The 259,399-nt window shown below is 45.8% G+C and overlaps 3 protein-coding genes and 1 pseudogene across 4 annotated transcripts; 3 read left to right on the top strand and 1 right to left on the bottom strand.

The window, feature by feature from the left end:
- The first annotated feature begins 59,238 nt into the window (after positions 1–59,238).
- On the top strand, positions 59,239–172,014 carry SLC2A13 (solute carrier family 2 member 13). The gene is made up of 10 exons (XM_040978883.1): positions 59,239–59,809; positions 91,363–91,522; positions 104,801–105,009; positions 120,665–120,773; positions 143,610–143,773; positions 149,911–150,031; positions 158,747–158,872; positions 168,089–168,210; positions 168,305–168,457; positions 171,357–172,014. Exons 1-10 carry the CDS (start codon positions 59,239–59,241, stop codon positions 171,581–171,583), a joined length of 1,962 nt encoding a protein of 653 aa, XP_040834817.1. The 3' UTR covers positions 171,584–172,014.
- Positions 106,912–108,699, top strand: LOC121155531 (annotated as a pseudogene).
- An 8,247-nt stretch (positions 172,015–180,261) lies between the features above and the next one.
- CUNH12orf40 (chromosome unknown C12orf40 homolog) lies at positions 180,262–210,910 on the bottom strand. Its single transcript, XM_040978971.1, is given in 13 exon segments — positions 180,262–180,690; positions 182,650–182,726; positions 184,138–184,225; positions 186,269–186,329; positions 188,189–188,258; positions 188,488–189,017; positions 192,241–192,356; positions 194,325–194,516; positions 195,329–195,377; positions 195,743–195,875; positions 198,557–198,692; positions 201,664–201,703; positions 210,711–210,910. Coding segments are annotated over 13 exon segments (2,121 nt in total).
- Positions 210,911–214,597: 3,687 nt separating this feature from the next.
- On the top strand, positions 214,598–250,671 carry ABCD2 (ATP binding cassette subfamily D member 2). 2 transcript variants are annotated; one of them, XM_040979033.1, is made up of 10 exons: positions 214,598–215,509; positions 217,383–217,560; positions 222,945–223,066; positions 225,776–225,944; positions 226,694–226,788; positions 228,459–228,604; positions 237,320–237,465; positions 241,334–241,418; positions 245,408–245,533; positions 249,789–250,671. In XM_040979033.1, exons 1-10 carry the CDS (start codon positions 214,598–214,600, stop codon positions 250,006–250,008), a joined length of 2,199 nt encoding a protein of 732 aa, XP_040834967.1. In that variant the 3' UTR covers positions 250,009–250,671. The 2 variants fall into 2 exon arrangements, with proteins under 2 accessions (XP_040834967.1, XP_040834966.1); XM_040979032.1 differs by having other exon boundaries at positions 217,383–217,563.
- Positions 250,672–259,399: the final 8,728 nt, after the last annotated feature.

Here is a 259,399-nt window from a genome sequence, read left to right as displayed (position 1 = left end):
GGACTCCAGTTTCCTTCTAATGCACATCTTGCAAGGCAATGGTAGTGGCTCAGGTTGTTGACTTCTGTCATCTACAAGGGCGACCTGGATTGCATTCCTGGCTCTTGGATTTGGTCTCAGCCCAGCCCCAGCTACTGCCAGCCTTGTGGGAGTGAACGTGCTGATGAGAGCTCTGTATTTTTCTGTGTCTCAAATACATAGATAAAATTTTTTTGAAAAGGAACTGTGTAAGCTGAACCAATGATCTGCCTGGTGGCTATGGTTTCTACTTGCTCATCAGCAGTCCTCTTATATTACAGCAGGAACGAGAGTGACTTTTCGTTGCAAACTGATGCAGATGGTCTGCTGCTGCAGATGTCATCTTCAATATCATCTTGTCCTTTATTAGAATGAGTTTTCTTTTGGTAAACTGCCATTTTGGAGCCTTGGTCCAAGATTTGCTTTTAAATTATCAGTGGTCTTAAATTCTTCCATTCAATCCTCATCATAAATTAGTTTTTGCTTCCATCTGAGTAGACTTCATGTTGCTTCTTTTTAAACTGATATTGTATTTTCAAAGTATCACAAATTACATCCAATTCAGACATGTCATTACAAGATAGGATAGTTCATATTGGCACCAAAAAAGTATAATGTGAAACCTGCATACTTTTCTAAATACTATACATTGTTCAGGAATTTTTGGATACCCTCTATAAGAGAGGGAAAAAAATTAAAGACTTATTTACTAATTTCTTTGAAAGGCAAAATGACATTAAAGAGCAACAGAGAGACAGAGTCTAAGAGAGAGAAAGAGATAAAGAGAGACCTTGCGTTCATTGGAGCACTCAAGAAATGCCACAAGAGCCAGGTGTGAGCCAGACCAAAGCTAGGAGATTGATACTGCCTCCTGTTCACTCCTGTGGGGCCAGGGCCCAAGTGCTTGCCTTATCTCCTATTGCCTTCCCCGAAGCATCACTAGAGAGCTAGATAGGAAGAGCAGCAGCCAGGATGCAAACTGGCACCCCAATATGGGATGCCAGCTTTACAAACAGCAGCTTCATGTGCTGTGCAACTCTGCTGGTCCCAGAATTCACTGTAGCATGAAGTGCTTTTATACCACACCAGAAATGGATGGTGGTGTTAACTCTCATTTTGATTGATGAAATACCAGCTGTTTGTGTCTAAACTTTTAACTTATACTTCAGAGCATTTTGTCATCTTTTAGCTATATACTAAATATATATAGCCTTATTATCATAAGAATTGATCGCTTAAGAGTAAAAAGCAACCTTTTCTACCACAGCAACAAGAAGCACAGCACTAGGGACTCAAACCTGCACTCTAAAGAGGGACACTGGAGGTTGCAAGTGGAGGCTTCACTCCCTGAACCACATGATCTGGAGAGAAGATGTGTTGCACCTTGCTGAGTCCTTATTTATAAAGGATATCTAACATGTACATAGCAAGAGCTGAATCATGGTATCTTGGCTGTGCAAAGTTGGTCCCAGAGAATGACATCAGATAATGACAATGCACCCTCTTTAGCCTGTTACATCCACACCACTGTGTTTGGATTTCTCAGACAGTATCCTCCTTGTTTTGTGGTGCATAACTAAAAGTTGCATAGGCCCAACAACCCTAAGAGTCAGCCCCTTCTTACACTTTCCAGGAAACATCGCTAGGGAAGTTACGCAGTGTCCAAGTAGGTGGTGGAGCCATGTGTCAAACCCATCATCTTGTAACATGGAGAGGATTCTTACCAGGGGAGACTGCACCATGGGAACGCATTACTCTGTAGAGACAGAAAGCAGCATGCCATACCAGGCCTGGGGATCCAATCTCAGCTACCGCAGCTGTTGGCGTTTGCCTTGGCTAAGAGCCCATCTAAAGCTTAGACAAGAGTGTCTTTGACTCATGACTGACAGACAATGCAATGATAAGATTTCCCTGAAAGGCAAGAACTAAGCTTGAATCACTGCAGTTAACTTGACAATGACCCTGATTAGATCACTCCATGCATGGCATCCCCACAGTCACAACAGATCAAGTGCTGCTCTCTGGAGTGGACCACACCTCCTCTGGCCAATAGCAAATCCTTCTTGTTCTTCCCCATGTACCTTGGTCCCCAGGATGTGTAGTACAGGAACCTTCCTGCCCCGTGCTCTTTGAATCACCTGGAAGAAAGCAGCATTGTTCTGCTCTTCAATGATTGAGTGACAAACTCCACGGCAGCAGAGCCTTTCTTTTTTTTTTTTTTTTAAAGATTTATTTTTATTATTTTTTCATTGGAAAGGCGGATATACAGAGAGGAGAGACAGAGAGGAAGATCTTCCGTCCGATGATTCACTCCCCAAGTGAGCGCAACGGGCCGATACTATGCCGATCCAAAGCCAGGAGCCTCTTCCGGGTCTCCCACGCGGGTGCAGGTCCCCAAAGCTTTGGGCCGTCCTCGACTGCTTTCCCAGGCCACAGGCAGGGAGCTGGAAGGGAAGCGGGGCTGCCGGGATTAGAACCGGCGCCCATATGGGATCCCGGGCGTGCAAGGCGAGGACCTTTAACCACTTGCGCCACCGCGCCGGGCCCCAGCAGAGCCTTTCTCACTGCTATATTGCTGGACGTAGCCAGATGCCTTAGTTCATGAAGATGCTAGATAAGTCTTTTTTTTTTTAAAGATTTATTTTTATTATTTTTTATTGGAAAGGCGGAAACCGCGCCGGGCCCGATAAGTCTTGAATAAATAAATGGAGGAGGCCTTTGAAATGGACACCTTGACCATGACGTTTATGGGTGATTTATTTTCTAGGTATATTGGAAAGGTAGTAGAGATCTCTAGACTGTGATCAGACCAGACTTTCACCTTTTCATTGCTCCTGCTCTTGCTCAACCCTTTTGTCTGTGCTTCGCCCCTAACCTGCCTAGGCCTGTGCTAAGCCCCTAACCTGCCTGGGCGTACGTGCATCTGGGTGTTTTAAGTCTCCTGTGTCACCTAGGACACGTGGTAGTCTTGTTAGTTTTGTAAGGCAGGCTCGTTTTCAAAAATAAAATATTAAAATTAGTGGTATACACTTAAACTGAAAATAGAAGCAGATGGCCTCTTCCCTATTTCACTCCGAGGTGGACAAGCTGCAACAATGATGACATTTCACGTTGCAGCAGAGGAAGCAAAACGGATCCAGGGGAGTACTATGCAAGGAGGAGGTCCTTCCAGGTAGCCACCGCTGGCTTATTGCTTGATAACAACAGTTGTGACCCATGAATCCCCTCTCATGCTCACTGCACAGCACAACCAAGATATAAGCCAGCAAATCTACAAATCAGAGCTGCTTTTCTGCTGAACCATAGCTGTCGCAAATGCGGTCACACAACGCAGTGGGAGAAAGCGAGTCTCTTCAGAAACCTGATGTAAATTGGCACTGGACATAAACATTTAGGCAGCCAGGTGAAGGGCTAGCCCTGAAGGGCTTCATTCAAGGCTGTCAGCAACAAGGACCCTGGTGAGTTCTCCTGGCTCACTTCTCAACACTCATGGCCCACCTTGAACTTGACAGTTCCTCCTTATTTCCTCTAGCTCTTAACAAACAACACTGCCTCATGTCTGACTCCTAAGTGGAATTCAGCAGTCTGCTGGGTCGACCTAGTTAACCAGAGAAAGTGATTCTCCAATGGATAGAGCCGTTTATTCAGGAAAGGCAGAGCACAGCAGTAGAAACAGGGGTGCTGTAGTTCACGGTGACTACATTCAAGGGGCTGAGGCAAGGGGAAGTGTCCCAGGCAAGAATGAGGAGGATTATGTAAGACGTGTTGACACAGCCTGCCATGGCCACAGGGATGAACAGCAGGGCTGAGCCCAGGCCCAGCCTGAACAGCCATGGCAGGGCAGGTGTCTCCTCCCAAGGCCTGCTGGTACAAGGTTTGGGTGGCCTGTGTGCAAGGCTGTGGGTTGTGGATCTGGCAGAGTCTCCTGGGGCAGTTCCTGTGAGGCCATCGAGTATGAGAGCACTCCCTTCAGAACCTCTGGTTCATTTCTCCCATCAGAACCTCTCAGCCTTCCTTCCTTCAGTTAGAACTGACACAAGCAACAGCAGCTAGAATCCTGTCAGGAATCCTAGCCAAAGCGGTTTAAAGCTAAATGAGAACTCACATCAATGAGACGTGCTAAGAGCAGCATGATGAACTCAGGTGCCCATCATCCCCGGCCTTAAGTAAACCTTTGGTAAATAAGCAAGTGCCAAGTTTGCTGACAAAACAAAAAATGAAGATGTCAGAACAATTAGCATGCGTTTTCTGCATGGGAGGTGCATTACCCTGTGTTTAGATGTTTGGGGTCCTAACGCTACAAGTCTGACCTAAGAACAAACATGCAGGCCACAGTGCAATGGCACAGCCACTGCCTTCCTGGTCGTAAGAACAGCAACTTGACATTCAGGGGTTTTACTTCAGCCAGGAAATAACTTGAAATGATGGCTGTGCGTGTTGGATGGTTTAGTTTTTATAAGAAATCTAGACGTAATGAATAAAAATGTAGCAGGACGCATGATCAGTGAGAGGACAGCAAGGCCTTTACCGGGAAGCAGTGTTCACTACGTCAGCAAAAGGCTCAGCTGGATTCTAAGACACCTGAACCTCAGCAAGGAGGGGCATTGTTTTTACGTATCTTTTCAGCTTCTTTGTCCACCACATATAGTTAAACACAGTTTTGGTTGGATGCCTTAATGCTACAAAGCAGTTACTCAGGAATTGATACAAAACTGGGCAAAACTGATAAGGTTTAACTAGCTTCCCATCATAGCCCTAATATCCCTTTTACAATGTACTGAGCTGTACGCTATTTTGGAATTGGTTGATCCCACTCACTGTTTTACGTAGGTGAGCAGGAGCTGAAAGAGTTAAAAGCAAATAGAAATTGGCTACATTGCATTCCCAAGATAAGCTTTCTCTCTTCTGACCTTGGGCAGGCCTCTACCACAAAAATAAACAGATAAATGTAAGTGGGACAAATGTTTATTAATGAACACTGGCTATAATTAGAAACTTTGAAGTCATGGTCAACTTAGTATATGTAAAACACCTGAACATTTCTAAAAAAGAAATAGTGCAACATTAATTATTTAGTATAAATTCACATCTTCCAATGGCTACTTAAATTCCATAGAAAATACGCACATTTGGGCCTATGAAGAAACATCTCCTCTTCTGGACAAATCCTAAGCTAGCTTCCGATTTCTTCTGGGTTCCTCCAAAGCATTGTTCCCCCTTGGGCTGACCAAGAGGCAGGACTGCTCCTTCCTACAGCCTACTGCCCAGCTGAAGCAGGTGTCAGTTCCAGGGAGAAGCCAGGCCCGCCCTGGCATGTGGGCCCCATGCACAAGGCATCAATCACACTGCCCGACACCGTAATCAGAGATAAAAAGTGCAAACCAGGAAAAGAAGCAGATTCAGAGCAGAACTCCCCATCACATGGAGCCACATGTCCTGCCCACTTTTCCTGTGCTCATGCGTGTCGCTCCCACTTGACAGGGTAATGGTGTGGTTTCACCACCAGCAGCTGCTGTGGATAACTTGACAGACCCTGACCCCAACCCTGATCCTGACCCTGACATGAGGAATCCTCTAGTGGGGAACTATGGCAACCTCATCCATACAGCTTCTCCTGCAAGCTACACCAGTGATTCCTTGCTTAATTCATCAGAGATTTTCAAACAGTAACATATTCCAGATTATTTACTGGGGAAGTAATAAAATATCTGTGTTATGGCTAACACTACATACTGTACTGAGATAAATCCTGGGGAAATGAAGAACTAACTAAAAAACTAAGAGAACAGGCTAACTAACTCAGCAGTATCACCTAGCTCTCCTGAGTCATCTGAATTACTCAGCTTGTTCCTTTCAACTTTATGTTCTTTGTTTAGAACTAATTTGCAGAGGCTGGCACAGTAGGTTAGGCTGTCACCTGAGACTCCAATGTCACTTATGAGCACAGTTCAAACCTCAGCCACTCTGTGTCCTATCCAGTTCCCTGCTAATGCACCTGGGAAAGCAGGGGAAGATGCCCACGTGCTTGGGCACTACCACCACTCAGGAGACCTAGGTGCAGTTACAGTTTTCTGGCTCCTACCCATTGTGATTTGAGGATTGAAGATGGTTGTCTTTCTCTTCTTCTCTCCCTCTCTCCCTGTAACTCTGCCTTTTTAAATAACTGAATCTGGTAAATTGTTGTTAGCTTGTTTTATGTTTTTCTTGTTAAAGTTCATCTTCTTGCCTATCATAATTTCTGCATAATTCCTGCTCCTCACAAAGTAATGCCAGCCAAGCTCATTGAGATAGTGGCCACTGCCAACAGAACAGGTAGAACATGACAACCTCTTAACAGGAGGTCATATGCACAAAGTGGTGGGGGGACCCCAGGGTCGAGCAGGTGGACAGGAGGAGGCTGTATCCCAATCCCGGGACTCCTGGATCCTCACCAAGGACTATCAGTATGGGCACCAAGGACTACATCCCAACTGCCAAGCAGACCATGGGGAACTGGAATGCCTTTGGAGGCCAAGAACTCTGAGGTCATCCACCCCCATTTGGATCTACCACATGGGATGGAAGAAGCCCAAACCCTTCCTTGCAGGATCCAAGGTCATCAGAACAGTATGCTTCCTTCAGGACTAGGGAGAGAGCTTTCTCTGGTCCTCACTTAGTTCCAACTTTGGATCCCTACCCTATCTCACAACATCAGAATCACTCCAGAACCCCCACCCCAAAACACATGCACACATGCATGCATGCACACACACAAATTGGAATAGATAGAGAACAACAAGGAAAGCTCGGAACCAGATGGGAAACGGTCAGCATGGATTCACACATGCCTTACTAGGTAGGACACAAAGATTAGTTATTCCTCACAAAGGTATTGAAGATTTCTCTTCACACCCCTCCTAAAACTGTTCTGCACTTCAACTGTTGACATACGCCTTGTTAGAGTGATAAACCAGTTTAGACTATCCTAAAATCTGCCAAGTTCAGCAAAATTAAGCTTCAACACCATAAACCGCTGAATGCTAAAATGAAAATAGTCAAGAGACAGCTCAATAGTACCCTATAGCCATTTTAAGGTGTATAGCAGCTGGTTCTGTGTACGAACCAAAATTGAAATGTCAATGAAGTAGTCAGAGGATGCGGTTAAGAACTTGCATTTTTTAACATATTGGTTACTCAATACCATGTCAATTAATTCCATAATGTTGTAAATTGTTGTTGATGTTGTTTTGGGGCTTTTAGTTGATCAGGATGATATTCTGCCAGCTCTGCTTTCAGACCAGAGATGGTGTCCCCAAGAAACCATTAAATTATCTGGACAATAAGATGCTGGACTCTATGCTTGCAATGAAAGAATCTTAACTGAACTTGAACTGTAATACTGCGACAAGGTGGAGGAATTCACCATGGGAGGAGGGGATAGGGAGGGGGTGGGGGAATCCCAGAGTCTATGAGACAGTGTCACATAATGCAATGTGATCAATTTAAAAAAAAAAAAAGAACAGGTAGAACAAAACTTAACAATGAACTCCAAGGCAAGTCGGCTTGATAACCACTCCTTCAGTACCTTCTTGTTGTTCAAATATGTTTGGAAGAGTTGCTACACTGACCCCTATCACCAGTCATGCCCTCTTCATTCTCAACCCCTGTGTGGGTCCAGACCTGAACAACACCAGGATGGAACCTCCCAAGCAGTGAAAAGCAATCAAAACCTAACTGCACGGATCAGTTCTGTGGCCTCTTGGGTAAAGCTACTGCCTTCAGTGCCAGTACCTTCTACAGATGCCAGTTCAAATCCCAGCTGCTCCGGTTCAGGTCTACCTCCCTGCTAACATACCTGGGAAGGCAGCAGAAGGCAATCCCAGTGTTTGGGAGATCCTGATAAAGCCCCTGACTTCAGCCCCTACTATTGTAGAACTGCTCCTTCTTTCTCAATCTCTCTCTTCTCTCTTTGTCTCTCCCTACCTGTAACTCTGATTTTAAAGTAAATAAATAATCTTTTCTAAACAGTTAATGGCAGAGATTCTGATCCAAAGAAAGAAATATGAAAGCCGTCAAACTCAAAATGGAGTTCCTCTGTCAACTCCAGTGAGAGAAACAAATGAACCAGAGGTTCTGAAGAAAGGGCTCTCATACTCGATGGCCTCACAGGAACTGCCCCAGGAGACTCTGCCAGATCCACAACCCACAGCCTTGCACACAGGCCACCCAAACCTTGTACCAGCAGGCCTTGGGAGGAGACACCTGCCCTGCCATGGCTGTTCAGGCTGGGCCTGGGCTCAGCCCTGCTGTTCATCCCTGTGGCCACGGCAGACTGTGTCAAAACGTCTTACATAATCCTCCTCATTCTTGCCTGGGACACTTCCCCTTGCCTCAGCCCCTTGAAAGCAGTCACAGCTTCCTGTGGCACATTGCAATTTTCTATTATTCTCAATGAAATACCACTATTCTTGGAAGTCTGATTTTTATGTAAGTTGACACCTTTGTCTTCCCTCATCTCAGACTATCACATCTAATCCCTGCTTCCGGAAAGACCATGGATCCAGCCTCCAGCCTCCATTATAGCTTTCATTTTTTACCATTTTATCCCAAACGTGTGGTAGAAATCCTTCAGTATATTAAGAACCCGCATCTTCTAACATATCAGTCACTCAATACAATGTTAATTAACCCCATAATGTTGGAAACTGTTGTTCATGTTATCTTATGGCTTTTAATTGGTCAGAACAATATTCTGCCAGCTCTGCCTTCAGACCATAGTTGGTCTTCCCAAGAAACTGTTGATTAGAGCTGGACAACAAGATGCTGGACTCTATGTGGCACATGCTTGCAATGAAAGAAACAAGATTGGATTTAAACTGTAATAATGCAATAAGGTAAAGCAATCCACCATGGGGGGAGCACATGGGGAGGGGATGGGGGAACATCAGAGCCTATGAAACGATGTTATAAAATGAAATGCAATATATATAAAGAAATCCTTCAGTATTTGATCAAAGCATCCATTCAAGAACCGAGAAGGTTTTTTATTTTAATTTTTGCATTAAAAAGTCAAGATATCAGAAACACACCTCAGAAAGCACACTCAGTGGCACAACATGATCACATGATCAGTCCCCTCATTTCGTCTTAAAGAACTGACTCCTGACTCCCTGCATCCATGCTGGCAGGGAACTCAGTGTCCATCTCTTAGGGCCTGCCTCCTTTCTGTGGTCACACAGAATCTCAGAGACTGATGAAAATCCAGGAAGAGGCTGAGAGGGCTTCCCTGTCCTGGTGCATGCCTGGGTACATCTGCCCCTCTCTGCTCATGAGCTACGCGGGGGTTCCAGAAGCTGAGGTGGGAGAAGCACCCTCCGTGCATCACCTTCCTATTCACACAGCGGGGCAGTCAGCTGGCTTTGCTGCAATACCACACTTATGCCCGGTTCACTTCTCTGCAGCAGCACAGGTCCGCTTCTGTGTGAAACAGGGAAGCAGCGCCTGACTTCTGCTTTCAGCTAAGGAGCATATTATCAGTTTTAACGTTGAGGTGTATATGATTAATTTTTAACATTTTGGTTCTGACCAGCAGCTTGCATTCAGAAACGAAGCAGACTAACTGATTTTCCAGACCAGGCAGGAGCTTTGCAGCCTACCCAGAGTAACACAGACCCATGCCCCTTGGTGGCTTGCTCAAGGCAAGGGGAAATTAAAGCTCCTACGGTGGCATTCTTGAACATCTCCTCTAGACTCGTTCGTAAACATTTGAAAACCAAAGAGACTTAAACATTAACTTTTTAGTCCCTTGCTCAAAAGCCAGAGTGTTGCCCTACTAGCAGCTAAAATTTTCCATTTCCAAGGGCTAGGGAGTCCAAAGAATGTTCTTCCTGTTCAAGACAGTTGTGTAAGCAACTCGCTATTATTCATGAGTTTCTATTCATGCTAAGCAACAGAGCTGCAGCTTCAAGTGTGGAGTCAAAAATATGCAAGAGCAAACCATAAATTCAAAAAGAGTTCTCACTTGATTTCCAGAGTCCTGAGGGGGTACAGAACAAACTGCAAAGCAATCGTCTACCTATGCAACAATCTCTCAGCTGTCTAAAGAATGAAGTTGGTATATAAGGTGGCATGTCTTGCTATCATTTCCCGTGACAATTTAACCAATCCTTTGCCATTTCTGTTTGTGAGGGTTTTACTCTGAAATCCAGGATACAGATCCCTACAGTGCTCAGAAATCCAGCTTCCTCCTGCTCTGCAGCATCTGGAACTATAGGCACCAGGGCCCCATAACAGAACTGAGGCTCTACACTGATGTGCCACAGCGACTGCCACATAGTGTGGTACTCTGAGAGTGAGCCAGGTGGCCTGTCCAAGAGGCTTTCACGGCAAGAGTCCTCCCAGGACGGGATGCCCAAAGTTTGTCCGGAGTTGCTACATAACATGGCAAGTCTTTAATTACAATTATATCAAGGAAGTAGGAGCCATCATACATACTGCCATCTGCTGGGATCCCAGATCAGAATGACAATGGACAAGGTGTCTTCTTGTGTACACACACAGAGCAGGGCTTGGGTGCACATTCAGGCCCTTATTGTGAGGACCAAAACGAAAAGGGTCTTAAAACCAAAAGCTGGAGGACAATATGTCTCCTATCTTCCTAAGCAATGAAAAACAACTTTCATTTTGACAAAGCCCTGAGCTTTTGAACCTCTGGGCAAAGCCAAGGTTTTATAGAAAAGTAAGAGAAAAAGAGACACAGAAATGAATCTTGCTACAGAAATAATCTTAGTAGAACATCATTTGCATCTGACTTTTACTGAAAAAGAACCTTCTGTGTGTGTGTGTGTGTGTGTGTGTGTGTGTGTGTGGCTAGTTCAAAGGCAGAACATGCGATTAAACCAAACCTAGGAAAGTTGCCAGCGGCCTCCACTGTCCTCAATCCCACCTCAGCTGTCCGAGTAGACACATGTACAGATGGTCCTGTGACTAAAAGAGAGCAGATCCCCTGTATGCACACAGATCTAACAGTGGCTTTACAAAACCAGCAAGTCTTAGGACAGAACCATCAGTCTGTAGAGGAAAGTAATAGCAAAAATAAACAGTGATGCAAGGTGTTAAACCTATATTACTTGACTGAGACATGGAACTTTTTATACCATATTAATGTAAATTATATTTTAGAAGGCTGACTATGTAGGTGTAGGCACTTAAGAGATTTCCTTTTGCTGATTTAAGATGCTTCTGTACGGTTTATCCTAAAAGAAAGTATGTATTGGTTAACTTTGCTATAGTGGGAATAATGCTTAGGAAACATGGAATAATGCTTAGGAAAATGTCTTCAGTTTAAAGGCATTTTTAAACTGAATTGAGTAACAAAGTTTAATGCTGTACCTAAAACTACATTAAAACTGTCTTTAGCAATGAACAGAGTGCATTCTTGCAAAACATTGGTGAGTAAAATGTCAGTGCATTTCTTCACTCTGTTTCTTCCACCAGCAGGCACTGTCTGGGCTGACACTGCAACAGGAAGGGAAGATTTGCTCCAGGAAAACTCCAGCACCTGCTGTCTTAAATTCACCCACTGACATGTGGAGAAAACAGTGCCTCCCACTGGCTGCTGATTGCAAGATTAAAAAGGGACTGGGTTGAGGGCTCCACTGGCAAGAAGGGTGTCATCCCTGTGTGGGGACAGTCCTCAGCTTGTGGGTCAGCCCAACAGGCCATGGTGTGGGTGATACAACGACTGTGTAACAATGGGAAGTCAAGCAGAGTAGAGGAAAAGAAACCAGGCTGAGGAGGCCAGGGAGGGAGGGGAAGTTAAGCCAGGAAGTGGACTACGAGCAAGATTCGCTAAAGGAGAGGTCTTTCCAAAGGTGATGCCTCATTCTGGAGAGAGCTTTTGAAGATAAGAAAAAAGAGAGAGAAACAGCCATTACACAATAAAATTAGGCGAAATTCACAGACTACTCACCAAAAATGATTTTTTTAAAAATAGTGCTTGTTCTTGCAAATAATCAGAGAATTATAAACTGAACTTTTCCTTTACAAAATTGAAGATACTTGATCACTGGTGTTAGTAAACTCACGCTTCATTAAATTGAATTCACTTTAAACTCCAACATCAAATCATAACAGGAAGAGGAATGCAGAGTTTTGCACCAAGGGGCATCCATGATGAATACATCTGTGCTACACTAAGGGTGCTTCTAGAAAAGATAATGCAGAATGTGGAGAGCCAGATGCAAATGACCGTGTGGAGAAGGAGTGGCTTAGGGGTGGAGGGTCAGGGGAGAACAGAACAGATGGGGGAAGGGTGGCGACCAAAGGCATCCACGCTCATGAATGTATTCTAACACAGACTATGGTGATGGTTGCACACAGCTGTCACTATGTTCTCAAATGGGTAGATTGTATGGTATATAACTTTACCTGGTAAATCTATTTTAAAAAGAAATGAGTAATACTGTGAGCAAAAAAGACGGACGGACGGAAGGAAGGAAGGAAGGAAGGGAGGAAGGTGAGGAGGAGGGAGAGAGGGGGGGAAGGAAGGGGGGAAGAAAGGAAGGGAGAGAGGGAGGGAGAAAAAGAAAAGCTCTAGACCCAGAAAGCATAAAATTGTTAGCATTAGCATGATGCTAACCCGAGCACGGTGGCCCATGTGAGGCATGTCCAGCTGTGACTCCAAGGCATACAGCAGTTTGGTTCCTCTCTGTGAGAGTGACACTGACGTGGATTGTCTATTTTTGTATGTTTTATCACTTCTCTGTGCTTATTTCTTAAAACTCTTTGCTAACATGGGCATCTAATTACTACAATGAAAGCAAAAACATACTAAAATAAATGTGTAAAATTATCACAATGTCTAAAGCAGAACTTTTAGGAGAAGAGACCCAGAACTTAAACCACACATTGGAACTCAATAATTTGTTGGACTTCTTTTCTTTTCTTCTAGTGTTTCTATTTACACAATTAATTTCATGCCCTGCATTTGATATTGTGAGCCACAGGTCATTTCAAACTTGTTTTTTTCTCATGTTAGTCATACAGAAAGAAGAGCGAGCAGTCCACAAACGATGGACACCTCCAGTAATTCTACTGCCTTCATGCGACTCGAATGTGAAAGCAAGAGGGATGATGTGGTGTGGCCTGGGTGGTGGGTGTGAGCAGGGAAGCCGTGGGGAGCTGATTTGCATGGAAGGAAGCCCAGGACTGGTACGCCCTGGCGCTGTCCTGAGGCTTTCTGAATGTTTGTAGCTGAATTCCCACTCACGCAAGCCTAAAGTCATTGTAGCTTAGAAGCAGGCTCACCCCAAATCATCTCTTTTTTCAAAATGGAAAGAATGCAGTATGATTCCATATCTGTCATACTAGGCACTCATATGTTAGGGTGCCATTATGTGTCTATTTGGCTTAAGATATTTCAGCAATAGGAAAGAAAAACGCATGGATCATGTTTTTGAAAGTCATTAATTTTGGTTCTTGATATATTTAGGCTCATTGTGTTTTGGCAGTTTTATTATAAAGTATTTTTTCAGTAAAAGGATCATCTTAAATTCCTTTCAAATAGCATAAATAAGGGCCATAGAAGTAGGTTACAATCTTAACTAAAAGAAAAAAACAAGTTGAAGATTTTTCAGCTGTGTGTTGTGACTCCCAATATTACTGTACTTGCATAGTTGAATAGATATTTCATTTGTAAAGATTTATTTGTTTATTTGAAAGGGAAAGTTGCAGATGAGAGGTTGAGGGGAGATCAAAATAGAGCTCTTCCATTGTCTGGATCACTGCCCAAATGGCCAGAACAGCTGGAGCTGGGACAGTCAGAAGCCGGGAGCTTCTTCCAGGTCTCGCAAGTGCACATTTTTGGGCCATCCTCAGTTGCTTTCCCAGACCTTTAGCAAGGAGCTGTGTTAGCAGTGGAACAGGCAGAACTGGAACTGGCATCCATATAGGATGCTGGGGTACTGCAGATGGTTGCTTTACCTGGTCTGCCACAATACAGCCCCTTGAATGCATCTTAAAGTATCCCATGGGCCAAGCATGGTAGCCTAGTGGCTAAAGTCCTCACCTTGCATGTGCCAGGATCCCGGAGACCCTGTTTCCCATTCAACTCCCTGCTTGTGGACTGGGAAAGCAGTTGAGGACAACCCAAAGCCTTGGGACTCTGTACCCGCATGGGAGACCTGGAAGAGGTTCCTGATCCTGGCTTCGGATCAGCGCAGCACTGGCCGTTGCGGTCACTTGGGGAGTGAATCATCGCACGGAAGATCTTCCTCTCCATCTCTGCTTCTCTTTGTACATATCTGACTTGCCAATAAAAGTAAAATAATTTTAAAAAAAGAGTATTTCCAAAGCAATACAAATAGCAGTCTTTGTCTCATTGTCTAGTGTGTGATATTAGAGGAAAATGCTCAGCCGTTTTCTCTGGACTTGAGACTAAGTGCCTGCACTGTGCTACAGTATATTCCTTTCCAGGGCTTTCTCGGCTTTCCCTGAGATAATTACACAATGTTTACGTTTCATTCTGTTAATGTTCACACCTTGTATCACCTTTGCCATCTACAGACGCATCCCACACACTGTATCACCTCTACATCCTACAGACACATCCCACTTAATCCTGGTGGCTGCTCTTCACATGCTGTTGAATTTGGTGTGCAGCTACGTTATCAAGGGTTTTTACATTTTTGCCCATCAGAGATACTGGTTTGTGACTTGTACCTTATCTTTGATATCAAGAGAAGGTTGGCCCTGTAAAAGTAGTTTGGGACCTGATGCAAGATCAGTGCTGGACAGCACTCTTGCTTTGAAGTGACCAGTAAGCACCAATGACCACAAGGAGTGGCAACCTGCAGAGGGGAGAGGTTGAATCTGGCCAGGGGGACACTGACAGGTGGTCTGTCAGTCACATCCTTTTCGTGTTGTCATGTGGAACCTGACATCTCACAGAACCTTAACCTCAGACAAGACCACTCCACAACTGCACAGGTAAAGATAGAAACAAGACTATGCTGTCACCATACATGAACAAAGGCGAAGACATTATCCAATCCACCCAACAGGCCAATAGTCCTCTATATTGACAAATAGAAGGGATCACTGCTTCTTCACCAAGTACACCGTTGGCTGAGTTGACTTTTCTCCTGGAACAGAACAGTTAAACCCAACACAGAAGCACTGCTGCTTCCTGCAAGATGTGAGCACAGCCAGAAGCCTTTGCTCAGACCCTCCCCCAGTCGCCCAGCAGAAGGAAAGCTGCTCTGAGTGTTTGCCGACGTCCTTAGTGAAACTGTCCTGGGCTTCCAGGTGCACACTCTCCGCTCTGCCCAAGTGTGGGTCTGAAGAGTCGTTCACACCTTCTCTTCCACCCCTGATCTCTAAACGATTTTGATACACTCCTCACCCCACACAGGGAAATTGTATGCTATATTCTAACTTGAGGTCACAATTCTTTCTGGATTTCTACATGCAAAGCATGGTCTTCTTCTAGGGTGTGCATCAAAGCACATCTTAAAACCCTAAGGTCACAAGTGAAGAGGGAGTGACAACAGCGTTTCCTGAGTCCACGTGGTCTGTGTCACCCGTCACAAGAGTCTCAGAAGCACTGGCACATCCTGGCACATCCTGGAACATTACTCTTTCAAGCAGGGGCGAACTGTGACTGAGACTGCAATAGGAGTTTAAGAAAATGCCTACAAGGAGTGCTGAAAGCTTAGAGTGTTCAACAAATATTTGTTGACTCGATGACTAAGGCCTTGCTTTACAGGAAGATCCTACGACTTCCCGACATGCAGAAAACATCAGGGACCGGAAGAGAAGGGGAAAAGACACGCTTGATGTTCCCTCTTGCTAACAACAAGCCCACCAAACAAGACAAGGAAATTGCATCAAAAAGTTTTTGGAGAGGTGGTTTTTGATGGATTTATTTTTATAACTTTGTGATATACATGGAAAGCAGCTGAACTAGATTTCATTTGGCTCCTTTGGCCTGAAAGCCTAGCCTGCCTATCATCAAACAGAATTTCTCAACCTGGGGAGCAGCTGATACAAGGAAAGAGACAAATGTTCTGGATTCAAACACCCTTGGGCACAAACCTCCAGTTGCATCAGCCGCTGACGACGAACTGCGGATAACAAGATCCACCGCTTAGGACTTGTGAGGATTACGAACAACACATGCAAACTTCCTAATGAGAGAGACATTAAACAAATGCCAGCTACTGCCCAAGATAATCTCAAAATGTGAACCTTTTAAATAAACTATGAAATAATCGCTGATTTAAAACAGACTCTGAAAATTAAAATTCTGGATATAAAGCACAACCACAAGCTAAAGTTGCCTTAATAACTCCCAACACTATTTTTTTCTTTATATTAAAAAGAAAAATGTACTGGGGCCAGCATGGTGGCATTACAAGCTAATCTTGTGCCTGCATTGCCAGCATACCGTATGGGTGCTGGTTCTAATCCTGTCTGTTCCACTTATAATCCAGCCCTATGCCGATGACCTAGAAAGGCAGAGGGGGACGGCCCAAAGCCTTGGGTCCTGGTACACATGTGGGAGACCTGGAAGAAGCTCCTGGCTCCAGACGGGCTCAGCTCTGTCCTTTGTGGTCATTTGAGGAGGAAATTAGTGGGTATCAGACATCTCTCTCTGTTTCTCCCTGTGCTAGTAACTCTGACTTTCAAGTAAAACAAATCAGCTCTCTTCTATTTATATTTTAAGTCAAGCTTTGGAGCCTGGCGTGGTAGCCTAGTGGCTTACTCACTTTGCACGTGCCAGGATCCCATATGGGCACTGGTTCTAATCCCAGTGGTCCTGCTTCCCATCCAGCTCCCTATTTGTGACCTGGGAAAGCAGTCGAGGACGGCCCAAAGCCTTGGGACCCTGTACCGGGAGACCCAGAAGAGGATCCTGGCTCCTGGCTCTGGATTAGCTCAGCTCTAGCCGTTGTGGCTTCTTGTGGAGTGAATTGAATCGAAGATCTTCCTCTCTGTCTCTTCTTCTATACATATATATACATATCTGCCTTTCCAATGAAAGTAAGTAAATCTTTTTTAAAAATCAAGCTTTGGTGCCTGCATGTAACCGCAGTGACTATGTCCCTGTCCCTGGGTTGAATCCTGACCCCAGCTTCTTGCTAATGCGCACCCCAGGAGGCAACAGTGTTCCATGTAGGAGACCCGCCCTGACTTCTGGTTCCCTGGGCTGTTGTCCTCAACCCAGCTGTGATGGACGTGTGAAAATACAGTAGTGGGTGGGAGCTCTGCCTCCTTTCAAATGAATAAATACATTTTTATTGAATTTAATTTTATAGGAAAGCTGAAGAGTAGTATCATGAAAACTTGTATACCTTTCACCTAGATTCAACAACTGATAACATTCTGTCACATTTGAAATCTTTTTTAAAAAAATATATATATGTCTATAGAGACAGATATAAATAATGCATTTCAATAGAATATGGATGAGATGTTTGGGAATGAGTTGAAAATATCGTAACAATTCATATCTATCCACCTCACTGTGGCTTCCCTAAGAGACAGCCAGTAAGCTGCCTCAGGTTAACCCATCCACTAGGAATGTCTGATACTGAATTAATTCTGAGCTGGAAATCTTTGCACTTATCTCACTATCATTCTGTAATTATGTACTTGGGGATCCTGCACTCTGACATAGAGGTGTAGGCAAGACTGATAAAGTACACTCTTTGATGCAATGAGCAATTTAAAAATTATCTATTTGTATAAATGAAAATTTAATCATCAGCAACATTATGAGAATATGGATTTTAAAAATACATTTATTTGTTTTACTTAAAGTCAGAGATCTGGCACCCTCTGGTTGACTCCCTAAATAGTCACAATAGCCAGAGCTAGTCTGATCTGAAGCTGGGTGTCAGAAGCTTCTTCCAAGTGTCCTACATGAGTACAGGGACCTGAGGACTTGGAGCATCCTCCACTTCTTTCCCAGGCCACGAACAGGGAGCTGGATCAGAAGTGGAGCACCCAGGACTCAGACTGGCACCCATACAGGTTGCTGGTGCTGCAGTTGGAGGATTAGTGTGCTATGCCAACATGCTGGCTCCAAGAACATGTGCTTTAATAGAGGTATGTAATCAGGTCATTGGAGGCACAAATGACAGCTCAGATACATCTGAGATCTGCGGCCTGGCTTTCCATGTGAGCAATGGCCCCTCTTCTCTGCTCTGCAGTACCTGTGCATCTAACATGCCTGTGTTGGGTGAGGATGGCCACTCAGTACCCTTCTGAATCAAGAAGTGTCTTGCAGGAAGAAGTTTTGACAATGTTCTCCTTCTTCTCAGCCTTATCTCTGCAACCAACCTTTCTTCTACCTTCACTGATGCATGCTCTACTTCATTCCACCTGAAGCAACTTTCAAATAAGTGAAGTCACCTTTAACCACAGTGGCCCATCCCCTGGCATTCCTTTCTTGCAGCTTTTACCCAACTTACACACACACACACACATCTCAAGCCTTCTATTCATACTTGCCTTTCTTTTGGATCTGTTTTTATTTGTGACTAAGAGTCCCAATTACATCTGGAAAGCCAGTTGTGTGTGGACAAGGACCATAAAGTCTCCGGCGCTCAATTTTCCCTCCTCGTGAGCTACGACAGAGGAGCACTGTTTCCAGACAGCCTTGAGAATCAGCTCTGCTGGCGGGGACTGCGCAGGTGGGTGCTGGCCTCAGCCCGGGGCACTGCCTGCTTCTCCTTCTCATTTGGTCGCTAGGTGGTTGTGAGTGACTGAGCTGCTCACAACCCAGATGAAGCTGGTCCATCTGTATGAGCTCTGCCTCATAATGCTGAGTCACACTCGCATCTCACGACACTGCCTGTGATTGGAAACTGTAGAAGAACATCTGGCGATGCAGCCACACTCAGAAAACAGACGTCTAAAGCTCCAAGGCTGATGTGCACAAGTACCCCTGGATGAACCATCTACGAGCCTTGGGAATGTGGGAGGTATCCTCTCAGGTCCACGCCTGGGAGTCCACGTTGCCTACTTCCTCCTCATCCTCACAGGGGCAGGCCAACTTTCTTCTACCTGAACCCTTTTGGATGTTTGTAACATCACTTGTGAACCATCCAAAAAAAAAAAAAATTCAACTTAAAGATTAGCCTGCTGTAGACGCACTCCAACAACCCACAGGGCACCACTTTGTGAGCTGGCTGCTCCACTTCTGTTGTGGCTTTCTGCTAATGGCCTGTGAGAGCAGTGTAGGATGGCCCATGTGCCAGGGTCCCCCAACTCATGTGGGAAGTACAGAAAAAGCCCCAGGCTTCAGACTGGCCCAGCTCTGGCCATTACAGCCATTCTGAGCGTTAACTAGTAGATGGAAGATCTTTCTGTGTCTGTGTCTCTGTCTCTCTCACTCTGTAACTCTGGCTTTCAAGTAAAATAAATTTTTAAAAAAGAACCTACTTGTTATGAAATTGTCTATTCAGGTAAATTTCCTTAATGGGTTTAAAATTTGCCATCCCTGCAATCACCTAATTTTTAACTTTTGTATTTGCTAAGTACATGTTGCGGTGTGGTTGGGAATTTACCATAGTGTGATTGCTTCCGTCAGATGACACATGGACAGTAACGTGAAGCTCTCGTCAGCTTTCTTTTGGATGTTAGCACCAAGCGACTCCTCATTTCAGAAATGAGCTGAGCAGAGTAGCTCAGCTAAAGAAAGCAAAGGCTAAAGAAAACAAATAATTTTACAACATTTTAAAAAGTAAAAGAGAATTGGTTATTTTAAAGTTATTTTCTGATAAGGCAGGGACAGGGAGCCAGCACAGAGGAAAGGTAACTCCTTGGTTAATGCAAGTTTATCTCAGGTTACCACTTTGTGTAGGGATTAAGGCCATCAGCTTTTCATCAAGAGGCCAATCAAAACTGGCCACTTCAGGAACTCTGCTGTTATCTTTCTGACGCTGATCACTGACCTGGTTAGGTCAGCGTGAGTTTCAGCTTGGTGACTAGGGCAGAAGTGTAAGGGACCTTGTCTGTTGAGGTCTGGTGCCAGGCATTGATGCAAAGCAATGTCTTCCCCCAGTTATGTAACAGAAGGCTCTGGATTTCATCAAAGCATCGATTTCTAAAAGCTCAAATTAAGACTGTCACACAAATATATTCAATGAGCACATGTCAAAGACATGTCTGAAGAATAAAGGCTGTTTAACAGAGTAGAAGGGAGACTCCCATTCCAGCAGGGGGAGAGGGATGACTGAAGTCTAGTACCATAGCATTTTACAATGGTGGTCCAACTCCTGGGAGGCAGTAAGACTGTCATCGCTGGGGCTGCACCTTCCACTCAAAAGATAACATATGCATCTCCATTAGACAGGAGCGATTTGCGATTGGCCAGTATTCGACAAATAACATCTCTCTGATAAAGTATCCCTTCTCGTCCAGATGACTGCTGAGCCCCAGCAACTCTCCTTGGCACCTGGACACTCTGGGCCTCGCTGGGCCTCCCTGGACTCTCATTACCACTGCCACAAATCCCCTAACTTAGCCTTCTGCTACAGCAGTCGGTGGGAGGAAGTGGAGTGAAGGCTCCTAGACAGGAAAAGACCCCAAAGACAGTAACACTGGGATATTTTAAGCACAATTTTAGGGAAGAAAGAACAGCAGCTGACAATCAGAGGGTAGGAATCAAACTCATCCAAGGGCTAGAATTGTAATTCTGTTCAGCTTGCTCCAAACAAAACGGCATCAGACGGATGTGAGGGGTAACTGCTTGCCCTTCTCTTCATCAAATGGGAAGCTCAGGTTGCAGTTTTGATCTTGCTAAAGGCAGCTTTCTGGGAGAAGCATGCATTTTACACCTCCTAAAGAGACTTCCTGTTTCTGGATTCCAATCTGGACCCCACATAACCACCTGCTAGTCCAGCTACTTCCTCGTATCGCCACTCTCAAAACGAATGCTTGTTTTTCTCATCTGACTTGCTCTGCACATTTCCCCATACTATCTACCTAGATCAACATTAATTCACTATACAAAGGATAATGACCAAATTCCAGCAACATTGGCCAACACCGTCTTGGGGAGTTGGCTATGTGCTGTTTCTAACGTCAAAACAATCTCTTAAACCACTTTATTCTTCAAATGCCCCTCTAAAGGGAAGATCTATGTGCTTCATGGCAAAGCCGAAGCTGGTCAAAGGCCAGGTCCTTCAGGAAACCTCAAGTCCTGGTTCTTGTCCATGTTCTGACATTTACCCATGATTCACACAGGTCCTCTGTTACCTGGGAAGTGGTTAACTAGCAAAACCCTCATTTTGGAGCCTGGCTTTACCTACACCACCACAATGACTCGCAAGGAAGCTTAAACAAATGCAAATGCCACCAATAATTCTTCTTGATAGCAGGTTTCCTTACACAAATGACACCTGTCAATCATGAATGGAAGTCCTCTTTTGAATGCCATTCAGTGAGTGCTTCAATCACCATCTAAGAAGAGAAATTAACATAAACAAACCAAAGAAGAAGATTCTGGGGAGACAGAAAGTATACAATCTAGTTCTACCTAGAACCTAAAAGAAGGCTGCTTTCTTTTTAAAAGAAAAGTGTAGGGCCCGGAGTGGTAGCCTAGCTGCTAAAGTCCTCACCTTGAACGTGCTGAGATCCCATATGGATGCCGGTTCTAATCCTGGCAGCCCTGCTTCCTATCCAGCTCCCTGCCTGTGGCCTGGGAAGGCAGTTGAGGAAGCCCCAAGGTCTTGGGACCCTGCACCAGTTTGGGAGGCCTGGAAGAGCGCCTGGCTCCTGGCTTTGGAGCGGCACAGCTCCAGCCATTGCAGTCGCTTGGGGGGTGAATTATCAGACAGAAGATCTTCCTCTCTGTCTCTCCTTCTTTCTGTGTATCTGACTTTCCAATAAAAATAAAATAAATCTTAAAAAAAATAAAAAACAGAACAGGCTATGATCAATGAGAACTATCTCCAGGTAGCTAAGAGAGAGGATTTCTAAAGAGGTGACAGAAGAGTTACTCATGTGTTCTGATCAGCACACATTTATACGTGGTTTGAAGTGACACCATATGCCCCGACAGCCACGTACAATTACTATGTATCAGCTACAAACTAAAGCATACGCATGAAAAAGTAAAGTGAGGACAAGAGGAAAATCACAATCCATGAGAAGATGGTAGGATGAATTGACCAGACGTCCACTGGTGTGGACAAAATTTCTATGAAGACCCTTTGCTGTTTGGAGAGGGGAATCCAAGACTGTGATCATGGAAGAGTCTGTCATGTGATGTCTAAAATAAGACCACAAGAAGCCAACATGGCTAGAGGAGAAGCAACAGAATGAAAGAGTTCTCATCAAGTATCCCAGGAGACAGACTCAGAAAATTATGTAAACCTGGAGTCGTCTGCTCGTCCAGATTACCAGATGCATGAGCAAAATCCAGTGCTCTTTTTATATGTAAAAACCGAGAGAACATAACATTCCTAATAAATAAATGCAAGTAAACTACAGTGGGCTATAAAAATTTTAAAAAACCCATAAAGAAAGTGGCGCCAAAGTATGCCAGCAGCCACCAGTATGCCAGCAACTGATACTACCAGTAGGTCTCCAAGACGTGAAAGTAGCAGGAATGATCCTGAAGGAAAAACAGGACATTGTGACTCTTGGCACAAGAAATTTTCCTACAAAAAGCAAAATTTAAAAGATACAGAATCATTCTGGTTGAGGATTCTAATCTGAACATTTGTATCCTAAAATATTACAGGATTCCCAAACTGCCTGAGTGCCAACATGACACCACAAGTAGACAAGACCCACCCCTGATTTCCACATAACAGGAAGCAGTGAAAATGAAAGTATATTGAAAATGTGGCATAAAATTACCTTCAGGAATAGGAATGAAATTCGTGTTAAGACATGGGTCTCATTCCCAAGATATCCCACCAGACATATATAAATATTCCAAAATCCAAAAATATCTAAATTCAAAAGCGGTTCTGGTAGCAAGCATATCAGACAGGCCAAGCTGTGTTCTCCGTTTATTGTGACTGCTCTGGCTCCACACTGTGGATCCCAGAATGCACTAATCCTTCCAGGCTTTGTACGGGAGTTGGATTTACACATTAGCACCAAGTAACTATAGCTCTTCTCTATACTCACAATCTGAGTATATGACTTCAGGATACTTTAATAGACTTTTGAGGAAATAGAATTGAAAGATACTTATATGGGCACAGAAATTTTGAAATCCCTGTGTTAATTTTATGATCTACAATTTACATGCAGTTTTTAAAGGCACTTAATAATAAAATATTTTTTTAAGTCCTCAATATAACTCCAGACATGCTCCTGTGCATGCCAGTGTGCTAAGGCTTGGTCAGGCCCTACCCCATCCCCCGCTTCCTGAACCAACCCACACACTTGCCTACAGGCCTAACCAACACCCAGGCCTGAGTCACATGCACAACAGCGGGAGCTACATTCCAGGAAGGGAGCTCCCAAGTTCCCCCACCAGATCCAGATCTTACACGTGCCAGCAGATGCTAGGCCCTTACCCAGCCTAATCTATCCCTCCGACTCAGCCTTTGTGTAAGCTGTGGATGTTGCAGCCCGGCCTGTACCCTATTCTTGGGTGTGCCTGGCTTGTGCTGCAGTCTGGACCAGCCAGGCCTGTTCCCATAAATGTCAGAGAGTTCCATGGTCATGCCTAGCTCAGCCTGTCACTACCCCCAGCTCTTAAGCAAACCAGCAGAAATTACAGTTCAATGGAAATGGGCCCACATATCCCCCACAGAATCTAACCCCAGACCTGATTCTCTCATCTGCTGGTTAGTGTCATAGCCCTGCCTAACTGCACCTATCCGACTCTCACTGGCAGGAACTGTGATCTAGCCCTGCCAGGCAGCCCCTGAGCTCTAGCTTTAGTGTGTGCCAGTGAGTGGTGGTTGATGCTAACTAGCCCAGAAGGTCTCCCATGTGGGCTGGTGCATCAATCTGACCCTTAAAGGACCTCCAACCTCTCCCCTACAAAATGCTTGGTCTCAGTGCCCTCATTTACCTGCAAGTACAGTGGCCCTGTCAATAGAAGTCCCTCAGAAGTCATTCCTCGCCTGCAATATACTCCCTCAGCAGTCCTCCCTCCAACACATTCTCTTCCCCCTTCCCTGGACAATCCACAGTCCCTGAGCACAGCCCAGTCTTGCAATGTGGTGGTGTGCTGACCTAGAGCTCTGCTCACCCACTAGAATCCCAAGCTCCTTGCCTGTGTGCTGGCCTTGGAAATTACCCCTCTGCCAACTCAAGTTCCTAACCCATTCAAAATCCCCCAACCCTGAACCACAAGCCCACTGGCCAGCACGTTAACCTAGGAGTCTCCCCGATAGCCCTTCACCACTCCCAGGACCAAACAAGTGGGGAAATCTCCAGGCTCACTCCAGCTGCCTTACATGAGTCCCCAAGTCTCCATATGCCCTCCACATTATTCCCTAGGCCCCATGAAAGCCTGCACCCTGAGGCCCCCACGAGCCTGTGCACCTGCAGTGGGCCCAATAGCCAAAATAAATAAAATACTTTTAAAAAGTCTCCAGTATAGCTCTTGACAATGTCAAATAATTATGCAACTAAGCAATCAAAGCAGAGCTCTAGTAAGGTATATGCACTAAGTGGTGGTTGGGATTGCATAATCAATATAAACAGAGAAATCAAAGATTTTGCTTTAGGAGGCTAGTGTGACACAACCTGCGACATTGGCATTCAACATGAGTGCTCAGTTCAAGTCCTGGCTGCTCTACCCCCAACCCAACTCCATCCTAAGACACCAACAGAAAATTGGTGCCAGATGGCTCAAGCCATTGGGCCCCTGCCACCCATGTGGGAGACCTGGATAGAGTGCCAGGCTCCTGCTTCAGCCTGGTACAGCCTCTGAAGCAGTGATCACTTGGGAAGTGGACCAGCAGATAGAAGATCTTCGTGCTCTCTCTCTCTCCTTCTCTCTAACTCTGCGTTCCAAATTAGTAAAGAAATCTAAGAAAACTGCTTTTAAAAAAAAAAAAGTATTCCTGTGGAGCAGAAGTAGCAATGATGCTATAAATAATTATTATAAAGTAGGAATTCAAGTGAGCTAAATTCTCCATATTCGCCATACTTACAGTGGTATATGCAGTGACAAATTGAAGGGAATGTTTATCGTGAACAGTTCCAATCATGTCCTCAAACAGAAGCAGACAGACTGGAGAGCCGATGCCTATGAGAAATGAGGAAGCTCAGAGCTGGAAGGTGAATGATTAGTATTTATCTTCTGCCCTTTGATGAACTCAGAAAATTAAATTTAAAAAGCGACTATTTCTGTTTTTTACAAGTGAATTCTAAAGCAATCTGGAGAAACAGAGAAGGTCTGGGATGGAGAGGAAGCCGAAGCCACACGACGGGTTTCTAATCTGCTTCTCTATGTGTCATTGGACGTAGGTCCTTGTAAGTTCTCTTAGACTTATCTGATGTAACATATTTCATCTCACTGAGATAATAATGAGCACACATCATTATTAGCTTAAAAATCTAACTAGTGGGCTCAGTGCTGTGGGGCAGCAAACAAAGCCACTGCCCGGAACACCAGCATCCCAAATGGGCACTTCCAATGTGGCTCCCTGTTAGGACGTCCAGAAGATGGTCCAAGTTGTTGGGCCCCTTCACCAACTTGGGAGCCGCAGAAGAAGCCCCTGGCTGCTGGTTTGAGATCCGTTCAGCATTACTTCATCTGGTGTATGTGAGTATGTGTGTATGTGTGTGTGTATGTGTGTGTGTTCCTTTCCTCCCCTCTCTCTGTAACTCTTTCAAATATGTAAATAAAAAAAAATTTTTTTTGATTATTCCACAAATGAAGAATTAGAAAAGGTTTTAAAAATTCCGTACTGACCTCAATGTTACTTCTCTTTTCCATAATTACTCTTAGTAGTAGCGTGCTAGTCTTCTGAAATAGGGAAGAGAGGAGATCGAGAAAGAAACTCAGAGGTCAAGGAGAGGTCAGGGGCAGTGAACCTGAGAGTCAGGGCAAGGTGAGTCAGTGGCCGCGCCCCAGCCACAGAGCGAGAGGCTGGAGTCACGGTCCTTCTCATCCACCTGAGAGTCACCACTGCCTCAGCGGGCACCCCTGACAGATCCTGCCATGAGATGATCCTTCATTATGGAAATGAGAAAATAAAGATGCAATGCATGATTTAGAAAACGAAAAGATAAACTACTTTAGAATAAAACAGGAAGGTACCGGGGATTTTAAAGAAAGTATCTTAAACTATTCGATTGACACATTGAATTTTCTAAAGGAAAGGTTTACCTTTTCAACAAGTGAAGTTTATAAAGTCAGGAAAAAGCAATCAGAATTACTGGTTCAAAAACAACTCCAATAAAACCTTGGCTCAGTCTTCCTTCAAAACCTGTGGAAACAGAGAAAAGCAGACAAAACTCACAACACTAAAACCTAAGCCTCCCGCACTGCTTTGTGACAGAATCTTGGAGAAAATACTGCAGGAGATAAGGGTGAGAGCAAAGGACTGGGAGCAAATCACACAAGTTTTGACTCCTATCCAGGAGTTAGTTTGTTTGGACACAGAGAGCTTCCACCAGGTTGAAATGGCTGCCTACCTGCCCCTCCCTACCTCAGGTCACTTCCCTGCGCTGGGAGAGGGCAAGCTGGTGGGCTCCCCTGCCTCCTTGCCTTCGGTTTCCACCAGATTTGCAGACAGAAACTCCCAAGTCACAGGGCTAGTGATGGCTCGTCGACTTCTCCAATGTAATGACTAGAGGAGGAAATGATGCTCAGAGATGGGGAGACCCCCGAGCTAGAATTTCCTCATTCACCCCATTGGTTCAAAATCTCAGAGGACTGGTGGGCGGAGGGAAGAAAACTGTCTCAGAAGACTGAGGAAACATTTGGAGAACACCGATGAAAAACTAAAATGCAACAGACAAGGGCGTATCGGGGAGATTCCAACGGCTTACCAAGCATGGCAGCTTATATGCATTCTCCATTCTGTTGACAACATGGAGATTTATGACTAAATATCTTTGTATGGAAATCTGCAGAATGCAAAGTTAGTGTTGGATCTGGGGAGACAGGTTAAATGTATTCCAAAACAAGATGCTGCAGAGAATTCCAGTGAGCTGAAACTACACAAGAATGTCTACGTTCACCACTGCTATTCAGTATGGTATTGGAAGTCCCTGCCAGAGCTGCTGTACTTGTGCCCCTGGAGATCTGGATTGGCCTGGCTCAGCTCTGGCTATCAAGGGCATTTGCAGAATTAAGCAGCAGGTAAAAAAAAATAAAATCTTTGTTTTTCTCTCCACTTTCCAAATAAAGTGAGTATGAATTTTAAAAATGTAAAGACGAAAGCAGAACAAACAGAGCAGCAGTAGTTAGTATACAGCTGAGGAAAACGTTGCTGAGGTTAAGAGAGAACTAAGAAGGCAGGGAAAGGCATCACTGTCTCCTGGGGAAAAGTCAGTGAAAGGAGCTTCTACCTGCTGCAGCAAGAAAAAGAAAACAAACAAAATCACAAACAGCCACAAGCAGAAAGAGTACATAAAGGTCTTGAAGAACTGCGCCTTGAAACTCAGTCATCTCAGTAGTAAGTATCACAGATTCGCTCATGATAGAGGGAAACAATCTAGATGTCTAGTAATGAACTGTATAAAAATTGTGCTGTATTCACGAACTAGATAATATGCTGTAATTAAAATTACACAGCAGAGGTAGGTACTGTGGCAGAACAGGTTAATACAGGTTAATACTTGGATTGCCCACACCCCATATCAGAGCGCTTGGTACGAGAACCAACAATTCCAGTTCCCATTCAGCTTCCTGTCAGTGGTACTGGGACACAGCACCTGATGGTTCCAGGTATCAGAACGTTTGGTACGAGACCCAGCAACTCCAGTTCCCATTCAGCTTCTTGTTAGTCGTACTAGGACAAGGGCTCCAGTGTTTCCATCCCTGCCAGGATGGAATGCCAAGCTTCCAGTTTCAGCCTGGACCAGCCCCCGCTCTGCAGGCATTTGGAGAGTGAACTAGGAGATACAAGATAGGTATTCGCTTAATCTCTGTTCTGTAGCACCACTTTCCAGATAACCAAATGAATTCATTTTTAAAGTACATTGCAGGAAACTGTAACATACAAGTATTTGCAACATACTTGAAATGGAAAAATGAAGGCTGCAGACAGGAGAAGATGGTCATGGCTGCCAGCGTGCCCTTGATAGAGCAGTGAGTGCCTGCACAGGCAACGGGAAGCAACACACCTACTCCCTGGCATGGGGTGCCACGTGGTGCTTGCCTTCTCCCTCACTACTACTTGCTAACTTCCATGCAGAAAAAAACAAAGGGAACCTATGAAAAAGTCTCAAAACCAGACATCATCGCTGATGTATGTCACTGGACACTTGATATCTATCTTAGCAGAAACACATAAACAGTTTTTGAAATTGCTCTGAATACTATTTGGCAAACCTTAATAACTATCAAACTTTAACAAAGTTAGAAAACTCACCAGGGACATTACTGTTGTAACTTGGCTTCTCCTGTTTGTTTGCTTTTTAAAGAATTATTCATTTGTTTGGAAGGCAAAGTGACAGAGAGTGGGACCTTCCATTTGCTGGTTCATTTCCCAAATCCCCGACACAAGCGGCTGGGTTGGGGTCTGCCGAGGCTAGGACAGAGTTCATTACAATAAAAGCAAGACTACAGAATGTTCTGAATTCCACCATAAAAGACGGTGCTATAACACCTACTTCATTGGACAAAAGATCTTTAATTTTAAATAAAGTAGAAATAGATTCGGGAATAAATGTCTTTTTATATACAAGCAATAATCTAAACCTCTATTTAAAATCTTCTTGGAGGAACATTAAAAAGGATCACATAGGACTTTTTTCCTAGACAGGGAAATGTGGCTTTGGATATTTAAAAACTTTTTTTCTGGGGGCCAGTGTTGTGCCAAAGTTGGATTAAGCCATATCTGAGGCCAGCATTGCATATGGGTGATGGTTCAGGTCCCAGCATTTCCATTTTCAACCCAGCTGCCTGCTGACACACCCTGGAAAGCAGCTAAAGTGGCCCAATGCTTGGACCCCTGCCATCCACGGAGGAAACTAATGAAAGAAAACTCCATTGCAATTTTCTAGCTGTAGCCTAACCTAGACCCTGCTATCTGGGGAGTGAACGAGCAGATGGAAGATCTTTCCCTTTTTCTCTGTTAACTTCAGCTTTCAAATAAATAAATACATCTTTTCAAAAAAAATTTTTTTTTCCTTTAAACATACCCTAAGTGTGCTTTATGTGGGTATTTCTAAATCAAAAAGGTTTCTTGATCACACTTCAGGTGTATTTTCCCACATGTAACAGACATGCAATTTCCACATGCTATTAAAAAGTTCAGTGAGTGTGATGTAATATAACTTCTATCCTTTCCTAGATCAAATTCACAGCTGACCTTTAAAGAATTACGATAGCTGAAATAAAAGTAAGCAAAGAAAAGAAATAGTGCCACCTCTTCTTCTGGATATTCAACATGAGCATATTGTGTTTGAGTTCTGTTTTTCATTTTCTAACTTGCAACTGCTTTTTAGACTCAGCTCACACTTGTTGGTGCAGGGTAGGAATTGGTGGAATGCCCCGTGGGCCTGTATCCTTCTCCCCCACGGTCTTCAGAACTTGGACATCTCCATCTACCACGAGGCTGGCTTGTAGCAGGTGATGGACCAGTGCAGTGGGAGTTTACACGATGGCATCCAGGCTGGTCCTGGAAACAACCTGTGTGAGTGCCCACCCCCGCCACGGGAGCCATGCACAGCAGCTGAATGGAGAAGCTCCAGCAAGCCGCATCATCTCACTGCATTAGATGACAACCAGGCAACACCCTGGCATCACAACAGGCCCCAGGAGGTCGGCACCACCAAGAAGCTGACTGTCCAAAACACATGCGCACAATGCAGAGCATGTTGTGTTGTGTACCACCAAGGGACGAAAGTGAGTTGTTACCCACTTCCAGTTCAGTTCCAGGTACCTGACACAGCCACCACATCTGCACTGAGTGGCACTCCTCCAAGCAAGCTGATGGGGTAATCCGGAAACTGCTCATGATGCAACAGTGAGAATGCCAGAAATGACAATGACAAACCTTGAGCCAGAGCTAGAAAGGTGCTCACTGACACACTGCGAAGTCCCCTGAGAAGTCTCAGATACCAGGGGAGCAGTTTGTCATAACCCAGTGCAGCTTGGGGACTCACAAGATCAAATGTGGTTATTGAAAAGAGGAAGGAAGCAGGTGACTGACAAAGCCAAAGGATTCGGAGACTCTGTTAGCAAATTTGTTGCGAATCTCTTCACTTTTTAATCCAATGGGGGAGAAAAGTACACAAAGTTGAGAGCGTGTCTCTTGTGTACACACTGATCAGCCACCGAAGGGCAGGGAAAACTTATTTTCTCTTCCACAAGCACTGAGTCTTTGGCTTGATGAAATGAATCAGACAAACATGGAATGATGTCATTGTAATTTCTTTGAGTCTTATCTGAGAAATCTCACCCCCAATTCAAAGTCACTTGAAACTGACACAAAAACTCATGTGGATTTGCATACCACACTTTTAACAAGTGCACCTTCATAAACTAATTTCAAGTTGTATCAAACTTGGTTTCATTGTTTCAGATTCCTGACTGTAAGTACCAGGAGTGCCAAAAAGAGACAAAGAGAAGCGGAGAAGAGGGGCAAAGGAAGATGGGCAGCATGCCACCTCGATGATAGTAGGAAAGAGGCACAGAGGCACCAGCAGAACTTCACAGAGGCACCAGCGGACCTTCAGTCAGAAGTCGAGCTGAGCCTGGCTGTCCCTCTTGTACTGACAGACCTGAGGCAGGTCACGAAATGTCCCTTGATGACGTCATTTAACTACAAAATGGGGTCAATGGCTACCCTCTACTGACCTCACTGATAACAGGAAGAAAGGCCTGAGGGGGCTGAGTGGAAGCCGTGGGCAGAGACTACCCCAGTGTGCCAAACCTCCTCCTTACTGTGGTGGCACCAGATTAGGAACACTCTACCTTCTGCAACCTCGCATTTATCTAGTGCTAACTTAACACTGTTGCATCATTTTGTCCTAATCGAGATAGCATAACACAACCCCTTCCCTGCCCTCTGACCAGCCTCCCAATACACCTAGAAGCATCCCCAGGGGACCATGTGACCACATGTTCCTTGCATCAGTATACTCTAGCTAAATGACAAGGACTACTTTGAGTAACTTGCACTTGTCTCTGTTCCTTGAATTGCAAAGTAAGTGCCCTGTTTAAGTCATCACGAGCATCTAAGAACACAGTAGATGCTGGGAAATACATCGTGCACCAAGCCACCAGCATGGATCCTCTCGTGAAATCCAGCAACCCCACCAGGAAGGGTGTGCAACAAACCCTGGAACGCTGAAGGAGAGGCATGACAGAGCGGTCATTCTTGGTGGGCTTTATGAAAGAGAAAGTTAACATGAGAGAAGCACAAAGAGCAAGTGACCATTTTTCCAGCTTCTCTTAATGAGAAAAACATCAGACAAAATGCTTTCTGTCCACATGGCAAACTTGCTCCTACCAAGAGGTGAAGGTACTGAATAGCCCACGAGGTTGCGCTTTCTCATTTATGTAACGAGAAGAGTGTTGCAGACTTGACAAAAGTGCAGCAATGATTGGAATAAGCAAGGCTTATTAAATCAGGCTCAAGCATGCAATGCTGTCCTTCCTGAATAGTGTTAGAGCAAGTCCTGGTTCTTGGGGGGAAAGGGGAGTATATGTCCTCTTTCCTTATAGGTAAAGCCGTTTCTGGACAGCTTCTGCCTATCTTACTCCACGATAGCTCCCCTGGGGGCCTTTGTCACTGGTGTTGTCTCCAATATATATACATACTCCCATAACACCAGACGTCAGACTTTGAACCTGTCGCATAAAAAACACCTGCTGGTGTTCACTGCTCCCACATGCCATTGCCTCCACTACAGCACCTGTTTCCGTAGGAACTTATGCAACTACAGAGTGGTTGCTTAGCAACTGGGTGATCAAACATCTTCATCTGACCTTTTAACCTCCCAATGACTAGTGCAGAAATCTTAGCCAGCAACCGTCTATAATCAGACAGAAGATGAAATTCCAGCTTGCTGACTCAGTTATTTTTTAGTCTCTATTTTTATGTGCACCAGGTTAGTGTGAAAAGCAGAATCTGAAGTGCTCACAGATGATGTGGCAATTAGCATCTAAACACCATATGCTGAGGGTGAGCTGGTGCTGCCGTTCTCCAAAGTTATGCATTTGAGCCCTGACAAGAGCTTCCACCAGAACACGAGAAATCTGCAGCCACCTGCTCCTTCTGGGCTGGTGTACTGAAGCTGACATTCTTGTCTATTGGCTCAGCCAAATTGTCAGCTAAAGGTGAATCCGCGTGATCTGTCCAGCCCGATGGTAAAACACTGTCACTCAGCAGGAGGATGAACCATTGCCATGAGAAGGGAAACAGCATAATCCAAACCCTCACTGTGTAGATCCTCATAAAACAATTGCACAACAAAAAATCTTGGGGGGTGGAAATCAATCCTTCCCAGGTTGATGAAGGACCCCCTCCCAGGGGAAAGGGGACTGACACAGTTTAAGGGCACAGTGCTCGAGTGAGCTTGTCTGGGTTTGTAGCCTAGTCTTCACCTTGCTCACAGTCATTTTACAGTGGACACTTAGGGTGGTTGTTGTGGTACAGCACATGATCCATGTCTGTATCCCACAGCAGAGAAACAGGACTCCAGTCCTACATCTGCTTCCCATGGAGCTTCCCGCTCTTACACACCCTGGGAGGGAGCTGATGACTCCCTTCCCTGGTTCCCACAGAGGAAAACTGGATGGAGATCCAGGCTCCCTTCCCTGTTCCCACAGAGGAGAACTTGTGGAGATCCAGGTTCCTGGCTTTAGTCTAGCCCAGCTTTGCCTCTTGCATGCATTTGGGGAATGAAGAAATGGGTGTAAGATTTCTTTCTTCTATAACTCTGCCTTCCAATTAAATAAACATTAGAAGAAAATAAGAAGTACATGATAAAACCCACATGGCTTTCACGTAAGTACACCCTCTAAAAATTAAAAATAGGGGTAAAATGTCATTAACTGTCTAGAAAATATAAATCTACCAAGTCCAATTTATTTCTCTATATTTTCAATAGAGTGAATATCCTATGTTCAACAATATCAGAAAGTCAAATAAAGGCAAGTTCAAAGGTCCTCTCTGGATCCCCAGTCATCTGAGTGACTTGCAAAGCTCTCATTATACTGAGCCGTTTCGGAACAGTAACCGCTACAACATGGTTAAGACCCAAGAGCTTTGATTTCCACTTAAAGCTCTCAGTAGAACCTTTAAATCCAGATTCTAGTGTTTTAGGAGTAAAAGGAATGGAAACATAGCAAAACAAGAATTTGTCAAGTGTAAAGAAGAAACTCAACCTATGTGGAGCCCTGAGCCGTGGTTAGTCATCACTGACAAGCTAATTTTTCTTCTCTAACAAATCAACAGTGCCCTGGTAACACTTGGAAAGGCTTATTTTTGGGTGACCTAGTCAACGTAACCAGAATGCAGAAGTGGAAGTACAGGGAAGTTTTAAATACCTATGTATCAAAGCCCCTAGAATTATTTTAAATAAAACAAACTAAAACAAACAAGCAAAAAATCTAAGGTTGGATTTGCTATTTTTCCCAAATCAACAAACAAAGCCATGGCTTCATCTAGATTGCTTTTTTTCAATGTCATTCTGAATGTGGCTTGTTGGCCTGGCTGTGTTCACGGCTAACACACAGATGGCCCTGGATGCCCTCTTCCACAGGGCTCCTTTTTCCGCCCACCAAAGGACACTCCTTCTTCATCCAACCTCAAAGAATTGAAAAATACAAGAATTTTTAAGAGATCTTGAGTTGATGTTTCACTGTCCTCTCCTGTAACTTTCTATCTTTTCTCAAATGAGTTCCATGTGACATCTTTCCATGAATACAAAGAGCCGAGACCATCAAACACGGCTGAAACAAGCAAGCAGAGCACTTATGCAGTTTTCAGACCATCTGGGCTTCTGCCATCCTTTCCCCAACTTCCCAGACAACCTAGCTTGGTGTTATGATCTACCATTCCACACACAGTTTCCTTGTGGGGAAAAAAGGGGCCTGAAACACAGGAGAGGTCTTTTTTGTTTGTTTGCTTGTTTGGTTGGTTTTCAAAAAGACCAGCAAGGTAGAAGAAAACTGTGATCCTGAAGACAATATTGTGCCTATGTCAGTGAAGCTGGTGACATTTTCCCAGTGGACTCTGTCTTGTGCCACCTGTTGAGGACACATCCACGTTCTGTTGGCTTGGGGCAGGGAGCATCACGTGAGAGAATTCCCAAAGTGGATTGAGTTCAGGAAGTGCTACCAGCCTCCTCCACCGTCAGACATGCTCAGGACTAGAGCTGGAGGTGTTTTACACACAATGGTGTTCACACTCTGGTGCCATCCGTGACCTGGTGTAGAGGCTGCTCACCTGTTCAACTCTAACGGTGAGATGAACCATCCTGTGAGAACTGAGTGACCTGGTACCAAAGATAGAAATTTGGGTGACCATTTGGTAGGGATGGTGGTTGGTGAAATTTGGCTCACAAACAATGGTGAGTCAGGAAGTTGAGGGATGGGGATAAACGATTGATAAAGCTAAATCCAAAGGGAGAAACTGATTCAAATGATACAATTGAAAGAACTATGAGAAGAAACGCGTGGGTGTGCGCGCGCACCCCCCACCCCCAAACTCTACAGCTTGGTTTTGGCAGCAAAACAGTGCCCCCTCGTGGTCCTCCTGGATGTGGCAAATACATAACCAAGGTGGCTATCCCCGAGAAAGCCTTCAGCTCTGATGCACCCTTGACATCAGCGTCCGCAGACATGACCCAAAACACCTCTGAGATTAGAGTCCAAGGGAAGAATTTGTTGCTGTATGTTGGAGAGATTGTTTTCTCTTGATTCCTTGGTTTGAAAGAGTCAAAAGTGTTCATTTCCTGACAATCTTTACAAGTTGAAATTCAGTGAGTCTTAAATTGGCTGTAACCTAGAAAATGCATCAGCTGTGCCCTGCCCACCCCTGACCCTTTTCAACAAGGGAGAAGTAAGCTCCAAGCTGACAGCATCTGATATGTGATGCTCTGCAGTCTCAGGTGATATAACACAGAAGGAAGGACTAGGATGGTCTTCTCTTCCCAAACTAGATGGTCTATGATGGTGATTGTTTGTGATAGTGCTGGTGCAGTGTGTTTATCTTAAGGTGCTGTAAAGCATAGTTCAGTTCCAAGAACTGGTGTACAAAGAGATCAATGACAGTCTGACTGCCAGGTCTCGTCCAGGACATGTCAGAATTAGCCCAAAGTTCATCTACACATACCAAAGAAAGGACTCTTCATGTAGGCCCTACTGTCATGTATAAATGTCACAGGAGACTGATTTTTAGGATGTGACTCAATATCCCAAGAATTTAGTCCAAAGCTTCTTAAAGTGACAGGAGCTATGGGGTAAGGAGCGAGTTCAGGGCAAGAGAGAATGTGCATTTTGGAAAACATGTTAAGATTGTGAAGTCTTCTGCTTAGTACATCTAATTTCCCTTGTAAGTTAATAGTTGATGTGTTCTATGTTGTAGACAATGTCCTAGGTATGCAAAAGAGTCACAACATTATCTTGAGACTTTGCGAATAGCAAGTCTTGATATCATAATTTAAAGATGAGGAAATTCCAGTGCACAAGGGCAAGAGTCATGTGTCTGGGAAGTACCATCCAACCACAGAAGGTTGGCTCCATGATCTAAGTTACTTCCCCCATGACTGAACTTTTCTCTTGTTGAAAACCTGGCACTCCTTTTTTACAAAATGGCACTATATAAAGGGATTCCAAAAGCTGGGTAACAATGTCATATTCTTAGGGAAAAACCAAAATATTTTCCTCGCCAGTGGTAGAACTAAATGATATGAAATTGAAAATTAATAGATTGGTTTAGATTGATACTTAGTTTGCATGAATGTATGGCCTTGGGTCATTAAAGATCTTTGACTTTTTAATGAAAGCTTAAAATATGGGGCCAATGTTGTGGTACAGTTGGTAAAGCCATCGCTTGTGATGCCAACATCTCATACAAGTTCCAGTCCAAGTCTGTCTGCTCTACTTTCAACCCAGCTCCTTGCACCTGAAAAGCAGTGGGGAGATGGCCCAAGTGCTTAGATCCTAACCTCCCATGTGAGAGGCCAGGATGGAGGTCCTGGCTCCTGGCTCCCGGCACTTGTCCTGAACCAGGATGTTGTGACCATCTGGGTAGTGAATCGGAAGACTCATCTCTCTCTCCTTGTCTCCTTATAACTCCACCTTCAAACAAACATGTCTTCTTAAAAATAAAAACCTTTTTAAACAAACCATAAAATATGAGACATATTTACTTTGCACAAATTATATACAAGGGTAGCCTTACCTCAGGGCTCCTAATTCATTTTTATATAAGAAACATTGCTGTCAAACTAGAAATGGGAGGCCTCTACTACTGTTCTATCAGGAAATGGAGTCTCAGAGAAGCAAAAATGGGGTCAAAAGCAAAGTAACACAAGGAAGAAAGAAAAGAAAATATGGGTGATGACTTATTGGCCTGCTCATAACTTCACAAGAAAAGATAATTTGTGTCTCGGGACTCCAATAAGGGAGGAAGGAAGCAGAATAGGCTCTGTCCACACACAGCAGGACCTATTGCATCTCCTGGCTCATGCCCATCAGCTTCCTTCTAAGGGGACTCCTAACTTACATGTGGCTTTGAACACCAGCGTTCACCTCTTGCTAGTGCCCTGACTCCTTTTGTCGTGATATCCTCTGTTTGAGTCTGCACTGAGTGTGGTTGGAGATAACTGCACCTCCACATGCCTGGTGTGATGTCTCAGTTGGTTAATCTTTCCCCAGGATCCTATATGGGCACCTGTTTGTGTCCCAATTGCTTCATATCCCATCCAGCTCCCTGCTTGTGGCCTGGGAAAACAGTAGAGAATAGCCTAAAGCCTTGGGTTCCTGCACCCACATGGGAGACCTTAAAGAGGCTCTTGGCTCCTAGCTCAGCTCTGGCCATTGTGGCCGTTCGGGGAGTGAACCAGTGGATGGAAGATCCTTAGTCTGTCTCTCCTTCTCTGTGGAAATTTGCCTTTCCAATAAAATAAATAAATCGTAGAAATGAAGGAAGGAAGGAAGGAAGGAAGGAAGGAAGGAAGGAAGGAAGGAAGGAAGGAAGGAAGGAAGGAAGGAAGGAAGGAAGGAAGGAAGGAAGGAAGAAAGAAAGAAAGAAAGAAAGAAAGAAAGAAAGAAAGAAAGAAAGAAAGAAAGAAAGAAAGAAAGAAAAAGAAAAGGGAAAAAACGTATCCTCCTGGCAAGTCTGGCCACCAACTCACGTCACTGGCCTCTCAGCACTGCCCAGGCTTACCACTTTGTCCTCTCTGGCTAGTTTGCCACATCATTCATACCCATTATTTCTTTTAAAGATTTATTTTATTTTGATTGAAAAGACCACCCAATGACCCCTTGCCTGTGGTTGCTACAGGTGTGTAGCATCTTCATTCACTGGGTACCCCTCACCTGTGTAACAAACAGGATGCACCAAGAGATGGTGATGGAGAGGCAGCGCAGTTTCCACCTTATATTGCATCTTGTCTCACCCGTGATGAGAAGCAATTGTTGGGGCCTAATCCCGGTGACCCCGCTTCCCATCTGTCTCCCTGCTTGCGGCCTGGGAAGGCAGTCGAGGACAGCCCAAAGCCTTGGGACCCTGCACCTGTGTGGGAGGCCTGGAAGAAGTTCCTGGCTCCTGGCTTTGGATTGGCTCAGCTCCAGCCATTGTGGCCACTTGGGGAGTGAACCTGCAGATGGAAGATCTTCCTCTCTGCCTCTCCTCCTCTCTCTATATCTGTCTTTCCAATTAAAAAAATAATAATAAATCTTTTTTTAAAAAGAAAATACAACTTTAAACAGCTTAGGTTATATCAAATTGCTCAAACCAGAAGCTGTCGGATGGTAAGAAATGATAAAAAAAAAACCTTGAAGCAAAGATAAAAATAAGTAATGGGCAGCTGGTGTTATGGCCCAGTGAGTTAAGCCACCACCTACAACATTGGCACCCCAAACCCCATCTCCTGTCTGAGCTCTGGCTGCTCCACTTGTAATACAGCTCCAGACTGAGATACCATGAGAAGAGAGCAGTTGATGGCTCCCATCCATGAGGAAACTCAGATGGAGTTCAGAATTCTGGCTTCTGCCTGGGCACAGCCTCATCTGTTGTGGCCATTTGGTAAGTGACCAAGTGGATGGAAGACCTCTCTATCTGTCTTCTCTCTCTGCTACTCTGGCTTTCATATAAGTGAATCTTTAGGAAAAACACCCCTGCTTAGGTCTTCCTTCAGGAGAGCTCCCTCCACAAGAAGAAATTCCAATGTATCCAGCATCCACCTCGATTTGCCACCAGTAGATTCACACAAGATCTAACAAAGAACTTATGAATGGATACAAAATGATGTCATAGCAACCCATCTCTCCCTTTCCCATGACTTGCTTTCCTTCTTTGTAACCTTTTGCCTGTAGGATTGAAATGAGCTCTGTACAGTCAACTCAACTTACCCACCATCACTAAAACCACTGAAACATTTTCACGTGTGATTTTAAGACCTTTCTGCTGCTACTGGTGGGGCTTCCTTTTGTCCGTTACTTAGATTAGCCTCTTACGCAATGGAAAACACAGCCAAGAGACTGTTTACAAGCCATATTAGTCCCTCTGATGACACCACAGTCACTGCTAATCCTACTGTGTAGGGCATTTCTAAATATTCACAAGTATTCAGCCCCAAACGTCCCATTTCATTACTATTTTAAAACACTCTCTTAAGTACTCCAGCAATTTAATGAGGTTTGCACTGATTTCCAAAATCTGAGGACAAAATGATTTGTTGGGATTGGGCCAACAGTGTATATTTCTCCTGTGGATAAGAAACATTTCCTAAAAATGAAAATGGTTCACACAGATGTTCATCATGTAACTGCTAGGAAAAGCACTGTTAGTCACAAAAATGAAATTCAACCCAGGGTTTAGAAATCTCTCCACCGCACCCGGGCAGCTTTCGAAGTAGGTGGCTGATTGCTTTCAAGTGATTCTAAAGACCTTCCTCCATTTCATGTAAAAAAACATGATGAAAATCTTGCTTAAACTATTCCCAGAAACACACCTTGGATAAACTTAGAGCAGAATGAAGAAGCAGATGTGGAATTTTGCTGTGTCAGCGCACTCACCTGTGTGTGCACAGATAGTGCCCTCTGGAGTGCAATTATGGCTTGCCTCTCGCCCCTCCCCTCTTGCCCCTCGCAGGTTACAGTCTTCCTGTAACCTGGGAAAACTCCAGCATCTCCTGAAATGTGGGATGTTACTCCGCCCCTCTGTGACTTCCCATGTTAGAAGGGTTAATAGGTAATTAGGAAGATCTCCATGGGAATAAGGCACCAAGCCTTCCCAATTGTGGCACAGTCTGCCATGTGCTGATTAGACAAAAGGCATTGTCCCCAAGAAAATGAAAAGATGATCAGTTAAAGAACGCAATAGCCCCTAACCCATAGGTAACTAACTACATGAGACGCTACTCCTGCCTCATACCAGGACACACCGCAGCACGTCTCAGGTGCTTAGCAACTAATTGGGGAGGCATCACTTGCCTTCTTGGTCAGTTCAGCAACATTTCTCAACTACCCCATGCTCAAAATGATTGACATAGTAACTTGCATTAATTGGCCAGGAACAATACCCAAAAGATATTAAAAAACACAGACCAGACACCTGATGAATGGAAACTATATAGAAGAGTTGAGCAACTGATATGCAGTCCTCATAGAAGCTTCCAGTGCCCAGCTCTTGACATATTTCTTCCTTGGGGACCCCTCATGACAAGAAGATGTTTCTATTTTTCAATAAAAACTACTTTCACTTGCTTGGTTCACTCTCCTTTGTTGTCCCAGACATAATTTTTCTTCATCATGAGATGAAGAACCAACTCCAAACTCCTCTAACACTCTCATATCATTCTCTCTTGTAGATGTGTCTCCCCCAAACCTTACTGCATTATTAACTAGGCAAACACCCAATAGCCCCTTCCAAGGTGATGCTCTCTCCTGCTCTCCCTGCCCTAGGACATCCTATCATAGTACCCACACACTGTATTTTCTTATGTGCATTTCCTATCAAACATAAGAAATTACAGACAAAATTTTATTCTCACATTTGCATTACTGGAACTTTACAAGATTTATTTTCCTTTCTTTTGTTACCTGTTTATTTGAACGAGAGAGAGAGACCACCCATCTACTTGCTCACTCTTCAAATGGCTGCAACAATGGAGTTGGACCAGCCCAAAGCCAGAATCCAAGAACTCCATCCTGGTCTGCTATATTGGTGACAAGAAGCAAAGGCCAATGGGTATCATTCATTACTACCACATGCATTACAGGATGATGGTTCAGAAGCAGAGCAGTCAGCATGTGAGCTGGGGCTCTGATATAAGACATGGACACTGCAAGTGATGGCTTAAACTACTGTACAATACCTGCCCACATTAGGTTTTTGAAGGTGACCTTACTAGGTGCACACTCTGATTGATGTAATTTGATCCTAACAAACAAAATAATGAAAGAATGAACATATCTGTCTCTCTTGCTGACTTACTACTTCATCATAAAAAATGCAGACTTCATTCCCTCTATTGTACACGGGATGCATAATCCCTATAAAGTCTAAGGAAATACATTATCGTTGATCACAGCACAGTAAAGGCACAACCAGAACAGCATAGATGGGACTCAAGCAAGATGCTCCAGCAATGAACTCCCCACCGAGACCCCAATTGGAAGAACACCAGGTCACCTTCACCAGAGCCAAGGGGGCCAGCAGAAAGGCCACAGCACCTGGTTTTAGAATAAGAAGACACGCTGAAAAGAATGCTCTGTCATTCCCATTCCAGTTCCAATAGCACAGTGTGGAGGGAGACACTGGCCTGGGGGAGGGTGGGAAATTTAAGGCCGGATCATCTCCACCACCGCTCCCCCAACTGCCACATTTGGCATTGTGGAGTTGAAGCCTGGGTCTCTTACGATTGATCATGATTGGCACTGGCACGTCGTTCTCTTAATGGTGTTTCATGAGAAAAAAAAATGGCTGACTCAATTTGTAACATATATTGTTTCCCTTCTAGATAACCACGGTGCTTTAGTGAGCATCAGAGTTGTGTGTGCCTTCTGTTTCGTTGCACGGAGTACCCACACCTGTTCTCAAGAGCTGAAGACCTACTGAGCTGAGTAATGTTGAGTAGGTTCCAGGTAGGAAGGTGTGACTCCAGCCTCCTGCCCACACAGGCCCCAAGAGGTAGCACTGATGGTCAAGTAACTGGGATCCTGCCCCTCACACAGGAGACCTCAGTTGCATCCCTGACTCTGGTCCCAGCTCAGCCCCGGCTACTGTGGCATTCGGGAAAGGAACTGGAAGGTAGCTCTTTCTGCATTTCTCTTGCTGGATGTACCTTTCTGTCTCTCAAGTAAATAAATGGATAATTAAAAAATAATTTTTACTGCTTTGTCAATTTACTTTCATATTTACTTTCTTTAAGAACTTCAGAGTGGTTAATTAATTTCAATTGCAGATAGAGTGAGATAGAGAGCTCCCCATCTGCTGGTCTTCCCCATCAAACGCCTGAGATGGCCTCAAGCTAAGAAATGATTCCAGGGCTCTCATGTCAGCGGCAGCAGGTACCACCTGCCAGAGTGAATGTTAGTTATCAGGAGCTGGATTCAAGGCACTCAGCCCAGGACGACAATGTGTCCTTGGGATGTTAGTGTCTTAACCATCGGGTCAAATCCCTTTCCCTGTTTGTTTTCAACTGTGAGAACACAGTGATCCTCTTCCAGTGTCACCTGTTGTGTCCACTTGGTCTTGATTCCCACCAAGAAGCCAGCAGCACCACCCATTGTTGTTTCTTCACCACCAATGCACAGGGCAAATAAGAAAAGCTAACAACTTCCTGCTCCATCTTGAGACAGTATGACTGTCTGCAAAGTTCTCATATGCCCCCCTTGCATGCCTAAGACCCCACCCTACAGGTGGATGGGCTTCTGTGACAGCCTCCTCTCCCCCACAAAGCCCCGAAGTGGAATGCAGTACTCCCCCACCACACAGGTCTGCGCAGTGTCAAGCAGTGCCCTGGTGTCTCAATGTTGCCCGCCTGCCCCAGTCGAGGGAGATTCTTGCCCTGCACACATGCCCTTCTCCTCAGACCTCTACTCTTTCTGCACAGAGCAGTGTTTGCCTCAAAGATGTGCTTGACTCAGTTTCACTCTCCATCTGGCTTTCTGTTTAAATGTCACCTCACCAACACATGTCCTGTGACTGCAGCCTATGTATGGCTGCCTGGGCCTCCTTCGCAAGGCCTGCCTGCCTTGCTGTCCTTTTAGCAGCTTATTATTTTGTTTTACCTGTTGATTATCAGCTTTATGGGAACCAGAGATTTGATTTTGCTCACTGCTTCTCCCCCAAATTCAAGGAGCATAATAGGCATGCAACAAAAATTTTTGAATAAATGAATAAACTGCAAGGTATTACGTCTGCCAAAGTGAATTTGAACGGATGTATTTGGCTCATGGAAATATAATGAACATGTTTTCTTCAGTGTAAGTTTACAGACAAGCTGTATCAGACTAATACTGGACACTCTTAAAGTAGAGAAATCAGGTTTGACTTACAAAGATTCTGATTCGGCCAGTTTGGTGTGAAGAGGGAGTTAGCAAGCATGAACCTTTCCTAGATAACACTGAAGAACTGTCAGTTAGGGGAGTTACTGCTAACAGGCCTGTAGCTTCTTTGGAGGATGACATAAATACTCAAACTTTTTACCAGAGGCTAGCTCATGATGGGCTAGCATTACTCATGTCAATTCTCCTGTAATCTCCTAGAAAAGCATATAATGTCCAAGTGCAAACGGTATCCAGTATGTGTCCTCGGCAACCGTACCACCTCCTGGGGGAATGAAAGAAAGCTCCCAAGCAGGGGATCCAGTGAGCGGGGTGAACTTCTGCCCTTCCTGATGAATCCCGCCATGAGTACACTCCAGCCCATCACTATCACTGTGGGAACATGGTCAAAACTAACCATTTTCCTAATGTATACCAGTGGAGCATAATGGAGGCAGTCGGGCGCACGTTTGGTTTGTCCCTGATGTTTCTCCTCCGTGCTCATGCATTTATTCACTCAACAGTCCTGTCCTGGAACATCAAAGCATGTAGCACATTGTGCATATTTTATTTCTACACTAAACACTGCCCAACATTAAACAGTACTAAATACTCTATAGTCAGTTACATGTGGTGAAGCTCCAATGCTAATTTGCAAGCTTTTAAGTTGCCATTCAACAGTATCAAGTACATTTACATCATGCAATCATCATAATCAGTAACTTTTATATAAGTAATTAAATGGGAATTTCAAACCTGAACAAATCTTCAGTTACCAAAATAAAACTACACTTTAATTAAGATTGCTGTCAGAAGGTTTCAGATAAACTAGTGATCTAACGCTATTGATAAATTCCTGACATTATGTATGGAACTACATTAAAAAAAATACCTCTCTACCCTTATAATTTCCTCCTTCAATTCAGAGATTTTTATCCAGATTTCATACTAGTTTATCTTGAGATAGATTCCATAGTAAGAATATTAAATGTCAGGCTTGTTGTTCTAGTTTCATTATTTGGAAAACAAACTTTTCTGTAAGTCATGGGCAGATGATAAGATAGTAGCAGCTATATTATCATTAAGGAAAATCATTAAGCACATTGTTTTTCTTCAACGAGTGAGAATATTAATAAGTCCTTGGTAGTATGAGTCAGAAGTCACTACAAAAGATCTTGAGCAGGAGGATTCACAATCAACGACTCTGGCACTGTGTTTCTCACAGTGACACCAGCTGTGACTGTCCGTCCTCTTGACAAGGCTTCAAATCCCAAGGCCATGTGTAGCTGACCTGATCCCGCAGCCTCCTCACTGGCAGGATTTCTGCTGCTTTTCCTCTTTTTCACGTCCTTCTTCCCTTCTGCTTGGGTCTTTGACTCACACCCTCCTGGTCCTTAGAGGGCTGCCCTCTTTTCTTCAATACGTTTGAGACTGACTTTCCAAAATAACCTCAAACCCACTGCTTACTGTCAGTCCTACCCTGCCTGCACTGTTTTCCTAGCACTTAAATCTGATTATAGCCTTTACTTAAAAATCAACCCATAAGGATAACTGCAGTTCAGGCGGACCTTCACTTCACCCATGGAAAGTCCTTTGTACACCACCCACCCACCCAACCTCATAATCCTAGGCCAGCACGCCTGCCCTTTGTTTACCAGAAGGTGCCCAGACTGATCTCTTCCTATCACCTTTATTTTATAATTCTTGAGAAAATGAATGTATCTTACTTGTCTCCACAGTATGAGAAATACAGCATTCAGTCGTAGTGAGCCTTAAAGATTTGCTGAGGAAATATAAGCATGAACTTAATAAGATTGTTTTGATTTATAAACATAACCCACCCTGCTCATACACAGACACCTAACATTATTATCCTGCCATTCTGAGCGGGCCCTCATAAATCTAGTCACTCAGTGGGTTCCACTTGGGGTAACTATTATCCAAGAATACTTAGTGTAGAAGCCATCCCGTTTGATTTTAGATGCTTTTACTTTTCCTCATTTGAGCAATCAACTATGCATACAGATTCTGGTGGGGGAAAAAAACAACAACTTGAGCTTGACTTACACATTCAGTTGGCAATGCTTGAGCAGGCATTGAATATAAGTAACTCACCACTGATCCAACAGTGAAACTGAGGGACAGGAGCCCAAGGATTTACTACCTGCAGCTTTTTGAGGAAAACCAAATGCTGTGACTGCCTTATGTGTTAGTTTATCTTCACTTTTCCCCAGTGCCTGAAAATGCCAAGCAGAGGAAAAAATGAGCAGTGATTTTAATTTTTTAAAATGTATTTTAGTGATTTGAAAGGCAGAATGACAGAGAGAAAGAGGGCAGGAGAAGGAAAGAAAGATTCTATTTACCTGCTAGTCCACTCTTCAAATGACCAAAATGGCCAGGGCTGGGTCAGGCTGAATCCAGGAGTAAGGAATACCATATAGGTCTCCCATATGATGTCAGGGGGCCAAGCACTTGGGCAACCTTCTTCTGTTTTCCCAAGCCCATTTGCAGGGAGCTAGATTCAAGGTAAAGGAGACTGGACTCTAACCAGTGCTCCACTTTGGGATGCAGTGTCCCTCATGGTGGTTTAATCTGTTGAAACCCAGTACTGGCTCCCTAATAATTTTATTTTATACTTATGTAACGATTTATATTTAAAAGTACTTCCAATTAATTTTTACTATATGAAGCAATTGTTGATATGTCAATTTTGTTTAATCCTCTAGAATTTAGTTGGTTTCAAATAAGAAGCAAAACTGTAGATCATTTTTGCTATTTCTAAAAACTATAACCCAGTCAACAGGAGCAAACGATATGGCACAGTGGGTTATGCCACCACTGGGGATGCCTGTGGAGTACCTGGGTTCAACCCCAGCATTGCCTTGCAACTCCAGCTTCCTGCTAAAGCCGATCCTAGGCGATGGCAGGTGATGGCTCAAGCAGTGAGTTCTCTGCCTTTCTCAATGAAGAGGGAGATTAAATTCCTCGCTCATAACCCCTGGCCCCTGACTTTGGCCTGACCTAGCCCCAGCTGTTGCAGTAGCCGTTTTGAGGATACATCAGCAAATGGGGGCACTCTCTCTTCCTTTTCTTAAACTAATTCTTTTTTTTTTAAGTGCCAAGGTTCGAATCTGACCTCCACTCCTATTTCCAGCTTCCTCCTGGTGTGCAGTCTGTCCCTGCCAACCATAAGAAGCCCAGACTGCCAGACTGAGTTTCCAGCTGCCCTCTAAGGCCTGGCCCAGTCCTGACTAGTCAGCTCTCTCCATCTCCCTCCTATCTCTCAAGCGAATAAAATAAACTTTAAAATTTTTAAATAATAAAAGTGCCCTCCCTGTCTTCTGCCTCACACTCGTTTAAATAACCTTTGAGTTACTTATTGTCTGCAACAATAACTACAAGTATCACTCAGAGAAATTCACAGTGCAGATGCCAAGGGTCCCAGGTCCTGCCAAGCGTTGACCTTCAGCTCCAAATTACTTCCTAAATGGAATCTGAAGACTCCATTGCTCTTTGTTTTTCACTGGACATGTTTTGCCCAGTCACAAAAAGAAAATGTCAACTTTCTCCTTCACTTTGAAGTTGCTCATCATTCTTGCACCACTGCAAGCCTCTTATAAATACTGTATTTTCTTTTGTGGGAGGAAAACAGTGCTGCTATTTTTAGGTACTGGATTGGTATTTTGTTTCTCCCCGTCTCACTCTTGCGCCTACACCTTTGAAACCCTCTGAAATTATTCCTACGTGCTATCTGCAATGCATATTGAATTCCCAGAACTCACAGTGCACACAACGCGACTTACTTTCACAAACATGGGCTTCCCCAGTTTCAGTAGTAATTACCTGGAAACAATGCAACCACTCCCGAAAGTTACATGATCGGTCACTGTTGCAAATCCCGGGATACACAAAGACCATACACACTGCCACCCCGACACAACCCGAACTCAGAGGGTCTGCAGGGCTTCACACAGGCCTCTTGGTGCCCATCGTCCTGTTCGCCGGGACACCTGAGGTTTTATATTTATCTTTCTTACCTTGTCATTTTTTGTACTTAATACAGTCTTGTAATGTGTTTTTACTTTTTAATGTTTTGAAGATTTATTCATTTTTATTAGAAAGGCAAATTTACAGAGAGGAGGAGAGACAGAGAGGAAGAGCTTCCATCTGCACGTTCACTCTCCAAGTGGCTGCGATTGCCAGAGCTGAGCTTCTTCCTGGTCTCCCACACAGGTGCAGCGTCCACTGCTTTTCCAGGCCACAAGCAGGGAGCTGGCTGGGAAGCAGGGCTGCCGGGATTAGAACTCGTGCCCATATGGGATCCTGGCGCATGCAAGGTGAGGACTTTAAGCGCTAGGCTACTGCACTGGGTCCTACACTTTTCTTTTAAAAAGAAAGCAGTCTTCTCACACCAACAAAGCAGGAGAGAAGCAACCATGGGGCGTTCATCCACGCCCACTCTCTCCCACATGACAAGAAGTGCTTTGCTAAGTGAATGAATCCAGCACACATTTTTATTGTTTTGCACAAGATGGAAAGTGACACAGATTAGTGCACTCTTCTTCCCCCAGCATTGATGACTACCCAAGGTATTAGGGAAATCGACAGCAGCCCTTATTATATACTATGATGCTGTATTTCGAAGAGCTTCTAAAATCATAGCAACACAGCAGCTTTTCCTGAACTTGCAGGATATAAACAATTTCTCCCTCAAAGCCTTAAAGAGGAAAGAGTGGTTTCTTTTAGTATATGGGAACATTTGTTGAAGTCATTCTAACACATGAATTAAAGGGCTTGCTTTTAATTTGCAATATACACTGTAATTGAAATGAATAATGAGAAATAAAAGTATACAAAGTACTTTCAGAAATATGGCTAGGTTTTTAGGAGATGGTAACTGTTCTGGTTAAACAGCTTGGTGTCTGCTTATTTTCTCTTTTTATCCTTATAAATAAATGCATGCCTTTTAACAGACATAAAGGAGACCCATCTCAGAGCGATCTCTTGCACTTGGAGATGAATTAAACATCGCAGCACCAAGCCTACCATGCTTCCTTCCTGTAATTTCCCTTAAATCTTCCTAAAGCCCTATTATTAGTGAAAGTACACAAGGCATAATTCAGTAAAGCATACCTTTGAATTTTGCATAAAGAGCATGTCCTAAAACTAGCAATTGTCTGCAATTCATGAACTCAACCTATAAACCCACATAAAATACCAGTTGAGGAGTTAATTCAGGAAAAATGTGAAGAAATACAAAAAGGGAAATGGAATACCAAGAAATAAAGGCCATGATGTCTGGCCCGGAAGTGGGAAGACACACTTAATGCTAGTGCAAAATCAAATGTCTCACAAATCAAGGCTGCCAGTCCTTTCCTGCTTACACTTCCCAGGTTTGGCAGCAACATTTAGTAGGTGTTCATTGCCTTCTTACAAGCAGGAGGCATGTACAGTATAGATTAGTTTTTAGAACAAAACAAAGTGTGAAAATTTTTACTATGATCTAAGCACAGACACAACAATACAACAGGTACTAGAAGAAGAGGCAAGGGCAGTTGAAGATGTTGAGTCTAGCAAAATACATCTCTGGATCCTTGTCTGGGTTCTTGTGAGGAAACAGTTTGGCAATCCACACTGGTGAGTTAGGAAACAACCAACAGACACCTGCTGAGTGGGGAACTCAAGCCACGAGGTAATTCTTCCATAGGCTGCTTGCAGAACACTTGCGAGCAGTCCTGGCATTTCTGCACCTGTCATCTGGCTTATGATTTTTTTTACAAGGTGTGGATTTAAATGCCATACCTCCCTCTAATTAAGATCCATTCCTAGTGTCTCCCAGGGCTTTAGCGGGGACCAGTACACAGGAAGCACTGGGAGGTTAAAAACCTGCAGGGCCGATCGACCTGTTGAGACCACCACAGAAATAACCCTAAACAGAGGCTCTGGACAGACAGTCCAGGCAGAGCTCAGGTACAGAGGAAAGATGAAAGAGGGTGCCTTGCATGCCATACCCATTGCTATGGTCTTAGTTATCACTTGTGCTATGTACGGAGCACCAGTGAAAAAGATAGAAGATAAACTACTCTATTAGCGTGCCTTTTCCCTCGCACACCCATGAAAGCCAGATCTTTAAGACCAACGAGAGCTGCCACGGACACAGACATTGGTTTATGCATTTTGCCACAAGAGGATAGCAGTCCTCAAATCTGTGGTTTGCTGCCCCATTTCAAGTGATACCAGAAGTAAAAGCAGTTTGGTGTTACTTTCTCACTTTCTCATTCTTAACAAAGGCAACCACAAAAAGCTTTAGTGAAGATCTTATCAAATAGTGACTGTTGTTGACAGAACACTCTTTTCTTTTAGAGAAAAGTTTCCTCTTGAATGGAGAGCTTCTTCTTTCCTAAGATAGTTTTTTGTTTGTTTGTTAAAAAACAAACAAGAAAAAGGAAGTCATGATTCTAACAACAGCATTTTGCTTTTGTCAACAGCTCATAGTATCCCCTGGGACAGATGCACTAAGAAGGCTCTGCAGAGGAATGTCTGGTGACGGTGCCAAGGCTAAGGATTGAGCTTGCCAAGGTGGCGCTCGCTTTCCTAGATGACTGGCCTGTTCTTGGCCTGCGTGGAGGAATGCAGCTGAAGTAGAAGAGAAGCCTGCAGCTGTACGTTTGGCTTGCCCGTACCTAAGGAATGTCCTTTCTCAGCTTCTGTCTAGACGTCACTTTCTGTTACTCACAGGTGAGACAATGACTAGTACAGGAAGTACTGAAACAAGTTGAAACTAATGAACATTACTGGGCCATTCAAGGACATCCCAGGCAAAAGGAGGGGAGTTCGAGGGGAGGATGAAAGAGAACACAACGGAGAGCAAGCTGGCGCGGGCCGCTGACAGACACGGGGCAGGGGAGGCGTCTCTGCTTTTCTTTCTCTTGACCTCCGGATGCTTAGCCAAGGACAGCAAAACGGCCCAAGAGGATCCAAATGAATTCACAATGCAAACAGCCGTCCTGGGATGTGCTCAATGCACAGCTTACTTCTAGTTCAGCAGTTCATACTGTCTGATGCATTGTGGACATGAATAGTATCTGAGTATAGAAGACCTGAAGCATATATCTGGGAATGTAGAGATCCTCTAGCTTGTGGATTCTGGAATTTGAGGTTTAATTAGTATTCTATGTCAACGTTTGTTAAAAATATATATATCTGTATGGGGACCCCGCACAATTGCCTAGAAGCTAAAGTCCTCATCTTGCATGTGCTGGGATCCCATATGGTCACCGGTTCTAATCCCAGTGGCCCCGCTTCCATTCCAGCTCCCTGCTTGTGGCCTGGGAAAGCAGTCAATGACGACCCAAAGTTTTGGGACCCCACAACCACGTGGGAGACCCAGAAGAGGCTCCTGGCTCCTGGCTTTGGTTCAGCACAGCTCTAGCCATTGCAGCCGCTTGGGGAATGAATCAGTGGATGGAAGATCTTCCTCTCTGTCACTCTTCCTCTATGTATATCTGACTTTCCAATAAAAATAAATCTTTTAAAAAATCTATGTGGATATCTCTAACAGCAGATGAGCTCTACAAAACATTGTGGAAAAGGGCATTTTATGTGAAAAGAAGTGGAAGCATTACGTGTTAGAATGTAAAATGCTGTTTAAATGCAGCACAAACTAAAAACAGCTTGCTGCTAAGATAAAAATAGGATGTAAAAGTATTTCCAAGGTCCATTCCGCTCTGCGCTTTTTTGAGTAGCAGTAAAAGACCACAAGAGGAAATTCAGAGGCAAAAATAAAAAGTTGGATTTTTCACACTCTAAAGTACACTTGAAAAATACTTAACTGCAATAGCATAGGAGACTACAGTTGACATGAGTGAAACGTGGAGAAAACAAAGGTCTTTTTGCAGAGTTCAGCAGAAATGCGTGGAGAAGCTGGAGAACAGAGAAGAAAATAGAAAGATCTGTAGGGAGAGTTATACATTGTCCGAGGCATTAAAAAAATCAAAAGAAGTTGATGATAGCAGGATAAACAAGAAAAACTAAGACTGTGAGATTTTAAAAAATAATACAAAAGCGAAATCATATTACTATGTAATAGCAATCGAGGTGCTAGTGGGAGTAAATACCAGGCAAAGCAGTGAAGACTAAATGCGTACCTTGGTCCCTCCAGAGTCCACAAGATCAGGGGAAAAAGAAAGCACACATGCAAAAAAAGATCAACAAAAAAAGTTAAAAAACAAACAACAACAAGATTTATTTACTACTTTCCCAGGCCAGAAGCAGGAAGCAGGATGGAAATGGAGCAGCTACAGGCAGGACAGGAACTTGTGCCCAAACGGGGTGCCGGCACTTGTCTGGGGAAGAGTAGCCAACTAAGCCATTGCACCAGCCCCCAACAAAAATGAAGAGTTTATTACTGGTGAACATTTCTCTCTGTGTGTCCCTGCTATTGCTCCAGAATCTTCTCAATGTCCATCACCTGTTTTCTAGGCTTCATGATTTTCCCCTTATTTAACCAGGACCTTGTTCATGCCGCTTCTGTTCCTGGGAACAATCTTTCTTCCATTCCTCTGGACCAGCTCCTTCTCCCCTTTTAAACTCTGAGCTGGAAATGTTGTTTTGGTCTTTTTCGGTTCTGATTAAAACGAGGGCTACGTGCTCAGTTCCAGGGCATGGGCACTAAGATCACTATTTCACATTTAATTTACTTGTGCACGTTTTCAGCAAAGAATGTCTCAAAACTCACACCTGTTTTGTTCTGCTAAGACTTTAAATGCATTTCACAACAGAAAGGTACTCGGAGAGGCGCAGTGTCTCCAAGTCTTTGCCTTGAGTTCAAGACATAGAATTGCTTTTGGTAAACATGAGCTGCAAACTAAAAAACGGTTGAATGAATGAGTTGATGGACTAATGACTTACTAGTCAGCAAAACCAAGTCAATAATACAATATAAACTACCGTGGCACTGGCAGACGTCTCTCTTCTAAGGGTGCCTTTTGCACAGCAGCTTTCCTCGTTTGTGAGATCCTGGCTTCCCTGAGGCCACAAGTCCACGCAGGGATCCCAGAGATCAGAGCAGGAACAAGTCTGGGCATCCAAAGCTGTTTGGGAAATATGCCAGCAAGAGCCAGGTATCCCCTTGGCGCTCAGGCGAGGATAAGGGCTAAGCACTCTGGTGCAGGAAAACCGGGAGTTTGTTACCTGCACACAATGGACGTGGTGCCAAGGGCGTGTAGGACAAACGAGAACCAGCCCGGCTCGCGGGAAGCGCCCCATCCAAGGAAGGCCACACGCGCGTGCACATGCGCAGTCCTCCTTCCTCGAAGCCCAGCGACGAGACACAGTAGGCTACAAATGAATGTCAGAGACAAAGCTCATGATGAAACAAGATTTATATTCCTAAGAATAGCCTTGTCTGGCAAACGAGATCGTGTCCTTTGATATTAAAATTCAACGCTCAATTTATTAAAGCTCTTCTCTAAGGTTCAATATTCAAATTCATTCTACTTTAAATTTAGCAGTTTCTGAACAATAGATTGTAAATTTCCATTTATCATTTAAAACAAGATTTAAAAAATCTATCCCATTTCCTTAAATAGATGAACCTTATGACTTAAAACCCCTTCAAGTATAAAATTAGTTCTCATAAAAATGAGTTAAACTTTAAAATTATTTGGCTCTGAAGTCCTAGCAAATATTTCAATATATTCGCTTAATATGAGTTTGATTAAAGTTAAAAGTTTAAATAAATCAATTACTTGTTTTAAAGTAGAATGAAATGCCTGGCAGCTCGCCTTACAGGCGCTGAGCCAGCTTTCTGCTAACGCGCCTGGGGAGGCAGCAGAGGAGGGCCCAGGTGGCTGGGCTTCTGCTCCAGGCTCCCGGCTGTGGACGCTCCAACGCTGGCCATTGCGGCCATCTGAGGAGTGCATCAGCAGATAAAAGGACCCTCCCTCTCTCTTTTACTGTTTCTGTATCTCCCCTCTCTCTAACTCTGCCTTTCAACAAACTTGGTAAATCCGTAAAAAAAAAAAAAAAAAAATTTAAATGCCTGATGAGTGATGAGTTGCTGCAGAAATTCCGTTTTTTCCATTACCAGGGTTTCCCAAGTATGTTCAGATTCCCAGCATAGAAATATCATTGTAATTTGGATATTTTAAAAACATTCCTGTTCACAATTCTAAATCCTCTGGTAGTTGAAAGGTGCTTACTTAATAAGAAGATAACTATGGCCCTCCCCCCAGCAAATGTTACCAAGACTTTGGTAACACTTGGGGTTTCACAGCTGGAACTTGTGCTTCAGACACGGTCACTGATCCTGACGGAGTCTTTAGGGACTGATGGGACAGGCACACATCAGCGTCTTCCTATTTCAAAGTGAGGGTCACACCGCTGGAATCAGCTCCGCACACCTGATTCTTAGCTCTGGGAGGCCCCTGGCGCTACCCTGGGCTCACCCACTTCGGTTTTGTGCTTTGTGAAGTGTATTTTCTGGACCTTTGATCTGCAAGAAGGCTTAAATTGTTTATTTATTTTAAAGATTTATTTATGTTTATTGGAAAGGCAGATATACAGAGAGGAGGAGAGACAGAGAGGAAGATTTTTCCCTCCGCTGGTTCACACATGAAGTAGCCGCAACAGCTGAAGCTAAGCTGTTCAGAAGCCAGGAGTCAGGAACTTCTTCCGGGTCTCCCACACGGGTGCAGAGTCCCAGAGCTTTGGACCATCCTCCACTGCTTTCCCAGGCTACAGGCAGGGAGCTGGAATGGAAGCGGGGCTGCTGGGATTAGAACCGGCACCCATATGGGATCCCAGCGTGTGCAAGACAAGGACTTTAGCATCTAGGCTACCACATCAGGCCCCTGACATAGTTCTAATACAAAAAAAAATTGCACAATGTCATGTCCACAGCTTGGCCAGCTCTGCTGCGTTTATATATTTGTGAAACCACATGAGCTCACCTCTTGGGCCAGGGTTTCCCTCAAATTTCTTTGAGGGTCAATCTAGGCAACCAGTATCTGCCGCCTTCTTCTTTTTTTTTTTTTTTTAAATCATATTAAATCAGATTAGTTTTCCTAATCTAAGATAAATGTGTGTTTGCAATATGTACTGTCTGGCTTATCTCAATGAGCATAATTATTCTGAGATCCATCTATGCTGCAACCTGTGGCATTGGCTTGTTATTTTACAGGACTGATTAATTTTCCATGAATGGGTAGGCAGCAGCTCATCTGTCATCTGTTGATGGACATTTGAGTTGCCTTTGTTTTTTTCCCTGCATGTAATAGGGATGCTTTTGACCTTGTAAAGAAAATGCCAAGCTGTCTGCAAAATGCCCATGTACTTTTGCATTCACACCTGCAGATGAATGGTCCAGTGTCACCACATCCACCCCAACACTTGCTATGATCAACAGGTTTCATTTCAGCTACTTTATTAAGTGTGTAGTAGTTGTTAGGCATGTTCTCAATTCACATTTCCCTAATGACTAGTGGGTGTCAGGCATTAGCTCATAGGAATATTTGTTGCTCAAATAGTCTTTGGCAAAATGTTTTCTCAAGCATATTGCCCAGTTTTTAATTAAGTTGCTTGTTTTTGTTTTTATTACTGTATGCCAAGAATTCTTTATACATTTTGTATATGAGTTCTCCATCCCATACATGATTTGCAAATATCTCCTGCCAGTCTTTGACTTCTCCTTTCATTTTCTAAAAAGTTTCTTTGGATAAAAAAAAAAAAATCCATAATGAGTCCTCACATTATACAAGATGTAACTATAAAAATTATTTATACATCTGTACCATGAAAATGTGGATACCAAACTTAGAAGTAAACATTATATACAACTGCTTAGTCCAGATACAGATAGAATAAAACACATAGAGAATTCATGGGTCCCAAACTCCAAAATACAGATGAAAAAAAATTGCAGGACCGAAACAAAAGGAAAGCTAAAACATGATCATAGATTTTAACACTCAACATAATTACACAGTAAAGGTGTCAGTTCTCCCCAGAGGGACATCTAGAGCTAACCAAATTCCTATCACAAATCTCAGGGAGCCTTATGGTAAGTATACATAAGACTGCTCTAAAAACATTTATCAAAATACAGAGCAAATAGAAAAGATTTAAAATAGATTTAAAAATCATGAAAAAATAAGATTAAATGGGAGAAAAATCGGTTTATTCTACTTTAAGATCTATTAGCCAATTGCAGTAATTAAGATTATTTGACATGTGAAGGGAAATCTATGCAGAAATCAATGAAGGGTAACAGAGAGCTCGCAAATAAACCCAACTAGCTTCTACTCCAAAAGCAATTCAGTGCCAAACTTTCCAAGAAACACAGTGCTGAAGCAAACGGATATTCACAGGCAAAATAATTCATAGTGACCTAAACTGAACACCTTTTACAAAACCTAGCTTAAATGAAGCAAGAGATTTAGTGTATAACAAAGTTATAACACTTTTTTGAAAGAAAACAATATATAAAAAAGTATTTGGGACCTAGATATAGGCAAAGAGTTCTTAGAAGCCAAACACACAGCTTTTACTTTAAAAAGGAATTGATGTTAGATTGCCCCAAGATCAAAACTTGTTGCTCTGAAATCCCCCAGTGAGAGTATGAAAAGACAAGATACAGACTGGGAGAAATACCCAGTGAGGTGTTAGTCCATAGAGCAGGTAAAGAATTCCTAAAGGACAAGAGCAGGAAAACCAAAAATGCACTTAAAATAGAGGCAGAATATGTGGGAAGAAAGATTTCAGTGGAGGGGGGAGGGATGCACAATCAATCAACACGGATGTGAGGAGACATTGAGGACCACTGGACGTAATGTGAACGGAGGCCATGTTGAGAAATCACGGCACACCTGTGAAAGGTGCAATGAAACCAGGGTCAGCCCAGCGCCGTGAACACTTGGACAAGCAGGCTTTCCCAACCACCGGCCTCCCTGGAAACTCAAACCACACACGATGTGCTAGCAAGTCACAGGCCACGAAGCTCAGCTATGTAGCTTACTCATGTCAAGGAATATGTCCATATTGTGAGGGTTGTTTGGGCACGAATCTTTACACTATTTCCCTATAATCTAGAGTGAGGTAGTCTCTCCCGTTGCTGACGTCAGTTGTTGATGTCCTTTTTCCCTCCGATCGGACTTGTGAGGGGATTGTTAGTTTTATTTATATGCTTAAAGAATCCGTTTTTAGCTTCATAGGTTTTCTGTACAGTTTGTTTCTTTTCCTCGATTCCCACTTTATCTTCTACCTAAAGTTTCCCTGGCTCTTCCTTTCCACATATAAACAGGTTGAAGCAAGCTCACTGGCTTCAGGTCACCTTCCGGTCCCATTACAGCCTTGGAGATGCTCCATTGCTCACAACACTTGCTAATGTCTGTTTCCATGCCTTCCTTGTTCCTTGTTCCTTGATCTTTCATTACATACTACTCCTGGGCATCAGCCTATCACTTGTGGAGAAAAGAATATTAAAATCTGACTGTAATTCTGGCTATGTCTATGTTTCTTTGGTCACTCTCATAGTTTACAGGTTGCTTGGTTTGTTTTTTTCCTTATTAAACCTTCTTATTTTATTTGAAGATCAGGGACACACACGGACAGGGACAGAAGCACTCCCATTTGGTGATTCTTTTCCCTAAATATCTGCAGCGGTCACTTCTTGGAGCGCTTTACTTGGCCTTCAGACCAGGCTACTTTCCTAGTTACAGTAACTCCAGTCAGTTTCATTGTCACATCAGATTTCTCCTGGCGGCAGCCCCTACAATCTCAGCCCTGTGACTCACTTCCAGTCTCAGCCCAGGGTGTGGGTGTTGATTGGCGCTAACCCCCTGAGCAACCTGCAGCTCTGAGCCACAGTAGTTGGGTCAGGATCAAATTAGACACAAGTCTGCCAGGGTTTCCGAGGGAGGCCCTTGTCGCCATCACTTCCGACTGGAGCAGAGTTTGAGAAAGAAGAGGGGCAGCAAGAAGCAGAGAGGCAGGAGGCATGTCTGTCTTCACTTCCAGACAGCTTACAGACTTTGCAGATGGCAGCCAACAAACGCTCCCTCTGACCTACTGTTTTGGCTCAAACCAATTTAGCCTTTTTATTTCTTGCAACCTAGCTAACATAGGAACAGACCAAATAACCTCTATATCTTACTGTAAACAACACAAATATGACAGTGCTTTAAAAATTCTCAGGAAAAGTAGTATACAAAGATAAGTTAAACTGCATTGCAACATGATTTTGAAATGTTTTGTTTCATAACATGCATTTCTAAGAACTTTTTGAAGGTGTCTTGCAAGTATATAACTACATAGAGAAAGTTCTGGAAAGATACATTTGAATGTGGTAGAGTGATTATCTCTTTACATAGAGACATTTGTTAAGAAAGCTGACTGGAGTGGTGACTTGCGTGGTGTGTAAAGCGGCTGCCTGTGATGTTGGCATCCTATATGAGTGCCAGTTGGGGTCCCGGCTGCTCCAGTTCTACCCCAGCTCCCTGCTAATGCTCCTGGGAAAGCAGCAGAAGATGGCCCAGTGCTTAGGCTCCTGATGTCCATGGGAGATCAGGAGGAAGTTCCTGGCTTGAGCCTGACCCGGCCCTGCCTTTTGTGGCCATCTGAGGAACGTACCAGCAGATGGCAGATCCCAACCTCTGTGTTTCAAGCGTGTAAATATCCCTGCCCTGCAAGGCAGGTAACCAGGGAGGGACTTGTGTGCTCTCTTGGCGACTGCTGCTCTCACAAGGCTGCGCCGTCATGTAACCGAGGAGAAACGTCCTATTCTCTCCTCTGAGCTGAGTTCTAAGTGTCTCAGGGGTTGCTAAGGTCTTTGAAAATGGGGCATCTGGAGGCAACTGGAGAAACAGTCTGAGGCTTATTACCATGCAATAGCAGACATTTCAAAGGTGACTTATCACACTTGCAGGGGTGGGAAATGTCCCCTCATCCTGCGACCACCGCCACCGCCGCACGCAGGCATTTCATTCAGTTGACAGCTGGTTAACATTTCAGGCGATCATTCTGTGGGCTCCACCAGCTTCCACCCGTGCCCATCAGCTCTGAGGAGGCCCACCCGAGACCCCCGGGGCATGTTCCCCGAAAGCCGAGGGGCTGGGGGACTCGGCCCCGCTGCTGCCATTTCCCCATCACCTGCAGCTGGGGGCCACTGGGGAGACCCAGCACGGCACGGCTTTCCGGAGGTGACACGACCTGTCATGCAGCAAGGGCGCCCTAGGCACCGGGGGCACTGGGGGCACTGCCCTGCCCAGGGCCAAAACACGCTGCCTGCACGGGACGAACCAGCCAAGGGCGCCCAAGGCACCGGGGGTACTGGGGGCACTGCCCTGCCCGAGGGCAACACGCTGCCTGCAGGGCGAGCCAGCCAAGGGCGCCCAAGGCACCGGGGGCACCGGGGGCACTGGGGGCACTGCCCTGCCCGAGGGCAACACACTGCCTGCAGGGCGAGCCAGCCAAGGGCGCCCAAGGCACCGGGGCCACTGGGGGCACTGCCCTACTTGGGGGAGAACACACAGCCTGCACGGGACGAGCCAGCCAAGGGCGCCCAAGGCACTGGGGGCACCGGGGGCATTGCCCTGCCCGGGGCCAACACGCTGCCTGCGGGGCGAGCGGGCTGCCCCAGCAGAGGGCGCAGGGTGCCCGCGGCCAGCGCTGCCCCGGGCCGGGCAGTCAGGACCCCTGGGGCTCCTCGGCCAGCCCACCCCAAGGCTGCGAAGTGAGCAGCGCGACGCACAGCGCACTCGACCGGGGCTTCTCCGGTCGGTTCTTACTTTGTTGACTGACAAGGCCCCGTCCTGGACGCTGTCCGGAGCAAACCTGAGGCAGCAGAGTCGGCGCGGAACCACGATCGTCCAGGAAACGTGTCAGTGCAGAAGGGGAGAAGCCCCGACCTCGCGGCTGCCGGCAGGGGTCTGAGGAGACGGACCCTCGCCGGGAGGCGGGATTCCCGCTACCCCGGGGACACCGCGGCCCTGCTGCTGGCCGCTGACTGGAGGCGCCGCGGGCCGCGTCGGGCCGGTGTCCGTGCCCACGCCGGGGGTTCGGCGCCCTCAGGCCGCGCCGGGGCTCCCGCCTCACCCGCGGCCGCCCTCGGCCCGTCGGCCCCTCAGCCCGTCGGCCCCTCAGCCCCTCAGCCCCTCAGCCGGCCGCGGCAGCCACGCCCCCGAGCACGCCCCACCCACGGAGGGCGGGCACCCGTGGCGGCCACGCCCCCGAGGGGCGGAGCGCCCGGGCCGCACGTGACCGCGGCCCGCCCCCGCCGCTCCGCAGCGCCAGCTCGGCAGAGCGTGGACGCCGCCGCCGCTGCCGCCGCCGGCTGCAAGTTGGTCCCCGGGGCGCGGCGGGCCAGGCACTCGGGGAGCGGGCGCGGCGGCGGCCCCGGCGCGTGCCCCATGTCCCGCGCGGCGAGCGAGAATGTGGAGTACACGCTGCGCAGCCTGAGCAGCCTGATGGGCGAGCGGCGCCGGCGGCAGCCCGAGCCCGGCGCCGCGAGCCCGGCCGGCGAGCGCAGCCTCCTGGCGGCCGCCGAGTCGAGCGCCAGCCTGCAGAGCGCGGGCACCGGCAGCACGGGCACCGGCAGCACGGGCGCGGCGGAGCTGGAGCGCGCGGCGCGGCGCCAGTTCCAGCAGGGCGAGACCCCCGCCTTCGTGTACGTGGTGGCCGCCTTCTCGGCGCTCGGCGGCTTCCTGTTCGGCTACGACACGGGCGTGGTGTCCGGGGCCATGCTGCTGCTCAAGCGGCGGCTGCGCCTGGACGCGCTGTGGCAGGAGCTGCTGGTGTCCAGCACGGTCGGGGCGGCCGCCGTCGCGGCGCTGGCCGGCGGGGCGCTCAACGGCGCCTGCGGACGCCGCGCCGCCATCCTGCTGGCCAGCGCGCTCTTCGCCGCGGGCTCGGCCGTGCTGGCCGCCGCCGCCAACAAGGAGACGCTGCTGGCCGGCCGCCTGGTCGTGGGCTTCGGCATCGGTGAGTGACGCGCGCCGCCCGGGCCCCGTGCGCCCTGCCCGCCCGCGGGGTCCCCGGCCGGACCCGCCGCGGCCGCGCCCCACAGTTGGGGGGTGCAGAGGGACTTCGCGGCCCTGGGGAGTTGCCGAGGGTTCCTCTGCGTTCCTGTCCTCGCCTGGCTCCCCGTCCTGGGCTGGAGCCATGGGCGCTGGGTGCTACACCGGGTGGCAACTTTGCTCTCTGCCCGGAGAACTCCCGGCTTCCTCCTTTGGACCGCCCGCCCCCGGTTCTGCTCTGCGTTCGATGCTTTCCGGGCGGGAAGCCGCTTTAGCCTGGAGAGAGAGCTGGCCTTTCGCTTCCCTTGGTGCCTTCGGGAGCAGCTCCCACCGTGGACGGGTGTGTGCGTGTCACTTGCCCGAAATGAAGGGGTTTACCTGCGTGGCCTTGGCCCCAGACCCAGCGCAGGGCCCGCTGGCGAGGACTCGGCCCACGGAAGATGGCTGGAATGGTGTTATTAGAAAGCAGGGTCGCGGCTGAACCGTGCTGATTTTTCCCAGAGACACGCCGCTGACGCGTCCCGGATGTCTAGACGTGCACTGTTTGGTGGCCCGGAGTTGGGTGCTGCGCACCGGGCCGCTCTGCGCGGGGTCCGGGAGAGGCTTGGCGCCGTTTCCCTGCGGTTTCCTAGGGGCAGCGCTTGCCACAGGTGAGAACCCCCGCGCTCCCCTCAGGTGAGAACCCCCGCGCTCCCCGCACAGCTCCTTCTGGGCGCCGGGCTCACAGCTGAGTTTGCTTGAGTTGTTCTGCGGTGGGAATGAGGCGCTCCACGGAATGTGAGGTCGGTGCCCACGCTCCAGAAGCAGTCAGGAAGTCAAGCTAAACTTAACCTGGCAACCGCCTGCATGCCAGGGCTCTGGTGTAGGTACCCCGCCTTGAGCTAGGCCAGCTGGTCGCCCTGCCCTGAGCCAGCCAATGGACCCGGATTCCTAGCCTTTTCTGGGATAACAGGTTCACTTGTGTAGATTCGGATGTAGGAATAACAATTGAGTAAACTCGGCTTTTGCTGGTGATTTCGTAATTGATGATGCTCTCTGGAGGTCTCTAAAAGAAGCATTCTAGCAGCGGGAAAAGATTGGAGAAGGGCTGCATGTCGGTGCGTGGCCCCTTCCAGGTGGGAGAGGGCGTGCGATGGTGGGGTTTGAGGAGGGAGTCGGTGAGGACGCTGGTGTGTGCAGAGGCAGCGGGATCATCCCAGCAGAGGTGGGGTGTTCACCTTGGCCGGAGATGGGGCGTGGACACGCCGGTGGTTGACTTGGAGAGATGAGGAAGGGAAGGAATGCAAGCCAGGGATGAAAGCAGAAAGGGACGCGTAGAATGTCTGGAGGAGGGGCAGGCGTGGGGGTGGCTTAGGCTATCTGGAGTTGGGGGCAGGCGTGGGGGTGGCTTAGGCTATCTGGAGTTGGGGCAGGCGTGGGGGTGGCTTAGGAGTGTTGGGGGGGGTGGAACCACAGCCTAGATCGGAAGCAGGAAGGAACAGTGGCAGGGTGGTGGGCCCCCTCTGTGGGCTCTGGGCTCAGTGGTTTGACATGATGCTTGGTTTGCACTGCCCTCACTGGGCCCTGGGTGGCCCATCTCGCCTCTCCTGGGAGAAGCACACTGGAAAGAGAAGTTGGGGTCCAGTTTCCCGGCAGCTGGCCTTGCTGTAAGGCGTTGGGAGCAGCGTAGGAAGCGGAGTATCTGGCGTTCCAGCCATGATAGCCAGATGCAGAATGGGAGGCAAGTATTCCAAATGGCTACTGTGGCTGCTGTGCCAGTGCCCACTCCACAGCACCGAGATGCCCTTAAAATGAGGTGCCCCTCTCTTCTCTCCATGACTTTGCTGGGAGAACTCTCTTCCCCAGGGAGAAAATAGGAAAATGGGGCCCATGAGGTTACAGGTTTTTGTTTTCTGATGTAGTCCTGGTGCATTATCAGAATATGTGATAGGTTGTCTGAAAGTTTTGGTTGTAATGGTTTAGTGAAATTACCCAATTACCTCTTCAGCATGGCTAACTAAGCTTCTGGGATAAGATAAAAACCCCACCCTGGGGCTTTCCTTGTCTAACGGGGCAGAAAGACTCAGAGCGGTTGACATGGGGTGGAGGTTGCACTCCAGTGCCCGGGGAGGACAGTGAGCAGGTGGGGGAGTCGACGGGACCCCGGGTGAAGGAGGACTTCACAGGGCCGGTATTGAAGCTGAGGTTGAGTTCATTGATGTTTGAGGCGTGGCGTGCGTGTGTGTGTTGCCCTGAAGTTGGGAGTGGAAGAGTGAGTGAATACATTTTCATTGATGTTGGGGTGTGTGTGTGTGCAGTGGGCACTGAGTGGGGCTGCTGTGGCCTTTCCCTGGCTGGAGAGACCATTGAGAGTGGTTAATGTCATTAATACAATGTCAGGGCTTTGGCCAAAGGCTCTTTGGCCAGTTTGGGAAATTAAGGTGCCGTTGTCACAGGGGTAAGGCATTGGAAATTCAGGGAGAGCAGGGGGTGGGGGTGAGTGAGAGCTGAGAAGACTGTGTGCCAGGGGCTTGGCTGAGCACGGCTTGGTCGGTCTGGTGTGTTCCGGGACAGCGTGTGTGTGTGTTGGGGGGGGGGGGTTGTTTCTGTTTTTCTTAAGAGGTACAGAAGCAAAAGTGGATAGCCTGACAGAGGTGTAGGTGACTTGCGTGTAGAGCCCCCAGGCTGCTCCTTAGCAGGGAGCTGGAGCGAGGCGTGGGGCTGGCACACAGGCCCAGGCACTGTAAGGATGGCACGTCTTCACCACCACCCTGTTGGTGGCTTTTAAGGTTCTGCGGCAACAAAGTCTGATGCTTGGCTACTGTTACTGAGTCATTATTTTAGGTGTTTTCTTTTGCCGGGAGTTCCTTGGGCTCCTCTTGTTGAGTTTGCTCTTGTACTGAGATCCAGCCTTGAGACCTGACTGGCCATTCTTCCAGTCAGTCCCTTCCTAACTTGTAGATGCAGATTTGTAACAGGTGCAAACTATCTCAGAAGTTACTTACTGTAACAGGGTAGCAGGTGTCTTTGTATCACCAGGTTTCAAAGTAGAGTTAGTTACACTTGCAGCTGAATGAGGGGGTGTGGTTTTCTGCAGATTAGCTTCAAGTACTATTCTGTGACTGTATCTCTCCTGCATAGTATACACAAAAGCTGTGTGGGAAGGACAGGTTCCAAGAGCATAATGCTGCTGATTACTGTTGACATATACACAGTCAGCCAAAAGGCGTGCAGAAATGTTGACATTTGTTTGGTGTTGTGGGCAGTATCAGGTCTCTGCATCCTGGTCCTCACCAGTATTGACAGGGTTGAGCAAGACTCATTGTGCGTTTGCACAGCCAGTGTCTTCTCACCAACCTGCTGCAGGGCTCCCTCTGCTGGAGCAAGGTCGTGGCTGCACATTGCAAAACTGTTTCCAACTAACACTTTTAAGACTTTGAATTCCAAAGCAAATATAAACTCTCATTGGGCTAAAAAAGCAAAAACAAAAACAACTGTACCCATGTAGATTAACATCAATAAAGACATCCAAGCAAGGGAAGCAGGCAGACGTTTAAACAGCCAGCAAGACCATGTCATTGTTTGAGTGGGGGTGATCACATTTCTGCCTACGTCCTTCACTCCTCTTCATTTCAGATTTTCACATTTTCTAACATAGGGCTGCTTCCTACTGTCAGAATGGACATGGCATAACACCTGCTTCTTTGCCTTGTAAGGGAAGGGCCCTCCCTTTTCTCTCTGGTGACACAGAGCTGTTTGACCTAAGTATGTTTGCTTAGTAACATTGTAACACCCTCTTCAGGAGCCTGTTAACTAATGTTGGACATGAGTGAGGTGGAGTTGATCATGTGGCTTCTAAAGAAAACCCTGCTTTCCCCCTCGTCCACATTTCCTTGTCTTTTACCAACTCGGAATAGGAGCATTGGTGTCTGTGGACACCTCTGACAACAGAGCATTTATGACTAGAATTCAGGTAGCAAATGGTCTTTGTTCTCTCTTTAGCCACTAGGCCACAGTGCTGGGCCCAGCTCTTTTTCCTTAAAAAAAATGTGTTTATTTCATTTGAAAGGCAGAGTGTCAGAGACAGAGACCTTCCGCCTGCTGTTTCTCTCCCCTGCATCTTCCTGTGGTGGGCCAAAGCTATGAGCTCCTCAGAATGCGGCCAGGTGTCATGTGAGAAGTGGGAGCATGCCTTGCATTGTCATCTACCGCCTCCTGGGGTGTGCAGGACCAGGGCTCGCACCCAGGCGCTGTAGGATGACAGGTGGGCATGTCAAGCAGCTATTTGGCCACTAGGTTGAATGGCTGCCCCAGTGTTTGTCGTCTTTATCCGAGAATACAGGAGTTAGTGTTAGCACCACAGGTCAGAATGGCCGGATCTGCAGTGTTTCCACAGATGTGTCCCGTGGCGCTGCTGGGCTGAGCAGCATGACAGTGGTCTCCCGTGAATGGCGACATCTGTTGGCCCTGGCCATCATCTGGTTTTGGCATCTCCCCGCCCTACGCTGGCAGCGTTCCAGGCAGTCAGGCTTCTTGGCAGAATGTGGACCGCGGGCAGGTTGGCTGCCGACAGACAGCCTGGCTCTGGCAAAGCCGAGGAATTGTTGAATGCTTGCACTGGGCGACACTTTGAGGTACAGTCTTCGTGATCACTTAGTGGATAATAAATCATATCTTTATTTTCAGGTGAGGACATTTGGGCAGAAAGCATTGCAGGTAGTCTTGCACTGCTCACACGTGCTTGGGAGGCAGCATTGGCTCTGCAGGTCCGTGTGACTGCAGGGGTCTGTCTGATGGCAGCTGCCAGGAGCTGCTCCCTTCTGCCTGAATGGCACGTCCTTGATCTGGACAGTGAGAGTCATGGAAGCGTGCGTTCATTGGTTCCTGGAAAGATGTTTTCTTTCTGTGGTGAAATAAGTAGCAAGAACTTCCCAGCATGAGAACTGTTCAGTCTCAGTTCAGTAGTGTCGTCAGGTCACTTCATTGTGCAGCACATGAATTCTTCTTGGAAAAGCTCAGCTCCGTCCTTGAACCCGTCATTCCCACCCACTCCCAGGCCTTGGGAACTGCCTGTCTACGTTCTCTCTTGCTCTTCTTTTCCTTCCTCTTAGTGTGGAAGCACGCATAGCTCTTTCAGATCCTGTTTTGAATTACTTTGGATATATACCCGAAGTAGGTTTGCTGGGCTGTATGGTAGCTGCGTTTTTAATTTTTAAAAAGATTTATTTATTTTTATTGGAAAGTCAGGTTTACAGAAAGGAGATGCAGAGAGGAAGACCTTCTGTCCACTGACCCACTCCCCAAGTGGTTGTGATGGGTGCAGCTGAGCCGATCCAGAGCCAGGAGCTTCTGATGGTCTCTCATGCAGATGCACAGTCCGAAGGCTTTGGGCCGTCCTCGACTGCTTTCCCAGGACACAGGCAGGGAGCTGGATGGGGAGTGGAGCAGCAGGACACGAGCCAGTGCCCATGTGGGATCGTGGCACATGCTAGGCAAAGCACTTCAGCCACTAGGCTATTATGCCATTCCACATTTTTTGAGGAAACTTCATACTTTCTTCCCATAATGACTGTGCCATTTTATTTCTGTATCAACAGTACGCAAAGGTTCCAGGTAGGTTCTTTACACCTTCACATCTTTATCTGCATCTCACTTGCCGTTTTTTGTCCCTTGAGGGTTGGCCACCGTGACAGATGTAGAATGACATCTGTGGTTTTGATTTACTTTTTTTTTTAATACTTATTGGCTATTGCTATTATCTTCTTTGGAAAATTGTCCACTTAAGTCATTCACTTACTTTTTTTTTTTAAGTATTGCTTATTTATTCTAGTGCCCAGAGCTCCCATTGACAGTTTTCTCCTCTAGTGCACGGGAGCTGTGACTCAGGCTGGGTGTCAGGGCTCAGCGACTCGGGCCATCACTGGTGTTGGCTCGGTTGTGCACTTGCAGGTGGCTGGAGTCTGGAATGGAGCCAGTGCAGAGACATGGGCAGGCTGCTGAGAGCTGCGGCCTCTGAACCATTACGGCGCACACACTGCCTCTGCTTCTGTTGTGTGCTTGAGTTGTGTGCTGCGTCTGTCTTCCTAACATCAAGCCTCACCGGGGGGTGGGGGTGACTTGTGGATGTCCACTCTTGGGCAGCTTGTGTTTTGGTTGAGTGTGTCCTGTGCTGTGTGCAAGTCTTTAACTTGGTGCCATTCCCTTTGTCCCTCACTCTTGTGTTGCCACATCATAGGTCTGCAAGCCTTTGCCTTGTGTTTTCTTCCAGGAGTGCTAACGGTTGGAGGTGCTGGCTTTAGCTGTTGAATGTATTCTGAGCTACCATTAGTGTGTAGTCTACACAAGACTCTGCTTCATCGCCTTGTACGTGGATGTCGGTGTTTCCACCACCACTCATCAGACCGTCTTTTCCTGAGCATCATGTCTAAAATGCACACTTTTAAACGTGACAGGCTTTTGGGGGGCACACCCATGGCATTTATCAAGAAACGACAATGGGCACACATTCCTGAGTAGTGCTTCCCCCCTGGTGCTAGGGAGGATGCCTGTGGTCAGGGCTTCTGTCTGCTCGACCATGGCCACCTGTCCCCAGGGGATTGTATCTTCATGGTGGCAGGTGACAGATGGCAGGCTCTGGACCACACACAGGTCCTGTTGGGGGTGGAGCAGCTGACATGCAAAGGACACCTTTCCTGTGTGCCCCTGAAGCCCTGTGTTTCTCTGGTTAGCGTGTGCTCCAGCCCCGCCTCATTGTCCGAGTCCTGGCTGTCAGGTGCCACAGACACAGAGATGGATAGTCTGCCTGTTCTTGGAAGCCGTGGGCTGGGAGGGGAGGGCAAGCAGGAGAGAGGCGGCGCTATGGTCCGTGCTGGAAGTGCATTCCTTGCCACAGCTTTCTCTGCCACAGAGTGGGACTGCCCAGAGTGGGACTCTGTCTAGACAATCTACGGGGCGTTGGACTACTTGGTCTTTTTTGGGCACAGCTCATCTACTATTGGCCGGGTGGGTGGGGCTGTGGGGAAGGTGGCTGAGTGTTGACAGTGACACCTGTCATTGAATTTTCACCTGTGCAGTCACATGTGAACAGCAAGCTAAAGACTGTACAAGGGAATACCCAGGAGCACATTACTGCACTGGGGTGGAACACCAGAGACTCAGCCAGTTGTGGCACAGTTAGTTAGGAAAGCAGGTTAGCTGCGGGTAAGCCCAATGCTTCCACTCTGTGAGGTAAGCTGGGACGCTGTGAACTCTGTGCTCTGGGTCACTCACCTGCAGGTGGGCATGGCCACTGCCTCCTGGGATGGTTACCAGGCATCAGCGAGTTCATCCTGGGGAGAGGCTGGCAGGTGCTTGGGCCAGTGGTCACTCACAGGTGGTCACCCTTGGCCATGTGCCCTTGTGTGTGAGTCTCCAACCAGGGCATTCACACTGCACTGAAAAGTTGAAGTTGTGTGATCATGCCATAGGTCCCATGATTACTGCTCCTGGTTTCTCAGCATATCCATTCCTGTCATGGCCCCGCACCCCTGTGTGATCGACAGAGAGGAAGCTCCTGTTGGGCTTGGTGTCCGTCCCAACAGGAGTCTAGATTTGATTGCACAGATGGGCCCCATGTGGGAGGCACGCAGCATCACTTTGTCTGTGTCACTCTGTCCTCCCACCCTCTGGGCTTACTTTGCAGTCAGTGACGTGGTGTTAGCCACACCCACTGTGTGGAAGGTTGAAAGCGTTGAGTCTGAGAACAGCAGTTCGGATGGGAGTGGAGGGGCAGAGACCTGGCCTTCGCAAGCAATACTTGTTGTTGGAGCACGGGGTGGGCCACGTCAGGCTGGGCTTCAGTACCTGCAAGAATATGGGAGAACTAGGTCTGCGGGCAGATTGTGTAGGGTTCCCTTACAGAGAAGAGACTTGTAGTCTCACCTCTGTGGGACTGCAGTGCCTCCTTGGTTTAGGAAGGGAGCTTGAGTTGGTGATGGACCAAGCCAGGCTGGACCATAGAACTTAGCTGACAGGAACCCACCTGACACTCTTGGGGGCTGGGCCTGGAAGGAGGCTGCAGCACATGTGAAAGCTGGGACTGATGGCAGACCATGCAAGCAGGACCATGGCCCCTGCTGGTATGTGTGGGATGCAGAGCTGGGCACAGGCCTGGTAGAGGATCTTAGGGAACTACCCACTGGGGAGCACAAGAGGCAGGGCTGGGAGTGGGCCAGGCCTGGCAAGGCTGCAGCACTCGTCTTTGTTTGCAGGCTCGGTCTGGGGCCAGGCTGGGCTGGGCCAGGCTACAGCATCCACTGGTACAAATGAGATCCAGGACAGGGTGTGGGCTGCGTCTGGCTGAACTATGCTGCAACACCCACCGGCAAGAGCTGAGACTGCAGGTAGGCCCTGCCATGCTGGGTGAAGCACCCATCAGCTTGTGCAAGAGCAGGGCTGAGAAAGGACCTCGTAGTAGAACTCTGGGAACTTTGCTGCTGGGCTGCAGCCCTCAGTGGTGAGTGTGAGAGCCAGGGCAGTGGAAGAACTGTGCTGGGCAAAGCTGCAACACCCATTGGCATGCATGTGGACTGGTCTGGGGATGAGCCAAACTAGGCTAGGATCCAGCTCCTGCTGGTGCTTACAAAAGCCAGAATGGGTATGAGACAGGCTAGGCTAAGCTGTGGCATCTGCTGGGTCACATGAGAGCTGGGTCAAGGGATGGGCCAGACTGGGCTGGGCTGTAACACTCACAGGTGAGAGCTGGAATAGGTGCAGGCCTGTCAGGCTAGGCTGTAGTATCTGCTGGTGAGTGCCAGGACTGGAGGCTGGCCATGTCAGTCTGGGCAGCAGCATCCTCCAGCACATGTGAGATCTGTCACTGGGGGTGGCTAAAATTACTGAATAAACAACAACAACAAAAAGAAACATCAGTGAAATGAAGTTTTGTTTTTTTTTAAATATAATTGATAAACCACTGTCCAACTAACCACCCCCAAAACACACACATGAAAAAGGCTCCAATTAATAAATAGCCAAATTAATAAAATCAGAGATGAAAAATGAGATGTTGCCATTGGTAACACAGAAATAAACTAATCACGAGGTGCTACAATCAGCTATATTCCACTTTAGTGTTTAGATTACTCACTCATAAAAAGGAGACAGACTTCATGTATTATGCAATGAAGAGCATGGGGATACTTATTACCCTACTCTGGGTTTCGCCCTCCTTCAGTAGCCCTACCCCCAACGGTTCTCCTTAGTTCTTAATCGTAGTTCCCATAAACCCTTCCTACCTGGGCATCTGTCCTTGCTACCTCCCACAGGATTGCTTATGCATTTTGTTTAAGCCATGTGTGTCACTGCCCATAGGTGATACCTGTCTGCTGTGGATCAGTACAGTCATGGGCAAACACACAGGCCCAGGAGAGCGGAAGAGGCTGGTGAGCCCACCCGGGGCTGGCCTGTCAGCTGACTTGCACCATGTCATGGTCCTCACGAGAGCTCATTGATAAAACACTTCCGTTAAGAGTTTAGTGTAGTTGCTAGGACGTAGTAAGTACTTGATCGCTGCACTTGTGTTTTTGCTTGGCCCTGCTCTGTACCACACTGGAAGTTTTAAAAAGTGCAGAAAGTAAGGCTTAGGCCCACTGTACTCTTCTTTCAAATCCCCAAGGTCTCGCCCAGTGCTGCATAGCTTGGTTGTGTGAAGTTTATTTCCTGTTTTATCTCCTGTTGGAGACGTCAACACCCATTGAGCTGGTGAACAAAACCAGACCGTGCGGAATGAAGTTTTCCTGGCCTGTTGGTAATAGCATCCAGATGTATGACAAAACGTTCTGGCCATGGGCTTTGATTTTCAGATTAGATTTTTTCCTTATCTTGTTGAATTGAGTATTTCACAGTAGTGTCGGTGTAATAATTGATAATGAATGTAGTGCTGCTCGAGTACGTGAACGTGCCCTGTCCGTTTCCAGCTCCCTGCGGAGGGATTCCTGTGTGCGGTGAATGGGGGGCTCTTATCCAGCACAGTGTCCCTGGGTGCCTCGTAGGGAGATGACTCCCACCAGCTTCCAGCACACAAACTGTCTGTGCTTTTAGGGGGTGGTAAGAAGATAGAAGATATAAGTAGAATGCTACTTATTGAAATGAATACTTAGGGAAACTGGGAGAATAAGCTGTTTTCTCTTTTCCTAAACAAATAAGCAAACAAAAAAGCCTTTATGGGTTGAGTGTTTGACCTTATCAGAATGACTTGCTTCCCACCCAGCTTTGCCTCCTGGTTCAGGCTTCCTGCTGAGGCATACCTGGAGGGATGGCAAGTGAAGTCGGCTGAAGGAGAAAGGGTCCTGCCACCGTGTGGGAGAGCCCTGCTGAGTCCGGGCTTCTAGCTTGGACACGGTGCGAGCCTGGCCATTGAGTGAAGCAGCAGAGGAAAGGGCATGCTTCCATTTGATCTCATTCTTCTTAAATTCTTCCAACATAAATTCGATAGTTTATTTAGTACCATCTGTGCAGGAGGTCCATATGGTCTGGGTCGTTTTATATTAGTTGTACAGTGGCAGAACGGTGTTTTTCTAAAAGCTGTTTTCAACTGTAAATTTGAATTTTTCTTGAGCAGTAGAAGCATGAGAACTTGCTGTACAGAGAGCACCACTGCAGTGGCTAGTACTCACTTTCATTTACTCTGTCATCTGTCTGACCTAATCCAGCTCTGGTTAAAAGAACCCATAGGTGAGTTTAGAACCATGTCAGTTAAATATTTGTTTTTTTTTTTTTTTTTTAATTCTGAAGGTGCAGTCCCTAGAGATGAGCTGTGTGAGTGAACAGGGCCTTAGGCTTCCATAGGGAGGGCGTCTTGGCAGTTGCAGGTCAGACAACCTGATGCTAGTTTCCATGATGATAACATGTTGAAGGGAAGGTGGACAGGCTTGGAGGAAAGGGCAGTGATTCCTGGGAGTTTCTGTAGACTCATTGGGTAGACACCTGCCTAATGCCTCGCTCTCGTCTTCCTGGTCTGCAGCACCTGCCTGGGTAATCAGAAATCCCACCGATGATGCATCTGGCGCACTCCCTTCATCGAAAAGATTGACAGGTTATTTGCTGTGTGCTGGTGAGCAAGATGAGTATCAGCCTTGTGAGGGCCAAGAATCATAAGGAACCTCTGAAGCTAGGCAAATCGGAATGATGCAGGTTTAGCTGAACTGAAAGGCAGGCCAGGAGCCAGCCAAGTGGCTACGAGGCTTGATGACAGAGTTAAAGGTCGTGGGATGCTGTGAACAATCTGCAGAGGTGGGAACTTGCTGGATCATCTGAGGCCCGGTGTGTAGGAGTTCTCTGCCTGTACCGTGAGAGCTGGCTGAGACAAGGGCTGTTCTGGTGGAGTTAGTCCTGGGAATCTATCCGGACACAATAATGCCCCTCCAGCAGATGGAAGGAAGAGCATGCTTCTGGGACTGACCCTGGCTGACTCCATTAGCAAGATGGGTTTGATCAGACTCCATTCCTGCTTGGAGCTATTTCCAGACACTCGTGTGGTGTTAGGTCAAGGGCCCACCCCGGAATCTGTGCTTGGCTGCAGAGGCAGTACCTAATCGTGTTACCTCCGTGGGGCGCTGGCACCTGGGACTGCCTTGATCTTGTTTCTGCTCTTTCTGCTTGCAGGTCACGGACAACAGTGCATCCGTTGTTTCTTTGTACTTCTGCCTGATTAGCTCCAGTACTGCAGTGTCTGGAATGCCTTCTGCTCTTGATACAATAAGGAAAAGATGTGTTGTGCTACTTAGTAGGGGAATAGCAAGTGAAACCCAAGAGTGGGCATGTGGCTTCTTGTTTACCGGCCTGCTTTCTTTCTCAACACAGGTTCAGTTGGGCCTGGTGTTTGTAACAGCAGGTTGAGACAGAAAGTGACACCAGAGGGTAAGATGCCATTTTCTTTTCTTATGGCCATGAGTGTTTACTTTGTTATGAGATAAAAGAAAAATGCCCTTCAGATTCACCTGTTGTCCAGAAGGGGAGGTTAGGGAGCTGCCACTGTGGCAAAGCGGGTGAGTCGTCTGTGACACTGCCATCCTGCGTATGTACAGGTTTGTGTCCTGATTGATCCACTTCTGAACTAACTCCCTGCTAGTGGCCTGGGAAGAACAGTGGAAGATGGCTCAAGTGTGTGAGTCCCGACCCAGTTTGTTGTTGACCTAGAAGAAACTTGTGGTTCCTGGATACAGCCTGGCCCAGCCCTGGCCGTTGTTGGTCATCTGAGGAATGAATCAGCACTTGGAAGATGTCTCTGTTACTCTGGCTTTTAGAAATGATTGGTATGAGGGCTGATCACCCTGCAAGGCTCCCTGCAGCACAACTGCCTTTTCAGTTTCTGCCCTGGCCTGGAAGACAGCGTGGCGAGGCAGGGACGCGTTATAACGGCTTTGAGATTTTGAGCAGTCATGTAGTGCTTGCTTTCTTTTTGTGGAATAGGAAGTGTAATTAAGTTGTGGGAAGCTTTTTCGGATACAAGTGCCTCAGGACCAGGCGCGCGAAAAGAAGGAGAAGCACAGTTGTGTGTCTTGATCTCTGCAGGAGTTATTCCTGGGCTCCCTTGCAAAAGCCAAGGTCCTCCTTGCTGAAGTAAAATGATGTATTTGCATACAACCTGCACATGTTCCCAAGCCCTCCCTAAGTGACCTTGCTCCCTCATGCCAGGTCAGTGCTTTCCTGCAGTGGTCAGACAGTAAGAGTGAGGGACACGCAATCTGTGCATGTTTGTGCTGAATGTTTTCAATCTTAGGGCAAGTTGTATCTGTGGGGGCAGAAATCCTGTTTACTGAGGGATGGCTGAGCTGTGGTCATGTGTCACCTCTCCAGGCCCCTTCCTCAGTGTGATGCACATGTGGGCCTTTGTGACGGGTGGGCTCAGTAGTCCCCCGACCCATGGACCTACCTTGCACTGAGCGGATGATGCACCTTCATCCGTGCACTGCCCTCGGGGGTGACCCTGACACACCCTGCGTTTGAAGTGATGCCTTGGGTGTCTGGCTTAGGGTTAGCATTCCTTTTGCGATGCCCAGTGGAGCCTGGGGGTTGTTACCTGAGCCAGCCTGATGAGCTGAGTGCCCAGCTGGCCACTCCCGTGTTTCTGGTTGTTGAAGGTCTCTTGCTGAAGCTTAATACTGTGCTCTTTGAAAGAGCCCCTTTAAGAGAAAACTGATGCATTAGAAAGTGGCTGTGTGTTTCCCAGACCACACAGCTCTAAACCAGGGGACATTGTTTTTCAGTTGTTGCCAATGGGAGAGTGTTTGTGAACCTGGGATGAGTCATTGGAAGTGTTTGTGGCAAGAAGACACTGGAAGCCAGGTCTGGAGCACTCTGATTGCTGTTGGAACCTTAGAGGAGCAGTGCACTTACTTGGACTTCGGTTGGATGCATTTAGGTACATCAGTGAAGGAGTGTTTGGGCTGTCATGCAAAATCCCCAGCACCTGCTGTTTCATTGGTGTTGGCAGAAGGCCTGGTACTGCCTCCTGCATCCACGTTTGTGTGTAGCAGCTGGAGGCAGGAGCGTTTACAGTGTGGTGAGTGATGGCTGGTTGTGGACATCTCTCTGTACTGTGACAGCTCAGACCCCCGCAGTCATGCACAGCAGCTAGGCTCTCAGGGAAAGAATCCGCAAGGGCTGATTGGGGCAGGGGAGTCAGCATTTGAGGGCCAGCTGGTGTGGCCTCTCATTTACGGTTTCTGCTTTCTTCCTTCATCTCCTGGCTTTTCCCCGTGGGTTTGAGTCCCAGCACTGCTTGCTGAATTCTGAAAGCAAGAAAGAATAAGAAAAATTAGAACTTGTAGCCAGAGGTCTGCATGAAAAGACCCCAGGATCCCCGGCATGGAGGTGGTCGTCATCTCCCTGTTTCTGTTTGTCCATTATGGTCCAGCCTGGAGACTAACCCAGTTCCCAGCCTGTGTGGCTACAGTGACACAGCCCCTATTGAGGCCTGAGGAGCCGATACGTGGGTCCCTGGGACTGGAGCCGGTGTAGGGGTCCCTTCTGGCTGCTGTGCTCCAAGGTTGGTTCCAGCCTTGCAGAAGAGTTGAGCTCTGAATCAAATGAAAATACAGCTAACATACCAAAATTTTGGGGAGACACAAAAGCAGTGCTTAGAGGGAAGTTTATGGTGTTGAAGCTTATGTTAGAAAAAAGCAACATCTAAATCAGTTGTCCAGCCTCTCACCCTGGGAAACTAGGGAGGGGAGAGGAAATTAAGTCCAAAGCAAGCAGAAGATAAGAAATAATAAAAACTGAAACTGAAACCAGCAGACTCACAGACAGCAATCAGAAAAAAGCTAGCAAAAAGCTAGTTCTTGCAAAAGGAAAAAGTCAGTAGGCCTCTAGCAAAGCTAAAATAGAAGCAGAAAGAGGGAACACAGATTAATATCAAACATGAAAAAGCTGACAGCTCTACATACCTTTTGGAGATTGACAAAGATACCTTGTAAAGAAATACTGAGAGCAGTTCTGGGCCTGTGGAGCTGGTGGCTTAAATGACCAAGTATATCAAAACTCACTCAAGAAACAGGTAGTATGCATAACCCGGTGTATGAGTATGTTAAATAAGCTTCCCAAATGGAAAACACCAGGCTAGATGGGCTTACAGATGAACTATGGCAATATTTAAGGGAGAAATTGTGTCACATAGTTTATAATCTGTCTGAAAAGATAGAAGTAGGGGCCAGATTTGTCAAGTTGTGGGTAAAGCCTCTGGCTTTGACATTGGCGTTCCATGTAGGTGCTGGTTTGTGGCCCAGCTGCTGCACTTAGGCTGCAGCCCCCGCTCAAGGCCAGTGGAGGATGACCTTTCCCTTGGTGCACTTCCCCTCGTGCGGAAACCGGGAAGAAGCTCCTGCTCTGACTCTGGCTCAGCTCTGCCTGTTGCAGCCACTCGGGGAGTGAGCCAGCAGTGAGAAGATTAATTTATCTCACCTTCATGTTTGCAGCTCTGACTTTAAAATAGATAAATAAAATCTTAAAAAAAAAATAGCAGAAGCAATTTTACCATAGAACTAAACATAGACAAAGACGAGAACTGTAGACAGTGCTGGGCGTGTGCATAGATGAAAAAGATTAGCAACAAAATATTATCAAAAACTCAGCAGTATACAAAACAATTTTATTGCATGACCAAGTAGGATTTATCCCAGGTGTCCAAGGCTGGCCTAGTGCTTGGGAATCTGTTGTTTATCTTGGCTGCAGGCTGGAAGTCAGAAATCGCATGGTCATAATAGACTTGGGGGAAAAAAAAAACATTGTTTAGAAGTCCATCTATTCATGATCACAGCAAAATAAACTGGCTTGGGGCAGCTTTCTCAGTAGAGAAAACTCATGAAAACAACGCAGTAGTTACTTGTGACGAGCTAGTAGCTTTCTCGCTAAGAGCAGGAAGATAGCAAAGTGGTTTCTAGTGACCGCCGCTTTTCACACATTTAAAGTAGTCCTGGAACTCTGCCTGTTGTAGGGGTGACATACTGATGCAGAAGGAAAAGCAAAATTGCATTTTCGGATGACATGCATGTCTGTATATAGAAATAAAAAGTCTGGAAATGACGAGGAGTTATAGAGAGCGGATACAAGGGGATCACTTTCTAAATTTGCCAGCAGTGAATAAATGGACTTTCAAAATTAAAAAAAAAAATGTTTAGTAAAAAAAATGCATAATTTCACTTGGTTTGAGAGAGCTGCTGTGTAGCGTGTTACCTGTACTTAAGGCATGTTGAAAAGTCATTGAGTGGATCTTATGCATTCTCAAGCAGATTAAAAAAAAAACATAGTTATGTGAGGTAATGTGTACATTGCTTAGCTCGATTTAGCTGTCCTACAATGTTCCACGATGTCTTAATCATTAGATACTGAAAATACATATAATTTTGTCAATTGAAAAAAATCGGATGTTTACGTTAGCGTTCCTCCCTAAATGAAATAGTTAAATCTAAAAACATGTACAAGTTCTATATGAGGAAAGCCATCAAACTGGTGAAAGTAAACAAATAAGAACTACAAGTGGGTGATTTTACCATGTTCATGGATAGGAAACCTCAGTATTGCCTTGGTGTCAGTTTTTCACAAGTTGGTCTATAGATTGAGCATAATTCCTTTTGAAATCTCCGTTCGCTCCCATGGAGATGCTGGAAGTTTCTACGAGCTCCAACAGTGCCAGGTGGACATCAAGACTGCCATCACACCTCAGTAATTGAGACGGAGTATTACTGCCCAGAGAACAGACACATAGACAGGTGGACCAAACCAGAGAGCCATAAAGTAGAACTGGATGGGGTGTTCAGCAGCACCCCTGGCCAGGGGTGAGGTTCCTGCCCCTCGTGGTGACTAGCAGATCGATGTCTAGGCACTTGCAGCTGTTCCAAGGCTGCAGGGAAGATAAAAGGGCAAAGTGTAAAATCCACTCCTGTTACCCATACCTTGAGTTACCACATGGACCTGTTGGGTCAGCAGTTTCCTTTTATGAAAAGGTCAGTTATATTGCCTGTGTCCCATTGCCATCCTAGGCATCGCATGAGAAAATGACACGGAAATGCTTTGGCAAATAGGAGATGTCAAATATGGTTTATTGTTTTATGTTATTACAAACAATGAAACTCAGCAGTAAAAAAGGTTAGGAAAAATATGTCCAGAGGTGAAGTGGCTCCGATGGTCACAACAGAAGAAAATATGCTTTGAGTAGAGCTGAAAAGATTGACGTATATGGAAGGTGGAGAACGCAGTTCGCACGTGATGTGGTTGGGTCACCAGTCTCCATTCTGCCTTCAAGTTGTCATGGTTTGATTTTGTTTCCCCCTGAATTGTGAAAGGTTAGGATTGGTTGCCAGTGACTTAACCAAAGCAGCAGAAGGAATGTGAGAATGCTTGCTGTGAGTTTGGGGTGCTGCTCCCTAGAGCTAGGCTGTGGATTTGCTGTTCACTGTGTTTGCAACAGGGTCTTGTCCCCCTTGGGGGAGTGGTGTGTGTTGAACTCAGAACAAAGAATACAGAAGGTGATAGGTAACCACCCTCTGTGTGTTTCCAGTATTGAGAGAAATCCACCTCATCAAGTAGATTTCCTCTCTTGTTTGTAGTGGTACTGTAATTTTCCCAAGTCAGACTTTGAACAAACTTTGTTTCGGCTCATGTTCCTACCCTAGGTTTCATACAGACAAACTGGCCTCCTGAAAACAGTCTCTTTGCTCGGGCTAATAACAGTTGACTGGTTTGCTACGTTATATTCCCCTTGTTCCTTCCTGAGGGAAGGTCATTACTTTTTCATAACTTTGATGTTTGGAAACTCCATTGAACTATTTGTTTATAAATGACCCCCTAGGGAAAAAACAGCGGCTTTCTTCTAATGATTACAAGTAGCTCTCTTAACTGATCAGACACAGGAAGCAATGAGCAGTAAAACAAGTGTAATGCACAGTAGTAATTTCATGGGAAACCTGTTGACGAATGCGAAATTTAAAGTCATAGTAATAGTAAGTAACCTGTGACTAGTGCGTTATCCGAAAAAGAATTTAAATGAGAGATAATTAGGAGATTTAAAATGTGGGGCTTCCACTGGGTAGTCGAGAAAGCTGCTGAAAGCAGCTGCTTGCTATGGAAGTTAGGCGCCCTCTGTCCTTTTCTACCTGCCTTCCTAATGAATTCATATATTCTGCATTTCCATGGTAGCAAGAGAGCGTTGGACTGTGGTGTCGAAGTTGCTAATGGATTAAAAGGCAAAGTTGTTTTAGAGAAATCTCAGCTATTACCCTGGAAACCATGGTTAACCAAAACTTTCCTCTTTTTTATTTTGTTGTATTGCATGAATATATGCAGGATGAATGTAGTTCTTAAGTAATATTTATTTCTAGTAAATGGATGTAAAGATAGAACATTACAGGATAGCAACAGAAGTTTGTTCAGAAACATGAGGTTCCTCATTAAGCTGCACACTCGTTTTTGAGTGCGCGTGGAGACTCTGCCTACCTTCATCTCCCTTCATGTCTTGCTTCCTGCTTTCCCTCAACAGATACTAAAGGCCTGACAGTCGCAGGATCATGGTAGGTTCTCCTTACGCTTTATTCTCGCAACCATTATGCTATGATGACGTGTGTCATGTCCACATCTCTTATTTAAGTAAAATAAGGTATGTGTGACGAGACCACCTCGCTCTGCCTAATGTCGGGCTTATGAGTCATCTGTTCGTTGGGGGCCACAATTCTTACACGTTTGCAGTGTGGTCCACTTCTGGCTTGTCAGGCACCTGTCTCTCTTTAACGGTCTGTGTGGGATCTGTTCCCTGGCTGGTGTTATTCCGTCTTTACGTTCTGTGTAAGGAATACTTCCATGACGGTGTTTAATTCATTCCTCAAATTCACAAGTTTCAAATACTTTGTTGATTGCTGTAGGGATTAGCACTCTTCACCTGATCTGACTTGCCAGTGGGGCTACAGTGTGAATAAGAAGGAGGAAGAAATGTCGACAGCTAGATTGGCCCACGGGCTGTGTGTTCTTTGAGCAGATAGTGTCAAGTTCAAGAAGAGAGAAGCAGCACACACAGCTTTATGTGCTCTGATGTCAGTGTGTTCCCAGCAGTCTGTGGGTGACCTGAGCAGACACAGGCATCATTAACCCACTGTGTATTAGTTGGATGAGGTGGGAAAAACATGAATGGAAACTGCTATGTTTTGGGAGGTGGTGGAACAGTGATAAAAATCACCCCTGTTTCCAAACTTCTGGAGATTTTTTTTTACGTTACTAATACTAGCTGTCATGCAGTCATCACTTAGAACCCCCCGAATCATGTGTGCGTCCCATTCCCCTTTGGGAAAGGATGTGTTGGAGCTGAGCCTTGCAATGCCAGTGAGGAGTTACGCTGTGTGACGTGGTGTATGGGGTAGAGTTGTGTATGTTTACTCCAGTTCTCCTGGCTCAGAGAACCTTCGGAGGCTGTGGGTGGGCAGAGTCACCTTGGATGGTACGGCGTTCTAGCTATTGATACAGCTGAGTTTATATCTATCATTTATGTTGCCTTTTCTTTCCCAACTTATATTACTTTTTCTCTCCCTTTTGTGTTTTTAAATTGCCTATTTTTTCTTTTTCCTGTTCTTTCTCTAAAACTTTGTGTAACTTTCGGTTATCTTGGACATTATATTTTGTTGGTGTACATTTTTAAAGCAATCATATTATGTGGAGATATATATATAGTATTGTGTATATCATGCATATAATGTATATGTGTGTATATAGTATTATGGTCTGAATCTTCATCTTTTACTAAAAACACCCGATCTCCTTTTAACTTTCTCCCAGCTTTGGTTCTGTTTTCATTTATCTTGATATTTTTTCCTTGAAATCGCATTTATACGATATTGCCAAAGAATTGTCAATTTATTTTAAAAGGTTTTCCTGTGTATTTATCACTCTTTATGCTTTCCTTTTTTGTTATTATCATCAAAAGATGTCTTATCATTTTGTGATGGTGCAGTTCCCTAGGCTGTGGCATTTCCCTTCTTCCTTCTCCAGGTCCTCCCTCCCACTGATTTCTCTGTAACATTATAATGGCAGTCTTTCCTGACAAGCCGTAAGTCCGTCATTCTGCTCTTGACGTGTATCCTGACTTGTAGGTATGGACAGTGGCAGGAAGTCTTCTTTTTGCAGTGTATTTATGAGAACTGTCTAGTGGAATACACTTTCAGAATATGCTGACTTGGCAGTTTTCCCCATGTGCTTGGAAGAGGTGTTTGTGATTGGACAGGAAACTCGGGCTGCACAAAGGTGGCCTGCTCTTGTGTTCTGGCTTCCGTTGTTGCTGATGTTTTTTTGTCAGCTGTGATTTAAAACAGAAAATAGCAGTTAGGAGATTAGGAATGGCCCTAATGAGTGGTTGTGTCTTGATTCCTATTTGTGTGTGTGTTTTTAAGAAATGTGGAAATTTCCCCTTCTTTTCTGATCTCCGATGCCTGCCTTTGAGTGAGTGTGCCTGTGAGTTTGGGACATACCTGGAAAATGGAAGTCTCTTAGGGTTTTGCGATCCTTTCCAGGTTTCACAGACAGGTGGAACAACAGGAAGTTTTAAATGTTTTTCCTTTCAAACCCTACTCACTTGACAGCTGTGTCCAGATGAAGTGGCAGAGGATCTTTCGGGGTATAGCTGTCACCTGTCACTCATCTGCTGTCTCTTCATCTTCCTTCGAAGTCTCTATCCAGCTTTTATTTCATGGAAAAACTGTTGAAACATCTCATTCCCCGACCCCCAGTAGATGGAGATTCAGTAGGGTAAGGCAGCGAGTAGGCGTTTCTACAGTCATATCATTAGGGAGAAGTGTGAGTGGGAGCAGGTGTTGGGAGTCGCTTCATTCACCCCATCCTTTGTCGAAGGAAATCACAGCTTCTCTTTTGGCCAAATCTGCGTCTCGGGCTGCTGGAGCAGAAGCAAGCGCTAATGCCAGCATCGACACCTGCTCTTTGCAGCTAGAGTTAGATTCTGCCAGCAGAGTCAGAGCTGCCACTAGCTGTGAGAAAGATGCTGGTAAGCCAGGGAGGAAGATGCACTGATTCGTTATAATCAGCCACCAGAAGAGAGCCTATCCTGGCTTTTCACAGTTGTCTGGCTGGTACCTCAAGTGTTGGTCCTGATACTTGGAGTTTTTTCCTAACAAAATTGTGACATCTTGCTTATCACCCACCACTGCGTACTCTGTGCCAGCCCTCTGGGCCAAGCCAGAGATGATAAGCCCAGCATCTACTGCCTGAGACTCCAGGAAGTCTCAGAGTCCATGCCTGGGGCTGTGCATTTCATTGGAGGGCTTGAACTTGGTTAGGTCTATTAAAGTTTTCCTGCATGGTAGAGAGAACCTAAAGACTCATCTTCTTTTTTGGGGATCAGGATGCAGACCAGAATTATTCCAAGTTGGCTTTTGTCTCATTGTGGGATCAGAGTTTGCCTGTGTCTTGGGAAGGCAGTGGATGATGGCCTCGCTTTGGGATCCCTGCCACCCACCTGTCAGATCCAGGTAGAGTTCCTGGCTCTTGGTTTTGACCTTGACCACTCCCAGTTTTTGTGGCCATTTTGGCAGTGAACTAGCAGATGGATAAGCTCCATGTCTGTCATTCTGCTTTTGAAGTAACTGAATGTTCTTTTAAGTGTCTTAGAAAATTTTCCTTGGAATAAGGTTAATTTGCCTGTGCTTCCACCAAGCACTTCAAAATTTGCTATAGTTAGGGGCTGGCATTGTGGTGTAGTAGGTTAGGTTACTACCTGGAATATGGCATCACTTTGGGCATCAATTCCAGTTCTGGTGTGTCTGCTTGATTCAGCTCCCTGTATCCCTGTACTTGTTTGGGAAAACAACCAAAGATGGCGTGAGGGCTTGGGCTTCCTGTACCTGCATTAGTGCTGCAGATGAAACTCCTGGCTCCTGCCTTCTCTGGCCATTGCAGAAGTGAACCAGCAGTGGAAGGCCTTTGTCTGCTTCTCCATCTCTAACTCTACCTTTCAGATATATAAATAAGTCTTAAAATATTCACCATAGTTAGATTGCCACAGTTGCTTGGATTGTCTGATAAGAATATGGGAAAGTCAGGTTCATGTTTGTTGCCTGAATATCTTAAAACTGTTACTTCCCCTCCATGTTTCTTTGGTTAAGATTTTCCTCTGTGTGACTCTTAAGAGTAAGTTTAGGTGCATTTGTCTCCCACAGATGGAAAGGCAGCATTTGAAAAGGCTGAAGCAGATAGCATCTGTTGGTGGGCGGCCCAGACAGTTTTTACTGCTTTACACAGCTCAGACACACAGGAAACCACCGATAGAGATCTGTGGTAATTAAGATGAACGTTATGATATTCTGTGAACTTGTTTACATAATTATTCATAGTGTTTGAACCAAATAAAATGTTTGACCATTGCTACCACATGCTGGAAGAGAAAAGGTAAAGCCGGTTAGGTAAAGGGGTAGTTGGGTAAGCCAGGAAGTTCTGTCTACCTAGCTCAGGCATTGGTGTTGAGGACTGAGAGAAGAGAGGGGCCCTGGGCACGGTGGTGGAGGGAACACTCTGTGGCTTAGTGGTTCAGGTGGATTTCCAAAGTCCAGGGTGAAAGACAGATGCTGCAGACCTTGAGACAAAGCTGACTGTTGTCGATTTTGATTGGCGCAGTGTTTGCCCTGATGATCATTTACAGTATGTGCGGTGGGGGGAGAGGGTCTTAAATCCGCCGGCCAGTGCCTTCCATGTCATCACACCTGAAGGATACCTGGCAAGGTACAAGACACATGCATTATCAGCTTCTGAGTTCTGCCTGCTAGTCTGTGACATTGTGGATAAACTGGCTTTTTTCTTCCTGTCCCAGCCATGAAGTATTTTTAAAACCAGTTTTTGTTTTCCTCACAAACTGCAGAGTCTTCCGGACCTTTCTCATGCTTAGCACCTACACTTGGGCCTTTTTATTCCTCTTGTGTTACTTGTTTTTTTTTCACAGTATCTTTAATTATTTCAATTTCCCCCTTTTTCTTGGCCAGCATCTTGGATTAATGTTCAACACATCTGACTCAGATCTCACATGGTAAAATCTCTGTTCTCTACATATTCCAGAAAGTTTTTACTCCTTTCACTGTTTATAATTTCTGCTGTTAAATTTTTAGTATTCTAGGGCCCAGCATGGTAGCCTAGTGGCTAAAATCGTTGCTTTGCGCCAGGATTCCATATGTGCACCGGTTCTAATCCTGGCTCCCCCTGTTTCCCATACAGTTCCCTGCTTGTGGCCTGGGAAAGCAGTCAAGGATGGCCCAAAGCCTTGGGACCCTGTACCTGTGTAGGAGACCCAGAAGAGGCTCCAGGCTCCTGGCTTCAAATCAGCTCAGCTCCAACCGTTGCAGCCACTTACGGAGTGAATCAGTGGAGGGAAGATGTTTTTGTCTCTCCTGCTCTCTGTATATCTGATTGCAATAAAAATAAGTCAATCTTAAAAAAACACAATTGTTGGGCCCGGCGCGGTGGCGCAGTGGTTAAGGTCCTCACCTTGCACGCCCGGGATCCCATATGGGCGCCGGTTCTAATCCCGGCAGCCCTGCTTCCCATCCAGCTCCCTGCTTGTGGCCCGGGAAAGCAGTCGAGGACGGCCCAAAGCTTTGGGACCCTGCACCCACGTGGGAGACCCGGAAGAGGTTCCTGGCTTCGGATTGGCATAGCATCAGCCGTTGTGCTCACTTGGGGAGTGAATCATCGGAAGGAGGATCTTCCTCTCTGTCTCTCCTCTCTGTATATCCGCCTTTCCAATAAAAATAAAATAAATCTTAGAAAACAAAAAACCACAATTGCTCAGTGCACTCCTCCTTTAGCCCTTTTCCTTGTTCAGTGTCATTTGGTTGTCTCTTTATTGAAGCCTCTTGGCTCTCTGATCAACCTTTTAGAAAAGGTCAGATGTTTTTCTCCTGAAGAAAAATCATTGGAGGGGGTTGTCTGGCATTTGATTCGGCAGTTAAGATGCTGCTGAAGTCTTGGTTTGGAGTACCTGCTCTCAAGTCCCCACTTCACTTCTTTTTTTTTTTTTAGATTTATTTGTTTTTATTGGAAAGGCGGATATACACAGAGGAGTAAAGGCACAGAGGAAGATCTTTCATCTGATGATTCACTCCCCAAGTGACCACAATGGCTGGAGCTGAGCCAATCTGAAGCCAGGAGTCAGGAACTTCTTCCGGATATCCCATGTGGGTGCAGGGTCCCAAGGTCTTGGGCCATCCTCAACTGCTTTCCCAGGCCACAAGCAGGGAGCTGGATGGGCAGCGGGGCCGCCAGGATTAGAATCAGTGCCCATTTGGGAACCTGGAATGTTCAAGGCGAGGACTTTAACCACGTTATTGTGCCTCCCCGCCCCCCCCCACTTCATTCCTGATCCAGTTCTGAAAATGTGCACTCTGAGAGGCAGGTGATGGATACGTTTATGAGTTCCTGCCACTCATGTGAGAGATCTGCATCGATTTGGCAGCTGCCAGCTTCTGCCTGGCCCAGTCTTGGTTGCTGCACGTATTTCTGGCATGACTTGTGCTTGGGAATTCTCTCCCTTCTCTTCTCTCTCTCTCTTCTTCTTCTATCTCTCTCTCTCTCTCTCGCTCCCTCCCTCCCCCTTCTTTCTCCCCTCTCCCTCCCAATTTGTGTTTCTCTTTGTTTCTCAAATAAGTGGAGCAATTTGTTTTCAAATGGGAGGTATGTTCATTTATTATTTTGATACTCTAATATTTCTTTTCATGATGTGCCCTCTGTCTAGGTTCACAGCTCTTTGTATCTTTTGCATATGTATTTCTGCAGCTGAATTTGGTTCTGGGGTGCACCTCATTCTCCTTGTGGTCCATGGGGTGTTTCATCTGCACATTGCAATCAGAGTCTGCATTGAGATGGTTGACAGCCTCCCGGCTTCCCTCAGGTGCACAGGGCTGCTTGTCGTCAGCATCTGCCTCTGCATGTCCCATGGAGTTAAATGTGACAGAGCACCACTTAGCCTCCCACCTGCTGAGTCGGCTGACGTGGAGGAAGCGTATTGATTCCTTACTAACCTTGGGCCTCACGGAGTCAGCTTAGCGGCTGCTGCTGGCTGGCCTCCCACTCACCTCCAAGGCAGCCTTGGATGGTTCCTGGATAGGTATTTGCCATCACTTCCATCCTGAGATGCTTTTTCCTTCTTGGTTTGTTCCAGGAAAATTCCTTTTCTTTATGGTGCTTTATTTTTGGGGATGAAGCTCCAAGTTAGTTTTAGTTCCTGCATGTTTTCCCAGCGAGCCCAGGCTTTCTCTGGTTATTTGATAGCTGCAGGCTCCGTATTTCACTATGTGTGGCATATGGTGTGGAAAAATAAGGCTAGGGTTGGCAATCTGAATATTTGAATGTTCTATTTAAAATTATTTTGTACTACAAGGGTTCCAAATAGGTGTCCTGCTGGTTGCAGGGGGCTGTGTACGAAGGTGTTTTGTTGGGTTCTGTTCGTTGGTCTCTGCAGTTGCATTCTAGTTGTTACCAGAAGCAATGCAATACTAATATCTTTTTTTAAAAAAAATTTATTTATTTTTATTGGAAAGTCAGATATACAGAGAGGAGGAGAGATAGAGAGGGAAATTGTCTGTCCATTGATTCACTCCCCAAGGGGCAGCAGTGGGCAGAGCTGAGCTGACCTGAAGCCAGGAGCCTGGAGCTTGGAGCGTCTTCTGGGTGTCCCGTGCGGGTAAAGGGCACCAAGGCTTTGAGCCATCCTTGACTGTGTTCCCAGGCCACAGATAGGGAGATGAATGGGAAGCTGGACCACCATGACATGAACTGACATCTGTATGGGGTCCCGGCACATGCAAGGCAAGAACTTCAGCCAGTAGGCTATGTCGCCAGGTCCTGTAATACTGATATCTTACACTCATTTGCCCTCCTGTGGTCATGGTTTTCCATCCAGCTGACAAAAATTGGAGACTGTTTTTTTGGAAAAGACTCTGAAAGAAAGGAAGAAATCTTTTGTACTATCACAAAGGAAAATAATGAGCTGTGGAATAGAATTGAAAATTGGAAGCAGATCTAAATTGGTTATCTGTAGGTGATTAAAGATGTGCCTTACTTATGTACCTTACTTCTGTGGTTTCCACATTTCCCTAACGAGGACTTATTTTTAGTGGAAGATCCATCAGCTAACTCTGCGTTTTAAAAAATGTACGATTTCTTGGTATATACCACACAGTACTAGTTGTCCATTTTTGAGTGCTTACAGCACGCCCAGGTGTGAGCTTGACACATGGGCACCTAAAAGTACGGAAAAGAAGTGAGCTGCAACCATCACAGTAACAAGCATGTAGGCCCGCTTGGAGAAACAAACGCAGTACAGACTTGATGGACAGGTTCTGGTGACAGAAGACACAGCCTGGTGCACAGATGTTGTCAGGTCCCTGGGGGTTGGGAGAGGGCTCAGAGCTGCAGCCCTGCCACACAGATGCAGGTGTGTTGGGAGCTCCCAAAGACTGGTGTGTTGCAAGCTGTTCTGATCCACCATCACATAAGTGTCCTTGTTGGACACTTCAGTCTTTTGTGTGTTTTTGGAGCCTGACACACTTTGAGGTTCTCTGGCATACTTTATAAGCCGCTTCAGCCGCGCTAGACAGAAGGGAAAGCTGAAGTTTACTCTGTCAGCAGCTTGGTAACTGGCAGCTTGGCTCTATAAAAGAATACCAACATTCACCGTGGTCCAGAGAGCCGAACTGAAGCGGCTCCAGCAAGGGACGTGGTTTCCTTGGGCTGGTTTTGCTTTTTTTATTATTAAAATTCCTACTTTAGAGATAATGGAGCATTAATTTACAAAATGAAATTAGGATGTCCTAATCCTTGTTGCTCAAGAAGCATTCTTATTAAAGGGCAGCTCCATGTGCCTCCAAGAAGCTAATTAGTGGCTGCCTGGCTCATCCTGCAGGGAGGCAGCTGTGACTCACGGTTCTTTATCCATCGCAACAGGGTTTTCTGATGCTGTTTGGTTATGAAATTACTTAGATGTGTGACTCAGGCCTTTAAAACGGCTTCCAGCAGGTTTGAAAGCCAGCTTGTGCCCATGGCTCGTTTTCCACTGCTGGACAGTGAGTCAGCTTAGCCACGTGGCAAGGTGAGGTGTCTGGGTGCTCTGCTCTGGACTGGTCCTCCTACCGAGTGCGATAATGCGTTCTCATTGTTGTAGGTCTTGTTGCTTTGCAAGGAATCGAACTTTTAAACAGTGTCAGAGATCGATGCAACACAGATTGGAAGCCTCGGTGTGCAAGAAGTTGTATCCCTGCTTTCTTCATGTGAATTTCTGATCATGAGTTAGGATGGACTATCGAATGTTTTTCTTTAATAGACATCTTAACGACAGGAAATCATCAACTCGTTGCTGACTTTGCTAAATCTTGTCTGTCATCTTTTATCTCCATGTAGTACTTGGGAGAATCTCACATCGTCTTCAGGTTATATGGCAGCCTTGGTGTGCTACATTTCGTTATAACAGACATCATGAAAAACAGAATTTCTTGCTCTTTTGAGTATTTAGTTCTGTGGTTGAAATCCAGGGTGGAGTTTTACACGAATGCAGGAATGACCTTGACTTCAGGTTGAGAGTTTTCACGTGACCATCCTGTCTAGAGACAAAACTGTACTTAGTGTGGTGAGTGTTGGACATAATGGGTTAGCTGCTACTTGCAGCACTGGTATTCCGCTGGGCGCTGGTTCGAGTCCTCTCTAAGCGAAGAACCCAGAATTCCATCCAGGTCACCCATGTGGGTGGCAAGTATGTGAATCGTCTTCTGCTGCCTCCCTAGGCAGATAAGCAGGGTGCTGGATTGGAACTGGAGCAGCCGAAGGTCAGACTGGCACATCATTGTAGGATGCGGCATTACAACTGGTAGCTTAACCTATGTGCCATAGTGCTGATGAAGAACCTAGATGGTTTCTGCTTTTGTGATTCTGCCTTGCTTGCTTGGCTGGGGGCTGTGTGAGCCCCAGGCCTGGTAGTCTATGTGACACCCTGCAGGACACCTGGCAGGTGACGTGGGTAGACCACTCCCCAGGAAGGAGGTACCTGGTGTTTGATAAGATCCACCACCCTATAGTTCGTCAATTTGTACCTTTTGAAAGTTGCTTGCTTCAAACCTACCAATAGAAGCCTGCCAACTTGATCTTCTTGAAAGTTAACAGTTAAAACTGACCAATCATGACAGTATAATTATACGAGTTGTCCTGAAATGTATAAGAACCGTGTGCTGTTCATCCTGGGGGGGTTACTCTCTCTCCTTCTCTTTTGCCCTCCCTGCTGATCCTTCAGCAGCCTAGTCTGCAGCTGCCCCTCCCCTGCCCAGCCCTGCTGGGCTTGCGGAGGTGGCTGGGAGTCCTAGGCTAGCCAGAATAAACCACCTTTATGCCTTAGCATTGACTTCAGACTGGGTGATTTTCTGGGGATATCAAAATCCGGCACAGCACTGGCAGCTTCCTTTTTCCTACTCTGGCTGTGCCCTGGGTGGAGGTCAACAGAGTAGGCAGTGGAATAGGGAGGAGAGAATACCATCCATTCCCTGGCATGTAGTATGTGTTCCAGCTCAGGAGATAGAATCAGAAGTAAAAATGTTTTTCAGCATTTACAAAAATCAGGGCACTCAGTCTTTGAATGCACATCCTGAGGACTGGGGATCCCACTCTGGGAAAGGTGCCATGTGAGTTTCTGAAAGGGCAGTGGGCTAAGCCTTCACCTTCCTCAGAGGGCTGGGAATGATGTCTGTGCAGTCAAAGTGATGCCACCACAGGAAGTCCTCAGAGATCCCCAGGCAGTCATGAGGGAGGCAGGTGCTTGCGATGCACCTGAGTGCCCCACTGCCTCCCCTCCAGCGGTCTTTCTGACTGTGGAATTCTTGAGGATTCTGTGCTGGGTTCTGTTCCACTGTTCTGCTTCTGAGTGGTTTGCATGCCTGTAGTTGCAATTTGGGGCATCATCTGCCCAAAACTACATTTGAGCTCCAGGTACTTGTGTTGCGTCCAAGCCCTTCATAGCCTGGTTTCCATTGAAGTTGTATTGAAATTCATCTAGTAGAGGAGATCTTAGGAGTTGAGAAACAGCACGATGCTTCATGCAGTCTGCTGGGCATACAGGGGCATATGGACTGGCAGCTGTATTTCGCCAACTCCATGATTGCTGTCCATGCCTGTTCACAGCTCCGTCTCTGTCCTGGACTCCCGTTTCCTCCAGATTTACACATGGCCTTTTACTGGCCTATTTGCATCTGGACCCCTCCCAATAAAGCAGATGTTTTGCTTGTTTTGTTCTGTACCTCACATCCGACCGAGATCTTGAACTGCAGGCTTCAGCTTTGAATCCTGAAGTGCCTCTGCCTGGTCCTTACACCTAGTAATCCTGTGGCCTGGGGCTGCACCCTGCTCTGAAAGCAGGGTCAGTGCCTTTCCCTTCCAGGTGTGTTCTGAGGGCTAAATGATGACCCGGTGTAAAGTATCTAATGGAGTGTAGGCAGTTGTTGCAACAGAGTAGCAGAGCTGGGATTCTTTCCAACTGTGAATCAGATGGTTTTGTCCAAATCTAGTTCTTCCTCTTCCTATTTCTATTATTTGTCATATACTCTGGCGCTACTTTTAAGCGATGCATGGCCTGCAGGCGTGTCTGCATTTACTATTTGCTTTGTGACAAGCGTGCAGTGCTTGAAAGCATCCTCCTGATTTCCCAGTTTGGTCCTGTGGGCTAGATGTTTGCTTTTTAAAAGTTAATTGACCTGTTTTAAAAGTAAAATAGGTAAGAGTATACAATTAACTTGTCAACATTTGCAACAGATGTCTCTGGAAATTGAATGCAGGACATTTTGGAGTGGTCTGTGTTATCAAATGGCTCAGTCATATAGAAGTTTTCAGCTGTTTAGAGTGATTTAATTATAAAGAATACATCTAATGTGTCTGCTGTATGGAACTCACACACTTGTAAGCATGTTTTTAGCCTCTGTACATTGCTATCTAACAGGAGCTCTAAAAAATTTTTAGGAGTATTTATTTATTTGAAAAGCAGAGTGATAGAGCAAGCTTTAATGCTCGGGTTCACCCCCAAAAGAGGGACTATAATCAAGGCTGGGCTTGCCCAACCAACACAAGGAATCTGGAACTCCTTTCTGATTTTCCACATAGGGTGGAGGAGCTTGCCACTTGAAGCATCTTCCGCTGCTTTTCCAGGTGTGTTCCCAAGGAGGTGGACTGACGTGAAACTGCCAGAACCTGAGCCAGGAGTCACCGTGTGACCCCAGTTTAAACTGCCTGCAGTTCTAGGACTTGATAGTCTACCTGGTGTGCACATTAGGATGCAGTACTACAACACATTGTCCCGAAGTAGATATGTTCTCCTTTGATTGGTCTTGTGCAAATACAGAATAAATCAAATAGAGCAAAATATATATTCATGAAAGAAAAGGTGTAGCTCTTAGGTTGTTGGGAGCAGTTTGGCTAACAAAACAAATGTGAAGTCCCAGATCCTGAGGGGAGAGGCACTTGTCACCCAGTTAACTGATGTTCTGAGCTCACTGAGGGGTCAACGTCTGGTATCCGCATAGAGGAAATACTAAATTCTCCAAGTAACCTGCTAAAGAGTTTTTGTTCTGCTGAGATTTCTGGCGAATATGGATTAGATGCTGACTAATCAGATTTGCCTGGAAGTTGGAAAATCCACAGAGGTGTGAGGAAGTTATGACTAGCAAGGTGGAGGTAACTAAGGAATCATGGAGTTGGGGAACAGTTCTGTACCTTAGGACTTCAGCTTTTTTTTAAGCATAGTGAGCATCAAGACGTGGGATGAGCACCTGGAGTGTGTTCAGAGGCAGACGCTAAAGAAATAGATTTGGACAAAACCATCTGATAAAGAATTCCTACCCTGTTGTAACAACTGCCTACACTCTGCCAGATCATTTACGCACAGCAATTGCCTCACTTTTGCAGGTTACAGTTTGGTAAATAAAGTGAGGTGAAGGTGTCTTTATTTTTAAAAAGTCACATTAGTGATGGAGGTTGTTGAGCTTGGAGGTGCCATCATAGGTTGTACAGCCTTGATTTTAGACACACAAAAATGGTAAAGCTGTTACAGCCAGATATACCGTAGTCATGAAGCTGTTTGATGGATAGATCATTTATCTTTGAGACTATAGATTGCCAACTATAGATTGTAACTATGGATTGTAACTTGTTTGTGAAATGTGCCCCTAGGTGATTTAGTGACATATCATGTGAATTTTTCAGTAAAGCTTTGATGAATTCCAGTAGTTAATTCTAGGATGATTTTTACCCACCATTGTCTGATTACATGTTCTTATATGCCAAAATATTTCAGTAATTGTGTTCTGTCTAGCATTGGGTACTGGATCGACACGTCACATTGCAGGTGGCCGCTTAATCTGATGTACCACAGGCCAGCTGCACTTTTGTATTTTTCATCCAGAAAAACTGATCATTCACATTTGTATGCACTCCAAGATCGTGTGTCATCAGGCATCTGTGTGTTAGGCTTCCGCGTGACGATACGGAAAGTGACAGCCACAACCCGCTGTGTCCTGTGCTCCTCAACTCGTCTGCAGTAGCCCAGAGGAGTTACACACAAATCTTTAAGTAGGAGTGATCTTTGTTCAGGATACAAAATCAGGCCTGTATATCTATGCTGGTGTCTTAATGTAGAAAGGGTGTTTTCCGCTCCCCCCCCCCCGCCCTTTAGCATTTGTTTTCCTTTGAAAGGCAGAGAGACACAGACCAACCTCCTATCTACTGCTTTATCCCAAATGCCTGTGGCAGGCGCAGGCTGAAGCCAGGCACTGGGAACTTGGTTTGTCCCCCACATGGATGGCAGGCCTCCACTGCTGTCTCCCTGGTCTGCACTGAGCAGGCAGCTGGTTGGGAGCAGCAGTGGGCACGCTGGCACGGGGCTCAGGAGTCCTTGCAGCATCGTAGCTGCCCTCTCGAGCACCTCGCATTGCTGCGAATGAGAATGGCCGTGGCCTTGAGTAGATGCCTCACCGTTGCTTCTCTGCTTGTTTGCAGGTATTGCGTCAATGACCGTTCCCGTGTACATTGCTGAGGTCTCGCCGCCACACCTGCGGGGCCGCTTGGTCACCATCAACACGCTCTTCATCACTGGGGGCCAGTTCTTCGCAAGCGTCGTCGATGGAGCCTTCAGTTACCTCCAGAAGGACGGATGGAGGTTTGTGAATAGTCCCTAGGCTTCGTTTCCCAAGTACATTGGAATTTAGGGCAATCCCACAGCAAGCTGTACCTGGGGTATTTTGAATCATGGGTGATTTATAAGTGGGTGACATTCAGCATTCGATATTATTGAAAGTGAACAAAAGCCGGTGCTTATTTTAATGATACACAAGGAAACTACCCTTAAGAATTGATATTTATAAGACATTTTAGCATTTAGATGACATTTCTCACACTGTGTAATCTTTTGCAGTTCGGTTTAAAGATGAATTCAGTAAATACAGAGTCCTTGAATTGTAGCAGTGGCTGCAAACTGCGTAGGAATGACAGCTGTGGATTGACACCCTTTGATTCGGGCGCTCTGAAAGGAGCTTTCTTTGAGAATACAAATTTACTAAAAGGTGTTGAATGTGTGTGTTTAATATACACAGATTATCCCGTGATCCTTGTCTTGCTTGTTTTGAATCAAAAGAAATGAGAAAACTAGTACTAAAATGGCTTTAAAATGAATTGAAAGTGGACGTTGCCGAGGGCACCCTCGTTGTAGGCTGCAGGCCAAGGACAAAGAGCAAGGCCTCCTTGCTTGACTGGCATCTGTGCTGGTGCCTGCTCTCATCTGCACCAAGGGCTTTGGCAAAGCCGCCCCGGTGCCCCCACCCTCACTCTCTAGCCGTGGTTTATTACAGCAAATATGTTTTGAGCACCAACTTCTGTATTTGTGTCAGTGACAGAGCATTGAGAGAATATCGAACACTTAAAAAAACAAATATCCAGAGTCATAGAAACTAGTTTTATAGAAGAAAATCCCTGACTTTTACATGGAAAAGTTGATGTCTGCCACGCCCATACTCATCTAGGAATGTGAAGCCTGTGTCGGTAAGATGCTCCCTGGAGTGACATTTAAAGAGGGGAGTTCTTTCTTCTCTTTTTTAAAAAGATTATAAAATTTTTATTGGAAAATCAGATAAGCAGTGAGGAGAAGAGACAAAGAGAAAGAACTTTTGTCTGCTGATTCACTCCCCAAATGACCACAACAGCTGGAGCTGCGCTGAAACAAAGTGAGGAGCCAGGAGCTTCTTTCAGGGTTTCCCACATGGGTGCAGGGTCCCAAGGCTTTGGGCCGTCCTCAACTGCTTTCCCAGGCGACAGGCAGGGAGCTGGACAGGAAGTGGGGTCACCAGGATACAAATCAGTGCCCACATGGGATCCTGGCGTGTGCAAGGTGAGGACTTTAGCCACTACCACGCCAGGCCCTAGGGGAGTTATTTCTAAACAGATTTATGCTGGGATAAAGGTTTCTATAATATAATGCTAATAGATCGCTGCTTAACTGTATATGAGATATGGAATGAGAGGCATTATCTCAGAAATTGAACTCTGCTGTAGTGGTTTTTAGGAAAATGGGTTTAGTTAATATGTAAATTAACTGAAGGCTAACCGACACATCATGAACTAATGCTGGAGATAGATGTAGTTACGTTGCAGACAGAATCAAGACCCAGCACTGTGCATCACAAGGATGGCACTGTGCCAGGGGAAGGGTGTGCCCCAGGCTTTGACAACATGGGCATTAGTCGGCCTCACCTGGTTTATCTTCCAGCCATCCTGCCGTAGTATTGTAAGGAGCAAATGACTGATGGCTGTGGCCAGCTCTAAAAACCCTTAAATACTGGTATGTATTATTTGTTGCTATTTTTAGAAAGCTTTAGTTCAGTCTCTAAATCCCACATCTATACTAATGGTAAAAACTGACCTCATCTTACCTGATTTTTTTTGGCTTCAAGCAAAGATGCTTTGGTAATGACAGAATAATTGACCTAAACTAAACTCCCTTGAAAATAACCATTAAAAATTATTAACAAAATGTAAAAAAAAAAAAAAACAAAAACAAGCAAAGCTGTTAATGTCCATAACACTGAGGGGCTTTGGATGGTGAGCCCCTCTGTATGGGGGGTGAACCCCCCTGGATGGTGGGTGAATCCTCCGTTTATGGTACTGTGGTTGTAGATCTGCCATTCATTATGCGAGCAGGTGGGCTGCATAGCACTGAATGGGACCCAGAGGCTGATCTGGACTCCGAATGATGGTGACTGCCTGATTCAGGCTCAGTGTTCCCAACAAGGCTCCCCTCTGGAGGGTATATTGATGGGGGAAGAGGGAGCATACATGGATGGTGATGAGAGGCAAGTGGTATCTCTCTCACACAGCCTCTCAATTTTAGAATATAGTAGCACAAAAAAGCTGGGGAGGATAAACTAATTTGTGCATTTGTGGAATATTACGTTTAGGTATGCTATAAAGTAAAAGATACATATTTCTTTTAGCCTAGAAATATTGTTGGACTGTCTTACAAAAAAATATAGCTAGGAAGCTATTTGGAGAATCAAAATGAGATATCTAGAATATTTGGGTAAGCTGAATAAAGAAGCAATAATCCAGGAAATAAGCAAAGGAACAGTCAGAAAACTAATAGGCAGGTAGCCCTGTGATAGTAACAGTTAAATAATTATTGCAAACCAAAAACGTGATGCAGATCCGCACTGTATAAACGTGATATTGTAGTGCTGGAGAGCAGTTGAAAGTGGAAGAATGGGTAAAAACTTACTATGCAGAAAGTGGGCTGTGAAAGGCAATGTGGCTGGATTAATAATAATCACACAAAGTAGACATGAAGACCAGCAGCATCATTAGATATGTAGGGATGATTCATAAAGACAGTCAGTGTATCAGATAGAAGCGTGCCAAATATTTATGGTTTGCCTAGCAAGAGAGCTCCCAGGTGAATATAGCACAAGTTGGCAGAGTGCGTATGCATCTCAATACAGTTAGTGCTGTAGGGCCATACCCTTCAAACCAGGGTATTTTGTATTTGTATTTTATCTCAGCTTAAAAAACCAGCTGAACTAACAGTTGAAAAACAAACATGCCTCATTTTTGAGCATTTTATGCTGCTCTTTGTGGATGATAGAACACCTGGATGAGAAGTAAGCATGGAGAGAGAACGGTGAGCCACTGGCAGGTGCCTTGCCAGAGTCTAGCCAGCCAACACAACACTGCCACTATAGCACATTCCTTCCAGATCCACAGCATATGTTCTCCAGCATTTAGAACAATGAAATCCTGTGCTATGTAGAACTAATTAATAATAAGATAGCCAGAAAACTCTCCATGTCTGAACATAACCACACGGTTTAATGACTGACAGGTTTAAGGAGAAATCAGAAAGGGAATGAGGAAATAGTTCTCAACTTGAAGACATAATGATGCATTAAAGCTTTTGAAATGTGGGACTAGCACTTCTAAAAATACAGTTTAAAAAGGTCATTATGGAGAAAAGAGACGATTTAAAGTCCGTGTTGAAGGTTCGTGGTAAGCTAGAAAACACAGGCAAATTAAACACAGGCAAATTAAACACAAAGAAATAAGGACAAATTCGCAAGAGCAGGAGTCACTGCACTAGAAACATAATCAACAAAGTTGGTTATTTATAAAGTTAATGCAGTAAGTTACGTATTTGGTAAACTAAGAAGGAGAAGCACAATTTAGTGCTATCAGGAATGAAAGAGGTCATGTCATTCCTGTGGATATTAGAAATGTGAGGGACACTATGTGTGCCCAGAAATCAACCACCTGGGGTGGACGTGTCACTTGACTCAGTTTTTGAAAAACATTACATAGGTTGAGATGTACAACCTGAAAATCCCTACATTATTAAATGAACCAAATCATTCTGAGTCATCACTGATAAGCTGGAAAGAAGCAGCAACAGCTTTGTGAAGATAGAACAGGAAATAACATTTCCCAACTGTGTTGGTCCAATATATAATGAATTATATACGTGTATGTATTTGAGAGGGAGTAAGCTCCTATCTGTTGATCCACTCTCCAGATGCTAGGTGTGGCTGGAGCGGAAACAGGGTCAAGGTTGGGAGCCAGGTCTAGGTTCTCCCACCTAAGGGATGGGCACTAAATTACATGAGCCTTCACCACTGCCTCCTACCTAGAGCCTGTATTGAAAGGCAGCTGGGATCAGGAGTGGGAGCTGGGCAGGAAACCTGGCCCCATGCTGTGGGACATGTGGGTTAACCGCTCAGCCAAACACCTGCCCGCCAGCTGGGTTTCTGAAGCTGGCCAAAGTTCAGCAGCATGGCTTGTGTGATTACAAGAACAGAGAATTGCACACCCATATCGTGAATACAGACCGAGGTATACCTAACAAGACATTGGACTATGCTTCTGCAGTATATAAAGAATATGTCATGTCTGGATTCATTTTCCCAGCAGCATCAGATTGGTTTAGCATGTCGCTATACTGAAACTATTCGGAAGAGCAAGGCAGAAGTGAACATCTCACTGTAGCAGACATGATGTATGAGGGGCTTATTTTTCTTCATTACGCAGCCTCTCGGCGACGTGGAGTAGGAGAGTACTTTGTGAACTCGGTGGAGGGCATTCCCTGGGAAAGGCTGCATCGCGCGCTGAGTGGCGCAAGCCGATGCCTTTCTGTCACAATGGACTCCGAGGCCAGGGTGCCCGCTGACAACCACTCAGGACAGTCCATTCTGAAATGTGCAGGCAGAACAAAGGGCATAGAAATGCCGAAGCTGCTTCTAGAACAAAGGCGGAGGATTCTCTGTCTGGCCTGGAGACTGACCACAGCAGCCTACTGAGCATAGATAACCAGTGAACTAAAAGGACCAGCAACACCAATGTGTCTTTGAAAAATTTATTTGAAAGACAGAGAGATAGAGCCAGGGGAAGGGAGACAGATACCTGCATTATCTTCCATCTCCCTGTTGACTTCTGGGTTTCGCCAAAGCATGCAACAGCCAAGGCAGGCTAGGCTCAATCGAGGAGTCAGAAACTCTGTAAGGGTCTCCCACATGAGTGGCAAGAACTTGAGTGCATGAGCCATCTATCCCTGCTTGGGTCCATGCCATGCATACGGGAGAACCAAGTTGAGATCCAGCTCCTGCCTTTGGCCTAACCTGGAATCAGCAGAAACGAGTGATGATCTTTTATCTAGGTTTGCTTTTATGGGGAATAAAATGAAAAGATGTTCATTATCATGCAAACAAAACCCATGCTTTTTTTTTTTACTTTTATCATAATCATTTTCCATAAACTTTTTGAAGCCCCTTAACATGCATGGATTTCAATATTTGTTATTTATTTTGCCCCAAAATGGCCTTACCTTTTATTTCCATTTCTCCATGGACTTTCTCAGGTACCTGTACATGCAGTGTGGAATGACCAGAGTAAAGGGGTCAGCACATTCATCGCAAAGAATTTAGATATTGTATCTGTTGAAAAAACTCTGCTCTTTTTACTCCAAAGCTATTTGGCCCCCAACCATACAAAATAAATCTCTGTTTTGCTGAAGGATGACCGGGGTGTAGACTTGGAGTCCAAGAATCTCTGACTTCCTTGCACAGTTCCAACACGCACCTTGTTACTCTCCGAGCTTAGGTATGTGTGCAGTCTGGTGTGTGTGCATTGTTTGCAGGCACAATGCTGTGAGTTTTGCTCTCTTTTTTTGCAGTTTACCCAATCTTTTTGCAAATGTTACCTCTAACCTGCATCTTGGAGTGGGGAGCATGCTGTGGCCCATGGACCAGGAATGTTTGGGAGAATCATTTGGTCTGGCCCTGCTGGGCTAATGGCAGGTTAATAGCAGACTGATTTTCAAGCTGATCATTTTCCACATTTTCCATTGCTGGGGAATTTTTCATGTCTGCTATTATAATCCTAACATTCCAGATACCCTTGACTAAGTTGCTCATTTTGTCAGGTTTGTTTATTTTGATGTGTGTGTGTGTGTGTGTGTGTGTGTGTACACTCATCTATTTATCTATACACATGTTATTTTTTTAAAAAATCAGCATTACTTTATCTGAAACTTGCAGTTACAGAGAGTGGGAGACACAGAGGTATCTTCCATCTGCCGGTTTGTCCCAAAGTGTCCCCAGAGGCTGGAAGCATGCCAGGCTGAAGCTGCCAAGCTTGAATTCCGTCCAGGTTCCTGTGTGTGTGTGACACGGGCCCAAGCGCATGGTCATCTGCTGCTGTTTTTCCAGACACATTAGCAAGAAGCTAGATTGGGAGTGGAATAGGTGGGACTTAGCCAGTGCTCCAATATGGGGTGCCAGTATTATAGTTGGCAGCTAAACCATCTATGCCTTTGTGCCACCCCGAAAGTCCTCTTCTAGGCCGTGCAGGGCTTGCTGATTCTCTTCTCATCCACTTGAGATTGGTAGTGTTTAAGGTGAGCAGGACAGGTTTTCCCTTAGAAGTGAGGTGTTGGAACCAGTGACTAAATATTTTCCTGGCAATGCTTCTATGGAGTTCTGATTAAGCATAGTTAGGTGCTGAGAGAACAGTAGAATGTTCCTTTGGCTGCTATCTGCTTTGTATTGGTTGATGCCAGCTTTACACTGCTATGTCTCATGCTGTCCTGGCCAAGGCTGGCAAGGAGTGCCCCCCAGCCAACCCCACAGTTTGTTATTGCTGCAGCATTTCATCGCAGTAATAGAAAAACCAGGAAATATTTTATGAAAAACCTCAGAATCCTCTAAAGAGGAAGTGGAGTCAAATTAATGTCCCTTTTTATGAGTTCTCTAAAAATAACAATCAAGTAATTCTGGAACATTTCCAAGTTGATTTTTTATTATGGGAGCCCATCTGCCTGGACTTTACTCACAGTTCCACTGCATAGCGGCCTTCTGTGTCCTTGGTGCCACAGATCTTTGTCTGTATATGGGCGTGTGATCATGTCAGCGCCTCATCTCGTTTACTGTGAAAAGGGAGATTAGCACAACTTGGAGCGATGCTGCAGGCTTGGCAGCTGATGCTACGTAGCTTAGCTGTTGGTGTGGCTGCTACTGTCGTCATGGTGAAGTAGTTTCATGCTCAGGCTGAGCTCCCTCATGTATTCTGACAGTAATTATTGCCGTCCTGGAGCTGCTGAAGAAGGGGTAACGTGCTGACTCCTGTGATCAGCAGAGGGGACACTTAATATCTGCAAAATTCTGAAATGGCCAGATGTTACAGGTGGAGGGTTGGTGGTATAGTGTAGTGGGTTAAGCCATTTCCTGCGATCTGACATCTGTGTGGTCTCCAGTTCTACTCCTGGCTGCTTCACTTCGGCTCCACATCTCATCTGATGTGCTTAGGAAAGCGTGAGGGGGAGATCCGAGGGCCTGGGTCCTTGCTGTTGATGTAGGAGTTCTGGAGAAGTGCCTGGCTCCTAGCTGTGGCCTGGACCAGCCTTGGCATTTGTGGGCATTTCAGGAGTGAACCAACAGATTTCCCTATTTTGCTGTAACTCTGTCTTCTGAAATAAATAAAACCTTTAACAATTTAAAGCTATATATTTCAGGCAGAGATAAATGGAGATCGTCCATCCCAATTTTGTTCCAAATGCCTGTATTAGCTAGGAACGAGTTTAAGGTAGGAACCCTGAATTCAGTCCAGGTCTGCCACATGGGTGAAAGAGGAAGCCCAGAATCCTGAGCCGTCATTGGTTGCTCTGCAGGTGTGCCCCGGAAGGAAGCTGCTGTCAGGTGTGGAGCTGTGATTTGAACCCACACTATGCAGTGTGAAGCAGGGGTTCTAAATGAGCTCTGCGCTGTCAGGCCCACACCCACCAGACACTTGTCTGTTTCTGTGTAAATGAGAGCAAGGCAGACACTTTAATGAGGACAATGACAATGATTGTCATGCTCAACACCTGTCTGGTTGTGGATGAGCTGCTCAGCCATCTGATGGTGGAGCAGCATGGCTGCTCTGCTTAGCTCTGATGGGTAAGTCTGGACCTAGCCATGGGAGATCTTGGCTGCACCCAGCTTCCTGCTTTAAACCTGGGAGGGAAGGCTAACCTGGAGGGGAACTAGATGGGAATGTCCCCTCCATTGACAGTTGGCCCCGCCATAGCATCTGACTACTTTGTTCCCTTCTGGGGGACCCCTGCCAGGTGTCCTGGGAAGCAGGTGTGTACTGCTGGTTGTGCAAGGAAATGGCTCGTCTGGTGATTTCAAATGCTATGAGGTGTCTTGATGAGGGTCAGCCTGCTAGAAAGTATTCTAAGACATTTCCGAACTCATGACAGCCTGACCTTTGTGCCGGAGTCAGCCTGGCTTTCCTGCCCGCCGGCCTCATGTGCTGTCTCCCTGCCGGAAGATAAATAGCCTTTCCCCTAAGCTGCAGACCTTAGGTGCTTGCTATTTGCCACCCTTCCCCCTGGGGTTTTAAAACATTCAGATCTATGGTTCTCAGCCACTACTGCACATTAGCACCAGCTGGGGAGCTTTTAATAAAATAGAATTTCCCAGGCCCTGAGCCCAGAGCTATTAATCACAGTCTCGGGGGGCGGGGGGCAGGTGGAGCTGGGCACTGGTGTATTTTTTCAGCATGCTCAGGATATCTGATGGGAACCAGGGTGCAGCACCCTTGATTCAACCTGGGATAATCAGATCAATAGGGGACTGGCCATCCTACCGGATCATGTCGCTCCAGGTCTTTCACTTGAGTCTTGGTTGCCTTGGCTTAGCTGCCTGGGGTTAGGCCTTGGTACAGTGTGGAACTCCTGCTGTGTTCCCTTGGTGCACCAGTTGTGCTTGCCCTTGTCTATCCTTGCTATCCTTGCTGTTCTGTGGGCTGCACATCCTGGAAGGAATCCTGCGAAAGAGAAAGCAGTTCTGGCTGCTGATCACATGACTGAGAAGGGATGTAAATGGATGGTGTGGTTAGGAGTTCAGGGCAGGGAACCCTCCTTGGCTGGAGAGGCTCCTCTGTTGGGTAGAGCTGAATGATTTTGGCTGTTCCTCCAGTTGCTCCAGGAAGCAGGTGCCGTCACCTGCACATGCAGAGGTGTGTACCTCACACTGGACTGTGTGTGTTGGCCAGAGCCAGGATGAGGCCCATTTTTCTGGCTTGGTTCTCTCCATCACAGGTCACTGCCACCTGCTCTGGGATGCTGGGTTCCTACAAACCTCCAGGGTTAGTCCTGGGAAAACATAATGTGTTTATTTACAGACGTAGTAATTTATTGAATTGTACAGTCTTTTGAAATTTTAAAAATTTTTGATAATTCAGTTCATAGATAATCATTCTAACGATATGGGGATATCCCTCCCTTTTTCCCTGTTTTTGAGATAATGTCTTTTAGATGTAAAGTATAGTGAAAAAGCGTAGTGCTTCACCAAATAAGATGTTTCAAAAGTAAAAACCAGAAAGACATTAGTTTAGTGGGGCAGACAGTGGCAAAACAATAATTGTGTAAAAGAATGTCCGTTTCACCCGAATATGGTAAATTTTAAAGTAATGGCAGATCATTAAAACCATACAAGCATAAACACTTTGTACCACCAATTTGACAAAATTGTAGAAAAGTTTCATAAAACCGTTGTAGCAATACATAGGCATTTCTTCATTTTTTGTTTTGTTGTGTGTGTGTGTGTGTGTGTTTAGTTTCCGCTTTCACTTTCATGTAAGATAGAGAACATTTGGTATTTGTCCGTAAGGGTCTAGCTTCTTTCATTCACTGTTGTATCCTCCAGTGTAGTCCATTTGGCTGCACATGGTAGAGTTTCATTCTTTCTAGCTGAGCATTATTCCATGGCGTGTAATTCACCATTTTCTTCTATCATGCATCTGTTGATGGACACTCTAATTGATTCCAGATGTGGCTTTTGTGAACAGTGCTGCTGTAAATATGGTGGGGTACAGGTGTCTTTTCGATGCAATGTCTTTTGGGTATACGGCCAGTATATCTAGTAGGCTTGCTAGATCATATGGCAAGTCTATTTCTAGTTTTTTTTTTTTTTTAAATCTCCATTTTGGATTCAACTTGTTAGTATTATAGTTGAGAATCTTTGGAGTGATGTTGATGAAGGTTATAGATTTTCATTTCTCTTGCCTTTGCTTGATTTTGTTGTCAAAGTGATGGTGGCCTAGTTCTAACCTGTTCAGTATTTTGGAGTCGTTGAAAAGTAGCAGAATTTTATGCTCTTAGAATGACTTGTCAAGTTCAGTATTCAAGCCACCAGGTGCTGCCTGTTCCTTCATGGCGGACTTTGGCTTGCTGCTGTAGTCCTGTTCCTTGTCAGCCCCAGTTGGCCGCGTCTTCTGGATGTTGTCTCGTTGGGTTATGTGTGTCCACGAGTTTAGTCGTTTCATTGGGGGTTTTGCAGTTGATCCACATACAGATCTTTGTAGGCCGTAATGAGTTGATGGTGGTAAATTTGGTCACCTTTGGCCTACTTCTCCTTTACTTTCAGGGCATATATTCACTGGATATAATATTCTTGGTTGGAAAAAATATTTTTTAAGACCTTGAATATATCATCCTACTCTCTTCTTCCCTGTACTATTAAAATATTTAATTAAAACACAGTAAGAAGCTGCTTTGTTTACTTACAGAGGAGAGGTGTAATTTGCACTTTCCTTGTTTGGTTTCTGGAAAGGGGCTTTAGCATCCTGGAGGACTGGGGGTTTTCATTTCCTTTCCTCTTCTTAGAGATCATTGAGTTGTAAATGTCAGATCCGACCCCTAGTTTTGAAGCCTGAACAGCTGAGGTTGTCAGCTGGGGCTCCCTTAAGAAACAGAGGTCAGTGAGTAGATTTCCACTTCCCCTTTGATTCTTGTTATCTGTTTTCCTTTATTTCGTAAGATGCTGCTTCTGGAATGTAAGAGCTGGCATAAATGAGCGTTAACATGAGCATCTCTGGTCTGGGAAGGATTCCGTCTCTGTGCTTGAGTGCTGTGTGAAGTGCTTCGTCTCTGAACTCTACAAAGGAAGGTTGTGAAAGATGTGGAGAGATGAGACACACAGCATCCGTCTTCAGCATTCTTCCTGTTTGTTTCCCAGTCTGCCATGTTCAGTGTGCCTTTTTACGTCACTTTCCTTTGAATGATCAGCAGTGTTGGACAACCATGTGTTTTAAATTCTTTAAGAGAGAACACAGCTTGAGGTTTTCATTTACAGCAACAGATACACTAAATAACTGACTTGGCTGTAGCTGAGTGTATATTCTAAAGAAGAGGTCATGGGTTTGCATTTGTGCCAGTGGGTCTTGCCCTCTATTGAACTTTTCCCAAAGAGCAGATTTCCTGTCTGGGAGAACATGTGGCTTGGTTGGAATGACTTGCTGTGTAAGGAGTCACTCTAGCTAAGTCTTCCAGAGAAGTATCCAGGGAGGAGCCAGCCTTAGGGTCTGACACAGTTATCTCCTGTCGAGCTGACGATGGAAGCCTTGGTGCCAGTACAGCTGCTTTCGTATGGCAAAGCACTTGCCAAATGCTGACCATGCGTAAGCTGTATTACTGCATGCTGCTGGGTGGACAGGGGCATAATTGGTTGAAGAAGCAGTGGCATAAAATGAGGCCAAATAAAGAAAAGAATAGTTTAATTGACATGAAAAACTATGTATTGGCCCCACATGATAGTCTAGTGGCTGAAGTCTTCACTTTGCGTAAGCAGGGATCCCATATGGTCGCTGGTTCTAACCCCGGCAGCCCCACTTCCCATCCAGCTCCCTGCTTGTGGCCTGGGAAAGCAGTCAAGGACAGCCCAAAGCCTTGGGACCCTGCACCCACGTGGGAGACCTGGAAGAAACTCCCGGCTCCAGCTCTGGCTGTTGTGGCCACTTGGGGAGAGAGTCAGATTGAAGATCTTCTTCTCTGTCTTTCTGTCTCTGTAAATCTGCCTTTCCAATAAAAATAAATAAATCATTGAAAAAAAGAAAATCTGTTGGGTGTGTGTGCAGAGGAAGTATCGGGACACTGGTCACAAGCAGGGATTCAGGTGTGAGGCACCTGTCGCTAGGGTTTCTTCAAGTGCTGGGGGCCAAAGGAGTCCAGCGTGTCAGTCATTCATCACGTGGGTCTGCTTTTAGGCTCAGTGTCTGTACCGTGGCTGGGTCTGTGTTGTCTGTGAGAGGAGGTGGTTCTTAGCACCTGTGTAACAAATATTTTGTGTTTCTAGAGTTGAGATTGCTTGGAAACTGTAGACTCTTCATAAGCTTCATGTCTGTTCACTTTCAGGCCTGTGTACTCTGAATTTCTCATAGCTGTTAGCATGGTGTTGTTTTGAAAAGTACAATAAAATTCAACCAGCTCATAGAAAATGGAATTAAAAGTTGTTTCTTTGCAAAACATTTTGAAATCCATGTGTAAGCGGGTCTTCAAAGAAAGTTCTTGGGCAATGCATGTTACAAATCAATGACATACAGATGTCAATTTTTCTTAGAATGGACATCTTTTATTTCTGTGTTTCATGAACCTTTTGAAGTAGCTGCTTTTATCGATCTGGGGACTTTGATGGACTAACAAAGGTGCCTTGTTCTGTAAGTAGAATTGGGCCTCGCTCTGTTGTGGTGGATTAACAGGCATTGCCCAGAGTCCTAAAGGCAAGAAAGTTTTCATTGAAGGTGACCTTGACATCTCGATTAACCCCTTCAGTTAAAACACACTGAGGCCCAGAGTTTGGAGAGCGTGCTGGAGTTTGGGGAGCTCTTCAGTGTCCATGTCCCTGTGCTCCGATGCTGGATTTCTGTGTTGTTCCTTTCCTCCTAGGAATGTGAAACGCTGTGCTGGTCTGCTGGCTGGAGTTTCAGCAGCTATGAGCAAACCATGAGAGAAGGTGGCTGGGGCTGGCTGATCCTAGAGACAGGGTTTTTGTTGTTGCTGCTGTTTTTTTGCCTTTTTCATGTCGTTTTCTTGAAAGTTGTGGTCCCCTCACATGTCTCTTTCTGCCAGGAGTCTCAACTGCTCACATACTGAGAGTAAACATGACATTTGCTGGCAAAGGTTAAGGCAGTTGTTCACAGAGCAGAAATATCTCTACAGAAAGAAACTAGGGCCCGTACGTTCATGAAAAGTAGCCTGTGGGAGCATTTCTTCCGTGCTGTACTATATACTGTAACGTACAGAGCTGTCATTTGTTAGTAGTGAACAGGAAAATCGCTGTGGTGTTTTGCCCAATACATTTGAGTCGGAATATATGCATAATTTTTGTGATTTCTGCCCATTCTTTGCCACTGTACTTTGTGTGTAAGATGGATAAATATCAGATTTTTAGTTTTACTTTTCACTAGTACAGAACAAAACTCTCTGAATGGCACACTCATACCTACTCATATAGCATAAAAATATTTTTTTCTGATTCATATGATTCATTAATATGTGGTAGTACTTTGGTCTTCTTAGGAAAGTGTGAGTGCATACCAAGTGGTGGGAAGCCAAAATGTCGCAGTAAATGTGGGTTTCTTATTGCAGGTACATGTTGGGGCTTGCAGCAATTCCGGCAGTTTTACAGTTTTTTGGCTTTCTCTTTTTGCCTGAAAGTCCTCGTTGGCTTATTCAGAAAGGACAGACTCAGAAGGCACGAAGAATCTTATCTCAGATGCGTGGGAACCAGACCATCGACGAGGAGTATGATAGCATCAGAAACAACATTGAAGAGGAGGAGAAAGAGATGGGCTCAGGTAGGTAGACTTCACGCTGCACAAGTCTTAACGCGCTCTGTTGGTTGCAGTTACAAAGTATCTTCTTTGGGCATTATTTAATACTAAATTGCATGATGGTTCTATTTATGTGTGTGTGTACATATGTGTATATCTAGATCTATAAATCCATTTAGCCCTTAAGTATAATCTGATAATATTGTGAAAAAACACAGAGAAACACCTTTGGCAGTGTGCTGTCCTCGCGTGATCACTCTCTTATATTTCTGTAGTCTGTTTTACTCTTGAAGGTGGATTTGGTACAGTTGTTTCACATGTGTTTCTCTTTATACATATGTTTGTATACCAATACCTCACCTATGTAATTAAATGTACTGTTGACTTTCCATGTTAGAATAAGGGCAATAATGGAATGTTGCCAAAATAAGTAACGTTAGTTAAAAAACTCAGATGCCTTATTTGCACATGTCACTTTCATTTCCATACTAAGTTTTGTGAAGTATATGAACAGTTTGGTTTTTACAAATTTTAAAGTAACTGTTTCGCTGTTTTTATTAAAAATGTTTAGTTAAGCGTCACATTCTGCATTTAGTCATTGGAAAAGCCAGTTAAAGAAAGCTTGGAGTTAACTTATGTTTCCCAGGTAGCATCTGTGGACTTGACGTCCTCTAGTAAGACAGCCTTGATTGAAAATGCACGCAAGCATAGGAAGAATTCCCTAGGCACTGGGCCGTGGTCATTGTGAGCAGTGGGAGGGCCCCAGGACCAGAGAGGCACTGGTGTGTCTCCCAGGTTCAGTCCCACAGGTCAGAGTACCAACATGGAGACCGTAGCATAATCACAGAATCCCCGGGCCTTCAGCTGACACTCCAAGCAGGAGTCTAGTGTGTTCAGTGCTGTCTGAAAGAGAGGGCAGTGTCTCCTCCATGTGTGCTGAGGCCAGGTTCGCAGCCCACCTGTGATGCCTGCCCACCAGGAGCTGGTTGTGCCCATGTGGCACACTCAGCCTTGCATGCTCACCTCTTCTGTTCTCTCCCTCCCTTGGTATGTCTCACACACATGCTTCCAGCACAGTGTTGGCCTTTCCCCCTGATGTCTGGGCATTCCTTAGTCTGTGGACATAGACTGTGTGAATTAAACCATTGTTCCTGGGGATCTGGGTCGGGAACCTGCGGGGTGCAAGCAGGCCAAGGAAACCCTTTGAGAACGTATTTGCTCAGGTACAGTTCGCCTGCCCCACTCGTGTTCTTCGGAGTCATCTGTCTGTTTTTCTCTTGGCCTTCCTCTTGCTTCTGCAGTCATGGGTAGCTCAGGTAGTGACCTTACTTTCTGTTTGTCACGTTATTTTTCATGTGGAGACACGATCCACAGCAGCCTTGTCCATCCACGTCACCCGTAAGGGCGGAGGGTCAGTTTCTTTGCATTCTCCTGGTGTCAAGCAGGACTGACCAGGGGCGCCTTCCTGAGGTGGTTGAGTGAGCATGAGGTGGGGGGGGGTGTTGGCCGTGCGTGACTTCTCCCGTCTCATGCAGGCTCTGTGCGTCACACTAGACTGTGGTCTTCACCTTCCTGCTCAGACCAGAACCCCTGGGAGCTGGGAGCCCTTTCTCTCAGCACGGTCATTTTTGAACATCTTCCCCAGAATTTGCTGTGTTGTCTGGCAGTACCTGCATTTCCACAGACACCGTGCAGAGGTTCAGCAGAATTTTACTTGAACCAAATCGTCTCCTTCTCCCAGCTCAGCATTGCTAATCTGTGTGGGGAGGGGCTTGACCAGTGCTTCCCAGAGAAGGTTGCAAGAGGAGAGAAGTTCTCTATCACAGTGGCTTAGCCGCCTCTTAGCTGTGAGCTTGCCTTCAACATGTGTGAGGCGTATGCCTGCCTCAGCCATTCCCAGTGGATCTGTGCCTGGTGGCCGTCGAGATGGTGCTGGCTGTGGGCTTTGTTTGGCCATTTAAACTTGGCTGTCTTGGGGGAGCACAAACATGCTGAGCTGTGTTGTGGGCAGTGTGACTTGTTCTGGTTGCATCTGCAGCAGCAGGTACAGGCTGCACTGTGTGACAGGACTGGGCTGTAGTGGCCTTTGTTGAGCTGGGGGGAGACATGGCTTCTTAGGCCTGATGACTTATTTAAAGGAGAATCTGTTTCATTCATTGTGACTCGCATTATTGATTTTTCTGAACCCCAGAAGACTTTGGTATTCTTAAGTGGAATTGGAGCCTTTCCGGGATTTTACATGACAATGTCACATCCCAGGTTCTCTGCTGTGTGGGCAGAGAGCATAGCAATGAGGAAGGAAGTGGCCTCCAAGCCACTTTCCTTGATTCATATTGGAAATTTCCAGTCTTGGAAGGAGGAAGGCAATACTTGAAGCCTCTGTGTCTGTTTTCTCCCTGAGATGTTCCTAACATCTTCCAGAAACAGAAAACCTCCGTGCTGCAGGGACTTGATGGCAAAGATATTTTCCCACCAGTTCCTTACTTTGTTTTCACCGTGCTGTTCTTCGGTGCTCTAAATTTGATGTGATCAGACAGGGTGCAAAGAACCCAGAAAGTAGACACTTCAAAAAGAAAATCTAATTCCTGAGTTGCTGCTTCTGGATAATCCGTGTCCACATTACCACGAAATCCGTCACCTGCATAGGTGACCCTGCTCTGTAAGTGAAGGTGAGCCCTGGAGCCCCACACCCTCCCATGAGGCGTGTTGATCACAACCCCAAACTCCCACCCTTTTGTCTTCTATCTTGGGTTGAGTCTCTATTTGAGAGGCAAAGTTCTCAAAAGCCATTAATTTTTTCTTCTCTGAGGCTTTTTGAGCCCTCCAGTTTGTGCACTAAGCAGTATTTTTGGTATCCTTATCATGGGTGCATATATTAGGTAACTTGTGTCTTAGCATCTGTATCCCTCAAAATGCCGTAGCCCTCACTAGGGAGGTGACGGCGTGAGAAAAGTACCAGGTTTCCTGACTTCAGAGCTGCACTAAGTACAGGTGTCTCACACTCTTTTTTTCTTTCTTTCTGAATGCTTTACAATGCCTTCTTGAAAGTGACTGCACCTGTCTTAGAATCAAATAAACCTTCCAAGTCTTACAGTTTTTGCAGAATTGAGCCCCATGCTGTTCTCTGCTAAAAGGGAGGCAGATCAGCTTTATGTGGAACTGGAGATTTTTCCCTAGTGCATCTTCCATGTGGGAGTCCCAGAAGAAGCTCCTGGCTTCAGATCAACTCAACTCCAGTCATTGAGGCCACTTGACAAGTAAACCAGTGAATGGAAGATATTTCTGTCTCTCCTTTTCTCTAGAAATCTGTCTTTCCAATTAAAAAAAATCTTTAAAAAAAGGTCGGGGGGGCACCTTTCTATCCTGGAAGTTGCTTGCCAAGCTCCCACTTGCACGTTATTGCTTAAAGGGGGTGCAGCCAGAGCCAGTGAGCTGTGTGGGGCTTGTGGGCTGCCAACATGTTCTGGCCAGAGGTTTGCTACACCCCTTCTTGGAGGAGGAAAAGAGGAGACATAAAAGTAAACAGCTGGTTCAGAGTCTGATTTCTTGGTTTGTGTATTTAAAATGTCTGGTCCACTGCAAGGTCAGCATGGCGCTCAGCCATGCCCAGACAGTGGTTCTGTGTGTGGGCTGCTCCACTGTGCTGTGCCCGCCCACGGGAGGAAGGCCTGGCTCATTGGGGGCTGTTCCTTCCAAAGCAAGCAATACTCATGACCCCTGCAAATTCCTCAGCTGGTGTTCTCCGTCAGAAAGCCTTATCTTAAGTTCAGCAGTCCTGTTGAACCTATTAAGATAATGTAATTTTGTTTGATTTTATAAGGTATACAAGATATCCCCATTTGGATGTCTGTTTTAAACAGCACACATTTTGGCAGCTCAGACTGTGGTCTGTGATAAGCAGGACGTTACCCAAGATGAGAGCAACGCTGCTGCCCACACCTGGAGTTAGAATGCTTGCCGGAAGACAGGAGGGCGGCCCAGGATTGATGTGCTGCCAGAGACAATGCTGGAGAAAGCAGTGTCTGTTCGTCAGCGGCAGAAGAGCATCGTTAATATCTTTCCTAGCCAAGACATGATAAACTTCTCATGACTGTGTGCAGTAAGGCACAAGCGATCTCATGGTGCTCTAATTCGAATTGCAGTGTCTTACATTTCTGGTGCAAAAAAAATACAAATTTCAAAAAGTTGAGACTGTTCAGTACAACTTTTTTTTTTTCCCACTAAGCATGGAGAATATTAGTGAAAAATCTGTGAGGAGGAAAAGTTTGGAACCAAGACCGCTGGGCTCCGTGGTGTAGCCCAGCTTGCAGGCCTCAGTTGCTTGAAGAGGCTGTGGAGAACTCCAGGCATGGCTGCTTCCAGGGACCCACTTCACGGGCTGAGACCTCGTAACCCGGCCTGGAGAGAGTGTTCTGCTGCCACTGCCTTGACATTGTTTGTTTGTTTAGAAATTTATTTCATTGTGCAGTGATGGGGGCATGGGTAGGAAGTCTTCTAGCTGCTGGCCCACGCCCCACATGGCTGCAGTGGCCAGCACCTGGCCACACCAAAGTCAGGAGCCTGGAGCTTCTGTGGGTCTCCCACATGGATGGCAGTGTCCCATCCTGCACTGCCTGCTGGAGTGCATTAGCTGGGAGCTGGACCAGAAACAAAGTCTTGAAAGATCCCCAGGGCAGGAATGCGGTGAATTCCAGAAGACAGGGTACCAACAAAGTTGAAGGAAGCTGAAAGTTACCCCTTGCTCTCTCAGTGGTTCTCAAGCAGGCATGATCGTGCCCCCTAGTGGACGGCTAGTGACTTGTGCAGCTGGTTCCGGTAGTCCCAGCAGGGGGATGTTCCCTTGCAGTCTGGTGGGCTTAGTCCTTGTCATGCTCAGAACAGCCCCAGGACAAAGAATTTCTCAGTCCAGGATGTCAGCTCTGATGAGGCGGATAAGCCCTGCCTTGCTCATCATTATAGAGTGAGCATCCTTAGCCTGAAAATCCAAAATAGAAGCATTTGGGTAGTGACAGAATACTGTGGGCTTTTTCCTACCTGACCCCAGGGCTGGTGTGGTGGTACAGCATGCTGATGCTCTGTCTGCATGCCATACAGACACTGGCTCGTGTCATGAGTCCTGGTGGCTATCCTTCCAGTCCAGCTCCCTGCTTATGACCTGGGAAGACAGAGAGGGCAGCCTGAGGCCTTGGACACCTGCACCCATATGGGAAGCTGGGAAGGAGCGCCTGGCTCCCAGTTGCAGATCGCCTTGGCTTTGGCTCTTGTGGCCATTTGGAGAGTGAACCAGTGCATGGAAGACCTAGCTGCAATCCTTTCACTGCAAACTCCAGGAAAATGAATCTAACATCTTACAGCAAAACAGAAAGTGTCCCAGCAGCAGTAGTAGGTTACTGGGAACATGCTGATGTTTGGGAACTCAACACATCTTCCATTCATTTGCTGATACCTAGAACAGTTTTCTTGTTGAGTCACACACTGTTCTTTTCCTGGACTGCATTCTTGGCTGGGGCTTGACTGGAAGACACTTCCAGTCTTCCCTTCTGTGTGGCTGGGGGAAGACAGTGATGCTCTCAGCCCTTTGCATGTCAGAAAAGCTTAAGTCTTGTGTAAGCCCTTGTTTGCCATTCCCTGTAGCTAGACAGCACAGGCACTGCTTCCTTTGATACACCAATTGGATACTTCCTCGAAAGTATTAACCAACTGTAACATTCACCTGTTTATGTACCAGGCACTGGCCCAGGCATTGGGTCTGTCCCAGTCAATCAGAGGCAGCCCTTTCAGCTTGGGTTTCTAGCAAGGAGAACTGTGCGAGTGTGAAGGACAGGTGATATTAAATGTTAGAAAGAGATGGTGATAAAAGCCAGTGGTGGTGGTGGAACAGGAGGGGTGAATTGGGAGGTCATGGCACCAGGCAGGTGCCTGGGCCAGTGTGGCAGAAGCGGAGTGACCTGCAGAATTTGGGCAGGGACGGTTGGAAGAGCAGTTAGTACAATGCGGTAACATTTGGGGATTGTGCTTGTGGAGTGGGAAGGGAAGCCACCAAAGAGGGTGGGCAGAGGACTGGCGCAGCAGGCCTGGGTGCTGCATCTGCTTGGGTGCTGTGTCATGTTCTTAGTAGACTGGAGTGGGATGGGGCACCAGGTCCTTGAGTTGGAGGCTGCTGGAGTGAAGAGAGAATGGCGACCTAGGTTATGATGATTGACGTAGGGTCTTGTGACTTGAGAGAGAGTGACAGCATTTTCCGGATGCTTTGGGTATATGAATATAGGGAAAATGAGCGAATGATGACCAGATGTTTTATTTATTTACTTATTTATTCATTTTTTTTCTGAAAATCCCTATGAGAAATAAAATCTTTACCTTGCCTATAAACTTTACATGTCATCCAGTTTCTCCTTTGGATGCTCTGAAACCGTGACCTTTTAGGTTAAAGCAAACACGCAGCAGGATCGTGGTGCTGGATCCCACCCGGGAGTTGGATGCCCGTGATCTTTATGCTCCTCTCAGTCACAGTGCTTGTTATCTGCCAGGCTACATTAAGAGCCTAGAAACGGGGACTAGATCTCAGTTGACACATCATTAATATTCTGTTGGTGGCAGCAGGTGTCTGTTTTCTTTATGGGCGCGAGTTGTTGAGTGACAAAGCAACACACTCTAGCTCAGCAAAAAGGTACTGAGTGCTTCCCTGTACCAAGTGCTCCTAGCATGAAGGGAGAGGGAGAGGCAGTGTTAAGTACACTAGCAGCAGTGATGCGACCTGCAGGGGAGAGAGCAGTGCCCAGGAGATGCTGTCCAGGTGGAGTCATTACAGAGAGGGTGCAGCTGGGCAGCGGCCAAGACCCTGAGCCCGCGGCTGGGCCAAGCAGTGGCTAGGTGCAGCTCACGGACTCTGGGTCTCTCTTCTTCTTTGGCTCACAGACTCATTCTGCTCAGCAGAATGGCATTGCTTTATCAACCAGGCTTGCATCTGGAAGACTTCCAGTAAAGCAACGTGGTAGCAAAGAATAAGGCTTGTGACCACTGAGGCTATTTAGAGTGCACTGCTGCCTCTGGAGATGATTCCCAGCAATTTTCAGGGACATTTAGGGCTGAAAACAAACAAAACAAACAGTGAAATAATTATGTGCCTTCCACAGCAAGGTGACTTGGAAGGAGCCTGCCGTGTCTTTCCACAGTGCCCAGTGTTTGTGTAATGAGAACACAGAAAGGCGGTGCCTCTTGTAGAGGACTCAGTTCACTGTCTTTCATCTCAGGGCAGTGAAACCTAAGCAGGAAGGAAGGTTGGCTGTGCTTGGTTGCTTGCTGAGTGTATGAAAGAGATGCAGAAACAGTGCTATCTGGAAAGATAGGGGCTTTCGGAGCTTGGAAATGAGACAGGTACAGCCTGTCCCTGGCTCTTGCATCTTCTCTGGGCCTTGGTTTTCTCATCTGCCCAGTGATGTGAATCCTGCAGAGCTGTTAGGGGCCACATAGGATCGGTTCCCAGAGCTCGAAGCCATTTATGCTGAACCCACTGGCGTTCATCCCATCCTGCCTCCACCAGGTTCTTGTCTTGCTCCATCCAGTCATTTAGTTTGTAATGCATGTGTTTAGTTTCATGCTTTCCTCTGTGATTCTTTTAACATATTTTTAGGAAAACACTTTAGTGTATTGCAGGAGGCAGCATTGCCAGGGTTAGGGCTGTAAAAGGACAACTTGGTTTATCCATGGGATGCTCTCAATCTTCATCTAGTGGTAAGACCAGAGAAAATCCTGGGGTGGAAAGTGGTTAGGAAGGTGGCAGTTTCCGTATTGATAGGTGGATCGAACTTACATGCACAGCAAGAAGATGTTAGGTACAACACTTGACAAGCCAAGGCATTCTGCACACACAAATGGCACATTTCTGAATAGATTAAAACATTGTCACAAACAGGAAGCATTGGAAGTGCTGTCTGTGCAGAGAGGTGAAGGTGGCTTGTGAGAGGTCCTGGAACCGAGAGTCAAATTTCCTGTGGGCGCCACTTCAGCTGAAGGACATTCCTCCAGCTCCCTTCCTAAGTCACAGATTCACCTGCCAGGCACTTAGGCCGTCTGCCATGGGAGCTGCTGTCTGCCGTGGGGTATCTGAGAGCAGGATGTGTGTGTGTGGAGCCTCCCCCAGACACGATGATCAGCTGTGGTCATTGGTACTCAGACGGCGCCGTAGTCAGAGCTTGGCTCATAAACTGCTTTCCAGCATGGACTGCGGATGGCGTCTGTGAACTTGCTCCCTGAAGTGATTATCTGCAGCAGGAGCTGGTGGACGATCCATTTCCAGCCCTTTTAGAAGATGAGAAAGCCGGCCCCTGAGCAGAGCGACACCCTCTGACGACAACACTGCCTCTGCGGTTTGTGTCTGAGTGACACTATATTGTTGCTTCCATGTGTGGGTTGTTCATCCTCTCTGGACTCGTGGCTAGGACGGAAGCAGTCTGCTCTTAGCACACAAAACTATTTAGAGTTCCATTTTAAAAAAAGCACCTTGACATTTATTGAAGACTCAAGCCTCGTAAGCAGATGCACACTTGACCATTTACGTCGTTGCCTGTTTTGAGTCACTTTCTCTGTGATGCTGGTCAGGAGGAAGTGAAATAGAAGGCCTGCATTAGAGGAGCCTCATCCGTTCTGTGCATGGACCGTTGGAAAATTGGAAAGCTGTTCTGCTCAAATAAATAAATCTTCATCCAGACAGGTGCTTATTTTCAGATGCCTTCTGGGAAATCTGAGGTTAAGCTGAAATCTCTCCACTCTTATCTACCAAAGAGATGTGGGAGTGCAAGTTTCAGTTGGATCAAAGCATTTTTCAGTAGACACTCTGGTTGCAGCCAGTGTTTTAAATAGACATATCCTGACACCCCTCCGCCTGCCACTGACCATATGGTGAGAGCAGACAGGCCTCAAAATCAAACAGCCATATGTGCTTGTTCAGATAGCGACCTTTTTCCTGCAGGGCTGTCTTCATCCGGGAGAGTATCTGAGAATTACAGCTTGCATCATGTTAGGAGACATGAGGAGTCGACCTAATGAACAGCAATCACACGTTAAAATAAAAAATGCTAAAGAAATAAGGTTAGGCTCCCACTGATGTTTTAAAGCGTGAGTGCATGGAGCCACGTCTTTGGAAACCTCCTTGCCTGGTCCTTGCAGCACCCAGAGGCAGCAGGAGGGTCCGTCAGCATCTCTACTGCCCTCCCAGGTGTCCCAGCACAGAGCTGGCTCAGAAGCACAGGAGCTTGGCACTGGCAGTGAGATGTCAGCCATGTAGGTGGTAGCTTAATCTGTGTGACAATGCCAGCTCAAGGTCACTGCACTTTTCGAAGTGATCTTTAACATGCGTAAGCTTGAGCTTAGGGCAAGGCACAGTCCCTCACCAATCCATGCTGTTGGATGATATGAATTGATGGAGTTTTTTTGTGTTGGATTTTTATTTCTTGGTAGAAAATGAGAAAACCACGTTATTGGAGTCTCGACTTCTATGTAGGTTTTAAAGCTTTTGAGATTTACCAGGCTTTCCACCCTGTTCAAGTTTTCTCATTTTGAACTTTTCAGTTTTGCCAAATGCCCCAAGACGAATCTTTCAACAGAAAAGCTTAGAACTTCATATGCAATGAAAATGATTAATGCTTTATAGAAACCCAGCAACATTTTAACTTAGAACTGTTATAGCAGCTTCTTGCTGTGCATAAACTTGCCTTTCCAGTATTGATTTCCTGAAGATATCGATCACACGGGGTATGATTAGTTAGCGGGATGATCTAAGCCATGCTGGGTTTGGGGAAAAGACGGCCGGGAGGGTAGTGGCTCCTTGCTGCTTCCGTGCTTTGTTCTGGAAAGAGAAGGGATTTCTGACTGCCCACCGAAGCTTTCCCATTCCCAAGTTCCATTCGACAAGGGAGCTGCAAGGATCAGTATTGTGTCATTTTTTAAAATCTGAATATCTTATGGTGTTGGTTTTTTTTGGGGGGGTTGGCTTTCAGAGGTTTACAGATGAAGACTGCAAGATGAAACAGCCAATTACGTGAAGTTGTTTTTCCCCCTGTAGAAATACTGGTTTGTATTCTCACTTGCTGGGCAGCTCAATCCTTACGCTAAGGTCTGCACAAGGGTTCACATCCTTTGCCCACTAAGAACGGAGGCAACTTCTGCTCAAGGTCTTGATGGGAAGAACTTGAGTGCCTGAGGAAGCCCTGACAAGTGGGGCAGATTCGGTGGATGGATATTTGGGGATTGCCACATGGGCACATTAGATCCCACAACCCAGCATCCATCCACAATCTGCAGGACCAAAGGGGTGACGCAGCACAGGGCCGGCATGCCTTGCAGCTTTGTTAGCTGTGGGTGCAGCACGGCGGGCACATGCTTGAGGACATCAGAGCTGAGCCAATAGAGGTCACTGTCGCTGCCATCCTGTTCCCTTCCCAGTGGTGGGTGTACCCAACCCCAAATGTTTATAGGCCTCATAGTTCTTATTCTAGGAGCTCTGTCGGCATCTTGAAAAGTAGGGAAAGTCCTTACTTTAGCAACCTGGAATAATAATGACTAGATTAGTTCAGGCATTGCTTGCAGACCCTAATGGACCAGGCTGAGCTCAACAGCACGCACTCACAGGCAGCTGGCCTGTCATAGTGTCTTTGCAGATTGATTGCTCTGGAGGGTTTCAGATGTGTTGGCATCAGCACCTGGCTGTGAAGGAATTGTTGGACCCCGTGGGGCTGGGTTTGTCAATAGCAGCAGTCCATCTTTGCAAATAGAACAGGTGCTGAGGAGCCTACCTGCATTCACCGTCACGCTCTGCTGCATGTCCAGGAGCAGAGGAGCACGGGGTGCTCGGGGGCTTGAGTGGTCTATCACCCCTTCGCACAGCAGCTCCCAGCAACTCAGGCCACTGCAGCTCTGTGTTCTTGGTAGCAGTGCTTGTTCAGGTGAGTTCCACTCCTTCATTCTCCCTCCCTTCCCCTCCCCTCCCCTTTCTTCTCCTGTCCTCTCCTCTTCTCCTCTTTCTTTGCCTTTATTTACATAAAATAAAACATTAAAAGTAAACTACTTTTGTAGAGATCCTTCGAACTGACATAACTCAGGCTAAGGAGGATTTGGGAGTAAGAAGTGTGCCTTGGTCTGAGTCCTCTCTGTAACCCTGCAGTGTGAGTGTTGGTGTGGAATCCACAGGGGGGCACTGAAGCCATTCCCAGCACATTCATTCTGACTTCCGAGGGACCGCTACCAACCCTTGCTGCCCAGGCAGGGTGTTGGGGAGTGGGCAGAGCATGCTTAGGCTCCAGGTCCAAGGATCCTGTGGCTACAGGGCCCTCCGCCCCATGTTACGACATTTGTTGCAGTAAGTCTTGCTTTCTCTTCTCATGAGAGTGTTGTGAAATCCATAATAATACATAAACTAGAGCTGGACGAAACATGCAAACGTGCGGATGCTCCGCAAGTCCTAAGTGGTTTTTTTCTGGCCATCTCATTACAGACATCCTTGGCTGCATTTGGTCAGAAATAATGGCCGCTAATGTAATAGATTCTTGCATGCTTATTTAAGTGAATTTTGTGGTCCGTGGCTTTGCGGCATCCCTCGTCATCCCATTCGCTGTGCTAGTCTGCCTGTGTCGCTGGTGGCCTTTCCTTGCTACTGTTAAGCTGCTTGATAGGGCCATAATAACACACTTGTTTCCAGGGTAGACTCCTAATTTTGTGTGAACACCTGAAACTGGCCATAGGCGGAGAACACAACGTGACAGCCTGTCCTGCCTGTCTCTGTTGAGTTTCCCTCTTTGGTTTCTGGGTTGGGTTATTGGTGTCTTCTCCATCCTGAGCAAGCTCTGTGTTAATATCCTGTAGTCACCAGAACAAGTTACTGCAGACCTGAACATTCGAAACAGTAGGTCAGAATTCTGTCACAGCTCCTCTGGCCTCAAGGTCAGATCATCTCTAGGGGCAGGGATCGGGATGTGCCTGTCCTACCCTGCTTCCACAGCTCTCGGAGCCCCGCCCCTTGTCCTTCCCAGCCTGGAGGCAGCCAGCCCTGTGTCGGTCATCTGTGTGCCTGTCCGCTCCCATTCCGTCGGATTCCCTCTGCCTCTAAGGGCATGGTGATCGCCTTTGGGGCCAGCCCAGATGGTCCATAGATGCCTTCCCATCTCAGAATCCTTAACACCCTGTGGTAACACTGGCAGGCTTCCGGAATTAACTTGTTTTGAGAGGCTGCTACTCCATCCCTGCATTATTTTTTCGAAGAACCAGTTTGGGGTGTGTTGATTTTTCCCTATTTTCGTTTTTGCTCTTACGTGCCTTTCTGTTCTGATCTGTGTTCTTATTTTCTACTTGGCCCTGTTTTTGGTTTCATCTGCCCATGTTTTTGTAGTTTCTTAAGGTTAGTGCTAAGATTATTGCTCTCAATTTCCCTTTGTTCTACTCTAGCTCTATACCTGAAATTTTGGGTTCTGATCATTTTCATATTGTTGAGCTTTCATATCCTTTTTAATTGCAGTGGTTTCTTTGACCCCTTTAGTTTCCAGTTTAGAGTGACATTTTCTAGGTGGCCTTCAGTCACTGATTCTCTGTGAATGCTGCTTGCATGACCCAGTCCTGAATGACCCAACGGAGCTCAGGACGTGACCTCATCTGGGTACACAACCCTTGATGTTGGCTTTGAGTTTGTTCTTAGGAACGTGTTTCCTGGAGCTACTGTGCCAACTTGTTGATGGTGCCACTAATGCCTTTTGTGGCCTTGGTGATTTTCAAAAAGGTGGTTATTGCAAACGAAGCAAGAAATATCAGAGCTTGAATGTGGGTTTTTCTTTTTCTCTTTGCAGTTGTGTCTAATCTTGTTTCATATTGTTTGTAATTCTCAGTGAACATTTTGCCTTATTATGCCCCATCGACAGATTCCTGTGTCAGCACCACGTGGTATTTTCCTGTCATACTTTAAACCTGGTCATTTTTTGTTGTATGACTGGCATCATGAATTTCATTACATTTCCAGCCTTGTTCTGGGGTGCTGCTCAGCTCCCTGGACCCCTTGGATCGTGAGCCCACACAGTGCTGAATGCATCATGGCTCAGGCACATCCACTCTGACCTCCTTGCGTTGTAGAGTGGGGCCTGGGAAAACTGTTGCCGTGGGTTTCTCCAGGCCCTCTCAGGAGCTCTGTCCGCCACCTCATCAGCTTCCTGGGCACGTGTGATGCCTACCTGACTGCCCACAGGCCTGCTGAAGAGCTCCATGGCTCCTATTCTCTCCATGAGTCTCTTCCCTGTGAGCCCAATCCCTCGGCACCATACACTGAGGTGCATCCCTGCCGGGATCCCCCAGGGCCTGCCAGGATCCCCCAGGGCCTGCCAGGATCCCCCAGGGCCTGCCGGGATCCCCCAGGGCCTGCCAGGATCCCCCAGGGCCTGCCGGAATCACCCAGGGCCTGCGGGGATCCACCTGCCTGTGCAGTAGTTGGATGGCACACTGCCTTCGTTTCCAGACCCACAGGTCTCACCCAGGCTCACTGCCTAGCAGCCACCGTCCCGAGGGCAGTCAAGGGTTTCCTGTATCTTGGGGGTGACTTTGTAGTTGTTACATGCCGGGGCCTCCGGCTTCCCGGGCCTCGGTGAGAGTTGAATGGGAAGGGGAAGACCAGTGGATTGTTTTCCGTGTGTGTCTGTGTCCTTTCTTCCCGAGCTGTGTTAACTGGTCAGAGGTTTGTGTTTCATTCCATAGCAATTCAGGTGCTTCAAAGATACGTGTTGGGAAGAAAAAGCTCTATGAAATGCCTGTATGCACACGTTGTATTCCATGATGGGAGTAAAAGACACGTCAGTTGTGCTTGACGTTTTAAATTTTCGCTTGTGAACGCTCAGCCCACTACTCCATAGTCGCTTTCTTCTGCCGTGCAGCCTCTGTGACATAGACAAACGACGGCTTTGCTCTGTAGAGGCACTCTTCCTGCCCAGCGGAGCTACGTTTATGATTTTAAAGGAAGGAAGTTCTTTAATTTTCTTCAAGCATAATCAGACGTGCAGCTGCTCTGACCGTAATTCAGGCATTAAAACAGCTCCAGTCTCTTAAAGGAAATGCTGGTGTTTACTTCAAACAGGAAATACAAGGCAAGAGAAAATATAAAAACCGGGAGTTTTAAAAACTAGAAAATAAATACGTGGTGTTCGTGTGAACAGTTACATATTGAGGCAAGTCAAACTCGGATGCTAACTTGTGAAAATGTTGTTTGTTTATTTTTGGGGGGCTGCCCCCGAAGCGTAGATTGCCACACTCGTGCGTACCTTCATGCGGCAGTGCGGGGATGGCAGGCACAGGTCTCCCAGCTTTCAAAGCAGGAAAGGGTGGTTGCTCACCTAAGAAGCTAACACAATAAAGGGGTTTTGTTTAACCTTATTGCATTGCAGTTGAATTTTCTCTCATGGTAAACAAGGCAGATGGTCAGTGTGTGGTTAGTAAGACTTTTTGGCTGTGGGGAAGGTGAGCGGTTGCTGTGGTGTGGGCGCCTTGGGCAGCAGTAGATGCCTGCGACACCCGGGTCTGTAGTGCCCACCTTTGTCCCTAGCAGCTGACTCTAGTCCCTTTCCAAACTCACAGCAGCTCTCTCACAGTCAGCCTGGTTCACACAGCCTTTCTGATAGATGCAGTCCGAGTAGAGCTTGCCAAGACCATGGCATGTATTCCCCCATTTCAGCTTGCTGTGGTAGTCTTCCCTGGATTTTAGTTTGCTTGACTTAGTACGTGGCTTGGGAGGAAAACATAGCCCCCAGGGAACATGTCTGGGGCCGTCTCTTCCTGCAGTGGAAATGCTTAGGCCCTGGGAGGCAGCTGTGCTCTCATCAAGCCGCAGTCCAGGACACCTCTTAAGGCTGGGGGCATGTCTCTGGGAACAGAGGGACATTCCCAGTAAGGAAGCACAGATGATACACTTCAGTAAGATCGGTCGCCTTTCTGCAGATCCCAGGGCTCAGGTTTCCTGACATGGTCTTGGAGTTTGAAGCAAAGAGCAAGGAATCTGCTGTTTTCAAAGCCCTTACCTATTTAAGACGACCACTGATGGCCCCAAAGGGAGCATCGCAGAGATCCTGGAAATACTCTTGCATGTCTCTCTCTCTCTCTTCCTCTCCCCACTCCCTCCCATTAAAGTTTTTCTTTTATTACTTTGGCTTGGTAATATCTCTTGTTGCCATCATCAACACTACTATACCCAAATGCTTTTAGTCAAACAGAATGGAATGAGTTTTGTTCCTCTTTTAATTGTTTTTAATAAGTTCTGTTCTTTTGATTGATGAAAGCAATTTTGCCAGTGACTCTGTAGTAGTCCCACATGGATGCATTTTAAATAATATTTAATTGCCAGGAAAAGGCAAGAGTAGAGAGTGAATAATGAACACAGCTTGTAGGGATTCAAGAAAGAATGAGTTCTGGCTGTCTTGGCTCATCCTGGCACCCACAGCTTGTTAGCAATCGCAGTCTCTGCTGTTGCTTTTCCAGCCTGAGCTAAAACATACACTAAGTCTGTTTTCAAAATATTAAATTGTGCTCACATCTCTGTAAAATGTGTACGTCCTGTTTGAAAATGATCTCATGGAAATTCAGTATGGAGGGAGCAATGACTGTGAGAGCAAAACATAACGGCTGTGTCCTCTTTTTCCCTTTTTCTTTTGGAAACAAGCTGGACCTGTGATCTGCAGGATGCTGAGCTACCCACCGACACGCCGGGCTCTGATCGTGGGCTGTGGCCTGCAGATGTTCCAGCAGCTGTCGGGCATTAACACCATCATGTAGGTACTTCTTCGTGGCTTTGGACTCGAAGATTGCTACGGTAGTGTTTTACGTGGAAAGAAGAGAATAGGCTTCTTAGTGACTTGACTTATATGAACTTAACTCCTTTGTTGAGAAATCAGATTGACATTTTTTAAATCCTGTAGCTTGTGCCTGCTATTGTCAGTTTGTTTTGGGTGTAATGTATCTTTGATGCCATTTAGCACCCCTTACCGGCTGAGCTAATATTTCATTTTGTAAGATGTTTCTCATGCTATCAAGCGAGAGAGAAAGCAAATGAAAGACAGCTGGCATTGTCAAAGTTTGGGGGTGCACATGTTCCTGTTTCATTCCTTGTGCAGTGATTCCTTGATGAAGTTTGAAAAAGACATGGGAAGAAGTCTGTTTATGACAACCAGGGCACAGGAGAAGGGATACGGAGGAGGAGGGCGAGATGGTGAGGCAGCAGAGGGCCTTGGTTTCCAGTGTTCAGAGCCAACGCCCACATTTTGTGTGGGGACAGAGTGGAGCATAGCTGCCCCACTGTGTCTTCTTCCTTCATTCTGTTAAAGCTGTTTCTGCACGTGGCTTTGCACTGAGTGCACAGCGGCCATGCTCTCCGGCTGTGTACATACTTCTGATGGTAGAAGCAAGCTGAATAAAGTCTCAGGTAAGCATGTCTTTGACAGTTTTGGTAAGGCTACACAGGACTCCCAAGTTCTCCTCCAGCTGGGCTTTTGAGACCCTAAATGGAAACGAATTATTGAGTGAAAAGATATGCAGTCTTACCCCACCTGTTGGGAAAAATGACTCATTAAAGAAAATAAATTGTGTAACTGTCTTTAGGAAACTATTTGTAGTGGAGACTCTTGACACTGTCCTTTAAATTTCAGTGGTATTTGATGAATTATTTAGTGATGAATGAGAAGATAGGTTAAAATTATTTTCTAAAGATTTATTTATTTGAAAGACAAAGTTACAAATGAGGTGGGGAGAGAGAGCGCGTCCATCCACTGGTGCTCTCCCCAAATGGCCTAGCAGTTGGGGCTGAGGCCAGGAGTCGGAAGCTTTTTCCAGGTCTCCTACATGGGTGCAGGAACCTAAGCACTTGAGCTGTTCTCCACAGCTTTCCCGCACGCATGAGTAGGGAAGCTGGATTGGAAGTAGAGCAGCCAGGGCTCAAATGGCTCCCATATGTGGTTGCTCAAACGTAGTGGTTGCCTAATGCATTACGTCGTAACTCTGGCCCCCGAAAATAGCTTCTAAAGTGAATCATCAAGGTCAGGTGACCCATTAGATAAAAGGATTTGGTAAAAATGCTCCACCCCCTTTGTGACTTTGACCTTGCTTCTAACTAGCCGGGCTTGGCTGTAGCTTGCTGATGCTAGCCCTCTGTCCTTGTCCCTCGTGACATGCAGTTCTTGCTCTCTGTTTTATCAGCTGCTCTCAGTCTGATGGATGCAGTGGTGCCTTGCACATTCACCCGATCTCTTTGCTGAGCTTGGGGTGATTGTTCTGCTGCACGTACACCTCCCCCATCCCGAGTGCGCCTCGGCTGTGAAGTTGCGGCTGTCTGGCACCAAGTTCTCAGATAGCGTGGTACTGTAACAGCCATATGTGAATATCCTATTGACCACTTTCTTAGTATGTCCCATTCCTGAATGAAGGTTTTGTTTGTTTCTTCCTTTTCTAAGAAGTAGTTAAACTTAGCAAGTTGAAAAGCACAGAAAATGCAGAATTTTTATGTCACTTCTTTGTGTTTGCTGGAGGCTGAGACCGTGGCCATTCTGATAGATGGAGACTGGGGCCGTCGTGTCCCCAGTGGAAGCAGCTCTCATCATCCCTTTTCAAGTTGCAATACGTTTCCAATTTCATTTCTCAGAATCCTCCATCTTGCCACAAAGATCAAGTAACCTAGGATCCCGATATGCTGTGTTAAGAGTCGTGAGAAGAATAAATGTGTTCTGCCCTTCACAGACTGCGTATTATATGGCTAATGTTATCGGTGCTTACGTTTGAGTTTTAATCTTGAAACACAGGAAGGATAAAGTGAATGACAGTTGAACTCGGACTGTGTCTGTTGGATGTGGTCAGGTCCCTGAGGAGACGAGAGTGATGCTCATGGCCAGAAGGCACAGGCTCGAGTTATTAATGTGTTGCCTCTGAGGGGTGACTGGTCAGTCGCAGTGCATCATTCCAGACAATCGTGTATGGAGACAATGAAATTTCCTCTACGTCAGTGTCGTTTTGATGGACGGCACTGCTGATGATTATCCAGACGACAGTCGAGACCTGTGGTGGCAGTGCGTTTTCATCTGCTCAGACTTGCTTAAAGTCAAGTGCGTGTGGACACAGCTTTTCCCATTATTCCTAAGACTGAATAAATACCACCTTAGTACATTGTGTTCATAATTTAAATTAGTATCTTAATTGGAGACTGAGAACTTATGCTTTGTGGATTTTAGTAGAAGATATCGTTGCATTATGTCCTTATTTCAAAAGTCTTTTTTTTCATTCAGAATTCTGCTCTAGTGGATTTTTATTTTTATTGTCTTTAACACCAGAGTGGTGCTGTCTCCAGCCTGTTTCCTTTAACTGTGAAATTCAGTAGGAAGTGCTCTTTCCTACCCCGCCCTGCCCTAATCGGGTGCAGAAGCTGGAGATCCTTCTTACGGATCCCATCTTGTATCATAAATGCTGTGTGAACCTCAAGTGTGAGGCATTTCGGATTCTCTTTGCCACTAAGAAGAGTTCATGGGCAAATCCTGTGGAGAAGTAGTGGGCTCATTCCTCCTCACGTTGCATCATGTAACCCAAATGTGCTACATTCTCCTTCCTCTTCCTCTTCCTGTCGTTGTGTCCTCTTCACCTGTCCAGTGTCTTACCTCCTCCCAGGAAAAATATTTTTTCATCTTCTACTGATGTATTTTGGCTTAAATAGCTCCCATTCGTGTAAAAATTCTTGCTTCTTTGTATCCTAACCCATGTTTTCTCATTCACTGTGTTAAACAGAGGGCTTGAATATTCTTAAAAAACATTCCTAATTCAGATATTGCATCCAGCTTCTAGAAGAGGAATCTTTCTAATATAATTCTGATCACTTCATTTGAAGCATGCTGCTGAATAAATTACTTTCCTTTGTTCACAGGAGAAGAAAAATTGAACAGAGTACCTGCTTTTCCGGTCTAAGAGGTGTTGATATTATTTCTTGTGTGCAACAGACCAATAAAATATTTCTGTTCATGTCAAAATTAGGGAGAAGAGTGATGGATGAAGGTAATGGTGATTAATATAAAGAAATTCTCACTTTGATCTGTTCTAAATTCTAGTTACAATTTCAGTGACTTCCCATTTTCTAAGAAATATCACAACTATTAATAAATGGGTCATTCCCCACATTATCATCAGTACAGTCTAAATATGATGATGTATGACTGAGGGATTTGTGTGTGTGTGTCCCTGCGCATCCATCCGACTGTGGGCGTGGTTGGGTAGATAGATGGATTAATGGAGAGATAGATGGGTAGACAGACGGGTGGATGGACAGATAAACACAAAGCTCTATGTGATTTTGGTTACATTCTAATTATTTTGAGGAACTTAGAGTGTTTTAGCATATTCTAATAGGCTAGATATGCCAAAATGTGGGTTATGATTAGATCAACCAGCCACTCTATATATTGGGCAAATTAAAGCTATATTTTTAGCTGGAAAGATCAAACAGTTAAATGACTTACTTTGAGGTTCTGGAAAGAGTCAATAGTACAAGCTGGCATTGTGGTATAATGGATTAAGCTGCCCTGTGCTGCACAGGCATTCCATATGTGTACTGCTTCATGTCCCAACTGCTCTACTTCCAGTTCCAGTCCCTACTAATGGCCTGGGAAGGCAGTGGAAAATGATGGCCCAAGTGCTTGGGTCACTGCTACCCATGCAGGAGACCAGAGGATGCTTCTGGCTTCAACACATCAACTGGCTTCAATTGTCGCCCATTGTAGCCCTTTGGAGAGTGAACCAACTGGTGGAAGATCTCTTTCTCTCCATTTGTACTCTGCCTTCCTAATAAATACACAATTTTTTTCTTAAGGCAGCAAAGAGCTGGAACTTTGATTTGTTAAACCTTTGAGTCTCCTTAAGGTGCAGAGGATTGTGGAGGATGAGCTGCTTTTAACAGCCCTCTGATTCTTTCACAGCGAAGCTCCCAGCTTCAGCTCTCCTCTCCCTTCCATTTGCACCAATGTAGAAGGTTGGGAAAAGGGCCAGCATTGTAGCATAGCAGATAAGACACCGTTTGCAGTGTTCTCACCCATGTGGGTGTTGATTGATACCACAGCTACTGCACTTCCAATACAGCTCCCTGCTGATGCTCCCGAGAAAAGCAGAAGGTGGCCCAAAGTTTGGGCCCCTGCCACACATATGAGAGACCTGGAAGAAGCTTGTGGTTTCTGGCAGTTGCTTGGCACAGCGCTGGCTCTTGCAGCTGTCTGGAGAGTAAGCCAGTGGGTAAAAAAGACTTGTCTCTGTCTCTCCCTCTTTCACATAGGTAAATGATCATTCTGTGTCAGTAGAGGGTGGGGAGTTCTGTGGTAGATCATTCTTACTTCCATAACTGCTATGCCTTGATGTATAAGAAATCATTCCTACTATAGGTTAGTAATTCAAAAAACTCATAAGAAAATGGGATTAATGCTGTAAACTTAATCAGGAACAAAATTTTTCCATGGTATGTATAAAATCCATATTAAGAAGAGTTATGCATAGATTTCAAAGAAATTTTGCACCAAAATAAGCTCACACATTTAATTGAATTTTAATGAACTTTTAAACAAACTTTTCAAAATAACTTTCATTTACAAGAGATGATGAAGGCTGTTAGAAAGCAGGCTCTTTGATGATACACATAATAAACGCATTTTGAGCATTAAGTGCCAGCAGATACTTGAGTGCTAGTCCAGCTCTAGAATCAATATTTATAAAAGCAGAATAAATAAGCTAAAGCTCTTTAGAGCCTTTTTAATGATATATTTATTATTGTCATGGCAGCGATAGAATTTTTTCCTGCCTTTCATATATATTTCACCGTAATTCCATAGAGGGTATTTCAGTTATTTTAACATTCATTTCTTTACTTAAAAGTCAAAGTTACACAGATAGAGGGGAGTGAAAAAGAGAGATCAAAAAAAAAAAAAAAGAAAGGAAAAAGAGAGAGATCTTTCATCAGCTGGCTCACTCACCAAATGGCCATAGTGGCCGTCCCTGCGGCAGGCTGAAGACAGGAACCAAGAGCTCTGTTTGTGTCTTCCACATGAGTGTGGAAGTCTTCCACATGGCTCCTGGGCCATCTTCTGCTGCTTTTCCCAGGCCGTTGGCAGGGAGCTAGATGGGAAGGAAAGCAGCTAGTACTTGAATGGATGCTGATTACAGGCAGATATCCATGATTAACATAGACACAAAAAATCCTCAACACAATACTAGCCAGGAGAAAACACCCGTTGCTGCTTTCCCAAGCCACAAACAGGGAGCTGGTTGGGAAACAGAACAGCTGAGACATAAACGAGTTCTCATATGCGATCCCAGCACTTGCAAGGTAAGGATGTTGCCATTAGGCCAGCACACAGATCCCCTCTCCCTCTTTTTAAAAGCTTTATTTATCTTATTTATTTGAAAGGAAGAGAGGCAAGTATTTCTAATCCACTGCCTCACTCTCCAGATCCTTCAGCAGGTGGGGGTGGGCCAAGCCCCAGCCAGAGTTGGAAAGACAATCCTGTTTTCCCCAATACTTCAGCTGTCATTGACGAGTTCCAGGGTGTGCCCCACCCAGCGGCTAGAATCCACAGTGGAGCCAGGCACCCCGATATGAGATGCAGGCATTACAAGAGGTGTCTCACCCACTTTGCCAAGTGCTCATTCCAGTGCCCTCCGTCTTCATTAACTTCCTGCCAAACTGGGTGCAGGTGGTAATTTGAGAGTCAAGAACATGAGTATGTGAGAAGGCAAAGTGGGGTAAGCAGGACATTTGAGGAAGCAGCTGGCACTCAGTTCTGCCAAGTCCTCTCTGGAAACTGTGCCCCAGAATCATTGCAGGATATTTATGCTCAGCCCATGGTCTTTCATGCTGAAGGTCGACCCCTGCTGGGCCTCCTAAGCAGTCTGTATGTTAGCAGATCTCCCAGGCAGAGAAATGAAAACACAGAGGGCATTGACCTGGCAACTGTCAGGCTCCGTGATGTTTCCATGGCAGCTGCAGGTGAATTCAGAGAGTTGGGACAGGGTTCCCGAAAAAGCCTCTGCCTGGAAACATGGGGGATTTCAAAGGCTCATTAATTTTAAAAATGTATTTTGATGAAGAACATGCAAGGCATCTTCAAAAAGTTAATGGAAATGCACATAATGAACAACGATGCATAGATTTTTTGAGTCTTCTGCACAAAAATAAGCTTACCTTTTAATCCCAATGTCCCTGATTTTTTTGGAAGTTCCTTTGTAAGTGGAAAAAGCAAGTTTAGGGCCTGGCACAGTAGCCTAGTGGCTAAAGTCCTCGCCTTGAAAGCGCCAGGATCCTATACGGGAGCTGGTTCTGGTCCCGGCAGCCCTGCTTCCCATCCAACTCTCTGCTTGTGGCCTGGGAAAGCAGTCAAGCAGAAACTGCTACAACAAGGCTTTTTCTGTCTCATGTCTCAGCAGCGTCACCTTGGCCATCACACCTCCATGTGTGGAGTTCCTGGAACAAAATCGAATCCTGTGCTAAACTGAAAGTCCTTTACCAGCTTTCAGCAACAGCCTTTGGAAGACCACAGCCCTTCGTGGTGTGACTTGGTGTCTGCTGCCCTGTGTCTGCCACTTCCCATGTCGTTTTCTCCTGCTCTGAGGACCCTCTGTTCTAGCAGGGACCATGACTTGGTACACGCATGCGCAGGCCATTCTGGCTATCTGGAATACCTGGACACCAGCATACTCAGTTTTTACGTCATCTGGAACCCAGGGCCCAATCCTGATCCTCCGCCCCGGCCTCCTGCAGTGCTGTGGGTGGGTCATCTTCATTGTTCTGTAGTGTAACTACAAGTTTTCCTGCTTGCACCACAGTGCACACATGCTCTCATGCCCCTTAAACTGGCTTCAGTTCCTCCTCGCTCTCTTTTTTTTTTAACCTTTTAAAACATTTATTTGATTACTTGAAAGAGTTATATAGAGAGGAAAGAGAGAGGGATCTATTCCATCTTCTGGCTCACTCTTCAGATAGCTGCCATGGCTGGAGCAGGGTAGGCCAAGTCCAGAAACTTCTGTGTCTCCCACAGGGTGGCAGGGTCCCAAAACGTGGACCGTCTTTCTTTGCCTTTCCCAGGCCATTATCAAGGAGTTGCATTAGAAGTGGAGCAGCCAGGATTAAAATTGTTGCCCCTAGGAGGTGCCACCATTGCAGGTGGCATCTTTTCCTGCTGTCCCACAGGCTGGCCCTTCAGTTTGGTTTTTGTTGTAGCGTGGTGCCTGATGGCCTCAGCGACGCTGACGCTGGCCGTGCACATCTTCTTTAACTAGCCTGCAGATAGAAACCTTAGGAAAACAAAAGCCATAGTGCTCAAGGTTTGAGAGAAGAGGTGAGTCTTGCTCATTGACGTGATTGACAGACTATAACAATATTTCCAGTGATTTCTAATACTGAATTGATTCATAAGTTTAGTTTGGGTTTCAATGCAAAAGCTTCCATTAAGAAATTCCTTGAGTCAGGTCTCTTAATTCCTTCTTAATGGGGAGATGGAGGAGCTAAGCTAGTGCCTCCTGGCCCTGGTTGTGGCTGCGCTCCCTCCCTGTGGCTGTGGGCCTTCCAGGATGCCAAGCGCCATTAGGCTGGTGCACGTGGAGACAGACAGTCTGATGCCATGTCGGCCGGCAGAACGGTGTCTCCTAGCGCGGCAGCTGCATGCTTATGATCATATTATTTGGGAAGGGCAGATTGAAATACCCAGTGCTAAGTATAAGGCACTCATCTTTTCCTACACTCAGTGCCAGGAAAAATAACAAGAAGATGGATGATGTTGCTTAAAGCATGCAGTTTTAACTTTGGTCTCCACACAGCACCAGCTACTTCCCTCTGGATTCTTCTGACCACTCATAGCTGCTTCTCCAAAATTCTTTTGATAAAGGTAATCATTTATCTAAGACTGTTAACAGAAGCAGAATTCCACCCCCACCCCATATGCTTCTGTAGAAACTGGGAGTGGGTGGCTTTTGTAAGATATCACCCTGGCTTCCAGGAGCTTGTGTGTGTCCCTCCTGTTCCCCATGGCACCTGGTTGGCTCCAGATTTTAGGGTTGTGCCATTTGCCCTGAGGAGTTGACTTTGCTTTAGTGTCTTACTCAGAACTTTACCCATGCACATACTGTTAGGGGCTGCTTTGACATCACAGATCACAAGATGGTTCCAGTTTGAGGATAGTTTCATAGTTAAGGTTGTGGACTTTGATAGCGAGCTGCACTCCCCCGCCCGCCCGCCTTTCACTTCTGCCTTGCCTTGGTCCCTGTTTTGCAGGCACCTCTGTCAGATCAGAGGCAGTCTGCCATGGCTCACCGTGGGATCAGACAGTCGCACTGTCAGGACAGACAGTGTGCGATGAGCACTAATGTGACTAATTGGCTGCAGCCTACCATGTGCTGTTGTCTGTGTTATCACTCACTCTCAGTGACATTGCACTTTGCTTCCTGCTCAGCTGTGTGACCTGAGGTGACTGCCATGAGGACTGAGAACATGGCCAAGTTGTGAGCCAGCCCACCTTTCTCTGTGATTCCGCTCACCCTCCCCTCTCCCCAGCTCTGTCCATGGCACAGCCATCTATCTTAAAATCCAGTAGCCATATCAAATTCTTTTCTCTTCCTCATATGCAGTTCTCCAGTGAGCCTATACTGCTGGCACTACAGCCCAGCATGCCCATCATGGGTGAGCTGTGCGGGATTGGGGTGGTACATGGCTGGACCATGTGTGGTACTGTAGTATGTGGTGAACAGCACCGCCTGTGGCCTTGGGCCTCACTGAGACTCTGCAGGCTCCATGAAGCAAGGATGTGTAGGCATCCCCCAGGATGGACTGAGTGTGCTTGAGAAACATGAATACCATCCGGAGTGCAGACTCCGCAGTGACTGCCAGTCTTGGGAGGCCTGCCCACCACCTCCTGATGGCCCATCTCCCCCCCACACCCACCCCAGCCAACGGGTTCTCTCATTTGTCTCACACTTTGCGTTGTTCCCGAGAGATGTCCCTGCATGTCTTCATTGCGGCTTTTTCCATGTCCCCTGTGTCTGATGTTAAATGTCACCACCTCCCGTTGGCCCTTTTCTGTCACTGTGGTATCACACAGATCACACAGTGACCTGCTCTCTTAGTGCTTTGCCCACGGCCTCAGTGACGCTGTTTGTTGTCTGCGAAGCTCCTGGGACCACAGTCTCATCTGTGACAGTCACCTTTGAGCTGTGTCCTGCACATGGCAGGTGCTCAGCATTGGTTACATGCTCCCCTTTTTCATACTCGGGTGACACCCCTGGTGATCAGATTCCCATTGTTGTTTTGTCTGTTTAAGTCTTAGGGGAATTTGAAGAGTTGGGGAAGTGTGTGTGTGGAACAGGGGAGGTGGTTGTGAGCACTGGGTTGTTCATTATGCTGTTGTTCAGAGCAGAAATGTAGTTACGTTGTCTTCTGCCTTTCACCTTCTCTAGGCGATGAAGCAGCTGGGTCGCCAGCTTCTCCTGTGCAGTTCTGTTTACAGTTAGGAAAGTGAAAACTCTACACTCAATAGGAAAGAAAAATAACTTCCCAGAGTAAGGTCCAGATGCAGAGACCTCGATAGCACCGAGATGTTATGGCAGAGTAGTGACACGTAATAACTGTCGTGATGCTGTCGTAAACAGTACAAAGTCCAAACAGATCCACTTAAGTATCTGCAATTGTAGGTGTTCATTTCTGGTGAGTTTTCTTGGTGTTTTTCCCTTGGACTTCACATACTCCATTCTTAACTTTCCAATTGGCTGCTTGCCTCCAAACATTTACAATTCAGTTGGGTAATGAGGATCATTTTCTAATACAAGTGGAATGGGTTTGCTGTGTCATACACTTCTCTAACATGTGTCAGAACAGGCTTTTCATGCGCACTGGTTAGGGCCAGTGGAGCCAGACGGATCCACTCTTAGTGCTGTCTGAAATTGCTCCCTTTTTTCCTTGCATTATGAAATGTGTAATAATTTTTTTGATGATTGAAATACAAGATGATATTCAGGCCAAAGATTTTTTTTTCTCTTTCACAGTAAGACTATCTAAAGGATTCCAAATGAAGTCACCACAATTAACTCACCCTTATGATACTTCAGGTTCTAGATTGTGGAAATTTTCCAAAGCAGAAACATTGAGTGCTAAGCGTGACAGTATGTGTCTGCTTAATTTTATACTTAATGATTATGTGTCCAGTTGTCGTGAAGATCCTCAGTTTAATCATTTGTGATTTGTCTAGTTATGTCAGTGCATATTTTGCGTAAAAGCGCCAAGTAGAACAGTCAGGTTTTGTGTATCTGACATAGTATTTGAACATAATGAGGCTTTAAAAAAATGTGAAATTCATCAAGGCCTGTCATTTAGCTTTTCTAAATGTCTGGTAAGTACAGAATGTCTATTAAAATGAATATGGAATGGAATATAGAAATTAGTATAGCTCCTTAACTTGGAAAAGATATTTTTGAGGGTGGTTATGGCAAATGAAATTGTCTTTTTTGGTGTTTTTTTGCTTAAACAAAGCAAATCCCACCCTCATATGGGTCACATATAGAAATAAGTTATTTGGAGTACTAAATATTTATTAATTTTTGTGGCTCATGAAATCCTAAACTAGCTCAGTTGTTACCTCTAAGGGCAGCATCTGGGGGAAAGCCAAGGGCATGGTCTAACGTGTTTATTTTATTTCCAGGAAACAGTATCATTCATATGACTGTTCAAGTTTTGTTTTAGTTTACGCAAAAGATCGTAAACTCTACAAGCATTTTTTTAGTTAAAAATCGGTCAGCGTTAAATTTAGAGTCTTTTTAAATTTTATAAGTCTGCACCATATAGCATGACATTGCATGAAAAGAATGGGAAGGAAATATTTTAACAGGCTCAAATGCGCAAGGCCACGTGATTAGGAAGCATGAACTGCAGATTAGGCAAACAGGAGCCACCGTGCTTCAAATGCAGCATCCAGAGCTGTCGCTGCCCATCAGTGTGAGCTAGCAGCATCCAGAGCTGTCGCTGCCCATCAGTGTGAGCTAGCCAGCTGTTTCGATTTCAAAGGTGGGCAGATACTCTGGCGCATCGCCCTGTCAGCTGAACGGCTTTGGTGAAGCAGATCACGTCAGAACACAGAACACAGGGAAGCTTTGAGCAGATCTCCACCCTGAAGGTGGCTCAGTTAGTCACTTTTTCATAGCATATTGATATTTATGAATGGCAAGAAGTATTTATATACAAAGGATCATTGTATTTTTTAGTAATTGAGGAGTAATTCATAGCACTTTGAGGAATATTTTCTTTGTCACTGTTTATATGTTCTGCGTGCTACTTGAGTTCTCACCAACAGATTTCAAATAAGCAGTGTTATGGATAGTTAGAAAAGTTTTGAAAATCTGTCAAATCCTTGTTCAATATGGAAAGTATGCCTCATTTTGTTTTGTATTCTGTCCGATTCATGAAGATCTGCTTAGGCTATCATAATAACTAATTTAGAGCCACTGAAGTTAATGTGTGAATAATTTATGCAGAATAGGGGGCATGTTTTTTCTTTAATAAACTATTTAGAAAGATTGGCAAATACCAATGTAATACAGTTGGTTTTCAGTGCCTTAAATAGATTTTCCTCACATTTCATTGTGAAGGAAAGAAGCTTATGTTTGATTTCATTGAATTAAGAGATATTTTGTGAGAATAATCCAATAAAACTACAGATTTTCTAATGTGAATTTTAGTATTTTCACTAAGTAAAAAAAATTGTCATTTCATAAGCAATTCAAGAATTACCCCAAGTGTTAGGGTTATTACTCAGTATTAATTAGCAAGTTCTCAGAGAGATACAAAATAGTATGTTTATAATGAATAAACTAGGGAATCTTAGGATATAAATAGAAACTATGAAGAGGAACAAAAGGAACATTTTATAACTAAAATGTACAATACCAGAATTGAAAACTTCGTTGGATGAGCTAAGTAGCAGGATGAAAACAATACATATTATCTAATCTGAAGCAGAACATGAGGAAAGCCTCAAATTTGAGACAATCTTCAGAAGTCCAACTCCCATGTAAGTGGAATTTCTCGTGGATAGGAGTGAGAAGATGGAACAGAAAAGAAAACTAAAGGTACAATTGTTGAAACCTCTGTAATGATGAAGTACACGCTTGTTTATGAACTGAAAACTCATGTAATCATATTAATGATTATGCAAAATGCCAGCAAAACAAACATCTTGTAAAAACATTGTCAGAACATATGTAAAAGCAGGACCAAAGTATATTTTGTCTGCCTGAGGTTTTCTGGGTTTTTATCATTATTTTATTGGAAAGGAGAGAAGCATCTTTCGGTTTGCTGGTTCGCTCCCCAAGTAGCCACAGCAAGTGAAGGCAGCCACATGTTGGAGTTGCCTTTGTATTGAAGGGAAGGTAAGAGAATGGGGTCAAGACAGATGTGGGCACAGAAATACTAGTTGAATGGAGGAAACGTTCTAAAAGACAGAAAACAAGTGATGCAAGAGAAGCGGGAACGATTTCTGGGGTGACCCCCTGGGGTGGCAGTGGTTTCACCTGACAGAGGAGCCTGTGGAAGGCTTCTGCAGCACAAACGTGTCTTCACATGAAGAACACCCCAAGTGGGTTATGTTGCCCAAACTCCACCTGCTTCTCTGCCGCCCTTAGCACACAGCAGCTCCAAATGTGGGTGTTTTTGTTGATGTGTGTCTGCTTGCCCTAGACTGGAATCAGTGAAGAGTCCAGATTTGGTTTTCCTGCCAGCTGTGCAGCTTGGTTTTTGTTGAATGAATGCATGAGTGTGTGTGTGAAAAAAGGACTGATGTTATATAGGGGAAATTGTGGGTACGGGAGGCAGCTGTGTTCTCCTTGCCCTACGCCAGGATGGGGCCATTGTCGGAGCCCCAGCCAGAGGAACGTGCTGTCCTGGTTTCAGTGAGACTCCTCTTCTAGGACCATGGCTTCTGAACTGGGAAGCAAGTGTTCCTGAGGTGATGAATTTCCTCAGTGCAAACACTGAGAAGGCTTGGGGAAGCCAGGTTGTTGCTCCCGATCGATGTTTTTAATATACGATTTCATATCGTGCAATGATGTGTGAGCCGAAGCTGACCCAGCTGCCGACTGAGGTGCATTCTTTCTTCCCAGGGCACGCTGATCTAAAATGAGGTTAACTTTGGAACAGTTTTGTGTGAACATGACCAAGGAGCATAATCAACTTCTGTCACTGATGTTCTGCTTAGAGGGTCAGTGTGGGGGATATGAGAGTACATGGCTGTGTCTAGGCTAACAGCTGAGGGCTCCATATTCAGAATGAAGATTTCAGCAACAGTGGGGAGATTCATTTAGTCTTTCGTTAGCAGTAAGGAGTGAGATGGTTATGAACTTAACTTTGTAAAGGAAGCACCCTGGTTACACCTCCGTTTCCTCCCGATAGCTGAGAACAGTGGAGGAATATATCTGGTCATGACAGGTGTGTCTGTGACACTGCATCATGAAATTAAAAATCACACTGCAGCCTAAACTTCATATTGTCCCTGTCTGCCTAACAGTTGCCTTAACCATTTGTGGATGTGTTGAAGATGTAGATTTAAAATTTTTTAATTTTGATTTTCAACTCCCAAGGCAAATTCTTGTAAATAGTCTCAATGGGAGCATATTTTTTAGCCTTTGAAAATGATTAGATGCATGCTAGAAAGCAGGCAGGACTAATGAGCATGTGGAAGTTGTGCTGTGTCTTTGGTTGTTTTTTGTAGAGGTTTGCAGCGATTCAGGCAAAGATTTGCCATGATGGGGACAGACACAGAGCCCTTCACGTTCACGTATGATCTGTATACTGTTGAGTTTGACCGTGCGTTTGCAATGGCTGTGATGCTTGTGCTCATCTCACGTGGCTCTGCGGTGTTATCTGAAGTTGACAGCAGCCTCTTTTGTCACTGAGATAAACCGGATGAGCCTTGGCACACTTCATAGCTTCTTGTCTACATACACTTGACAATCCTATTTCCTCAAAATGTTAAGTTTCCTGTGCAGAGTAGCAGTAGACCTCAAGTCCAACTCCCTGACAATTTATACACTAGTGTTTCCAAGCTTTCTCTGTCTGTGCGCTTTCTTTCCAGAAGATTCTGCAGAATTGTGCCTCCTTAGCAGGGATTCATCCTTGAGAGGATCAGGTATGTGGCCTCCCCCAGTGTTGGTATGACTGACACACGTGTTGTGTCTGCTGAGGAAAACCTTGCCCTTGGCTTGGTTTTTTTCTTGTTGCCGCTTGCTCACTTGTCAGTAGGATGAAGTTTACCACAGATCGCGTGGGTCAGATTCTTTTTCACGTCAGTAAGAAGCACGTAGAGGTTGGGTCTTGGATGTATGTTATTCTTGCCATTGCATGCATGGCCCTTTTCCAGTCCTGTTTTTCCCACCTTTGCTGCATTGGGGAGTTGATCTTCACTGTGTTCAATACTAGAGAGCTGTTAAAAAGCAGAGCTAAAAGAGAACTTATTTGCTGCACAGAAATTTTGAAATCCATTTTTCTTTTCAGGTACATACTATTAAAATGGGCATGACTTTCAAATTAAAAAAAAAAAAAAGTTTATTTGAAAGGGAGCCAGAAAAGAGAGGGAGAGGCAGAGGACAAGAGCGAGCATGCAGCCATCTGCTCCTGCCTTCCCGTAGGAGCACCCACCTGGGGGCCAGGGACTGCTGCGCGAGCCTCTGAGGACGCGTGTGCCCACGAAGCAGACCGTGGGCTTGATGCCAGGCTCCCAGCCAGGGATGCGTATCCCCAGTGGCCTTCAAACCACAGCATCAAAACAGTCTTAATCTTTTAGTTTTGATTTTAAAGGACTTTTTGAAAATGAGTGCACATGAGTATTTGTCCTAACATGTGCTTATTTTGGTTAATTGTGTTTTATATTTTCCTGGAAATCTTGCTCACACCCTTTCCCTTTGTATGTTTTTACTTGTCTGTACTGCTGTGTGTTACCCTTACCCGTCCTCTTCCTCGTGCAGGACCATGTCTGTCTGAGCTCCTTCAAAGCCTCCCTGAGACTTTTTCTGCAATTCTATGGTATGGAACCTTGGCTGGTATAGCCAGCAGTTGTTGTTTTTTTTTTTCCTTCCCTAATTTGTGCATTTTGGAACTTCAGGAAATTTCGTGTTTTCACAGAAGTTCCAAAGTCTGTCCATGTATAACTTTGTCTCAGACATTTTGGATTTGCATTTTCTGAAAATGCAAAGACCCCTGTTCCCTGATGAGAGTCAGCGCTTCCGTCCCCCGTCCAGCAGTCTCGCACTTCCTGCTTCATGTCATGAGTGTATACAGACACTGTAGGATTCTGACTGGGAACCTGAGTCTTCCAAAGCTTTAAGAAAATTTTTAAATGTTCTGCAGTAGCATCACATCAAGTGTTAGATTGATTCTTGGATATTGTACCGTTTTTCTGGTTATCATTAATTTGACCTCATTTTCTGCACATGCTCAGCTTGTTCGTTTTTGGAATAGGGAAGTGATGTACGGCATATGCATGGGCAGGTGGCTTTGGAGCAGTAACTAGGAGACTGTGTGGAGAGGCTTGGTTTCAATCCCATCTCCACTTCCAATTTTAACATCCTGCCAGTGAGGGAGTAAGAGATGGTCCACATAGTTAGCTCGGATCCCACCCCACACCTGGAGACCAGGTAGTTCCCAGCTCCTAGCTCCTGCCTGGCCCAGTCACGATGGCTGTGAGCATTGGAGAAGTGAATCTGCCGGAGTGTCTTCTATCTTGTGCCTCTGCCTCTCCGCTTTTCAGATAAGTCAAAGATCAGTACATTTTGAAAACTTCAAACATACACATTGGCTTGAGGAGTCGGGATGTGGGCTGGCTAGATGCTAATGAAGAAGCAGGCATCCCTGCCCTGGGTCTGCTGGTCGTATCTAAAGTTGCTCCAGTAAGTATGAGGGTTGCTAGGGTTTGAAGCTAATCCTTATGAGCTAGACAGATTCTCTTTGACATCTGGCTTTCCAGATTTTGTTATAATTGGGTGTTTGCTGATGCTCATTTGCAAAATTGTGCCCAAAGATTTTGAAGAAGGGGAGAGAAATGAGTAGAGGGTTTTCCATTTGCTGCCCACCCCTCACCCTGCCCCACGTGGGTGTCTGAAGGGGCTGTGCTGCCCACCCCTCACTCTGCCCCATGTGGGCATCTAAGGGGCTATGCTGCCCACACCTCACCCTGCCCCACGTGGGCATCTAAGGGGCTGTGCTGCCCACCCCTCACTCTGCCCCGTGTGGGCATCTAAGGGGCTGTGCTGCCCACCCCTCACTCTGCCCCGTGTGGGCATCTAAGGGGCTGTGCTGCCCACCCCTCACTCTGCCCCGTGTGGGCATCTAAGGGGCTGTGCTGCCCACACCTCACTCTGCCATGGGTAGGGTCCTGTAGTCTGTCTGCAGTGTGTCTCAGGGCACCACGGCGGAGCTGCACGTGTGGGCCCCACGGGTTTCCAGCTTCTGTCTCTGTCAGGAAAAACATCTTGATTGCCCTTCAGATAAATTTCCAGAACCTTGTCAATTAGGGATCAGCTTGTAAACTTGGAGAACGAATGTTTTCTGTTTATCACTTGAGAAAATCAGCATTAACAATGTAAATGTGCACACCACTTTTGTAACTAATGTAGGTATGTGCTCTCTCGTGAATAGTAAATATTCAGAAACCACAAGATAGGAACATTTTTTATGTTAAAATTGTGTGCAGTTTGAAGGTTGAAATTCTATAAAAAGCTACTAAAAGGCAGCTACGACTCATGAAGCATTATTTATGTACATTGATTTATAAGTTAATTCACTTAGTTTCTTCTGAGAAGTAACATCCTACATACCAGGGATGAATTCTGGGAGGGAAAAATTGAAACAAGTGACTTTCGTGTTGATGAGCAGTACCAAGCATGTCTGTAGCTTATTTCCCAAAGGATGCTACAGAACAGATTTTGTCTTGCGCGCTTTGCCTTCCTTCTGAAGTGCTTTGCCCGTTTTTGTTCTTCACTGCAATTGGTGAGAAAATCCATTACTGTAATTATGTGCTCTTTACCAATCTTTAATTTAAAATAATCACAAAAAGCCTACACCCCCCCTTACACACATTTCACAGCTCTCACTTTAATAAGAATTTCCGTAATTGATTTAATGTGTACTTGGCCTGAGTAATGCAACTAAGATTTTTCTGCCTGCATCCCCCTTCGCCTCGTGGTTGCCCGGCAACAAGGAATAGACGAGACCCAGCGATGTGAGAAAATAGGCTGAGTCCTGCGAGGAACTGATGAAATAAAGCCGGTCCTCTGAGGTTTGAGCAGACGTTGGCGCAAGCTCCCTGGAGCTGCACCTGTCTGCCGTGTGTAGGCGGGCCCGTGTATGTGGTCCTTGTCCGTAGCATGAACGGACACTCACATCCTGCCCACTTGCCCGTGTCATGGTTTGATAGGGACCCGAGTAAGAATTTTCCAGTAGCCTCCATTTCTTTCTTGGAGATAGGAAATGAGAGTTGGAGTTAATGACTCCAGGGGTTGGGGATGTGACCACTAAGCTGCCTGAAAGCTGTTAGTGAGACCCGTGTGCTGTGGGAATGAGCAGCAGTTCTTGGTCTGTGTACATCGGAGCGTCCTGAATGCAGCTGAACTTTGTCGCGAGCCTGTCTTGTCTAGAGGGATAAAGTATTGTTTTTAAAATGCAGGATCCTTTACGTATTGTAAGATTCTTCTCTATCAGCTCTCTGATTTCACTTGAGAAGTAAAATCAGAAGTATAGCGTTTATGCCAGGTCTAATCGAGCCCAACAGAAATTATTCTTAATCACAGGCAAAGAAATGTTGATTAAAAATTCCCCAGGCTGCCTTATCCGTGAGTTACCCACAGGAATGTGGAGGTTGGCGCTCTGTGCATTTTAATCAAAGTCTGGAACCATATCAGCATCCCAATTTGTGGGAGATGCTTCTTGGAGAGAGAAAGAGATGGGTGTTTGCTTCCCGCAGTCCCCACACCCTGTGGTGGTGTGGCCTCATTTACAACGTTAATGTGCGTGCACTTCAGATGGGTGACAGAGAAGCGTCCTGCATTCACAGACAGCACCGTGAGACGTGAACTGGGAAAGGTTCACACATGTGCTTTTACCATAGCAGGATACAAAATGCATGTTCACTTAGAAATCGCGCATGGCATTGAGGAAGAGCCGTGTCACAGAAGGAAACAAGTCATGCAGAAACTTAATTAAAGCCACGGTACCACCCACTCCCTGGGGTGAAGTTTTCTTTCCAGGTCATCCCCGCAGCTAGGTTTGTACAGCGTAGGTGCCAGCCCCGGCCCACGGCCCAGCTTGGATGGGCTGCTTGGCACTGGTGACAGCTGGGGCTTCAGTGGCCGGCCACACAGCCAAGTGGGCCTGCTGGAGGCCCTGAATTTCCTAGGTAGGTAGCCTGGCCGCTGCTCTTCAGCATGGTGTATGACAAGTCACAGTGCACTTCTGAAAAATAACAATCTAGGAGGAGAAAACTGAAAGAAGTGATTTTTGTGTTGATGAGCAGGACCAAGCATGTCTGTAGTTTCTGTCCCAAAGGATGCTACAAAACAGACTTTGCCACAGCACAGCAGCCAAGCCATTGCTTGGAATCCTTTTGCTCTGGTAAGCAATCATCATCATGTATTTACAATCTTCTGAACCGCGTGTAATCTGGGAGACCAACGTTGTCTGGGCACCCCTGGCCAAGGCAGAATCTGGGTGTCTGGCTGACGTATGTGGAGACAGCATCCCATCTGTCATTCTTGAGTCAAAGCGTGAGGCTCTGGGAGAGCAGCCTGAATGCATGGGCCTTCCCTTCACCCTGAAAATACAGGAATCACCCAGTCACCCCTGCCTCTCCCCACCTCATCCTGTTAGCTGTAAGTGATGGGAATCCTCGTATAATGGGAACTCAGTGGACTGGGAGCTGAACAGTCTGGGAGAGTTTGGTCCATAGGCACAGCACAGCCGACACCTGCCTCTCTGGGTTCCTGGCTGCTTGACTGGGTATGCCCTGCCTTGTTAGCGTAAGACATCCGGGTATGCTGCACGCCCACCTCTTCCCTCCAACACAGAAAAGCCAGAATTGGGCTCTGCAGCCAGAATCAGCATGAGCTTCCCCCACTCCAATCCACAAAAAGAAAAACAGAAACGCAGGACTGGGGTAGCCACGCTGCCCGTGTGGGTTGAAGCAATCCTGGAGCGAGAATCACTGCCGAAGACTCGCCGTCCAGCAGGTGTGTTTTATAGCGGGGTCCCCGGTGTCTGGATGCCTTGAGGGAAAGGTCTGGGCTTCCATCCCTCATTGCTCAGGACAGCATTTTGATTAAGGGCCCCCACACCACGAAGGTTAGTGCCCCCTGCTGAAGCCCTGATGTATATCCCAGTTAAACAGTGCAGCTGTCATATCCAGCCTTGGAATACTTTAAAACTTCTTGAAAGTATCTGTGTCTCTGCCAGCAGGCCAGTGTAGACTTTTGCCTTTCCCATCCAAGTTGGGCTCAAATCAAGGCTACGTTCCTGTCGCCTTCCTGATGACTCATCCCCTAAGTGCACTAAATTGACTTTCTATCTGCTTGAGGAAGGGAAAGGAGCTCCTTAAGAGGAAGTGTCTGTTGAGTGTGGGCAGTCTCTTACATGCTACTGAGGAGGTAGGAGGCCAATGCAGCCAGACCTCAGCCCGGTAAGAGAAGGGACGTCCCTTTCCTGGGCATGTTTGAGTTTGAATGTAAAGCTGTGTGCTGTTCACTTCGTTGTAGCACGTGACACATGAAATATGTGTCTCACCCAAACTGATCACTTAGGCCATTTGGGAAGTGAGCCAGCAGGTGGGAGAGCTCTGACTCTGTATCTCTGCCTTTCACATGAATAAAAATAAATCTTTTTTAAAAAAGAGTATGTGAGTGATATGTTCAAATAAAAGGGTAGCAGCTGTACTGCTAATGTTTTTATGTAATTATCTTCATGTTCCACTGCTCATATTGTGTTCAGTCTTTAATTTTTGTTTTAGCATCTTATCGTATTTTTAAGTCAAACGCATCCTGCATTTAATTTTGAAGGTTTGTGATAAAGTCAGCAAATTCAGTGGCGTTTAAGTGCTTACTGTGTGCTGTCCACACTGTTAACACCGCCGGTAGTGAAAAAGCAGGTAGCCTTTGCAAAATTCCATAGGAAATGCTGAGTTCATGTTGGAGCGTAATGGACGTATTTCCCAAGGCTTTGGAAGGGCTCATGCTTATTACTCTATGGGCAGTTAAAATTCGTCCTCAGTTTGTGTTGGTTGTTATACTTTGACTCCAGCTCCCTGCCACCTACCAGGGGGAGCAGATGCTTTGGTGTGCTCAGCTCTGGTCATTACATTTTTTAGGGCAGTGAACCAACCACTGGAACATCTGTCTCTGTGTGTGCTTCCCCCATGTCTCTCAGGAACTCTGCCTTTCAAATAAAGTCTTGGCAGTGGTTAATAGAATTTCAGATGCCCACACCTCTACCAGCTCCACCTCCTGATTTCAGTTTTCCTACCCGAGTGCCCTAGTGGGTAGCAGGTCATGACTTAAGTATTGAAAGACAAATTTAGTTCCTGGTTTCCCGCTGCCATCTGGCTCAGCCCTGACTGCTGTGGGTACTTGTGGAGTGAAGCCCTAGACATCTCTCTTCTGTCCCTTAAATTAAAAAAAAATCAAGCAACAAAATAATCATTATGTTTTCAATTTTTACCAAGGCTCCTATTGGAAAAATTGTTTTAAACAGTGTTTGTATCCATAAGGCATTGAGAAGCATCTGTAGTTTCGTTGTGTACAGAGAATCGGTGCTTTTAGCTTTAACTGCTCGATTGTCTCTGGCATTCCTGTTTTCAGCCAGACTTAGGACTCGTGTCAGTTAGCACAGATTACACCTGCACATAACATTTTCATGAAAATATCTGCAGCAGAACTTGGAAACTAAAGCACTGTACAGTAGAAGGAGTTGTGTTTGGGTTTTTTTTTTTTTGTAATGTTATAATTTTGTAATTAGCTTGTATGACTGCAAATGACTTTAAATTTTGTGTGGTAACAGGAGAAATACCACTGAAAAGTTCTTTTTTTTTTTTAACAGCTGTGAGAATTCAGAGTGTTAAAATGGCTGCTGTCATTTTTGGTATGATCAGTAAGACACATCCTTCATGCCACATAATTATTTATAAATTTTGTTTCTAATATAAACAAGGAAATGCTTTCTTATCAAGGTGAATGAATCAGCATTGGTATTAACATTTTGTGTGGGGCCCATTATTGGACCCTTTATTACTAATTTAAAAACTGGCGGTTAGAACCCACTAATGAATCAGTGAAACTTGAACTTATTGAAGACATTTTATTTTTGAAATGTGATGAAAGTGTTGGTAAATATCTGACAACTATTGATTTCTCTGGAATGATCCAGCTGATTCCGTGTGTTATCTGGGTGCCCACTGCTGGATTTGAATAAAGCTCTCTGATTGGCTTGCAGTGACTTGGGGGACTAGGCCAAGCTATGGCTGTTGTGATGGAATGTGATTCAGGATTTGATATGTTAAATTACTATTTTAATTGTCCGTATTCCCCAGGAGTACATCATGGTCACTTGATGAGTGTATAGAACGTGCAGTTGCCACAAGTCGGTCAGCATTTCCCTTCCCTTCCCTGATGTGTAGTGATTGTGTTTATGGAGCACCTGCTGATGCTTCAGTTGTGTAGAGCACGTGTGGGTCCAGTCAAGGTGCCGCATGGCTGCGAGTCCTTATCACGCCATCTATGATCTCTTTGTCCTTACGGCAGGGCTTACAGCGTGTCCTTACAGCGTGGTCACACCCAGTGCTGCGACAACTTAATCCATTTCTCATCTGCAATGGGTACTTGTAAGCCAGGATCCCCACTTGGTTAGAGCTGGCTCCAGTTCTGTTCCTAGTCTTTGGGGATCCTCTGACAGCAGTTGTTCCCAGTATGCCCACTCTGCACTGACCAACTGATACTGCTTACATCATTTCCAAGAGGAAACATGCTGTGAGGAGCCTGTCGCTGGCTGTGCCTTCCAGGCCTTCCAGACGTGTTGGTAAGCCAGTCCTGAGTGTGTCAGAACTGGTTGCCGGCGAATGCAGTGAGCACGGAAGGCTCTGTAGCGTGTGTTCATCAGAATGGTGCTGGAGCCCGAGTCTCTAAGGAGCAGCCTTTCCCAGGATCACAGCACTGCTCCCACGGACACCTGCCGGGCTAGCTGCAGCCTGATGAGAACCATCCGTGCTTTCTCTGGATCCCTTCCCCTACGTAGCACTTACTCTCTCAGCGAGTCCCCTTGTTTTTCCAAGGACATTAATTCACGTTGTGTCACAGCTTCCGGCTCATCGCATGACCGATGAGAGTTTGTGTCGGAGCAGCGGCTGCCAGTGACCCTGGCTGTGGAATGTGGTTTCTCTGAACACAGTCTGCACCTGCTGGTCTCTGGAGCAGCTCCTGTGTGAGGTGATGAGGCCACTGGGTCGGGCTTTGGCTTTGGCTTTTAAGGTGGCCCTGTCACTCTGAGCTGAAACAGCCATCAGCTGCACTTGTTTTCTTTCTCTGCCTTGCAGGTACTACAGCGCCACCATCCTGCAGATGTCTGGTGTGGAAGATGACCGGCTCGCCATATGGCTGGCCTCGGTGACAGCCTTTACCAACTTCATTTTCACCCTCGTGGGAGTCTGGCTTGTTGAGAAAGTGGGTCGCAGAAAACTTACCTTTGGTAGTTTAGCAGGTAGGTGATTCGGTGAAAGATTCATGTACAGACTTTGTCCTGAGGAAGCGAATAAACCTCCCGAACAACAGACACCGCTCTGATGCCAGCTTGCTGGGCAAACAGTAAACAATTAGATTCCTGTGATACAAAATAATTCTAATAGTAATGATAATGTTTCGTAACACAAGTTAGAATATGTGACCAGAAACTAGAATGTAACTAGAAAGGATGTTACTAGAAATGTTAACCAGAAGGTGGAGTTGGATCTCCTGAGGATCAAATCTGCTGCTTGCTACTTTGCATTCCGCTGAAAGTAAAGAGTGAAAAGGTCAACATTTTGGTTCTGTGTTTAGTATTGATAAACTTCCTTTTTCAGTTAATTGGAGAGCGAGGGAAGAAGTGGGGAGAATCAATTCAGTCCCCTAGTGGCTACAAAGGCCATGGTGACGCCAGGGGCTAGAGGCAGTCCAGACCCCACGGCAGTGGCAGACACCTGTTTACTTGAGCAGTCACCAGTACCTCCTTACATCTGTGTCAGCAGGCGGCTGGAGCAGGTGAGCTGAAGGGTGGTGCAGGCCTGTCACCTGCTCTACTACTGTAGGTAGCCTAAGAGTGGGTGCAGGCCTGCCACCTGTTACACCTGCAGCTATTGTCACTATCCACCCCTGCGGTACTTTTTCAAGTTTAGAAAAGTTAGCAAATAGATTTGCATCATTTTTTTTTAAAGCCCTTTCAACAGAGGAATGTTAGAACCATGTAATTTCTTCACAAAATAAGGACAGACTCTTTTTGTTTCAAACTGGTTTTAATTCTAGGGTAGATTCCAATTGATCAGATGTGTTTTCTGTGATAGATAGCTAAAAAAGACAGAAAACCTGTTCTTAGCCTCAAGTGCCTTTTGTGTTTAAATTCTGTCCATACTCTTTGAGACGAGGGCTGTTTCACAGACACAATAAGAACCCTTGTTGATATTATTTCCACATGGCACATCATGTAATTGCCCAGTGTTTTTCAGCTATGCAGGCTTATCCCTGCTTGCCAATTAACTGTCCTCTAATAGCTCCTTTATGAGATTATTTGGAATAAGAATATATTTTCCATTAAAATGTAAATTTTCTAGGGCAGCATTAAATACATTCGATTTTGACCAAATTAGGACCAAACATTGATCTAATAAGACTTTGTTTAGTCACCCATTCTAGCTTTTTAAAATTTTTATTTGTTCATGATCATTTTTATTTTATTTGGAAGGTGGAGAGACAGAAAGGCAAAGACAGAGAGGTATCTTACATATGCTGTTAAACTTCCCAAATTCCCACTGGGCCAGGTCAAAGCCAAGAGCCCAGAATTCACTCTGGGTCTCCAAGGTGAGTGGCAGGGGCCCATGTACGTTAGCTCCTGACTTCCTGGGTATGCATTGACAGGAAGTTAGAATCGGTAGGAAAGCTGAGCCCAGCATCCAGGAGCCTCTTTATCGCACGTGGGCCTCCCAAGCAGCAACCATGGCATTGAGTTTTGCCCCCAGACGGCGGTCAGATACGTGCTGCTTTGCAGAGGCAGTGACACCGTCCCTGCAGAAGGCAGAGCAGAAAGCTGCTATCTCCTGTTCTTACCTAAGCAGTGGAAGCCACCAGACATAATAGGAGCTGGACTGTGTCGTGAACTCCAGAGGGAAGCTGTGCAGTTGTTTTGATAAGGGATATGAGTGGAGCAGCCCAGGAATATGGGAAATGATGCTATTAAGAAATTACATAAAGGTGAGTGTCAGCAGAGGTTTTTAAAACCTTGCATATATGAGCCTACTGCAGAAGAGAGAGCTGGAGTTTAAGTAGGCTGGAAAACAGCATAAGGGAAGCCTAAATGATAGGTTATTCTGGCTGGTAGTAAAAACACAAAACAGCGGTACTTTTAAAAATTATTATTCTGAGAGGCAGGGAGAGATGTTGACCCCAGCATGGATGTGGACCAGGCAAGAAGTGAAGTCCCCTGCACTGGTTCGCTCTCCACGTGCCCGCCATGGCTGGGACTGGGTTAGGCAGCCAGGTGTTAGCACTTAATCCAGGTCTTAGAGGTGAGTGCGGGATCCTCACCTGTGAGCCATCATCATTGCCTCCCAGGGTCTGCGTGAGCAGGAAGCTGGAGACAGGTGTTGTGAGCAGGTTCTCCAGTGTGGGTTGTGGCCGTCTTAGTTGGAGCAGTGTGACCCTGAGTCAGTCTGTCTGCATAGTGCGCAGCAGGCTGGGTTATCATCTGGCAGAGATTCATCCTGAGTGCTGGAGTTGGATTTGCTACCCCCTGGCATTTTAGGACAACTCCTGAGAAGAGAGAGTTCCCATAGACATTTGGTAAATGAATACCCAGTAGGTAGCTGCTACCTCAAGTGCTCTTGCATGTTTAAATAGTCTCAAAGTGCTTCCTAAATTTGGATTTATTTTTTTTGAGAGCTGGAGAAGCTGCTACCTAACTGTTTTTCCTCCTAACAGCTTTAACTTATTTGTTGCATTACAGTAAGACATTATATTGCTTCTATAAAATGTTTGAGGTTTTCTCGGACGTCACTACCATCCAATCAGCCCCTCGACATCATTCAGGACCCTCGTGGGTCTTGCACCTCCCAGAGTAGGGTGTCTGCCCTGTGCAGGACAGGGGCCACCCTGACCATCAAGCGGATGTGCTAGGATCCCTGCCTGCGGAGAAGAGGGCCTGGTTCTGTAACATGAGCATCCTGTGGGGCCCTTCTCCTCCCACCTGCTTCACTTCCTGGCCCAAATGATGCCCTCCACTCTGTCCACTGATGAAATCCACCGTGGGCTCCTTCTGCATGCACACACCTTCCCTCTTAGAAGCATGTGATGTCCTTACAGCCAGTCCCTACAGTCCACATGTCCTTACAGAAGCATCAGGTGTCCTAGAGCCACCATGGCTCATCAGAGTGAGTTAGAACGTGGAAGACCTGCTTTAATACCAAGGTCACCACTGTTACCTGTCCAGGTAGGTGTACCTAGTGCTGTTGGCACAGATTTTGAGCTGAGATTTTGGTCCCAGCACAAGGTAATGACCCATGAGAAAGGACACTCCTGTGGCACAAGGACATCAGCCAGTGCACCTGCCAGTGGGTGTCTGCCACACAGCTACACTGCTGACCATTGCCTTTCCATTTCGGTGTGGCTTGGCTTTGTTCAGTTGTATGTAGGCATGTGTGTATTTGGTCTTCTAGCAATAGTAAGTAATAAGACTATATTTTAAATTTCTGAAATGGACTCTAGCCTACAGTTTGTAAATTACAGATTTCACACTGCTCCCTATTTTGTATTCATATTACGATTTCTTATATTGATTTAAAAATAATGCAAAACTTTGTCAAAATAATTTTGAATAGGCATTCATTCTTTAAAAAGCACAAATAAAGTGTATTTTAGCTTGAATAAAGCAAATCTTTATGCAAAGAAATAGAAACTGAGTCCATGATTAATTTTAAATGTAGGTCATTTTGTGGTGTTCTGGTCCCTGACATTTTGAAAACATGTTCAGAGAACTGGTCTTTCTTTCACAAGCACAACTAAGGTCCTGACTACCTTTTCATTTCTTCTAATAGTGAGAGGTTTTTATAGCAAAGTGAATTTACTGGTAATAAATTAGAAAGCCAGCAACATTGGGTTTTTTTGGCCACCATGCCTTTTGGAGAAGAATAGTTCTAGAATTGTTATTCACAGACTGCCTTACATGCAGTAATGGTTCATATTTTAATTGGCAGGTTTTGGGGTCTCACTTTTGATCTCCTAAATTAGAATTTCTCAAAATGTGTCTGGGGCATGGGTATTTTAAGCAGGTTCCAGGGGATATTTATGTCCACACAGCAAGGGTCCCACTGTTATGGCAGTCCTAGGGGGAGATACTGTTGTTCTGAATACTTACTGTCAACCCGACACCTGGTAGTTACCACATCAGATTCCTTTCGGAATGTTATTTTCCCAGCATTCTTCACTTCAGTGAAGAATACCTTCTCTAGGGCAATTGTATCAGAACTCTAAAGGCTTAACAGTACACTTGCTCAAGAGGGATTCTTGTCTCGTGATACAAAGAATGTACCCAAACTGCACTGGAGAAAATCTCTTCTTCTGGTGCCGGAACTAAACTCCGGCTAATACCAGTTTTGAACATGTAACTTGATAAATAGGAGGAAAAGAGCGAGTCAGGCAGGTTGATATTTCAAGGGCGTATGAGTGGATGAGAAGACCAGGTGATCATATCGCAAGTTTTCCCACAGTAGAGCACTTGGTGACACCATCCCTCCACCTCAGGTGTCTTGTTCTGGAGGCTTCAGCCCAGTCTGCACACCCTGTTCACCCATGGGTGCCTCAGGCCCTCTCCTGGAGCGTGGGCTGCACACATTGGCACACCCTAAGGTTGAGTTTCCAGGAAGGAGTTCGGGTGGAGAAGCATTGCTTTATGCAGCGTGGAAGTCCAAGTGGAGTACCATCTTGTAGATAGTTCTGTGTGGGGCGGGCATCGGGTGCAGCAGCTAAGATGCAGCTCTACCTGCATTCCTGGTCAGCTTGCCTGGGTTCAAGTCCAGGCTGCACTTGGAATTGCAGCTTCTTGCTAACACACACCCCAAGCAGCCATACACAACGGCTGCAGCACTTAGTCCCTCTCGCTGAGATGGAGTCCAGAATTGAGTTCCTGGCTGCTGAATTCAACCTGGCCCAGTGCAGGGTATTTGGAGCATTTGGGGGAGTAAACCAGAATATGGAAGATCTCTCTTACACTCTCTGTTTCTCTGCCTTTCAAACAAAAATAGTTGAGTAAATGAAACTTTAATATCCTTCCATCAAATTTGGATATAAAATGCAAATGAATTCAGCTTTAACTTTATTTAAGAAATCTGTTTATCCATTCTGGTTATTCTGTCCATATTCTGCAGGTTCTGTTTCTGAAATCGGGAGATTAATATCTTGAGAAAAGTAATGCCCCAACTCTGCTTGGATTTTAAGCCCACACGGAGCAAATGAGCTGTTTGCGTTATTGGCTCATTTTGGCTACGTCAGTTCTGGTCTTCATTCAGACCTCCCTTCTCCTCACGGTTTCTCTGTTTTGATGTTCTGCTGCTAAGGCTCGTGTAACAGCTAGCACTTGCTAAGATTTCATAGCTGGACGAAGCTCTTGCACATAACGCTGTGTTTTGAATTCGCTGTGATGCTCCAAGATGTTTCACTGTGTGCAGTTTTACAGAAGATAAATTGAACTTGGCAAAGGTCTAACCCCAAATCCCAAAGAAATAGCAGCACTAGGAGATTTAACCTTCATCTTCAGATTTTGGGGGTGTCTGGTGCCCAGAGTGATGCATCTCCTTCCTCTCAGTGCCTGCCTAAATTCGCTGATTTAAGCATGTTGTTCCATTCAAAGAAATCATACAAAGTAATAGAGTCAGATTCTCTCTCTCTCTTTTTTTTTTTTTTTTTTGGTGTATCCGTGCCGTGTGTCGCTGGAACCTTGGTCAGAAGGCTGAAAACTCTCTGCCTGACCATAATATGATTTGTTGGGGACTCAGAAATGGACTTGATCAACTGTTCACACATTTCTCATTCTTGCTTCTTAAACTCAGAGACCTGTAGTTCATTCCGAAATATCCACCGGGGGTAGGGGGATACGCATGTTGTATCATCTCTGAAGGCGTCCCGAAGCCCTGCTCCATCTTGAATAACCGCGTTTTTGATCTCCTTTGGCTTCTTGCTTCCTGAGGCCTCACATGGGAGAATGTCATTAGAACTATTTTCTTGGCATCAGAAAGAGCCCTTGGTGTAATTATGCCATCTCAAATGTCTTGATGCATTAGACACTCAAGAATGGTGGCTACATTAACTGGTTTTGAGTATGTCAGCAATCCCAAGTGTTTTCTTTTTAATCAGAAAATCGTTATTTTTTTACTGTTTGACCAGCAGCTATATTTGCCTTGCACTTCACTTTCTTCCTTCATGCGTCACAACGACTACAGGTTTTCCTGAACGTTTGATTACGTATTAGGACAGTTATAATCCAGTGCAGCTGCTTCAGGCTGTGATGTCCCCAAGTGTGTCTCTCCAGGTGCAGTCTGCTTTGGAAGAAAGTTGTTGGCTGTCCTCTGACGGGAACTTCCTGCTTTCTTTCCTTTGTAGGCACCACCATAGCACTTGTTATTCTTGCCTTGGGGTTTCTGCTGTCAGCTCAGGTCTCCCCGCGCATCACTTTCAAACCGGTGGTTCCGTCTGGCCAGAACACGACTTGCACAAGATACAGGTGAGATGCCCTTCTGTTGCCTTTCCCAAACTCCCTGGCACTTTGGGGTTTTGCCTGGAACTCTTCTGAAATTTGGGCAGAGATGCTACCGTGTATGATAGGATCTTTTATTTATGGCTAAAAAATGTCCCATTGTGCCTGTGAGTGGGCACAGTGTTTTCTGTATTCAGTCAGCTGTCAGTGGTTGATGCCTTGGTTGACTCCATGTCTTGATTACTGTGGATAATGCATTAGTAAACATGAGAGTGAGGTATGAGGTTAATACACTGATTTCATTTCCATTGCACATATACCCGATAGTAAGATGGCTGGGTCATACTGTATTTTGACTTGTCGTTTTTTAAGGAAACTCTGTACTGTTGTCTATAATGGCTTTACTGACTTCCTCCCCCTAAGCAGGGTCCCCACCACATACACACACAGGGAACACCCCATTCTCCATCAAAGCTGTGAAATCTAACTTGGAGGGGGGAGTGAGGGTCATGGCCATATACCTTAGGGAGCTGCCTAGGATCCGCATGGTCTTTGAAGATCTAAGTATTAAAAGATAAAAAGCAACAGATCGAACAAGTGTCAGCAAAGGCTCAGAAATTCACTCGTAAAGATACTCGGGTAAACGTGGATCTGTCTGGTTCTGCTTCAGACTCGGAGCTTATCCTGTGTGAGAGAAATTGGGGAGAGAGGATTTGAGGCCGGAGAGACTGCCCAGAAGTTCCGTGAGGGAAAGACTGAAGACCTGGTGCCGGGGCAACTCCAAAACACTCCCCAAGTGACCTTGGCAAGTCACTGGTGTCCTCATCATTCCAGGGCTGAGCTCTCATGCAGAGGAAGTCCAGGCCCTGTGGGCTTGATTGCCCTTTGGTAGGCATGAATGAGGTGAGACACCTGACCTCTTGGGGAGTTTGAGGTCACCTCTTTGGGAATGCAAGGAATTTGAAGGTCCTGCTTGCTGAAGGGTTCCTTCACCACTGGCGGTGCCTGCACAGGGTCAGCTGTTTCAGCTTGCAGTTCTCTGTCTTTAGAGACCCCTGCCAGGTGACATGCATGCATTTTTCTTTGTCAGAGGCAGGGGAGACCCTGCATGCTGGTTCACTCCCAGATGCCATCAATGACTGGATCTGAGGGCAGGATACAGAACTCCCACCACGTCTCCCACTTGGGTGGCAGCGACCCAGCAACTTGAGCCATCACCCCTGCTTCCCAGAGTCTGTAACAACAGGATGCTGGGATTAGGATCTTGGACCAGGAAGCAAACGTAGGCCCTCCAGTGTGGGATGCATCTTTTTACCCACAGGCTTTGTCATCTTGAGCTTTGCATTCAGCATACACGTGGTAACTGTGGGCCGTGGACTGGGCTAGATGCAATGTCATTCACTTTACACCCATTCACAAGTCAGGCTCAGAGAGACATTGAAGCTGGTATAGAAGCTGGCTTTTCAGATTATGTTTAGAATTGGGCCCATTGGAATAAAATATCTGTCGGCACTTGGGGTAGCCTTTGGTTAGCAAAAGGATTCACGACAGCGATGGCTTAAGCTGGAATAAAGCTTCTCTCTCAGGTCAAATAAATTCAGTGGGGGGAGTTGGGACTCAGATGCTACTGTCATCAGGCTTCCAGGCTCCGGTCCTTTCCGCTGTGTTGTCCCAGCATTCCTCATGATCGGCAGGTGGGCCAGGGAATTCTTAGCAGCGCCTTACAACTAGAACCAGTTCCCCATGGTGTCTACCTGAAATCCACCCAATACTTGGCCCTGCCAGACATAGTCTCATGGCCATGTCTAGTTGTCATGGAGACTGGGCAGTAGCTTCTTTTATTGCTTGGTTAGGAGGGAGAGAACAGGCCACAATGTGCCACCTTGCACAGAAGGAGGAAGCACATTGTACATTCCAGCCACTAGAAACACGTGCTAAGACTAGGGCTGGGGAAGTTGTTTGTTTTGTGGGACCTTTATCGGTGTTGCTGCTGGAAATCTGTGGACCCCAGTGGAAGTCCACGTGCTTTCACAGTTCAGCTCCCTTTATAGTCTTTGGGAGTCTAAACCAACTTTGCAGGAGACAGGAAATGTGTCTACCTTATGTGCTGTATCTCCAGCTTTGCAGTGGAAAAAGACTCCTGTTACTTTCTTTTCCCTGGCCTCTGAAACCAGTGAGTCAGCTGCCATTGTTAGGTTTCTTCACCTGTTGCAAAGCCACACTCAGAGCAGCTCCCTTTATGACCTCATCAGCCCTGCGCGAGGCACTTTATTGGGAGCCCTTGCAGATCCTTCATCTTTCAGCAAGACTGACATGCATGCTATTATTTCCAGCATTTTTCTAGTGATGCTGAGGCTTAGGAAAGTCGAATTTAGATCACATGATTGGGTGGACAGTAGAGCTGAAAAGGATGGTCCTATCTCTCTCCAAAACCCAGCTCGTAACCACCTCCCTCTGCGCTCTGGAGTTGAGCATTTCCGCACGCACCGTGCACCTGCTGCCACAAGCCACTCGGGAAAGAGGCAGTGCTTCACTGCTGTCAGCGGCCATAGATCTCAAAATACCCGTTACTCTGTGGACATTTGATCAGTGAGGAAGTATTTACTCAGATAGGTTGGAAAGAATAGTACTTTGAACGCCACCTCTTTTCTGTTGCTGTAAAGATAATTAAGGACAAAGTGATTGTCCATTTATGGAAAATGTAGATAATATATAGTCAGATTTTAATTTGTGATATTCCAAGGATTACAGCTAATTAGTTCTGAAAAACAGTGGCTACCATTTCTAAATTTATAACCTAGAAATCATTTCTAACTACTTACCAGGTGTGCTATTTGCATTTTTGTTTTTTAATGTTAAAAGCCACGAATGTGCATGAATCCACCTTAGAAGCTAACATCATCCCCAAATCAGCTGCTCTAAGGAGGTGTGTTCCCAGAGCAGATTTTAGGGAAGGCAAAATTCCAGCCATGTGGTTAGCAACAATCCGCTACTACTAATTTAGGGGGAAAATGACTATTTTGTACCATACCGTTGGTTTTTAAGATCAAGTATCAAAAAGTGTGAATGAATCAAGATTTGGTGATTTTTCAAAATGTTAAACACAGAGTTACCATATGGCCCAGCACTCCTACTCCAGGCACTGGCCCAAGAGAATCCGAAGCGTATATTCGCACAAAATCCTGTCCGTAAAGTCTTGAACATTTGTTCCTAGCAGTATTAGACATAATAGCCAAAACAGTGGAAATAATCCAAACATCCCATCAGCCGATGAGTGGGTGGACAGAATGCAGGATGTGACAGTGGAGTATTATACAGCTGCGCACAAGGCCTGATGAGCTCACAGAGGAGTCAGCATGCGTGCAGGGAAGAGCAGGCTGAGGAACTCTGAGAATGAAAGAGCACATGTGGTGTCGCTCCGTGTAGATGTCCAGAATAGCAGGAGCCGGAGCGCAGACGGCGGGGACAGTTGCCAGAGGATCGTGGGAGTTGTGGACTAGGGAGGCACAGGATGGTTTGCAGTGATAAAGATATTCTGAAATTGCATAATGATGATGCACAACTTCTGCTTATGTTGAAAGTTTACGGAACGGGAAACTTTACAGTTGCTAGAATAGAATTTCTATGAGTATGGCCAATGAAAGATCCGAGTTTAGAAGGATGTGCCGTGATATCGCCACGTTGCTGCACTAAACGTTGCCCCTTCTGTGTTCATTTTACTGAGTAGAAACAGCACCTCGTGTGGTGTCTGCAGAAGAGACTGCGGGTCCATCCCAAGTGTGGCAGCAGTCGTCTCTTTAATTACACTCATCCGCTTTTTTTTCAGTGGAATACCTTTGAATTTCAGATAAACGCTGTGAGTTCTTGCGCGGGATTTGGAGCCCAAGGGCCCACGCTGGAGATGGGAGTGAGTCCCTGCACCTTCGTCCCTTGGTTTCTCATCTGGAAAGCAAATGCTTGTGCACACTGTGGAAACTAGAGTCCCTGTGTTCTTTCCAGTTTTAGGTTTAGCTTATTCCCTTCCTATTTCTTATCTCATTTTCCTTTTAATGAACTCCTTATAAAAATCCGCACACAAGAAGTGGCATCCTTGGCTAGCTAGGAATCCCGTTCTGCTACATTTTTTGTGTCCTTGCCCTGTGGCTGGCCTCTCTTGGTCACCTGCACCTAGGGGAGCATGAAGCATTGCTCATAAAACCAGCACCCAGGAGAGCAGCCTCTTGGCAAGGTCACTTCCCTGTGGCATGCCAACCTTTGTTCTAAATAGAAGAATGCTTCTTTTTCCCTCATTCTCATAAGAAGTGCCAGGGATTACAAAAGTTAAATCTTGGAGCTGGAGTTGTGGCACAACGATTTTAAGCCTCTGCCCGTACAGATGGAATCCCATATGGGTACCAGCTCGCTCTGCTTTTGGTCCAGTTCCCTGCTAATGCTCCTGGGAAGCCTGCAGAAGATGGAGAGAGAGTACTTGGGGCCCTGCACTCACTTGGGGAGACCCACGTGGGGTTGTTGTCTCCTGAGTTCCTCCTCTCCATTTGGGGAATCAACCTAGTAGATGAGGGTCTTGCCCCTCTCTCCCTGTGCAACTCAGCCTTTCAAATTAATTGATCAGTCATTTAAAACAAAAAATACAAATGTGGTGCAGGCTGTAGCCCTCTGCAGGTGCAGGCTCTTTCCTTCTGCTGCTGCTGTCTTGCTGAGGGGAAAGACTGATGTATCCCATTTGATTCGTACATTCAATGCTTGCAAATAGCATCTTTAGCCTAAAGCAGCTTTAAACCCAAGCTCAGCTCTTAAGTACCTTTGACAATTAAACCTCCTTTCCTGTCATTTGATTCTAAAAATGACTGCTTGCTTCACCTCCACCCACCACCCTGTCACATCCTTTTCCAGAACCAGCAGAAACAGGTTCCTGTACCCGGAGTGTCATGCTCCATCCGGTAACTGTGTGGGACCCCTGAAGGGGAAGGTCTGCCTTGCAGTGAGCCGGGACATGGTAGACCTGCCAAGGACTCCACTCCCCACTGCACACCAGTCGGCCATGGGCACTGGGAGCACTGAGGTCGCTGAGAAAAGTGTCAGGACGAGTTTCCTGGGTCTGACCCATCAGCTAAGGGTTCAGCAGCTTATATCTCAGAGACGAATCCCCATTTTGCCAATTCCTTGTATTAATACCTTCTTACTACTTGCCTTATGACTGTAAGATTTCAGCAAGCCAAGCACACCTGCTATTTCTTGCCTTGAAATCAGCAGTTAAGTGAGTTTTTGTGAGATTGCAGACTGGACGTGTATTTCAGTGCCATTAAAGTCTGGATGAACTTAGCAGCAGGCTGTATTCCAGCTTTGTTGTTTCATGCGAAGTCTTGAACTGGGCAGGTTCATGGAGACTGTGTGCCAGGAAGAGGTGGCTACCATGTAATCTAGAATTCAGAACTCAGCCCAGTCACTGTGAAAGGGACAAACCAGTCTGACATCTGCTTTCCATGGGCACAATTTTGATCTGTGCTTAGAATATTATTAGCACCATTGACTTCGTGCCAATGTATGTCTCAAAGATAGACTGATTTGAAAGGGAAAGTGACAGGAATAGAAGGAAATGTTTCATTTGCTGGTTTGCTCCCCCAGTGTCTGCCACAGGCTGGGCTGGGGAACTCCATCTGGGTCTCCAACATGAGAGGGACACAAACACCTGGACCATCATTAGCTGCCTTCCCAAGCTCCGTGAGCAGCAGAGCAGCTGGAAGCTGAGCTGGCCCTCTGATGTGAGGCGCTGGGGTCCCAAGCAGTGGTTTGTGGTGCCGCGCCACAGTGCAGGTGTCATCTGCCAATACATTTACATTATTCACCTTTATATTTAGTAAACATTACAGAAGTCCATCAGCTCAAGTTCAAGAAACTCTTAATGAGAAAATTAGGATTAGAAAGTTCTCTCCCAATAGGAGAAGTCATACCTTTTGTGAAATACCATCAGGTAGAACCATGGTTGTGATATTTGCTCTCTAAAAGGTCAATTAGCAGATTGCTGGGATATTTAAGGTTTTGAGTGATTCTCTAAATGTCAGGTGGAAGTTAGGAGTTTTGTTATATTTGTGAAAAAAAAAAATTGGCACGTAATATTCTGTGAGATAGGGAAGAAACCCAAGTCCATATGCGGGCCTCATGGGAAGTCGTGTCTCACTCAGGATGTCAGCACTGCCCCGGAGGGGCCCCGTGGCTCCCCGGGCTGGCAGGATGGGGTGTACCCCTGCTGAGCTGGAGCACAGGAAGCTAGAGAGCTGGCGGCAGGGAAAGGGCTTCTTTGTTTTATTTCTTTTTTTTTTTTTTTTAAGATTTATTTATTTGAAAGGCAAAGCTGTACAGAGAGAAGGAGTGAGACAGAGAGCTCTCCCCTCTGTTGACTGTAGCAGCCAGAGCTAGGCCACTCCAAAGCCAGAAGTCATTCAGCATGGTCTTCCATGTGACTGCGGCAGCCCAAGCACTGGGGTCGTCGCTGCCTCTTTCTCGGGTACAGTAGTGGGGAGCTGGATGGGAAGCAGAGCAGCCCACCCTAGAACTGATGCCCCTAACAGATACTGGTGCTACGGGTGGTGGCTTCTCTGCTGCCTTCCAGCAGCAGCCCACGCTTCATCTGTACATTAACTATGCTTTCTGTTTAGGGGAGAAGAAGATAACTGGTGGGGCAGGGTGTTCTGTATCCTGGAGGACTTGGCCGAGAATCACCTTGAACTTCACCTTTACTGGGCAAGAGGGTGAAGAAGTGTGGGACCAGAGTGGTCTAGTTCATGTCCTAGTTGAAGGCTGAGAATCTGTGCCTGGCGCCTGCAGCTTGGTCTGTGCAGTGTGAAGCAGAGGAGAGAAGGAGCTGTGCCTCACCCATCCCAAGGGCTCTGGGCGGACACGCCTGTAACAAACAACCCATGAAGCAGAGAAAAAAACGTGACATCCTTGCTTATCCAGAATTGTGTGTGATGTAGGCAGAAAAGACCCACAGACTTGGGGGTTGCGGGGGAAAGGCTGTGTCCTTACGCCTGTCTGAGCAGAAGTGTGATGGGAGAACATGCAGGGACGACCGTGATGAAGTAGCAGAACCCAGCAGGGCCTGTTTGTTCTAAAGCTTGCTGGCCTCCTGGCATGAGGGCCACGGAGCCTGGCTTCAGGAGAAGCTAGTGTTCTTGTGACCACACTCGGGAAAAACAGCAGGACGAGAAGGTCAGAGGGCCCAGGAACATTCTGAACTGCACCAAGGAAAAGCTGTCTCCTAGGAGGGTTTGGAAAAGTAGGGGCTGGATTTGAAGCAGGTTGTGGGTGTTTGGGATGTCTGGTGTGGAAACAGGGAAGATTCCCCGTTAGGGACGGGTGGTGTTTCCCACGGCTGTAGGAAGCCAGCCACAGTTGAACACTGTGTATGTTCCCTGGGCGCATGGCCCATGGGTGCTGATGCTGGCTCAGTGAGCAGCATCCTATGGGCGAAGAGACGGGCAGTGGGAAGAGCCACTGTCGTGTCCTGCTGGGTGACCACTGGAGTTTTCCCAGGAACGGGTCCTGGGGCAGGAAGCATAGCCGTGAAGAAACTGCAAGAACCCGGGGGCATCTGCCACTTTTCCTGTGAACGGCAGGAGAGCCGCTCCGCTTTGCAGGTCACTTGACTTTGCTTGCTCCTGACGCAGGAAGGTATAGAGAGTAAGCAAACAGCTGGGTGGTGGGGAGGGCAGCCGTGTTTCCTGGTCCCTGTTGTCAGGGTGTTACTGTCATTTGCTTCTGCACCTGTTTCCAATGTGGCAGGGTCCTGGCATGTTCGTCTTTACTGTCTCTGGTGCTCTGTGCATGTCTGCCGTCTAGGAAGTGTTCAGACATGTCCAGCGGGTGCTGGGAACAGCGAGAAGACTGCCGTGTAAGCAGGCTGCAGGCTTAGGTTAGCCTCCACACCGGGGTGTGTGCAGGACAGGCTGGAAGAAGGCTACCCTTTTTTCCCTATACCCGCTTCTTTTAAATTAAAAATGGAATTAATACTCAGTATATAGTTGTTAAAGGTGCACATGTATACCGAGGTGTTAATGTGGCTATATTTGCGTATTAGTGTTTTTAACTTCATTGGTTTGTTTTTAACTGATAAGTGGAGACAGGGTGACCTCCCATCCTAAGGTTCCTTCCTCCAGAGTCTGTAAGTAGCCAGTTCTGGGTCAGGCCAGAGCCAGGAGCTGGGAGCTCCATCAAGTCCCCGCTATGGGTAAGAAGGAACCCACTACCTGAGTCAGGAGCCAGGGCTGGGAACTGGATCCAGGCTCTGAGACACCAGTATCCTAACTAGTGTCTCAACTGAAATCAAACACCTAGCAACACAATTTTTAGAAGAGAAGAGATATCTAGAAGAGACAATCAGGAAAACATAATGCTTTGATACAGTTTGACAGGCGAGGAGGTGCCAGTCTAATTTGGAAACAAATGTCAGCAGTTTAGAAAAGCAGACGTTCATCTACCCTGTGACAGCTGAACACAGCTGTGCCGAGGTCCTCTGGTCACAGCCTGCACTCTCTTCCAGAATTGCTGTAGGGTAAGGGGGAGATGGAGGACTGGTTTGTTGGTCATCTGTGATCCAGCTCGACACCTGCCACTTGCCCTGTCCCAGGGCCCCAAGCCCAACCACGGAGCAGAGTGGGCGACTCAGGGCTGCACACCGCTTCCATCGTGTCGTGGGTACCTGCCATGGCTGCATGTGTGACCACAAATCTTTGTTGTTCCCAGTTACTGCGATGAATGCATGCTGGATCCAAACTGTGGTTTCTGCTACAAGCTGAACAAATCCACTGTTGTCGACTCTTCCTGCCTTCCTGTCGATGCGGCGTCTACCAGCGAGGCAGCCTGGGGCAGGTAAGAGACTTGCAAACTGCTGGAGAGTGAGGCAGGGAGCTGCAGTTTGCTTCCCATGTCCTGGGGTGTGGTGACTGCTGCCACTGCATACTTCCCACACGCAGGGGCACAGAGGTAGGCCCTACTTCCAAAGACTTGCACCCCAAACCACCTGGCCTTGTGAGATGCAACAGTTCCTGGTCTAGAATTATGAAGATTTTGAATTTTGCTTAACAATAACTGCACGGGTTTGCGATCACTTGCAGCTTTCTAGGTTCACTGGGAAAGTCTCCCCATGGAAGCAGGCATCTTCTCCCCCTCGCCAGAAGTCTGAGAGCCTCACAACAGAGTGTGGGAAATAATACAGCAGAGTGTGGATAGCTTCCTGCGATAAATGCATTTCACTTCCTTTATGTTAAAATGAGTCTACCCATTTCACTCTTAGGTTGTTGTGGTGGTTGTACGCCGTTTGTCCCTGGCCTGTGGCTGCTGTAGGGAGCAGTGAGACAGAGCTGCCCTTGAGTAGGAAAAATACAGAGAACAAAGATGACTTTGATGCTCAGGGAATCTTCTAAGAGTGGCTCAGTGTCTGGGCAGAAACAGAAAAAATACCAGCCAGGCTTTGTGATTCTCCCGCCAAGGTTGGCCTTCGCTGGCCGTTACCTCCGGTTTAGCTAGTAAGAGGCGTTTCAGGGTGAAGAACTGAGGCAGTTTCTCGGTCAGACATTCTGATCCATACTCCTGCACTCTTTCCTGCCAAGATGCAAAGTGAGACAGAAATGGGGTTCCTGAGACAGCCTCAGCAAGATCAGCAATACAGGAAATGAAAAGAGAGAGGAGAGAGAGCAAGAGAGAGAGAAGTCCAGAGTCACAAAGACAAACAGTAGTGGTTGTCAGAGAATTTGCAGAACCAACGAACTTGGTCAGTGGCAGCGGTGGGGACAGCCTGGCCCTCTTACTTGGTCAGTGGCAGTGGTGGGGACAGCCTGGCCCTCTTACTTGGTCAGTGGTGGGGACAGCCTGGCCCTCTTTGAGCCCCAACTGGCATCTGTCAAGTGGGCCAAATCCCACTGCTGTGTTGAATAATAGGGCTGCTGTGAAGGTTAAATAAGTGCATCCTTGAAGGCCATTAGGGAAGTGCCAAGCCCTGTGCAAGGATATCCTGCGCTGGGTTTGTCTTCCTTGTGTTTCTAAGAAATGTCAATAACAAGCTTTCTGGATTGCATTCGGCACTTGCTGAAAGATCAAGCCACGGAATCCTTATAACCCCTCAACTGCCTTCTGGAAGACAAAACCATTGGATGCTCACCTGGCAGGCCTGCTGACCGCCTTCGGGGATCTTTACAAATGAATGTGCTGGCTCAGTGTGTGTCTCCTGTGAAGTAGCATTTAGTGCTGGAATAGCTCGGTATATTCCCTGCTTCAGCAGACACTCGGCTGCAGCCCCCGCCTGTTGCCCGGTTGGTCTCCTCTCCCCAAGCAGATTTAGTCCACCTGCTCCCCTTGCTGGAAGACCCTTTAGGAGTCCCTGCCTCCGTGCTTTTCCTGTTGCTGTGCCTGCTGCCTGCAGTCGGCCCTCCCTCTGTGTTTCATCCCTGCCTGATTTCCGACAGTCAGTTTGCCGTGTTCCTTGTGGTTTTGGTGATGAGCCGTGCCTGGTAGCGCAGCAGTGCTGCAAGGGCCTTGCTGTGAGCCTCGGATCGGTGCTGGCTGATTGAGAATGCTTTTCAAAATTGTTCTGAGAAGTGCCCAGCACAGTTCCACAGAGCTGCTCCTGGCAGGGCAAGAAGAGCATGTATCTGGTGATGGCGTAAGACCAAGTGCGTCAGCAAACTGCCAGTCAGAGAAAGCAAAGCAGAAGTCTTTTGAGCAGCATACAGGTCGAATGGCACTGTACAATGATTTAGTCCGTATTACTTTTCAAAGGGGACTTGACTGTGCGTTCCTCCTGGCAGGACACGCCTGCCCTGAACGGCAGCTGTGTGGTGTGTCTGTCCTTCTCCTTTTTCCAGAAATCACTGCAGGGCCCCGTGCCTTGGGGCTGCTACTTTTTCATGTGCACAACTTGGATGCAGCAGCCTTCTCTTTGGCAGCATTGACACGCTGTGTGCTACAGAGGATTTCAGGTCAGCAAACCAGGGCACCTCTCGCTTTCCGCTCCCTCTCTCTTACACAGTTGTCCAATGTCTAAGTGGGCACAGCATTCAGATCTAAGACACGTTTTACCAGTTTTAGCCAAGTGGTCCCAGTGATAATTGCATTTCACTGCCTTTTTCCCCCATATCTTAGATTTCTTTTGTGCTCTTTATTCCCCCCCCTCAGTTCATACTCGCTTTGTAGTCTACGCGTTTTCACTGCAGAAGATTAAAGGAGACCCCAAGGTCCTTGTTGTAAGAAAGAGGTACGGTCTCATGCCCAGGTGTCACACGTAGAAACGAGGCTGTGGGGCAGAGTGCGCAGGAACAGGGATGGGAACCACATGCGAGAACAGAGCTGGGCGTGCAGGCGTGATGGCGATGCAGGGGGCGGGGGTACGTTTTCATAAAAGTGGAAATTGCAGGGAGTGAGTTCGTGTGCATCCTGGGCTTGGTAATGACTTTGGATCATTACAAAGCAAGGCAGCACTCTCTCTTACTATGAATAAAAAAAAAAAGCATTTGGTAGCAGCATGGTTTTATGCTTAGACAATAAAGATGAACTAACTGGAGATGAATAACAGTTGCGTAGTTGAGTGTGTGTTGTTTACAATGTCTGCTGCCACTTGAGGGGAAAGGGTTTTATTTCCCTGGTCCATTCTGTCTCATTTATGTGCCTGCCCTGGCCTGGGAAAGGATGCAAAAACCAATTCGTATCATTTCTAAGCCAGAGCGTACAGGTTCAAGAGTGCTAAACTCTGACTTGACGTAGTTGTATTTCTCTATGCAATAAGGGATCCCCAGATACGAGGCACTGTTGGCTTGGTTACACAGTAAAGACAATGTGAAGAAACCCGGCTGACCTGAGTCAGACGCGTGGGGTGGCAGGAAATGCAGCTGGCCATCACAAATCCCTCGGAGTTCTGTGTTGGTTTGCTCCTTCAGTGTCACCTGTTGAAATTCCATTGTTCCTTTTATCAAAGGAAGCTCATTACCCCCAAAGTGACTCAGTAAAGGTACAGTACAGACAGGTTCCATAGCCAGTCAGGAAAGAGGGTGACCAGACAGCCTACGCATGGGGGATTCTGCTGCAGGCAGTACGGTGCTGTTAACCTCAGTGGGGCCCCATGTGAATGGCTGTAGATTTACAAGAGAAAAGGGAGGGGGCATTCTAACAAATTGTGCTAAGAACAGGTAGAGGGCAAAGCAGAGCATTTGGAAATGTGTTAAGGACTGTGGATGGGTTGGTGACATGTGCGTTACATGGTCTTAAATAGGATCTGTGCCCCAAAGTACCCAGCTTGGATCATGTGAAATGTGCAGACATTACCCAGTACCAAGCAGGTTCCAGAGATGATGTCAGAACACAGCATCTGTCCCCAGGGTGCCCAGGAAAGCTGCCTCCAGATGCCTTTCACTGGAAGGTGAAAGGTCTTCATTGGCTGCAGGACAGTGAGTGGTGTCTTAAGGTGTGCCCAGGATTAGCCAATTTTATTTTCCGTTAAGGGGCACATGTGCCCTGAAGCCTTCTAAAAATGAAAAGGTGTGAAATTTTGCCTTTTCTTTGGTTACAGAATAGATGAGTTAAGGGGAAATATGGATACAAAGAAGTTCTGCTAGAATATGCTCATATTCCCAGTTCCTTACGATTAATTATTGGTAGATGCAACTGCAGAATAGCACTTGACGCTTTGCATGGATGCTGTACCTGCACCTGGAAATACACAGTGGCTTGTGGTTGTTTTCCTGAAGTTGTTTCATAACATTGAAGCTGGGCACCATGGTCCATGCCCTTCAAAATGTATTAAAGACTGGGATGTTCTTTGTAAGGTTTGGAGGGTAAGAGACAGCAGCTCTACACAAGTGGACTTTATATGTTGAAGAAGTGAACCCTCCTTTTATGAATGCACAAGCGAAGGACAGCATGTGCTGCACACTCGGCTTAGCTCAGGAATGTTGAGGAAAGTGTGTGCGTTCACAGTGTGTCCGAGCAAACACTTATGGTAGACTCAGGCAAAGTGGTTCAGGTACAGGATGCGGCCTTGCAGATATTGACAAATTGTGTCTTCATGACTTAAGTATTTTTTAGGTACTGCTGAATTGCCCTCCGCCCTCCCCAACCTCCCCCCAGGTCTCGGTGTCTTGCTTTAACTTTCTCGGCATAAATGAGAACGAAAAAAGATCTCCAAACTCTGAGACTATTTATAAATTATTAATTTGCTTTTTGAACTTGGGAAACTCCTGGAAATAGATGGCATGTATTAACCTTGGCTGTCGCTGGAGGGCTGGAAGGGAAGCTGTGCTTCCTGAACGCTCTGACCCTGCGCCCGGCCTCTCTCCCGTGGGCTGCAGACGGCCGCCTGCCCCTTGAGCAACACCATCACCTTGGGTTTCGGGAAAGCACTTGAGGATGCAGGTCTGTGAGCTTTTCATTCTTTGGCTTGGAAATAAGGCGGCCATGTAGCTAGCCTTGTGTCTCAGTGGTTAAGCCTCCCCTGGGATGCACACATCCCCCATAAGCACTGGTTTGAGTTCTGCCTGTTTCACTTCCAACGCAGCTCCCTGCTCAAGTGCCTGGGAAAGCAATGGAGAATGGCCCAGGGATGTGGGAGAACTGAGTGAAGCTTCCAGCTAATGCCAACTCTAGCCACTGTGGCCATTTGGGCAGTGAACCAGCAGCTGGAAGATATCTTTTCTCTGTAATTCTGCCTTTCAGATACGAAATTAAAAAAAAAAAAGATTCATTTATTTTTATTGGAAAGGCAAAACAAGGGGGCAGATCTTTTATCTGCTGATTCTTTCCTAATTGCCATGTCAGCCACAGCTGGGTTGATCCAAAGCTAGGAGCCAGGAGCTTCTTCTGGATCTCCCATGCAGATGGTCACAAGTCTTTGGGCCATCTTCCACTACTTTCCCAGACCACAAGCAGAGAGCTGGATGGGAAGTAGAGCAGCTGAAACATGAACCAGTGCCCATATGGGATGCCAGCACTTCTAGGTGGAGGATCAGCCAATTGAGGCATCGTGCTGACTCCCAGAAAATAAATCTTAGAGAGAGAGAGAGAGAGAAAGCAAGGAAGCTGGCAGCCAGAATTTTAGGAAGAACAGGGAGATGAAGGTGAGGAACAGAGCCAAGTGACGCCTGAAAGTCGGAGAGATGTGCGTGAAACTCATCTCCATCTGCACTGCCTGTTGAATCATGCGCTAAACAGTGAGATCTTTGCTTAGGGCATGGCAGCAAAGCTTTGTGTCTGGCTGAGCCTGGGCAGAGTATGGGATGGAGAGGGTAGGAATGGACAGGGCCCACCCATTAGACACACCTGCAAAAATTGCCAAGGGGATCACAGAACAGGTGTGTGGCAGCGTCCCAGGAGCCTCCTTTGGTCACCTTAGATCTAGACAAACACTGTGTCTCCCAAGCGACCCAGCTTCCCTTCCAGTTGAGACGCTAAGGTCTGCACTCCCTCTGTTGCTGTCCTGAGCTGACTTCTCAGTGACAGGGCATCATTGTAGGAGGCAATTGTTGCATTGTATAGAGGCAGAAAATATTCACCAGCAAAGAGTGCTAACTTGAGTGGGCTGAGCAGAACCAGGAAGACAGTGATAGTGTGAGAGATAAGAGGGCTGGACAGACTCCACGGGCGTGGACAAACTGCAGGGGCATGGACGCTGGTGTATCCCCAGTGCAGCTTGCTCATGCTGGCTACTCTGGGCAAGGACCCGCCTCTGGCACCAGCGGCATCTCCACAGCCCCTACAGGGCCTGGTGACAGCTGCGGCTTCACATTTTTCATGTGTGTTTAGGGTCTGGTATCAACTGTCCCTGGCTGTTGAGGTTGTTTTGTTTGTAATGTCTTTAAAATAACAGTGAATACTTAAATGCGCAGTCTCAGGGTATCTGTCATTGGACTTACCAACTTCCGGAGTCCTGAGAAATACTGATAGCTGCTGCTGGAGTCATTGCCTGTGACACCAGCATCTTATGGCAGTGCCAGTTTGAGTCCCAGCTGCTCTGCTTCTAATCCAGCTCCCTGCTAATACACCTAAGTGCTGAGACCCCTGCCACTCCACATAGGAGACCCAGATGGAGGTCAGGACTCCTGGTTCCAGCCTGACACGGCCTGGAATGTTGCAGTCATCTGAGGAGTGAAGCAGCAGACAGAAGATTCATTCTCTGTATGTGTGTGTGTCTCACTCGCTCTTGCTCTGTATCACTTTGACTTTGAAATAATAACTAATTTCTAAAGAAGCCCCTGCTGTGTTGGCCCAAACAGGCTAACAAAAATCAAATGAAGTAAACGTTAAAGAAACAGATGGTTTATATTTAAGCCAAATGTATTGAGAATTTATATGAAATATAAAAGGTCTAGAAATTTCAAATAAAAGGCAGAGTCCCCAATCTTTTAGATGAGAAAACAAACTATTACTGTCTATTGTCTTTAAAAAAAAAAGTGTACATGTGAAGACAGGTTAGAAGGAAAGGCACAGAACTGACTTGCTTTTGAAATGCTGACCACGTGAGAGATGGAGTATTGTTAGTAGTAGACAGAAATTCTAAGGAATATCATCAAAGATAAAGAGGGGCCCTTCACAACAATAAAGGGGCCAAGAGGTTAGGACTTTGTGTGTGTGTGTGTGTATTCTTGTAACTCATAAGAGATCTTTGAAAATAAGTTTTTACACAATTCCCAAGTATTTATAAATTTAGCAACATAGTAATTATGACACTGCTTGAGATGCTTCTATCCCATGTCCAAGAGTGTACATGTCCAGGAACAGTAAATTATCCTGTACATCAATGGCCCATTGATTTCCAACACAGATGCCAAGTTTGTGGTGGCAGGGATCCAAGCACTTGAGCCATCTTCAGCTTCCTTTCAAGCACATTATCAGGTAGCTGGTCTTTTGATTGTGATAGAAACATTCGGGACTCAAACCCATGCCCATACAGAATGCCAGTGCTGCAGGCAGTGGTTGTGTGTACGGCACCACAAGGCCAGCCTCGTGCTGTGCCCTCCATGCCCCCGAATCTCTGCTTGATGCCTTTCTTTTTTGTCTGCACCAAGGCCTAAGGGATTTTCTCAGGCCATTCATTCAGCTCGGTAGTTTCCTTTGCTTGGTTCAGGTCTGCTGAGTCTGGCTGCTGCAGGTCTCCTGACGTGCCATGGAGCTGCTGTGGCTGTTGCCACCTGCTGCCTGTTGCTAACAGCCCACTGTTTACTACTGTCATCGTACAAGCTCACTTCCACCAGGCTCTACCCATGAACTCCCATAGGATGAGAGCTTGTCCTTCCAGAAAATGCCTTGTGTTTGTTTCTGTCTGGGCCACGGAACTGTTACCAACATGGGAACTGAACCTACAGTAACAGAACGTGTTCGCATGATTGCCCTGTGCTGTCTGCTTCGGGTGGGAAACGTGGAGGTGACACTGCCTCACTCCTTATCCGAAAAGGATTAAGATGGTCTGTGCAGTCACCCCGGGAGGCTTGAAAGGATGGGTGGCGAGGGCTCTTTTCCAATGTCATCGTCTTGGCTGCCGCCCCCTGAGGTTGAGCTGCCGTCTCAGGGCTACATGTATGTCCTACAACACACTTCTAATGTACATTTTTCTCATAGGACATTCCTAAGTGACCTTGAAACAGCATTGAAACAGTGATCAAGTGGGACATTTAACCTGTGGTTGTAAGAGCAGACATTCTATCCATTGATTTGTGTCATTCTTGTCCACAGACACAGGTACAAGAGCCCCTAGCTGCGTTGTGAGTTGCTTTGCAGCCTGACCTCTCACCAGAACAGACCCAATCTCCCGTATGCCACTGCCTGTGGGCAGGCGTGTCCTGTACAGCTTCTCCCACTGGGCTCGTGCCCTGGGATAGGACGCAGTCGGTACAGGATGGCTGGGGACTCGGCTCGCTGGTTTCATGGGTCACGCTGCTGCTCTGTTGGTCTCTTATTGCAGCGGCCATTCCTTCTCGTGGAGGCCCTCCCCGGACCTGCACAATCTAGCTCTTGTGTGTCGTCCACACCTCGTTCACTACAGATTCTGAGATTCAGTGTGTGCAAAATGAAAGTTGAAAGCCACTTTTAAAAACTTGAGGATTTCGAAACTGACGGGGGCATTAAGGGATGTGGGTTCTGTTTTGCGTGGAAGGCCAGGTGCAGTCGCACAGGTGACGGGCTCCTTCGGGCCAGCGCTGCTTCCCTGATGGCTCAGTTGTGCCCCACAGCCCCATGGTCATTATCGTTCTCCAGAACGATTTGTTTCTCTGTTGGCTGTCTCCCAAGTACTAGAACACGAATTCTGTGCCAACTGCGACTCCTGTGCTATTTGCTCTTCTAGTATCTAAATACGGACCTTATTCTATAATTATTTTTGATGGTATTTTTGTGGTTTTGATCTCAGACTGGCTGAGTTGTTTATTTTCAGCATGAAGATACTGGTTTGCTTCAAGACTAAAAACATTTCAGAATAACATTCCCTTGAAAAATCTCGAACAACATGTCTTCAATAGATAAAACTGTAAATAAACGTTCACAATTTGTAAGGCATTAACTTGAAAGTAAGAAAAAGAAAGTTCCTCCCATTTGGTAATTTTGAAGGTGGATTCTAAAACCCGAAATAAACAGATGCTTCAGACGCTTTACATTTTTGTTGATACCATCACAAAATATTTATTGTTATTTATTTAGAACAGGAAAGATTAGTGTTATTCAGGTTCTTAACAGCTTGTAAAGGCAGATTTTACTATGGGGAAATACTTTTTGGACAGAAAATTCAGCTTAAACTCAAAACTTAGCATGTGGGATATGTTGTTGGACTACAGACTAAGCTACCGTCTGCAGTGCCAGCACCCCATGTTGGAATGCTGATTCAAGTCCCAGCTTCTGCATTTCCAAGTTGTCCCCGTTCCACCTGCCTGCTCATGGGCCTGGGAATGGGCAGTGAATGACCCAAGTGTTTGGGTCCCTGCCACCCAAGTGGACTAAGCTGACGGAGTTCTAGCCTCTCGACCTTGGCCTGGCACACATCCATCAAAACCACATTGGATTTTTGCAACTGTGCCTGGAGTACCATGTTCATACATGTATTGAATTATTTTTCAGGTGTGAAAATGAAACTAAATTCAAAACGGAAGAAGTGTTCTGGGCCTATAACTTCTGCCCCACCCCCTACTCGTGGACCGCGCTCCTGGGCCTCGTCTTGTACCTTGTTTTCTTTGCCCCTGGTAAGCAAGCCTGGGACTGCTGTTGTGTGCCAGAATCCCTTTTGCGAGGACACAGCTACCAGTTTTCAAATGCCTTGTATTTTCCACTCCTCAGGCATGGGGCCCATGCCCTGGACAGTGAACTCTGAGGTGTACCCGCTCTGGGCAAGAAGCACGGGCAACGCGTGCTCGGCGGGCGTGAACTGGATCTTCAACGTTCTGGTGTCCCTGACGTTCCTGCACGTGGCGGAGTACCTCACCTACCACGGTAGGAGGCTAGCTTCGCTGCAGCCTTTTATCCTCTAGATGCCGTTGGTGATGGACAGACTGCAGGTATTTTTGCTGTTAGAAGTGTCTCCAGGGGTTGGGGGAAAGGACAGCTCTTGTCCCCCAGAGGCCTCTGAAGCGTCCTTGGGGGGGTTCCCTCCTGGGCCTGGCCGCTCAGCACTGCTCCCCACGGGCAGGAGGCCTGGATCTGTAGCCCACCCACGGGGCCAGGAATAGACCCGGTCCACTACTATCGCAGTGCTTTGCAGGGCATCCCGCTGGCCCGAGGCGAAGTGTGCCTGAGCGATGGGCATGAGGCAAGGGGCTGCAGTTCCCCCATCTCCTGCACAGGCCCAGTGTGTCCACTGTGAACGTCCGTCCCCTCCCAGCGGCCAGCTGGAGCGTGCTGCAGAGTAGGCTGCATCTGGAACCGGCCGCATATGTGGCACCTTCAGCCCTGCACCCGCTGGCCGGAGTTTGTGCAGTTCACCAGCTCTTCTTCATGCTATGATATGAACACAAAAACTATTTCTTCAGCTTTGCTGCTTCTTGTGACCAGTTGCATACCTAAAGGCCAAAATACGTCCTACTGTTCGGAAAAAGCATTGTTTGTGGAAGCTGTGGGCTAGGTTACACAAGAGCTCCTGCCATCCATTTTAATGGCCAAGTGCTCACTCATGATGCCCTGTGTCAGGCTGGCATCAGTGACCCAAAGGCACAGGGCCTGGCAGGCCAGCCCTCCGCTATGCACCGCACTGCCCCAGGCATCACCTACATGTTATTAATTTCCATAACCTGCGTGCTTGGTTAGCGTGCCTCTCGGTGGGGTTCTTCTTCAGAGAGACTCGGTCTTCTGTGTAAGGTCTCAGAATCTGAATTGCTTCCTAACCAGCATTGCTTACACGGGTCTGCTACCCTCCCCTAGCCCCCACCACCATTCGGTAAGTCCACTGCCAAGCTATCACCAGCACAACCCTGTGTGTAGAGTGCGTGTGGCCAGATGTATCCTGGAGAGCTGTGTCAGCCGCAGGGGCCTCTGCCTGCTACCGTGTGTAATCCAGGCACAGGCTGGCTCTTCGTGATTGTTTTCTGTGATGCTGCTTTGTGGGACTGGGGCTCTCCCTCCTTGTCTCCTCCTTCTTCCTTGTCCCCTCCTCCCTCCTTGTCCCCTCCTCCTTCCTTGTCCCCTCCTCCTTCCCGCTGGCCCCTCCTCCTTCCCGCTGGCCCCTCCTCCTTCCCGCTGGCCCCTCCTCCTTCCCCGCTGTCCCCTCCTCCTTCCCCGCTGTCCCCTCCTCCTTCCTTGTCCCCTCCTCCTTCCCACTGTCCCCGCCTCCTTCCCATTGTCCCCGCCTCCTTCCTGCTGTCCCCTCCCACCACTTCCCCCCAAATCATCACTGTGGGACAGTCCCTTACTTGCAGTTGCATTACTAATCTTGTGCTATTTAAATGTATAGGCAAAGGTGGACAGTCTTGTGTCCTCTTGTGTATTTACGTGTTTCATTGGAAGGCCTTTTATTTAGGAGTAGAGACGCACACGGCAACACATCTTTCCTTTCCAGTATGCCAGTCTGTTACAGTTCATCTGTGAGAATTTATGTATATGCCTGATTACAAATAGTCCCATTTGTTTGTTTTGGCTTTAACTGCCTGTGCTCTTAACATCCCTTCTAAGAAGTCTTTGCTTGCACCTATGTGCTGCAGTGTTCCCTAGGTTTTCCTCTGGTGATTTGTTGGTGTACATTTAGGTCTTTAACCCGGAACCTTATATAAGACTCAAATGAGCTTTACTCCCTTTCCTGCCGAACAGGCTCATGACAGATGTTTCTTTCAGCTTTCATTCCCAGACTGCGTTGTGATCTGGCTGTCCCACTGCTTTCCCAGGTGTTAGCACGGCACTGGACCGGAAGTGGAGCAGCCAGGCACTGGCACCCACGTGGGGTGCTGCCGTCACAGGCAGTGGCTCGACCGTGCACTACGGCGCTGACCCCAGGAGACTCTCTAAGGGCCGGCCCAGCTCTTCCCACCTCACGGGAGACCGTCTGTTCTACTTGCAGCCTTAGTAATCGGCCTCATCCCTTTCAGGAATGGCCTATCCTGAAGGCCTAATTCCCAGATACTTCATTATTCATAGCTGTTGTCTCCACCGTCAGGATATAAGACCGTCTTAGAAATAGGTGGAGAGGGCCAACACACGACACTTGCTGTGTCTCGAGCCTGTAGGTGTGTGTGGGGCCCGTGGAGAACGCAGCCAGCTGGGAGTTAGTGCGTGTGCCTACGGGGCACTGGGTTCACCATCTCTCAGCAGGACCCAGCACGGACCTCCAGGGCTTCCCTCCGGTGCGAGAACAGCAGACACCTGAGAGGCCCAGGCTTGCACAGGCTGGGCTCGCTGACCCTGAGGCCTCAGAGGAGCGTGGAGCCCGTGGGAGTGCTGCAGCACAGCCGAGGAGGAAGGACGGCTGCTAGCAGAAAGCAGTGTGTGAAGGCAGGCTCCCCGGGACTGCCCACCCCCAGGGTGCTGCCTGAGGAGAGCCGGGGCTGACTCCCAGACCTTGGGGGTGAGAAGCCGGAAGGACACACACTGCACAGAGGCCCTGGCTCCGCAGCGCCATCACTGCGCTGGCCTGGAGAGGAGGCTGAGGAGTAAGCCCTTGGCTGTTGGTGTGGAGGGGCACAGACACAGCCAGGAGGGAGGCGAGCTCCCAGCACTTGCAGGGCCCCGCACGGGCGGCACTGCCTGCTGAGCTCTGCCGCAGGTACACACAGGATGGCAACATGCAGATCGGCCAGGCTGGCGCTCTTTGGGGAAGGGTGGGGGCGGAGACGAGATGCACAAAGGACGGACGCCGACCCGTGCTCTTCCCAGGCTTAGCATCCCTGTGCGTGGCTTCTCGTTGCAGGAGCCTTCTTCCTGTATGCTGGCTTCGCTGCGCTGGGCCTGCTCTTCGTCTACGGCTGTCTTCCTGAAACCAAGGGCAAGAAGCTGGAGGAGATAGAGTCCCTCTTTGACAGCAGGCTGTGTACGTGCGGCGCGTCGGACTCGGATGAGGGCAGGTACATCGAGTACATCCGGGTGAAGGGCAGCAACTACCACCTTTCTGACAACGACGCTTCGGACGTGGAGTAACTTGAGCTGCGCCTGCCCTTGGTGATGAAAACGCACTGGGGGAACTTGCAGCCCTGCTTCTAATCGGGTTCTTGCCGGTCTAGTGTTGAGTGGCTCCAGGCTCTAGAAATCGTGGTTTTAGGAGGAAGATACAATCATGACATCTCCCCACAAAAATATGTATAAAAAAGGAAGAACAGTGCAGATTTTAACCTAACAACTGTTACTCAAGTACACACGCTTCCTCCCCTTAGTTTGGCATGAATGCTCTGTGCAGTGGTTGCAGGGTTTACACCATTGCTTCCCACGGCCGGATGTAATTGCTCGTGACAGTGGAATCAATGCTAACTCAGCCCTATCATACACTTGTATTAGTGAGGAATTCTCAGAGATGCTCCAAACACAGCCCACCGGTCCTCGTCCTCCCGAGGAGGGCCTCTCTGTGAGCAGCTGCTGCCTCGTCGGCTTCAGGGTCCAGACACTGCGTTCCCCCTGCAGTTCAGAGTTTTCTGAGGTGGAGCTAAGCAGACTGCATAGTGTTTCCATCGCACATGTTCTCCCATCAGTGATGAGGTGCTGCCAAAGCCTGGTGAGCATGGTTTGTTGTCAGGAAGGAAAGACGGGGATTCCTAACTGGTTGGTCACTTAGGCATGCACCTGTCAGTGTCATTCGTGCTCAGCCTTGACCTGTAGCTCTGGGCTGATTTTTGTTCCTGCCAAAATCCTCCCTTCACCCGCTGTCTGCCGGTTCCGCTCGGTGCCTTCCTTGGCGCTGCAGGAAGCCGGCAGCATTGGCTGTCCCCTAAGAGAAGGAAATCAACCAGGAATCCCATCACTGACATTTCATTGCCAAAGCGGGGCTTGCTTCTTCCTTTTCTTAAATCTCATCTAGGGAATTGTCAGATTTCATTCTAGAACTCAGTTACACTTGCTTACTTTCTAACTTAAAAACAACCTCATTTTCCTTTTCCACAACTTTTTTCATTTTTCTTTGGTGAAGACAAAGATTTGTCTGTCTCTTATACTTGGCTCAGATTTTTTTCCCCTACTTGTTTAAAAATTGAGATTTTTTTATTGCTCTTAAATTAACAATTACAGTATAGGGCATGTCGATAGGAAATGTTGGTTTTCTACATTTCAGCAAGGTTTATGTTGCTATTTCTGCATTCGTCAGCAAACTCACAGGGTTTGGCTTCTCTGTTAAGAATGATGTGGCATGCACAGGCCTGTGCAGGTTGCGAATCTGGCCAGCAGGGAGTGTGGCTCTGTGCATCCACCAAGGTACTCTCTAAAATGGCACAATTACTGGCGGCCTCCAAGCTGCTGTCTGCCTGGAAGGTCTGGCCAGTGCTGCTAACAGCCGCCAGGCTGGGGGTGCAGCAAGTGCTCTGTCCACGTCCCCAGAGGTACTTACACAGTCACGTCGGGGCCCCGGCACCTGTCAGCTCTGTCCGCATCCCCAGAGGTACTCACACAGTCACGTCGGGGCCTCGGCACCTGTCAGCCGAGAGAGAGAGCTTCTTCCTTTGGTAATTTCATACAACAAACAAATCCAGCATTTTAGAGTGTTTTCCCCTTGAAGTAGGTGCTTTGATATTTGTTTCCAAGGGGATATTAATACTGATTTTTCCCCAGAAATTTTAACAGAAAAAAAAATAATCTATTGATATTTCTTATCCCTGAAGAAATTTTTTTATGTGTGTAATATTTTATATAAGGTAAAGTGAAACACAGAGTGAGCTATTTGTGGCACAATCAGAATATTTTGGGGAGAAAAATACTTAGAACAATATGAAGTACTGTCTTTAAAATTTTATTTTTCTGCTTTATCCAAATAATTGCCTCAATTCTTCTCTTTCTTGTCGGATAGCCTTAACTGTATATTTCTATCCTCAGCTGGGCGGATGCACAGAAAATTTAAGGCAGCAACTGGACTCTGATCTAAAGAGGACACAGCCTGTTCTCCCTGACGTAAGAAAGTTAGGCTCTCAGCTTTGTCTTCGTAAAGGCAGGGAACAGAGAATCAGCCACAGTTCTACTGCCCTTTCCTCAAAGGACTATTCGTCATTTATATATAGTGCTAAAGGTAATACTCCATGTCTTTGAAGTACAAGATGGAGAGGCACAGTATAAGAATTATTTATAACTTTTTAAAAACAAATAATTACTTGAAGAACCTTATACGATTATGTTATAAATGTTCGCCAAAGTCTAAAATAGTATATTTTAAAAAATCAAGATTTTCAAGTTTTTTTATATTGCACATCTTTTAAGTTCTCAGCATCTTGGGCTGCCACTGTCAACGGGAAGGCATCAGCAGACAGGACACGTTACTGTGCAGTAACGTGACCTTCCACACTGACGCAGCTGGCAGTCTGGGCTTCCTTCTGAGTGGGCCGCAGTCACCAGGACAATACAGTGAGGACGGCTCATCTGCAGGGGACTTAACAGGAGACGTAATTTGCATGGAAATATTCCTGATGGCCTTTAATTGTTGCACTTTAGTCAGTCATTACCCAAAACATGATTATTTAGGTATTTTACACTATATTAAAAATGATCAGTAAGAGGTCACATTTCCACTTGAAGTGTTGTTCCCTCCCAGAGGCAGTAGTGGTTCCCTGACAGAACACACTGCAGGACGCCATGAACTCTCAGTACTTGACACTGAACCAGGTGTTAGTACGTAAGACTAAATTGAGAAATCACTTCAAACGATTTCAATATCTGTTATACATAGGAAGAATAATCAGGGAAATAATAAGCTTGTGACTTAGTCTCTTGCTTACAGACAGCACAGTAAGACGGACTGTGCTGTGGTCATCCAGTCTCCTCCGGGGTGATGCTTTAGATGACACTAACCACAGGTATAGAAGAACCTCACTATTCCGAGACACTCAGTTCATGAACACTGTGATGCGATGCGAGTTCCAGCATCATTTTTCCCCCCCTTGGACATAAGGATAAAATGAGATGTTTTCTTAGAATCAAAAATATTTTCCCATTCATCAAATTATATTGAATCTTTTATCACGCTGTGATTTCCATTGCCAGGTTCACACATTTTCACTAATTAGAAATGAAGTAACTGACGCAAGAGGCTGACAGTGAATTCATGCCATGTGCACGCCTGGACTATGGGTGAGCTGTACAGCTCCTGCGTGGCTTCTCTGAAGACTCCCACTTACTCTCAGCAGTCATTCCCATGTCCTGTCCCCGTCACTGTCTGTCTCCTCGCCTCGCGCAGGGCACTGTGGGCTTGATGCGGTGTGCAGTGGTCCAGGCTGCGGCGTTGTCTAAGTTGTTGAGTTCTTTAAGGCGAGCAACACTGCTATTTCTAGAAGACAGCAGCAGTCACTTTAAAATGCCAAACAGCAAACTGCTCCCGCCTTCCTGAAGGCCGTCTGTCCACAGACGGGAATCTGTCCCATTCATCAGCAGAGAGGGGTTCTGTGAGAGTGGAACGAAGGTGTTTTCCTCGCTGGCTCGTGAGTGTAACAGAATTCCTGTAAATTTTTACATCGTATGTACCAAATGTGACGCGGTCTGTTCTGTTTGAGTGGTCTGTTAAGTATCTTCATCTAACAGTGAGGGTCAGTTTTGTTTTGGACAGTTAAGCTCATGTGTTTAATCTCCTCGTCTACATGATAAAAGGAAATGGACCATGCAGCTAACCGGTACCTTAAATTAAAATCCTGTACTTCGTATAGTTTTAAAATCAGCCTATTCAGAATCATTCCATCTCATTTAAAAGCTAAAATACACAAATATATCTACAGCCAGGTAGACACCAGTATCCTACTTGTGTCCCCCAGCAGCATTTGGACTCCGACTCAATGTTGTCGCATCTTTCCTTTGTGACAAATATTCAAATTTCTGTTTTGAGGCTCTAATGTACTTCTAGATTAAGTCCAAATGATTTTATGCTTTAAAAATACACGTATTTCAAAGTGCATATTTTCATTTGTGAGTGCATGTTCGGTAGTGTTTAATAGTTCACATGTCCCGGCAAGTTCAGTATAAACACTTGCTTGCACACGAGGTATGTGGGACAGCTCTCACACACACTCTACGGACCACTGCCATCCAGCTCATCCCAATAGATGCTCTATCAAAAGTAGTGTATATTTTATGGAGATCTAGTGATATACATGTAAATGTTTTTTAAGTTATTTTACTGAAATTCAATATTTACATAAAATTTAAATCTTTTTTTAAAGCAAAGTGTCAGTGACCAAACTGTATATGGAAATAATCAAATAAAAGCTAAAACAATTCAGTACTCATCTCCCTGGCACTTTTTATTTTCATGGATTCTCTTCCTTGAATATTGGGACCTACTTACACAGTATGTAAAAACATCACCAAAGATGACCTGCCTTTCTGATTAATGCAGTGCTACTTCTAATGATGCCCGCTGCTTCCAAGGGCAGGTGAACGGTCACCTCTTAAAAGTTCAAAGGAATGATTCTCAGATGTAAAACTTTGACAAGCAGTGCTCAGGAGCCCTTTAAGTAGCACATAATCTGGTTGTCAGCATGAACCAAGGACAGCTGCCTGGAAGGCCAGGCATGGTTTCTTTGGGCATCTAGCCATCTGCCCCTGCCAGGGCTCTGCTTAGCAGACTGGCACCCGATAGGAGCAATCAGGAGACTAGGCTCCATGGTTCAGCATGTGCCCTGCTGGGTCCACAGCACAAATGGCTCCAGGAGATATGGAGCCACTACACCCCTGCTCCCCTCCCCCATCATGCAAAGGTTTACAGGGGGTGGGACACCTGCCCAAAGATGCCGGTGTCAGCAGGCTGGCCAGTAGTCCTCCAGCGAGAAGGACCCGGACACATCCCCTGAGCTGCACACTAACTGTCCACTCACCTGGACTATGCAAGTCTTCAGCAGCAGTCAGAAAAATCCTCATGGCCAACAGGGATTGAATCCAGGGGTCCTCACTTTGGCCTGGGCATGCTTTGGCTGTTGCAGGCATTTGGGGAGTTGAACCTGCAGATGGGAGGTCTGTCTCTCCCTGCATTTCAAATAAAATGAAAATAAACAATTCTGAAAAAGGGGAAATAAAGGGCCCAATACAGTAACCTGGTGGCTAAAGTCCTCACCTTTCATATGCCAGGATATGGGTACCGGTTCTAATCCTGGCGGTCCCACTTCCCATCCAGCTCCCTGCTTGTGGCCTGGGAAAGCAGTCGAGGATGGCCTTGGGACCCCGTACCCCATGGGAGACTCGGAAGAGGCTCCTGGCATTGGATTGGCGCAGCTCCAGCCATTGCAGCTGCTTGGGGAGCGAGCCAGCACATGGTTTTTCTGTCTCATCTCTTCTCTACAAATCTGATTTTCCAATAAACATAAATCCCCCCCCTTTTTAAATCTCTCATTTAACTGTCCAATCTGGTAAACATGGTTGCCTTTCAAAGTGAAGAATTCCCTTCACAACATCCCAGTGAGCAGACCGAGCTCACCTCTCCAGCAGGTCCTGGAAAGACACACCAAAGACAGAACGATGGCGTTCGCACAGCACAAGGAATGTGCTGACAAACCATTCCTCATCTTGACCCAAAGCGCAGGGAGACAGCTGAACACTGCAGTCAGAGGCTCTTAGGGGAAGGCAGTGTGGCCCCTGGAGAGGCCAGACGGGCTTGGACCATCTAGACTTGAATCCCAGCTTTTCCATCCAACGTCTGGTACCCTAAACTGTTCACCGCTCACTGTCCACTCACACCTGAGCTGTTACATCAGTTAGTCATGAAACACAAGGGAGAGTGGCACCTGAGAAGGGCCTGCTGACACTCGGCCATTCTCGGATTCCCCATCCAGGAGCTGTGTAAGCTCAGTGTTCAGATCAGGCGAAGATTTGCTAACATCCCCCTGCTTGGAGCAGATGCACACGGTCCTCCATGGCTGCTCTCTGCTGGACTCAGCTGGCCTGGTGCACTGGCCCCTGACCCCCTTCCTCTCTCCACCTCTTCCAGAAACATCCTACCCAAAAAATGAGCAGTCTTCTGACAGGGCCAGACCAACAGGGCTACATGCTTCATTTCCTTTGGCCCCAGTCAAGAAAGAAACAGTTTCAAGAGAATCTCAGTAAGATACCAAAAAACCTTCCAGTATTTACAAAGTTATTTTGTAAATCTTCTCCAAATTAAAGCAGTGTCACTAAATCTTCACTAATTGGCTACACTGAAATTAAGAACATATTGTTACAGAGACTACACCACTGCAACTACACCACTGGATCATGAAATGCTGAAGAGATAAGATCGCTTCTGCCTGCTTTTACCTTGAACATGTTGCTCATCTTCCCACTGGGTCTTCAGACACTACGTTCGGATGGTCAGCATGCAGACCAAGTTCTGTCTTCTTAGCAGGAAGTTGGGGCCCAGCGTGAGCAGGCAGATCCTGCGGTCACCAGATGCCCCGAGCAGTACGGCTGCAGACTGAAGTGCTCACCCTCATGGCACCTGCATTGAGATGATGACAAACACAAACCAGTGACCGACTTAACCAGTCTCTGGGGACACAACTGCATAATGCTTTACAGAGTCTGTGCAGAATTTAAAAGCTGGGTTTACTTTGGTGGAAGTTGAAATCTAAACATACTTTTTTCCTAATGGGTGTTTTGCATAAACTTGTCGCAGAACCCCCGTTTATATGCATGGATCTCAAAACATCTTTTTTTGCAACACAAACATCTAATTCCTTTCTCTGTAAGCTTATTGAAACACCATCTTTCCAAGAAACCCCTCTCGGGTGATTGATAGCACACAGTAGTTTAGGAAGGTGGGAAGGAATTGGATGTGCTCCTGTAAATGGTGCACCCACCGGGGCGGCAGCAGCAGTGACGGGCTTGGACCGCAGACTGTCTGCGGGGGCGACGGCCCCTTGTTCCCACTCATTCCCACTGCGGCTCGTGTGCGCACGGCCCTGCCCGCTCTCGTCGGTCTCGGCTCAAGCCTGCCTTCACCAACCGCACTCCCCTGCCACACACCTCTGCCAGTCTGTGTTACAGCCTTCCGTGCATCCCTGGTGGAGGAGAGCACTCCCCTCACTTCCCGTGTAAGGGCAAGGGACCTGCCGTAGGCCCGTGTGGCTCCCTGACACCTGCAATGCACAGAGCATAAAGAACCTGCGAAGGCAATGCACCCAGTCTGTCTGGCGTTCCTGTGGCCAGCAAAGGAACAGTGAAAACGTTCCTGGACTGGGAAGGAAGCCCAGCGCCTCCAGAAACAGTAGCACAACAGCAGATCTAGCCTTCAAAAGCCACACTCTGTAAACGACCCTGTGCATGGCTGTTGACATCAGCAGCGAACACGGTACTAAACCAAAAGCATGTATTTACATAAACACATTTAGATAGCATTCGATTTCTTTCTGATTGTTAAATAGGAGCAATTTTGAAAAATTAACAGCACATTTGGGTGGAGATGGCATGTTTCATAATTATTCTCTTCCTACAGTTTTTATAGATTATTCATGATTTTATTATGTCCTCGAAAACCCTTTGTCACACAACAGTCGTTCACGAACTCAAGTCTTGGTCAGTTCAATCCTGGTTGCTCTTGCTTCCACTCCAGCTCTCTGCTAATTAGCCCCCTTTAGCCCTGTGGTAGATCCAGAGGAATCCGGGCTCCTGCTTCAGCCTGAACCAGCCCTGTCATCAGGTCGCTTGGGGAGTGGAAGGAAGGTCTGCATTCGCTCACGCTGTCAAGTAAGTCAACCTTCAAAATTGAATAAGCACCTGTGAACTTAGGGAACACTCCAAAACCCTGCGCTTCTTACATGGATTGCAAGTTCTGGTTTACAAAACCACCCCGGGATGGTAATTCACTAGGAATCACACAGTCATGGCTACACTCTGTACAGATAAAGGAAACCAAATGGTGTGAAGCAAGGGGAGCAAGCACTGGAAAGGAGCCAGGACAGTAACAACCGGCCCTTCCGGTAGCCTTTTTCCCTAGTTGTGGGCAGCAGGACTTGGCTGGTAGGGACTGTGACAACACCCACAGAGGGCCACCAAGCAGGAAAGCCCCTGGAACCTGCGTGTCCACAGCGGACAGCGGCGAGGGTGACTGCCTGCTAGCTGACATCAGTATCAGCCTTTTAGAATCTGACCACCCCTATGGCTCCAGCTGCTGATCCAGCCTCTGTGCGAGGCAGTGGGGACGGTTCTTGGGGTTAGGCTTCCAGCATCCAACCGGGAGATCTGGTCTCGCGGCCCCAGCCCCCGTGAGCATCTGAGGAGAGAACAAGCCAGGCAAGTCTGTCTCCTTCTGTCAACAAAGAACATTCTTAAAATGAAGGAAAAACTACTTTAAATGTTATCTGGGTTATTTTATGCCATGCAAATCTTGAAAAAGGAACATTTTTTGCTGAAAATGTAACTCATTAAATTCTAAAATAAACACAACACAATGAAAACAAATATAATTTAATCCAAAAATAACAGATTAACTACAAGAATGATAAAATTATATTTTTAAAAGCTTGATGTTATACTAGATACTACAGACATGACAATTCTGAATACTGAATGAGCAAATTGAGCCTGGCAGAAAGCATACAGTCCCTGAGAGCTCCCCTTTCTGCTCCATTTCCACCTTCCTCTTGTCTGTGAAAGCCTGCCTGCTGGCCGCCACCCCCGAGTGGGGAGACACCCTGCCTCGGCGGGGAGCCCGGTGCAGGAGCTGTTCCTTAGGATGTGCTGCCCTCCAGTGGCTCCTCCTGCCGGTTTTCACTGCGCCCTTCGTCACTAGGAAGAGACAACACATCATGTCCACAGGGACACTTTGGGAGGATTTCACACTGCACGGCAGCATCTGCCTTTGCTTCCACCACAGGTGCACTCTCTGTCTGCACTCCTGCATCGCACCCTGCACTCTGCAGCGCGCAGCTACTGTGGGACTTGCTTTGCAATAAAGGTGTTGAATGGCACTGAGACCGAGGAGGCTCCGTATTTTTCACTGGGAACTGTTGAATGTGGGCGTTGTTTTCGGCAGCCTTGTCTCCTGGGAGCTGCACCCCTCCTTCCACACCACACCTGCTGAGGGCTTCCTTGGCTTTGGTGGGTATTGTGCTTGAGTCTTCAGTGTGCTGTAACACCTGGTCCTCCTCTTCAGACAGCTAGGAGAGAGTGATTTTACCGTAAACAACAGGAAAACTGGAAAGTTCAACTGGTCATTTCAAAGTACACATACATAAAATTCACATAAAACTTCTGTAAACACAGAAATTATTTCTGTATTGATACAGTTTGTAAATGAAAACAGTATGTCAAGAAGAATCCTCAAATAATAACTTACCACACCTCACTGGTTGGTACGGATTTTAAAATAAGAATGGTAATCCTTGGGCATTTTGTCTATTAACGGTCCTTCCAACCTAGACTACACCATCCCTACATCCCTAACACAAGGGAAATGATCACAACACACTCAGACTGGTAAGACTGGAGCGGGGACAGGCACAGCTGGCATTGCGGTGCAGTCTGTTAAACTGCCACTTACCAAGCTGGCATCCTACAGCGCACCAATTTCAGTCCCAGTTGCTCTACTTCTGATCAGCCCCTAGCTAATCTCACTGGGAAAGCAATGGAAGACAGCCCAGGTGTGTAGGCCCCAGGACCCGTGTAGGAGATCTCGATGAAGCTCCTGGTTCCTGGCATTAGCCTAGTGCAGCTCTGGCCATTGCAGCTGTTCAGGGAGTGAACCAACAGACAGAAATTTGTCTGTCTCTCTCCCTACTCCTTCCTCCAAGATGGTCTTTCAAATAAATTATTACATGTTGATAAAAATTTTAAACGATAGAGAAGTAATAGGTAGTACACATGTTTTCTTATTCTCTCAAAAGCTCATAGAGTACAAAGAAGCTGCAGTGTGCCTCTTAAGGGATCTATTCTGTAACAGACACAGCTTGTCTCAGAAATAACACAACGTAGGGGGAGGGCAAGCTAACGGAATATACAACAGGCAAAAGTTAAGTAACAATAAGTATCTCAACTGTTCTCTAAAAAGCCAGATTTTTAATTTGCAAAAATTAAACCTTGAACTTCATAATAAAATTCTTCTAATTGCAGAACAAAAATACTCTTAAAAATACTATAGAAGAAATAATTATGATTCTAGCTAAAAATAAAGCAAAGTTTTTTTTTTAAAAAAGCATACAGACATAGCTTACTGGCACTGAAATAGTAGAAGCAAAGAAAACGGCAATGGAAACTGAGTTAGCACCAAGTGCGGGAGGCAGGCTCAACGCACTCACTTATAAGAGAAACTCACATGGCTTATGCAACGTGAAGCGAGACAGTGACCAACCTCTCGGTGCATACATGCCACCAAATGCCACGGACATGACAGACTCAACGTGAGCCAAGTGCAAAGCACAAGAAGTCTGAGGCATTGTCAATAAGGCACCATATTGAGATGGACTTTTTGAATAAGTTACGTATTTAAGTAGAAATCTAAAGCCTGACTAAATGTCAGGAAGAGATAATGCCTGGAATTCCTGCAGCACAGAGGAGACTGGCAGGCTGAGGGACGGGAGATCCGCAGGTCAGGAGCAGGAGTGAGGGAAACGAGGAAAACCCACTGGGGGTGCTGAGGACTCAGCTAGCATGCCCCCAGGACACCTGCACATCATAGCACAGAGCCTGACACAGCCCACGCAGCAGCCTGGTGACGTGGTGGTGCTGGCCCACTGGCTTGCTTCCCTGCCACGCGTGCAGGAGACCCGGAGGGAGCGTTCCTGATTCCTGGGTTCAGCCTGAACAAGAGTCACCTGAGAAGTGAACAGGAGCATGCAATCCAGGAATCCAGGTAACATGCTTTAAAATACTTACGCATCAAGAAAAATATTCTGATTACATTCTTCATGACTTTTCTGGAGCACCTGTCTATGCCGTGTATCCACATCATGTGTATATATACTTATCTCTTATTCTGTACACTGTAAAGCTTTTTTACAATTTTGCTTACATTAATTTATTGACTAGCATTATATGATCGGCTATTTTTTAAAATGACAACTTAGGAAAATAATTCTAAACCGGTAAGCATGTATTAGTAAGTAAGTTATGTAACTCACCATCTCTGGACTAGAAGTGAAACAACTGTCCGTGGGCCCTGGAGAGTAACTGGCAGACTGACTTGAAGAATCGAGATCTGAAACAAGGATCTTAGCTCAGCAACAGCGACATTACACTCTACAAAACACAAGGCGAAATATGGCCACCGCTCGTGCAAATCCAGCCTTGCACAGCACGTGCAGCTGAGTGGGTCAGCTGAAAGCATACAGGTAAGGACAAAGTGAAGGGCAGAATTAGAGGAAGGCACGTCAGTGAGGAGATGAATTATATAACCTAGGCATGAAGTATTAACGATGCTTAATAAAGCAATCCAACTGGGATGGGGACAGGGCAAGAGGCGCAGAGGGCAAGCAGCAGCATCTCACACGGTCGTGCCAGCGCTCGTCAAAGGCAAAAGGTGAAACCACCTACATGTCCGGCAGCAGTCGCATGGAGACACAATGGTATATTGTCGGCCCAGAAATAAAAGCAAAATCCGGTTGTGAAGACTAAAGAGTGATGGATTTTGAGGATATTATGTCACATGAAACAAATCTAGCACAAAAGATTGATTTTTCTAAAAGCCCATGAAATAACCATGCATAGATTTCAAATTATACTTATTGCGCTAAAACAAACACTGCCATTTGCCCGTGAGTTCTTCAAAGCATGCTTACACTACTCGAGTACATTCCAAGAGGGCCCTCTTGGTGAGACGCCAGTGACTGCCAGCAGCTGACTGCTGGCTGTAGAGGTGGGATGCATGCAGGGAGGGCCGGCGGATTGTGCCACAATACACGTGTGCTAACAATATTATATTCTAGTGTGGATACTGGGAGGAGGATGAAATTTACATCACACTCTGCCAGAATAAGGTAAAAATGCGTTGATGAAAATTCATTTTCATCCTTATAAAAGCTAAGAAAATATTAGTCCCCAAACTACTGATTATCCAGGATCACCTCCCCACAAAATCACTCAAATAATCCAGACACGTGCATCTAAATCTAAAATCCAAAATTAATGCATAAAAATGAGAAGCATAGTCCTAATAAAGTGTCAACATGAATACACAGAGTTTGTTCAAACGTGCAAAGTCCAAAGCCCAGCAGTGGAGCAGCCTGTGTGAGAAGGCAGGGCAAACAGACACCTCTAGAGGGCAGACTAGGCGAGAGCAGAGGAGCACCTGCAGCCCCAGCGGCTCCACGAGGACCTGCGTAATGACACGATGCTGCCTGCACACAGCCCCGGCTCGTGCTCCTCACGGACACACACATACGGACACTCCCTCACACACACACACACACACACGGACACACACACACTCTCAGAAAGACTAAAGCAAGTTTAGACAGTCATTGGTAACACACTCTAACATATCTATGAAACATATTTATGGACAAAATTTTTTTAAAGGTTAACACGCAACTGATTCCCATTAGTTTCTTATAGAAGGAATAAGATGAATTTATAAAACTGACAGAGCATCTCCGTAGATGGTGGCCTACCTTGTAAAGCACATACTGCTCTTTCTTCTACCAGAATCTGGAAAAAAAAAAAATCAAAATTTGAACAATTATCAAGACTACATAATATCTACGTACATACATTTTATTAATCCAATTAGCTAATTTTACATTTCTTTTGCTTTCTATGATTTAACTCAAAGGAAATTTTTAAATCACGAGAAAAATTAATCAGTTAACAACAAAGTAAACTGGTTTAGAAAGAGCACGCAGCAGAACATTAAGTCTAAGAATCACGGACAAAGGTTCATACAATCACAGCACAAAACAAAGACAGTAACACAATTTGGGGATACATACTGTTATTTGTGATAATTTCTTATATTCAGATTTTGTAAATATTAAAATCGAGCTGAAGGCATCACAGTACGTGATTTTGAAGCATACCACAAAACTATATTAATGAAAATAGCAGGGTACTGACATACAAATGAACACATGCATCAGTAGAATACAACAAATATTTCAGAAATTAAGTATGGTGTCCAGGCCATACATGGGAGAACAAAATAGTCTCTTCAATAAATGAAGCCGATAAAATGCAATGTATGTATGTCAAAGAACAAAGCTCAATCACTATTTCTTGACAAGATAAAGCAATTCAATATGGATTCAAGACCTAAACTGAAGAGTAGAAAGCCAAAAAAAAAAAAGTAGGGGAATCACTTCAAGTGTAGGTCAAGTGTAGGAGACAACTTCCTGAACAAAGCACAAAGCCCAAAGCCCAAACCACAGGCAGCAAAAGGCAATGCATGGGCTAACCAAACCCAGAAGCTTCTGCAAGCAGAGGAGCCAGCAGAGCAAAGGGACAACCACAGAACAGCAGCAAATCTGTGCAGGCTACTCCTCCAATAACAAATCAATACCCATAAGATATCAGCAACTCAAAAACAAAAACAAAAAGCTGCAACTAATGCTAAGAATTAAGCCAAGAAATTGGCAAAGAGCTGAACAGACAATTCTCAGAAAACACAAAAGGCCAACAAATGCATGAAAAAAAAAAAAACACTTAGGATCGTTAGTCATCTGGGAAATGCAAACGCAGAGCCCAGGGAGGAGTTGCTCAGCCCTGGGTACATCCATCGTCAGAGCTAGGACTGGCAGGGAGGACCTGACACTACGCCCATCGCCCATCGTCAGAGCTCAGGACTGGCAGGGAGGACCTGACGCTACACCCATCGCCCATCGTCAGAGCTCAGGACTGGCAGGGAGGACCTGGACAAAGGAGCATTCACTGTGGAAGTTCCCGCTGCACCACAGTGCTGGCCCCACCTGAAGTTTCCAACACTACATTCTCTCATATCTCTGTCACTGCTTACCTGGTTCCCTTGTCCTACCTCACTGATAACAGGCTCAACATTTACCTTCTGGGGCAGGCGCGTGGCATGGAGCTGCAGTTGCTGCTCAGGACGCGCAAACCCCACACTCTAGTGCCCATGCTGAAGCCGCCCCTCCACTTCCAATCCCGCGTCCTGATAATGCACCCCTGGAGGCAGCAGCTGATGGACTGCTCCTGTCCCCCACATAATCCACCCTGTGCTCCTGTCTGCACCCCAACCCACCCGATGGCTGCGGGGATCGGTGCGATCACTGCTTCTCTTTGCCTGTTGCTTAATGAGACCCAAAAAGATCAAAGACAAATATCAAGTTCTCTGATTTATGGCAGCAAATTATTAGATTATTCTCTATACATTACAGAGTACAAGCAAAAGCCCCAATGTATACATATACAGGTAAGACTGACATCCTTCTATGGATGTGGGCATCATTTGCTAGCCAAATGCCTGAATCAAGAATACAGATGTTTCAACAAATCTGCCCAGTATTTATACACTGAAGCCTGAAATATTTTTGTGTTGGAGGAAATCATAGTGTACTTATAGAAAGCACTGAGAATATACTGATATTGGTTTGTCTCCAAAAAGCATGTAACAGTTTCTGAAAAGATGTGTTATTTCTAGATCTAAGAATTATCAACAAGAAGAGTTCACGGATGTAAGTATTAAAATGATATAAACCAATCAGCTGGAAGGATCACTTCGTCTCTCCTCCTTTATGTAGATCTGACTTTCCAATAAAAATAAATAAATCATAAAAAAAGAACATGCTTTACCTGATCATGCTGGAAGTCCCCAGGCTGCTCCAAAGGCCATTCTTGCAAAAGGGTCTTACACCTAAGGATTTAAGAAAAATTTGCTTCTTGCTTATTTGTTTTTGAAGACTTATTTTTACTTGAGCCTTCCCAAATAATAGCAAAGGCCAGAGCTGAACCAGCCCAAAGATGGGAGCCAGGAGCTTCTTCCAGGGCCCAAAGTCATGGGCCATGTTCTGCTATAACCCCAGGCCATTAGCTGGACTTGAACTAGTGCCCATATACTACCAGCATGGCAGGAAGAAGACTATTGTGCTAGGCCACTTTGTTGCATCCAGGCTTTTGTTTGTTGTGTGTGTGTGTGTGTTTAAAGATTTATTCATTCATTTATTTCTACAGCAAAGTCAAATATACAGAGAGGAGGAAGGACAGATAGGAAGATATTTCTCGTCCCTTGATTCACTCCCCAAGTGACAGTGATGGCCGGTGCTATGCTGATCCGAAACCAGGAGCCAGGAGTTTCTTTCAGGTCTCCCATGCAGGTGCAGGGTCCCAAGGCTTTGGGCCGTCATCAACTGCTTTCCCAGGCCACAAGCAGGGAGCTGGATGAGAAGCGGGGCTGCCAGGACTAGAACCGGCACCCATATAGAAACCTGGCATGTTCAAGGCTAGGACTTTTGCCACTAGGCCACCATGCCAGGTCCTGTTTTTTTTTTTTTTTTAATTATTTTCTTTGAAAGGAGTTACACAGAAAAAGGAAGAAAGAAAAAAGAAAAAGTTATCTTGGAGCTGGTGTATTATTCCCCAAATACCCACAACAGCTAGGGCTGGGCCAGGACGAAACCAGGAGCCGGCGGCCATATCCAGGTTTCTCACATGGGTGATGGTGGCTGAAACACTTGGGCCATCTTCTGCTAATTTCCCAGGTGCCTCAGCAGGAAGCTGGTTTGCAAGCAGAACAGCTGGAACTCAAACCTGTGCGCACATGCGATGCTGACACTGCAGGAAGTGGTTTAATGCCCTGTGCAGCAACATCAGGCACTAGATAACAGTTTAAAATATCACTGAATAGAATATCTTCCTCTCTGTCTCTGCTCTGTATCTCTAATAAAAACAAATCCTTTTTTTAAAAAAAGAAAATTTTAAGATAAATTCACCACTCCCTTAAGTATTCTGGATCTGTGGCCAGGATTGGAAACCATGATATAAATCGTTATCAAGATATACACTTTGAAACTCAAGGCCTAACATGCTGTGCTCCCTCAAGCTTCTAGATAGCTGAAGATTTAACAATAAAAAATCAATCTGTTTATTTTCTGTTCTCTTTTAACTCATTTGTATGTGCCTGGCCATACAAGACCACCAATGTCCTCAGTTACGCCTCCGACACTGATATCCACCCTCTCTGCACCGATCCTGCGCTAACCAAGCAACCCCGGCCAACTGCTCTCAGTAGACACAGAAGACAGCAAGGGTGGAATCAAGCGTGTGCATGTCACGCCAGCAATCATTCCTACAGCAGCTAGTAATCATACACCAACAAGCCGCTATCGCAGTGGGTATATGAGCTTCTGAGCCCTCAGATCAAGTTCATGTTCAGAGATGAAGGCATTTGGGGCCGGCCAACTGAGCACTGAAGTACTGACCTGCAGAAGGCAGCATGCCCAGTTCACGTGCTGTAACACAGCCTTCAGCAATGGGGAAGCTATTACAGAAAGGTCACAGAAAACAGAATGAAAAGCCAACCTTTTTTCACTACAAAACGTTTCTGAAATCCAGTATTTTAGGAATCTTCAGGGTTTACAGGAAATATTTACTATGAATAAACTATAAATGGATTTCAAAAATTTTTGCAGCAAAATAAAGATCTGATTTTTTAAAAATAATCTCTTATTAGGCTGGATCGTGGTGTGTACCTCCCAAACACATCCAAAAACTTACACAGAATTCTCTGCACTTCTCTGCATATTCTTCTGTGGCATCTTCTCTTGGCAATCATTTCGAATCTTTCCTTTAAAAGTAAAAGCACATCTTGTGTTAAAAAAAAAAAGTCTGTTTTTATCTAACTCAAGAACATGAAACACACAAAAAAATCACTAGGTATAATGCCAAGTAATACGAAATTATTCTATTTTCAGCTGCACATTTCTCTTAACACATGAGTACATATAAAAATACACATAAAAAACTGAACAAGTTTAAAAAGCATAAATTTTGCACTCCCCATGTGTGACACGAACCCTGTCTTTGAGAGCTGGCTGAGGAGCAATCCTTCCCCAGAGACACACGAAAAGCCTTCTGTCCACCGCTGTCATTATGCTTCCAGCAGCATTCACCTGCCGGACATTTTGCTGGGAATCTTGTTTCATTAAAAACAGAATTATTCAAAGCCAAATCTGGGACTGGAAAAATGCTTCCAGTGTATCTACCAGTGGAGCGATTCTGATCAGAACTGGCAACACCACAAAAATCTCCCATACTATTGTAGCCACACTTGTCAACGGTTTCACTCATGCTTTGTGGGTCCATGCTTAATAAACTCATCATATTACGTTTAACCAAAGAGTGGTAATTTTCTGATAGCAGAATGGGGGCTGACTTGTTCTTCTCTTTAAGAAAAGGTGAAAGCTCTTTTCCATTCTGCCCCCAAACACATTGCACTGACTGCTCCTCAACAGTTAATTGTGATGGTCTTCCTTCATTCATGCTACCACGTTCTTCACCCGTAATTACAGCTGGTCTTCTAGTGAGAAGATTTCCATTTCCTGGACTGAGACAAATAAAAACACTTAGCAGAAAAAGCACAGACTATCCTCATTAATACATACTGAAAGTTAAATTCTTAAATGTTTAATAGCTCCTAACATATCTAAACTACATTTTAATTATTTGGTTTTAATGCAATTGCTTTATCGAAGAAATTATCTAATGTGCCCTTATTATGACTTATTGAGTTAAATAACCAATACTTTTTGTTTAAACTTGAAAGATGAATGTGTGGTTCAACTGCTCTTTTAATAAAACAAACTATTACCAACCTACAGAATATCTTCCATAATAAAATCTAGCAAAAATAACCTAGACAGCCACCGTATGTCACAGCTGCTTCATTTAGTCAGAAGGATACGTTGAAAACCATGCATGGAAAATTTTCCTCCGATGTTAAAACATCAGAACAAATGGTTGTGATGACACTCTAATACTTCTCAACCTATCAAGTATATAAAAGCAACTATGAGGCTTCCAAGGAGGAATACTAGATCAATATAAATGTTTGGTTAAGTAAAAAAAAAAAATGCTTACAAAATAACACTCAAGAGAATCGATGCAAAAATTACTAACAAAAGTTTAGAAAATCAATCCCAAGAATATATAGCAAGATTAAGACATCATGGCCAAGTAGGGTTTATTTCAGGATTTCGAAAATTGGTTTAACATTAAGCTAAAAAAATTTCTGCATACCTAAACAACCAATCAACAATGCAGAGACAAAACAGAACAAGAACATGTTTTCAACAGGATATATTTTCATTATTTTCAAAAGAATAACAAAAATATAGAACTCAATAATTAAAGTAATAACAATCCAATTAATAAAAGGACAATAGATCTAAACAGATATTTTTCAAAGGATGATAACAAAAATGGGCAACAGGTGCAAGAAAAAATGCTCAATATCATTAATCATCAGGGAAGTGCAAGCAAAAAAAAAAAGCTGTCACCTCACTCCACGTAGAACGGCTATTCAAGACAAAAGATGACACAGTGAGGGTGTGGAGACAAGAGCATCCCTGCCCATCACAGGTAGGACTGTAAGTTAGGGCAACTAACACGTAAAACAGTAGGCAGCTTCTTCAAACCCTAAACCACAACTAGCATATGATCCACTGCCGGGTACATAACCAGGGACAGAAATGAGGCTGCCCAAGAGACATCAGCTCTCCCACACATACAGCCCTACCATTCAGAGCAGTCAAGAAATACTAACAACTGGAGAGCCCTCCCACAGGAAATGTATCAACTAGCGAAGAACACATGACACATATATACAATGGAATACTACAGCAGGCACAGACAAGGATTCCTGACACCTGGAACAACATGGATGCCGTTACTCGCTGGTAGACTCTAAACAACGGTAATAAGGAAGTCAGGAGTACAGTGGTGCCTACTAGGAAGGGACATGTACCAACTAACAACAAATAACAAGAAAAGGAAGCTCAGCTGGCTATCACTCATAGGGTGAAATGACAACATATCACGATCGTACTTTCTAAAAAGATTCAAGCAAGAGTTTCTGAATGCTTCCACCATAAAGAAAATACTCGTGGAAACAGACATGACTACTCTGACTTCATCGAACACATGCATGGAAACACCTCCTGAAACCCTGTAAATAATTACAGCCATTATGTTCAACTTATTTAACTAGCTAGCTTAGTTGGGAAGAACCTCTGAAATGGTACAGAAAGAATTCTGGTGAAACATTCCTCAAAGGTAAACAAAGTACCATATAAAACATGTAAAATCAATCATCTCAGAATCTGGGAAGTGACCAAAGGCATATGGTACACTGAGAAGCAGCACTTCAAGAAAAATGACTGAATCTGGGGGGGGGGGCTGCTGAGTTTGACCATGGAACACAAGGACCTTCCCTTTTCCCCTGGGCCCTCCCAGATTCAGTGGCTCTGCCACGCCCGAGGAGTCTGCGGCAGAAGACGCCTGAGAGGTTGTCAAAAACAATTAGGATTTTGGTGGCAAACCTGAAAGGAAACTTAACATGATGGCTCCCCGAGGCTGTACTACCAGCTGAAGTGAGCGAACACACTGAAATTCCACAGAAAGATATGGAAAACAAATTGCCACAATGGGCTTGAAAAATTCTCAGCCGTCCCTGGTGATCCTGAAGGCTGCACATCACGTGCAAGGCTGCACCAGTCAAACAGAGCCAGAGAAACTTCAGTACACAGCCGAGCCTGGCGGCTTCTGCAATCTCACACAGAGAAGGCTTGATAGCTCCAGGTATCTAACACAAACTCGGACCAAAACACTGTTGATCTTTTAGGAAAATCTATCAAAAGGATAAGCTTATACCTTAAGAAGCCAGAAAAGGATAAACTAAACGAAGACCAGAAAATTGCAATATGGAGAACAGCGCAGCAACTGATGAAACCAAAACTCCAACCAATGAAAGTGACATACCTTCAGCCACACCAACCTATCAGAGAACATGCCACGGACACAACGCTATGTCAAGAACATACTACACAAAACTTCATACTATGAATCAAGCAACTCTGAAAATGGACAAATTCCTAAAGATATACACATATCTCAAGTGACTGGAAAAAAATGTAAAAACTGAATACAAACAGAACAAGACAATGAATTAGTAATATTTTCCCACTGAGAAAAGCTCAGACACGGACAGCTTTCTTAGTGATTTCCGTAAAACAGTTAAAATACTAACTCTCGCCAAGTCTTCCACCAAACATCTTCCATCTTCTTCCACAAGGCCAGTGGTGCCTGGTACCAAAGCCAAAACAACACAAGCACAGACATTTTTTAAAAATGGCTAACAAATTCCAGAAGCATGTGAAGAATGTGACTGAGGAGCTTTTATCACAGGAGTGCAAGGTGGATCCACTCCTGAAAATAAATTACTATGTATCAATAAAGGATAAAAATGCCATGATGCTTATCTCGGGGGATATTGAAACCTAGCTTGGCAAAGCCCATGATAAAATAACTGAGTTAACTACAATTAAAGGAGGACATTTACCCAACCTGTCCAGGGCACCTACAAATAAAATATTTTTAAAAGAATTAAACTATTTTAATGAACCGATAACTTTTACTTTCAGTGATTCTTTCCCCTAGAGATATTTTTAGTATGTTTATATGCTTAATTAAAAAAATGTGTTACCATAAAACAAACTAATAACAGACTAGGATGCTGTAGCTTCTTTATTTCCATCAGCATCTTTGCTTACCTGTTTACTCTTTCAAACAGTTTCCCAAATTTCACTGCTTTGTAAGATGGTGTAAGGACACCTTGACTTCCAGTTAGTTTGAAAAGCTAGGAATCAGAACAGTCAATATTACTGAGCTGAAAAAGACATGAAAGAAACTGCCTCAATGGTCAGTTTAACTACATGAAATTTGAAGTTTTGACCGCAAAATACAATTTTTATGAATCATATCTATAAGCATTTTTAGTGGAAATTATTTGTCTCATTACCGAAAACAAATATTTTCTAACAGTGAAATCAATGCTGGTTTTAAGCAGCACAGTTGGATCAATGGTGAACTAACCATTCCAGAGAGTTAAAAGTATCCAGGACACCAGGATGGTAAGTAACAAAAATGCAAGTCTTTCTCAAAGAAACATATGCAGTTATTTCAATTCCTCATCTACTGAATAATCTGGGACTAGTACTTTAATTTTTTATGAATGCTAGTATGATCTAGTACCAAGCAAGGATAGAGTGTAACAACTTTAAGAAAGCCTTATGAAAATCCACTTATAATGTGAAGAGTCTTATCTAAATTTAACTTACTAAGACTGGCCCATCATTAATCCACCAAGTAATAATAATCAGCATCTACAATGTATGCTTTGTAATTTCTCAAACATAAGTGCCAGAACAACAAAGACAATGATAGAAATTGGGGGGCGGGGGGGGGGGGGAAGCAGCAGCCAAAAGAAAATAAAAATCTTTGAGAAGTGAGAGAGTATAACAGCCATTCCATCTGAAGAAAGAATGCACCTGTTAGGGAGTGTTTCCCACTTCCCCTGTCACAGTAATTCAGGATTTTTTCACGTACTTTTTGCCAAACAGGTCATTTTTTTTTTGAGGAGTACCTGTTCAGTTCTTCTGTCCACTTTTAAATAAAATTTCATATTTCCTCCTGAGTCATTCGGTTCCTTATAGCATCGTACTCAAAGGGACCATCACTAAATAGAACCATTCTATAGGTTCTCTTTATCCTGCTGTTCATTTTGGTGTCAATTTCAGAAGTTTCTTGGGTAATATGGTTCCAATTACCTACTTCTGATTTCGTTGCCAATGCTTATCAAAAAAAAAAAAATGCCTACATATCTTGAAGCATTTTCCTTATGTTTTATTTGGGAATTTTATAATTTCAGGGTTTTTTTTTAAATTCATCTCGAGTTAAAATTCTCTTGGAATAACTCAACAAGGCCTGCTATTAGACCTTCGTTCAGTATTTTATAAATACAGCAGGCCCTGGGTTTTTGTTCAGTTTTATGACTGATCCAGTCTTACAAATCACCACGTGACTCTTCTGCACTTCATGGGTCAATCTTGACAGGTTACACGTGTTCCCAAATTGTCTGTTACACAACAGCCCCGAATGACCCTGTATATTTCTATACTACTAGTTACAATAAATCACTTCACATCCGATTTCACTCTGTTGTCTTTTTAATTTTTAAATTATTTTATTTCTATAAGGTAAACTGATTTCATGTTTCCTGTACAGACTGAGGAGCACAGTGACACTTCCCTCCCATGCTACCATCCTCTCTTCCTTCTTATTTTTTAATTTTTTTAACAATGAAATACTTTATTTTATAATCACAGGCTTAATGCTTCAATACAAAAACAATATGTAGAAAAAAACACTGTTCCTCAAGTATATAGGCAAGAGCTGCAAACATCCTGAGAGCGCGGGCCAGCGCAGCGGCACAGACAGCTAATTCTCTGCCTGAGATGCCTACACTGCAAACAGGCACCAGTTTATGGGACATCACCAATTAGAGTGCTTATCAACAGCAATAGAAGAAACAGCTATTCTTAATTGTAGTATAAACAATTTTAAAATAATGATAATCTTCAAAATTCTAAAAGGATAACCTGCATTTTGGAAGCCTCTGCAACACAGAGAACTAATTTCTGACGGAAGACCAATTGTTTTTCTTAATTTATCTCCTTACATGGTTATTATGTATAGCACTTCACAACTTAAATTTTTCACATATATTAAAAGAGTAAAAAGGGTCTTTCCTGAAAGCGTGATCAAAAACCTCTAAGAGTTAGTGATTCAAAGATACCTGCTCCGTCTGCTTTTCTTCATAACCAGCTTTCCAAGGACTCGGTGCTGTTCCAAGAGTGAAGTTTTGCTTTGGAATATGCATACCAGAAGGTAATTCTGCTGAGGACTGCGGCAGGAAGCTGCGGTTTGCTACTCTGTTGAACTGTGGTTCAAACACCCTTTTGCCATATGACCCTATGATTTGTGACAACTGCAGGGAAGAAGATGAAATCATTTCAAGGGCTAACATATAAACTAGAGAAGAGCATATCTAAACTCGACACGTAAGTTGAGTAAAAACAGTAAAAGCTCACACAAGAAAGTCTTTTAAGTAGAGGCAAGCAACTGACAGTGTTCATTTAGACAAGAGATTATCAACCAGGATTAAGAGTTCTTCTCCCACTAGCGCTACCCCTCGACCTCTCCGCCCCACAAGCTCCGTCTCTGTGACCACGGAGGAATTCAGGAAAGTGGAGTTTTGTTAACTCACAACTCTGGCAGTGTAATTACCAAGGAATTATTGCCATCACTGCCTTCTATCTCAAATCTAATTTAACTTTGACAACGTGAAAGAAAGCAAATGAGAAACAGTCAATGAGACAGCACTGGGCATCAAACAGAATTGCAGGTTAGAGGCACTTTGTGTCTCAGCTAAGACGTACAGCAGACACTGGCGTCCTATGTCAGCGTGCGGGGGTCAAGTTCCTCCTAACGCTCCCCTGGGAGTCAGCATGTGACACTTCAAGATTCAGTCCCCGTCGCACATCTAGAAGACCCCATCATGTTCTGGGTCCCTGGCTCCAGTCTGGCCCAGTCCCAGCTGCTGTGACCGTGTAAGAATGAATGCCGGAGCTAGAGCCTGACCCCTCTTCCCCCTCCTTCTCTCTATTGCTCCCATAATCCCCTTTTTTCCTTAAACAAAACAAAACAAGTAAGTAAACAGTTAAAAGAAAAACAAAGCACAAGTATCAATCAAGCATATTTAACATCAATACCAAACTTCGTAATATTTTTTAACCTCACCTGAACTGGATCAGCTTCTTCCTTCTTCCCTGGTCCCTGACAGTGCACACTAACAACAAGACAACGCTAAGGTCAAAATTATAAACAGCGACATAAATGCTTATCTTCATATAAATCTAAAATTCAAAGTGTTCTACATTAAAAAGCAAATGAAAACTACACTGAATTATTCCATTGTTCTAGCAGTACTAAATTTTATGAAAATTAGTATTAATTTTGGAGTTAGATATTTTCATAAGTTTTACAAAACACTTAGGTTATTTGACAAAGGTCTAAACGGTTTGATGCAATTCTGCTAGCTAAGCAAAAACTGGAGCTAGATAGTTCAACCCTTTTGTCCTCATTTTTCAATGAATGCAAGTGGCTGTAACATCAGATCCAAACATGAGTGCCATCAACCCAGCTAAAACCTACTTGTCCTCTGTGTCATCGAGGCAGAGTGCAGAAGGCACGCAGGGAGGTGACACAGGAAGTTCTAAATCAAGTCTTACTAGGGGCATTTTTATGTCCCTATTCATATTCACATGGGTTGGTTTCTTCACAGTTTCTATAATGAAAAAAGAAACACCATTATTACTATTTTAAAAATGAAATTTTGGGACACAATATTTGATAGAGGTTCATTAACTAAATTTACATCTAAGAAATTTTGCTTAAACACATCCTATGATACTATAAAATGTCATAACACAAACTATGACAGATAACTTGAAGAAGTTTTCTTCATCCGCTTATCCTAACAAAAGTCAACTCAGCTCTACTCCGCTCCCCGTCTAACACTTGCCCAGCCCCAGGTCATATCTGCTCGTCTCCAAAGCACCCGCCGCTCTGATTCAGCACTCCGAGTGCCTCGCTGTGCTTGACCAACAACAGGTCTTCCCCTGACTTGAACCCTGCGGGGCAGCAGCCTTGTCTCCAGAATACGTCACTGCCCGGCTGCTGAGAGCATCATCAGCGTTTCTGAGAAATGCTTATGACATCAAAAAGATGAACAGCATATGTTTTCTCTGACATGTGACAGCTAATAAAGAACACAGAAAAAAGTGTAGGAATGAAATGGTTACTTTGAGATATGGTTTCCATCTTTAGCAGGTATGTACACTCCTGTGGCTTTCCTATCTTGAACTTACTGAATATTATTCGCAGTAATTTAAGCCTGTGAATATAAGTGCATAAAAATTATGTCTTTGCAAGAACAGATAAAGACGAGGAAGCGGCATTGGCGGGGAGCCAGGCAGTGAGGAAGTGTAGTTGCCCAATGGAGGTGTCCCCATGGAACGTAGAGTCAGTTGTCCAATGGAAATGTGTCCATGCAATGTATAGAGTCTCTTCTCCTTATCTTAATAAAAAAATTTAAACTTTTCATTATTTGACTTAAACAGTAGCAGGACAATTTTGATGTAGATAATTCTGTCCTCAACTGTTGTTTGCTAGAAACAGAATAGTCTATCTTTTGAAAATAGATGCAAAAAAAAAAAAAAAGAAGAAGGAGGAAAGAAAAACACATGACCGGGCCCAGTGCAATAGCATAGTGGTTGGAGGCCTCGCTTTGAACGCACTGGGATCCCATATGGGTGCTGGTTCTAATCCCGGCAGCCCCACTTACCCATCCAGCTCCCTGCCTGTGGCCTGGGAAAGCAGTCAAGGATGGCCCAAAGCCTTGGGACCCTGCATCTGTGCAGGAGACCCGGAAGGGCTCCTGGCTCCTGGCTTTGGATTGGCACAGCTCCAGCCATTGCGGTCACTTGGGGAGTGAATCAGCAGATGGAAGATCTTCCTCTCTATCTCTCCTCCTCTCTGTATATCTGCCTTTCCAATAAAAATAAATAAATCTTAAAAAAAAAGAACAAAATCTTTAAAGTTTTGACTACTTCTTAAAAATCGAGCAATTCAGCTTGACATCGTATCTTTTCTCTGATATTTGGCAGTGAATGTAGAATAAAAATGTGTAGGAATAACAGAGTTATTTTGGAAGAGGCCCGCCACTTTCTCTTGCTGACTGTAGTTAGCAGCGAATCAGGCCTGTGCATGTGATTACCGATGTGTCTGCAAAAATGGTGAGAGGGGAGGAGGGCAAGGGACTGAGTGCAAGTGAGGGAATGTGGCTGCCTTCTTCAACTGTACCCATGGAATGCGTAACGTCTTCTTTGTTTGGACTAATACAATTTTTAAAAGAACTTTCCTCCTTAAACCTAAATGAAAAGATTACCCCTGAAGACACTGAGCCCCGGGGAGAACATGAGCACCACGGCCTGAAGAGCCTCCGAGGGCTTCATCTTACCTAAACGCGGCTTCCAAGCCATGACACCTTACCCACCTAGACCCAAAATGCACTTTAACATTCCGGGGGGTTTTCATTTTCTATGACAGCTCTCTTCGCACTTAAAACTTAACCCATCTGTACGTTGCTCTTTTGTTAACCTTTTTGTTACTGGGGCTTCAGTTCTGAGGCCCCATGAATGGTAAGAAAAACTTATGCTCCCTGCATCATCAGAGGGAATAAAGGAAGATAATAGCACGCAGATTGTTGACAGCTTTTTCCTAAAGTCTCGATGATACACTTACAGTGAACCTATGGTTAATATTTAAGTTGTCACCAATGGAAAGTGAAAGAAAAATGACAGCAAAAGAAAATGAGGAGATAGGAACATTCATCTTCATTTCTATCCTTCCTTGATAAGATATCTAACATGTAAGCCCCCTTGCTTGTACTTCTGTTACAAAGTATCAGACGTAAGGTCCTTTGAGAAAGTGGCAAGACTCTAATTAAATGTTTTATATACCTGGAGACCCAAAGTGCAGGACAAAATGGGCTTGATGTTTAACAATGTACAGTCAATACCCCAGGGAAGGCTAAGAACTAAACTGCGAGATGGAACAGTAACCAATGAAGCATTTCAAAGCAACTCTGAACAGTGACATCACAAAGGCACTGATCTCTAGCCCTCTAGATAAATTTTGGTCACGGTGTGTCCACACCTAATAATGCATTGCTGATAATCGCAGTATAGTAACTTTAATAAATTAATTTCACATATTGTATGCATTACTCAAAAATAAAAATGGACCAAGTGACAAAAGCTTTTAAGCAAATGGTGACTACTATTTAAAAGAAACACATTTGAAAATAAATTTTCCACATGTTTACAGTTCTAAAATTACAAACTGACTAGAAAGCTGAATGTTATTACCACATCAAGACCAAAAGCAAACGCTAACAACACTTACCAGGGGCTTTGTTCTTGCACGATATCTGATTTACCATGTACAGATTGAGCAGGTCTAAACTGACAGCATTTTTGACAGGCGATGAAACTCCCAGTAACTTCATTTTTGATTTTAACCTGTTCTTTTCAAAATATTCCTAAAGAAAAATAAATTTAAAAAATATTGTAGTAACCATGTAACTTTAGGCAGAATCATAAATTTAAAAGGCCAATATTGCTATTAAATCATTGGGTGATGTTTTTATATCTCTATGATGCTAATCTGTAAGCTTATATAGAAATAAACATCACTTACACTAAGTTCTCCTAAGGAATCAGAAATTTGAAGCCTTTTAAGTCTTTTCTTAAACATATATTTATGAAGGAATTTTAAAAGTTATTCTTGAGGTCAAAAGATTGAAAAACTATTTCGTGGAAAGCAAAATTCTAAAGATCTGGAAATACACCTGTTAGCAAATTTTGTTTTTTACAATCATACATAAACCTAAAATGTCTTTAAAAACCAGAGCTGAGTTCCACAGAACCAAAAAGAGGGAAAAATGTAACTAAAGTCACGGATTCACGTCTGTAATAGCACAGCACCCCCGGGGTTTATTCTTTCAACCAAACCTACATGTAATTCTAGTTCCTCAGCCAGTTCTTACTTTCTTTCTGGCTATTTGAATTGTAATTATCATTCCTTATCTTCATTTTTTTCCTCTCACATAACAACCTAACTTTAACAACGCCAAAAGCATTTACTGGTTAAATGTTTATTTATGGATCTAATCTAAGTGCTGACAGTATAACTAACTATCTTCAGACATCTTCCCTCCCATTAAACAACGCAACATGAACCTACAATCATGACTATAAATGTGAGACGCCGAACGTGATAAAAATCACAGAAGGAAAAAGTGTAACATGAGGCCACAATTCCAAGAGTCACAAATCGTATTTCTAAGAGGTTAAGATACTCTCACATTCACATCTCAGAATATCAAGCAATAAAGAAAATGTCTTCAATAAACAAGACTTAAAAGGTATCTGGGTTGATTATTTCTTTTTTTAAGATTAATTTATTTTTATTGCAAAGTTAGATATTCAGAGAGGAGGAGAAACACAGAGGAAGATCTTCCATCCGATGATTCACTCCCCCAAGTGGCCGCAATGGCTGGAGCTGTTCCAATCCAAAGCCAGGAGCCAGGAGCCTCTTCCAGGTCTCCCACGCAGGTGCAGGGTCCCAAAGCTTTGGGCCGTCCTTGACTGCTTTCCCAGGCCACAAACAGAGAGGTGGGTGGGAAGCAGGGCTGCCAGGATTGAACCAGTGCCCATAGGGGGTCCCAGTGCTTTCAAGGCTAGGACTTTAGCCGCTGGGCTACCTTGCCAGGCCCTGGGTTCATATTTCATTTGAGTGCTCTGCAACAATACATTAGATTAGGTATCTTTTCAAGAGTCATATTGTAGTTCCACAATTAAGTAACAGTATTTTCACATTCCAAATTCTTTCACATGGTAAATTCTCTTAAAAATTATGACTATAGCAGACCTTGTAATTGGTCATGCTTTGGAATTAACAATGTTCTTTCTTTAGTTACTGACAGTCATGATAGATAAAACCATGACATAATTCAGTGTAGTAAGAGATGGTATAATATCCTCAGGAACAGAAATGAAGCTGTGGTCTGGAACAAGACAGGCAAAGGGAGAGCAGGGACAGGAGAAATATCACCCAGAGTGATGTCTGCGGGCCATAGAACAATACTCTGCCATCAGCCCGGCATCCAGAATGCCAACAGTTCATGTCCCGGCTGCTCCACTTCCACTCCAGCTTCCTGCTGACGGCCTGGGAGAGCAGCAGGGGACGGCCCAAGGCCTCAGGCCCTTGAACTAAAGTAAGAAGCAGGAGCCCAGGCTCCTCACTTCCGGCTTCCCATCGGCTCAGCTCCGGCCATGGCAACCCCCTGGGGAGTCAACCAATGCAGGGAAGATCTCAGTCTCTCCTCTCTCTAAATCTGCCTTTCAAATTTAATTTTTAAAAATCTTAAGAATAAAAGGAAAAAAACATGATTTCTGAGACAGATGAATGAGCCAGAACGACCTAAAGCAGGCAGGCCTTACGTGGTTCCAGGAACAGAGAACAGTAGAAACCAGTGCTTGGGGGCTTGGCCCTCGTACTCCAGCATGTCCACCCTCTACCTCCCTAGAAGTAACAACGTATGTGATCCATTTACCTGACCACAATACACCCAATCTTTCTGTTAAGTCTCAGCTGGTAAAAACAACTAGAAAGAAACTGACAGAGAATTAAGAAATTTTTCAGAAAATAAAATACCTTGGGGGTTGGCATAACGGCTTAGCAAGCTAATCCTCTGCCTATGGTACAGGCATCCCATACGGGCACAAGTCCATGCCCTGGCTGTTCCACTCCTGATCCAGCTCCCTGGTTATGGACTGGGAAAGCAGAAGTTAGCTCAAGCCCTTGGACCCCAGGACTTACCCGGGAGACTCAGAAGAAGCTCCCGGCTGAGCCCAGGCCAGGCCTCACCGTCTCCCAAGCATGCGGCAGTGGCCCATTTGGGTGGTATTTCGCTGTTTTCTCAGTTGCATCATCAGGGAGTCAGATAAGAAGCAGAGCAGCAAGGACTCAAACCAGCACCCACTTAAGATGCTGGTGTCCCAGGCACCAGGTTAACCTACTCCACAACAATGCCAGCATCAAGACTTCTTTAAAAAAAAAAAGAAAGAAAAAAAGATGAAGGTAATGATATGTGCAAGATTTTTCTGCTCAATAAGCTCACTTATACTGTAATATATTGTTATTAGAAAACAGCACAGTGAGACAACACAGCGCATGAGTTGTAAGTCCAGCAATGAAGGATGATATGAAGCAGAGCACTTCCAGTACAAGTAGGTCAGGTTGGGATACATTTTGAAAGTAAAATGACAACAAGAATCAACAAGGACCTCAAGTCTATATGAGCCAAACAGCCGCTTCATCCAGCTCTCTACAAGGGCAAACACTACAGAAGTGTGGCCCCGTCCCACACGTGACATCCTTACTGGTGGGAAAATGCCTCAACCACTGCTATCACAAGGCCAATAGAAACAAAAACGCATTTTCTTTACCTTTTGTTTTCTTCTTTCCTGCTTGATTAAAACTCTGGTCCTGAAAATAAAGTGTTAATAAATAATAATCATTAAAGCCATGGTCTCTAAGATTACTGCCATCTTAGCTGAGCTGAAAGTTTTTTTAAATGCAGTGATAACTATTATTTTTCTAAAGAAATTCCAAACATGCTCAAGTACTTTCATTGTGTAAGTTTCACAAAAATATTAGATATGAAATTCAAGCCGGAACAGAAAACATACCTATAATGAATAATCTAGCAAAAAAAAAAAAAATCTAAACTATAAAAGCAAAGAAAAATTAATCTGTAGAAAAGGTGTAATCTTAAAGCAACATTCCCAAGTAAGCACTTCTAATTTCTTTGCATTTCAACATTCTACTGAAATCCAAAGGAAACAGAAGTAAAAATCGACTTAGACTCTGGTGAAATTAGATGTGTTGGTAGAGCACCTGCGGATGCGACACAGCAGCAGTGTACCATGAATCTCAGGCCTTCTTTCTTACTCCATTCAGACTGTCATAATACCGTGAACACGGCATGTGGTGTCAGAGATCACAAAATGACTCTACAAGCTACGGTGCTTTGGTGGGCTAAGTTTTCTGATCTAAAGAAAAACAGGCCTAGGACTAACTCTCAATTTTCTCCTGCCTCCCTCTAATTCAGGTCACAGACACCAGAACTTTCCTTCCCTAAAGCCAGTTATGCAATCTAGACACACGAGACCCACATCACCAGGCTTTCCGTCCTGACTCACCTCGTGGTAGACAACGGGAACCTCATTTTAAAAAGCTCTGTCCCTGTACCCAGGAGGATGGCCACTGAGGTCAAACTGCAGGCAAGGGTCTGCGAGTAAGCAAATGACTGGGACCAAAGCCGAAGCCTGGGGGTGAGGGTCCACAGCTGGGCAATGAACTATGTACTTAAAGGTCTGCCTCAGACCGTCGGGGTCCTGACTTCTGTGCTTGGGCCACGCTGTAGATCCCTGATCATCGAGCACTGTCTTGCTAACATCAATATGGGATGTAGCTCTTAAAGCTTATTCCACATCATTTCCTATAATCTGACTCCCCCAGCAGTTCAAAAAAAAACTAAGACAGCAAGCCTAGTGGGTCAACCTCCCTCCCTAAGAAAAGGTTCTTCTGGGTGTGCTCTTTTTGCAGTCTTTATCTTGTGTCTGTCACAGTTCTTATTTTCTCAATTACACATCACCTCCGTTTCCAACTCTGCTAATGCCACTTTGCCAGCAATTACGGTTAGGATTTCAACACACAAATTTCAGAATAAATACAAACGGATCATAACACTATCTTCTAAAAACCTAGATAAGAAATACATGCATAATGACTAAGATTCTTATGCTAAATACAGCACTGAATATCAATGATACAGTACTATTTGACAGTAATAAAGTATTTGTTCTATTAATGTTTCACCACAAAACATTCATAAGCACGTCCTCAAACTCCATCTTCAAATGCAAGATCTATGCAATAATCGAAATGTCGGATCCTCCAGATCTGAATTGCCAGTGCTAGGCTTGAGCGTGCTTCCGTACGCGAGGCAGTAACACTGCATGTATAAACTCGCTCATCTCCACGGCAGGGCAAGAGGCTCATCTTTTTAACAGTAATTACTACATTATTCTGAAAACCAGATTTCTAAAGAAATAAATTCTAACCATTTCTTTCAATAGCCGTTTCCAGTATGGTTATGCAAGAGGTAGCTTGCAATCTCTTCAAAGAATACACTAGTAAGCTCTTCATTCTGAATGGTGGGAACAGATACTGTCTACATATTTCTCTGGTGAAGAAAAAATTTTAAATGTAAACACAGAATAAGGTGGGAAGGGGAAAAGGGAATTCAGGGTGAAGGGGAAGGAAGGAGAACGGGAGCTATCAACACAGAAAGAAGGAATACTGAAACGCACCCGGCATGTAAGGAGAGGCTCAAAGGAAACTGCCAGCAAGATCGTTTATTCACAAAGAGACACGTAAGCAACACGAACAGAATGCTTACACGGAACACACAGGAGATGCTGAGACCATATCACAAAGTAAAACTACAGACATCACAGAACTATCTTAGGCTCAGCTTAAATTCTGTTTTCTTTCAGTGGGCTTTCCTGATGAAGCCATTCCCTTAGATGGCACAGTGCCAGATATTAGAAACTAAAAATGTGATGATGTTAAATGTCTTGGGATGAAATCTGAAAATGTGTTTTAAAAAAATTAACATAGCAACAATGAGTAAAAAAGTCCTTTACAGTTTATGCTGCACCAAAATCCATGTAAATCTAAAAGAGCAATATTTAAAAATGTTTGCTAATGCACTCATTAAGATTCAGAGCCGTCCCTAGCCTAGAAAAAGTACTTAGACTGGCTCTGCACAAAACTAAAGCAGGTTGACCACACGTGTTACGAATACTAATGATTACAATAGAATGTCACAGATTTAAATTTTTACAAAGTAAGAGAAAAATGTTTTTACAGCTATATGAATTACAAAAGGAAAGGGATCGAGATTAAAATTGTCAATGAAGTAGAATTCCATCTAATGCCAACATACAAGACCAAGTTAAAGTTAGTTCTTGGAGACTGAATTCTTCCTGGGTTTTACACAGGAAACATTGTTGCACAGTTCCAGGCCGTGACCCTGGGGACAGACACTGATCAATGACACCGTGGAAGGTCTATTCACATCATCATTACTTCAGGATGAGAAATGAACGTATTCACATTTCTATTAGTACTGCTCTTGAAACACTAACCTGTTTTCATCAAATTCATTCAATATTTAACTGCAGTGTGGCCAATCATCACCAAAAACCTGTAAATTTTCCACAGAACCACCCCTGATAATCTTGCAGGCAACTCAACACAGAGTTTTAATAAGCAACATTAAAAAGGACAACACGATATATTCTTTCTGATACAAGGCAACATTCATGCAAAACACAAAAACAGCAGATACATAGCTAACCATGCATGTACATATATAGTCATTTAGAGGAACTGTGTAACAAGCTCTCGTATCCAGATTTGAAGATACAGTGCAGCACACATTTCTACTTCCAAATCAAAGATGCACTCCCAATGAAACTGTTAAATACATCTTGACAACAGGATGCTGGACTCTGCCACTGTTCATACCCACAATGTCAGGGTACATTTAGACAGCAGAATGATGCATTTAACGACTGTTTTTGAAGGACTATGCTATTTTAATAATATAGGGGAAATCAGTGGGAATGTGCAGGTTTGAGGAGAAGGCAGAGGGCAGAAATCCCAGAGTTTATGAAACTGTTTCATAAGATAAGTAGATAGAGCAGTAGCCTAGCAGCTGAAGTCCTCACCTTGTATCTACCAGAGTTCATATGGGAGCCGATTCTAATCCCAGTGGCCCTACTTCCCATCCAGCTCCCTGCCTGTGGCCTGGGAAAGCAGTCCAGCACGGCCCAAAGCTGCAGGACCCTGCACCAGCATGGGAGACCCGGAAGAAGCTCCTGGCTTCGGATTGGCTCTGCTCTGCTTGGGGAGTGAACCATCAGACAGAAGATCTTCCTCTCTGTCTCTCCTCCTCTCTGTATACCTGCCTTTTCCATAAAAACAAATAAATATTTTTAAAAAAGTAAATAAAAAAAACCCTATAAGTAAAAAAAGTAATATGCACTAATTCAATGCCTGTCAAATATGGTGACAACCTACAGTTATTAAATAAAAGTAAAGGTAATATCATTAGCTTTATACACATTTATATACATACACATAAATAATGTAAATAATTTATATACACACAGGTAGCTACATGCACCCCTTTTAGCATTTTTACGGACCAAAATACTGCTTTTGTTATATTATAAAATCCCTGAAATATTTTATATAAGATTATTTTCAAAAATATTTCAGAGAATCAAAATTACATTAGAACATTAAAATGAAAGTCTTTTCATCAATTATGAGGTTAAACAGAAACCAAATGCAAAAAAGTCATTTAAATATACTTAAGCTAAACTTGCCTGTAATACCATATGACTGATATTTTTCAGATAAAAATGTTATTTTAGTATTGGTTTATAATATTTAAATTCTCCTCACAAATTTGTAAGCTGTCAACTCCATTATACTAATAAATATAAAGTGTTGGCCCATCAATAAACACTATGAATAGCAGAGAGAGCTCTGATGCAGCGGTCCACTCCGCAGTGGCACCAATGGCCCCGGCTGGGAGCCAGGCACCAGGGACTCAGCCCAGATTCCCAGCACAAGCAGCAGGCCCCATCACCTGAGCCTTCACCCGCTGTCTCCGGGCACCGGGGCTGCTGGGAGCCAGCACATGGTGCATTCCTGTACAAGCACCATCTTCATCACTCCTTTGTACTCTATGTTTACAACAAAGTCTGGTCTGACAAATATGAAGGTACAGCAGAGAGTTCGTGGAAAAATACACAGCTAACTTCATCTTGATAACAAACAGCGTGTTAAATCCACACACTTTTTTTCGTAACACTTTCCATGACCTACCTTACAGATCCTTAAGGGTTCTAAGACTGTGTCTCCAAATGTCTCCATTGGATTTTGATATAAAGTTAATTAAAAGTAAGCACTCCAAAGCAGGCCACTGGCCTAGTGGTTAACATGCCTGCCCCCCCACATGGCAGTGCCTGCGTGTGACCCCCAGCATTAGCTGAATGCCCACCCCACGAGGCAGCAGGTACACAGCAAGGGAATGGCTCCCTGTCCCCCACGCGGGAAACCTGAACTGACTCCTGGATCCAGCGCCAGCCATGTCAGCCACTGTGGGCCTCCGGGTAGTGAACCAATAAACAGCATTCATACGCACAGCTTCCCTTCATCTCTCTCTATATACACATATAGAGGTAGAAATACACTACTTTTTAAAGAAAAGGCAGGGCATCATAGGATTCCTTGTACCAGTCACAGTATTCCAATATAGAATTTGAAAACCAAAAATAAATTTTCAAAGCTATTTTGCACAAAATCCCCAGAGCCTTATTTTCAGTAATTATGTAATGAAAGCTTCAGAAGATGTGATCTTTCTTTGATCACTCCATTTATATTACACTTTGAATAAAGATTTCCAAGTGTTTTTGAACAAAATGCCATAGTTCCAATTTTAGTAGATGTGCTGCCAAAGAGAACCCAAGAAAATGCCATCAAAACTTGGAGGACCAGCTTATGAAAATGTTCAGGAACAACACAGCACCCAACTTTTATGCAGGAATTGACTCTTTAGAGAGGAAAAACGTGAAAAATGAATTAAAAGCAGTAAAGAAAACAAGCTTACAACACAGAGAAGTACTCTTTTTGTTCTGAAAAATTCATCTTAAGAATATTGTAGTTCAGTGAATATTATGGCACAGTTATTCTACTACCTAAAATGTCCTGGAAAATCTCTTTAAATACTCTTTATTCATGAGAATGCCTCAATCCACGCGCAGTTTAAAATCCTCCTTCCTAGCTGTAACTGTGGTCCACTGACCGTGGCCTTGAAGTGCATCGCGGGCACCAGCTGCATGGTCAAACAAGCACCTGCCGCTTCACCAACGTTGTATTCATACCGTTACGGGAACAACCATCTTCAACTCAGTACTTCATGGAATTCACTAACTGTATTCACAGTAAAGTTAGATGTTCCACTTTGACAGAATAAATTTCCAAGAATTTCTTTTAATTCCAAAAATTACATGAAAAAAAATATTGGAAATAATTGTCCATTTGCAGTATTTGATGGCAGTGACATAAAATCACACATTTAATCAAGTTCTAATAAAGGCCACACATACACAATTATGGTCTATCTATACATAAGAAAATGTATATTTTAATTAATTCAGAAGTCACTTGAGCTAAGCAAAAAGTCATACCCCTAAATGCAGCTCCTGCAATTAAACTTATTAAACTGCTGTCTGCAGGCATCATCTCCTCAAAATAATCACTGCTAAACTAAACCCTGATTTTTTTTTTTTTAGATCTAAGTCTTCAGGTTTTCATGTGATCAATAATATAACCAAAAGGAATGCTAAATACGGGCTAACATTTAGTGCACAAGTTACAGAGTCATCAACTTTCTTGAAAATCGGAATGCAAGCAGTCTTCCCTCAAGCCTTAAAGCTTCCTTTTCCCTACTGCCAAAAAGATTCTTATAAAAGCATTACCATACCATATGGAAAAATAAACAGCTGTGGACAAAACCATTGTAGCAATGGCATTCATGCTTGACGTGCTCTCACAGAGCAGGTTATTTGAAATAACAAACATTTCATTCTCTCTTGATCTCAAATTTCCCATTTTCTACTGACCCCTCCCCAAGGACAAGCGCTATGCCATGCCCTCAGACCTTAGCAAGCAATGATTCAGCCAGCTGGCACTCCACAGGGCCACACTGCCCACCCAGTGATTGGCCTCTAGCCACTCTAGTCCTAGGCCACGTCTTGGTATCAGCAAACACCTCTACTGCTATCTTTTACAGGAGCTGCTAGTAGCTTTCCATCTGGAAAGCAGCAAAATAAGAACTAGATTCTTATTCAATGTCTCAGATTTAAACATATGTTAATAAAACAAGGACTTTACCACACATAGGACTTGAACACTAACAGAACAGAGGCAAAAAGTAAGATGTCCACCGAATATAATCATTCATTTTAATGGAACTATTAAATCTTGACTATTCCAAGCAAACTGGAATGATATCCACTGGACCTTTAAGGAGCATATGCATTTAACACATTAGCAGAGAGCCACACAAACCCAGAAAATAAGTTATTCAAGACCCTTTAAGCAAATGAGTCCCTTTCCAATGCCTTATATCTAATTTCGTAGACACAGTTTTGCATTGCTTTTCCATACAGATAGCTATCTGCAGCCTGGATCTGCCAAGCCCTGGTTCACTACCCAAATGCCCACAATGACTGGAGCCAAGAAACACAAAGATGGTTTCCCAGGTAAGAAACAGAAGTTCAAGGACATGAACCATTCCCTGCTGCCTCCCATGGTGTGTGCTGTGCTTCAGCAGGGAGCTGCAACTGGCAGTGATGCTGGGACTGAAGCACAGGCACTCCAACATGGATTGCAGGTACCACAAAGTAGCATCTGAACTGCTCTGCCAGAAGTCCGCACCAATTACATACATTTTTACGTCATGTAATTTTGGACTCTGATTTCACTATTTTAAGATTTATTTATTTATTTATTTACTTACTTACTTATTTTATTGAAAAGGAGAGAAAGATTTTCCACTGGTTCACTCCTCAGATGGGCAATGGTTGGAACTGAACTAATCCAAACCCAGGGTCTCCCATGGGGGATGTGGGGTGCCAAGGCTTTGGGCCATCTTCTACTGTTTTCCAAGGCTGCAAGCAGGGAGCTGGATGGGAAGTGGAGCAACCTAGATCCCAGCACCTGATATGGAGGATTAACCAGTTAAGCTATCACACCAGGCCCTCAACTGTTTTCACAGTTAAAAACAAGTTATACTATTCTCCCCCAATAAACCATGAACCTCCAAGAAAGCCAGTGCCATTCAGTTCCTTTGTGTTCACAGCTGACAGAGTGCCTGTAATACACAATGCAGTAAGTATTTTGTGCAGGTGAACTACATTAAGGCTTACACTTAAAATAGTAAATCCTTCCTCTGTTCCAACATAACTTCACCTGCGCTCTCTTAAGACACTAGCTATCTTCTCCATCCAGAAATACAACAACAAGTTGCTCTACTTTAAGGAGCAAAGTCTATGCTGCATTTATAATGTACTGACAGGTCAATAGTCCACCTGAGTCTGGAGAAACGGCAGTGTGATGGACATCTGAGGGCACTGGGAAGACACCTAGTGAGAGACTGGAGAGCAGGACAAATGGGGGGGGAAGGAGGGGAAACCCCAATGCCTATGAAACATGTCATGAAATAAAATCTAAAAAAGTACTCTGCCCACATCTGTGAGTAAAGAGAAAACTTTCCCAAGTTGACTCTGTGGTTTCTTAAGCCCGTGGTACCTCATACCCCAGGTGCTGCAGCACTTCAGTCTGAGAAAACAGGATTCCCACACTATCCTATTTAAGCACCCTCGCCAATAACAACCAAAACACCTCCGAAGTGTCAACAAACGCTTGTAACACAACAGTAACACCTATCTTCTAATATCGCTTAAGAAGCAGTAAAAACGACTCAGCATCTTATTCAACACTCATTTTAACAAGGTCGAGCTCAGGGAGCGGGCATTCAGCCGAGGGATTCAGAGGCTCACTGCCCACGTCACAGCGCCCAGCTGCGGGCCCCAGCTGCGGCCTCTGAGTCCACCGGCCAACCAGGGGCCAGCAGGTGCACGGCTCGGGAAGGTTCGCGTCTGCTGCCCACAGGAGAAAACACGGGTGCAGCTCCAACAAGCCCCTCGCTCCCGACCCTTCTGGAGGGTCAGGGGAGTGAAACTACGCATGGCATGAAAAACCCCAGAGAAAACCACAAACCATCAAATTAAAAAACAGCAAATTACAATCAGGTGTCGACCAGGTCCTGGGAAGCCTACCAGTGGCCGCATCTCTCCAAAATACTGCTTCAACACAAGCCAGAAATGGTCAGGAAGTCGTCTGAAGTAACACGAAACTACCACAGGACAAACGCGCGTGCTCAATGCATTATACACAAAGTCCTTGCAGAACACACACAGTCTCTCCCCTCACCCCAGTCTGAATAATTAAAACCTAACGGCCAACGCAGGGAAACCTCGCGCGCGGACAGGCACCACAAGCCACGAGCACCTGGCCTGCTCTGTTTTCCCAGGTCCTCCCGTGTCCTCGCGGACACACGGGCCCCGGGGAGCGCAGGTCTCAGAGCCTGGGTCACCCCGGTCACCCCGGTCACCCCGGTCACCCCGGTCACCCCGGGAGGCAGCGAGCCTCGCCCTTGGCCTCCCCAATGCGAGGTGGCCGAGCACCCTAAGCGCGGAACGGCCTCCCTGACCCTTCCAGCCAGCCTCCCCAAACGCGCGTCCCCCGCGGGGCGACCCTGTTGGGATTCAGCCACACAGCTTACCGGGAGCCCCCGACCCAATTCATGCTGCCCTGTCTTCTGTCTTCCGACCGAGGGGTCTCCGGAGCTGACCTTATAGTCCTGCGCCACGGCAGCGGCCTGCCCAAGGCCCCTTCCCAGCAGCTCCTGTGCCCACGGTCCTTCTTCCGGCCCGGGCCTGACGTCAGGGCAGGCTGCTTCCGGTCAGGGCCCACTGCCAGCATGTCCGCGGCCACGTCCAGGTGGACCAGGGTCCTGATGAAGCTGCCGCTCGGGCTAGGCAAGCCTGTGCTGACGGTGGTCGCAGGCTTAGAGGCTGTGGCCGTCTCCACTCCAGGTGGTCACTTAACTAGAAATACAAATGAGTTGTTTCCTTGCGTGGAACTGGAGAGCTGCAGAGCTGCCGTCTGCTCCCTTCCTCCGGCCACAGCGAGGCGTGGAAGCACAGGTTAGGCCAAGGAAAGGCTCCTCCGTGACACATGCGCAGATCAGCTTTCCCCGAGTGTTCAAAGGCAAAACTCATGCGCTCAAGTAGCTCTGTATGCAACAGCTGAAACGTTGCCCTGATACCTTCGCTGCGGCGCAGCCCTTGGTAAGGGTCCAACTGTGTGCTGTTTCACGGCCAGAAGGGCAACTGCGCATTCTCTGGGGGCAGCGAAGAGACCAAGGGAGCCACAGAGCACACACAAAAGTACTCCTTAGTGGTCTTGACAAACTCTTGAGAAATTGTAATCCTTAAATGGTCTTCACTAGCTTCTGAAATGTATTTGCTTTCTGGTGATTTATAAATATGTAGTGCATAGGTAATTCACAATATGCATATGCTTGAATATATTCACGTAGATGTGTATGTAATTAACACAATGGTATAGCTTCTGATGTTTAAACGTCAAGTGTTTGCATGTATGGTTCCTAATACATGCCCTCCTGTGGGATTAGTGTAACCACTTTCCCCTGCGTATTGGTAGTGTCTGTGAGAGGGTTAACCCACCGGGAAAAGTGATTTATGAATCACTGCTTCTCAGATTTTTTTTTTTTGTCATTTTCAACCTTTTTCTCGGTTTCTTTCTTCCCTCAAGGAAACTTGAATGTGTTCTCATATAAATCCAAACAGTTGAGAGGCTTCTGCAGAAATTAGGCGTAAATATGTTTTGTACAATTACCAGTGATTTTTTTAACCTTTTTCTCTCCTAGTTTGAATTTGCTAGCTTGTTGTTATTATTGATTAAAGCACACTCTCTCACTCCCCTGGCAGACATGACGCTCTGTCCTCTCGGGTCCTCCCCGAACACCAAGTCCCTGAGCTGTGGCTGGCACCGAGGCCCAGGTGGCCGAGGTCAGGGCTGTCCCTGAAGGACTCCCCCACGTTGCAGGCGCTGGCCACTGTTTCTACGTGTCTGTCTTGGTCATTTTGCTTTACCCGGTTCTTTGTTCTCAAGTCTTTCCCTCTGTGCATGATCAGCTTGCTCCTCCTGCCGCCCAACCTCATCTATTGGTTAACTGACTTGCCAACAGGTGAACATGGCCATGTTCGGGGCTCCAGGCTCCCCACTGCCCAGGTCCCTCCCTGATTGGGCTGCCAGTGGTGGAGGCTGCCTGACGCAGGCATCCCTCTCTGTACCATGTGTCACCTAGCGGAACATCCTGCCATCATCATCTACACTTCAGGCTGAATCTGGCCCTCAACCTGCTCTGTCACAATTAACCTTTCTGTAATTAGCTGTCAGAAGTTGTGATATAAATAATTAAAATTTACACATGTGGAGTTGGCACTGTGGGATATTAGATTAAACTTCTGCCTGCAATGCTGGCATTCCATATGGACACTGGTTTGAGTCCTGGCTGCTCCTTTCCAATCCAATTCCCTGCTTATGGCCTGGAGAAGCATCAAAGGATAGCCCAAGAGCCTGGTCCCTGAACTCGTGTGGCAGACCTGGAGGAGACACACAGCACCTGGCCTCAGACCAGCCTAGCTCAGGCCGCTGCAGCCATTTAGAGTGAAATAACAGATTGAAGATCTCTCTCTCCTGCTCCCTTCTGTTACTCCTCCTCATCTCCCTCTGTAACTTTGCCTTTCACATAAAAGATATGTTTTAAAATTTACAAATGTAGAGGATAGCGTATTGGGTCTGCTGGCTAATCCTCCACCTTCAAGTGAGGCATCCCATATGGGTGCAGGTTTGTGTGTCCTGGCTGCTCCACTTCCCGTCCAACTCCCTGCCTGTGGTCTGGGAAAGCAATCGAGAAGGGCCCAAAGCTTGGGGACCCTGTACCCACATGGGAGACCCAAAAGAAGATTCTGGCTCTGGATCAGTTCAGCTCCAGCTGTTGCGGCAATCCAGGGAGCAAACCAGCAGATGGAAAATCTTTCTCTCTCCTTTTCTCTGTGAATCTGCTTTTCCAATCAACGTTAAGAAAAATCTTTAAAATAATTTACAAATGTCTTTGGGTTGCCTTGTACCTAGGCAAGTATTACACTGTTGTTAGAAAATCAACCAGTACTTGGTGGGCATTCTGGACCCGGTTAATGCCAAATTTTTATTAACTATACCAGTGTGCCAGCATGGTTGCCTATTCTTTTTTCCTAAGAACATTGAAACAAGAATTGCACATGGTGTCCACATTCTAAGGTATTCTTTTGATATCTTTTCTGAACTACTTTAGAATGTAAAAAAAAAAAATGTTTTTAATTAAAGGTAACATAAAAATAAGAGTCAGATTAGAGTTGGCCCATCTGTTGCAATGCTCTGACCCCTGTCTAAACTAATGCATATCTTTCCAGGTTTTCAATTGACCAGAAATATATATTTATGTTTGAGGATAGAGAAAAAAAATGCTTTTCCCACATCAAAAATATAGTCAGCCTTGCCTAAAGAATCTCATTTGCATTTTTAAAACCAGGCAAAATTGTGCTTGGCTGTTAAGCACTACAAATTAGAGATTTCAAATTAGACATTACAAATTACAAATTCGGGATTTCAAGGATATTTTTTAACACTCTTTTTATCAAACGACAAAAACAAAAACAAAAAAACGGAAATAGAAAGTGGCCAGTAAGATTCACCCCAAGTAGAAGGAACAAGGAGTGCAAATGACCAGGAATTCCTAGTTAGATCCTGGGGGAGCTATTTCTGTCACCCAATTCCAGTTTGGCTTCCCACAAGGTATCAAAACTTGCACCCGTTTATTTCATTGTCTCCTTGTAAACATTGTAAACAAGAAAGCGCATGGCTAGGAAATTACGGGGGTTGGAGGTGGGGAAGGCTGGAGGATTTTCCTCACACGGATGGAGTGGACAAGGAAGAAAGGTTCCAGGTACGGGATTATGCTGCACCAGGTAGGCCGTCAGTTACCGAGGGAACCTCGTGTGGCATCTCGGTGGGCGCTGAGGTGGGTGCTGCGGCGGGCGCTGGGCTCTCACAGCGCGCTGCGGTAGGAGCTGTGGTGGGTGCTGGGCTCTCGCCGCGCGCTGTGGTGGGCGCTGCGTTGGGCGCTGGGCTGTCTCCAGGGATGCGCGCTGGGCCCGAGAGGCGCGGGGCGTGCTCAGTGGCGGGGCGACCGCGTCTCCGAGGCGGGCGCCCGGCGGGAACCGACCTCTCCAAAAATAAACGCTGAACTCTCGGCTCCCGTGAGTGAGGCGCTAAACCCCGGCGCTCCCGCTCTCCTCCTCCAGGTTCCGCGCCCAGCGGCCGGTGGTGCCACGGTCCCCGTGCCCGGCAGCCAATGAGGGGCCGGGGCGGGCGGGGCGCGCGGGGCCGGCGCGTGCCAAGGGACGCTGCGCGCGGACGGATGCTGCGCAGTGAGCCCGGGCGGCCGGGCCGGCGGCGGGACCCCGGAGCAGTGGCTGCCCGCCGGGCATGCTCTCCTGAACGCGGGTTCCGGGCGAAGCCGGTGCAGGCTGCTGAGGGAAGATGACAGCCTTGCTGGGCGCGGCGGCCGAGCGGCTGAGGTGGCCCCGGTCGAGCGCCGTGCGGAGGGCTGCCTGCCTGGCCGCTGCGGCGTACGCCCTGAAGAGGCTCTACCCGGTGCTGGACAGGCGCCTGCGGGCCCCCGAGAGGACAGCGGCAGCCAGGGACGCACCGCATTGCACCGTGAGCGGAGGCGGACAGCCGTCACCCGCGGTGAACGCGGATTTCTTCCGACAGCTGCTGGCCCTTCGGAAGATCCTTTTCCCCAAACTTGTGACCGCCGAAACGGGGTGGCTGTGCCTGCACTCGGTGGCCCTGGTCTCCAGGACGTTTCTGTCCATCTACGTGGCCGGGCTGGATGGGCAGATCGTGAAGAGCATCGTGGAAAAGAAGTCCCGCTCTTTTGTTATTAAGTTAGCCAAGTGGCTTATGGTGGCCATCCCCGCCACCTTCGTCAACAGCGCCATCAGGTACCTGGAGTGCAAGCTGGCCCTGGCCTTCAGGACCCGCCTGGTGGACCACGCCCACGAGACCTACTTTGCAGATCAGACTTACTACAAGGTGATCCACATGGACGGCAGGCTGGCCAACCCTGACCAGTCCCTGACGGAAGACATCATGATGTTCTCCCAGTCGGTGGCCCGCCTGTACTCCAACCTCACCAAGCCCATCCTGGACGTGCTCCTCACGTCCTGCACCCTCATCCGGACAGCCACGTCCAGGGGGGCCAGCCCCATCGGGCCCACCGTGTTGGCGGCACTGGTGGTGTACGCCACAGCCAAGGTGCTGAGAGCCTGCTCGCCCAGGTTTGGCAAACTGGTGGCCGAAGAAGCCCATAGGAAAGGCTACCTGCGGTACGTGCACTCCAGGATTATAGCCAACGTGGAGGAAATCGCCTTTTACAGGGGACACAAGGTAAGAGAGTAAATGAGGCAGCAGTGAAACTTGAGCGCAGGCAGGCAGTCCCTGCGTGCCACACTGGCCATCTGTGGTGCGGAGGACCCCTGGTCACCTCACCAGACCTCAGAATTCCCAAAGGCACCAAAACGCAGGCTTGCTGACACCTTCCCCCATCACAAGCTGGTAGCGAATGGGTGCAAACTTCTCTAAAGTTTCCGGAGAAAATGTTTTCTCAGACACACATACACACACACGCTACTTGGGTCAAGTGTGTTCACATAGATCCCAAAAGCTTATTCCAAAAGTCCAATGCTGGCTGACCCAGGAGGTGGTTGGCATTTGAAGTAGGTAATGGCAGACCAGGAGTGGACAGGGCTGCACCAGGAAGAGGGGTTTGTGGTGGGCTGAGTTGTCTATGGTTAGCTGTGGTTTCTTTGTGGTCCGGGAGATGGAGACACCCAGCTTCCATATCGGAGAATATGTTGACCAGTTTGCACGTCTGACCAACAAGAAAGTACAGCCCAGTGTCTTACTGGCCTCCATTTCCAGTACTCACAGTTCATAGTACCACATTGTGACACAAACTTTAAAAGACAGCAGAAACAAATGTTGTCTAGCTTTAAGGAAAAAGCTAAAAATGAAAGGAAAAGTTGCGCTGAGAGGAAAGGAAATCCACAATATTATTTTGAAAAATAATATTAAGGCTTTTCAAGGTGAAGCAAGAATTAGCCCAGCTACGTAAACTCACAGTACATGGCAGTAACTTCAGAATATTGACTGTGATGGAAATTCAGGAGATGTTTCTGATATCTTGATGCAAATGACTTGACAAATGAAACATTGAGTTAACACTGCTATTTTAGACATCGGGCAGAACCGCTTAATTTTAATGCACCAGTTATTCTCTTTGGATGTTTTTTGTTTTGTTTTAAATAACAGAGCTAGCCTGAAGAAAACTTAAAGCACATTTAGAACTTCCACTTGAAAATGAGTCTCACTGGCTGCCTTAATCCTATTGATTTGTCATTCTAGAATCGCAGAACCCAGGGAGGTCGGCTATGGTGTGCTGTAGGCTGTTTGCATAAAACACATAATCTAGTAAACCGGAAGAATTCCAAAGCAGAACTTATGCTTAAGGGTGTCCTTTGTCTATTTCCAGATACTTTTAGTGTGATGTGGGTGTGGCTCTAACATTATTGAATCATATATTATAGAATGTCACTTAAAACATCTTATGATTATTTGAAATCCTAACTGTGAGTCACTGGAATTCATCCTATTTACACCTAGCAGGGTCACTGAGTATTGTAAGTTTTTTTTTGGATCAGATAGGTGTAACCAAAAATAACTAAAAATGATTAATTCTGATGTTAGTCTGAATCTTGTGCTTATTCCAAGTCATAGATAGCACTGTATCAGACGCTCCAGTAAGATCTGCCCGCACAGCCTCTCCCTGCGCGTGCAGCCTCTCCCTGCGCGTGCAGCCTCTCCTTGCGTGTGCAGCCTCTCCTTGCGTGTGCAGCCTCTCCCTGCGCGTGCAGCCTCTCCCTGCGCGTGCAGCCTCTCCTTGCATGTGCAGCCTCTCCTTGCGTGTGCAGCCTCTCCCTGCACGTGCAGGCTCTTCTTGCGCGTGCAGCCTCTTGCGTGCACAGCCTCTTCTTGCGCGAACAACCTCTCCTTGCGTGTGCAGCCTCTCCCTGCATGTGCAGCCTCTCCCTGCGCGAGCAGCCTCTCCCTGCGCGTGCAGCCTCTTGCGTGCGCAGCCTCTCCCGGCGTGCACAGCCTCTCCCTGCGCGTGCAGCCTCTCCCTGCGCGAACAGCCTCTCCCTGCGCGTGCAGCCTCTCCTTGCGCCTAGGCCGGTGAATCCTTTCCCTTCTCCCTCTGCAGGTGGAGATGAGGAAGCTGCAGCAGAGCTACAGGGCGCTGGCCGACCAGATGAACCTGATCCTGTCCAAGCGGCTGTGGTACATCATGATCGAGCAGTTCCTCATGAAGTATTTGTGGAGCAGCTGCGGGCTCGTCATGGTGGCTGTGCCCATCATCACGGCGACTGGCTTCGCGGACGGCGGTAGGGCCTTTAGAGCGCGGGTGTGCTCGGCACTCTTCCTCTCTCAGGTGTCACGGCTGGTTCTGTGGGAGTGCAAAGGAGAACAGTCGTGATTCCCTGGGCACTCAAGGTCAGATCCCACGGCCTCCTTTGCCATGGCCAGTAGTGTAGACACAGGAGACAAGTGGCTCCGAAGACCCTTCCACGGCTGAGCTACTTCCTGCTCTCCCATGCAGTGTCTCTGGGGCTGACCTTGAGTGATTTCGGATAGATGGTTCTGTTCACATAGCCTCAAAACACAACTCGAGAAACAGTACGAGCCATGCGTAATGGTCAACTTTGGCCCTGCCCCTCCCATTGCTTTGATCGGTAAGTATTCTGTCACTGGATTTGTCCCAACCTGATGTGAAAAGCTCTTTGGCTGTGTTCCGTTTTAGGGAGTGCTCCTATGCCACCCGCGCAGGGAGGTCTCCCTGACTTCGGGTAATGTGGTAATCTCTTGTGGAGCAGGGCGCGTGGGTGTCAGATGATGTCAAGTTGTGGGAGTTGAATTCCATCCTGGCACTGCCTCATCAGCATTTACCAACGTTTTTCATCCTTTCCAATAATGAACAAAGATAAGTGCAAGAGAGGCAAGGCCAAGACGTTGTATAATCCTTGGAGAAGTTAGTTGGCAGGGACAGAGGGAATTCATTGAGGAAACAGCATTTTCTACCTTTCTCCCAAAAGACACGCCCCTTCCGAAAATATCACAAAGTTGGCCTCAGGTCCAGGGAGCTGGACAGAAGCACGGGCTCTGCCTGCAGCCTGAGCTTAGCCAGGCTCTGCCTTTCCCTCCCAGATCTGCTGCTTGCATCAGAGAATGCTCAGCCTCAGTGTGAGGCTGTAAAATGAGACTCCGAGAGCGCGTGTGTGAGCGATGCCCGTAGGACCACAAAGGAGAGATGCTTTACCAGTCCAGAACATGTTTCCCCTGACATGTGGCAACAGTTATTACCTAGAAAACAAAGGAGGCACCAAGAATGACGCAACAGCACTCACACTGCTCTCTGGATAATTTTGGTGTAGAATTAAAGATGAAGTGATCTGATGCAAACCAGATTAAACATTACAGCAGGCGCTAAAGTTTTAAAACAGTAACTTGGCACTTTGTCCAGTCATCATGAGACATTTGTAAAATTTGAGTCATTCTTAACCTGTAGATGTTACCAAATGCAGAGTTTTCAGTCCTGCACAGTAAGTGTCATGCCGTATAAGCCAAGTGTACTCCACCAACAAGCTGCCTAGGTGGAAGAGTGTATCCATCACTCGGGAAAAAGAAGTTTATTTGTTTTTGCATTTTCAAGATTTAGTAAAGAATAAACTATCATTAAAAATGTTGATGTGATAAAGGCATTGCTGGCAGTGTGGTTCCTACACACTAAACCATCACAATAAAATAAGCTACTTTTTCAAAAGAATATTAGAGAAAGCAAACCATGTTAAAAAAAAAAAACCTGTGATTTTAAGAATAGTTTTACTAAGAAATTTAACAAAATCACCAGATATTCATTTAAAAAGTACCACTCAGTTTGAAGTTTCTTTTTTAACATGTATTATGACAAGATTTTGGTGTTGTTCTGTTAGCTTGGCTGCACCGATCTTATTAGAAAACCCAGGAGGATTCAGCAGAGAAGAGAGAAAACGAAGCTATTACTGGTGACAAATGAACCCCATGGCGACCAGGAAGAAGTAAACAGTGTGCACCAATAACCTAACAAGCTTGTTGGACGCAAACTAACAGGAGCTATAAAAGCAGATCCTAAATATACCGTGACTATGCCATGTTACGTAACACTAACCCGTGAATTCACATCGTACTTATCATAGAGATGCAACTGAGGCTAAGTATTCCCTAAAGCTTCTTTCCAAAGGAAACTTAAAAACGGAAAGCTCAGTGCAAGAATTTCAGAGACAGAACAGTGTAATTTGATTTTGTAAATGTACGTCAAAGTGTTCTGTAATAGCTAAGGTTACTATGGAATGTGCTTCGAAGGTTTGTATGTGCATACGCAGGCAAAGTCTTCAGAAACTTCAGGGAAAACATATACTCATATTTTTAATTTTTTTCTTTTTATTATTATCATTTCATGATACAGTTCCATAGATCGTGGGATTTCCCTTATCCCCTCCCCAGTTCCCTTATCCCTCACACATACTATTTTTTAAAAAAAAGCTATAAAGGAATTTCAAGATTTTTGGCACCAAAGTCTTTGAAATCCATGTGCTACAGACTGTGTCTCCTTTCCCTCCTGCGACAGTGGCAGGTTCTCTCCCCCACAGTTCTCTGTCCCGTCTCTGTTGAGTCCCTGCTCAGGCTTGCTTGTTCACTCCCTTAGACTGCACGGCCAGCAACCAAGGGGCATCTTGGTACCAAATGCGGGGAGCTATTGCTCATAACCGGTTTAACGTGCGCGTTCTTATGTGTTATGCAAAGCCCCTTCTGTCAGATAGTCATAGACACGCACAACCTCAAATACTTTTTCTGTACTCTATTTTGCACTTTGATCTTATTAACAATATCTAAGAGACATTCATGATTTTAACATGGTACAATGTATGTATGTGTGTTCTTTGATTAGTGGTTCTGTGTCCTACTGAAGAAATGTTTGATCATAAATATCAAGACTGGAAACCATTCTTATTTAGTTTCCAGAAAATTCAACTGTTTTTGCATTTCACATTCATGTCTTCCATTGTTTAGAATTGATGTTTATGAACAGTGTGGTGGGGTTAAAGCCATAGGCTTAACTGAGATTTGTTAAGATGACAAAGATAGCAAAAAGAGAAATGGAGAGAAATAAACTCAGAATATAAAAAAGAGTGTGGAGAAGTAATGTTAATATTTTAAAAATATGTAATTTTTAGAGGATTTTAGATATTCAGAAGTTCGTGCAAGTTTAGCTGAGAGTAGAGAGTGCCTGGATACCCTTCTCTTGGTAGCTTCCTGCATTGCTTACATTTTGTGTTATGAACTGACATTTGTACACACTTCGCTACAGTCCGTGATTTATGGTATGGTTTACTATTTGCAATATACAGTCCCAGGACTTTTGGTAAAATGGGATGATAACCTTTGTTTTAAAATCTTTCCTCACCTTTCCAGTGAAATAACGAGAGATCTGGTCAATTTTAAATATACACATATTAGTATCAAAAATGGCAGTAAAGTAAACAGGTGTGTTGCAACATCGTTAGAGAATAACCTTTTGTCAGAAGAGCTCAGATAATTAGTGATGAGAAAAATGTTTAACTCAGAATTGGTGAGCGCTTTGATTTCGTGGACTTGTATGGCTGGCCTTGTCATGGAGGTTGGGGCATTGGCTCTTACGGTACCTGCCCTAGAACTGCCAGGTGAAGAAGTCACATCAAAATTGGTGGGGAGTTGTTTGTGAGCTTACGGCTAAAACATGGAAAAAGCCCAACAGGCATTGATCTGCGAAAGCAACATGAAGATGGCTGCTTATCAAAAAGTAGTCCTTCTGTGCTAATGTTTCTGCTTGTTTGCACAGCCTGTCTGTAAATACAGTTCAAATCCCTTTTAATCCAGATTTATAAAAAAGTGCTTTAGGCCATCGTTCACATCCTCTATGAGCGCTGTTGCTAATGCTTTCACAGATACAGGGGTTGGTGTTTCAGTACTTCACTGAGGACTGGGAGCTGTGTGTGTCTTACTATTCAGATCATCACACATTTAACATGTCTTCAAAAGCATCCACATGATGATACTTGTCTGTTTACCTCAGCACATCTTTCATCCTTGGGCCCAGTACTCGACAGCCCTTTCTTTCCTTCTCCGAAGGGACTGACTTCGAGAGACCTGGCGGTGGTTCTTTAGATCTGTGATTAACCTCGGGACCAGGAGGACATGCTGGACTCTGCTTAAAGGTCCCCGTGAACTCGCTGTGATTTCCCAGTGGTTCTAGCGGTGCTTGACACCCACCAGTGCCGCAGCTGACCGGACTAGTTGTCATCTGAGTGCTGCCACATAGTGTTCCCCTTCTCTGAAACTATATGGATTCTTCAAAGCCTCCGGCAAAACCTGCTCCTCCAGGGAGCACTTGTCCCTCGCAGCAAGGAGCATCTTACGGTGTTGATTGTTAGTGTAACCCCCCAACTAGCAGTTTAAGAACTTCCTTCTCTCTTACCAACCTGTAAGCTCCAGAAACAAGGAACCTGGAAAATAACATTTTTCCCTGCAGGTTCCGCAGTGTTCGGCCCCGTTTCTTATACATCTAGTGTTTAGTACATATTCAAAGGTGAATACTACTGGATTCATTTACCTTTTAGTACTCATGGATCACTTTCAAAATTAGCTCTCTATAAGCAGGTACTATTAAAAATACAAGGTAATAATTGAATTGCATAGTTGTGTTGCTTTGGAAAGAAAACATTTGAGATAAATCAGAATGTTAAGTATCAAAATGAGCCAATGGCTACTTCTGGCATTGCTGATTTGTTAGTTTGCAATATCTAATTTGAAAGGAAATGACCTACAGAGGAACCATGTAGTGAATGAGATTGATAGAACTTTTAAAATAATGATCTAGGGGGGGCTGATGCGATGGCTCAACTGGCTGATGCCCCTCCTGCATGTGCTGACATCACATGTGGGCGCTGGTTTGAATCCCAGCTGTTCCCAGCTTGTAGCCTGGGCTGTCCCAAAGCCTTGGGACTCATATGGGAGACCTAGAGGAAGTTTCTGGATCCTAGTTTCGGGTCGGCTCAGCTCTGGCCATTGCAGCCATTGGGAGAGTCTTTTCCTGCATCTCCTTATCACTGTAAAATCTGCCCTTTCCAGTAAAAATAAATAAAATTTTTATTTATCTAAAAAACATAATTTTGAAGAACATGTCAGAAGTTGGGGGGATAAATATCAATAATAAAAAAGAAGATATAGCAGCTAATAAATGGCACTTAATGTGGGCCATGTATTTAGCTAACACTTCAATTATTTTTTACGTTTAATCCTTCTAACCTAAAGAGAAATAGTTGAGGCAGTACTAGTATTTCACTGAATATACAGGTGGGAAAATAGCTGTAGGGAAGATAATCTGCACTCCTGTTACAGATGGCAGGGCTTTGTCGCCCAGACACAGGTAGGCCAGAAAGTGAGAAGTATAGCAGACTGAAAGATTATTAGCTAAAAGCCGCCTCCAGCTCCTGCAGACTTAGTTGTCCTAACTTTCTTTCTAAAACAATGAAAGAAAATTTAATAAAACCTGGTACAAATATTGTGTTTTCCACATTTCTGAAAATTGCTCATACTAATGAAAAATCAATATGTGGTTGTTTTAGCTAGAGAGTAGTTTATATAAAATCAAAGAGTTGAAAAAACTGAATACTTTGTAACTTGCTTTTAGATCTTGAAGATGGTCCCAAACAAGCCATGGTCAGCGAGCGGACAGAGGCCTTCACCACTGCCCGCAATCTGCTGGCCTCTGGCGCCGACGCCATTGAAAGAATCATGTCCTCCTACAAAGAGGTAACGCATTGCTGGCGGCCGCCTGCATTGAAAGAACATACCACGTGTGTCCTTCCAGCATGGTTGCAGGCAGCAGCTCCCTAAATGCTTCTAATATCCTTTCTTTGCCTTACCCCTCTTTTTCTGTCTAGAGTGTGGCATATTTGTTTTTAACTTAAATAATTCCTGGGGAGATTATTTTAAATATTCTTTTGAGGGGCAAGGCAGCTTTGTCAGCATAGCTGGTAAAGCCACTATCTGTCCTTACTGCTTCACTTGCAGTCCAGCTTTTGGTAACAGCCTGGGAGAAGCAGCCCCCGGTGGGCCAGGTGCCCCACCCCCCACCTGCCTTTCAGCCAAATGGGAGACCTGATGACACTGCGCTTCAGCCTGGGTTAGTACTGGCCACTGTGCAATCCAGGGAGTGAATTAGCAGGTGGAAGATCTCTCTCTCTCTCTCTTCAGCCACAGGAGTTTCACTTACATTCCTACTCTCGTGTTTACATGTGCTTGGTGAGCTTTCCTAACTCACACATAAAACGAAAATGATGGCTGCAGAGAGCATTGACTGTGTCAGGCCACTGAGAAATCAGATGTGTACACACAGTGTATACTAGCCCACAGGCTGGCTAGGAATAGGACATATCTCAAACATTTTACCCATCCTACATTGATGCAGCCTCGCCAACTTCCTAACAAAACTGTGCCATCTGGCCTTTCATTCTGTGTGGTCACTCTGGGTACCTGTGGGGCTTGGTACAGTCTCTCTCCTGCCCCAGACCATCCTGTAAGCAGGCAAGGTCATACCCATCTGTATGTTCCTAACAGTCCTTTTAATACTTGGGATATGGTGGGTAGTTAATAAATACTTGTTGAAAAAGTAATCATAAGATCTCAGGTACAATGTGGCTGAAGTTAAAATCACTGTCTCTCTTTTGGATATTGTGCAATATTTTCATCGACATTCATTCTCACTACGAACTACTCTTATAACTTTAATCTCAACAGAAACTGCTGGAGCATCATTGTAAGTTTAGTTGTTTACTAATCAGCCCTGAGTAAACTGTATAAAAGAATTAGAAATGTCCTGATTTGCTGACAGAACTTTTAAGTCAGTAACCACTGGTTTATTGAATCAGATGTTTTGTTTGAGAGGAGCAAAATTAGTTGTTGAGGGCCAGATATCTAAACAACCCAACTAACTTTCCTTTTTTATTTCCCCCAAAAATGATAGTCCAGATTGTCTAGAGAAACAGTCTTTTAAATAGATTTTCTCATGTAATTAATGGCTTAGAAATCCACATGAAATTTGTATCTCACGTAAAAGTGCTGTGCCCTCTGCGAAGCGTCCTTGCAGGAAGAACATCAGTCCTTTCAGACTACTTCCTGCCTGGCAGATGACTTGATTTTGTCTGGATTTGCCTCGAGAGAATTCTTCACTTTGTAAAGCCATGCTCTGCTGTGGAATCCGATGAAAACACCTGCGCCCCTCTGGCTCCAGAGGCCTGAGGGCCCATGGGCTCCCTGCCTGCTCAGCCTTCGGCAGGGGCCCTCCACTTTTGGTCTTAGGGTTTTGTTTTTTTATTTTGTTTCACATTTAATTTCGTTTTTCCACTGTTGCTTTTTTAGACTTATTTATTTGAAAGGTAGAGTGGCAGGGAGAAAGGGAAAGAGAGCCTCTACCCATGGTATCACTCCCCCATAGCGGTAATATCCGGGTGGTGCCAAGCTGAAGCAGGAACCTGGAACTCCATGCTGGTCACCTGGTCGTGTGGACCACCACTTGAAGCATCAGCCTCTGCTCGTCAGGTGCATCAGCAGGACACTGGGCAGGGAGCAGATGAGCTGAGACTCAGATCAGAGCTGATACAGGTGGCCAGCATCTCACGCAGTGGCTGCCTGCTCATACTTCAGTTTGAACCTTGTGTTGAATGATTTCTTTTACATGTGTTTCCCAATTCCCAACAAACTTACCTTGATATGTTGCTGCATTGATCTCTTGGTAAGCTTTTTAATGTCATTTGTCAGAGTTATCCAGTGTATTACCTCATTCTTATATAATCAAACAGAATCTTACATATTAAATCCAAAAGCTAATGTGGGGAGCTGGTGTGGTATAAGCTAAGTAGACACCCATGTTGAAGCACCTGCTTGAGTCCCAGCTACTTCAGTCCAGCTTCCTGCTCATGTGCATGGAAGGCAGCAGGTGACGGCTCAAGCACGTGGGTCTCCGCCACCCACGATGGAGTTCAGGATGCAGTCCCAGATCAATTGAAAGATGCTATTTCTGTGTCCCTCCCCCTCTCTCTGATGTTCTTGTCTTTTGAGTAAATAAACCCCTTTCTTGAAATTAAAAATGAGGATGACGTATTTATTTGGAAGCCAGAGTTATAGTGAGAGAGCTACGGGCAGTGAGAGATCTTCTACTTGCTGGTTGACGCCCCACACAGCCTGAGTTGGGCCAGGCCAGAACCATCTGGGTCTCCCAAGTGACTGCAGGAGCCCTACCGGTTGGGCCAGCTTCTGCTGACTTTCCCAGGGCTTCGCTAGGAGGCAGACTGGTACACAAACCTGTCCCCATACAGGATGCTCATGTCTCGCGCAATGGCTTAGGGACACTGTGATGCAACACCAACCCCAACAAATCTTTCTAAGAAAAAAAGCTTATATTTCATATTATCAAAATGTCTGTCTTGGATATTAATTCTGTTTTATCTCTGTTCATTTTAGATCACTGAATTAGCAGGCTATACTGCTCGAGTGTACAATATGTTTTGGGTCTTTGATGAAGTAAAAAGAGGCATTTATAAGAGGAGTAATGCCATTCAAAAGTCTGAAAGTCGTAGTGGGAAAGGGGCTGATGTAAAATTACCCCTCGGCAACACATTGGCCATCAGAGGTATTAAACTCAAGTGCTTTTATTCCATTTTTCTATTTGAGTGTTTCTCAGCAAAACCAATGTTTGTTTGTTTGTTTTTTAGACAATAACTTTTAATGGCTACAAGGGACCGATATTTAGATAACCAAAATTACTGAAGCAGCTATTCCTAAAATTAGGATTGCAATTTGATGAGTGGCAACTAGCATTACCATAAAAATCAATGTTATGCTACTTTTATTTAGTACAAAAATTTCCAGAATTATTTTTGGAAATTGCACATATGGCAGAAGCAATTCTTTGTCTTTAAAATTCAGCTAAAAGAATTACTGCTAATGTCATATTGTTTCTAAACTTAAGTGTGGTTATTGTGTTACTGAAAGTTGTGTTGTTCAATGTCCCAATTCCCTGTTTGCGGTACTTTTTTTCCTGTGAGAAAGATGAATTTAGAGAAATAACAAGATTATGAAAAGTATCATTGGGTTACATCGGAGTAATTTTAGCTTTGCTATCATAGTTCTGTTGACATTAGATTATTATAAAATATTTTTTTCTTGGAAAGATTTGCCAAGTAGATATGTCCATTGTATACATTTACATTAAACTCTGTTTTAGTTATAGAAGTCTTTATTTAATTTTTGTTTCTATGGCCTGTTATTGTGAGTTATCTTTCTAATGAATTTGTCTGTTATGCTTCATTACACTTTAGGTTGTTTCATTAGCAGCAACATTTGGTAGCTTTTGTAACTTAAACTGTTCCTTACTTACAGGAAAAGTTATTGATGTGGATCACGGAATAATTTGTGAAAATGTACCCATAATTACCCCAGCGGGAGAAGTGGTGGCTTCAAGGCTGAACTTCAAAGTAAGATGACATGCAAGCTTCTACCGGTTGTTGCCGCCACACTCACACAGAACAGCTCAGCATTCATGGCCCGTGTTTTAAATGCTTGGAGGAACGTAAGGAAATGAGGGCAGATCAAGGCAGGTATGCACAGTGGCTCAAGTACCGAAGCAGCTACTGCCTCAGAAAGCAGAGAAAAGAGAATTTTGATTTTTGCTGCATTATTGCCAGAGCCTGTACAAGGTAACTCCAAGGAAGAACTGGATATTTCCTTAGAAATGTGTAGGTGGACACAAATTTTAATTTTTTCATTATAAGGATTTCTGAAAAAAAATACAAGCCTATACTATTACATAGTTAGTAAAATTCAAGCATGGAGTTCATTAGTAAGTTTAACTCTGTTGACACACATTCTCTTCTGTAATTTATGTTTTATTTTCTTAGAAGATTTACCTATTTATTTGAAGTCAAAGTCAGAGAGTGAGGGAGGTGGGGAGAGATGTTTCCGGCTGCGGGTTCACTCCAGGCTGAGGCCCAGAGTCGAGAGCTTCACTTGCTGTCCCGTGTTAGTGACAGGTGTCCTGCAAGTGGGTCAACCTGTACTGCTTTCCCCTGGTCAACAGATCAGAATAGGAACACCCAAAACATGTCCCACACCCATACAGGATGCCAGCATCACAGGCGGTGGCTTGAGGTGCTATGACACGGTGCCACCTCCTGAGCAGGTGCGTTTACTATTAGGAAAAATAACTGGAAGGTGCATAATTTGGAATTTACTTTTGAATTCTTCTAAGAATAGTTTATTTCATATGCCATTCCTTGGTTACCAAAGCTAAAGTGTGAAAAAAGATACATCGCATGAACTTGAGGCTCTGTTGTGTTGTGTGTGTGGTTTTTTTTTAAGATTTATTTATTTTTATTAGAAAGTCAGATATACAGAGAGGAGCAGAGACAGAGAGGAAGATCTTCCGTCCAATGATTCACTCCCCAACTGACTGCAATGGCTGGTGCTATGACGATTCAAAGCCAGAAGCCAGGAGCCTCTTCCAGGTCTCCCACGCAGGGTCCCATCCTCGACTACTTTCCCAGACCACAAGCAGGGAGCTGAATGCAAAGTGGGGCCACCGGGATTAGAATTAGCGCCCATATGGGATCCTAGGCGTGCAAGGCGAGGACTTTAACCACTACGCTATCCCGCCGGGCCCGAGGCCCTGAGTTAAAGCTTTGAAAATTCCAGCATCCACTTTGGAATTCAAGTACAAAATGATTTGCTGACAAGTGTTAATGGTTACAATGAAAGGTGGTTGAGCTTCGTTCAAATAGACTTGATGACAGAATTATCAACATGACAATGTATGTGCTGCTGGTTTTGGTAGGAGTCCAGGTGTGGGTTTAATTTAAGACGCATGTGCGAATGAGTGCAGAAAGCCAATGAGGCAGACGCAGGACACTGAGAGAAGTGGGACAGTAAACATGGTCAGGTCCTGTGTTAAGATACATAGGAGGAGACATGCCGGTGGCTTCAGATGGCAGTCCGAAGCCGAACCTGAGCTTCTCAACCCGGTTGTGATTCTCTTCGATTTCTTGTCCATCTTAGGTTGCTTGAAAGTTGAGCATGGCTTTTTGTTTTTATAAATGGCTGTCTGTAAATACTGCCCAATTGCACTTTGTAATTTTGTCTCTTACTCTAGGTACAAGAAGGAATGCACCTTTTGATAACTGGTCCCAACGGTTGTGGCAAAAGCTCTCTCTTCAGAATCTTGAGCGGACTCTGGCCTGTGTACGAAGGGGTCCTCTACAAGCCCCCTCCCCAGCACATGTTCTACATCCCACAGAGGTAGGCTGGGTTTTCACAGGGCAAGAGACTTCGCTGTATCACCTTTCAGTTGTCCGGGTTCTTCAGACCCTTCCAATTCTGCATCTCTAGGGAGGTTTTCGTTGAGAGAAGCCGTTAAGAGAGATGCGGAGAGAGGAGAATCCTACGCAGGACTTTACTCCTCAGGTGTCTGCAAAGGCTGCGGCCAGGCCGGGTTACCAGAGCTGGGAACTCAAGCCAGCTGTGCCACATGGGGCTGCCTGAAACCACCCGGGTGCCATGAAGCCACCTCCTGGAGCTGTCGCCCTCTGCTTCCAGGGATCTGCTAAGAAGGAAGCTGGCATCATGAGCAGGGGTGGTGCTGAAACCAGGTACCCCTGTGTGAGGCACAGGCATCTGAGCCCCTAAGGCAAACATACAACCTCAGGTTGTTCGTATGTGTTTAGGAGCCTGTGTGAAATGGTCTTTACTACAGTTCCTGGGGATTGAGTGTGTGTAAGCATGAGAGTTGCAAGAAGCACTGTTTCTCCTGAAGTCTTTAGCCATCTTCCCTGGTCACTGAAATGACTAAACACAAAGTTTGCATACTTATGAAAGTTGAGCATTTGGTGTAGCGAAGAAAAAAGATGAAGACTGGACAGGAGACATTGCTCAGTGCTCACCCGAGGGGTGCCCTCTGTGGCCGTCACCCAGGCTGAGAGGGCAGCACATGGAGGAGCCCGCGGGGAGGATGCAGTGAGGAACTGGCCAGGCAGCCAGGCCAGGAGGCCTGCGTGGGAGCAAGCAGGAAAGCCCACCCCAGTCTCTTCTGCGTCTTTTCCTCACCAGGAAGCACTTCTCCCACCCTGTCCATGGGCCTGATTTTCAGACCAGTCGTCGTGGTTGGGCAGACAGGTCTGTGTGAGACCTTGCGTCCTTTCTGGTAGCAGAAGGGCGCTCGCCAGCGGAGGCGAGGATGCAGGACTGCATTGGCTGAAAATGCTGCCCGTGGGCAGTGCCATGCACTCCCGTTTAACCCCATGCAGACGGCAGCCGTAGGGGGCACAGCCAAGCCGTTTGCTTCTTCACCACATTCCACAAAACCGAGCTATAATGGTGCACTTTGCAGACTGGAAAACTTGGATTCCTAAGATATTATGAAATTGCCTCCATCTTTTCCCCATTTTAAACAACCTAATGTTGCCAAAATATTTTGTAAACAGCGAGCTTGGCAAAGCTAAGCAAGTTTTACCCTACACCACCTTGCCGCTTACCTGCGTCCGCAGCCCTGAGGTGCTCCTCAGCTCTCACACCTGCCCGCTGCTGACCACGGGAGCTAACTTACCCAGCACAACTGGCTACCTTCAACTTTCTGTTTTCTTAAGAGAACAACAGGTATTGAAAACTAAACCATATCACCAAAAGATTATGTCTCAGACTATAAATTTTCTAAGTAGATTTTTAAAAAAGTATTTCCTAACATAAGCCAGTTTTGATAGCTTCTAATCATGCGGAAAGTATTCTGTCATGGAAGTCTGTTCTCTTAACGTGAATTAAAGATCATAAATAAATTGCATACATGATGAAAAGATACACAGTTCAAAGGCAGAGAGTCCAGCATCCTGTTGTCAGGATATCTTTAACAGTGTCATTGGGAGTCCATCTTGATTTGGAAGTAGACATGCACACTGCATTGCATCTTCACAGCTGTCTATCCCCATAAATGAAATGTCGGGATACGCTTAAATAGCAGAGTAATGGACATGTGTGACTGACTAAGAAGGACTGTAGTGTTGTAATGATATGGGGGGAAATGAGAAGCCGCGTGAATGTTTGGTGAAGGGGGAAGAGAAATCCTAGAACCCATGGAACTACATCCTAAAATAATTAAATGGTTAAAAAATTAAAAATACACAGTTCTTAAGTGTAGCTTTGACCTGAATCAGAAAAGACGTTTCCAGAGCGTCAGCCAGCGAGTACATCTCGGTCGTTGCCCACACAGAGCTCTCTTGGGCAACAGACATAAATCACCAGGAAGCCTTTTACCGGTTGTGAAATTTACTGTTGCCCAAGTCAAAAGGCCAACTACAACGAAGTTCAGGAGAAAAATAAGAAGAGATTGGTTTGCTAAGGCTAAAAATTCTTTTTAATAATTACTGTTAAAAGTCATTTTACCTTGATTATATGGCATCTAGATATTTACGTGTACAAATTTTGAAGGACCATTTTCCAGGCCTGAAAAAAAAAGTCACAGTACCCCATAACTTGTGTAACTGTATGTATAAACCAAGAGTGCAGTACTGATTTCTCAGACTCTAAATGTTACTGGATTTTGGCTGTTGTAGAAAATTTGAAAATAGGAATGGCTAGCGGTTAGGATGTCCACCTCGGATATCCAGTCCCTCGTTCAGTGCCCGTCTCCGGCTCCCTTGCAAGTGGCTGTGATGGCTGAGGAACTGGGCTCCCGCCACCAGTGGGACACACCGGAGCTGACTCCTGTGTCCCACCCAGCCTCGGCCCCGCAGACGTCTGAGCCAGGAGAATGAAGCTCTCTTTCTCCTCTGTAGTTTTCAGTTGCTTGGGAAACTTGTTCCCCAGAGTTTTCTTCATATTTGACTCTCCTGTGGACTAAAACATAAAAACAGCTGAGGGAAAGAGCTTCCCTCTTCATCTAAAATTTCTCCTTGTTTTTTAGTCAAGTATTATGTTAGCTCTTTATGGAGTTACAATTTTAGTAGTTCAGAGAGCAAGAACTGTACGTGCTAATCTAGCATGAGAGAAAACATGCTTCATGCGGACTGCTGAAGGTTGCATTCTAAACAGCCCGGCAGGCCTTGAGTTCCTCCACTAAGCTTGCTTTTTATCACCCGGACCTAAACCTGGTCCCCGCTGTAAGAGGCTGTGCTCATGTTTGTTTAGGGACCTAGAAATCTCTTACCCCAAGGATACACTTTCAGTAAATCTTTGCAGTTGAATCTTTTTTTCACTGCATACTTATTTGAAGTGTTAGTAATGAACTATTTATACATTCAGAATTCAAAATCCAGCTCTTGGCCGTGCATGACAGAATCGGATGACATGATTGGTTCCAACACGTGCCTGTATGTGAATTATTAAAGGCTAGATTTGAGAGCTCCCAGAATGCTAACTTCTTGTTGCTATGGTAACACAGCAAGTCTCAGGGTTGCGTTAGTCTTCCGTGTCTCATGTATTAAGTATTGTTAATACTGCTATGACATTTTTATCAATATTGTTCCCAATTAGATGTTATAGTCTTTTTAATTTGGGGGTGTTTTTTTCCTACCTTTTGCATCATATTTTTAAAGGGTGTGAATGATACTCTGCTTAAATCTTCAGAACTTTGATGATTGCTTCTGTTGACTCAAACCCCAGACAGCGTTAGCGTCTCTCGGGCTCGTCCTTCCCACGTGGAGGTGAAACACGAGGTGGCAGGGAAGTGCTAACCCTGCCGCAGGTGTCACGGGCTGTCGGGTGCTCAGGTGCCCACTCGGAAAAGGTGATGCAAGTGACTGATGGAGAGCTCAGGGCTTGGTGTCAGACAATTGTCCCACCTTAATCAACAGCTTCGAATACAAGTGCAGAACTCCAGATGTAAAGGAAGAACAGCCGTAATTGTTTGCATAAAATACCTTTAGCGAGGCACCTGTGAAGTAACTGCAGATACACTGTTGATGATATATAGGGCTGGTTCAGGGTTATACCGAGAGAAAGCAAATTACGCATCGCTAGTGCCTCTCTTTGATGACTGCTCACGGTAGGAACTTGAGCTGCTTCCCTGGTCACTTTACCCACACATTGCACAGTCCCCTTTGTGACAGGCCTGAGCGGGTAATTCGGCACCACTCTGACATAGTAACTGATCTGCCCCAACTATTTCTGAGCAGGTCTCTACCCAGAGAGGAAAGTTTACTAAAGAGTATTTTAAGTGCTTATCAATTATGGATTACTTTGGAAGGACCAGCGAAACTCAAGCTGTCGCAAAATGCTAATAAATGTAGGCCTTCTGAGATGGAGAGAGAATTCCATGCAAATAGTCCTGTAGAGGGTCGTTTGCAAGGAATCCCAGGAAGAACTCCGTGAGGATGACGACACAGGAAGGAGGTGGTCTCACTCACGAGTAACCACCGGATACAGTACGTGCAATGTCGCACAAGCTTTATTTGGTGCCCAAAACAAGTGGAATAAAAGCAATTCACCTGCAAGCGAGGTGTCTCCAGCTCAGGATTAACACACGGTGAGGCCAGGTTTCCATCCTAGAATCCTCTCTCCAAAGCCATGGTTGCAGCCACGATTCTTGCTGTCTTTATTTTTTAAATGCTTTAGTTGCTTCTTGGCCTTTTTAGCTAATATTAAGCATTTAAAAAAAAAAAAAGAAGATTCCTTTGTTTGACAGGCAGAGTACCAGAGATAGACGGAGAGCATGAGAAAGGCTGCAGTGTTTCGGGCCGAGCGGGGCTGAAGCCAGAAACCTGGAACCCCACCAGGGTCCCCGCAGAGGGGCAGGGAGCCACGCACCGAGACCACACACACGAGCAGGGACCTCGCTTGGAAGCGGGGCAGCTGGACTCAAACTCGCACTCACAGGGGCTGCCAGCCTGGCAGGTGGTGGCTAACCTCTGCGCCCCATTGCCAATCCCTGTACTGTCATTTTCAAAGATGTCCATATAAAACATTTTAGCAAAAATGTCCAGTTCCTGTAGTTCTCCGGCGGCCTCCCGTGGGAGAGCTGTGGAACGCTGTCCCAGCCTCCTGCCGTCCGCTGGCTCCTGGCTGCTCTTGCGTCTCAGATCTTGGTTTACAGGAAGGACAGCCGTGCTTCTTGTTGAAATTCAGGCAGAACTGGCAGCCTCTTGGAAGGGGGAAGTGAGACTTTTTCTTGAAGTTTCTCTGTATCTCTTCTGAGGTCTCAGAAGGCTACTGGAAAACTGCACACTTCTTGGCGAAGCCTGGTGACCAATTTCTGTTTTAGACCATAAGTATCATGAGATAATAACTTAAGATAATGTTATAGTAACAGGGAAACAGCTGTTGACCCTAACTCTGGTTTTTGAAAACACTGCTGTCTTAGAGAGTGAATATCAGACGTGAGGGCAGAAGGGGAAGGCACAGAGCTAGCAGAAATGTGTGCACATTTAGAAATTCAGTGTGGCCCCTTCCCAGAGAGAGAACAGCTCAGGGCGTTCACCGAAGATGCAATTAAAGGATACGTCAGAGGTTGCTGTTCTGGGGTAGTGGGCAAGGCCGCCGCCTATAGTGCTGGCATTTCAAGTGGGCACCAGTTCTAGTACCACCTGTCCCAGTTCTGCTCCCTGTGAATCTCCTGGGAAAAGCAACCAAGGATGGCTCGAGTGCCTGGCCCTGCTCCCATGAAGGAGAGCCGGCTAGAGCTCCCTGGCTCCTGGCTTCGACGCGGCCCAGCCCCAGTCATGGCAGCCTTTCAGGAAGTTCACCAAGGGAGGTGTATCATTCTCTCTCTCCCTGTCTTTGTCTTTCCCTGTCTTTCTGTAACTTTTTAAATCTTCTAAAAATCAAAGAATAAAATGATAAGTTTATTTTAGTACAAAATATTTGAAATTCTTGCATACAAGGAGTCTTCAAAAATTCATGGGAAATGTCTATTATGAAGAAACTATGCATGAATTTCAGAATTCCTTTCCATCACAGTAATCTTTAAATCCCACTTTCACATGAAGTGTTGAGGCACCCTGTTATGCACCAGCAATTCCATTTATTGCTTCATATACATTTTTTCATGACACTCACAAACAGAAACAAGTGGGTTTTGCCCATCGCCCAATGGCAGTTGAGTAAATGTGGCATATTCACGTGTGCCGGACATTATGTAGCTGTCACAGGGGCAGAGTGGCATTCCGTGCTACAAAGTGCATGAGCCGAAGACATTGTGCTCATGCGTGGGGGCCACGTGCTGGACGACTTCACGCATCTGAAACACCTGTGACGGACAAGTGGGCAGGGCCTGCGCAGTGACCTCCTGAAGCTGGCAGAAGGTGCGAGAGGGAGAGAGCTTCTGCCGGGCACCAGAGTTCCTTTGGGGGTGAATATATATAAATATTCTGAAATTAGGACTGATGGTTACACGAGCTCACACATTCTGAAATTGTGGGGTTTTTTTTTTATATGTGAATTCTATATAAAAATTTTTAAAGCTTTGAAGATCTCATTGAAAAATCTTTCATAAATGTGTGAGCGTAGTGGGAATGTAATCATTTGCAATTCCAAGTGATAGTTGAATATTTTTATGCTATTTATCCTCCAACTAGATGGCTTTGCGTACTAAGGGGAAATATTTCATCTGCGAAAGACAAGTTGTATTTAGCTCTCCACTTTGTCAGCAGCACGCGCACACACACACACACACACACACACACACACACACACACACACGCTGCAGTAACCACAAAGCTTTACCTCTAACCACATTTTCAAGGACGGAGGATGCTGTCCAACAGTCACGCTGCAGACATCAGGGCCGGGATGCTGACACCTGGCGCCCACATCCAGAGCTTGCTAGTGGGCAGAACTGCGTGAGGGTGACTTGTTCCCCCGAACCCAGGGTGGTCTGTGTACTGCGGCCCTGTCTGTTTGCATCCAACTCAGTTCTTTTTTCTTTCTTTCTTCCTTCTTTCAAAACATCCATGTTGTTAGAGAGTGAAAAACTACACCCAGGTTCAAACTTTGCTGAGAGTATTTCTCATCATGGGATTCAGATCTTTTTTTTTTTTTTTTTGCGGTATTTATATCATGTTTCAAGGCTACTACTAAAAAAAAATTGGGAAAACTTGGGAAGGTGAAACAACAGACCTTGATGTTCTCACATTGTTAGAGGCCGGAAGTCAAGCCAGCAGCACGCCCAGGCAGGATCCCAGAGGCAGAATCCTCCTGGCCGTCCAGGCCTTGATGCCAGCATGCCTCGGCTTGTGGATACATCACTCTCCACTCTGCCTTCTTCCCTGCCCTAACTTTATTCATTTTTTTTTTTTAAAGAGAAGACATTTGTTGGATTTAGGGCCCAGATAATTAATGCAATCACAGATGCAGAGACCCCTCTGTCTAAATGAGGTTGCAGTTACCATGGTGGGTGGGGTTACAAACACACCTCAACCCACTCTATTACCTGAGTGTCCCCAGAAGGTTATATCAGGTTGTTCCACATGTGGGCACAACTAGACAGGGGTTTTTTTTTCTTAAGAAAGTTCTAGATTCATATTGATATTCTATGTCAAGTTAACTTTTCCTTGCTTCCTTGCATCGCTTGCCTGAGGCTTTCTTCTTATACAGCGAGACTTTTCGTGTTTAATGTTGCCGAGGTATTTACTTGTTTGATCAGCACTGTAGCATGTATAAAGTTTCAAAATCGCTTCGCTTACATCATTACCCTACGTAAACGCCCAAATACAGTTAGAAACTTCTCTGTGGTCCCTCGCGTCTTCCGAAGTTACTCAGATCAGCGCACCAGCCAGCGCCTGGTACCGACCCCTGGGCCCTGTTCTCTGCCCGTACCTGTGCAGTCCATTTGCTTCTCTTTGGACTGCACCTTCGGGCTTCCTCCTTCACTGCTTCACTCTGATGGTATTTGTGGAGTGAAAGCACATTACAGGTTTAGAAGTAAAAGCTCTACAGGAAGACAGTTCCCTGCCCCTGTCTGTCCCGCCTTCTGCTTTCCAGCTGCTGCGGGTAACCTCGTCCATCAGTTTCTGGGGTGCCTCTCCTGTTTTCTTCCGTAGCCATAGTGACACACACACATTTTGTCATTGGTTCTTTGTACATAGAAGGTAATTTTCTGCGGACAATTTTTTGCTTTGGGGGAACTTGATACTGTCTGGACCTTGTGTGTCGCCTCTACAGGGAGTGCTACTGACATCTAGTGGACAGAGGCCAGCTCTGCAGCTGCACATCCCGAAATACGCACACGACCCTGGGTGTGCTGTTGGGTGATAAACCCTCCCGTGCGCTCACTGTGCCCCTGGCTCGGACCTGGACCATGCATCCCGGAACTGCTGTCCGTTAGCTGGCACAGATCTTCCTCGACTTTTTTTTTCATAGCTGCACCTTGAAGACATTATAATCTACTCTCCTTTGTGCAGCATTTAAAATGGTTTTTACACATTTACTGTTATAGATACCCTGTATTATTGTATAACCTTTTGCGTGTTTGGTATTTCTGGAAGCACATCTTCACACTAAATTCCCAGAAGTCGGTCAAGGATAGTTACGACTGTGTTCAAGTCCCACCCCCACCAAAAACAAAACAAAAAAGTTGTGTATTTTGCATTTTCGTTGTAATAGGAGAGCCTGGTTCCTCACATGGGCCTGCCAGCGATGCAGCCTTCATGCGTCTGATGTGTAACTCCGTGTCATTTTAATTTTCATTTTCCTTGTTATGAATAGCATTCTTTTTAGTTTTGCTTGTTCACATTGCTGCCTTAAACCCCAGATCTTATCCTATTTGACCCAAATAATTGTAGGTAAAATACAGACGAAATAACCAAATGTAGTGAAGCAAAGTGTAAGTTTCTCTGCCGCAGATGTTGGCTGGTTGCTCGCAGAAGCTCCTCCCGGGGCTGGGTCTCGAGGAGTGTTTTGCACAAACGTCACGGTTCCAGGGCATCACCCAGTAGCAGTGCCACAGGTCGGCTCTGCTGCTGCGGCGTCCCCAGGACCCCACAGGTGCGCCGGTGCCTCCCCTGAGGACCCTGCGTGCTTGGTGTTTTTCAGGCCGTACATGTCTCTAGGAAGCCTTCGAGACCAGGTCATCTACCCGGATTCAGTGGACGACATGCTTGATAAAGGCTACACGGACCATGACCTGGACCGCATTCTTCAGAGCGTCCACCTCTCTCACCTGGTCCAGAGGGAAGGAGGTAGGGCCCATCCTTCCCGGGGTGTCTCCTTTCTTCAACAGGAGCTGGGCTGTATGTTTAGCGTGTGGTTTAACTGGGGTCTCTGCAGGACCGGGATGCAGACGGACACATGGAGGGATGTCTGCTTCCTGTGGCTCATCCCTCCGCTGTGGCCCGTGTAGCCAGGCGTCCCGACTTCTCCAGTCCACGTGTCACAGCAGCTACCAACGGAAAGCAGTTGTGTTCTGTTCCACTCAAATGTGCCAGTGTCCCCGAGGCTGCTGCCGCTTTGCATTGTGGTAAAGTCTGTGAGAGGAGCATTCGCCTGTCGCACGCTTTGTTCGCAGTTTAACACTTTGACATGTGGGTATTAAGGAAGTTCCCGTTTTCAGAGCCACGGTCCTACAGATCTCTCTCTCAACTGCCACAGAGAGAGAATATAGAAATACCCATATTCTATTTCTTCAGGATAAGAGGTTTTTCAAAGAGTCAGAATAATAATTATGCACGTGAAGTTAAAAGAATTGTTTTCTCATAGTCAAACTTTCAAATAATTGGTAACGTAAAATTTGAGAGCCTAAAAACAACTAAGATAGCAAGCCAACATTCCTGATTTAGTTCTCTGTGGATCTGATGCTCTGTGTCACAGCTCGTGGGCTCAAACAGTAATGCTGCTTCCTGAATCTTCAAAGCAGAGTTACAATCTGTGACGGTTAGATAGGATTGCACATAAGGGCAAATGAATGCCCAGGAATTAGCTGCTAATGGTGATACTGCTCATTACGACACTGATAATAGGGTATTTTGTCTTGATATATTTTGTAAGGTTTATTTATTTTTATTGGAAAGTCAGATTTACAGATAGGAAAGACAAAAAAAAAAAAAAAAAAAAACTTCCATCCACTTGTTCACTCCCCAAGTGGTTGCAATGGCCGGAGCTGAGCCAATCGAAAGCCAGGAGCCAGGAGCTTCTTCAGGGTCTCCTGCATTGGTGCAGGGTCCCAAGGCTTTGGGCCGTCCTCAACTGCTTTCCCGGGCCACAAGCAGGGAGCTGGATGGGGAGTGTAGCAGCTGGGACATGAACCGGCACCCATGTGGGATTCCAGTGCGTGCAAAGTGAGGACTTCATCCACTAAGCTACCATGCTGGACCCGGTACTTGATACTTGAAACGTAACAGTCTCATGCATAGTATTCCACTCGATCCATCCAATACACAAATAAGACAAACAAGAGTGGTAACATTGCTTTGATTTTCCTAGCATTTGCAATGTTCTATTCGAGCAGCTGGCTGTCGTTTTGCTCTGTGTGGCTAACCGGTCTCCTTGGCAGTCATTTTAAAATAAGCTTGAAATCCAGTAATCCAGTAGAAATTTAGAAGAAACACGGACTATTCTATTTTTAAAAGAGTCATCAAGAATTTCTAAAACTGTTTTTAAGAATATTCTAACCTTAATCATGTTTTAGTAACGGGTATGGTGTATTGAGTTAAGTGGCAGGACAAGGGTTCCAACCTAGATCTGACCTGAAAGACCGTGTTGAAGCTAGGCTGGGCTCTTGTGCTGTGCTGCCCTCTAGCGGCGATGCATGCTGTGTCCTACATACTAAAAAAAAAAAAAAAAAAACAAGTTTTTAAAATACACTTTACTTGCTTAGTCCGTAAACATGGAGCATTTAACAAATCGAGAGAACACTTGGCTTACGAGTACGTCACTTCCTTTAGAAGAGGCCTACTGACGTTTTATTTACACTAGCTGATGCTTTATTTATCAGAAGATGGAATTAAGAACTACCTTCCATTCCATCAAACACCTTTAAAAATGGGAGGTGGACTGGGTTACAAGGGCAAGAGGGGGCTGTGCGTCTCCGGGAGGCTGGAGAAGCCCCCTCCTCCGAGCTGGCTCGCTCACGTTGAGCCGCCGGTGATACTGTGGCTTGGGGCTCTGATTTGGGGTTCTAGGAGCACGCGCAGTTGCCTCCAAAGCACTCTGAGTTTGGCAGAACAAAGATCACATTGCACGAAAATATATGAAAGTTGATGTTTCTTCTGGCCCACATGCCTTCCCCTTGTCCCTTGCCCGGAACATTTCTCCGCGGTGTGGCAATCCGGGTCTGTTTGTCAGCCATCACTTGTGTTTCCAAGTGTTATAAAACTCACTCACACGGCAGCAGCTTTCCCCAGGCTCATGGGTTTTCAACCAGACGGTATTTTGAGATTTTTTTTTCCCTTCTAATATAAAATTATAAGAATATGTGTTTAAGCAGTTTGTACATGAAAACCAATAAAATGAGCAACAGTTGCTTTAGGAGAGTGCAATTCAAGGTGTGAATGATACGTACAAACGATAAAGGGTAAGCAGTGAAGTCTGCTTTACCTGGATAGTCTCAAGTACATTGTGTCTGCGGTGCTGCTGCTCCCTTCACTTTTACCGTTGGACTCACTTGTGCAAACGCCAAACGCTGAGCGTGTTTCCAAAAGACACTGCGGGTGGAGCCTTTGGCCTCCGAGGAAAATTCTCCAAGTCTCCGTTTCCTCGTATGCAACTGTCAGCTACCCCTTCCTAAGTCGTCACTATTTAGTTTCCTTATTTGTACGCCTTGGATTTTCTTTTATTAAGTGTGATATATTTTGTAATAATTCGGAAAGGCGAAAGATGTCCAGGAACGTAACACCGCGCTCCGCGAGTCCCAGGTCGCGATTGCCGGAGAACGTCCCCCCGCCCCCTGCCCGGGGACATCGCAGCCTCCTTGCCCTTAGACCGGGAGGATCCCACGTGCTGATAGTGGGAAACATGCAGCAGAGGAGAACAGATGAGGGCGTCAAGAGCCTGCCTCAGTTAGGTCCTGAGCCCCCGGATGTGGCAGTGTGGCCCGCAGGGGACAACGAGCCCTGGCTGTCTTCCTTCTTGGAGGGCAGGCTCTTTGCTCATTGCAACCGGGGGCGGGGAGGGGTTTCCTAAGAATAAAATTAAGATAGGTTTCTCATGTATTCCATATCAAATAACAGAAATGTGTAACTTTGAAAATAAAAGTCACTTAATTCCATTCCTAGGCACGCGCGCGTACGTACAGAAATGTAAACATTTTACGGAACACCTGTACATGAAGGGATTTCAGAAGAATCTAGGGAAACAATTAAATAAGCTCACTTTGGTGACAGCGTTTGTGAAATACATGCATAGCGTGTCACAATAGGCATTTTCCACAAACTTCATGAGGTTCCCTTATACTCTCCTTCAACTTAGAGTCTGTGAAAAAGTGTCGTCGTCATCTTCGTGTGCGAATATAACATTCTCCGTGTTAGTATGCATTGGTCCCATTTTTTTTTATTATTTATTTAGAGCTCAGTTTTGAACACACAATAACAGAAGCCAATAGCTACGATCTTGTGGAAGTGTCGGGCGGTACGCTGATGCTTCCACAGATGCGCCCGAGACCTGGGCGTGTGTCTTGGTTCTAATGCCTCACTGTGTGTGTTCCTAGAAAATACCCTGCTCCTTGTTAAATAATGCAAATAAAAACATCTGTGTAGTAGGGTGATGAGCGGGCACGCACCCCGTGCCCCCGCGCCCCCGCGCCCCCACGCCCCCGTGCCAGGCTCGCCAAAGCCACCACACGCAGTTCCTCTCCCACGGACCAGCGGCTCTGCCCTCGCGGTCGCCTTGTAGGAATCCATCCCCTTCAAAGTGCGCATGGGCCTACCAACTCCAAGTGAAGTGTTTAGAATTTTTATAAAGCAATTTGTCAGTGTAAGAAGTGGCCATCATGAAAGAATTAGCAAGTCTACACCGAAATGCTTCTTCAAGAGGCTCTCTCTGTAGTTCTGTTAACAGTCTGAACTTGTGGACGCCAATAGCTGACTTTGTAACATGTATGTCTTCTGTTTGCAGGATGGGACGCCGTGCTGGACTGGAAGGACGTCCTGTCTGGAGGGGAGAAGCAGCGGATAGGCATGGCTCGCATGTTCTACCACAAGTAAGCTCGCCACGTCCAGGGACGGGACGCGCCTGACGCTCTGGGGCCCGGAGTGTATGGCTTTTAAATTCTGAACTTTTTTTTTTCACATAAAAGAATCTCCAGTTGCTTTGTTTTTCTCTACTTCCTTGATGTTGAGTAAACTTAGAGGAGATAATGGCCCCAGGACTAAATCATGAGTTTCTGTATCCCCAATTTCAAAGTAGGACTACTACTGATTTGACAACAGGAAGAATACCTGGCCCTGATTATGTGGGCAACCCAGATCTCCGGCAGCGAGGATCAGCGCTGTGCAGGGAAGGGGCCCTGGGGAGCCGGGCTCAGGTCATGAGCAGGAATGGGGGCCCAGAGGGGTTCCCATGCCAGCAGCAACAGGCCCTAAGCCGCAGTAGACGCTCCCTGCTCAGAGGAGATGCGGAAGAAGCTGAGGACTTTAAAAAAGACAGCAGACAGGACAGCCGGCATGCCTTCTGGAACACTGGGCAACCAGGGGGAAAAAAACAAACTTTGATTATGAGGGGAAAAAATCAAAACTTCATGAAAGACAGTATAGGGCGAACTCCGGAGCCCCATGTTTAACACTTGGCCTCCCAGATTTATCTGCCCTTACTCCCAAGGTGCTTAGAGCAATTCCAGAGAGTCATGGCTTTGACCCCTCACAGCTCTGGCATCACTCCATGAGATATTGGCATGTTTCCTCACGTAACATCAGAGTCGTAGCTGATTAAACTGGCAGTTATATAATCCTCTAGTGCCTAGTTCATGTTCATGTCCTCTTCTTGGCTTACACCGAAATCTAGCCAAGTTTCACACTCTGCCTTTTTTTTTTTTCTTTTCTTTTTCTTTTTTTTTTATTCTTCTGAACCACAAGGAGTCCGCTCTTGCTTCTGGACCCCAGGCACCTCCTGCGCCCTGGGCTTGTGCACGACGCAGGGTCAGGAGTGTCGAGAGGGGCCTGTTGGACACGGGTCTGCTTGCCTCCTCAGGGACTCCTCCTTTGTGTTCCTCTATCTTCCATTTGTTCTAGCAAACTGGAAATTAGAGTGAAAGCTCGGTCAAGTTTAGGTTCAGCCTTTAAAAGAAATATATAATGTTTATCATGAAAAACATGATGTAAGCAGTTTTATCAGTGGAGGATTATATTGACATTTTATGCAAGTAGAGACTGTAGGCTAGGAAGGAGGACTGCTTATCTCATTAGTTATAAAAACACTGTCAGAAGTTTGAGGAACATTTCTTCCCAGTCTCGTTGGCAGACCAAAGTTGGTTTACCTTGTGACTGCCTTAATGTAACTATTTTCACCAAGTATGTTTCAATTTATATATCTTTTTTTCTGGGCTCGTGTACTTCTCTGTGCCATTATATAACAGCCAAGCAGGGTTTATCATCGTTATTATAAAACTTATGTTCCAAATCCCCAAAAAAATGTAGGACCGTAATTCAGTGACTTTTGATGAATGTCCACTGTGTGACCAACACGCTCAGCAAGAAGAGTGTGTGTGTCTCCCCGAGAGTTTACCTTGAGCCCTTTTCCAGATCAGCCCTCCCACGGCTCAGTCCCCATTACCATCATGATAAGTTAGTTTTACTTGTTCTAGAACTTCATGTAAATGAAATCATGCATTATATATTGTTTTTGTGCCTAGCTGGAAGTGTTTAGTGGGGGGGGGAAATCTCATTTGGTTTAAGGACGTGTTATTTATAACAGTGTACATGGCTGGTTTCAGAAAATGGAATGTAGGAACCAGCATTTTGCAAACTCAGAATGCTTGGCAAAGCATATTTGGAATACTGTGCTCTCTGATGAGGGTAAACTCCATGGCCTGACATTTGTGACCAGCTGGGACCCACTCTTACCCCAAATCCAGTTGGATTTTGGCCACAAGTATTTAGTAACATGACCAACAGAAGAGTGGGTGAAATGTAATATGTTAGGAAGCAGAATGTGGACACCAAATTGCATCATGTCAGAATGTTAATAAAATTAGCCTTGTCATACAGAGCAGCAGGTGGTAACGATATACGTTAGGCCAAACAGATCCTGAACACCTGTATCAAACAGTTGCCATCTGTACATCCAGTGCATTTTAGAAATGGTGTGATAAGGAGTGAAGATCAAATCACAGGTGCATCGTGGGCGCAGAGGTCCCAAAGCCAGACGATCAAATAGCTGAAAAGCAGATCCTTTTAAGAAAAGACGAAAGGAATTAGAAAAATAAGACCGGTGAACCAAACGTGTAATTATAAGAAACCACTCCCTCTCATTGTCTGTCAAGTTTAGCTGCAACGTGGAGGACCTGAGCTTGGCAAGGCCCACTAGAAATAGCAAATCACAAGTCCATGTGGCAAACCAGTCAATCACAACCCCAAGAGGAACAAAGGGTCATTACCCTCAAGTCCATCTTTAAGCTGAAGACCGATGTCCCAGCTTCCCCAACAATATAGGTTATCCTAAGAGACATGCAATGAATAACCTGGACACACTTCTAAAGCTGCAGACATTCACCTTTCCCTGGCTTCTCTGCCCACATTCCACTACTGCTAGGCCTCACCTCTCCTGGAACTCCTGTCAGCACACAAAGCAGAAATGCAAAGCATCTTAGCATTGCTATCTTCATTGTCCTGCCCAAGCAGTGAACAGAGGGTGAGGAATACAGACACACAGGGGCCTTGCTCAGGGGTACCAGTCTTCAGAGGTACTGGGGAGGCCAAGAGTCGGAGTGCCAGAGCTGTGGAAGCACAGGACCAAGAGAGAGCGCCCCTCCCTCTCCTGGGCCTTTATAGGGGCTTGTGAGGGGCATGGTTACACAACTGTGCAATACTGCCCTTCTCAGGTGAGAGGTGAGAGTCACAGGTGGGCAGGAGGGAACACCTAGGTGGTGGGAGAGTGGCTTCCAAGCTCTTGACCCTGAATTGGCTGCCTACCTCAGCGCAGCTAAGCCTGGTGTTGCACTAGCCTCCTCTTTGTGAGAGGAGTTTAAACTGAGTCTTTCAGGAGTGATTGGAAGCGTCCTTTAATTAAGGAGAACATATCAGACCTGTGTGAAATCCAAGAAAAAGGGCGCCAGATAAGGGCACCAGAGGCACGCTCCATTGCGTGTCTCTTAGAGTCCACATGCTGGCATGCACACCACACACACACACACACACACACACGTCCTACCAGCAACACTAAAGTGCAGCGGGATCTGCCTTCCATCTGCTAGGTGAGGGGTTGCCATAACAACAGTCTAAGATGAATACTAATTTTTTCTATTTCTGAAATAGTATTTTTTTTGCTTCGTTTCACTGAGAGCTCTCTGAAATGTTAAGGTTCACAACAAAATAGCCACTAGAAACTAGAGCTTTCCACAGAAAGAAAATTTCACCCTAATGTATTTCTTACTTGCTATGCGTCTTCCCTTTTGAAGTTAAATAAAGTCATCCACAAAACAGGAATTATCCCTGAGAGCAGGAAGCAATGCTGAAAGGTTGAAGCCGAGCACTGGCCAGAAGCCCTGCAGCAGCTGCCCTGGACGCTGCTTGGGGACGCTAGGGGCTGCTTGTTCTCCGTGGGGTAGGAGGTTTTGGGTTCAAGTGGTGTCGGCCTTTGACATCGGCTTCTGTTTGCCTCAGCGGCTGCCCCCCCACATCCCTGAGGTTAAGTAACAGGATCCTAGCAATACAGGCAGCTTAGGTACCATGGTTGCAGGGCTCCATGTGTCTGCTGCTGCCGAAGCTGGGAGGCAGCAGTGGGTCCCTAGCACTCACAGGAGAGACCTGGGGCAGTTGCCCGCTGAGGGCGTGGTCCAGCTCTGTTCTGGCAGGTGCTGGGGCATGAGCAGTCAGATGAGAAATCTTTCTCTAGTTGTGTCTGTCTCTATCTCTCAGTTTTGTTAAATTGTCAAATTGTCTGTTGTCCCTTTCAAGTTGTTAGCATCGCCAAAGAAAATCCCGTAATTCAAAGAGGGAAAAAATTCTAACTTATTGGTGTCTGTGTTTTTTAAAGACCAAAATATGCATTGCTGGACGAATGCACCAGTGCCGTCAGCATCGACGTGGAAGGGATGATGTTCCAGGCTGCGAAAGGGGCTGGGATCTCCTTATTGTCAATAACGCACAGGCCTTCTCTTTGGTGAGTGTCTCCACGACACATGATGACTGCCTCTGTGTCTCAAAGAATAACTTTACTAAGCTTTCCACTATGGGGGACAAGGCGTATTGCTTGTTTTTTATGTGTTAAGTTCAACACTGCTAGTTGAGATACCTCTCCCCCCGCCCCAGCGTAGTACTAACTGTAGCCTTACTGCTGTTTTATTTGGGATGTATCATAACTTCCCAATAATTCTTTTAAAATTGTGAAAGCGGGGGCTGATGCAGTGGGGTAGTGGGTTAAGTCTCTTCCTGTAATGCAGGCATCCAGTGTGAGTGCTGGCTCACATCCTAGCTGCTACACTTCTGGTCAGCTGCCTGATAATGTGCCTGGAGGAGCAGCTGGTGAGCCAAGTTCTTGGGCTCCTGCTCCCACTTGGGGTACCCAGAAGCAGCTGTGGACTCCTGGCTTCAGCCTGGCACCACGCCAACCATTGTAGCCATTTAGGACCTGAACAAGAGGGTGAAGATCTCTCCTCTGTAACTGCCTTTCAAATAAATAAGTAAATCTTTATATTTTTTAAAAAAAAAAAGTGGTTTATCTGAACTGGCAGTACTGGTAATCTTACAGCATGTACAGGGCAGGTGGGAGGTAGAAAAGCAAGACCAAGAGCTTCTGTGGATCAGACAACCCTGCCAGGCAGCGCAGACTCCATGACTGTGGGATTCCGAGGTCCTTCAGTACCTGGAGTCACCTCTCCACCTCCTGTGGGTCCTGACACAGATCTAACAGTGGGTGTGTCTGCTCCTCTTGTTACTCAGCCCTCGCTCCAGCAGACGAACGAGGCCCGGGGAGCATGCTCAGCCACAGTTTTTCTCCACTGCAGAAAATCATAAAAAATCCATATTGCCGTGTCCTTTCGTGGTAAAACATACTTTCAGTCATAACTGTCAATAGCACAATTCTCTGTGAAACGAAACCTTATGTTAGTTTCACTTTGAGAATGAGTTTAGCCAATGCAAGTCTGACTATCCTTTCTCCTGAGGAAAATGAAATTCTTATTTTCTCTGATAAGATTTTGGAGGTGGGAAAAGATGTGCTCTATTCTGCATTATAAGTTAGTGACTTTTTCGGATTGCAAGGATTAGAAGAATGGCAGTCATTTGGGGTAATGTCTGAGGCACTGTGACGCAGCTGTTGCTTGCAGTGCCGGCATCATTTAGCAGTGTGGGGGTCCCCGCTGCCCCGTTTGGATCCAGCTCCCTGCTAACGCACCAGAGAAGGCAGCGGAGGATGCCCAAATGCCCCAGCCACCCACATGGCAAACCCGGATGGGGTTTCTGGCTCCTGGTTGCCAGCTGGCCCAGACCTGACCATCGCAGTCACTTGGAGAATGAAGAGCAGGTGGAAGACCGTGTTTGTGCCCGACCACGCGTTTCCTTTTATCTCGTTCTCTCTCCATCTTTCCGAAAGTGTTTCTCAGAGCTGTGCCAGTCTGTCTGTGACTCTGCTTCTCAAGTGAAAAAAGACCAAAGAGGCAAAAAACAAAACAACAGAGAGAGAATCTCCCATTTGCTGCTTCACTCTCTTAAATACTTTCAACAGCCAGACCTGGGGCAGGCCAAAGCCAGGAGCCCCAGAGTCCACCCAGGTCACCCACATGTGTCACATGTTAAAAACCACACCAAAACAGTGGGGCTACCAAGACAGAATGATGGTAAAACCAGGGTTTATTGAGATCTGCTCCGGCCGAGGTTCACTGGTATTCGGGGTAGCTGGCCGCAGAAGTTGCGTCCAGTCTGAGCTGCACATTCCTTAAGTAGTGCTGATGACGGGCTTCTGATTGGCTGGCTCCATTTGAAAGTCCTGGGCGGCTCTTCTCAGCTGGAGCTTCTGGCGCCGCGTTAGGGCTTTCCACCTGCCCAGGGCTCGCTGATTTGAGATGTGGGTGTCCGGCTGGCCTGTATTCTCCCACGTTTAGCTCTCCTGGAAGGTGTCTTCAAGAGATTTTTTGAAAATTGAGTGTTTTTTGGGAAAATAAACAAACCCACAAACAAAAAACCGCCATGCCTGGACTCCAAATGGTTGGAGAATAAAATAAAACTTTTGGCTTAATTCAACTTCCCAAGAACTTTCTGGTGACAGTGATTTAACATGGGTTAAATTTCTTTTTTTTTATAGCGTGTTAAAATCCAACATATAGTAGGTAGATAGCAACTCTCCCTGAACTAACTGCGAATAAATAGAATGTTCAGGACCATCCAAGGCTGTTTTATTTAGTCATCAGAACAAAGGAAGTGCCAAAAGGACCGTAAGGGACTGAGTCTTCGGATGCTTCCCGGAAGGAGAGGAGGCCAGTCAGCAAAGGCCGCATATGGAGCGACTTGGTTCATGAACGGAGCAGCCCAGCAGTGCTCAGGGCCGGGTGGTTGAGGCGATGGAGAAGCACTTCTTACGGACACAGGGTTTCTCTGCACGAGGGTGGGAGGCCAAGAAAACGTCCTGGAATTAAGTAGTGGTGACAAGCGCACAAGCTTATGGATGTACTGAAAGCGAATGGATTTTCTGTGTTGAAGAATGCATTTAGTAACAGGTACATCATCTCAACTTTTAAGAAAGGAGGTGGAAACTGCTTGAAAAGGCTTCATTAATAATAGTAATGGATGGTGGATAGAAACTGCAGAAGGTTCTGGATCAAGAAGTGCGAGAAGTGTTATGACTCTAACCTTGCTTTCCATTCCTACTTTATGTATGTTGACTTCTTTCTTCAGTGGAGGATTAAACCTGCGACTAGAAAGTAAACTCAAATTATACAATCACAAAAATCAGGAAATAGAAAAGGGGGGAAGGGAAGGAGTGAAGAGCAACATCATTATGGGCTAAAAATAGTGTAAATGAGATACGTCAGATCTGTTCTTTTTATGTCACTTTTCAGAAAGGACATATGGTCTTACATGGTCCATTTCAGCAGGTGACAAAGTGCAGGCGGCTCCTCCTTGGCTGGCCTGCCCCTGCACTGCAGCCCTCATCCGCCACACAGAGCCTGCACGGCTCGGACACAGGAGGACCTGGACCACCTCCTGGGGCATCAGTTTCTCTGTAGCTCATAGAAGCTCCACTTACTAAACAGAGCCTAGGGAAGAATGAGTATGTGATATAAAGATGCGGAAATAGGGGGCTCGGCGCCATGGCCTAGTGGCTAAAAGTTCTCGCCTTGAACTCACTCTGGGATCCCATATGGGTGCTGGTTCCAATCCCAGCAGCTCCACTTCCCATCAAGCTCCCTGCTTGTAGCTGTGAAAGCAGTGGTAGACAGCCCAAAACCTTGGGACCCTTCACCCACGTGGGAGACCCGGAAGAGCTCCTGGCCCCCGGCATTGGATCGGTGCAGCACTGGCCGTTGTGGTCACTTGGGGAGTGAATCATCAGACAGAAGATCTTCCTCTCTGTCTCTCCTCCTCTCTGTATATCTGACTTTCCAATAAAAAAAATAAATAAATTTTTTAAAAGATATGGAAATACAGATTACTTTCAAAGCTTTTTTTAAAAAAAAATAAAAAGCTTTGCCACTGTAATTATCCAGGTGGCATGCTGAGTATGAAGATGAATACGTCCAACAGCAAGATTTCCTTTGTAACCCATGCCCAGTCAGAACATAAAATAATGACTTAATAGGAATTTCTTCAAGAGTTTTGAGTAAAAAAAAAAAAACAGAATATTTAGTGCTAGCATTGTAGCACAGCACATTAAGCTGCTGCTTGCTTTGCCAGCACTCCCCTCCCCCCCCTTTTTTAAGGATTTATTTTATTTCATCAGAAAATCAGATTAACAGCGAGGAGAGCCACTCCCCAAGTGGCTGCAGAGGTTGGAGCTGAGCAAAGCTGGAAGCCAGGAACCTCTTCTGGGTCTCCCACGCAGGTGCAGGGTTGCAAGACTCTGGGCTGTCCACCACTGCTTTCCCAGGCTGCAAGCAGGGAGCTGGAAGGGAAGTGGAGCAGTCGGGACACAAGCCAGTGTCCACATGGGATCCTGGGCAATGCAAGGTGAGGACTTTAGCCACTAGGCTACCGTAGCAGGACACCCTTTTCAAAGCAATAATTCAAAGCCTAACTTCACCGCTTCCCATCCAGTGTGCTCTCTCCCCACTTCCCTCATACCGCTTACTTCCAAATCAATAAAGCCAATAAGTCTTTGAATTAAAAGGTTTTCTTTGAGTGTCAGCTAGAATTATGAACCAACAACGCAAATGGCTTTTCACCTGTATGGCTAATGCTATCATTCCATTTCACCTGTGCAGGAAATACCACACTCATTTATTACAGTTTGACGGTGAAGGAGGGTGGCGCTTCGAAGAGCTGGACACTGCAGTCCGCTTGACGCTGAGTGAAGAGAAGCAGAGGCTCAGCTCTCAGCTGGTGGGGGTGCCCCAAATGCAGCGGAGGCTCAATGAACTCTGCCGAATTCTGGGAGAAGACTCGGTGCTGAAGACGGCCCCGTGTGAGGAGGAGACCTCCTGATCGGTTTGGGCACTTCTGAAAAAGCACGTTTTAGGTGAAGGCTCCGAGAGCCAGCAGCAGGACGTGGCGTGAGAGAAGAGAAGCACCAAGAAGTACCTACCATGACCTTGCACAAGAACGTAAACAAATCCATTGTGGAGGAGCAGTTACAGCTTACCCTGATTCCTCATGAAAACTGAGGTCACCTGGCAAACAGGATTTTTCTAGCCGAATTCAGGACCAATACCAGATTTACTGTGCATAGCTGATGAGCGTGCAGCGCTTAACCAGTGTGGGAGCCACCTGAGAAATAAAGCAGCAGCTTCCTAACAGATCTCACTATGTGCATTCAATAACTGCCAATAAATGAGCATGTTTAATGTTTAAAGACAACACAAAACCCAAGTATGCAGCTCAGTGCGTTATGGTTTAATCACGCAGGTTAGGACCTAGGGCTTCTTCAGCCGTCTAGAAGCCCACTTACACCACCTGCCAGTCCCCAGTCGGCCTGTCTCTACTCCGAGTATTCCGCTATCCTAACTTCTAACATGGCGGAGGATTGAGTAGTGTGTAGCTTTCAGTGTCTGAATTCTCCCATTTGATATTATGTGCATGAAATCCATCCATGTTGTAATGTGACAGAGTGTAACAGATCCATGCTCCTTTTTACACAATAAACCTTCAGATGCCTGCTCCACACTTGTCCATTGTATCCAGACGCACAGTGGAGCTGTTCCTAGGCCTCCTGGGAACAGCATGTCTCTGTACATTCCGACATATGCCATTGGCTGCACATATACACACTTCCTCTTGAGCCTTGCAGGCTAGTCCGTGCAGCCAGCACAACCTTTTTCCAGTGGATCTCTGATTCTGTGACTCTTCTCTCAACGATTTTTGATTCTCATTCATTTGAAATATAAAGTGACAGAGAAGGAGAGACAAAGAAAGAAAGATCTTGCCATTTTAACTACATGTGAGAATTGATTTTATATTTAAATTATTTGAATTGAACAATCAAGTGGCTTTGTTGCTAACAGAGTTTTATTTACCCCACATATGTGGGACACACACACACACACACACACACACACTATGGTTCAGAAATAAGAAATTTCTCAAAAGAAAATGAAATTTATTTCTGGACTACAGATTTGTGGTGGGCACAAGTGGTTTGAAAAAGAACAGTTACATGTTTGACTATGTCTACCTTGCTTGTACCCTTATCTTTATAACTGGCAAAGAGCCAGCGTTGCTGCAGAAGGTGCGAGACCACTTGGGATGTTGGCATCCCATACGGGAGGACTGCTCCTCTGCCCCGTCCAGCTTCGTGCCGACGCACAGCCTGGGGGGTAGGTAGCACAGGGCAGTGCCAAGCTGTGAGACCCCGCCTTCCAAGTAGGAGCCTGAGTCTCAGGCCCGGTGGCATTAATTTAGCCATGTCTTGGTTAATGTGGGCTTTTGGGGAATGAACCAGCAAATGGAAGTTCTCTTTCTCACTCTGTCTCTCTCGCTTTCAAGTAAGATGAAAATGCATACAAAATAAAATACAGAATATGATCAGACGGTTTCTAATGTATCTTCATCAAGCAATGATTTCACTTTGGCTTTTGGTTTCATTCTTATTCCTAATGTGGTCTGGATGAATGGAATTAGAGCTGTGATATCATGGCTATCGACCAAAGGGGACACAATATGTAAGGAAGAAAAAGAAACTCACCTATTCCACAAAAAAGGGCTATCTAATAAAGCAAAAATGCCAAGAAGAACAAGAAGTTAGTAACCTGCATATTGAGAAATCAGGGTTGGTGAGAACAGAGACGATGAGGAGTCAGATTTTCTGAAAAGGCTTTGTTCTAGAATTATTGCATGCATTTTCTTAATCTCCACAAAAACTCTAAAAGCATGGTATAATCCCTATTTTTCAGCAAAAAAAAAAAAAAAGGAGGAATGAAAAACAAAATTAACATTTCCAAGTCCTGCCACTACAAAGTACATAGCTGTAACTGATCTGAAGCCACAGCTCCCAGAATGACATGTAAGTAGTGATGTTGGGAACACTGGAGGTATTAAATAAGTTGGAATGAACTTGTCTTCCGTCCCTAGCAGGGGTGCAGCCTCCTGTCGGATCAGCAACTGAACTGGACTAGCAGGGACATGATGGATGCGACAGGGCCACCACCCTCCCGCACACCTCTCCACCTGCTTGGCTTCTTGTGGAACTGGAAGGGGAGGGTGGAGTCACTGATGAGTCCTACGGTGTAGCTTCTGTCATAGTCATTAGCTCCAGTGGGCGGAGGGAAAAAGAGCTGCTGTGTTTCTATACCGAGACAATTTGTACCGAAGGAGTGGTTGCTGTACTCCAGATTCTAAAAAGTGCACCATCCACATGCGACCCATTTCTCATCAGCTTGGGTTAAAAAGTACAATAGCCTTCAACTCGCCCACAGGCCTGCTGCCTTTTATTTTTCTTTTAGGGCTTTCAAGGCCTGTAATACTGTATCTGTCACCACAGGCTAGGGCTGGGTTTGTCTTAGTAAAGTGTTACTCTGGTTCCAGGCAATATTTAGAGACACTGAATAGTTTTAAAAATGATTCTCAGGCAATGGGACAAGACAGCCTTTAACTCTTAAGTACTGCCCACCAATGTTTATGAAATGCAGACCAGCTCTTTGGAAAGTTATTTTTCAAACAAGTTTGGGGTGAGTCCCAAACATATGCAGAAGAAACTTTCCTGACAGGTTGATATTGGTAGAGTCAAACCTTTACATAAACATTTGAAAAACAAGTTAAGTAATTTTCTTTTCTTTTTTTTTTAAGATTTTTTTTTTTTTTATATATAGAAGTCAGATATACAGAGAGGAGGAGAATCAGAGAGGACTTCCATCCGCTGGTTCACTCCCCAAGTGACCACAACGGCTGGAGCTGAACTGATCTGAAGCCAGGAACCAAGCAGTGTCGCAAGGCTTTGGGCTGTCCTTGACTGCTATCCCAGGCCACAGGCAGGGGGCTGGAAGTGGGGCCACCAGGATATGAACTTGTGCCCATACAGGATCCTGGTGTGTGCAAGGCGAGGATTTGAGCTACTAGGCTCCTGAGCCAGGCCCGGTAATTTGCTTCTCTTAAAAATAGTGTTAGATGAGAGATAACTTGTTGGGACTCTTTGCTCCGACCAGAGCCTTCCCAGGCGAGGCCTTCTCATCCCTTTCACAGCTCAGTAGTTGTCCTGCCTCTTAACCCCACTTGCATTCTTATCCTTTAGAAGATTGTACTTTTTTCCCTGAGGAAAACCATGATAGTTTTACTCTTTAATGGTAAAAGTATCCTTACTTAGCCCATTTTGAAAGTCAAAATGCAGGAAAATGCACTCATGATTTCTCTTCAATTCCATCCCATGCGGCCATTCTTCTGTATCTGTCTCCATCTTCTTACCCACACACAGGGTTCCCTTTGTATTTGGTCCACATGTGATTATGTAAGTTCAAAGAATGTTACTTCATGCACACTAGTTCTTTTCACTTAAAACGTGCTTATTTTTAACTTGCTGATTTTGGGAGGAGGGCAGCGGTCCTCGCTGTAGGTGCGTTTTCCCACTGTGAAGTGGAGAGTAGTTGTTTCTGGGTTTTGAACTGTCAGCAGTGCAGGGCAGGGCGTTGAACACGTGGCTCCCATCCCAGCACTGACGCAGCTGCAGGGGAGGCGGAAGAACCAGCGTACATCACCCAAAACAGCAGAGCAACCCTCCAGCGATGCTTGCGTCTCCATTAACTGCCGTCATCAGCGGTGTTGATGGCCCACGGGGAAAAAGCAGTGCCCACTTACTGTTAATTGGCATCTTCCTGTCCTCTGGGGGCTCCTGGACACCGTTTCAGATGTCCTTTCACTTTTCCACTCCGTGATCAAATCTAACTTCTCTTTAACCTCCAGTGCTGCCATCATTCTAGATATTTTCTATGTAGGTGTGTAATTCAACAGCATGGTTTATTCTGTCCTTGACCTCTTCACGACTCAGGATGTCCCACTCTGTCCACATGCACGTCCCACTCCCAAGGCCACCACGGTGCTTTGTCACTTGCCTTCTTTCTAGTCTTCTGCTTCTCTCTGTCCTTCAGATACTTCTATAATAGCCACTAACCCACCTAAGTGAGGCATCCATTGGTGTTTGTTCTCTGCATGGAGATCAACTTATGCACAAGAAGCAGTCTTCCAAACACAGGGCCACCAAAACTTTGGGGGAAATGCTTTTCACTCCTTTTTGGCATCAGGCACTGCTCAGTGATTTTCAACCCGAATAGGCATTTGGGAACACAGGGATTGTTGCCTCCCACTTAAGGACAGGCTTCCAAGGATGCTACCTATCCCTCAGGTCTGGGATAACTTCTCACAAAGAGGCATTTTTCCCATCCAAAATACCAGGGTGATTGTATTTGAGAAACATCCAACCCCCCTAAATAATATGACCAAAGCAAGAAATGAAGAAGTACACACAGTTCATGGAGCAACCCTCAGCACCATCCAGTGACCACCTGGTCCGCTCCCTCTGTTGGCCTGTGTGCATGGCCCACCGTGCCCACTGCACAGGCCCCCTGCCTCTGTTGGCCTGTGTGCGTGGCCCACCGTGCCCACTGCACAGGCCCCCTCCCTCTGTTGGCCTGTGTGCATGGCCCACCGTGCCCACTGCACAGGCCCCCTCCCTCTGTTGGCCTGTGTGCGTGGCTCACCGTGCCCACTGCACAGGCCCCCTCCCTCTGTTGGCCTGTGTGCATGACCCACCATGCCCACTGCACAGGCCCCCTGCCTCTGTTGGCCTGTGTGCATGACCCACCATGCCCACTGCACAGGCCCCCTGCCTCTGTTGGCCTGTGTGCATGGCCCACCGTGCCCACTGCACAGGCCCCCTCCCTCTGTTGGCCTGTGTGCATGACCCACCATGCCCACTGCACAGGCCCCCTCCCTCTGTTGGCCTGTGTGCGTGGCCCACCATGCCCACTGCACAGGCCCCCTCCCTCTGTTGGCCTGTGTGCGTGGCCCACCGTGCCCACTGCACAGGCCCCCTCCCTCTGTTGGCCTGTGTGCATGACCCACCGTGCCCACTGCACAGGCCCCCTCCCTCTGTTGGCCTGTGTGCATGACCCACCGTGCCCACTGCACAGGCCCCCTCCCTCTGTTGGCCTGTGTGCATGGCCCACCGTGCCCACTGCACAGGCCCCCTCCCTCTGTTGGCCTGTGTGCGTGGCCCACCATGCCCACTGCACAGGCCCCCTCCCTCTGTTGGCCTGTGTGCGTGGCCCACCATGCCCACTGCACAGGCCCCCTCCCTCTGTTGGCCTGTGTGCGTGGCCCACCATGCCCACTGCACAGGCCCCCTCCCTCTGTTGGCCTGTGTGCGTGGCCCACCATGCCCACTGCACAGGCCCCCTCCCTCTGTTGGCCTGTGTGCGTGACCCACCATGCCCACTGCACAGGCCCCCTCCCTCTGTTGGCCTGTGTGCGTGACCCACCATGCCCACTGCACAGGCCCCCTCCCTCTGTTGGCCTGTGTGCATGACCCACCGTGCCCACTGCACAGGCCCCCTCCCTCTGTTGGCCTGTGTGCGTGGCTCACCGTGCCCACTGCACAGGTTCACTCTTGTTCTCCTCCTGCCCAGCCCCAGTGATCGCCATTCTCTATGAGTTCGACAACTCTTCGTCTTTCATATAATTATAAAATGTCCATTTTTATGACTGGCTGATAATATGTCACCTTATGTCCTCAACTTTTATCCTCATTGTACCGTAAGTGAATTTCTTCCATTTAAAGATTGAGTAACTGCTGTGGTTGGGATGTGGTTTACGCATGTTCCCTAAAGGTTCATGTGTCAGAAACTTGATCTCCAGGGTGGTGATGTTAGGAGGTGATGACACCTTTAATGGCTGGAGCCTGGTGGGTAATGGTGAGGTCATTGTGGGTGTGTCCCTAGAAGGGATTAATAGTGCTTTTCCTGAAATGCTGGTCTATTCCTTACAAACCCTCTTCCCACAATGCTACCCGCCATGCTGTGGTGTAACCATGGGTCTCCCAGCAGATCCTGTGCTATACGGTTTGAACTAGAAGCCCTCACAACCCTCAGTTCGTAAAGCTCTTTTCTGTGTAAGTACCCAGCCTCAGGTATTTCATTACCTCATCTCATTCGAGAAAAAGAAGTGGTTAGGGGTTTCTTCAAAGTTTCATGATGAACTTGGCTTTGGATATCCCTGGTTCTTAGACTCTGAAACCAGCACTTTTCAAATGGGCAATGTGCCTTCTGTGGTTAGCTACCGTTATCAGACAGATTTCTGGAGAGAAACCAAAGTCGTTTTCTGTAGCGTCTAGATCAGGCTAAGGTACCCGCTGGTCTTTGCCTGGTTTATTTCCACAAGCAGTTTTGTGTGCCTCCAATCAAGTCCTCAATCATTTCCGTCCTCAGTGGTCAGTGGACACAGGTACGTGGCCATTTTGGAGTCCCTGGGTTCGGTGTCCAGCTCCACCTCCTGACTTCAGCTTCCTGCTAAAGCAGATCCTTTGGAGAAACGGTGCCGATGGCTCAACCAAGTGGCTTCCCCCACCCACGTGGGACACCGGAAGTGTGTTCCCTGTCCTGTTCTTCAGCCTGGCCCACCTTGGGCTGCAGGGGCATCTGAGGGATGAAAAGTCCTCCTACGTACCTGTGTACCTCTTAACCTCGCTATTACCTCTTAAGCATTTTATGGCTATTAGCACATTCGGAGCGACTGCTAGGTTATCTAGCAACGCATCCACGTGTGTTTGACAGCTCACAGTCATGAGTGAATGAACACATCACATACTCATATGCACAGTTCCAATAAAAAAGCTCACTGTATCCTCTTATCTTTTTTTTTTAAAGATTTATTTTTATTATTTTTTCATTGGAAAGGCGGATATACAGAGAGGAGAGACAGAGAGGAAGATCTTCCGTCCGATGATTCACTCCCCAAGTGAACGCAACAGCCGATACTATGCTGATCCGAAGCCAGGAGCCTCTTCCGGGTCTCCCACACGGGTGCAGGTTCCCAAAGCTTTGGGCTGTCGGGGCTGCCGGGATTAGAACCGGCACCCATATGGGATCCCGGGCGTGCAAGGCGAGGACCTTTAACCACTTGCGCCACCGCGCCGGGCCCCTCTTATCTTCTTTATTCCCCTTCATGCCTGCCACAAGGAGCACACATGCCTGTAAATTGACGGGGAGTCTAGAGAATGCCTACCGAGTTCTGTCACTCAGCCAGAACGAATACAATAGGCTAGTGTGATGGAATGGAAAGGTGAAATCGGAAATGATAACAGCCATGAGCCACAAGGGACAGTGTTTTGCATACATGCCAGGGAGAGGCGCAGCAAGTCCCAGACATAGCTGGGACCAGATCCCAGCTCCCCGGGACTCACCACGTGACTTGGGGCACTCATTGGCTGTGGCTGTGTCTCCTTCTAGAGGAAGCAAGGACTAGGGGACCCAGCCTGCCTTCTAGGGAAGGTGTTTGTCTAATTAGTGACTGTGGAGTGCTATTAAAACACATTGTATAATGATTACAGGACCTGCATCTCATGCTGTGTAACTTAAAGGGAATTGAATTATTACCCCTTTAATCACGGCTGACAGTTTTACACAGTTTCCCATTTCCTCTGTTCCTTGTGACAGGAGCTTTAAAATGTGATCTTTCTGTGAACCCAGTCATTGATACTTTTTCAAACCGGTTCCGGAGGAGTGGTTGCTGGAGCTGGTAAGTAAAGCTTTGATGTGGGCACTGAGGAGTGTTATAGCAACAGCTGTGTCACATCCTGCATCAGAGCCCAGGGTTTGAGTCCCCGCTCTGCTTCACGATCCAGCTTCCTGCTAGTGAGGAGGCATCGCTCTCGGAGGCAGTGGGCGGTGGTCCACGTTGGTGGGCTCCTGCCACCCACATGTGAGACCTGGTTCCCCGCTCTCACTTTCACCCTGGCCCAGTCGTAACGGTTGCTAGCATTTGTCAGATGAACCAAAATATGGGAGATCATTGTCTATATGCCTCTGCTTACTTTTTGAATAAAATAAGAATTTTTAAAAGGAAGCTGCTTGACCTAACACAGTGAAACCTGTAAAGCAACTCTCACCCTTTGTTTTAAGATCAACAATAAGAGTTGCAATGAGAGGCCACCGCTGTGACCAGCATCCCACACCACAGTACAAGTTCAAGTCCTGGCTGCTCTGCTTCCAGTTCAGTTTCTGCTAATGTACTTAAGAAAGCAGAAGATGACCCCCGGGCCCTGCCTGCCCGCACGAGAGACCATGATGGAGTCCGTGGTTTGAGGCTTTGATCTGGCCTAGTTGGGCGATTGTGGTGTTTTGGCGAGAGAAGCAGTAGATGGAAATTCTCATTTTCCATTTCTCTCTGCCACGTTGACTCTTCAATAAACAAGGACCATAATTTAAAAAGGTTTGAGCCAGGACTGAAATGATGATGCTTTGCTGCATGTTAATTGTGACCTGCTTTCCTACTATGGTGCGAATGATAGAGCAGCAGTCACGGACGCTGGTTACTGAACGGAGTGTGGAACCAGCATCGTTTCTGCGCCCATCGGAGCGAGCAATTTCTCCATATTGCTCCTTTTGCTTTTTAAATTTAAAACATCTAAATATTGATTCTTAAAGCTCAAACATCTATGACATTGCGAAGTCTTCTCTAAACTGTAAAGTATAGCCTGAAGTCTGTGGTTTTTTTGTTTGTTTGTTTGTTTGTTTGTTTGTTTTGCCCCGTTTTCATTGATGCACCCTTGGAATGTGCTGCTGGTGCCTTATGGTCTAGTTCCCTCTGTCTCCGGGGCCACACTTGAGTCACCTTAGATTCTAACAAACCTTTCTCTGAGTGGTAAGCTCCAGGGAGTCACAGCAGGTGACACTCCAGAACAGAAAATGAGCCACATCTTAGCAAGTGTGTTTGACTTTAGTCCAGAGAATTCAAATGATTTCCAAAGTACCTAAACCCAACACATTTCCCACATATCAGGAAGGCAGACAAATGCACGGGCTTCAAGAAATCTTATTTCTTATGCAGCAGCACTTGCACTTACTCTGCTCTGCAAACGTTAGCGCTCCTCGTTGGCTCAGCACATAGCCTCCACCCTTTTAAGGAGGCAGAGAACGTGTCTGAGTCAACCTTCCCTGCCTTGATGGGAAGCCCGCAGGCTCAGGAAGAGGCTGGTGGTCCCTTGCCAGGGTCTGGCTTGCTTGAACGGGAGTGGGCTGTGTTCTTGGGAAGAGTCAAGCCAACAGGTACCCGCAGAGCTTAGAGATGCTGTTTATGGATCAACACAGGCGTGCTTCTACGCCTTCTCAGTGTGCTTATGGATTTCTAGAGAATGCTGATGTCTGTTTGTGTACTTATTTGTAAATCGAGGCTATTG

This window comes from Ochotona curzoniae, unplaced genomic scaffold (genome assembly GCF_017591425.1).
Source record: "Ochotona curzoniae isolate NIBS_2020 unplaced genomic scaffold, NIBS_Ocur_1.0 contig_2927, whole genome shotgun sequence".
NCBI lineage: Eukaryota > Metazoa > Chordata > Mammalia > Lagomorpha > Ochotonidae > Ochotona > Ochotona curzoniae.
The sequence above is the reverse complement of the archived record's forward strand: the minus strand, read 5'-3'. Positions and strand labels throughout refer to the sequence as shown.

Excerpts from the sequence above, each read along its gene's own strand:
- SLC2A13 (XM_040978883.1), top strand. The coding sequence starts at position 59,239 with ATGTCCCGCGCGGCGAGCGAGAATGTGGAGTACACGCTGCGCAGCCTG. Across the intron at positions 150,032-158,746 it reads ACGACTTGCACAAGATACAG|TTACTGCGATGAATGCATGC; the intron begins GTGAGATGCCCT and ends TGTTGTTCCCAG. Across the intron at positions 158,873-168,088 it reads AGCGAGGCAGCCTGGGGCAG|GTGTGAAAATGAAACTAAAT; the intron begins GTAAGAGACTTG and ends ATTATTTTTCAG.
- ABCD2 (XM_040979032.1), top strand. The coding sequence starts at position 214,598 with ATGACAGCCTTGCTGGGCGCGGCGGCCGAGCGGCTGAGGTGGCCCCGG. Across the intron at positions 217,564-222,944 it reads GACTGGCTTCGCGGACGGCG|ATCTTGAAGATGGTCCCAAA; the intron begins GTAGGGCCTTTA and ends ACTTGCTTTTAG. Across the intron at positions 226,789-228,458 it reads CTTCAAGGCTGAACTTCAAA|GTACAAGAAGGAATGCACCT; the intron begins GTAAGATGACAT and ends CTCTTACTCTAG.